The sequence below is a fragment of the Lactuca serriola genome, chromosome 8 (assembly GCF_051521515.1).
Source record: "Lactuca serriola cultivar US96UC23 chromosome 8, Lser_US96UC23_V15, whole genome shotgun sequence".
Lineage (NCBI taxonomy): Eukaryota > Viridiplantae > Streptophyta > Magnoliopsida > Asterales > Asteraceae > Lactuca > Lactuca serriola.
In genome coordinates this window covers 279,702,900-279,991,257 of record NC_136415.1, presented here as the reverse complement: position 1 = coordinate 279,991,257, position 288,358 = coordinate 279,702,900, and the positions used below count along the sequence as shown (strand labels likewise).

At 38.5% G+C, this 288,358-nt stretch overlaps 1 protein-coding gene across 1 annotated transcript; it reads right to left on the bottom strand.

The window, feature by feature from the left end:
• Positions 1-235,512: 235,512 nt before the first annotated feature.
• LOC145068123 (Restriction endonuclease, type II-like superfamily protein) lies at positions 235,513-239,367 on the bottom strand. Its single transcript, XM_079015104.1, is given in 2 exon segments — positions 235,513-236,382; positions 239,233-239,367. Coding segments are annotated over 2 exon segments (1,005 nt in total).
• Between the last annotated feature and the right edge of the window lie 48,991 nt (positions 239,368-288,358).

Genomic DNA, 288,358 nt, shown 5'->3' with positions numbered 1-288,358 from the left:
TCTATCTTTGACCTGAAGATACAAGTTATTTTGAAAACGAATATCAGCATAAAGCTGGTGAGTTCATAAGAGTTTAGCGTGAGTTTTAGTATACAAAGCATTAGTACGAAAAATGTGTCATTTATTCTTAAGTAGTAGAAACTTAGAAAAATCCCATATTTTCCAGAAAATACATTTAAGGTGACAATCTGTGAAAAGTATGCATTCTTCATTTCTTTGAAACAGTTTATTGTAAACGTATATTGGGAAATATCCAAATAATAATTGTGATAGAATAGGTTAAGCCTGTAATCAGCGATAGAGGTGCAAGCTTCTTTTAGTGGTAGATACTTACTTACTTCGGGATGCAGTTTAGCATTTAGTGTAGTAATTTAGTGTAGTTATAGTGTATCCCTTGTATATACTAATAGTGAGGATAATAGGGGATCCCATGACCATCCCGGTCATGCACAGTATAGTGAAGTAGTGGCATCCCTGGGCCTGTACGGCGCGGACTGAAATTAACAGTCGGGATGTAATAGCGTCTGCCCCGTATAGATCTATACATGTAGTGTCGTCTTCCTATCGGAAAACTCCGGGCATAGTGGGTAACGAATAGAGTATCTCGTAGTGGGTTCGAGTATTATTGTTTGTTTAGTGTTTTCTCTTTTGTTACAGTGTAGTAATCTTTTAGTATTGATCATAGTGTATTCTCTTACTAGGGTATTATCTGGTAATAGTGAGTATTATATTGTAAAGAGTAGTGACTTAGCGAGTAGTAGTAGTAACAACATTAACTATACCTATTATAGTTAACTTAGTGTGGATGGTTCTCGACATGTAATGACTTTAGTATTAAGTGAAAGCAGTAACATTCGTATCCCATACTGATATACATGTTATATAACTAAGAAATCAACGACAGTCGGACAGATAACTACTACCCTAAGCCCACAATCAAACAAGAACAGGAAATAAGGCGAGATATCGGTCCTAAGTCCTCCAAGTCTTACTTATATAAATATATCAGAGTGGTTACATTTTATAAGTAAATTGATTTAATAAAATTATTTTTCCAAAAGAACACTTAAAATCTGGCTTACTGTTTTAAAAATAGTTTGAAAATGTAAAACCCGTTTATAAGGCATAGGGACAAATCACATGTGATTTGAACTAAGGGTAGTGAATCACATGTGATTAATCCTTGTAACGCGGAAATCGTTCTGTAAAACTTTACATAAACATTTATAAGCAACTTGTATCTCCCCCCTAAAACATTTAAAACATTTGAAAGGTTCATTAAAGGGGTATGAACTCACCTGAAATCGCGAAAATCGGGTGAATCGGGTAAATCGGGTACAAGTGTCGACTGAGCGTTTGGTACCAAATAACCACTTGAGCACCTTTTAGGACCCTAATGTCATATGAAATATGTATTTTACAAGAAGTTAATCATCTTATGCTTTTCATTAAAGTATTTGGGCATTCTAGCATCGTTTTCGGGGTTTTATGGCCTAGAAAGGGTTCCCGGGAGTGGTACAAGGCCAAGGATAATTTACGGGAGGGTCCATGAGCTCACTCCCTTGGAGTTTATGGCCCAAAGGCCACTCCTTGGGAGTTTACGGCCGTAAGCCCCCTAGGCTTGGCCGTAAACTCATGTGGCACTCCAAAATGTATGTTTAAGGCCTTATTTCACTTCCTTAATTTAATGGTATGTATTTTGGACTAAGAGGGAGGGATTAAACCCTTAATTTGTGACATTTTTGGGGAGTTTACGGCCAATACTTGTTCTTGGGCCGTAAACTCCATTAAGCCCTTCAAGATGTATGTTTTAATGGTACAACATGGTCTCATACACCTTAGATAAATCCTAGAAGGCCTATAATGAGTTTTGGGACAATTTGGCATGAACTTTTGGGGAGTTTACGGCCCAAGAACATCCTTGGCCGTAAACTCTTCATTTTGCCTCCAAATGTGAAGTTTAATGGTACAACACACCTCCAAAGGCCTTAGCTAAATTCCTTACATGCATTTGAGTAGTTTAGGGACTTGTTTGACACAAAAACATGGGTGTTTACGGCCCAAGCTTAGCCTTGGCCGTAAACTCCTCTTTTTGTGTTCAAATGAAGTTGTTTGATGCATTTAAGCCTTCCTTGGTGTCAAGTCCAATTTACCAAACATCCTAGAAGAGTTTTTGGGGCTTTAAACATGGATTTGTGGGGTGTTTGAGGTGTTTACGGCCTAAGCACAAGCTTGGGCCGTAAACTCCTTTTTAAGCATAAAATCCTTTTGTTTGAGTGTCCAAACTCTTCTAGATATATGCCTTAATTAGTATACTAGCTTAAAAGAAGGAAAAACTTGGTCTTTGGCATGATTTTGGGGGTTTACGGCCTAAGGAGCTTCTTAGGCCGTAAACTCCTTTTTGGTCCTTGATTTCTATGATTTTGGCCCCTAAATTCAATGAAGTATGTCTAGATTAAGATAGAGGACGAGTACTTACGTTTGGAAGTCGGAAATTAGCGGAATCGGGGTCGATTTCGAGTCTAGAGAGAGAAAGTAGAGAGAGAGTGGATGTGTGGTAAGAGAGTGTTCAAATGTTGTGCACACTCATTTCATATGTCTCGGGTATCGCACCCGATACACGGCTACCCGATGTTTAAAGTTAACTGGGTTAAAACTTTTTACCCGGGTGAAGTGGTTGAAAAAGTAATACAACTCTATTAGGTTAAACGGGGTTAACATATACGAGTTATATTTCATATAATAATATCAAGACATGCATATAATTAGATATTCAGATATTGACGATTCCAAATATTACATCAAATAACGTATAGTGACGCATTCCGTTAGTGAAAATGGGATTTGTAACGGGAATAGATTTGGGGTTGTCACAAATACAAGTATGGTTTGAGTGTATTAAGTATATTGTTGTTTATAGGTGTGAGTGTGTAGTTACTTTCTTCTAACACATAAATATTATGTATTTTCTATAAAATACGTGCTATGTGTATAATATAAAGTTGTTTATATGTGTGAGTGTATACTACCTTTCATAAACACGATAATAATACAAGTATGGTTTGAGTGTATTAAGTATATTGTTGTTTATAGGTGTGAGTGTGTGGTTACTTTCTTCTAACACATAAGTATGAAGTATTTGTTATGAAATACGTGCTATGTGTTTATATATTGTTGTTTTTTTGAGGTATTGGTGGAATGGATGAACTATATAGATTTTTAATGAGTTAAACTATATATGTATTTTATATCTACAAATATGCTGGGTAGGACATGGGTAGATGAGATCCGTGAGTAGGGATCAGATCAATAGGTTAGTTTAGATCCGTGAGTAGGGATCATATCAAGAGGTCAATTTAGATACGTGAGTAGGGATTAGATTAAGAGGATAGTTTTAGATCCGTGAGTATGGATCAGGTAAAGAGATAAACTTGCTATTAGTCCGGGAGTATGGATTAAGACTAAGTTAATTGTCCCTAGTCCGGGAGTATGGATTGGGCACAGTTATAGATCTGGGAGTATGGATCAGATATGGATTAAGATTAAGTTAATTGTCCCTAGTCCGGGAGTATGGATTGGGCACAATTATAGATCTGGGAATATGGATCAGATCAGGATTAAGGTATAGTTAATTGTCCCTATTCCGGGAGTATGGATTGGGTACAATTATTGATCCGGGAGTATGGATCAGATCAGGAGGTTAGTTTTAGATCCGTGAGTATGGATCAGGTGAAAAGGTTAGTTTTAGATCCGTGAGTATGGATCGGGTGAAGAGGATAGTTTTAGATCCGTGAGTAGGGATCAGGTAAAGAGGTAAATTTTAGATACGAGAGTTTAGACCGTGTCGTTGTGAGGATCGATGGGGTGGGATAAGAGTTGCCTTTATATGGTGAAATTGTACAAGTTTGAATGTTCTATATTTATAAATATATGATATAACATTGTGGGATGAAAACCCTATATGCTCACCAGGCTCCCAAGCCTGACCCACTCAGTTTTCTTTGTATCACAGGTATTAATACGAAGACATATTTCACAGAGAGATTTAAAGGAGATATAAATCAATTGTGTAATTAAATGTAAGTTCTGTTTATGCTTATATGTCTGTATCGGAACATGACATCCCGAGGTTTTATTATTAAACGAAAATACATTCCCTTTGAGAAATGTTTTGATAAGTTATTATCATGTCTTGTTTTGGGAACAAATTCCGCAACCGTTATCTTTAAAAGATTACTCTGATTTTATAAAACAAAGCATAAACAAATCGGTCTTTTTTGGCCGTGAAAATGGGGATGTCACAAATTATCAATGATGTTTTTCTCAATAAGCTAGTGAGGTCACTATATGGATTTATTTTACAAAAAGAATCCTTTGTTAGCTCAAATGGAATTATAAATCGAGAGTGTGATTTTCTACCTTCAGACAATAATAATGAAGCAATCCCACTTGAAGCAACATTCAAAACAATATGAACATGTGACAACCCCAAATCTAATTCCGTTACAAATCCCATTTTCACTAACGGAACGTGTCACTATACGTTATTTTATGTAATATTTGGAATCGTCAATATCCGAATATCTAAATATATGCATGGCTTAATATTATCATAAGAAATATAACTCGTATGTGTTAACCCCGTTTAACCTAATAGAGTTGTTTTACCTTTTCAACCACTTCACCCGGGTAAAAAGTTTTAACCCAGTTAACTTTAAACATCGGGTAGCCGTGTATCGGGTGCGATACCCGAGACATATGCAATGGGTGTGCACAACATTTGAACACTCATTTACCACACATCCACTCTCTCTCTACTTTCTCTCTCTAGACTCAAAATCGACCCCGATTCCGCTAATTTCCGACTTCCAAACGTAAGCACTCATCCCCTATCTTATTCTAGTCATGCTTCATTGAATTTGGGGGCCAAAATCATAGGAATCAAGAACCAAAGAGGAGTTTATGGCCTAAGAAGCTCCTTAGGGCGTAAACCCCCAAAACCATACCAAAGACCAAGTTTTTCCTTCTTGTAAGTTAGTATACTAATTAAGGCTTATAACTAGAAGAGTTTGGACATAAAAACACAAGAAAATGATGCTTAAAAAGGAGTTTACGGCCCAAGCTTGTGCTTAGGCCGTAAACACCTCAAACACCCCACAAATCCATGATTTAAGTCCCAAAAGATCAATTAGGGTGTTTGGTAATTTAGACATGACAACAAGGAAGACTTAAGTGCATTAAACATCATCATTTGAACACAAAAAGAGGAGTTTACGGCCAAGGCTAAGCTTGGGCCGTAAACACCCAAACTTTTGTGTCAAACAAGTCCCTAAACTACCCTAATGCATGAAAGGAATTTATCTAAGGCCTTTGGAAGTGTGTTGTACCATTAAACATCTCATTTTGATACCAAATGAAGAGTTTACGGCCAAGGATGTTCTTGGGCCGTAAACTCCCCAAAAATTTATGCCAAATTGTTCCAAACTCACTATAGGGCCTTCTAGGATTTATCTAAGACATATGAGACCATGTTGTACAAGTAAAACCTACATCTTGAAGGATCTATAGGAGTTTACGGCCCAAGATCAAGTCTTGGCCGTAAACTCCCCAAAAATGTCACAAATTATGATGTTTAATCCTTCCCTCTTGGTTCAAAACACACACCACTAAATTAAGGAAGTGAGATAAGGCCCTAAACACACATTTTGGAGTGTCACAAGAGTTTACGGCCAAGCCTAGGGGGCTTACGGCCGTAAACTCCCAATGGGTGGCTTTTAGGCCATAAAATCTAAGAGAGTGAACTCATGGACCCTCCCGTAAATCATCCATGGCCTTGTACCACTCCCGGGAACCCTTTCTAGGCCTTAAAACCCCGAAAACGATGCTAGAATGTCCAAATACTATAATGAAAAGCATAAGATGATTAACTTCTTGCAAAATACATATTTCATATGACACTAGGATCCTAAAAGGTGTGCAAGTGGTTATTTGGTACCAAACGCTCAATCAACACTTTTACCCGATTTACCCGATTCACCCGATTTCCGCGATTTCAGGTGAGTTCATACCCCTTTAATGAACCTTTCAAATGTTTTAAATGTTTTAGGGGGGAGATACAAGTTGCTTATAAATGTTTATGTAAAGTTTTACAGAACGATTTCCGCGTTACAAGGATTAATCACATGTGATTCACTACCCTTAGTTCAAATCACATGTGATTTGTCCCTATACCTTAAAAACGGGTTTTACCCTTTTCAAACTATTTTTAAACAGTGAATTAGAGTTTAAATGTTCTTTTGGAAAAATACTTTTATTTAATCAATTTACTTAGAAAATGTAATCAATCTGATATATTTATATAAGTAAGACTTGGAGGACTTAGGACCGATATCTCGCCTTATTTCCTGTTCTTGTTTGATTGTGGGTTTAGGGTAGTGGTTATCCGTCCGACTGTCGTTGATTTCTTAGTTATATAATCTGTATATCAGTATGGGATACAAATGTTACTGCTTTCACTTAACGATAAAGTCACTAACGTGCTAAGAACCATCCCCACTAAGATAACCATAATAGGTATGGTTACGGTTGCTACAGCTACTACTCGCTAAGGTCATTACTAACTACACTATAATACTCACTATTACTGGACGATACACTAGTAAGAGAATACACTATGATCAATACTAAAAGATTACTACACTATAACAATAGAGAAAACAATAAACAAACAATAATACACTAACCCACTACGAGGTACTCCATTCGCTATCCACTACGCCCGGAGTTTTCCAGCAGGAAGACGACTCTACATGTATAGATCTATACGGGGCAGACGCTATTACATCCCGACTGTTAATCTCAGTCCGCGCCGTACAGGCCCAGGGATGCCACTACTTCACTATATTGTGCATGATTGGGAAGGTCATGGGGTTCTCTATTATCCTCACTACTAGTAAACAAGGAATACACTATAACTACTCTAAAATACTACACTAAATGTTATACTATATCCCGAAGTAAGTAAGTATCTACCACTAAAGGAAGTTTGCACCACTATCATTGAATTCAGGCTTAACCTATTCTATCACATTTGTCATTTGGAGATTTGCCAATATACTTTACTATAAACGGTTTTCAAAGAAATGAAAAAAAAATGGATACTTTTCACAGATTGTCACTTAGAATGCATTTCTGGAAAAATATGGGATTTTTCTAATTTTCTACTACTTATGAAAATAAATGATACATTCTTTTTGCACTAATACTTTGTATACAAAAACTCACACTAAACTCTTATGAACTCACCAGCTTTATGCTGACAATCGTTTTCAAAATAACTTGTATCTTCAGGTCAAAGATAGACAGGTACAGACGCGACATTTTTGGAGAAGGTGGAGCACACGAGACCCATCTCTTATTTTTGACTTACTTTTGAGTGATTGTTAAACATTACAAAACACGCTTGTAATTAAATTCAATATGTAATGATATGGTTGTATGTTTCTTGTTTCTACTATTATGCAATCGTGATGATACTGTTCACTACGTCATCCACCCCGAAACGTTTTCCGCCGTTATCGGTTTTGGGGTGTGACAGATTGGTATCAGAGCATTGTTTATAGTGAATCAAGTATATCAACCTATAAAAGATATACGAACTATAAACACTTCGGGACTAAAACACTCTGACCAAGAATATATACTGTTAAGTATCTAAAAGATCTAAGTATATATATACTCACATCACTATAAAACACAGGAATCCGTATTATCCTAGAACAAAACGAAAGTATTAAGATTGTTGGGCAGCACAATTGGGTTTAGAGACATATAGTCACATTCAAGATGATGTAGCCTGATCAACTACGTTTTCCTGAGGGTGACTAGCATGTGCCTAAGTTTGGTTGTGATGTTGCAACAAGTCTAAAACTTACCAACAATACCACAATAACGCTACCATAAGAATACTATAGGAGTATTCTGTATCTCTAGATTATACGTATGTGTTAACAAAAACGGTCGTTACTAGTAGGACAATAGTTGCTAAGTGGATACACCACGATTATATGTGATTTAGGCGCTATAGACTCAGAATGTGCAGCCTTTGCTTCATTCCCTGTTCTTGTTTGATTGGGGGTCTGGAGTTAGGGTGGTTTATTCGAAGGGCTATCTTGCTTCAGTTACATGTAATCGGTATGCACTATGCAAGTATTGGGTCAACTAGTAATGATTCATCCTATAAGTGTTTTAGAATAGTACGTCTATTAATCTTCTTTTCCCCCTTTTCTCGCGTAGATAGCATGGCTGGCTTCCATCTACCCGGTGATCCGTACTTTCCGGACCAGGGCAATGGAGGGTGGCTCGAAGAGGAGTCAGACGACGATCACCCTATTCCTTTGGATGATCATCATGCTGAAGGCTTTTCGGATAGCTCGAGCTCCGAGCCGGAAGTCAACAACCAACCTCCTGATGCCCTGAACCCTAACCCCCGACCGGCATTTCAGGGCCCCACTCCTATGTGGGCAATATCCTTGCGTCGATGGAGCGAGGAGCAGGGTCAGCCTTTACCTTACAATGGAGACCGAAGTTTCTACAACATATGTGAAGGAGGATCAGCAGATCGGGTTCTGCCCATCATGATCCGAAGAATTGCCAGGAATGTTGAGCAAAGTCAAGCTGCCATTGGTCGAGTTGTCGAAGTGGATGCCAACTCAAACTTCAACACTGTTCGCATCCGCCAACTTGAAGAAGCCGTGGACAGGACAAGGAGGACCAACGAGGCTCTGCAACATCAGCTGGCTGCATCCCGAGCTGAAGTTAGGGAACTCCGAGCACGCCAAAGGACTCATGATCGACACCTTCAAGAAGTTATGCGTCAACTAGAGGATCTGAGGGTTCGCCCGACAAGCAATCGTCGCCAGTAGAAGACATCTAGTTACCTCACTCTTTTGTTTAAAGGACTAGCCTTTTATCTCTATGTTCCGTAGGTCTCTTGTCTGTAAACATTCCTAGTTTAAAAGTACTCTAGTGAACCTCTAAACTGCCAACATTTCCTCTATGGTATGATGTAAGACCTACTGCTAGGTCAATTTTCATGAACTTCTGTTGCATCATTAATACCAGTATATTGGCAGATGATTTCTCTATTACTATAACTCTTACCCTGATCTTGGATTATGTTGATGAATCCACGAAACACCCTATTCGTATTCGCAATAGGCTCTTACTATTGTTATCATTTCTATGATCTTCCAGTGAAAGATGCCTCCACGAAAGCATCCCAACAGAGGAAGACCTGAAACTCAAACCCCTCCTCCACCACCTCCTCCTCCTCAGTTCGATCCGGTGTTGTTCCAAACGGCTGTGACTGCGGCTGTAACAGCCGCCATGGCCCAAATGAACTCGGGTGACGCGAGCGGTGGAAATTCTAGATTTAGTGAAGTCCACCAACGAGTGCAGGGATGCACTTATAAGGACTTCATGAATTGTAAACCTGCTTTCTTTGATGGTACCGGGGGAATTCTGGCATTGTCCCAATGGTTCGAAAGAACCGAAGCGGTGTTCGAGATGTGCTCTTGTCCCGAAGAGAGCAAAATCAAGTTCGCTACTGCTACCCTCACTAACAGAGCTTTGTCATGGTGGAATGGCCATGTCAACGCACTCTCCTTGGTCACAGCCAATGCCATGGGCTGGGACACTCTAAAAGATCTTATGAGAGGAGAGTACTGCCCTAGGGGCGAAGTTCAGAAGCTTGAGGAAGAACTCTGGAACCTCAAGATGAAGGGGACCGACATAACGGCTTATACGGCCAGGTTTTGCGACTTGGCGGCTATGTGTCCCAACATGATCCCCTCTGAAAGCAAGAAGATTGAACGTTACATCTGGGGTCTAGTGCCCCCGTATCGAGGAAATGTTCTGGCCTCACGCCCTACCACTTTTGACAGCGCCAAGGAATTGGCCCTGAGTCTGATCAACCACGAAATCTCCTCCATTCCAGCAACAACAACCACAACAACCACTGCACCATCCGGATCATCTGATAGAAAGAGGAAACAATGGGATAAGAAGAAAGGCAAGAAAATTCAAACCGCCCCCAAGGATCAGCAAATTGTGGCGGTTCATGCTGCCACCATCCCAGCCGCACCAGCTGCTCCAGTCCCACCGAAAGCTTACAGTGGGAACTTGCCTAAGTGTCCCAAGTGCCCTTTTCACCACAACGGTCCATGCCGTGAATTGCAGTGTTCCAACTGCGGACGGAAGGGCCATACTGTCCGATTTTGCAAGGCCCCTCCCAAACCTATCACACAGGTTCCTGGTACGGGAGTGACTCCGACGTGTTATGGCTGCGGTGAAGCGGGCCATTTTAAGAAGAACTGTCCGAAGGCTGCAAATGCTGGGGGAACTGGAAGGTTACTAGCTATCGGTCACAATGAAGCAGTAGCCGATCCCACGGTGGTCACGGGTACGTTTCTTCTCAACAACTCTTATGCCTGTGTCTTATTCGATAGTGGTGCAGAAAGGAGCTTCTTAAATCAAAACTTTAAACACTTACTCAAACAAACCCCTCAACCACTAAAAGAAACATTCGTCGTAGAAATGGCTAATGGGAAGACAGAAAGCTCTAATGAAATCTATATAGGTTGTACTCTCACGTTAGATGATCACCCCTTTTTAATCGATCTTATACCAGTCTCAATCAAAAATTTTGATGTCATTGTTGGTATGGATTGGCTAAGCTTTCACTACACCGACATCCTATGCTCCGAGAAAGCCATTCGCCTGAACTTTCCGAATCAAGAGACCCTATTGATATACGGAGATAAGCCAAGTACAAACCTTCGTATCATTTCTAGTATTCAGGCTCAGAAATACTTGCGCAAGGAATATCGCGTCTTTCTTGCTCACGTTGTCGACACTAACCAGAAATTGAAAGATCCAAAAGTCATTCCTGTAGTATGCGATTTTCCTGATGTCTTCCCGGAGGATCTTCCAGGCCTACCTCCCAAACGACAGGTTGAATTCAGAATCGACCTAATCCCAGGAGCTACCCCCGTAGCTAAGTCGCCCTACCGCCTAGCGCCCGCCGAAATGCAAGAACTATCCGGTCAACTCAACGAACTGCTCAGCAAGGGCTTTATAAGACCAAGCTTCTCACCTTGGGGAGCTCCGGTCTTATTCGTGAAGAAAAAGGATGGGTCATTTCGGATGTGCATCGATTATAGGGAACTCAATAAACTCACGATCAAAAATCGCTATCCTCTCCCTCGTATCGACGACCTATTCGACCAGCTCCAAGGAGCAAGTTACTTCTCCAAGATTGATCTTAGATCGGGGTATCATCAGTTACGGGTGTTAGAGGAAGATGTTCCGAAGACAGCTTTCCGAACCCGTTACGGGCATTTTGAGTTCGTAGTGATGCCCTTTGGACTGACTAACGCCCCCGCGGTATTCATGGACTTAATGAATAGGGTATGTCGTCCATATCTAGATCAGTTCGTCATCGTCTTTATTGACGACATACTTGTCTACTCTCGAAGCGAGGAAGAGCACAAAAATCATTTACGATTAGTCCTGGAAACCCTGCGATCCGAGAAGTTGTATGCAAAGTTCTCTAAGTGCGTGTTTTGGATCCGGAGAGTTGAATTCTTAGGGCACGTGGTCAGTGAAGACGGAATCCACGTGGATCCCTCCAAAATCAAAGCTATTGAGAACTGGTCAGCACCAAAGACGCCTACGGAAATTCGTCAATTTCTAGGCCTCGCTGGCTACTACCGTCGGTTCATCCAAAATTTCTCTCGGATTGCGAAACCTCTCACCATGCTAACACAGAAGGGTGTATCATTCGACTGGGAAGAGAAACAGGAGAAGGATTTTCTGACCTTGAAGCGAGCCCTATGCACCGCACCAGTATTATCCCTTCCCGAAGGGACAGAAGATTTCGTCGTATACTGTGATGCATCCAATCAGGGCTCGGTCGTGTCTTGATGCAACGAGGCAAGGTTATCGCCTATGCCTCGAGACAGCTAAAGAACCATGAAGTGAACTACACTACTCACGACCTCGAGTTAGGAGCGGTCGTCTTCGCATTAAAAATCTGGAGACACTACTTGTATGGGACGAAGAGCGTGGTGTACACTGATCATAAAAGCCTCCAACATATACTAAACCAAAAAGAACTCAACATGAGACAGCGTCGATGGGTCGAATTACTTAACGATTACGACTGTGAAATTAGATATCATCCGGGGAAAGCCAACGTAGTAGCGGACGCCCTGAGCAGAAAGGAATATTCCGGACGAAGAACCAAGTCGTTGACAATGACTATACATTCACATCTAACCACGCAGATCAAAGAGGCTCAGCTGGAAGCTTTAAAGCCTGGAAACGTGACGGGAGAATCCCTGCGCGGAATGGATAAAAATTTGGAGGTTAAGAGTGACGGAGCCTATTACTTTATGGACCGAATCTGGACTCCACACCATGGAGGTTTCAGAGATTTGGTTATGAAGGAAGCACACAACACTCGTTACTCCGTCCACCCGGGTTCAGATAAGATGTATCTGGATCTCAAAAAGCTATACTGGTGGCCGAACATGAAAGCGGAGATCGCTACCTTTGTAAGTAAGTGCCTTACTTGCGCGAAGGTCAAAGTAGAATGCCAAAAGCCATCAGGACTCCTCCAACAACCAGAAATACCAGAATGGAAGTGGGAGCGAATCACAATGGACTTCATCACCAAGCTGCCCAAGACAGTAGGCGGATTAGATACCATTTGGGTCATCGTTGACAGGTTGACCAAGTCCGCCCACTTCCTACCCATCAAAGAGACGGATAAGATGGAAAAGCTCACTAGGACTTATATAAAAGAAATAGTGCGATTGCATGGCGTCCCTATATCTATTATATCAGACAGAGATAGTAGATTCACCTCTAGATTTTGGCAATCATTACAAAAGGCACTAGGGACGAGCCTGGACATGAGTACAGCCTACCATCCGCAGACTGACGGGCAAAGTGAGAGGACGATCCAAACCTTAGAAGACATGCTGCGAGCTTGTGTGATCGACTTCGGGAAATCGTGGGATACACACTTACCTCTTGTGGAGTTTTCCTACAACAATAGTTATCATACGAGCATCAAGGCAGCTCCATTTGAGGCCCTCTACGGCCGGAAGTGCAGATCCCCTTTGTGCTGGGCCGAGGTGGGAGACACTCAGTTAACTAAAGGACGAGTTCCTGACAGCACCCTCACTGGTCCAGAGATCATTCGAGAGACGACCGAGAAGATTATACAGATACGGGAACGACTAAAAGCCGCTAGGGATCGACAGAAAAGCTACGCCGACAAACGAAGAAAACCCTTGGAATTCCAGGTGGGAGACCGAGTCCTTCTGAAGGTCTTGCCCTGGAAAGGCACGATACGCTTTGGGAAGCGTGGAAAGTTAAACCCAAGGTACATAGGGCCTTTTGAGATTCTTGCTAGAATCGGCCCTGTAGCTTACAAACTAAACTTACCCCGCGAGCTAAGTAACATACACTCTACCTTTCACGTCTCAAACTTGAAGAAATGTCTGTCTGACGAGACTCTAGTGATCCCCCTCGACGAGATCGAGATCAATGAGAGCCTCAACTTCGTGGAAGAACCTGCGGAGGTTTTGGATCGTGAAGTAAAACGGACGAAGCAAAGCCGCATTCCAATTGTGAAGGTTCGGTGGAACGCCAAGCAAGGACCGGAATTCACTTGGGAGCGCGAGGATCAAATAAAGCTCAAATATCCTCATCTCTTTGCTTAGTAATATTGTAAAATCGTATCTGTTATATTCTAAATTTCGGGACGAAATTCCCCTAACGGGGGGATGATGTGACAACCCCAAATCTAATTCCGTTACAAATCCCATTTTCACTAACGGAACGTGTCACTATACGTTATTTTATGTAATATTTGGAATCGTCAATATCTGAATATCTAAATTTATGCATGGCTTAATATTATCATAAGAAATATAACTCGTATGTGTTAACCCCGTTTAACCTAATAGAGTTGTTTTACCTTTTCAACCACTTCACCCGGGTAAAAAGTTTTAACCCAGTTAACTTTAAACATCGGGTAGCCGTGTATCGGGTGCGATACCCGAGACATATGCAATGGGTGTGCACAACATTTGAACACTCATTTACCACACATCCACTCTCTCTCTACTTTCTCTCTCTAGACTCGAAATCGACCCCGATTCTGCTAATTTCCGACTTCCAAACGTAAGCACTCATCCCCTATCTTATTCTAGTCATGCTTCATTGAATTTGGGGGCCAAAATCATAGGAATCAAGAACCAAAGAGGAGTTTACAGCCTAAGAAGCTCCTTAGGCCGTAAACCCCCAAAACCATGCCAAAGACCAAGTTTTTCCTTCTTGTAAGTTAGTATACTAATTAAGGCTTATAACTAGAAGAGTTTGGACATAAAAACACAATAAAATGATGCTTAAAAAGGAGTTTACGACCCAAGCTTGTGCTTAGGCCATAAACACCTCAAACACCCCACAAATCCATGATTTAAGTCCCAAAAGATCAATTAGGGTGTTTGGTAATTTAGACATGACAACAAGGAAGACTTAAGTGCATTAAACATCATCATTTGAACACAAAAAGAGGAGTTTACGGCCAAGGCTAAGCTTGGACCGTAAACACCCAAACTTTTGTGTCAAACAAGTCCCTAAACTACCCTAATGCATGAAAGGAAGTTATCTAAGGCCTTTGGAAGTGTGTTGTACCATTAAACATCTCATTTTGATACCAAATGAAGAGTTTAAGGCCAAGGATGTTCTTGGGCCGTAAACTCCCCAAAAATTTATGCCAAATTGTTCCAAACTCACTATAGGGCCTTCTAGGATTTATCTAAGACATATGAGACCATGTTGTACAAGTAAAACCTACATCTTGAAGGATCTATAGGAGTTTACGGCCCAAGATCAAGTCTTGGCCGTAAACTCCCCAAAAATGTCACAAATTATGATGTTTAATCCTTCCCTCTTGGTTCAAAACACACACCACTAAATTAAGGAAGTGAGATAAGGCCCTAAACACACATTTTGGAGTGTCACAAGAGTTTACGGCCAAGCCTAGGGGGCTTACGGCCGTAAACTCCCAATGGGTGGCTTTTAGGCCATAAAATCTAAGAGAGTGAACTCATGGACCCTCCCGTAAATCATCCATGGCCTTGTACCACTCCCGGGAACCCTTTCTAGGCCTTAAAACCCCGAAAACGATGCTAGAATGTCCAAATACTATAATGAAAAGCATAAGATGATTAAATTCTTGCAAAATACATATTTCATATGACACTAGGATCCTAAAAGGTGTGCAAGTGGTTATTTGGTACCAAACGCTCAATCGACACTTTTACCCGATTTACCCGATTCACCCGATTTCCGCGATTTCAGGTGAGTTCATACCCCTTTAATGAACCTTTCAAATGTTTTAAATGTTTTAGGGGGGAGATACAAGTTGCTTATAAATGTTTATGTAAAGTTTTACAGAACGATTTCCGCGTTACAAGGATTAATCACATGTGATTCACTACCCTTAGTTCAAATCACATGTGATTTGTCCCTATACCTTAAAAACGGGTTTTACCCTTTTCAAACTATTTTTAAACAGTGAATCAGAGTTTAAATGTTCTTTTGGAAAAATACTTTTATTTAATCAATTTACTTAGAAAATGTAATCACTCTGATATATTTATATAAGTAAGACTTGGAGGACTTAGGACCGATATCTCGCCTTATTTCCTGTTCTTGTTTGATTGTGGGTTTAGGGTAGTGGTTATCCGTCCTACTGTCGTTGATTTCTTAGTTATATAATCTGTATATCAGTATGGGATACAAATGTTACTGCTTTCACTTAACGATAAAGTCACTAACGTGCTAAGAACCATCCCCACTAAGATAACCATAATAGGTATGGTTACGGTTGCTACAGCTACTACTCGCTAACGTCATTACTAACTACACTATAATACTCACTATTACTGGACGATACACTAGTAAGAGAATACACTATGATCAATACTAAAAGATTACTACACTATAACAATAGAGAAAACAATAAACAAACAATAATACACTAACCCACTACGAGGTACTCCATTCGCTATCCACTACGCCCGGAGTTTTCCAGCAGGAAGACGACTCTACATGTATAGATCTATACGGGGCAGACGCTATTACATCCCGACTGTTAATCTCAGTCCGCGCCGTACAGGCCCAGGGATGCCACTACTTCACTATATTGTGCATGATTGGGAAGGTCATGGGGTTCTCTATTATCCTCACTACTAGTAAACAAGGAATACACTATAACTACTCTAAAATACTACACTAAATGTTATACTATATCCCGAAGTAAGTAAGTATCTACCACTAAAGGAAGTTTGCACCACTATCATTGAATTCAGGCTTAACCTATTCTATCACATTTGTCATTTGGAGATTTGCCAATATACTTTACTATAAACGGTTTTCAAAGAAATGAAAAAAAAATGGATACTTTTCACAGATTGTCACTTAGAATGCATTTCTGGAAAAATATGGGATTTTTCTAAGTTTCTACTACTTATGAAAATAAATGATACATTCTTTTTGCACTAATACTTTGTATACAAAAACTCACACTAAACTCTTATGAACTCACCAGCTTTATGCTGACAATCGTTTTCAAAATAACTTGTATCTTTAGGTCAAAGATAGACAGGTACAGACGCGACATTTTTGGAGAAGGTGGAGCACACGAGACCCATCTCTTATTTTTTACTTACTTTTGAGTGATTGTTAAACATTACAAAACATGCTTGTAATTAAATTCAATATGTAATGATATGGTTGTATGTTTCTTGTTTCTACTATTATTCAATCGTGATGATACTGTTCACTACGTCATCCACCCCGAAACGTTTTCCGCCGTTATCGGTTTTGGGGTGTGACAGAACATCACATCTAATAGTTGTAGATATTGTCTTCCATAAAAGAGTTTTACCAGTTCCACCATAACTATAAACAAAGACGACACCTCCTTTATTTTCTTTAACTGCACTCATGATATCAAGGAAAATGTGACGTTGCTCATTTGTCAATGAAAGAAATATACGATCAAACTCAATCTTCATAATGTGAATGTCATAATCTAGCTCCTCGGTGATAAGTCGATTGTTTGAAGAAGAAACATAATCAACATCCGGGATAGGTATGCTTTTATAATTTTTGAGACTGGAGTTGTTCCGAAGTAAAACTTGTTTAATCTCGAACAAAGTTAAGTTCTTAAGCTGATCTTCATTGAGTGATAAGTTTGGAGGACAAAGATCAAGTTAATTAGAAATATAATTAACAATATTTATTTATAATTAAAATATTATAAAATGTATGTTTAAAAAAATAATTGACTTTTTAAATAAATAAAAATAATAAAAAACTTTAATACCTGGAGACTTGAATCTCTGTCGCTGATTATAAAGAATTCAATCTGCCAAATATTCCCATTTGTTTTCCCAAACAACCTCCGGTTTAGACATACTTTTACACATAAAAAATGTAGCAAATATGAATCGTAGGAAAAAACCAAATCCATAATGACTTACTTCTTTGATTGCATCAATGTATTCCTTGTCATCATCGAAGAGCACAAGAGCATAACAACCATCTCTAAAAGAAGAATATTCTTCACCATTTACTGAGCGAATTTCTTCAAATGATTTCGGACCTTTCACCTTATTTAACAAAATCCTTAAGAAATAAGCATCCCCTAGATTAGGTGAAACCGAATGAATTCTACCAATGCAATTTCCTACTTCCCGTGGCTTCCAAATCCTATCACCACATTTTCAAACAAACTTTGTAGGAAATTCAACATATGTAAGTTTTCGTGCATCACTATTAACTGCATTACACTCCATCCAAGCTTTGAAGCAACATAAGGTTTGATGAGAACATCATCAATATCATCGTCTTCCCCATATACAGTTTGTTGTTGACTAGGAAGATGAAAAGGAAGTCTAACCACAGAAGGATACCTATAATGAACATCATATTTAAAAATTTGCCATGATGCTTCACATGCAGATAAATATCTACAGTCGTAATACTCATTTATTTCATCGACCGCATCATTAGTATCATAATCATTATTGCTTCATACAATGGCAACTGTAGCTCTATCACGTTGTGACAACTCGATATTTCAACTCTATGTAATGACCTAAAAAGTCAAGTATTGTAACTACTTTTGATATAATGAAATTAACTTCGAAAATAAAATGTCCAAAAATCTCAAATTAATTACCTACTATGTTAGATGACATTAAACCGTGATCGTACGTAAAAAGAACGCCCAAATCTGACTTCGTATAAAGAAGTTATGATTTTTCCAAGTTCGGCTTAGCGACAGACAGCTAAAAAACTTGAAACGGAGATCGAGCGACTTTTGGCCGGAATGACCTAAATGAGAATCGAAGGTCTCGACAATGGTTTTACAACGGTAAAAAGTCTGGCAAAAACAGACGTCAGATAATGAAGTTATGAATTTCTAACGAAATTTTCTTACCACGACCTTTTAAAAATAAATAATAAAAATAATTTCAAAATTTTCCAATGGAATCTAAACGGAAGTTGTAGAGCGTAGTCTCACCTACGCATGGATATAAAGAACGTCGAAAACGGAGTTCGTATGAAGAAGATATGAATTTTTGAAGTTTATTAAATAAATAAAATATAAATTTTATTATTTAATCTCAGTATTATCCGAAGGAGGAGTCACCAGGTCGATCCAAGTTACGCCCAGTGTACACTCGTACGCCCAGCGTACTCGAGGACTAGGCCTCGGATCGTCCACGTCGCCCCTATGCGAGGGTATCCCCCGTCCCATCCGAAGCTCTGAGGCAGTCGAGGAGGCGGTCACGCATGACGCATGCGTACGCCCAGCGTACCGAGGCGGTTCCTAGCCCCTATAAAAGGGATGTGAGGGTTCCGAAGAAATGGTTCAATTTCTCTCAACTTTCTTGCGTTTTTGCCTCGTTTTCCGTGCGCGTGTTATCCCGAAGCCCCGGTTTCCTTGCTCAAGTCCCGAAGGTCGTTTGTGCTCTTGAGATTCCCGAGAAAATCCGCTTTCTCGAGTCGAAATTCTACTCATTTTTCATCTCGCCTTCTTCGATCTTTCAAGTGAGTTCATACCCTTATAATCCACACTTTTAAATGTTTTATAAATGCTTTTATATTCTTTTAAGGGGGAAATACAAGTAAAACACACGATTATTATTGTGTGTTATATAAAGATTCATTAAACACTTTTTATCAATGGAATCATATGTGATTTATAACTATTGTAGGGAAACTTTCTTATGCAAAACATATCACGATAACATCTTGTCTTTTGAAATGAAAAATGTTGTTATATATATAAATCAAACACTTTGCTTATACTGTATGTATATGTGTCCATTTTTGGCACTACAAAAGTCATACTTTTCATAACAAAGGAGCATTTCACTAAGGTTTACAATATAAACGAGACACACTTTTAGAAAACTATAATAGGTATAGTTTTACGAGAACATCACGAACTTTTACATACTAGAAACACTATTTCAAGAAGTTACTTTCACATACAAGAAGAAACTAACATTTTCACACGTAAATCTATTTTATACTAAGTTTTGTGAGACATTAACTTCACGTATGTTCGAGCACACATTTCAAGTCCTATATTATATACCAGAATCCCTTGGAGGGGGAGCATGGTGTTTGTGTATAGATCTATACGGGATTGACAACCCCGCGCCCTGACTGTTAGCTACAGTACACCATTTGGGGTGACAAACGTCAGAACATTCCAACGCCTGAAGAACGTTGTGTATAGGCATTTCTAGTCAAGAACATGGTTATAAAACTCACATGGAGTATTAAAAATACATTGATTTACGGGGTTTTTCAGACGTATTGGCAATTTTATACGTACATAAATTAACTACTTTAGGCATGAAAAATCTTATTATGATACAATTTTGGAACTTCCAAACCACTAACCACATACGGAAAAACATAAAGTTTCTAGAAACAAACATTGGTCTGGATAGAAGGCTACATTTATGCTAGTAGAAAATATGGGATTTTCTAGGAACAAACAAATTAAAACAAAACATTTCATTTCATACAAACGTTTTCATTTAATACTTATGAAACTCACCAGCTTAAATGCTGATCTACTCTTTCAAAACTACTTGTATGTCCCATGGATTCAATAATTACAGGTAACAAACAGCTTTTGAAGAAGGGACGCTGCAGCGCCAGTTTAAATTCATATTTTGGCATCATATTGTAATTGGTTTTGAACATGTATCTTTAAACAATGTAAACTTTCAATTATATATATTATGGTTATATTGCTTTCTTTACTATGTATTCAATTGTTACGTTACCACATGAAGTCATCCGCCCCCGAACATTTCCTCCGTTCCGGTTTGGGGGTGTGACACACGTCCCTTGTTTAGGTATTTAAATAAATAATTTATATAAGAACCTTAATTGCACCATTCAACATTAATATGTGCTTGATATCTTTTCAATAGATATTTGTTGTAGGGGACGACATTTCTATTATCCAACTTCACACCTGATTTTTCAACAAAATGACCATTGTTTCTTCTCCTATATAATGGTAAACCATTCTGATCAACAAACGTATGATTACATAATTGATTTGGAAAGTTTTCGAGCACTTTTTGTCGACCATGCATGGACCATGAATCATGAACTCATTGATAAGTGAATACAATTATGGATCTTCATCTATGTTTGGTATCTCAACGGAAATTATCGGATCCATAAATTCAACAGTGGGTAGCTTGTAGTCAGAATGCATAAATAGACATATATGACTATGGGGGCAAACCTCTTTTTTGAAATTCAATTGTATAAACAACTGCATAATATTTTGCACAAAAATCAAATATAATTATACTATAATAAAAAATATATAATAAAAAGCATAAACTTTTATCAAATCATGAAGAAACATAATTTCAAATACATGCTTGAACTATACCGAAAATGTGATTCTACCTTAAGTCTTTAATAAATGAATCAAGCTTGATCTTGAACAACCTACATAGTATATCAGGTCTGTCTTCTGGTTGAAGTGAAATATCCTTAAGAAACCTTTTAACCTCAGGCCATTTGGGATTACACGTAAAGGTTATGAAGAAATCAGGATATCCAAACCATTTACATAACGACATGGCATCCAAATAGTTTTGCAACATATATTTGTCCCACCCCCGAATCGTCAAAAAGACAACGTCGAAAACATCCGGGGGCGGCGACGTCATGCATAGTATCACAACAATCGTATCATAGCAATCAAATTAAACACAACCATTACATTATAATATGAATATGTACATCTTTTTGAAAACATAGTTTGTATACATCAATATAAACAAAAGATAAAGACGAGACTCCAAAATGCTCCGTCTTCTCCAAAAGCTGGCGATGGTACCTGTCTATCGTTGCCCTGAGAATACTAGCGGTTTTGAAAACGTATCAGCATAAAGTTGGTGAGTTCATAAGCATGTTTTTGTATTGAAAACTAGTCACTGAGTTTGTATAAATGGTTTCTTTCCATTAAAGTAAAATGTCGTTTGTATCGAAAACCATTGTTATCAAGTTCTGAAATATGTATGCATGCTTTCCAAGAAAATCCAATATTTTCTAACATGTTTGTTGATTTTTGTACGAAAAGTATCGTTCCGTTTGAAAACCCTGGTTACCACCAGTATGTAACATCTGTTCGAAAACCCTAGCTATCACCAGTACGTATAGTAGTTTTATTATTTAAAATAAAACCAAAGGTTGTTTCCTTGGAATACCCTCCAGTAAATAGATAGGTAGTTTTATTACTTAAAATAAAACCATAGAAGAAAGAAATCCCATAAACAAAGGTTAGTTTATACATAATGTGAGTCGTATAACCATACTAATATGACCGGTGACCTCCTTGACGTTTCTTCAGGCATCGTACGATTACAAAATTTGTCACCCTAGGCGTGCCCGCCTAACTGTAGCTAACAGTTCAGGTGTGGGATTGTCGGTCCTAAATAGATCTGTTCACAAATTTCACGCTCTCCCTCCAGGAGACTCTGGTTATACTATCAGGGAGGATTTATTGGTACCCCGAGGGGCATAACGAAGATAAGTCTCACAATCCTGTATTAAATAGTTTATGTGTTGTTCGGTTGTTCTCGAGTTCGAAATCGTTTGCAACATATTGTACTTTGTTTATCACTTCATTGATTTGTTTATTACATCATTTTTGTTTCATTTCTTTCTATTACATCATAGTACTTTGTTTATCACTTTATTGATTTGTTTATTACACCATTTTGCTTTGATTTCTTGCTATTACATCATTCTACTTTGTTTATCACTTCATTGATTTGTTTATTACATCATTCTGCTTTCATTTCTTCATATTACATCATTTTACTTTGTTTATAATGTCATTGATTGTTTATTACATCATTCTGCTTTCAATTCTACCTATTACATCATTGTACATTGTTTATTACTTCATTGATTTGTTTATGACATCTTTCTACTTTCAGTTCTTCTTATTACATCATTGTACTTTGTTTATCACTTCATTGATTTGTTTATTACATCATTATGTTTTCATTTCCTCCTATTACATAATTGTACTTTGTTTGTCACTTCATTGATTAGTTTATTACATCATTTTGCTTTCATTTCTTCCCGTTACATCATTGTACTTTATTTATCACTTCAATGATTTGTTTATTACATCATTCTAATTTCATTTCTTCCCATTACATCGTTGTACTTTGCTTATCACTTCATCGATTTCTTTATTACATCATTTTGCTTTCATTTCTTCCTATTACATCATTGTACTTTGTTCATCACTGCATTGATTTGTTTATTACATAATTCCACTTTCATTTCTTCCTAATACATTATTGTACTTTGGTTATCTCTTCATTTGTTTGTTTATTACCTCATTCTGCTTTCATTTCTTCCAATTACATCTATGTACTTTGTTTACCACTTTAGTGATTTGTTTATTACATCATTCTGCTTTCATTTCTTCATATTACATCGTTGTACTTTGTTTACCACTTCATTGATTTGTTTATTACGTCATTTTGCTTTCAGTTCTACCTATTAAATCATTGTACTTTTTTTATTACTTCATTGATTTGTTTATTACATGTTTCTACTTTCAGTTCTTCTTATTAAATCATTGTAGTTTGTTTATCACTTCTTTAATTTGCTTATTACATGATTCTACTTTCATTTCCTCCTATTACGCCATTGTAGTTTGTTTATCACTTCATTGATTTGTTTATTACATCATTTTGCTTTCATTTCTTCCGATTACATCATTGTACTTTGTTTATCACTTCACTGATTTGTTTATTACATCATTATTCTTTCATTTCTTCATATTACATCATTTTACTTTGTTTATAATGTCATTGATTTGTTTATTACATCATTTCACTTTCATTTCTACCTATTACATCATTGTACTTTGTTTAGTACTTTATTGATTTGTTTATTACATCATTTTGCTTTCATTTCTACCTATTACATCATTGTACCTTGTTTATTACTTCATTGATTTGTTTATTACATCATTCTACTTTCAGTTCTTCTTATTACATCATTGTACTCTGTTTATCACTTCATTGATTTGTTTATTACATCATTTTGCTTTCATTTCTGTTTATTACATCATTGTACTTTGTTTATCACTTCATTGATTTGTTTATTACACCATTTTGCTTTCCTTTCTTCCAATTACATCATTGTACTTTGTTTATCACTTTAATGATTTTATTATTACATCATTCAAATTTCATTTCTTCCCATTAGATCTTTGTACTTCGTTTATCACTTCATTGATTTGTTTATTACAACATTCTTCTTTCATTTCTTCCTATTTCATCATTATATTTTGTTCATCACTGCATTTATTTTTTTAATTCATCATTCCGCTTTCATTTCTTCCAGATACATCATTGTACATTGTTTGTCTGTTCATTGATTTGTTTATTACATCATTCTGCTTTCATTTCTTCTTATTACATTATTGTACGTTGTTTATCACTTCATTAATTTGTTTATTACATCATTGTGCGTTCATTTCTTCCTATTAAATCGTTGTACTTTGTTTACCACTTCATTAATTTATTTATTACGTCATTTTGCTTTCATTTCTTTCTATTACATCATTGTACTTTGTTTATCACTTTATTGATTTGTTTATTACACCATTATGCTTTCATTTCTTGCTATTACATCATTGTACTTTGTTTATCACTTCATTGATTTGTTTATTACATCATTTTGCTATCATTTCTTCATATTACATCATTTTACATTGTTTATAACATCATTGATTTGTTTATTACATCATTCTGCTTTCATTTTCTTCCTATTACATCATTGTACTTTGTTTATCTCTTCATTGATTTGTTTATTACATCATTTTTCTTTCATTTCTTCCTATTACATCATTGCGCATTGTTTATTACTTCAATGATTTGTTATTACGTCATTCAAATTTCATTTCTTCCCATTACATCGTTGTACTTTGTTTATCACTTCATTGATTTGTTTATTACATCATTCTGCTTTCATTTCTTCCTATTACATCGTTGTACTTTTTTCATCACTGCATTGATTTGTTTATTTTCATCATTCCGCTTTCAATTCTTCCTAATACACTATTGTACTTTGTTGTTATCTCTTCATTGGTTTGTTTATTACATCATTTTGCTTTCATTTCTTCCCATTACATCGTTGTACTTTGTTTATCACTTCATTGATTTGTTTATTACATCATTCTGCTTTCATTTCTTCCTATTACATCATTGTACTTTGTTCATCACTGCATTGATTTGTTTATTACATCATTCAGCTTTCATTTCCTCCTAATACATTATTGTACTTTGTTTATCTCTTCATTGGTTTGTTTATTACATCATTCTGTTTTCATTTCTTCCTATTACATCAATGTAATTTGTTTACCACTTCAATGATTTGTTTATTACATCATTCAGCTTTCATTTCTTCCTATTACATCATAGTACTTTGTTTATCAATTCATTGATTTGTTTATTACATCATTTTTCTTTCATTTCCTCCTATTACATCATTGTGCTTTGTTTATCACTTTGATGATTTGTTTATTACATAATTCTAACTTCATTTCTTCCCGTTACGTCAATGTACTTTGTTTATCACTTCAATGATTTGTTTATTACATCATTCTAATTTCATTTCTTCCCATTTCATCTTTGTACTTTGTTTATCACTTCATTGATTTGTTTATTACAACATTCTGCTTTCATTTCTTCCTATTACGTCATTGTATTTTGTTCATCGCTGCATTGATTTGTTTATTTCATCATTCCGCTTTGATTTCTTCCAGTTACATCATTGTACTTTGTTTATCTCTTCATTGATTTGTTTATTACATCATTCTGCTTTCAATTCTTCTTATTACATTATTGAACGTTGTTTATCACTTCATTAATTTGTTTATTACGTCATTCTGCTTTCATTCTCTTCTTATTTAATCATTGTACTTTGTTTACCACATCATTAATTTGTTTATTACATCATTCTGCTTTCATTTCTTTTTATTACATCTTTGTACTTTGTTTATCACTTTATTTATTTGTTTATTACAAAATTATGCTTTCATTTCTTGCTATTACATCATTGTACTTTGTTTATCACTTCATTGATTTGTTTATTACATCATTCTGCTTTCATTTCTTCATATTACATCATTTTACTTTGTTTATAACGTCATTGATTTGTTTATTACATCATTCTGCTTTCATTTCTACCTATTACATCATTGTACTTTCTTTATTACTTCATTTATTTGTTTATTACATCATTCAGCTTTCAATTCTTCTTATTATATTATTGTAATTTATTTATCACTTCATTGAATTGTTTATTACATCATTCTGCCTCAATTTCTTCCTATTACATCATTGTACTTTGTTTATCTCTTCATTGATTTGTTTATTACATCATTTTTCTTTCATTTCTTCCTATTACATCATTGTGCATTGTTTATCACTTCAATGATTTGTTTATTATGTCATTCAAATTTTATTTCTTCCCATTGCATCGTTGTACTTTGTTTATCACTTCATTGATTTGTTTATTACATCATTCTACTTTCATTTCTTCCTATTACATCGTTGTACTTTGTTCATCACTGTATTGATTTGTTTATTACATCATTCCACATTCATTTCTTCCTAATATATTATTGTACTTTGTTTATCTCTTCATTGGTTTGTTTATTACATCATGCAGCTTTCATTTCTTCCCATTACATCGTTGTACTTTGTTTATCACTTCATTGATTTGTTTATTACATCATTCTGCTTTCATTTCTTCCTATTACATCATTGTACTTTGTTCATCACTGCATTGATTTGTTTATTACATCATTCAGCTTTCATTTCCTCCTAATACATTATTGTACTTTGTTTATCTCTTCATTGGTTTGTTTATTACATCATTCTGTTTTCATTTCTTCCTATTACATCAATGTAATTTGTTTACCACTTCAATGATTTGTTTATTACATCATTCAACTTTCATTTCTTCCTATTACATCATAGTACTTTGTTTATCAATTCATTGATTTGTTTATTACATCATTTTTCTTTCATTTCCTCCTATTACATCATTGTGCTTTGTTTATCACTTCGATGATTTGTTTATTACATAATTCTAACTTCATTTCTTCCCGTTACGTCAATGTACTTTGTTTATCACTTCAATGATTTGTTTATTACATCATTCTAATTTCATTTCTTCCCATTTCATCTTTGTACTTTGTTTATCACTTCATTGATTTGTTTATTACAACATTCTGCTTTCATTTCTTCCTATTACGTCATTGTATTTTGTTCATCGCTGCATTGATTTGTTTATTTCATCATTCCGCTTTGATTTCTTCCAGTTACATCATTGTACTATGTTTATCTCTTCGTTGATTTTTTTATTACATCATTCTGCTTTCAATTCTTCTTATTACATTATTGAACGTTGTTTATCACTTCATTAATTTGTTTATTACATGATTCTGCTTTCATTCTCTTCTTATTAAATCATTGTACTTTGTTTACCACTTCATTAATTTGTTTATTACATCATTCTACATTCAATTCTTTTCATTACATCTTTGTATTTTGTTTATCACTTTATTTATTTGTTTATTACACCATTATGCTTTCATTTCTTGCTATTACATCATTGTACTTTGTTTATCACTTCATTGATTTGTTTATTACATCATTCTGCTTTCATTTCTTCATATTACATCATTTTACTTTGTTTATAACGTCATTGATTTGTTTATTACATCATTCTGCTTTCATTTCTACCTATTATATCATTGTACTTTCTTTATTACTTCATTTATTTGCTTATTACATCATTCACCTGTCAATTCTTCTTATTATATTATTGTACTTTATTTATCACCTCATTGAATTGTTTATTACATCATTCTGCCTCAATTTCTTCCTATTACTTCATTGTACTTTGTTTATCTCTTCATTGATTTGTTTATTACATCATTTATCTTTCATTTCTTCCTATTAATCATTGTGCATTGTTTATCACTTCAATGATTTGTTTATTACGTCATTCAAATTTCATTTCTTCCCATTACATCGTTGTACTTTGTTTATCATTTCATTGATTTGTTTATTAGATCATTCTACTTTCATTTCTTCCTATTACATTGTTGTACTTTGTTCATGACTGCATTGATTTGTTTAATACATCATTCCGCATTCATTTCTTCCTAATACATTATTGTACTTTGTTTATCTCTTCATTGGTTTGTTTATTACATCATTCAGCTTTCATTTCTTCCCATTACATCGTTGTACTTTGTTTATCACTTCATTGATTTGTTTATTACATCATTCTGCTTTCATTTCTTCCTATTACATCATTGTACTTTGTTCATCACTGCATTGAGTTGTTTATTACATCATTCGGCTTTCATTTCTCCTAATACATTATTGTACTTTGTTTATCTCTTCATTGGTTTGTTTATTACATCATTTTGTTTTCATTTCTTCCTATTACATCAATGTAATTTGTTTACCACTTCAATGATTTGTTTATTACATCATTCTGCTTTCATTTCTTCCTATTACATCATTGTACTTTGTTTATCACTTCATTGATTTGTTTATTACATCATGTTTCTTTCATTTCCTCCTATTACATCATTGTGCTTTGTTTATCACTTCGATGATTTGTTTATTAAATAATTCTAACTTCATTTCTTCCCATTACGTCAATGTACTTTGTTTATCACTTCATTGATTTGTTTATTACATCATTCTAATTTCATTTCTTCCCATTACATCTTTGTACTTTTTTTTAACATTTCATTGATTTGTTTATTACAACATTCTGCTTTCATTTCTTCCTATTACGTCATTGTATTTTGTTCATCGCTGCATTGATTTGTTTATTTCATCATGCCGCTTTTATTTCTTCCAGTTACATCATTGTACTTTGTTTTTCTCTTCGTTGATTTGTTTATTACATCATTCTGCTTTCAATTCTTCTTATTACATTATTGAACGTTGTTTATCACTTCATTAATTTGTTTATTACATCATTCTGCTTTCATTCTCTTCCTATTACATCATTGTACTTTGTTTACCACTTCATTAATTTGTTTATTACATCATTCTGCTTTCATTTATTTTTATTACATCTTTGTAGTTTGTTTATCACTTTATTTATTTATTTATTACACCATTATGCTTTCATTTCTTGCTATTACATCATTGTACTTTGTTTATCACTTCATTGATTTGTTTATTACATCATTCTGCTTTCATTTCTTCATATTACATCATTTTACTTTGTTTATAACGTCATTGATTTGTTTATTACGTCATTCTGCTTTCATTTCTACCAATTACATCATTGTACTTTCTTTATTACTTCATTTATTTGTTTATTAGATCATCCAGCTTTCAATTCTTCTTATTATATTATTGTACTTTATTTATCACTTCATTGATTTGTTTATTACATCATTTTTCTTTCATTTCTTCCTATTACATCATTGTGCATTGTTTATCACTTCAATGATTTGTTTATTACGTCATTCAAATTTCATTTCTTCCCATTATATCGTTGTACTTATTTTATCACTTCGTTGATTTGTTTATTACATCATTCTGCTTTCATTTCTTCCTATTACATCGTTGTACTTTGTTCATCACTGCATTGATTTGTTTATTACATCATTCCGCATTCATTTCTTCCTAATACATTATTGTACTTTTTTTATCTCTTCATTGGTTTGTTTATTACATCATTCAGCTTTCATTTCTTCCCATTACATCGTTGTACTTTATTTATCACTTCATTGATTTTTTTATTACATCATTCTGCTTTCATTTCTTCCTATTACATCATTGTACTTTGTTCATCACTGCATTGATGTTACACCCCAAACCTGAATGGCGGAAACGTTCGGGGGCGGATGACTTCATGTGGTAACGTAACAAATGAATACATAGTAAAGAAAGCAATACAACCATCATAGATATAATTGAACGTTTACATTTGTCAAAAGTTACATGTTCAAAACCTATTACAATATGATGTCAAAATATGAGATTAAACTGGCGCCGCAGCGTCCCTTCTTCAAAAGCATATTGATACCTGTAATTACTGAATCCCTAGGACATACAAGTAATTTTGAAAGAATAGATCAGCATTTAAGCTGGTGAGTTTCATAAGTATTAAATGACAATTTTTGTATGAAATGAAATGTTTTGTCCTTGTTTGTTTGTTTCTAGAAAATCCTATATTTTCTACTAGTATAAAAGTAGCCTTCTCTCAAGACCAATGTTTATTTCTAAAAATGTATGTAAGTGTAAAATAACCAATATGTTTGAAAACCTCATAAATCAATGTATTTTTAGTACCCCATGTGAGTTTTATAACCATACTATTGACTCGGAATGCCTATACACAACGTTCTTCAGGCGTTGGAATGTTATGACGTTTGTCACCCCAAATGGTGGACTGTAGCTAACAGTCAAGGCGCGGGTTGTCAAGCCCGTATAGATCTATACACAAACACCATGCTCCCCCTCCAAGGGATTCTGGTATATAATACAGGACTTGAAACGTGTACTCAAACGTACGTGAAGTTAATGTCTCACAAATCGTGGTATAAAAACAGATTTACATGTTAAAATGTTTGTTTGTTCTTGTATATGAAAGTGACTTCTTGAAAATCGTGTTTCTAGTATGTAAAAGTGTGACAACCCGAAACTTTCATCCTATGTAATTGGTCAGCGTATTGTCTTTATATGTTAAATTCATCACCCTTTGTAAATCTTGTGGTTCCGAATGCGTGGTTTGGACACAATATAGTCTAGTTATGGGTCTTAGGAGGTGTTGGAAAGTGTTTTGCATCATGAAATTGGATTAAACACACCAAAAGAGGTGTGTGCGGCCACACTTTTGTGTGAACGGCCACACACCCATGTGTGCGGCCGCACACCCAACCGCACACGCTCCAGCCTCACACCCAAACATATATATAGATGGATACCTTATTCATTCATTCATTTGGATGCTCCTTACTCTCTCTCTACTTTTTCTCTCTAAAATCTTCAACTAAGAACACCTTGGAGGCCTCATATTTGTGATCTAGTTCATCTTCAAGCTTATTAGTGGTAAACACTTGAGTCCCAAGCTTTAAAACTCATCATGTTCATCATATTCATAGTCCCTTGAAGGTGTACGGCCGCACACCTTCATGAAGGGGGCAGCACACATTCAAATCTCCTTAGTGTGAAGAGCAAACACTTCATATGGACTCACAAGAGGAGTGTATGGCCGCACACTCCTGTGTACGGCCGCACACACACTCTGAACGACCGCACACACACTCTGAACGACCGCACACACTTGTGTGCAGCCTCACACACCCTTCTGGTCAAACACCTCAGCCGCACACTCAATTTCAAGGCCATGCACTCACTCAAATGCCCACTTTTGGCCCTAAACTTGCATGAATCGTTATGTATGGATCATGAGACACTTGTACTCAGTAATGCCGGGCCCTAAGGATGTTTTCCCATCATGTCTAAGCATGAAACACCCTAGTTCTAACCCAATTATGTGTCATCATGTGATTTATAGGGGCCGTTGGCATTCAGGGCATCCGTTGACACTCGAACCCTTCGATAAACGGTGAGTTCATACCCCTTTAATGAACCTTTCAAATGTTTTTAATGTTTTAGGGGGGGGGGGGAGATACAAGTCAAATATACATGTTCATGGAAATTAATCACATGTGATTCGCTATCCGTAACTCAAATCACATGTGATTTATCACTATGCCTTATAAAAGAACTTTGCATTTTCAAAAATACTTTGGATAAATAAACTATTTTCTAAATGTTCCCTTTTGACAAGATTTTCGTTAAATATATTTTCTTATAAAATGTAACCACACTAATATATTTATATAAGTAAGACTTGAAGGACTTAGGACCGATAGCTCGCCTTATTTCCTATTCTTGTTTGATTGTGGGCTTAGGGTAGTTGTTATCTGTCCGACTGTCGTTGATTTCTTAATTATATATCATGTATATTGGTGTTGGATACGGGCCTTTTCATTCCAATCGATGTCTACACTACTTAATTGCCAAGAATTACACACACTAAGTTAACTATAATGAGTATAGTTAAGGCCACTACTACTCGTTACTGCCACTATTTTACATACTATAATACACACTAACACGAGAAGACTCACTAGTAAGAGAAACTCACTATGAACTATACAAAAGAATACTACACTATAATACAAGAGAAAGCACTAATCAGGGGATAACACACTAACCCACTACAAGATACGCTATTCGCTACATACTATGCCCAGAGTTTTCTGACAGGAAGACGACGCTACATGTATAGATCTATATGGGGCAGACACTATTACATCCCGACTGTTAACTTCAGTCCGAGCCGTGCAGGCCCAGGGATGTCGCTACTGCTCTACACTATGCATGACCGGGAAGGTCATGGGGTACTCTATTACTCACACTATCAGTAGCATACAAGGAATTCATTACATTCACACTAAAATACTAACACTAAAGAATAAGTTAAAATTCCCGAAGTAAATAAGTATCTATTTCTTATGGGAGTTTTCCCCACTATCACTGATATCAGGCATAACTTTTCTTATTACACTACCTATTGGAGACTCACTATTATACCTTTACAACAAATGATTTTTAAAAGAAAAGAAGATAAGTACATGCAACTTAAGGGCTTTCACTTACAAGGTATTTTCTGGAAAATATAGGATTTTCTAGAGTTTTCTACTACTTACAAATACAAACCGCAGTTTTTTTCACACTATCAACACTAATACCTTTTATACTAAAATTTACACTAAACTCTTATGAACTCACCAACTTTATGCTGATACTCGTTTTCAAAATAACTTGTATCCTCAGGTCAAAGATAGACAGGTACAGGTGCAACATTTTGGAGAAGATGGAGCATACAAGATCCATCTCTTATTTTTGCATACTTTTGGTGTTTGTTGAACTTTACAGAACACACTTGTAATTATACTTACTATGTAAATGAAATGGTTGCATGTTTCTTGTTTTTACTATTATACAATTGTGATGATACTGTACATGACGTCCTCCACCCGAAACGTATTCCGCCGTTACCGATTTTGGGGTGTGACAGATTGGTATCAGAGCATTGTTTATAGTGAATCAAGTATATCAACCTATAAAAGATATACGAACTATAAACACTTTGGGACTAAAACACTCTGACCAAGAATATATACTGTTAAGTATCTAAAAGATTTAACTAAGTATATATATACACACATCTCTATAAAACACAGGAGCCAATATCACCCTAGAACAGAACAAAAGTATTAAGATTGTTGGATAGCACAATTTGGCTTAGAGACATATAGTCACATTTGGGGAGGTGTAGCCTGATCAACTACATTTTCCTGAGAGTAACTAGCATGTGCCTAAGCTTGGTTGTGATATTGCAACAAGTCTAAAACTTACCAACACTACCATAATACCGCTAGCATAAGAATACTATATGAGTATTCTGTATCTCTAAAACATACTTATGTGATAATTAAAAAGGGTCGTTACTGGTAGGACAATAGTTGCTAAGTGGATACACCACGGTTACATGTGATTAGGGCGCTATAGACTCATAATCTGTAGCCTTTGCTTCATTTCCTGTTCTTGTTTGATTGGGGATCTAGAGTTAGGGTTGCTTATTCGAAGGACTATCTTGCTTCGGTTGCATGTAATTGGTATGCACTACGCAAGTATTGGGTCGACTAGTAACGATTCATCTTATAAGTAATTTAGGTTAGTACGTCTATTAATCTTCTTTTCCCCTTTCTCGCATAGATAGCATGGCTGGCTTCCACCTACCCGGCAATCCGTACTATCCAAACCAGGGCAATGGAGGATGGCTTGATGAGGAGTCAGACGATGATCACCCGATACCTTTGGATGATCATCATGCTGAAGGCTTCTCGGATAGCTCGAGCTCCGAACCAGAAGTTAACAATCAACCTCCTGAAGCTCCGAACCCCAACCCCCGTCCGGCATTTCAGGGTCCCACTCCTATGTGGGCCATATCCTTGCACCGATGGAGCGAGGAGCAGGGTCAGCCCTTACCTTACAATGGAGACCGGAGCTTCTACAACATAAGCGAAGGAGGATGAGCAGATCGGGTTCTACCCATCATGATCCGAAGGATTGCCAGAAATGTCGAGCAGGGTCAAGCAGCCATTGGTCGAGTTGTAGAAGTGGATGCCAACTCAAATCTCAACACGGTTCGCATCCGCCAACTCGAAGAAGCCATGGACAGGACAAGGAGGACCAATGAGGCTCTACAGCATCAGCTAGCTGCATCCCGAGCCGAAGTTAGGGAAATCCAAGCTCGTCAAAGGATTCATGATCGACACCTTCAGGAAATTATGCGTCGACTAGCGGATCTGAGGATTCGCCCAACAAGTAACCGTCGCCAGTAGAAGATATCTAATTACCTCACTCTTTTGTCTAAAGGACTAGCCTTTTCCCTCAATGTTCTGTAGATCTCTTGTCTGTAAATAATCCTAGCTCTAGAAGGCACTCTAACTAGACCTCTAAACTGCCAACATTTTTCCTATGGTTTGATGTGAGACCTTCTGTTAGGTCAATTTTTCCTGAACTTGTATTACATCATCGATACAGTATATTGGCAGCTAACTATTCTATTGCTATGACTCTCATTCTGATTTTTGGATTATGTCGAATTAATCCATGAAACACCCTATTCCTATTTCGCAATAGACTCTTACTATTGCTATCATTCCTGTGATCTTCCAGTAAAAGATGCCTCCACGAAAGCGTCCAAGCAGAGGAAGACCAGCAACTCAAACCTCTCCTCCACCACCTCCTCCTCCGCAGTTCGACCCAGTGCTGTTCCAAACAGCTGTGACCACGGCTGTGACAGCGGCCATGGCTCAAATGAACTCCGGGGACGCAAGCGGTGGTAACTCTAGATTTGGTGAAGTCCATCAAGGAGTGCAGGGATGCACTTATAAGGACTTCATGAACAGTAAACCTACCTTCTTTGATGGTACCGGAGGAATTCTAGCGTTATCCCAATGGTTCGAAAGAACCGAAGCTGTCTTTGAAATGTGCTCTTGTCTAGAAGAGAGCAAAATCAAATTCGCAACTGCCACCCTCACTAATAGGGCTCTGACATGGTGGAACGGCCATGTCAGTGCACTCTCCTTGGTAACAGCCAATGCCATGGGCTGGGACACTCTAAAGGACCTCATGAGAAAGGAGTACTGCCCGAGGGGCGAAATTTAGAAACTTGAGGAGGAACTCTGGAACCTCAAAATGGTAGGGACCGACATAATAGCTTACACGGCCAGGTTCTGCGACTTGGCGGCTATGTGTCCCAACATGATCCCTTTTGAAAGCAAGAATATTGAACGATACATATGGGGTCTAATGCCTCCGTATCAAGGAAATGTTCTAGCCTCACGCCCTACCACTTTCGACAGTGCCAAGGAATTGGCCCAGAGTCTGATCAACCATGAAGTCTCTTCCACTCCAACAACAGCAACCACAACTACCACTGCACCACCCGATTCATCTGACAGAAAGAGGAAGCGATGGGATAAAAAGAAAGGAAAGAAAACTCAAATCTCCTCCAAGGACCAGCAAATCATAGCGGTCCATGCTGCCACTACTCCAGCCACTCCTGCACCGCCAAAAGCTTATAGTGGGAATCTGCCCAAGTGTCCCAAGTGCCTTTTCCACCACAACGGCCCCTGCCGTGAATTGCAATGTTCCAACTGCGGTTGGAAGGGCCATACGGTGCGATTCTGCAAGGCCCCTCCCAAATCTATCTCGCAAGTTTCCGGTTCGGGAGTGACCCTGACGTGTTATGGCTGCGGTGAAGCTGGTCATTTCAAGAAGAACTGTTCGAAGGCTGCGAATGCTAGGGGAATTGGAAGGCTACTCTCTATTGGTCACAACGAGGCGGTAGCAGATCCCATAGTAGTCACGGGTACGTTTCTTCTCGACAACTCTTATGCCTGTGTCTTATTCGATAGTGGTGCAGAAAGAAGCTTCATAGATCAAAACTTTAAACACTTACTCAAACAATCCCCTCAACCACTAAAAGAAACATTCGTCGTAGAGATGGCTAACAGGAAGACCGAAAGCTCTAACGAAATCTACATAGGTTGTACCCTCACGTTAGACGACCACTCATTTCCAATCGATCTCTTACCAGTCTCTATCAAGAATTTCGATGTCATTATCGGTATGGACTGGTTGAGTCTCCATCGTGCCAATATCTTATGCTCCGGCAAAGCCATTCGCCTTAATCTTCCGAACCACGAAACTCTATTGATCTATAGAGATAAACCCGGTACAAGCCTTCGTATGATCTCCAGTATTCAGGCTCAGAAATACTTGCGCAAAGAATACCGCGCCTTTCTTGCTCACGTTGTTGACACTAGCCAGAAATCGAAAGATCCAAAGGACATCCCCCTTGTATGCGAATTCCCTGATGTTTTCCTAGAGGATCTTCCAGGTCTACCTCCCAAACGTCAGGTTGAGTTCAGAATCGACCTAGTCCCAGGAGCTACTCCCATAGCTAAGTCACCCTATCATCTAGCGCCTGCCGAAATGCAAGAACTATCCGGTCAACTCAACGAGCTTCTCAACAAGGGTTTTATAAGACCGAGCTTCTCACCTTGGGGAGCTCCGGTCTTGTTCGTGAAGAAGAAAGATAGATCGTTCCGTATGTGCATCGATTATAGGGAACTCAACAAACTCACTGTCAAAAATCGCTACCCTCTCCCTCGTATCGACGACCTATTTGACCAACTACAAGGAGCGAGTTATTTCTCCAAGATTGATCTTCGGTCCGCGTATCACCAATTACGAGTGCTTGAGGAAGATGTTCCGAAGACAGCTTTTCGAACCCGTTACGGGCACTTCGAGTTCGTAGTGATTCCCTTTGGACTGGCTAACGCTCCCGCAGTATTCATGGACTTAATGAATAGGGTATGTAGACCGTATCTAGATCAATTCGTCATCGTCTTTATTGATGATATACTCGTTTACTCTCGGAGCGAGGTAGAACATAAGGATCACCTGCGACGAGTCTTGGAAACACTGCGATCAGAGAAGTTATATGCGAATTTCTCTAAGTGCGAGTTTTGGATCCGAAGAGTTGAATTCTTAGGACACGCGGTTAATAAAGAAGGAATCCACGTGGATCCCTCCAAAATTAAAGCTATTGAGAACTGGTCAGCACCGAAGACGCCTACGGAGATTTGTCAATTTCTAGGCCTTGCTGTCTACTACCGCAGATTCATCCAAAACTTCTCTCGGATTGCAAAACCTCTCACTAGGTTGACACAGAAGGGCATATCCTTCGACTAGGAAGAGAAACAGGAGAAGACATTTCAGACCCTGAAGCGAGCCCTATGCACCGCACCAGTATTATCCCTTCCTGAAGGATCCGAAGACTTCATGGTATACTGCGATGCATCGAATCAGGGACTCGGCTGTGTCTTGATGCAACGAGGTAAAGTCATCGCTTATGCCTCAAGACAGCTAAGGACACATGAGGTGAACTACACTACACACGACCTCGAACTAGGAGCGGTCGTCTTCGCACTAAAAATCTGGAGACACTACTTGTATGGGACGAAGAGTGTAGTGTATACTGACCATAAAAGCCTCCAACACATACTGAATCAGAAAGAGCTCAACATGAGACAACGCCGATGGGTCGAGCTACTCAACGATTACGACTGCGAAATTCGATATCACCCGGGGAAAGCTAACATGGTAGCAGACGCCCTGAGTAGGAAAGAGTATTCAGGACGAAGAACCAAGTCATTAACAATGACTATCCATTCGCATCTATCCGCACAGATCAAGGAGGCTCAGCTTGAAGCCTTAAAGCCTGAGAATGTGACGGGAGAATCCCTGCGCGGTATGGATAAAAGTTTGGAGATCAAAGGTGACGGAGCTTACTACCTTATGGACCAAATCTGGACTCCGTGCCACGGAGGTTTCAGAGAGGTAGTCATGAAGGAAGCTCACAACGCTCGATACTCCGTCCAACCAGGTTCAGATAAGATGTATCTGGATCTCAAGAAGCTATACTGGTGGCCTAACATGAAAGCAGAGATCGCTACCTTCGTGCGTAAGTGCCTTACGTGCGCGAAGGTCAAGGTCGAATATCAAAAGCCATCGAGACTCCTCCAACAACCCGAGATACCTGAATGGAAGTGGGAGCGGATTACAATGGACTATATAACCAAACTGCCCAAGACAACGGGAGGATTGGATACCATTTGGGACATCGTCGACAGATTGACCAAGTCTGCACACTTCCTACCCATCAAAGAAACGGACAAGATGGAGAAGCTCACGAGAACATATCTTAAGGAGATAGTACGGCTGCATGGCGTCCCTATATCTATTATCTTGGACAGAGATAGTAGATTTACCTCGAGATTTTGGCAATCACTACAAAAGGCTCTAGGGACGAGGCTGGACATGAGCACAGCTTACCATCCGCAGACCGACAGACAAAGTGAGAGAACGATCCAAACTTTAGAAGATATGCTGCGAGCTTGTGTGATCGACTTTGGTAAATCGTGGGACACACACTTACCTCTTGTGGAATTTTCTTACAATAATAGTTATCATATGAGCATCAAGGCAGCTCCATTCGAAGCCCTCTACGGCCGAAAGTGCAGATCACCTCTGTGCTGGGCTGAGGTGGGTGACACTCAGTTGGCTAAAGGACGAGTTCCTGACAGCGCTCTCACTGGTCTGGAGATCATTCGTGAAACGACTGAGAAGATTGTGCAGATTTGTGAACGGTTAAAAGCCGCTAGGGATCGACAGAAAAGCTACGCGGACAAACGAAGGAAACCCTTGGAGTTTCAGGTAGGAGACCGAGTCCTTTTGAAGGTCTCCCCCTGGAAGGGTACTATACGCTTCAGAAAGCATGGAAAGCTGAACCCAAGGTATATAGGACCATTCGAGATTCTTGCTAGAATCGGCCCTGTAGCTTACAAACTCAACTTACCCCATGAACTAAGTAACATACATCCTACCTTCCACGTCTCAAACTTGAAGAAATGCCTATCCGATGAGACTCTCGTGATTCCCCTCGACGAGATCGAGGTCAATGAGAGCCTCAACTTTGTGGAAGAGTCTGCGGAGATTATGGACCGAGAAGTGAAACGAACGAAACAAAGCCGCATCCCAATTGTGAAGGTTCGGTGGAACGCCAAGCGGGGACCGGAATTCACTTGGGAGCGCGAGGATCAAATGAAACTCAAATACCCCCATCTTTTTGCATAGTAGTTCTGTAATTACCCCCTGTAGGAATTCTAAATTTTGGGACGAAATTCCCTCTAACGGGGGGATAATGTGACAACCCGAAACTTTCATCCTATGTAATTGGTCAGCGTATTGTCTTTAAATCTTAAATTCATCACCCTTTGAAAATCTTGTGGTTCCGAATGCGTGTTTTGGACACAATATAGTCTAGTTATGGGTCTTAGGAGGTGTTGGAAAGTGTTTTGCATCATGAAATTGGATTAAACACACCAAAAGAGGTGTGTGCGGCCACACTTTTGTATGTACGGCCACACACCCATGTGTGCGGCTGCACACCCAACCGCACACCCTCCAGCCTCACACCCAAACATATATATAGATGGATACCTTCTTCATTCATTCATTTGGATGCTCCTTACACTCTCTCTACTTTTTCTCTCTAAAATCTTCAACCAAGAACACCTTGGAGGCCTCATATTTGTGATCTAGTTCATCTTCAAGCTTATTAGTGGTAAACACTTGAGTCCCAAGCTTTAAAACTCATCATGTTCATCATATTCATAATCCCTTGAAGGTGTACGGCCGCTGTCACACCCCCAAACCTGAACGGCGGAAACGTTCGGGGGCGGATGACTTCATGTGGTAACGTAACAAATGAATACATAGTAAAGAAAGCAATACAACCATCATATATATAATTGAAAGTTTACATTTGTCAAAAGTTACATGTTCAAAACCAATTACAATATGATGTCAAAATATGAGATTAAACCGGCGTCGCAACATCCCTTCATCAAAAGCATAATGATACCTAAAATTACTGAATCCCTGGGACATACAAGTAATTTTGAAAGAGTAGATCAGCATTTAAGCTGGTGAGTTTCATAAGTATTAAATGACAATGTTTGTATGAAATGAAATGTTTTGTCCTTGTTTGTTTGTTTCTAGAAAATCGTATATTTTCTACTAGTATAAAAGTAGCCTTCTCTCAAGACCAATGTTTATTTCTAAAAATGTATGTAAGTGTAAAATAACCAATATGTTTGAAAACCTCATAAATCAATGTATTTTTAGTACCCCATGTGAGTTTTATAACCATACTATTGACTCGGAATGCCTATACACAACGTTCTTCAGGCGTTGGAATGTTATGACGTTTGTCACCCTAAATGGTGGACTGTAGCTAACAGTCAAGGCGCGGGTTGTCAAGCCCGTATAGATCTATACACAAACACCATGCTCCCTCTCCAAGGGATTCTGGTATATAATACAGGACTTGAAATGTGTACTCGAACGTACGTGAAGTTAGTGTCTCACAAAACCGTGGTATAAAAACAGATTCACGTGTTAAAATGTCCGTTTGTTCTTGTATATAAAAGTGACTTCTTTAAAATCGTGTTTCTGGTATGTAAAAGTTAGCAATATCCTCATAAAACTATACCTATTATAGTTTTCTAAAAGTGTGACTCGTTTGTTTTAGAATATCTAGAAAGGGAATCACTTGTTATGAAAGCATAGATTTTTGTAGAGTCTAAGATAGACAAGTATACATATAATCTAAGAAAATGTTTAATTTATACATGCATTACAACAATTTATATTTCAAAAGATAGAATGTTATTGCAACATATTTTTATATATGAGAGTTCCCTATAAAGTTTATAAATCACGTATGATTTGACTATATAAAAGCATATAAAATAATTCTTTGTATAACACACGAGGATACTCGTGTATTTTACTTGTATCCCCCCCCTTGAAAGCATATAAAAGTATTTATAGAAGATTTAAAAGGTTAATTAAGGGGTATGAACTCACTTGAAAGTCTGAAGATAGCGAGATGGAAAATCGGGCAGAGTTTTTTCTCGGGATTCTCGGGAGTAAAATCGACCTTCGGGACTTGAGCAAAATGACCAGGGCTTCGGGTTAGAACGGGCACGGAAATCGAGGCAATATCGTGAGAGAAATGAGAGAAATAGGGTGATTTTTCTGGAACCCTCGCATCTCTATTTATAGTGGTCTGAAAAGCCTCGGTACGCGGGGCGTACGCTCGTACGCGGGACGTACTCGTGCGTCACCCGTGACCGAGTCCTCGACTGCCTCGCTTCGGATGGGACGGATCGGGTAGGCTCGCATAGGGGCGACGTGGACGGACCGAGACCAAGGCCTTCGGGTACGCGGGGCGTACGGGGTTACGCGGCGCGTAACTCGGATGAGGACGCTGACTCCTCCTTCGGATATTACCGGATTTTTGATTTAAAATTATATATAATTTATTTAATAAACTTCAAAAAATCATATCTTCTTCATACGAACTCTGTTTTCGATGGTCTTTATATCCACGCGTAGGTGAGACTACGCTCTACAACTTTCGTTTAGACTCTGTTGGAAAATTCCGAAATTATTTTTATTATTTATTTATAAAATGTCGTGATTAAGGAATTTCTTTAAAAATTCATAACTTCTTTATCTGACGTCATTTTTGCCAGACCTTTCACCGCTGAAATACCATTGTCGAGACCTTCAATTCTCGTTTAGGTCATTCCGGCCAAAAGTCGCACGATCTCCGATTCGAGTTTTTAGTTGTCTGCTGCTAAGCCGAACTTGGAAAAATCTTAACTTCAATATACTAAGCCGGATTTGGGCATTCTTTTTACGTACGATCCCGGTTTAATGATATTAAACATAGTAGGTAGTTAAATAGAAACTTTTTGGACATTTTATTATCAAAGTTAATTTCTTTAACTCAAAAGTGGTTACAATACTTGACTTATTAGGCCATTACAAAGAGTTGAAATATCGGGTTGTCACAGCCGCACACCTTCATGAAGGGGGCAGCACACATTCAAATCTCCTTAGTGTGAAGAGCAAACACTTCATATGGACTCACAAGAGGAGTGTACGGCCGCACACTCCTGTGTACGGCCGCACACACACTCTGAATGACCGCACACACACTCTGAACGACCGCACACACTTGTGTGCAGCCTCACACACCCTTCTGGCCGCACACCTCAGCCGCACACTCAATTTGAAGGCCATGCACTCACTCAAATGCCCACTTTTGGCCCTAAACTTGCATGAATCGTTATGTATGGATCATGAGACACTTGTACTCAGTAATGCCGGGCCCTAAGGATGTTTTCCCATCATGTCTAAGCATGAAACACCCTAGTTCTAACCCAATTATGTGTCATCACGTGATTTATAGGGGCCGTTGGCATTCAGGGCATCCGTTGACACTCGAACCCTTCGATAAACGGTGAGTTCATACCCCTTTAATGAACCTTTCAAATGTTTTTAATGTTTTAGGGGGGGGGGGGAGATACAAGTCAAATATACATGTTTATGCAAATTAATCACATGTGATTCGCTATCCGTAACTCAAATCACATGTGATTTATCACTATGCCTTATAAAAGAACTTTGCATTTTCAAAAATACTTTGGATAAATAAACAATTTTCTAAATGTTCCCTTTTGACAAGATTTTCGTTAAATATATTTTCTTATAAAATGTAACCACACTAATATATTTATATAAGTAAGACTTTAAGGACTTAGGACCGATAGCTCGCCTTATTTCCTGTTCTTGTTTGATTGTGGGCTTAGGGTAGTTGTTATCTGTCCGACTGTCGTTGATTTCTTAATTATATATCATGTATATTGGTGTTGGATACGGGCCTTTTCATTCCAATCGATGTCTACACTACTTAATTGCCAAGAATTACACACACTAAGTTAACTATAATGAGTATAGTTAAGGCCACTACTACTCGTTACTGCCACTATTTTACATACTATAATACACACTAACACGAAAAGTCTCACTAGTAAGAGAAACTCACTATCAACTATACAAAAGACTACTACACTATAATACAAGAGAAATCACTAATCTGGGGATAACACACTAACCCACTACAAGATACGCTATTCGCTACATACTATGCCCAGAGTTTTCTGACAGGAAGACGACGCTACATGTATAGATCTATATGGGGCAGACACTATTACATCCCGACTGTTAACTTCAGTCCGAGCCGTGGAGGCCCAGGGATGTCGCTACTGCTCTACACTATGCATGACCGGGAAGGTCATGGGGTACTCTATTACTCACACTATCAGTAGCATACAAGGAATTCACTACATTCACACTAAAATACTAACACTAAAGAATAAGTTAAAATTCCCGAAGTAAATAAGTATCTATTTCTTATGGGAGTTTTCCCCACTATCACTGATATCAGGCATAACTTTTCTTATTACACTACCTATTGGAGACTCACTATTATACCTTTACAACAAATGATTTTTAAAAGAAAAGAAGATAAGTACATGCAACTTAAGGGCTTTCACTTACAAGGTATTTTCTGGAAAATATAGGATTTTCTAGAGTTTTCTACTACTTACAAATACAAACCGCAGTTTTTTTTCACACTATCAACACTAATACCTTTTATACTAAAATTTACACTAAACTCTTATGAACTCACCAGCTTTATGTTGATACTCGTTTTCAAAATAACTTGTATCCTCAGGTCAAAGATAGACAGGTACAGGTGCAACATTTTGGAGAAGATGGAGCATACAAGATCCATCTCTTATTTTTGCATACTTTTGGTGTTTGTTGAACTTTACAGAACACACTTGTAATTATACTTACTATGTAAATGAAATGGTTGCATGTTTCTTGTTTTTACTATTATACAATTGTGATGATATTGTACATGACGTCCTCCACCCCGAAACGTATTCCGCTGTTACCGGTTTTGGGGTGGGACAAAAAGTTAGCAATATTCTCGTAAAACTATACCTATTATAGCTTTCTAAAAGTGTGTCTTGTTTGTTTAGAAATACCTAGAAAAGGAGTCACTTGTTATGAAAGTAAAGATTTTTATAGTGTCTAAGATAGACACGTATACATATAATCTAAGCAAAATGTTTAGTTTATACATGCATTACAACAATTTATATTTCAAAAGATAGAATGTTATTGTAATATATCGTATATATACGAGAGTTCCCTATAAAGTTTATAAATCACATATGATGCTATTTAATAAAAGTGTATAATAAAACTTTATATATAACACCCGATAATAATCGTGTGTTTTACTTGTATTCCCCACTAGAAAGCATATAAAAGCATTTAGAATATTTAAAAGGGTTAATTAAGGGGTATGAACTCACTTGAAAGTTTGAAGAAAGCGAGATGGAAACCGGGCATAATTTCATCTCGGGAAAACGGATTTTCTCGGGATTCTCAGGAGTACAAACGATCTTCGGGACTTGAGCAAAGTGACCGGGGCTTCGGGTTAGCACGGGCACGGAAAACGAGGCAAAAACGCAAAAGAAATGAGAGAAATGGAGCCCTTTCTTCGGAACCCTCGCATCCCTTTTATAGGGGCTGGTAACCGCCTCGGTACGCGAGGCGTACGAGGGTACGCAGGGCGTACGCGTACGTCACGTATGACCGAATCCTCGCCTGCCTCGGACTTCGGATGGGACAGGGGCTAGCTTCGCATAGGCCGAGACGTGGACGATCCGAGGCCTAGGTCTTGAGTACGCGGGGCGTACGAGCTTACGCGGGGCGTAACTCGGCCCTATCTGATGACTCCCTTCGGATAATACCAAAGATTTATAATTAAATTTATATTTTATTTAATTAATAAACTTCTAAAATTCATATCTTCTTCATACGAATTCCGTTTTCGATGGTCTTTATATCCACGCATAGGTGAGACTACGCTCTACAACTTTCGTTTAGATTCCGTCGGCAAATTTTGAGATTATTTTTATTATTTATTTTTAAAATGTCGTGTTTAAGGAATTTCTTTAGAAATTCGTAACTTCTTTATCTGACGTCGGTTTTTGCCAGACTTTTTACTGCTGAAATACCATTGTCGATACCTTCGATTCTCGTTTAGGTCATTCCGGCCAAAAGTCGCTCAATCTCCGATTCGAGTTTTTAACTGTCTGTTGCTAAGCCGAACTTTGGAAAAATCATAACTTCAATATACGAAGCCGGATTTGGGTATTCTTTTTACGTACGATCACAGTTTAATGATATCAAACATAGTGGGTAATCAAATAGAAACTTTTTGGACATTTTATTTTTGAAGTTAATTTCATTATCACAAAAGTGGTTACAATATTTGACTTTTTAGGTCATTACATAGAGTTGAAATATCGGGTTGTCACATCATCCCCTCGTTAGAGGGAATTTTGTCCTGAAAAAGATGAGGGTACTTTTGTTTCATCTGATCTTCGCGTTCCCATGTGAATTCAGGTCCCCGCTTGGCGTTCCAGCGAACCTTCACGATGGGTATGCGACTTTGTTTTGTTTGTTTGACCTCTCGGTCCATGATTTCTACCGGTTCTTCCACAAAGTTGAGGCACTCGTTGATCTCGATCTCGTCGAGTGGAATAACAAGAGTCTCATGGGACAGACACTTTTTCAAGTTCGAGACATGGAAGGTTGGATGTATGTTACTAAGTTCACGCGGTAGATTAAGCTTGTAAGCCACAGGGCCGATTCTAGCAAGAATCTCGAAAAGGCCCTATGTATCTTGGATTTAGTTTCCCACGCTTCCCATAGCATATTAAACCCTTCCACGGTGAGACCTTCAATAAAACGTGGTCTCTTACCTGGAATTCCAAACGTTTCCTCCTTTGGTCAGCGTAGCTTTTCTGTTGGTCTCTAGAGGCCTTCAATCGTTCACGAATCTGAACGATCTTCTCTGTCGTTTCTCGTATGATTTCCGGACCGGTGAGAGTGCTTTCAGGAACTCGTCCTTTAGCTAACTGGGTGTTGCCAACTTCAGTCCAGCATAGAGGGGACCTGCACTTTCGACCATAGAGGGCTTCAAACGGAGCAGCCTTTATGCTTGTATGATAACGATTGTTGTATGAAAATTCGACAAGGGGTAAATGGATATCCCATGCCTTTCCAAATTCAATCACACAGGCTCTCAGCATATCTTCTAAAGTTTGTATCGTTCTCTCACTTTGCCCGTCTGTTTGTGGGTGGTAGGCTGTACTCATGTCTAGCCTAGTCCCCAGGGAACTTTGTAGTGACTGCCAGAATCTTGAAGTGAATCTACTATCTTTATCGGAGATAATAGATATCGGAACACCGTGTAGTAGCACTACTTCCCTTATGTAAGTTCTTGTAAGCTTTTCCATTTTGTCAGTCTCCTTGATTGGTAGGAAATGTGCGGATTTGGTCAATCTGTCGACGAGGACCCATATGGTATCAAGTCCACCCGTCGTCTTGGGCAACTTGGTTATGAAGTCCATAGTAATCCGTTCCCATTTCCATTCTGGTATCTCCGGTTGTTGTAGTAATCCTGGCGGTTTTTGATACTCGACCTTAACCTTTGCGCAAGTAAGGCATTTACTTACAAAGGTAGCAATTTCTACTTTCATGTTAGGCCACCAGTACAGTTTCTTAAGATCCAGATACATTTTATCTGAACCTGGGTGAACTGAATATCTCGTGTTGTGTGCTTCGGTCATGACTACGTCTCTGAACCCACCATGTTTCGGCGTCCAGATTCGGTCTATGAGATAATATGCTTCGCCACCCTTGATTTCTAGATTCTTTTCCATTCCTCGCACGGATTCACCCGCCACATCTTCAGGTTGCAAAGCTTCCATTTGTGCCTCCTTAATTTGTGTGGATAAGTGGGAATGGATAGTCATAGTCAGAGATTTGACCCTCCGACCAGTGTATTCCTTTCGACTGAGGGCGTCAGCTACCACGTTGGCCTTGCCAGGATGATAACGAATTTCACATTCGTAGTCATTGAGTAACTCAACCCATCGTCGTTGTCGCATGTTGAGTTCCTTCTGATTAAAAATGTGTTGAAGGCTCTTGTGATCGGTGAAAATAGTACTCTTTGTTCCGTATAAGTAGTGTCTCCAGATCTTCAGAGCAAATACCACTGCTCCTAACTCAAGATCGTGGGTCGTATAGTTCACTTCGTGTGTCTTAAGCTGTCGGGAGGCATAAGCAATAACCTTCCCTTTCTGCATAAGAACACAACCAAGTCCTTGGTTTGATGCATCGCAATACACTACGAAATCTTCTATCCCTTCGGGGAGGGATAGTATCGGTGCGGTGCACAAGGCCTGTTTCAGTGTTTGGAACGCCTTCTCTTGTTTCACTTCCCAGTCAAAGGCCATGCCTTTCTGGGTTAATGTAGTAAGAGGTTTCGCAATGCTAGAGAAGTTCTTTATGAATCTGCAATAGTAGCCAGCGAGACCTAGAAATTGGCGATTTCGCTACTGGGGTAGCCCCTGGAACTAAGTCGATTCTGAACTCGACTTGGCGTTGTGGTGGTAATCCTGGTAGTTCTTCTGGAAAGATATCGGGAAAGTCGCGTACTTCTGGAATGTTCTTGATGTCCTTCAGTTCCTGACTTGTATCGACAATGTGCGCTAGGAATGCTCAACAATCCTTCCGTAAACACTTTCGAGCTTGGATGCACGAAATGATGCGATGTGACAACCCGATATTTCAAGACAATATGTTGGGACGCAAGTCAAATTAAGGTCAAAATTTAACTTTCCTAAAATCTTAGTTGGGTTAAATAATGTAGAAGGAATCGTATCAAGGTTTCCAAGCATATAAAGAACGCTAAAATCCGAGTTATAACGAAGAAGTTATGACCATCCTAGGTTTTCCAACAGAAAAACGCCAATACGAAGTTACGTAAAAACTCGAATCGGAGATCGAGCGACTTTTGGCCGAAATGACCTAAACGAGAATTGAAGGTCTCGACAATGGTATTTCAGCGGTAAAAAGCCTGGCAAAAACCGACGTCAGATAAAGATGTTATGAATTTTTAAAGAAATTCCTTAATCGCGTCATTTTAATAAATAAATAATAAAAATTATTTCATAATTTGCCATCGGAATCTAAACGAAAGTTGTAGATCATAGTCTCACCTTCGCATGGATATAAAGAACGTCGAAAACGGAGTTCGTATGAAGGAGATATGAATTTTTGAAGTTTATTTAATATAATTATAAATTTAAATAACAACTCCCGGTATTATCCGAAGGGGAGTCATCGGATAGGGCCGGAGTACGCCCTGCGTACCCTCGTACGCCCCGCGTACTCAGATCAAAGGCCTCGGATCGTCCACGTCGCCCTATGCGAAGCTACCGACCCGCCCGTCCGACCCGCTCCATCCGAAATACGTAAGCAGTGACGTTTCGTACGCGCTGCGTACCCTCGTACGCCCAGCGTACCAGGCGGTTCAGCACCCCTATAAAAGGGATGCGAGGGCTTCCAAGAAATTTGCTAAATTCTTCTCTTTTCTCTTGCGTCTTGCCTCGTTTTCCGTGCCCGTTCAAACCCGAAGCTCTGGCCTTTTTGCTCATGTCCCGAGGGTCGATTTTACTCCCGAGATTCCCGAGAATCCCGAGAAAAATCCGTTTCCCGAGACGAAACTCTGCCCGGTTTTCCATCTCGCTATCTTCAAACTTTCAGGTGAGTTCATACCCCTATAATCCACACTTTTAAATGTTTTATAAATATTTTTATATGCTTTTAAGGGGGGGAATACAAGTAAAACACACGATGATTATCGTATGTTATATAAAGTTTCATTTTACACTTTCTATCAATAGAATCGCATATGATTTATAATCATTATAAAGAAACTTTCGTATGCAAAATGTATCACGATAATATCATATCTTTTGGAATTGAAAAGTGTTGTTATTTATATATAAATCAAACACACTGCTTATACTGTATGTATATGTGTCCACCTATCATACTACAAACATACGATTATTTTGGCACGAAAAGCATCAATATTTTAGGATACTTCTTGTTAATAAATAAATCTTATGTGATTTATAACTAGTATACAAATGGATTTACTACAAGTTTAACAGTTTCACTAAACATATTACTTCAAATGACTTTCTTAAACGTTTTTACATGATTAAAGCTCGTTATCAAACTGTCTTACATACTGTAAGCTTCCTTTCAAAATCGGTTACAAAGGTGTTTTCAAACAATGGTTTTCCGTGTACTTAAACTGTCTTATCAAACAAAATACTTTCAATCATTTTATAAACTGACATCAAGTCACAAATTCTTTATTAGACTTTTCAACGGTCTTACAAAACTTCTTTATGCTTTTATATTATAAATTGCATGCCTCTATATGTATAGTTATATAAGAAATGTTTAAAAGACTTAGAAAGACTATCCACCCTATTTCCTTTTCGCGCCTTGAGATGTGGTCTGGTGGGATATTGGGTATTCGTCCAAAAGTCGTTTAAATATTAGTTATATATCATGTATACATATATGGTCATAAATGTTCCATCAGTTAATTTAGTTCCGATACTCTTGGGTAGCAAGAGTGTATAAACCTACTTGGACACTCATTAATTACATTCTAGTAAACTATTATAGGAATAGTTTAGAGTAAACAAAACATTATCTCTACTACAAGAAATTACACCAGAGTCAGTTCATTCATGAGTCCAGACTACATGTTATATGAAAGAATACTCTTACATGAATACTTATATATGCATACTTTTACATAGACACTATATGGCAGATTACTACTACATGTTATATGAAGGAATACTCTTACATGAATACTTATACATGAATACTTTTACATAGACATTATATGACAAATTACTATTACATGTTATATGTCTAGATACGGTTATATTGTTCGCCTTTCTATCTTTACCTTGTGATTCAATCACATCATCGACGAGATAGACTGGGACTTTATCTCCTAGTACCACATCATACTTTGAGGGACTAACCATTCCGACAACCACTGTTAGCTACAGAGGTAAATGAACAATCTATGGATGTTCTAGGTTGATACCATCGTGGGTATACATAAGGGACTAACTATTCCTAAACCCGGCTGTTAGCAACAGAGGTAAATGAACAGTCTACGGATGTTCTAGGTTGATACCATTTCAGGTATACTTAAGAGACTACTAATAAGAGTTAAACAAGGAAAAACCCTCACATTTTCAAGAGATGCGTACTTTCAAAACAGTCAGGTCTAGGTAAAAGACTACTTTTAAAACATTCGAGTCTTGGTAGAAGACTACTTTTATACTAGTAGGAAATATGGGATTTTCTAGAGCTTTTCATACTTATACTAAATGTTTCATCATTCATTTACCAGTCTTTCATATCAACTAATCAAAGCAATGACATTAAATACTTATGAACTCACCAGCTTAAATGCTGATCTACTCTTTCAAAATAACTTGTATTCTCAGGTTACAAATAGACAGGTGTCGATACAAGGTTCAGAGAAGACGGAGCAGTCAAGACTCGTCTTTTATTTTGATAAGTTATCATCATGTCTTGTACTATGAAAGAAAACACTTGTAACTAAAATTATACTATTAATGCAATGGATGATGTTGTTGCTTGTTTACTACTTTACATTTGTTGTGATGCATACATGACGTCCTCCGCCCCAGAACGTTTCCGCCGTTCGTGGTTTTGGGGTGTGACATGCGAAGGTTTGTACTTGATTTGTTGCCGTAAATCACTAATGTTTCGTTGTTAGGGAGATTAAGACGAACTGCTTTCTCAAAGAACATGATGTCGGCGGGAAGAAGATTTAACCAATCCATGCCGACTATGATGTCGAAACTTTTAATTTGGACCGGCATGAGATTGATTGGGAAAGAATGACCGTCTAAAGTTAACGTACAGTCCATGTATATGCAGTTAGTGTTTTCGGTTTTTCCATTGGCCATCTCTACAGTGAATGATTTTTCTAGCTTGCTAGGTTTAGGTTTAAGTAAGTGAATAAAGTTTTGACTCACTAAGCTTCTCTCCGCTCCACCATTGAATAATATGCATGCATATGAACTATCTAGAAGGAACGTACCAGCAACTACAGTCGGATCAGCTAGGGCTTCATCGTGGCCTATAGCCAAAACTCATCCCACACCGCCGGTGCCTGCTGCCTTTGGGCATTTCCTCTTGTAGTGGCCCGTCTCGCCACAATCGTAGCAAGTCTGGCCTACACCCGCATTAGGAACTTGAGTGATCGGCTTTGCGGGCTCCTTGCAGAAACGGACAGTGTGCCCCTTTCTGTTGCAGTTGGCGCACTGCATTTCCCGACAAGGTCCATGATGGTGGTAAGTGCATTTGGTGCACTATGGAAGGTTACCTACATAAGGACTTGTTGGGTAGGTATTTGTAGGAACTGTAGTAGGTACATTGGCCACAGTTACTGAAATCAGTTGTTTCTTCGCGGATTCTTGGGAAGATCCACACTTCCCTTTATTCCATACTCTCTTCCTGTTATTGTTGTTGTTTCCCTTTTGTGGTTCTGGTGTAGCAACCGTTGAGTTCTGATGACCTCCGTAGTCAACAAGAGATTGTGCCAATTCCTTGGCAATTTCAAAAGTGTCAGGTTTTGAAGCTAACACGCTTGACCTAATTTGGGGCGATAGTCCCCAAATGTATCTCTCTATTTTCTTGCTCTCAGGAGCAATCATATCTGGGCGAAGGATTTCCAGATCGCAGAATCTGTTGGTATAAGTTGCGATGTCGGTACCAACCATTCCAAGAGTCCAGAGTTCGTGCTCGAGTTTTTGAATCTCTCCTCGTGGGCAGTATTCTCTCATCAGCATGACTTTTAAGCTCTCCCAGCTTATGGAGTTTGCCACAATCAGAGTAAGTACCTTAACATGGCCGTTCCACCATGTTAGAGCTCTGTCAGTAAGTGTGAAGGTGGCAAACATAACTTTTCTATGTTCGGGACAGGAACAGATTTCAAAGACGGACCCTGTCCTTTCAATCCACTGCCTCAATATCATCACACCACCGGTCCCATTAAACATCCGGGGTTTGGCATTTGTAAAGTCTTTATAGGTGCACTCCCTGGGTTGTCCATGACTCTCGCCATGGTTGGAAGGAGGCGTGCCAATCCCTGAACCTATTGAAATAGGGGTATTGATTTGTGACATGGCAGCCGCCACAGCTGCTGTGACTGCTGCTTGGAACATGGCAGCATCAAATTGAGGAGGTGGAGGTGGTGGTGGTATAGGTGCTTCCCCACCGTTGTTTCGTCTCGGGTTTCTATGCGGAGGCATCCTTCAACTATAGGTTGAAAAGATAAAGATAAGAATTCCATGGTATAGAAAACGTAGGTGTCTCATGAACTAAATTGCTATAGTTTGACAACAGAAGATAGTATGAGTCTTAAATAGAAGAATGAAAGTTATTTGTAAGATTGAAAATATGAATCAAGTATTTGGTTTCTCGATGACTTTTCAAGGATTGAACGAAATACTCAACGTAGTAATAATAGTGCCACTTATATTAATATAATAGTTGATACAACGATCACGAAAATTTGACCCCTATAAGGGTCTCCGGTTACAAAGTTTAAGAAATTTAAAGACTTTTAGTCGAGGTCCTAACTTATAACAAAATTTGAGATTTTGACATGCACTACTTGCGACGTAGGTTGTGCTTGGAGCTTGACTCCGCATCCGATTTCTTTGACTCCATTAGACGCCTATCAAAAGAGGCTTGTTGTTCCCTCAATTCGGCGAGGGCTGCAATCATTTGCGCTTGGAATGCCTCGGTTTGGAGTTGAGCATTGTCTTGCATTCTGTCCAGCCTACGGATGTCGGAAGTGTGAACCTGTACTTCCACGTTGACATCCCGAATCCGGCTAGCTTGAACTCCGGATTGATAGGACTGATTGGCTAGTTTGCCCACCATTACTGGGAGTGCCCGATCAGCCGAACCTCCGTCGCGGACATCGTAGAAGTCCCGGCACATGCCGTAGGGAGGGCGTAGGTTTTGTTGTTGGCTCCAATGGTGGAGGTGACTTCCCCAGACGGGAGTCGGTCCTTGAAAGTTCCTTACGAAGACGGGAGGTTGTACGGGTGGCGGGTTGATCACTTCCGGCTCTGAGTCGGTACCGGAGTCATCATCCACTTCTATGGGTTCCTCATCCTCTTCCGGATCATCTTCGACCCATCCTCCGTTGCCTTGGTTGGGAAAGTAGGGGTCGCCGGGGTGGTGAAATCCAGCCATTTTACTATACGAGAAATAGGGTTATAAGAATTGAATAAAGTTGAACCATGCAAGATTAAACATGTAAGTTAAACTAGTTTATGTAGCAAATACTCCTATAGTATTTAAATTCTTGTGTTTGATCCTTGTGATGTTTTTGGTAAGTTTTTGACTTGTTGCTTACTACGAGCATTCCTCGATATACATTGGTCCGATCTCGGGTAAATATAGTTGATCACGCTATACTTGTCCCAAATCTGGTTACATATATCAAGTTTTAATCGTAGTGTCAACTTCTCTAAATACTTGTTGTATAGTTAGATATCATGAAAATAATTTGTTGTATGCATGTATTTGTACTTAAATGAACTATAATTTAAGTTAAGCATAACGCTGCTTAAGCTTAAAACAAAAGAAAATTGTTTTGTCAGAGAGTATTAGTCCCTTAAGCATTTATAGTTTGTATATCTTATGTGGTTCGATATACTTAGTTCACTATAAACATTGCTCTGATACCAATCTGTCACACCCCCAAACCTGAACGGCGGAAACGTTCGGGGGCGGATGACTTCATGTGGTAACGTAACAAATGAATACATAGTAAAGAAAGCAATACAACCATCATATATATAATTGAAAGTTTACATTTGTCAAAAGTTACATGTTCAAAACCAATTACAATATGATGTCAAAATATGAGATTAAACTGGCGTCACAGCGTCCCTTCTTCAAAAGCATATTGATACTTGTAATTACTGAATCCCTGGGACATACAAGTAATTTTGAAAGAGTAGATCAGCATTTAAGCTGGTGAGTTTCATAAGTATTAAATGACAATGTTTGTATGAAATGGAATGTTTTGTCCTTGTTTGTTTGTTTCTAGAAAATCCTATATTTTCTACTAGTATAAAAGTAGCCTTCTCTCAAGACCAATGTTTATTTCTAAAAATGTATGTAAGTGTAAAATAACCAATATGTTTGAAAACCTCATAAATCAATGTATTTTTAGTACCCCATGTGAGTTTTATAACCATACTATTGACTCGGAATGCCTATACACAACGTTCTTCAGGCGTTGGAATGTTATGACGTTTGTCACCCTAAATGGTGGACTGTAGCTAACAGTCAAGGCGCGGGTTGTCAAGCCCGTATAGATCTATACACAAACACCATGCTCCCTCTCCAAGGGATTCTGGTATATAATACAGGACTTGAAATGTGTACTCGAACGTACGTGAAGTTAGTGTCTCACAAAACCGTGGTATAAAAACAGATTCACGTGTTAAAATGTCCGTTTGTTCTTGTATATAAAAGTGACTTCTTTAAAATCGTGTTTCTGGTATGTAAAAGTTAGCAATATCCTCATAAAACTATACCTATTATAGTTTTCTAAAAGTGTGACTCGTTTGTTTTAGAATATCTAGAAAGGGAATCACTTGTTATGAAAGCATAGATTTTTGTAGAGTCTAAGATAGACAAGTATACATATAATCTAAGAAAATGTTTAATTTATACATGCATTACAACAATTTATATTTCAAAAGATAGAATGTTATTGCAACATATTTTTATATATGAGAGTTCCCTATAAAGTTTATAAATCACGTATGATTTGACTATATAAAAGCATATAAAATAATTCTTTGTATAACACACGAGGATACTCGTGTATTTTACTTGTATTCCCCCCCTTGAAAGCATATAAAAGTATTTATAGAACATTTAAAAGGTTAATTAAGGGGTATGAACTCACTTGAAAGTCTGAAGATAGCGAGATGGAAAATCGGCCAGAGTTTTTTCTCGGGATTCTCGGGAGTAAAATCGACCTTCGGGACTTGAGCAAAATGACCAGGGCTTCGGGTTAGAACGGGCACGGAAATCGAGGCAATATCGTGAGAGAAATGAGAGAAATGGGGTGATTTTTCCGGAACCCTCGCATCTCTATTTATAGTGGTCTGAGAAGCCTCGGTACGCGGGGCGTACGCTCGTACGCGGGACGTACTCGTGCGTCACCCGTGACCGAGTCCTCGACTGCCTCGCTTCGGATGGGACGGATCGGGTAGGCTCGCATAGGGGCGACGTGGACGGACCGAGACCAAGGCCTTCGGGTACGCGGGGCGTACGGGGTTACACGGCGCGTAACTCGGATGAGGACGCTGACTCCTCCTTCGGATATTACCGGATTTTTGATTTAAAATTATATATAATTTATTTAATAAACTTCAAAAAATCATATCTTCTTCATACGAACTCTGTTTTCGATGGTCTTTATATCCACGCGTAGGTGAGACTACGCTCTACAACTTTCGTTTAGACTCTGTTGGAAAATTCCGAAATTATTTTTATTATTTATTTATAAAATGTCGTGATTAAGGAATTTCTTTAAAAATTCATAACTTCTTTATCTGACGTCGTTTTTGCCAGACCTTTCACCGCTGAAATACCATTGTCGAGACCTTCAATTCTCGTTTAGGTCATTCCGGCCAAAAGTCGCACGATCTTCAATATACTAAGCCGGATTTGGGCATTCTTTTTACGTACGATCCCGGTTTAATGATATTAAACATAGTAGGTAGTTAAATAGAAACTTTTTGGACATTTTATTATCAAAGTTAATTTCTTTAACTCAAAAGTGGTTACAATACTTGACTTATTAGGCCATTACAAAGAGTTGAAATATCGGGTTGTCACAGCCGCACACCTTCATGAAGGGGGCAGCACACATTCAAATCTCCTTAGTGTGAAGAGCAAACACTTCATATGGACTCACAAGAGGAGTGTACGGCCGCACACTCCTGTGTACGGCCGCACACACACTCTGAATGACCGCACACACACTCTGAACGACCGCACACACTTGTGTGCAGCCTCACACACCCTTCTGGCCGCACACCTCAGCCGCACACTCAATTTGAAGGCCATGCACTCACTCAAATGCCCACTTTTGGCCCTAAACTTGCATGAATCGTTATGTATGGATCATGAGACACTTGTACTCAGTAATGCCGAGCCCTAAGGATGTTTTCCCATCATGTCTAAGCATGAAACACCCTAGTTCTAACCCAATTATGTGTCATCACGTGATTTATAGGGGCCGTTGGCATTCAGGGCATCCGTTGACACTCGAACCCTTCGATAAACGGTGAGTTCATACCCCTTTAATGAACCTTTCAAATGTTTTTAATGTTTTAGGGGGGGGGGGGGAGATACAAGTCAAATATACATGTTTATGGAAATTAATCACATGTGATTCGCTATCTGTAACTCAAATCACATGTGATTTATCACTATGCCTTATAAAAGAACTTTGCATTTTCAAAAATACTTTGGATAAATAAACAATTTTCTAAATGTTCCCTTTTGACAAGATTTTCGTTAAATATATTTTCTTATAAAATGTAACCACACTAATATATTTATATAAGTAAGACTTTAAGGACTTAGGACCGATAGCTCGCCTTATTTCCTGTTCTTGTTTGATTGTGGGCTTAGGGTAGTTGTTATCTGTCCGACTGTCGTTGATTTCTTAATTATATATCATGTATATTGGTGTTGGATACGGGCCTTTTCATTCCAATCGATGTCTACACTACTTAATTGCCAAGAATTACACACACTAAGTTAACTATAATGAGTATAGTTAAGGCCACTACTACTCGTTACTGCCACTATTTTACATACTATAATACACACTAACACGAGAAGACTCACTAGTAAGAGAAACTCACTATGAACTATACAAAAGACTACTACACTATAATACAAGAGAAAGCACTAATCAGGGGATAACACACTAACCCACTACAAGATACGCTATTCGCTACATATTATGCCCAGAGTTTTCTGACAGGAAGACGACGCTACATGTATAGATCTATATGGGGCAGACACTATTACATCCCGACTGTTAACTTCAGTCCGAGCCGTGCAGGACCAGGGATGTCGCTACTGCTCTACACTATGCATGACCGGGAAGGTCATGGGGTACTCTATTACTCACACTATCAGTAGCATACAAGGAATTCACTACATTCACACTAAAATACTAACACTAAAGAATAAGTTAAAATTCCCGAAGTAAATAAGTATCTATTTCTTATGGGAGTTTTCCCCACTATCACTGATATCAGGCATAACTTTTCTTATTACACTACCTATTGGAGACTCACTATTATACCTTTACAACAAATGATTTTTAAAAGAAAAGAAGATAAGTACATGCAACTTAAGGGCTTTCACTTACAAGGTATTTTCTGGAAAATATAGGATTTTCTAGAGTTTTCTACTACTTACAAATACAAACCGCAGTTTTTTTTCACACTATCAACACAAATACCTTTTATACTAAAATTTACACTAAACTCTTATGAACTCACCAACTTTATGCGGATACTCGTTTTCAAAATAACTTGTATCCTCAGGTCAAAGATAGACAGGTACAGGTGCAACATTTTGGAGAAGATGGAGCATACAAGATCCATCTCTTATTTTTGCATACTTTTGGTGTTTGTTGAACTTTACAGAACACACTTGTAATTATACTTACTATGTAAATGAAATGGTTGCATGTTTCTTGTTTTTACTATTATACAATTGTGATGATACTGTACATGACGTCCTCCACCCGAAACGTATTCCGCCGTTACCGATTTTGGGGTGTGACAGATTGGTATCAGAGCATTGTTTATAGTGAATCAAGTATATCAACCTATAAAAGATATACGAACTATAAACACTTTGGGACTAAAACACTCTGACCAAGAATATATACTGTTAAGTATCTAAAAGATTTAACTAAGTATATATATACACACATCTCTATAAAACACAGGAGCCAATATCACCCTAGAACAGAACAAAAGTATTAAGATTGTTGGATAGCACAATTTGGCTTAGAGACATATAGTCACATTTGGGGAGGTGTAGCCTGATCAACTACACTTTCCTGAGAGTAACTAGCATGTGCCTAAGCTTGGTTGTGATATTGCAACAAGTCTAAAACTTACCAACACTACCATAATACCGCTAGCATAAGAATACTATATGAGTATTCTGTATCTCTAAAACATACTTATGTGATAATTAAAAAGGGTCGTTACTGGTAGGACAATAGTTGCTAAGTGGATACACCACGGTTACATGTGATTAGGGCGCTATAGACTCATAATCTGTAGCCTTTGCTTCATTTCCTGTTCTTGTTTGATTGGGGATCTAGAGTTAGGGTTGCTTATTCGAAGGACTATCTTGCTTCGGTTGCATGTAATTGGTATGCACTACGCAAGTATTGGGTCGACTAGTAACGATTCATCTTATAAGTAATTTAGGTTAGTACGTCTATTAATCTTCTTTTCCCCTTTCTCGCATAGATAGCATGGCTGGCTTCCACCTACCCGGCAATCCGTACTATCCAAACCAGGGCAATGGAGGATGGCTTGATGAGGAGTCAGACGATGATCACCCGATCCCTTTGGATGATCATCATGCTGAAGGCTTCTCGGATAGCTCGAGCTCCGAACCAGAAGTTAACAATCAACCTCCTGAAGCTCCGAACCCCAACCCCCGTCCGGCATTTCAGGGTCCCACTCCTATGTGGGCCATATCCTTGCACCGATGGAGCGAGGAGCAGGGTCAGCCCTTACCTTACAATGGAGACCGGAGCTTCTACAACATAAGCGAAGGAGGATGAGCAGATCGGGTTCTACCCATCATGATCCGAAGGATTGCCAGAAATGTCGAGCAGGGTCAAGCAGCCATTGGTCGAGTTGTAGAAGTGGATGCCAACTCAAATCTCAACACGGTTCGCATCCGCCAACTCGAAGAAGCCATGGACAGGACAAGGAGGACCAATGAGGCTCTACAGCATCAGCTAGCTGCATCCCGAGCCGAAGTTAGGGAAATCCAAGCTCGTCAAAGGATTCATGATCGACACCTTCAGGAAATTATGCGTCGACTAGCGGATCTGAGGATTCGCCCAACAAGTAACCGTCGCCAGTAGAAGATATCTAATTACCTCACTCTTTTGTCTAAAGGACTAGCCTTTTCCCTCAATGTTCTGTAGATCTCTTGTCTGTAAATAATCCTAGCTCTAGAAGGCACTCTAACTAGACCTCTAAACTGCCAACATTTTTCCTATGGTTTGATGTGAGACCTTCTGTTAGGTCAATTTTTCCTGAACTTGTATTACATCATCGATACAGTATATTGGCAGCTAACTATTCTATTGCTATGACTCTCATTCTGATTTTTGGATTATGTCGAATTAATCCATGAAACACCCTATTCCTATTTCGCAATAGACTCTTACTATTGCTATCATTCCTGTGATCTTCCAGTAAAAGATGCCTCCACGAAAGCGTCCAAGCAGAGGAAGACCAGCAACTCAAACCTCTCCTCCACCACCTCCTCCTCCGCAGTTCGACCCAGTGCTGTTCCAAACAGCTGTGACCACGGCTGTGACAGCGGCCATGGCTCAAATGAACTCCGGGGACGCAAGCGGTGGTAACTCTAGATTTGGTGAAGTCCATCAAGGAGTGCAGGGATGCACTTATAAGGACTTCATGAACAGTAAACCTACCTTCTTTGATGGTATCGGAGGAATTCTAGCGTTATCCCAATGGTTCGAAAGAACCGAAGCTGTCTTTGAAATGTGCTCTTGTCTAGAAGAGAGCAAAATCAAATTCGCAACTGCCACCCTCACTAATAGGGCTCTGACATGGTGGAACGGCCATGTCAGTGCACTCTCCTTGGTAACAGCCAATGCCATGGGCTGGGACACTCTAAAGGACCTCATGAGAAAGGAGTACTGCCCGAGGGGCGAAATTTAGAAACTTGAGGAGGAACTCTGGAACCTCAAAATGGTAGGGACCGACATAATAGCTTACACGGCCAGGTTCTGCGACTTGGCGGCTATGTGTCCCAACATGATCCCTTTTGAAAGCAAGAATATTGAACGATACATATGGGGTCTAATGCCTCCGTATCAAGGAAATGTTCTAGCCTCACGCCCTACCACTTTCGACAGTGCCAAGGAATTGGCCCAGAGTCTGATCAACCATGAAGTATCTTCCACTCCAACAACAGCAACCACAACTACCACTGCACCACCCGATTCATCTGACAGAAAGAGGAAGCGATGGGATAAAAAGAAAGGCAAGAAAACTCAAATCTCCTCCAAGGACCAGCAAATCATAGCGGTCCATGCTGCCACTACTCCAGCCACTCCTGCACCGCCAAAAGCTTATAGTGGGAATCTGCCCAAGTGTCCCAAGTGCCTTTTCCACCACAACGGCCCCTGCCGTGAATTGCAGTGTTCCAACTGCGGTTGGAAGGGCCATACGGTGCGATTCTGCAAGGCCCCTCCCAAATCTATCTCGCAAGTTTCCGGTTCGGGAGTGACCCTGACGTGTTATGGCTGCGGTGAAGCTGGTCATTTCAAGAAGAACTGTTCGAAGGCTGCGAATGCTAGGGGAATTGGAAGGCTACTCTCTATTGGTCACAACGAGGCGGTAGCAGATCCCATAGTAGTCACGGGTACGTTTCTTCTCGACAACTCTTGTGCATGTGTCTTATTCGATAGTGGTGCAGAAAGAAGCTTCATAGATCAAAACTTTAAACACTTACTCAAACAATCCCCTCAACCACTAAAAGAAACATTCGTCGTAGAGATGGCTAACGGGAAGACCGAAAGCTCTAACGAAATCTACATAGGTTGTACCCTCACGTTAGACGACCACTCATTTCCAATCGATCTCTTACCAGTCTCTATCAAGAATTTCGATGTCATTGTCGGTATGGACTGGTTGAGTCTCCATCGTGCCAATATCTTATGCTCCGGCAAAGCCATTCGCCTTAATCTTCCGAACCACAAAACTCTATTGATCTATGGAGATAAACCCGGTACAAGCCTTCGTATGATCTCCAGTATTCAGGCTCAGAAATACTTGCGCAAAGAATACCGCGCCTTTCTTGCTCACGTTGTCGACACTAGCCAGAAATCGAAAGATCCAAAGGACATCCCCGTTGTATGCGAATTCCCTGATGTTTTCCTAGAGGATCTTCCAGGTCTACCTCCCAAACGTCAGGTTGAGTTCAGAATCGACCTAGTCCCAGGAGCTACTCCCATAGCTAAGTCACCCTATCATCTAGCGCCTGCCGAAATGCAAGAACTATCCGGTCAACTCAACGAGCTTCTCAACAAGGGTTTTATAAGACCGAGCTTCTCACCTTGGGGAGCTCCGGTCTTGTTCGTGAAGAAGAAAGATAGATCGTTCCGTATGTGCATCGATTATAGGGAACTCAACAAACTCACTGTCAAAAATCGCTACCCTCTCCCTCGTATCGACGACCTATTTGACCAACTACAAGGAGCGAGTTATTTCTCCAAGATTGATCTTCGGTCCGCGTATCACCAGTTACAAGTGCTTGAGGAAGATGTTCCGAAGACAGCTTTTCGAACCCGTTACGGGCACTTCGAGTTCGTAGTGATGCCCTTTGGACTGGCTAACGCTCCCGCAGTATTCATGGACTTAATGAATAGGGTATGTAGACCGTATCTAGATCAATTCGTCATCGTCTTTATTGATGATATACTCGTTTACTCTCGGAGCGAGGTAGAACATAAGGATCACCTGCGACGAGTCCTGGAAACACTGCGATCAGAGAAGTTATATGCGAATTTCTCTTAGTGCGAGTTTTGGATCCGAAGAGTTGAATTCTTAGGACACGCGGTTAATAAAGAAGAAATCCACGTGGATCCCTCCAAAATTAAAGCTATTGAGAACTGGTCAGCACCGAAGACGCCTACGGAGATTTGTCAATTTCTAGGCCTTGCTGTCTACTACCGCAGATTCATCCAAAACTTCTCTCGGATTGCAAAACCTCTCACTATGTTGACACAGAAGGGCATATCCTTCGACTAGGAAGAGAAACAGGAGAAGGCATTTCAGACCCTGAAGCGAGCCCTATGCACCGCACCAGTATTATCCCTTCCTGAAGGATCCGAAGACTTCGTGGTATACTGCGATGCATCGAATCAGGGACTCGGCTGTGTCTTGATGCAACGAGGTAAAGTCATCGCTTATGCCTCAAGACAGCTAAGGACACATGAGGTGAACTACACTACACACGACCTCGAACTAGGAGCGGTCGTCTTCGCACTAAAAATCTGGAGACACTACTTGTATGGGACGAAGAGTGTAGTGTATACTGACCATAAAAGCCTCCAACACATACTGAATCAGAAAGAGCTCAACATGAGACAACGTCGATGGGTCGAGCTACTCAACGATTACGACTGCGAAATTCGATATCACCCGGGGAAAGCTAACATGGTAGCAGACGCCCTGAGTAGGAAAGAGTATTCAGGACGAAGAACCAAGTCATTAACAATGACTATCCATTCGCATCTATCCGCACAGATCAAGGAGGCTCAGCTTGAAGCCTTAAAGCCTGAGAATGTGACGGGAGAATCCCTGCGCGGTATGGATAAAAGTTTGGAGATCAAAGGTGACGGAGCTTACTACCTTATGGACCAAATCTGGACTCCGTGCCACGGAGGTTTCAGAGAGGTAGTCATGAAGGAAGCTCACAACGCTCGATACTCCGTCCAACCAGGTTCAGATAAGATGTATCTGGATCTCAAGAAGCTATACTGGTGGCCTAACATGAAAGCAGAGATCGCTACCTTCGTGCGTAAGTTCCTTACGTGCGTGAAGGTCAAGGTCGAATATCCAAAGCCATTGAGACTCCTCCAACAACCCGATATACCTGAATGGAAGTTGGAGCGGATTACAATGGACTATATAACCAAACTGCCCAAGACAACGGGAGGATTGGATACCATTTGGGACATCGTCGACAGATTGACCAAGTCTGCACACTTCCTACCCATCAAAGAAACGGACAAGATGGAGAAGCTCACGAGAACATATCTTAAGGAGATAGTACGGCTGCATGGCGTCCCTATATCTATTATCTTGGACAAAGATAGTAGATTTACCTCGAGATTTTGGCAATCACTACAAAAGGCTCTAGGGACGAGGCTGGACATGAGCACAACTTACCATCCGCAGACCGACGGACAAAGTGAGAGAACGATCCAAACTTTAGAAGATATGCTGCGAGCTTGTGTGATCGACTTTGGTAAATCGTGGGACACACACTTACCTATTGTGGAATTTTCCTACAATAATAGTTATCATATGAGCATCAAGGCAGCTCCATTCGACGCCCTCTACGGCCGAAAGTGCAGATCACCTCTGTGCTGGGCTGAGGTGGGTGACACTCAGTTGGCTAAAGGACGAGTTCCTGACAGCGCTCTCACTGGTCTGGAGATCATTCGTGAAACGACCGAGAAGATTGTGCAGATTTGTGAACGGTTAAAAGCCGCTAGGGATCGACAGAAAAGCTACGCGGACAAACGAAGGAAACCCTTGGAGTTTCAGGTAGGAGACCGAGTCCTTTTGAAGGTCTCACCCTGGAAGGGTACCATACGCTTCAGAAAGCGTGGAAAGCTGAACCCAAGGTATATAGGACCATTCGAGATTCTTGCTAGAATCGGCCCTGTAGCTTACAAACTCAACTTACCCCATGAACTAAGTAACATACATCCTACCTTCCACGTCTCAAACTTGAAGAAATGCCTATCCGATGAGACTCTCGTGATTCCCCTCGACGAGATCGAGGTCAATGAGAGCCTCAACTTTGTGGAAGAGCCTGCGGAGATTATGGACCGAGAAGTGAAACGAACGAAACAAAGCCGCATCCCAATTGTGAAGGTTTGGTGGAACGCCAAGCGGGGACCGGAATTCACTTGGGAGCGCGAGGATCAAATGAAACTCAAATACCCCCATCTTTTTGCATAGTAGTTCTGTAATTACCCCCTGTAGGAATTCTAAATTTTGGGACGAAATTCCCTCTAACGGGGGGATAATGTGACAACCCGAAACTTTCATCCTATGTAATTGGTCAGCGTATTGTCTTTAAATCTTAAATTCATCACCCTTTGAAAATCTTGTGGTTCCGAATGCGTGTTTTGGACACAATATAGTCTAGTTATGGGTCTTAGGAGGTGTTGGAAAGTGTTTTGCATCATGAAATTGGATTAAACACACCAAAAGAGGTGTGTGCGGCCACACTTTTGTATGTACGGCCACACACCCATGTGTGCGGCTGCACACCCAACCGCACACCCTCCAGCCTCACACCCAAACATATATATAGATGGATACCTTCTTCATTCATTCATTTGGATGCTCCTTACACTCTCTCTACTTTTTCTCTCTAAAATCTTCAACCAAGAACACCTTGGAGGCCTCATATTTGTGATCTAGTTCATCTTCAAGCTTATTAGTGGTAAACACTTGAGTCCCAAGCTTTAAAACTCATCATGTTCATCATATTCATAGTCCCTTGAAGGTGTACGGCCGCTGTCACACCCCCAAACCTGAACGGCGGAAACGTTCGGGGGCGGATGACTTCATGTGGTAACGTAACAAATGAATACATAGTAAAGAAAGCAATACAACCATCATATATATAATTGAAAGTTTACATTTGTCAAAAGTTACATGTTCAAAACCAATTACAATATGATGTCAAAATATGAGATTAAACCGGCGTCGCAACATCCCTTCATCAAAAGCATAATGATACCTAAAATTACTGAATCCCTGGGACATACAAGTAATTTTGAAAGAGTAGATCAGCATTTAAGCTGGTGAGTTTCATAAGTATTAAATGACAATGTTTGTATGAAATGAAATGTTTTGTCCTTGTTTGTTTGTTTCTAGAAAATCGTATATTTTCTACTAGTATAAAAGTAGCCTTCTCTCAAGACCAATGTTTATTTCTAAAAATGTATGTAAGTGTAAAATAACCAATATGTTTGAAAACCTCATAAATCAATGTATTTTTAGTACCCCATGTGAGTTTTATAACCATACTATTGACTCGGAATGCCTATACACAACGTTCTTCAGGCGTTGGAATGTTATGACGTTTGTCACCCTAAATGGTGGACTGTAGCTAACAGTCAAGGCGCGGGTTGTCAAGCCCGTATAGATCTATACACAAACACCATGCTCCCTCTCCAAGGGATTCTGGTATATAATACAAGACTTGAAATGTGTACTCGAACGTACGTGAAGTTAGTGTCTCACAAAACCGTGGTATAAAAACAGATTCACGTGTTAAAATGTCCGTTTGTTCTTGTATATAAAAGTGACTTCTTTAAAATCGTGTTTCTGGTATGTAAAAGTTAGCAATATCCTCATAAAACTATACCTATTATAGTTTTCTAAAAGTGTGACTCGTTTGTTTTAGAATATCTAGAAAGGGAATCACTTGTTATGAAAGCATAGATTTTTGTAGAGTCTAAGATAGACAAGTATACATATAATCTAAGAAAATGTTTAATTTATACATGCATTACAACAATTTATATTTCAAAAGATAGAATGTTATTGCAACATATTTTTATATATGAGAGTTCCCTATAAAGTTTATAAATCACGTATGATTTGACTATATAAAAGCATATAAAATAATTCTTTGTATAACACACGAGGATACTCGTGTATTTTACTTGTATTCCCCCCCTTGAAAGCATATAAAAGTATTTATAGAACATTTAAAAGGTTAATTAAGGGGTATGAACTCACTTGAAAGTCTGAAGATAGCGAGATGGAAAATCGGCCAGAGTTTTTTCTCGGGATTCTCGGGAGTAAAATCGACCTTCGGGACTTGAGCAAAATGACCAGGGATTCGGGTTAGAACGGGCACGGAAATCGAGGCAATATCGTGAGAGAAATGAGAGAAATGGGGTGATTTTTCCGGAACCCTCGCATCTCTATTTATAGTGGTCTGAGAAGCCTCGGTACGCGGGGCGTACGCTCGTACGCGGGGCGTACGCTCGTACGCGGGACGTACTTGTGCGTCACCCGTGACCGAGTCCTCGACTGCCTCGCTTCGGATGGGACGGATCGGGTAGGCTCGCATAGGGGCGACGTGGACGGACCGAGACCAAGGCCTTCGGGTACGCGGGGCGTACGGGGTTACGCGGCGCGTAACTCGGATGAGGACGCTGACTCCTCCTTCGGATATTACCGGATTTTTGATTTAAAATTATATATAATTTATTTAATAAACTTCAAAAAATCATATCTTCTTCATACGAACTCTGTTTTCGATGGTATTTATATCCACGCGTAGGTGAGACTACGCTCTACAACTTTCGTTTAGACTCTGTTGGAAAATTCCGAAATTATTTTTATTATTTATTTATAAAATGTCGTGATTAAGGAATTTCTTTAAAAATTCATAACTTCTTTATCTGACGTCATTTTTGCCAGACCTTTCACCGCTGAAATACCATTGTCGAGACCTTCAATTCTCGTTTAGGTCATTCCGGCCAAAAGTCGCACGATCTCCGATTCGAGTTTTTAGCTGTCTGCTGCTAAGCCGAACTTGGAAAAATCTTAACTTCAATATACTAAGCCGGATTTGGGCATTCTTTTTACGTACGATCCCGGTTTAATGATATTAAACATAGTAGGTAGTTAAATAGAAACTTTTTGGACATTTTATTATCAAAGTTAATTTCTTTAACTCAAAAGTGGTTACAATACTTGACTTATTAGGCCATTACAAAGAGTTGAAATATCGGGTTGTCACAGCCGCACACCTTCATGAAGGGGGCAGCACACATTCAAATCTCCTTAGTGTGAAGAGCAAACACTTCATATGGACTCACAAGAGGAGTGTACGGCCGCACACTCCTGTGTACGGCCGCACACACACTCTGAATGACCGCACACACACTCTGAACGACCGCACACACTTGTGTGCAGCCTCACACACCCTTCTGGCCGCACACCTCAGCCGCACACTCAATTTGAAGGCCATGCACTCACTCAAATGCCCACTTTTGGCCCTAAACTTGCATGAATCGTTATGTATGGATCATGAGACACTTGTACTCAGTAATGCCGAGCCCTAAGGATGTTTTCCCATCATGTCTAAGCATGAAACACCCTAGTTCTAACCCAATTATGTGTCATCACGTGATTTATAGGGGCCGTTGGCATTCAGGGCATCCGTTGACACTCGAACCCTTCGATAAACGGTGAGTTCATACCCCTTTAATGAACCTTTCAAATGTTTTTAATGTTTTAGGGGGGGGGGAGATACAAGTCAAATATACATGTTTATGGAAATTAATCACATGTGATTCGCTATCTGTAACTCAAATCACATGTGATTTATCACTATGCCTTATAAAAGAACTTTGCATTTTCAAAAATACTTTGGATAAATAAACAATTTTCTAAATGTTCCCTTTTGACAAGATTTTCGTTAAATATATTTTCTTATAAAATGTAACCACACTAATATATTTATATAAGTAAGACTTTAAGGACTTAGGACCGATAGCTCGCCTTATTTCCTGTTCTTGTTTGATTGTGGGCTTAGGGTAGTTGTTATCTGTCCGACTGTCGTTGATTTCTTAATTATATATCATGTATATTGGTGTTGGATACGGGCCTTTTCATTCCAATCGATGTCTACACTACTTAATTGCCAAGAATTACACACACTAAGTTAACTATAATGAGTATAGTTAAGGCCACTACTACTCGTTACTGCCACTATTTTACATACTATAATACACACTAACACGAAAAGTCTCACTAGTAAGAGAAACTCACTATCAACTATACAAAAGACTACTACACTATAATACAAGAGAAATCACTAATCTGGGGATAACACACTAACCCACTACAAGATACGCTATTCGCTACATACTATGCCCATAGTTTTCTGACAGGAAGACGACGCTACATGTATAGATCTATATGGGGCAGACACTATTACATCCCGACTGTTAACTTCAGTCCGAGCCGTGCAGGCCCAGGGATGTCGCTATTGCTCTACACTATGCATGACCGGGAAGGTCATGGGCTACTCTATTACTCACACTATCAGTAGCATACAAGGAATTCACTACATTCACACTAAAATACTAACACTAAAGAATAAGTTAAAATTCCCGAAGTAAATAAGTATCTATTTCTTATGGGAGTTTTCCCCACTATCACTGATATCAGGCATAACTTTTCTTATTACACTACCTATTGGAGACTCACTATTATACCTTTACAACAAATGATTTTTAAAAGAAAAGAAGATAAGTACATGCAACTTAAGGGCTTTCACTTACAAGGTATTTTCTGGAAAATATAGGATTTTCTAGAGTTTTCTACTACTTACAAATACAAACCGCAGTTTTTTTTCACACTATCAACACTAATACCTTTTATACTAAAATTTACACTAAACTCTTATGAACTCACCAGCTTTATGTTGATACTCGTTTTCAAAATAACTTGTATCCTCAGGTCAAAGATAGACAGGTACAGGTGCAACATTTTGGAGAAGATGGAGCATACAAGATCCATCTCTTATTTTTGCATACTTTTGGTGTTTGTTGAACTTTACAGAACACACTTGTAATTATACTTACTATGTAAATGAAATGGTTGCATGTTTCTTGTTTTTACTATTATACAATTGTGATGATATTGTACATGACGTCCTCCACCCCGAAACGTATTCCGCTGTTACCGGTTTTGGGGTGGGACAAAAAGTTAGCAATATTCTCGTAAAACTATACCTATTATAGCTTTCTAAAAGTGTGTCTTGTTTGTTTAGAAATACCTAGAAAAGGAGTCACTTGTTATGAAAGTAAAGATTTTTATAGTGTCTAAGATAGACACGTATACATATAATCTAAGCAAAATGTTTAGTTTATACATGCATTACAACAATTTATATTTCAAAAGATAGAATGTTATTGTAATATATCGTATATATACGAGAGTTCCCTATAAAGTTTATAAATCACATATGATGCTATTTAATAAAAGTGTATAATAAAACTTTATATATAACACCCGATAATAATCGTGTGTTTTACTTGTATTCCCCACTAGAAAGCATATAAAAGCATTTAGAATATTTAAAAGGGTTAATTAAGGGGTATGAACTCACTTGAAAGTTTGAAGAAAGCGAGATGGAAACCGGGCATAATTTCATCTCGGGAAAACGGATTTTCTCGGGATTCTCAGGAGTACAAACGATCTTCGGGACTTGAGCAAAGTGACCGGGGCTTCGGGTTAGCACGGGCACGGAAAACGAGGCAAAAACGCAAAAGAAATGAGAGAAATGGAGCCCTTTCTTCGGAACCCTCGCATCCCTTTTATAGGGGCTGGTAACCGCCTCGGTACGCGAGGCGTACGAGGGTACGCAGGGCGTACGCGTACGTCACGTATGACCGAATCCTCGCCTGCCTCGGACTTCGGATGGGACAGGGGCTAGCTTCGCATAGGCCGAGACGTGGACGATCCGAGGCCTAGGCCTTGAGTACGCGGGGCGTAACTCGGCCCTATCTGATGACTCCCTTCGGATAATACCAAAGATTTATAATTAAATTTATATTTTATTTAATTAATAAACTTCTAAAATTCATATCTTCTTCATACGAATTCCGTTTTCGATGGTCTTTATATCCACGCATAGGTGAGACTACGCTCTACAACTTTCGTTTAGATTCCGTCGGCAAATTTTTAGATTATTTTTATTATTTATTTTTAAAATGTCGTGTTTAAGGAATTTCTTTAGAAATTCGTAACTTCTTTATCTGACGTCGGTTTTTGCCAGACTTTTTACTGCTGAAATACCATTGTCGATACCTTCGATTCTCGTTTAGGTCATTCCGGCCAAAAGTCGCTCAATCTCCGATTCGAGTTTTTAACTGTCTGTTGCTAAGCCGAACTTTGGAAAAATCATAACTTCAATATACGAAGCCGGATTTGGGTATTCTTTTTACGTACGATCACAGTTTAATGATATCAAACATAGTGGGTAATCAAATAGAAACTTTCTGGACATTTTATTTTCGAAGTTAATTTCATTATCACAAAAGTGGTTACAATATTTGACTTTTTAGGTCATTACATAGAGTTGAAATATCGGGTTGTCACATCATCCCCTCGTTAGAGGGAATTTTGTCCTGAAAAAGATGAGGGTACTTTTGTTTCATCTGATCTTCGCGTTCCCATGTGAATTCAGGTCCCCGCTTGGCGTTCCAGCGAACCTTCACGATGGTTATGCGACTTTGTTTTGTTTGTTTGACCTCTCGGTCCATGATTTCTACCGGTTCTTCCACAAAGTTAAGGCACTCGTTGATCTCGATCTCGTCGAGTGGAATAACAAGAGTCTCATCGGACAGACACTTTTTCAAGTTCGAGACATGGAAGGTTGGATGTATGTTACTAAGTTCACGCGGTAGATTAAGCTTGTAAGCCACAGGGCCGATTCTAGCAAGAATCTCGAAAAGGCCCTATGTATCTTGGATTTAGTTTCCCACGCTTCCCATAGCGTATTAAACCCTTCCACGGTGAGACCTTCAATAAAACGTGGTCTCTTACCTGGAATTCCAAAGGTTTCCTCCTTTGGTCAGCGTAGCTTTTCTGTTGGTCTCTAGAGGCCTTCAATCGTTCACGAATCTGAACGATCTTCTCTGTCGTTTCTCGTATGATTTCCGGACCGGTGAGAGTGCTTTCAGGAACTCGTCCTTTAGCTAACTGGGTGTCGCCAACTTCAGTCCAGCACAGAGGGGACCTGCACTTTCGACCATAGAGGGCTTCAAACGGAGCAGCCTTTATGCTTGTATGATAACTATTGTTGTATGAAAATTCGACAAGGGGTAAATGGATATCCCATGCCTTTACAAAGTCAATCACACAGGCTCTCAGCATATCTTCTAAAGTTTGTATCGTTCTCTCACTTTGCCCGTCTGTTTGTGGGTGGTAGGCTGTACTCATGTCTAGCCTAGTCCCCAGGGAACTTTGTAGTGACTGCCAGAATCTTGAAGTGAATCTACTATCTTTATCGGAGATAATAGATATCGGAACACCGTGTAGTAGCACTACTTCCCTTATGTAAGTTCTTGTAAGCTTTTCCATTTTGTCAGTCTCCTTGATTGGTAGGAAATGCGCGGATTTGGTCAATCTGTCGACGAGGACCCATATGGTATCAAGTCCACCCGTCGTCTTGGGCAACTTGGTTATGAAGTCCATAGTAATCCGTTCCCATTTCCATTCTGGTATCTCCGGTTGTTGTAGTAATCCTGGCGGTTTTTGATACTCGACCTTAACCTTTGCGCAAGTAAGGCATTTACTTACAAAGGTAGCAATTTCTACTTTCATGTTAGGCCACCAGTACAGTTTCTTAAGATCCAGACACATTTTATCTGAACCTGGGTGAACTGAATATCTCGTGTTGTGTGCTTCGGTCATGACTACGTCTCTGAACCCACCATGTTTCGGCGTCCAGATTCGGTCCATGAGATAATATGTTCCGCCACCCTTGATTTCTAGATTCTTTTCCATTCCTCGCACGGATTCACCCGCCACATCTTCAGGTTGCAAAGCTTCCATTTGTGCCTCCTTAATTTGTGTGGATAAGTGGGAATGGATAGTCATAGTCAGAGATTTGACCCTCCGACCAGTGTATTCCTTTCGACTGAGGGCGTCAGCTACCACGTTGGCCTTGCCAGGATGATAACGAATTTCACATTCGTAGTCATTGAGTAACTCAACCCATCGTCGTTGTCGCATGTTGAGTTCCTTCTGATTAAAAATGTGTTGAAGGCTCTTGTGATCGGTGAAAATAGTACTCTTTGTTCCGTATAAGTAGTGTCTCCAGATCTTCAGAGCAAATACCACTGCTCCTAACTCAAGATCGTGGGTCGTATAGTTCACTTCGTGTGTCTTAAGCTGTCGGGAGGCATAAGCAATAACCTTCCTTTTCTGCATAAGAACACAACCAAGTCCTTGGTTTGATGCATCGCAATACACTACGAAATCTTCTATCCCTTCGGGGAGGGATAGTATCGGTGCGGTGCACAAGGCCTGTTTCAGTGTTTGGAACGCCTTCTCTTGTTTCACTTCCCAGTCAAAGGCCATGCCTTTCTGGGTTAATGTAGTAAGAGGTTTCGCAATGCTAGAGAAGTTCTTTATGAATCTGCGATAGTAGCCAGCGAGACCTAGAAATTGGCGAATTTCTGTAGGTGTCTTTGGTGCCGACCAGTTCTCGATGGCCTTAATTTTGGAGGGGTCCATGTGTATCCCTTTCTCGCAAACAACGTGGCCCAAAAATTCGACTCTTCGAATCCAAAATTCGCATTTAGAGAACTTCGCATAGAGTTTCTCCGATCGCAGTGTTTCTAAGACTTTTCGTAGGTGCTGACTATGCTCTTCCTTACTTCGGGAGTAGATAAGTATATCATCGATAAAGACGATGACGAACTGATCCAAGTAAGGACGGCATACCCGAACGGCATTACTACAAATTCATAGTGTCCATAACGAGTTCGGAAAGCTGTCTTGGGAATATCCCCCTCTAGTACTCGCAATTGGTGATATCCGGATCGTAGATCTATCTTTGAGAAGTAGTTTGCTCCTTGAAGTTGATCAAATAGGTCGTCAATACGGGGTAGAGGATAACGGTTTTTGACAGTAAGTTTGTTCAGTTCTCTGTAGTCAATGCACATACGGAATGATCCGTCTTTCTTCTTTACGAACAAGACCGGTGCTCCCCAAGGTGAGAAACTTGGTCTTATGAATCCTTTTTGAAGGAGTTCGTTAAGTTGACTGGAAAGTTCTTGCATCTCTGCTGGTGCAAGACGATAAGGCGATTTCGCTACTGGGGTAGCCCCTAGAACTAAGTCGATTCTGAACTCGACTTGGCGTTGTGGTGGTAATCCTGGTAGTTCTTCTAGAAAGATATCGGGAAAGTCGCGTACTTCTGGAATGTTCTTGATGTCCTTCAGTTCCTGACTTGTATCGACGATGTGCGCTAGGAATGCTCGACAATCCTTCCGTAAACACTTTCGAGCTTGGATGCACGAAATGGTGCGAAGGTTTGTACTTGATTTGTTGCCGTAAATCACTAATGTTTCGTTGTTAGGGAGATTAAGACGAACTGCTTTCTCAAAGAACATGATGTCGGCGCGAAGAAGATTTAACCAATCCATGCCGACTATGATGTTGAAACTTTTAATTTGGACCGGCATGAGATTGATTGGGAAAGAATGACCGTCTAAAGTTAACGTACAGTCCATGTATATGCAGTTAGTGTTTTCGGTTTTTCCATTGGCCATCTCTACAGTGAATGATTTTTCTAGCTTGCTAGGTTTAGGTTTAAGTAAGTGAATAAAGTTTTGACTCACTAAGCTTCTCTCCGCTCCACTATCGAATAATATGCATGCATATGAACTATCTAGAAGGAACGTACCAGCAACTACAGTCGGATCAGCTAGGGCTTCATCGTGGCCTATAGCCAAAACTCGTCCCACACCGTCGGTGCCTGCTGCCTTTGGGCAGTTCCTCTTGTAGTGGCCCGTCTCGCCACAATCGTAGCAAGTCTGGCCTACACCCACATTAGGAACTTGAGTGATCGGCTTTGCGGGCTCCTTGCAGAAACGGACAGTGTGCCCCTTTCTGTTGCAGTTGGCGCACTGCATTTCCCGACAAGGTCCATGATGGTGGTAAGTGCATTTAGTGCCCTATGGAAGGTTACCTACATAAGGCCTTGTTGGGTAGGTATTTGTAGGAACTGTAGTAGGTACATTGGCCACAGTTACTGAAATCAGTTGTTTCTTCGCGGATTCTTGGGAAGACCCACACTTCCCTTTATTCCATACTCTCTTCCTGTTATTGTTGTTGTTTCCCTTTTGTGGTTCTGGTGTAGCAACCGTTGAGTTCTGATGACCTCCGTAGTCAACAAGAGATTGTGCCAATTCCTTGGCACTTTCAAAAGTGTCAGGTTTTGAAGCTAACACGCTTGACCTAATTTGGGGCGATAGTCCCCAAATGTATCTCTCTATTTTCTTGCTCTCAGGAGCAATCATATCTGGGCGAAGGATTGCCAGATCGCAGAATCTGTTGGTATTAGTTGCGATGTCGGTACCAACCATTCCAAGAGTCCAGAGTTCGTGCTCGAGTTTTTGAATCTCTCCTCGTGGACAGTATTCTCTCATCAGCATGACTTTTAAGCTCTCCCAGCTTATGGAGTTTGCCACAATCAGAGTAAGTACCTTAACATGGCCGTTCCACCATGTTAGAGCTCTGTCAGTAAGTGTGAAGGTGGCAAACTTAACTTTGCTATGTTCGGGACAGGAGCAGATTTCAAAGACGGACCCTGTCCTTTCAATCCACTGCCTCAATATCATCTCACCACCGGTCCCATTAAACATCCGGGGTTTGGCATTTGTAAAGTCTTTATAGGTGCACTCCCTGGGTTGTCCATGACTCTCGCCATGGTTGGAAGGAGGCGTGCCAATCCCTGAACCTGTTGAAATAGGGGTATTGATTTGTGACATGGCAGCCGCCACAGCTGCTGTGACTGCTGCTTGGAACATGGCAGCATCAAATTGAGGAGGTGGAGGTGGTGGTGGTATAGGTGCTTCCCCACCGTTGTTTCGTCTCGGGTTTCTATGCGGAGGCATCCTTCAACTATAGGTTGAAAAGATAAAGATAAGAATTCCATGGTATAGAAAACGTAGGTGTCTCATGAACTAAATTGCTATAGTTTGACAATAGAAGATAGTATGAGTCTTAAAATATAAGAATGAAAGTTATTTGTAAGATTGAAAATATGAATCAGGTATTTGGTTTCTCGATGACTTTTCAAGGATTGAACGAAATACTCAACGTAGTAATAATAGTGCCACTTATATTAATATAATAGTTGATACAACGATCACGAAAATTTGACCCCTATAAGGGTCTCCGGTTACAAAGTTTAAGAAATTTAAAGACTTTTAGTCGAGGTCCTAACTTATAACAAAATTTGAGATTTTGACAAGCACTACTTGCGACATAGGTTGTGCTTGGAGCTTGACTCCACATCCGATTTCTTTGACTCCATTAGACGCCTATCAAAAGCGGCTTGTTGTTCCCTCAATTCGGCGAGGGTTGCAATCATTTGCGCTTGGAATGCCTCGGTTTGGAGTTGAGCATTGTCTTGCATTCTGTCCAGCCTACGGATGTCGGAAGTGTGAACCTGTACTTCCACGTTGACATCCCGAATCCGGCTAGCTTGAACTCCGGATTGATAGGACTGATTGGCTATTTTGCCCACCATTACTGGGAGTGCCCGATCAGCCGAACCTCCGCCGCGGACATCGTAGAAGTCCCGGCACATGCCGTAGGGAGGGCGTAGGTTTTGTTGTTGGCTCCAATGGTGGAGGTGACTTCCCCAGACGGGAGTCGGTCCTTGAAAGTTCCTTACGAAGACGGGAGGTTGTACGGGTGGCGGGTTGATCACTTCCGGCTCTGAGTCGGTACCGGAGTCATCATCCACTTCTATGGGTTCCTCATCCTCTTCCGGATCATCTTCGACCCATCCTCCGTTGCCTTGGTTGGGAAAGTAGGGGTCGCCGGGGTGGTGAAATCCAGCCATTTTACTGTACGAGAAATAGGGTTATAAGAATTGAATAAAGTTGAACCATGCAAGATTAAACATGTAAGTTAAACTAGTTTGTGTAGCAAATACTCCTATAGTATTTAAATTCTTGTGTTTGATCCTTGTGATGTTTTTGGTAAGTTTTGACTTGTTGCTTACTACGAGCATTCCTCGATATACATTGGTCCGATCTCGGGTAAATATAGTTGATCACGCTATACTTGTCCCAAATCTGGTTACATATATCAAGTTTTAATCGTAGTGTCAACTTGTCTAAATACTTGTTGTATAGTTAGATATCATGAAAATAATTTGTTGTATGCATATATTTGTACTTAAATGAACTATAATTTAAGTTAAACATAACGCTGCTTAAGCTTAAAACAAAAGAAAATTGTTTTTTAAGAGAGTATTAGTCCCTTAAGCATTTATAGTTTGTATATCTTATGTGGTTCGATATACTTAGTTCACTATAAACATTGCTCTGATACCAATCTGTCACACCCCCAAACCTAAACGGCGGAAACGTTCGGGGGCGGATGACTTCATGTGGTAACGTAACAAATGAATACATAGTAAAGAAAGCAATACAACCATCATATATATAATTGAAAGTTTACATTTGTCAAAAGTTACATGTTCAAAACCAATTACAATATGATGTCAAAATATGAGATTAAACTGGCGTCGCAGCGTCCCTTCTTCAAAAGCATATTGATACCTGTAATTACTGAATCCCTGGGACATACAAGTAATTTTGAAAGAGTAGATCAGCATTTAAGCTGGTGAGTTTCATAAGTATTAAATGACAATGTTTGTATGAAATGAAATGTTTTGTCCTTGTTTGTTTGTTTCTAGAAAATCGTATATTTTCTACTAGTATAAAAGTAGCCTTCTCTCAAGACCAATGTTTATTTCTAAAAATGTATGTAAGTGTAAAATAACCAAAATGTTTGAAAACCTCGTAATCAATGTATTTTTAGTACCCCATGTGAGTTTTATAACCATACTATTGACTCGGAATGCCTATACACAACATTCTTCAGACGTTGGAATGTTATGATGTTTGTCACCCCAAATGGTGGACTGTAGCTAACAGTCAAGGCCCGGGTTGTCAAGCCCGTATAGATCTATACACAAACACCATGCTCCCCCTCCAAGGGATTCTGGTATATAATACAGGACTTGAAACGTGTACTCGAGTGTACGTGAAGTTAATGTCTCACAAATCGTGGTATAAAAATAGATTTACATGTTAAAATGTATGTTTGTTCTTGTATATGAAAGTGACTTCTTGAAAATCGTGTTTCTATTATGTAAAAGTTAGCAATATTCTCGTAAAACTATACCTATTATAGCTTTCTAAAAGTGTATCTCGTTTGTTTAGAAATACCTAGAAAAGCAATCACTTGTTATGAAAGTAAAGAGTTTTATAGTGTCTAAGATAGACATGTATACATATAATCCAAGAAAAATGTTTGGTTTATACATGCATTACAACAATTTATATTTCAAAAGATAGAATGCTATTGTAATATATTTGTATATATACGAGAGTTCCCTATAAAGTTTATAAATTACATATGATTCTATTTAATAAAAGTGTATCATAAAACTTTATATATAACACCCGATAATAATCGTGTGTTTTACTTGTATTCCCCCCCCCCCCCCCCTAGAAAGCATATAAAAGCATTTAGAATATTTAAAAGGGTTAATTAAGGGGTATGAACTCACTTGAAAGTTTGAAGAAAGCGAGATGGAAACCGGGCAGAATTTCGTCTCGGGAAAATGGATTTTCTCGGGATTCTCGGGAATATCGGGAGTACAAACGATCTTCGGGACTTGAGCAAAGTGACCGGGGCTTCGGGTTAGCATGGGCACGGAAAATGAGGCAAGAACGCAAAAGAAATGAGAGAAATGGAGCCCTTTCTTCGGAACCCTCGCATCCCTTTTATAGGGGCTGGGAACCGCCTTGGTACGCGGGGCGTACGAGGGTACGCAGGGCGTATGCGTACGTCACGCATGACCGAATCCTCGACTGCCTCGGACTTTGGATGGGACAGGGGCTAGCTTCGCATAGGCCGAGACGTGGATGATCCGAGACCTAGGCCTTGAGTACGCGGGGCGTAACTCGGCCCTATCTGATGACTCCCTTCGGATAATACCAAAGATTTATAATTAAATTTATATTATATTTAATTAATAAACTTCTAAAATTCATATCTTCTTCATACGAATTCCGTTTTCGATGGTCTTTATATCCACGCATAGGTGAGATTACGCTCTACAACTTTCGTTTAGATTTCGTCGACAAATTTCGAAATTATTTTTATTATTTATTTTTAAAATGTCTTGTTTAAGGAATTTCTTTAGAAATTCGTAACTTCTTTATCTGACGTCGGTTTTTGCCAGACTTTTTACCGCTGAAATAACATTGTCGAGACCTTCGATTCTCGTTTAGGTCATTCCGGCCAAAAGTCGCTCGATCTCCGATTCGAGTTTTTAACTGTCTGTTGCTAAGCCGAACTTTGGAAAAATCATAACTTCAATATACGAAGCCGGATTTGGGCATTCTTTTTACGTACGATCACGGTTTAATGATATCAAACATAGTAGGTAATTAAATAGAAACTTTTTGGACATTTTATTTTCGAAGTTAATTTCATTATCACAAAAGTAGTTATAATATTTGACTTTTTAGGTCATTACATAGAGTTGAAATATCGGGTTGTCACAATTGATTTGTTTATTACATCATTCAACTTTCATTTCCTCCTAATACATTATTGTACTTTGTTTATCTCTTCATTGGTTTGTTTATTACATCATTCTGCTTTCATTTCTTCCTATTACATCAATGTAATTTGTTTACCACTTAATTCATTTGCTTATTACATCATTTTGCTTTCATTTCTTCCTATTACTTCATTGTACTTTGTTCATCACTTCATTGATTTGTTTATTACATCATTTTTCTGTCATTTCTTTCTATTACATCATTGTACTTTGTTTACCCCTTTATTGATTTGTTTATTACACCATTCTACTTTCATTTCTTGCTATTACATCATTGTACTTTGTTTATCACTTCACTGATTTGTTTATTACATCATTCTGCTTTCATTTCTACATATTACATCATTTTACTTTGTTTATAACGTCATTGATTTGTTTATTATGTCATTCTGCTTTCATTTTTACCTATTACATCAATGTAATTTGTTTATTACATCATTCAGCTTTCAATTCTTCTTATTATATTATTGTACTTTGTTTATCACTTCATTAAATTGTTTATAACATCATTGTACTTTGTTTATCTCTTCATTGATTTGTTTGTTACATCATTTTTCTTTCATTTCTTCTTATTACATCAACTGGCATTGTTTATCACTTCAATCATTTGTTTATTACGTCATTCAAATTTCATTTCTTCCCATTACATCGTTGTGCTTTGTTTATCACTTAATTGATTTGTTTATTACATCATTCTGCTTTCATTTCTTCCTATTACATTGTTGTACTTTGTTCATCACTGCATTGATTTGTTTATTACATCATTCCGCTTTCATTTCTTCCTAATACATTATTGTACTTTGTTTATCTCTTCATTGGTTTGTTTATTACATCATTCTGCTTTCATTTCTTCCCATTACATTGTTGTACTTTTTTTTATCACTTCATTGATTTGTTTATTACATCATTCTGTTTTCATTTCTTCCTATTACATCATTGTACTTTGTTCATCACTGCATTGATTTGTTTATTACATCATTCGGCTTTCATTTCCTCCTAATACATTATTGTACTTTGTTTATCTCTTCATTGGTTTGTTTATTACATCATTCTTCTTTCATTTCTTCCTATTACATCAATGTAATTTGTTTACCACTTAAATGATTTGTTTATTGCATCATTCTTCTTTCATTTCTTCCTATTACATCATTGTACTTTGTTCATCACTGCATTGATTTGTTTATTACATCATTCGGCTTTCATGTCCTCCTAATACATTATTGTACTTTGTTTATCTCTTCATTGGTTTGTTTATTACAACATTCTGCTTTCATTTCTTCCTATTACATCAATGTAATTTGTTTACCACTTCAATGATTTGTTTATTACATCATTCTGCTTTCATTTCTTTCTATTACAGCATTATACTTTGTTTATCACTTCATTGATTTGTTTATTACATCATTCTGCCTTCATTTCTTCATATTACATCATCTTAATTTGTTTATAATGTCATTGATTTGTTTATTACGTCATTCTGCTTTCATTTGTACCTATTACATCATTGTACTTTCTTTATTACTTCATTGATTTGTTTCTTACATCATTTAGCTTTCAATTCTTCTTATTATATTATTGTACTTTGTTTATCACTTCATTGAATTGTTTATTACATCATTATGCTTTCATTTCTTTCGATTACATCATTGTACTTTGTTTATCTCTTCATTGATTTGTTTATTACATCATTTTTCTTTCATTTCTTCCTATTACATCATTATGCATTGTTTATCACTTCAATGATTTGTTTATTATGTCATTCAAATTTCATTTCTTCCCATTACATCGTTGTACTTTGTTTATCACTTCATTGATTTGTTTATGACATCATTCTGCTTTCATTTCTTCCTATTACATCGTTGTACTTTGTTCATCACTGCATTGATTTGTTTATTACATCATTCCGCTTTCATTTCTTCCTAATACATTATTGTACTTTGTTTATCTCCTCATTAGTTTGTTTATTACATCATTCTGCTTTCATTTCTTCCCATTACATCGTGGTACTATGTTAATCACTTCATTGATTTGTTTATTACATCATTTTACTTTCATTTCTTCCTATTACATCATTGTACTTTGTTCACCACCGCATTGATTTGTTTATTACATCATTCGACTTTAATTTGCTCCTAATACATTATTATACTTTGTTTATCTCTTCAGCGGTTTGTTTATTACATCATTCTGCTTTCATTTCTTCCTATTACATCAATGTAATTTGTTTACCACTGCAATGATTTTTTTATTAAATCATTCTGCTTTCATTTCTTCCTATTACATCATTGTACTTTGTTTATCACTTCATTGATTTGTTTATTACATCATTTTTCTTTCATTTCCTCCTATTACATCATTGTGCTTTGTTTATCACTTCGATGATTTGTTTATTACATAATTCTAACTTCATTTCTTCCAGTTACGTCAATGTACTTTGTTTATCACTTCAATGATTTGTTTATTACATCATTCTAATTTCATTTCTTCCCATTAGATCTTTTTACTTTGTTAATCACTTCATTGATTTGTTTATTACAATATTCTACTTTCATTTCATTCTATTACCTCATTGTATTTTGTTCATCACTGCATTGATTTGTTTATTTCATCATTCCGCTTTGATTTCTTCCAGTTACATCATTATTCTTTGTTTATCTCTTCGTTGATTTGTTTATTACATCATTCTGCTTCCATTTCTTCTTATTACATTACTGAACGTTGTTTATCACTTCATTACTTTGTTTATTACATCATTCTGCTTTCATTTCTTCCTATTACATCATTGTACTTTGTTTACCACTTCATTAATTTGTTTATTACATTATTCTGCTTTCATTTCTTTTTATTACATCTTTGTACTTTGTTTATCACTTTATTGATCTGTTTATTACACCATTATGGTTTCATTTCTTGCTATTACATCATTGTACTTTGTTTATTACTTCATTGATTTGTCTATTACACCATTTGGCTTTCATTTCTTCATATTAGATCATTTTACTTTGTTTATAATGCCATTGATTTTTTATTACATCATTCTGCTTTCATTTCTACCTATTAAATCATTGTACTTTGTTTATTACTTCATAGATTTGTTTATTGCATCGTTGTACTTTGTTTATCATTTCATTGATTTGTTTATTGCATCATTCTGCTTTCATTTCTTCCTATTACATCATTGTACTTTGTTCATCACTGCATTGATTTTCTTATTACATCATTCAACTTTCATTTTTCCTATTACATCATTGTACTTTGTTTACCACTTCATTAATTTGTTTATTACATCATTCTACTTTCATTTCTTTCTATTATATCATTGTACTTTGTGTACCACTTTATTGATTTATTTATTACACCATTCTGCTTTCATTTCTTGCTAATACCTCATTGTACTTGGTTTATCACTTCATTGATTTGTTTATTACATCATTCTGCTTTTATTTCTTCATATTACATCGTTGTACTTTGTTTATCACTTCATTGATTTGTTTATTACATCATTCGGCTTTCATTTCTACGTATTACATCATTGTACTTTCTTTATTACTTCATTGATTTGTTTATTACATCATTCTGCTTTCAATTGTTCTTATTATATTGTTGTACTTTTTTTATCACTTCATTGAATTGTTTATTACATCATTCTGCCTTCATTTCTTCTTATTACATCATTGTACTTCGTTTATCACTTCATTGATTTGTTTATTACATCTTTTTTCTTTCATTTCTTCCTATTACATCATTGTGATTTGTTTATCACTTCAATGATTTGTTTATTATGTCATTCAAATTTCATTTCTTCCCATTGCATCGTTGTACTTTGTTTATCACTTCATTGATTTGTTTATTACATCAGTCTTCTTTCATTTCTTCCTATTACATCGTTGTACTTTGTTCATCACTGCATTGATTTGTTTATTACATCATTGCGCTTTCATTTCTTCCTAATACATTATTGTACTTTGTTTATCTCTTCATTGGTTTGATTATTACATCATTCTGCTTTCATTTCTTCCCATTACATCGTTGTACTTTGTTTATCACTTCATTGATTTGTTTATTACATCATTCGACTTTCATTTCTACCTATTACATCATTGTACTTTGTTTATTACTTCATTGGTTTGTGTATTAAGTCTTTCTACTTTCAGTTCTTCTTATTACATCATTGTACTTTGTTTATCACTTCATTGATTTGTTTATTACATCATTATTCTTTCATTTCCTCCTATTACATCATTGTGCTTTGTTTACCACTTCATTAATTTGTTTATTACATCATTCTGCTTTCATTTCTTTTTATTACATCTTTGTACTTTGTTTATCACTTTATTGATCTGTTTATTACACCATTATGCTTTCATTTCTTGCTATTAAATCATTGTACTTTGTTTATTACTTCATTGATTTGTTTATTACACCATTTTGCTTTCCTTTCTTCATATTATATCATTTTACTTTGTTTATAAATTGATTTTTTATTACATCATTCTGCTTTCATTTCTTCCTATTAAATCATTGTACTTTGTTTATTACTTCATTGATTTGTTTATTACATCTTTCTACTTTCAGTTCTTCTTATTACATCATTGAACTTTGTTTATCACTTCATTGATTTGTTTATTACTTTATTCTGCTTTCATATCCTCCTATTGGATCATTGTACTTTGTTTGTCACTTCATTGATTAGTTTATTACCTCATTTTGCTTTCATTTCTTCCTATTACATCATTGTACTTTGTTTACCACTTCATTAATTTGTTTATTACATCATTCTGCTTTCATTTCTTTCTATTACATCATTGTACTTTGTTTACCACTTTATTGATTTATTAATTACACCATTTTGCTTTCATTTCTTGCTATTACCTCATTGTACTTGGTTTATCACTTCATTGATTTGTTTATTACATCATTCTGCTTTCATTTCTACATATTACATCATTTACTTTGTTTATAACGTCACTGATTTGTTTATTACATCATTCTGCTTTCATTTCTACCTATTACATCATTGTACTTTCTTCATTACTTCATTAATTTGTTTATTACATCATTTTGCTTTCAATTGTTCTTATTACATTATTGTACTTTGTTTATCACTTCATTGAATTGTTTATTACATCATTCTGCCTTCATTTCTTCTTATTACATCATTGTACTTTGTTTATCACTTCATTGATTTGTTTATTACATCTTTTTTCTTTCATTTCTTCCTATTACATCATTGTGATTTGTTTATCACTTCAATGATTTGTTTATTATGTCATTCAAATTTCATTTCTTCCCATTACATCGTTGTACTTTGTTTATCACTTCATTGATTTGTTTATTACATCAGTCTTCTTTCATTTCTTCCTATTACATTGTTGTACTTTGTTCATCACTGCATTGATTTGTTTATTACATCATTCCGCTTTCATTTCTTCGTAATACATTATTGTACTTTGTTTATCTCTTCATTGGTTTGTTTATTACATCATTATGCTTTCATTTCTTACCATTACATCGTTGTAGTTTGTTTATCACTTCATTGATTTGTTTATTACATCATTCTGCTTTCATTTCTTCCTATTACATCATTGTACTTTGTTCATCACTGCATTGATTTGTTTATTACATCATTCGGCTTTCATTTCTTCCTAAGACATTATTGTACTTTGTTTATCTCTTCATTGGTTTGTTTATTACATCATCCTGCTTTTATTTCATCCTATTACATCAATGTAATTTGCTTACCACTTCAATATTTGTTTATTACATCATTCTGCTTTCATTTCTTCATATTACATCATTGTACTTTGACTATCACTTCATTGATTTGTTTATTACATCATTTTTATTTCATTTCTTCCTGTTACATCGTTGTGCTTTATTTATCACTTCAATGATTTGTTTATTACATCATTCTAACTTCATTTCTTCCCGTTACGTCATTGTACTTTGTTTATCACTTCAATGATTTGTTTATTACATCATTGTAATTTCATTTGTTCCCATTACATCTTTGTACTTTGTTTATCACTTCATTGATTTGTTTATTACAACCTTCTGCTTTCATTTCTTCCTATTACGTCATTGTATTTTGTTTATTTCATCATTCCGCTTTGATTTCTTCCAGTTACATCATTGTACTTTGTTTATCTCTTCATTGATTTGTTTATTACATCATTCTGCTTTCATTTCTTCTTATTACATTATTGTACGAAGTTTATCACTTCATTAATTTGTTTATTACATCATTCTTCTTTCATTTCTTCCTATTACATCATTGTACTTTGTTTACCACTTCATTAATTTGTTTATTACATCATTCTGCTTTCGTTTCTTTTTATTACATCTTTGTACTTTGTTTATCACTTTATTGATTTGCTTATTACACCATTTTGCTTTCATTTCTTGCTATTACATCATTGTACTTTATTTATCACTTCATTGACTTGTTTATTACATCATTCTGCTTTTATTTCTTCATATTACATCACTGTACTTTGTTTATCACTTCATTGATTTGTTTATTACATCATTCGGCTGTCATTTCTACCTATTACATCATTGTACTTTGTTTATTACTTCATTGGTTTGTGTATTACGTCTTCCTACTTTCAGTTCTTCTTATTACATCATTGTACTTTGTTTATCACTTCATTGATTTGTTTACTACATCATTTTGCTTTCGTTTCTTCCAATTACATCATTGTACTTTTTTATCACTTCAATGATTTGTTTATTACATCAGTCAATTTTCTTTTCTTCCCATTACATCTTTGTACTTTGTTTATCACTTCATTGATTGGTTTATTACATCATTTTGCTTTCATTTCTTCCTATTACGTCATTGTACTTTGTTTATCACTGCATTGATTTGTTTATTTCATCATTCCGCTTTCATTTCTTCCGGTTACATCATTGTTCTTTGTTTATCTTTACATTGATTTGTTTATTACACCATTTTGCTTTCATTTCTTGCTATTACATCATTGTACTTTGTTTATCACTTCACTGATTTGTTTATTACATCATTCTGCTTTCATCTCTTCCTATTACATCATTGTACTTTTTTTACCACTTCAATGTATATGTTTATTACATCATTCTACTTTCATTTGTTTCTATTACATCATTGTACTTTGTTTATCACTTTCTTGATTTGTTTATCTCTTCATTGATTTGTTTATTACATAATTTTGCTTTCATTTCTTCCTATTACATCAATGTAATTTGTTTACCACTTCAATGATTTGTTTATTACATCATTCTGCTTTCATTTCTTCCTATTACATCATTGTACTTTGTTTATCACTTCATTGATTTATTTATTACATGATTCTACTTTCTATTCTACCTATTACATCACTGTACTTTGTTAATTACTTTTATTACATGTTTCTACTTTCAGTTCTTCTTATTACATCATTGTACTTTGTTTGTCACTTCATTAATTTGTTTATTACATCATTCTGCTTTCATTTCCTCCTATTAAATCATTGTACTTTGTTTATCACTTCATTGATTTGTTTATTACACCATTTTGCTTTCATTTCTTCCTAGTACGTCAATGTACTTTGTTCATCACTGCATTGATTTGTGTATTACATCATTCTGCTTTCATTGCTACCTATTACATCATTGTACTTTGTTTATCTCTTCATTAATTTGTTTATTACATCATTCTGCTTTCATTTCTTCCTATTACATCATTGTACTTTGTTTACCACCTCATTGATTTTTTTATTACATCATTCTGCTTTCATTTCTTTCTATTACATCATTGTACTTTGTTTATCACTTTATTGATTTGTTTGTTACATCATTCTGCTCTCATTTCTTGCTATTACATCATTGTACTTTGTTTATGACTTCATTTATTTGTTTATTACATCATTCTGCTTTCATTTCTTCATATTACGTCATTTTACTTTGTTTATAATGTCATTGATTTGTTTATTACATCATTCTACTTTCATTTCAACCTAATACATCATTGTACTCTGTGTATTACTTCATTGAGTTGTTTATTACATCATCCTGCTTTAATTTCTTCTTATTACATTATTGTACTTTGTTTATCACTTCATTGATTGGTTTATTACATCATTCTGCTTTCATTTCTTCCTATTACGTCATTGTACTTTGTTTATCACTGCATTGATTTGTTTATTTCATCATTCCGCTTTCATTTCTTCCGGTTACATCATTGTTCTTTGTTTATCTTTTCATTGATTTGTTTATTACACCATTTTGCTTTCATTTCTTCCTATTACATCATTGTACTTTGTTTATCACTTCACTGATTTGTTTATTACATCATTCTGCTTTCATTTCTTCCTATTACATCATTGTACTTTTTTTACCACTTCAATGTATATGTTTATTACATCATTCTACTTTCATTTCTTTCTATTACATCATTGTACTTTGTTTATCACTTTCTTGATTTGTTTATCTCTTCATTGATTTGTTTATTACATAATTTTGCTTTCATTTCTTCCTATTACATCAATGTAATTTGTTTACCACTTCAATGATTTGTTTATTACATCATTCTGCTTTCATTTCTTCCTATTACATCATTGTACTTTGTTTATCACTTCATTGATTTATTTATTACATGATTCTACTTTCTATTCTACCTATTACATCATTGTACTTTGTTAATTACTTCATTGATTTGTTTATTACATGTTTCTACTTTCAGTTCTTCTTATTACATCATTGTACTTTGTTTATCACTTCATTAATTTGTTTATTACATCATTCTGCTTTCATTTCCTCCTATTAAATCATTGTACTTTGTTTATCACTTCATTGATTTGTTTATTACACCATTTTGCTTTCATTTCTTCCTAGTACATCAATGTACTTTGTTCATCACTGCATTGATTTGTTTATTACATCATTCTGCTTTCATTGCTACCTATTACATCATTGTACTTTGTTTATCTCTTCATTAATTTGTTTATTACATCATTCTGCTTTCATTTCTTCCTATTACATCATTGTACTTTGTTTACCACCTCATTGATTTTTTTATTACATCATTCTGCTTTCATTTCTTTCTATTACATCATTGTACTTTGTTTATCACTTTATTGATTTGTTTGTTACATCATTCTGCTCTCATTTCTTGCTATTACATCATTGTACTTTGTTTATGACTTCATTTATTTGTTTATTACATCATTCTGCTTTCATTTCTTCATATTACGTCATTTTACTTTGTTTATAATGTCATTGATTTGTTTATTACATCATTCTACTTTCATTTCAACCTAATACATCATTGTACTCTGTGTATTACTTCATTGAGTTGTTTATTACATCATCCTGCTTTAATTTCTTCTTATTACGTTATTGTACTTTGTTTATCACTTCATTGATTTGTTTATTACAACATTCTGCTTTCATTTGTTCTTATTACATCATTGTACTTTGTTTATCACTTCATGGATTTCTTTATTACATCGTATTTCTTTCATTTCTTCCTATTACATCATTGTTCTTTGTTTATCACTTCAATGTTTTGTTTATTACATTATTCTAACTTCGTTTCTTCCCATTACGTCATTGTACTTTGTTTATCACTTCATTGATTTGTTTATTACATCATTCTGGTTTCATTTCTACCAATTACATCATTGTACGTTGTTTATGTGACGTCCCCATTTTCACGGCCAGAAAAGACCGATTTTTTTTTGATGATTTGTTTAAAAATCAGAGTAACAATTTAAATAAAAGTGTGCGGAATTTGTCCTAAAACAAAATATGATAAAGATTTATCAAAAGCATTTCCGTAGAAATTTATTTCCTTAAAAAGACTCTGGATGTCATGTTCGATACAGATCATAAGCATAAACAATACATCATCGGCCTTCCTACATTATTCTGTATTTACATGCCTAAAATCCCTTAATCTCTCATCCCAAGACATCACATCTATGCTCATGCGCCACTACCTGTAATACAAGAAACTGAGTGGGTCAGGCTTGGGAGCCTGGTGAGCACATAGGGTTTTCAACCCACAATAAATTAGTTTATTAATTTTATCAAACCAAACAAACCCGATTACCCGTTCCCGTTATCCTCACTTTACATCCCAAAAACATCTAACACAAGGGACATAGTCTAAGGACTATCATCGGGATGGACACTACTGCTAAGGGGATTCCTTAGCAATAAATGTCCTCAAAGCAACCATGTGGGGGATGGAGTACACCTGGTGAGCACACAATTCAAATAAACACCTACAGGTTGCGAGCCTGCTAGTGTTCCGCTGGACTGTCTAGAATAGTCCGTGGTCGTCATCTATACTCCGCTAGATGACTGGATCATCAATAATATCTATAACAAGGCCTCTCATTATTCCAGTTTATGAAACAACAACTAATACATCTACCCATGTTTTACCCCAACATTTTCGTAGATATAAAATACATATACAGTTTAAATCATTGAAAACATGTATAAAAATGTTCATCCAACATAGATAGCAAGTATTCAGATAATATGCACACATAGCACGTAATTTATATAAAATACTTCATATCTATGTGTAAGATGCAAGTAACTATGCACTCACCTGAAAGGTGGTGATTCAGAACTCGTACAGCGCTTCGATACTCTTAAAACAATTTCCCTTTGATAAAACCTAGTACCAATACCACTAGGGTTTACTCTAACTTCTCGCACCATTTCTATTCATTTCCTCCTCCCCCGAACTTCTTTGAACTGAACTTGCTCTTCTGTTTGTTGGGTTTAGTAGACCCTTCAAATTTCCTCTTCTCGCCAACCTCAACTTTGCTGGCAGCTCTTCCCTTAATCATATCTTCCACAGACTTGGCAGCCCAGATTGTCACACCCCAAAACCAAGAACGGCGGAAACGTTCTGGGGCGGAGGATGTCATGTAAAGTAATCACAACACAGTAAATGTAAATAAGCAAACAACATCATCCATTGCATTAAATATATAATTTTAATACAAGCGTGTTCTGTACAGTTTTAGACACCAAAAATATAACGTAAATCAAAATAATAATATGATGAGTCTTGAATGCGCTCCATCATCTCAAAAGCTGGCATCGGTACCTGTCTACTAATGACCTGAGAATACAAGTTATTTTGAAAGAGTTTATCAGCATTAAGCTGGTGAGTTCATAAGTATTTTAATGTCGGTGTCTGTTATCAAAAACGTTTGAACATGTCTCAAGTATAAGTTCGTGTATGTAAGTGTTTGTAAAAGTTTGAATCTCTCAGAAAAACCTATATTTTCTAATAAAGTAGCCTTCTACCAAGGCTTTAACTATTTTGTATGTTCGTTTGTTGTAAAAGTGTGTAATTTCCCAAGTGCAGATATCTTTTAACAAAATATAGTTTGTACATTAAAGTTCAAGTGAGGTTATCACTAAAAATATGTAATGGGTAAATCATTGTAGTACTGTAGCTTAGTTTTCTAGTAACTACTGCTGTACTAACTACCTTAAACCGGATTTATAATAAGGTATAATGTGATAATTGCACCATACTATCGACTGATAACAACGACAATAAGAACGGTCGTGATAACGGAATGACGTTTGGCACCCGCAGACCTGCAGGTCCGGCTGTAGCTAGCAGCAAGGTGTAGGATAGTCAATCCAGTATAGATCTATACGCAAACTCAACGCTCTCCCTCCAAGAGAATTCTGGCCGCAACTTGGGCCATGACATTTAAGGCATGCTCCAATACAGTGGATCACAATTGTCAATGTATTAATGTAAGGGTAATGTTTCTCGTTCTAGTATAGTTGTATATGTTCTCATGAATGAACTGACTCATTGATCTAGCAGTTGTAATAGTATGATCCTGTGTTACCCCGATGGTAACTTACTAATGGTGTGTCTAGTACGTATGAATATGGAAGTACTTTTATGTCTATATATGTATATTTGATATATAATTAATATTGAAACGCCCTTCGGATGGTCACCCGAAATTCCACCAGACCACATCCAAATCGAGGAAAAGGAAATAGGGTAGGTGGCTTTCCTAAGCCCTTTAAACATTATTTATACATCTATACATATATGGGCATGCAATTTATAAGTAGTAAAACAAAGTTTAAATTAAAATCATTTGATAAGTAAAAGAGTTTGTAAAACATTTTGAAGTAAAACAGTTTGATAAACAGTTTGAACAGTGATAAAATCATTGGTTTCCTAGTTATTAATCACATGTGATTAATGCAATCACATGCGATTGAAGCAATAACTATAAGTATTTAACTTGTATCCCCCCACCATAAAGTATTTAAACATTTAAAATCATATCAAAGGTTGGTTTAAGGGGGTATGAACTCACTTGAAAGTTTGAAGATAGCGAGATGGAAAAACGGGCAGAGTTTCGTCTCGGTAAACGGATTTTTCTCGGGATTCTCGGGAATCTCGGGAGTAAAATCGACCCTCGGGACTTGAGCAAAAAGACCAGAGCTTTGGGTTTGAACGGGCACGGAAATCGAGGCAAGATCGTGAGAGAAAAAGAGAGAATGAGCAATATTTTCGGAAAGCCTCGCATTCTATTTATAGGGGGGTCTGAGAAGCCTCATACGCGGGGCATACGCTTGTACGCAGCGCGTACGCGTACGTCATGCATGAGCGAGTCCTCGACTGCCTCGGCTTCGGATGGGACGGATCGGATGGGACGGGTCGGACGGGGCGGGTCGGATGGGGCGAGTCGGAAGCTTCGTATAGGGGGACGTGGACGATCCGAGGCCCTTGATCTAAGTACGCGGGGCGTACGAAGGTACGCAGGGCGTACTCTGGTCCTATCCGATGACTCCCCTTCGGATAATACCGGGAGTTTATAATTAAATTTATTTTTATTTTAAATAAACTTCTAAAATTCATATCTCCTTCATACGAACTCTGTTTTGACGTTCTTTATATCCACGCGAAGGTGAGACTAAGATCTACAACTTTCGTTTAAATTCCGTTGGCAAATTCCGAAATTATTTTTATTATTTATTTATTAAAATGACGTGGTTAAGGAATTTCTTCAAAAATTCATAACTTCCTCATCCGAAGTCAGATTTGGACGTTCTTTTTATGTACGCTCACGGTTTGAGGTTATCTATAACTTTCATGTAGATACTTAAGGCTAAAACCTATTGTATTGAAACTTCGCGTTTTTTCGTTTAATCGTTGTTGCTGGTTTTGCTGAGAATCTTTGGTTGGTCATAACTTCTTCGTTATAACTCGGATTTTAGGGTTCTTTATATGTACGAAAACCTTGATACGATTCCTACTACTTTATTTAACCCAAATAAGATTTTAGGAAAGTTATATTTTGACCTAGATTTGATTGGTTTTACATTACATTGTCTCGAAATATGGGGTTGTCACATCATCCCCCCGTTAGAAGGAATTTCGTCCCGAAATTAGAATTTAAGCAAGTGAGAAATTACAAATAACTAAGCAAAAAGGTGAGGGTATTTCAGTTTCATTTGATCCTCACGCTCCCAAGTGAATTCCGGTCCTCGCTTGGCATTCCAACGAACCTTCACGATAGGGATACTGCTTTGCTTTGTCTGCTTGACCTCACGGTCCATGATCTCTACAGGTTCTTCCACGAAGTTGAGGCTCTCGTTGATTTCGATCTCGTCGAGTGGGATTACAAGAGTCTCGTCGGATAGACACTTTTTCAAGTTATATACGTGGAATGTAGAATGTACGTTACGAAGTGCGTCTGGTAGTTCGAGTTTGTAAGCTACGGGGCCGACTCTTGCAAGAATCTCGAAAGGCCCTATGTACCTCGAATTAAGCTTCCCACGCTTGCCGAAGCGTATCAAGCCCTTCCAGGGTGAGACTTTGAGAAGGACTTGGTCTCCCACCTGAAATTCCAAAGGTTTCCTTCGTTTATCAGCGTAGCTCTTTTGTCGGTCTCTAGAGGCTTTCAATCGTTCACGGATCTGAACGATTTTGTCTGTCGTTTCCCGAATGATCTCCGGACCGGTGAGTGTACTGTCGGAAGCTTGCCCCATGGCTAATTGGGTATCATCCATCTCAGCCCAGCACAGAGGGGATCTGCACTTTCGGCCGTAGAGAGCTTCGAATGGAGCAGCCTTGATGCTCGTGTGATAACTGTTATTATAGGAAAACTCGACAAGGGGTAAATAAGTATCCCATGCCTTCCCAAAGTCAATCACGCAGGCTCGCAACATATCTTCCAGTGTTTGGATGGTCCTCTCACTTTGGCCGTCGGTCTGAGGATGGTAGGCTGTGCTCATGTCTAGCCTTGTTCCTAGGGAATGTTGTAGTGATTGCCAAAACCTTGAGGTGAACCTACTATCTCTATCGGAGATAATGGACATAGGTACACCATGTAGCCGTACGATTTCCCTAATGTATGTTCGCGTAAGTTTCTCCATCTTGTCGGTTTCTTTGATAGGCAGGAAGTGTGCAGACTTGGTCTATCTATCAACGATGACCCGTATGGTGTCAAGTCCACCCGTTGTCTTGGGCAACTTGGTTATGAAATCCATAGTGATCCGCTCCCACTTCCATTCCGGGATCTCTGGTTGTTGCAATAAACCAGAGGGCTTCTGGTACTCGACCTTAACCTTTGCGCAAGTAAGGCATTTACTTACGAAGGTAGCAATCTCTGCTTTCATATTAGGCCACCAGTATAGCTTTTTAAGATCCAGATACATCTTATCTGAACCTGGGTGGACGGAATACCGAGTGTTGTGCGCCTCGGTCATGACCAAGTCTCGGAAACCACCATGTTTCGGTGTCCAGATTCGGTTCATGAAATATAAGGCTCCGTCACCCTTGGCTTCTAAATTCTTGTCCATTCCTCTAAGGGATTCATTCGTCACATTTTCAGATTTCATGGCTTCAAGTTGAGCCTCCTGAATTTGCTTAGACAAGTGTGAATGGATGGTTATTGACAATGACTTGACTTTGCGACCAAAATATTCCTTCCGACTTAGGGCGTCTGCTACTACATTGGCTTTACCCGGATGATAACGAATATCGCATTCGTAATCACTGAGTAGCTCGACCTACCGTCGTTGTCTCATGTTGAGCTCCTTTTGATCGAAAATGTGTTGTAAACTCTTGTGGTCGGTAAAGATAGTGCTCTTCGTTCCATACAAGTAATGTCTCCAGATCTTCAGAGAAAACACTACTACTCCTAGTTCAAGATCGTGGGTCGTGTAGTTAACCTCGTGTGTCTTCAACTGTCTCGAGGCGTAGGCGATGACCCTACCTCGCTGCATCAGGACACATCCGAGCCCTTGATTCGATGCATCGCAATAGACTACGAAGTCTTCTATTCCTTCGGGAAGGGATAGTATTGGTGCAGTGCACAAGGCTCGTTTGAGTGTTTGGAACGCTCTTTCTTGTTTCTCTTCCCAGTCAAAGGCCACGCCTTTTTGGGTTAGGGTTGTAAGAGGTTTCGCTATTCGAGAGAAGTTCTGAATGAATCTGCGGTAGTAGCCAGCGAGACCTAGAAATTGACGAAATTTTGTAGGCGTCTTAGGTGCTGACCAGTTCTCAATGGCTTTAATTTTGGATGGGTCCACGTGGATTCCCTCTTCGCTTACCACATGTCCTCAGAATTCGACTCTCCGGATCCAAAATTCACATTTCGAGAACTTCGCATAAAGCTTCTCTTTTCGTAATGTCTCTAGAACTTGTCGCAGGTGATCGCCATGCTCTTTCTTACTTTGGGAGTAGATTAGGATGTCGTCAATGAAAACGATGACGAACTGATCCAAGTAAGGTCGGCATACTCTATTCATCAGATCCATGAAGACTGCGGGCGCATTGGTCAATCCGAATGGCATCACCACGAACTCGTAATGTCCGTAACGAGTTCGGAAGGCTGTCTTCGGCACATCCTCCTCTAGCACTCGTAACTGGTGATATCCGGATCTCAGATCAATCTTAGAAAAATAGTTTGCCCCTTGCAGTTGGTCGAATATATCATCTATGCGAGGCAGAGGGTAACGATTCTTGACCGTCAGTTTGTTGAGTTCTATGTAGTCAATACACATACGGAATGATCCGTCTTTCTTCTTAACGAACAAGACCGGTGCTCCCCAAGGTGAGAAACTTGGTCTTATAAAGCCCTTGCTGAGCAGTTCGTTAAGTTGACGAGAGAGTTCCAGCATCTCAGTTGGTGCTAAGCGGTAGGGCGACTTGGCTACTGGGGTAGCTCCTAGGACTAAGTCGATTCTGAACTCGACCTGTCGTTGCGGAGGTAACCCGGGTAGTTCTTCTGGGAAAATGTCAGGGAAGTCGCTCACTACAGGGATGTTCTTTAGTTCTTTCGTTTCGAGGCTCGTTTCGACGACGTGAGCAAGGAATGCATGGTATTCCTTACGCAGATATTTATGTGCTTGAATACTTGATATGATGCGAAGACTTGCACCGGGTTTGTCGTCGTAGACTATAAGAGTTTCGTTAGACGAAAGGTTTAGACGGACTGCTTTCTCGTAGCACATGATGTCGGTACGATGAAGGCTTAATCAATCCATGCCAATGATAACGTCGAAACTTTTTATTGAGACTGGCATGAGGTCGATTGGGAATGAACGGTTATCTAGAGTTAGGGTACAACCTAAGTATATGCTACTCGTACTTTCAGTTTTTCCATTAGCCATTTCTACTGTGAATAGTTCTTTGAGTGCGTGCGGTGGTTGAAGCATGCGAGCAAACTTATGGTTTACGAAGCTTCGCTCCGCTCCACTATCGAACAGAATGCATGCATAGGAGTTATCGAGGAGGAACGTACCAGTCACCACTGTCGGGTCAGCAACTGCTTCCCCGTGGCTTATAGCTAGTACCCTCCCTGCTCCTCCAGCATTCCTCGCTTTGGGGCAGTCCCTCTTAAAGTGGCCTGCTTTGCCACATCCATAGCAGGTTGGGCTCGCACCAGAGCCAGGGACTTGGTTGATAGGTTGTGCCGGGAACTTACAGAAACGGATGGTGTGTCCTTTCCTGTTGCAGTTAGAGCACTGCATTTCACAGCAGGGGCCGTTGTGGTGGTAGTTGCATTTGTTGCACTTGGGCGAACTTCCAGCATACCGACTCACCGGAGCATTAGTAGCAGCAGCAGGGGTTATTGCGGCATGTATTGCCACAATTTGCTGCTTTTTGGCAGCCTGTTGCTTCTTCTTTTCATCCCAGAATTTCCGCTTAGTATCAGCGGGTTTGGAGGGTTCCGGGATGGCTAGGGTGGTTGTGATTGCAGGGGTTTTGACTCCATGGTCAATGATTCGTTGTGCCAATCGTTTGGCACTGTCGAAGGTAGCGGGGTTTGATGCTAGAACATTCCCCTGATACGGAGGCACTAGCCCCCATATGTACCTCTCGACCTTCTTCCCCTCGGTGGGAACCATATTGGGGCAGAGGGCCACCAGCTCGTTGAATCGGGCAGTATAAGCGACCACGTTGGTGCCCTTCATCGTCAGGTTCCAAAGTTCCTGCTCCAGTTTCTGGATCTCGCCCCTCGGGAAGTATTCCTCAGTCATGAGGTCTTTCATTGTTTCCCAGCCTATGTCGTTGGCTACGACGAGAGTTAGTGCCTTGACATGGCCGTTCCACCATGTCAGGGCCTTTCCTTCAAAGGTGCATGCGGCGTACTTGACTTTACTCACTCAGGGCATGAACAGATTTCGAAGACTGATTCAGTCTTATCGAGCCATTGGGAGAGGGCAATGACTCCGCCGGTGCCGTAAAAAGGCTTCGGTTTGCAATTTGTGAAATCCTTGTATGAGCACTCTCTCGAGCGCACAGGGGTTTCAACCGGGGTTGATTCCACAGGGGTTCCACCTCTGCTGGCATCAGAAGAGTGATATTGAGCCATGGCAGTTGCCACTGCTGCAGCTACGGCAGCATTCATGGCTACAGTATCGATGACCGGAGGCGGAGGAGGTGGTGGTGCAGGATTATTCCTGGGAGATATGCGAGGAGGCATCTTTCAGCTATAAGTTTATAAAGATAAGAAAAATGGTAAGAATCAATTTGTAAGCAACGTGAGAGTGACACATGGACTAACTAACCATAGCCCAACAGTTGAATGAGTGTTTGAAATCACAATAAGAAATATTAGTAGGAAAGCACAAGTGTATAGATTTTTCCCACAGATTAGATAGATCTCAATAATACTGGTATTACTGATGTAATAAGCTTAGGGAAAATCGACCTAACAGTAGGTCTTACATCATACCATATAGAAAAGTTTGACAGTTCTTAGATTCCTAATTAGAGTACTGAAAGTTAGGAATATTTTACAGACAAGTGCTACTTAGAGCACAGATGTTAAAGGCTATTCATTAATCAAAAGACAGAGATTACTAGACATCATCTAACGGCGATGGGAATTCTCCGGGCGAGCCCTGAGGTCAGACACTTGACGGAACACCTCTTGAAGGTGTCGATCATGAGCCTTCTGACGAGCTCGAAGTTCCAGGATTTCAGCTCATGAGGCAGCCAACTGCTGCTGCAGGGTTTCATTTGTTCTCCGGGTCCGTTCCATGTCTTCTTCAAGATGGCGGATGCGGACTGTGTTGACACCTGAGTTGACATCAATCTCCATGACTCGGTCGATGGCCGCTCGACCTTGCTTGACATTACGAGCTATTCTGCGGATAAAGACAGGTAGAGCTCGGTCAGCAGAGCAACCATCGCTGACGTTGTAAAAGCTTCGGTCCCCAAGGTATGGCAAGGGTTGACCCTGCTCATCACTCCAACGATTCAAGTTGTTTGCCTACAAGGGAGTAGGACCTGGAAAAGCTGGTCGAGGGTTGTTTGTTCGGGGTTTGACCTACGAGCGGTAGGTTGTTGATTTCAGGCTCGGAGTCGGATCCATCAGGAAAGCCTTCTGCGAGGTGATCATCCAAAGGGATTGGATGCTCAACTTCGGGCTCTTCATCGATCCACCCGGCATTGCCTTCATTTGGAAAGTACAGGTCGCCGTGATGGAATCTAGCCATTAGATCTACACGAGAAGAGAGGTATAAGAATGTAGTATACGTGTAACTAGTAGTACAAAATACACCTATAGTATTTTAAGTTTAAGTTCTACTGATCTTCTTGTGGTATTGTTGGTAAGTTTTTAGACTTGTTAACATATCACAACCATTCTAGGGCATATGCTAATCACTCCTAGGACCAGCATAGTTGATCAGGCTATGCCATTCCCAGGACTGACCATACATCCCCGAGCTCACTTGTGATATTTAACAATCGTAATACTTTTGTTCTTGTCATTGTGACACTGATTTTAGTATGAATGCAAACTAATATACTTAATTACATATTTTATTATTTAAAGTATAGACTCTGGGTCAGAGTGCTTTAATCCCTTTTTGGGTTTATAGTTTAGTATATCTTTTATGGGTTGATATACTTGATTCACTATAAACAATGCTCTGATACCAATCTGTCACACCCCAAAACCAAGAACGGCGGAAACGTTCTGGGGCGGAGGACGTCATGTAAAGTAATCACAACACAGTAAATGTAAATAAGGAAACAACATCATCCATTGCATTAAATATATAATTTTAATACAAGCGTGTTCTGTACAGTTTTAGACACCAAAAATATAACGTAAATCAAAATAATAATATGATGAGTCTTGAATGGGCTCCATCATCTCAAAAGCTGGCATCGGTACCTGTCTACTGATGACCTGAGAATACAAGTTATTTTGAAAGAGTTTATCAGCATTAAGCTGGTGAGTTCATAAGTATTTTAATGTCGGTGTCTGTTATCAAAAACGTTTGAACATGTCTCAAGTATAAGTTCGTGTATGTAAGTGTTTGTAAAAGTTTGAATCTCTCAGAAAAACCTATATTTTCTAATAAAGTAGCCTTCTACCAAGGCTTTAACTGTTTTGTATGTTCGTTTGTTGTAAAAGTGTGTAATTTCCCAAGTGCAAATATCTTTTAACAAAATATAGTTTGTACATTAAAGTTCAAGTGAGGTTATCACTAAAAATATGTAATGGGTAAATCATTGTAGTACTGTAGCTTAGTTTTATAGTAACTACTGCTGTACTAACTACCTTAAACTGGATTTATATTAAGGTATAATGTGATAATTGCACCATACTATCGACTGATAACAAGGACAGTAAGAACGGTCGTGATAACGGAATGATGTTTGGCACCCGCAGACCTGCAGGTCCGGCTGTAGCTAGCAGCAAGGTGTAGGATAGTCAATCCAGTATAGATCTATACGCAAACTCAACGCTCTCCCTCCAAGAGAATTCTGGCTGCAACTCGGGCCATGACATTTAAGGCATGCTCCAATACAGTGGATCACAATTGTCAATGTATTAATGTAAGGTTAATGTTTCTCGTTCTAGTATAGTTGTATATGTTCTCATAGTATAGTTGTATATGTTCTCATGAATGAACTGACTCATTGATCTAGCAGTTGTAATAGTATGATCCTGTGTTACCCCGATGGTAACTTACTAATGGTGTGTCTAGTACGTATGAATATGGAAGTACTTTTATGTCTATATATGTATATTTGATATATAATTAATATTGAAACGCCCTTCGGATGGTCACCCGAAATTCCACCAGACTACATCCAAATCGAGGAAAAGGAAATAGGGTAGGTGGCTTTCCTAAGCCCTTTAAACATTATTTATACATCTATACATATATGGGCATGCAATTTATAAGTAGTAAAACAAAGTTTAAATTAAAAGCATTTGATAAGTAAAAGAGTTTGTAAAACATTTTGAAGTAAAACAGTTTGATAAACAGTTTGAACAGTGATAAAATCATTGGTTTCCTAGTTATTAATCACATGTGATTAATGCAATCACATGCGATTGAAGCAATAACTATAAGTATTTAACTTGTATCCCTCCCCATAAAGTATTTAAACATTTAAAATCATATCAAAGGTTGGTTTAAGGGGGTATGAACTCACTTGAAAGTTTGAAGATAGCGAGATGGAAAAACGGGCAGAGTTTCGTCTCGGTAAACGAATTTTTCTCGGGATTCTCGGGAATCTCGGGAGTAAAATCGACCCTCGGGACTTGAGCAAAAAGACCAGAGCTTCGGGTTTGAACGGGCACAGAAATCGAGGCAAGATCGTGAGAGAAAAAGAGAGAATGAGCAAAATTTTCGGAAAGCCTCGCATTCTATTTATAGGGTGTCTGAGAAGCCTCGTACGCGGGGCGTACGCTTGTACGCAGCGCGTACGCGTACGTCATGCATGAGCGAGTCCTCGACTGCCTTGGCTTCGGATGGGACGGATCGGATGGGACGGGTCGGACGGGGCGGGTCGGATGGGGCGGGTCGGAAGCTTCGTATAGGGGGACGTGGACGATCCGAGGCCCTTGATCTAAGTACGCGGGGCGTACGAAGGTACGCAGGGCGTACTCTGGTCCTATCCGATGACTCCCCTTCGGATAATACCGGGAGTTTATAATTAAATTTATTTTTATTTTAAATAAACTTCTAAAATTCATATCTCCTTCATACGAACTCTGTTTTGACGTTCTTTATATCCACGCGAAGGTGAGACTAAGATCTACAACTTTCGTTTAGATTCCGTTGGCAAATTCCGAAATTATTTTTATTATTTATTTATTAAAATGACGTGGTTAAGGAATTTCTTCAAAAATTCATAACTTCCTCATCCGAAGTCAGATTTGGACGTTCTTTTTATGTACGCTCATGGTTTGAGGTTATCTATAACTTTCATTTAGATACTTAAGGCTAAAAACTATTGTATTGAAACTTCGCGTTTTTTCGTTTAATCGTTGTTGCCGGTTTTGCCGAGAATCTTTGGTTGGTCATAACTTCTTCGTTATAACTCGGATTTTAGGGTTCTTTATATGTACGAAAACCTTGATACGATTCCTACTACTTTATTTAACCCAAATAAGATTTTAGGAAAGTTATATTTTGACCTAGATTTGATTGGTTTTACATTACATTGTCTCGAAATATCGGGTTGTCACACAGATAGCTGCCTCCAGAGTAGGTGCCTGACGCACTGGCACCGCATACTCCCATGGAAGTCCCTTTGCATACTTATCGATTTTCTTCAGCTCATCCGGGACAAGACACAAGGCTAACTCCATCTTTTCTGTGAAGTTGTCCGTGTATTCATCGATTGACATGCTTCCCTTCTTCAGGGTTAAAACTGGTTCTCTAGCTCGAGTAGGTTTTGAGCTGAGCAATACTTTCGTTTGAATTGCACCAGAAATTTTGCCCATGTCAGTTGCAGGGGCTCGTTGGGGCTTAAAGTCTTCCCCAAGTTATTCCACCAACATACAGCGCCTCCTCAAAACTGACGCACTGCAAACGTGGTTTGTAGTTTTCCTCTGTAACCGCATATCATGAAGGATAACTCCATCTCTGAGATCCAATCCATGACCCTGATCAGATCTTCCTTTCCCGTGAAAGTCAATGGCTTGCAAGTTAGAAAATCCTTGTACTTGCATCCATTCATCTCGACTCTGTCATCTTGGTTGTTTTGTTGAACTATTGGTGGGTTGACTTGACCAACAGTCCCACTGTAGTTTCCCTCCTTAGTCTTCCCTTCGTTCAATTCGGGCTGTTCGATCTGAATAGTCGCTTCCTCTCGATTTTTCTTGAGCAAACGTCTGGTTTCCTCCATTTGACGATCCAATATCGCCTGGATCATCGCTTGCTCTCCGACCATCGTTATTGGCTCAGCAGCGGCTCCCACAACCGGTATTTGCTCAATCACTGTGGGTTGGTTTCTGTTCCCATTTTCATTCATGTTTCCGCTACGGGGCCTTGCCATCTTGATCTATACACCGAATAAGGTGAATTTAGATCTTTATTTAGGACTGATGTTCAAATCATCCTTATCTCTATGAAACGTTTACATGTTAGTTCTAATATCGTAGTCGTATGTTTAGAATCCTAAACACATAAGGTTTCCAGATCCGGTCGGCAACAGACCATTGATCCGAACAATTAACAGCATATCAGGCACAAAGCATTTAGCACATAAAAGCATTTTAGGCATAATTCCTAAAATAAGCTAGTGCTCACACCTCATAATCATCGCTTAGCATTCTAAGTTTAAGTCTATAAATCCTACAAATTCCTAGTTCGCTTAAACTAATGCTCTGATACCAACTGTGACATCCCCATTTTCTCGGCCAGAAAAGACCGATTTTGTTTATGCTTTGTTGAAAAATCAGAGTAACAATTTAAATAAAATTGTGCGGAATTTGTCCCAAAACAAAATATGATAAAGATTTATCAAAAGCATTTCCATAGAAATGTATTTCATTAAAAAGACTCGGGATGTCATCTTCGACATAGGTCATAAGCATAAAAAATACATCATAGCCCTTACTACATTATTATGTATTTACAGGCCTAAAATCCTTTAATCTCTCATCCCAAGACATCACATCTATGCTCATGCGCCACTACCTGTAATACAAGAAACTGAGTGGGTCAGGATTGCGAGCCTGGTGAGCACATAGGGTTTTCAACCCACAATAAATAAGTTTATTAACTTTATCAAACCAAAAAAACCCGATTACTCGTTCCCGTTATCCTCACTTTACATCCCTAAAACATCTAACACAAGGGACCTAGTCTATGTAGCACCCCGGATTCCCAGGTATTATTTATTCTTGAATTTTTGGTAATTTGTGAGGAGACTCGGCGAGTTGGAGCCCAAACTCGCCGAGTAGGATCGTGGTTTTGGACGCGGGTTCGCGTCTGGACTTGGCGAGTCCATGCTATTTAATGAAACCCTAATTCCCCGGGTTTGGAGCCTATTTAAGGGCACTTATAGCCTCCTATTGCGGCTACTAGTCCCTTGAGAGAAACCTAAGAGAGCTAAATCGCTTTGAGAGAGAAGAAGTCACATTTGGATCTTTGTATCCTTTGTTTAGCAAGGAGAAGGTGACAATAGCAAGGAGGAGGTGAGATTCAAGCAGATCCAGAGCCCAGAGACTTCATTTTGAGGTAATAGTTTGAACCTCCCTCAGTTTTAGTGTTGATCTTTAGAGTTAGGGTTTTCTAACCCCCTTTGGAGAGTGATTATGTGGAGCAAATGGTCCCTCTTCGAGTTTGTGCCGTAGATCTGGACTCAAAGGGGTCCAGAGACCTTACCCCTTGGAGCTTTATGGGTTAGTATGGGGATATTGGACTTAGGTTGTCATTTTTGGGACCAAATCTCCTTTTGATGCCTTGTTGTGGTTGTACAAGCATCAAGTTTCAAACTTTACATGACATTCATGCTTGGGGAGGCCAGATCTATGGTTTGGGGAAACAGATCTGACCTCAAGAGGTCAATAGAGTTTGTGCATGGCATGAACTCGCCGAGTTGTTCTTGAGACTCGGCGAGTAGGGTTAGGGTTTCACGTAAATTGTCCAGCGAGTAGACTCGCCGGGTTGGGGGATGACTCAGTGAGTCAGGGAGAGTCAAGGGGGGGGGCTGAGTCAAGCCGGAACTCGCCGAGTTGTTCTTGAGACTCGGCGAGTTGAGTCGTGGTGGCCCCGCGATTCACGCCAGGTGGAACTCGTCGAGTTAGGGAAATACTCGGCATGTCATGAGAGGATCCAAGGGAGTCAGTAGACACGTATAGACTCGCCGAGTCGCTCTAGTGCACTCGCCGAGTCCGGTCAAAGTTGACCGTTGACCATGTTGACCTTTAGGGTTGAGTTCAATGTATTTATGGGTGTGTTACTTTGTGTGATTAGGCAGAGGCTAGATCACATTTATTCCGAGACAGATATTTACCGAGATACCCGAGGTGAGTCTTCTCACTATACTTTACCTTGAGTAGGTAATTAGAGTTATGTGATGTAGTGTTTGTATGATATATATGTGTATGTATTGCACTGCATTCTTCTATGTGATTTATGTTGTGTATGTGTATCAGAGTTAGAACCTGAGGGTTCACAGAGTTTGGGTGCACGGACCCACAGAGTTATAGCCTCGAGTGGCTAATATGTGTTATATGTGGTATTTTGGGGAACTCACTAAGCTTTGTGCTTGCAGTGTTTTGTGTTATGTGTTTTAGGTACTAGTGAGGATCGCGGGAAGGCGCCGGCCTGATCAGTACACATGCGGAATTTTTATGTTATGTGATCTTGGGATTTTTATTATGTTATGGATTTGAAATTCAAACAATGATATTTTTATGGATACTAAATGAATTATGCTTTTATAAAATGCAAAAAATTGTTTTGAAATTTACGGTGTTACAAGTTGGTATCAGAGCCTTGGTTTGAGGGATTCGAGTACACCTTCGGGCGTATTTGAACTCAAACTGAGGATTTGAAAAATGATTTTGAAAAGAGTAAAAGATTTTTTTGGAAACGCAGAGTAGAGTCGTGTGTACGATCAGTCCGCGCCCGAACAGTGATTTCCCAAGATACCCTTATATTATATGCTATGATATTGATATGATGTATTCTCATGCTCGAGTGGGCTAGGTACTCCTATTAGGACTAGCGTGGCCTAATTTGTGATGCCTTAGCCTAGGGAGAGGTGAGCTGCTATGAGATGCTTGAGAGTAAGTAGGTAGCAGCGAGGAGCTTATGAGAGATTTGTTAGAGAGTGGATTATGCATAATAGAGTACTTGGAACTTGGGATCCGAAGAGGAGGATTTGGGGTGTATACTCAAACGGTGCGGACAGTAGTATTGGGCCCATACTACTGAAAGCACTGGGGTGGTGTACAGTTCAAGTAAGAATCTTCGGAATGCCAAGGATCAAGGAGGGATGAGTGTCGAGTGTGAGTATGCTCGAACGGGTTCTAATCTATCGTATGTTGTATTTCAGAGGTAGACCATGGTGAGGACACGTCTTATACCAGAGAGCAGTGGGGCTAGTGATGAGGAGATCCGTCGGATCATCCACGAGGAGGTGGCTGTGGCCATCAGGGTAGAGATACCAGAGATGTTCAGGTCTATTAAGACCACACTGATTGAGACTTTCGACGAGCGTTATGCTACTCTTTCTGAGGCTGTTGTTGCAGTGGCCACCGCAGCTGTAGCTGCGGCAAGACCGCAAGGTGGTGATGCGTTGCTGTTCCGAGAATTCAGCAACACAAAACCGCCGGAGTTTGACGGGACCCAGGACCCGGTGGCGGCTATGAGATGGATTTCAGACATAGAGGGGTGTTTCTTTACTTGCTCATCTCCTGAGCATTTGAGAGTCCGGTTCGCACTGAACCAGCTTCGCTTGGGAGCGAAGGACTGGTGGAAGTTGGTGACGGCGCACTTTACGCCTGCTGAGCTTGCGGCAGTGGCCTGGGAGAGGTTCACTGCCATGTTCCCAGATGAGTACGTTCCCCAGGTGGAGAGGGAGCGTTTGGCCCAAGAGTTTCTGACCCTCAAGCAGGGTACTGAGTCTGTGGTGGTGATTACCAGGATGTTCCATGAGAGGGCGATGTTCTGCCCTGAGCATGTGTCTACTGAGCAGGCACGTATAAGTCGATATTTGAGTATCTTGAGGAGAGACATTCGGGAGTTCGTGGCGAACTCCTCGTATCGGACATTTGCCGAGCTTCAGGCAAATGCCCGGAAGAGGAAGATCGAGCTAGAGACTCGGGCTATGGAGGAGGCGAAGTCTCAGGGGTGGGATCGGCGACCGACACTGTCTCAGCTGGCAGCCAAGCGGGCCAAGCCCGCTGATCCCAAATCAGGGAGCCAGAAGGGCCGCACTTGTAGAAAGTGCGGCAAGGATCATGATGGAGTTTGCAGAGCTGGATCTTGCTACAAGTGTCGCAAGGAGGGGCATATGGCCAAGGACTGCCCCAAGGGGTTTGCAGCGTGTTTTCACTACAACCAGACCGGACACCGGAAGGCAGAGTGTCCGCAGTTGCGAGGATCAGCCCAGGGAGCACCTCAGGGATTTGTCCTTGCCGCCATCAGAGCTACCGAGAGTCGGCTAGTGAAGGCCGAGATGCCGAGGGCACGAGGGAGAGGCTTTCATTTGACCGCAGAGGAGGTCCGCGCAGCGCCCGATGTTGTGGCTAGTATGTATTCTTTCGTGTATTCATTTTGATGTTGAGATATTATGCTTATATTATGTTATGCGTAGGTACTTTTCTTGGGAATTATGTACCTACCGTGGTGTTATTTGACTCGGGTGCGAGTCGGTCTTTTGTATCTTTGGCTTTTAGTCAGCATATCAGTGCTTGTCATGAGGCATTGAGTCGGCCTCTGAGAGTTTCCATAGTTGACGAGAGGGTGATATATGCCACGGAGGTGATCTGTGGGTGCATATTCGAAATTTTCGGTGTTGAGTTCCCGATTGATTTGGTTCCTATTGCGATGGGTGATGTCTGTGTCATTGTGGGCATGGACTGGTTGAGCAGATTCGTTGCGGTTATCGACTGCAAACGGCAACTGGTGTCACACCCCCAAACCTAAACGGCGGAAACGTTCGGGGGCGGATGACTTCATGTGGTAACGTAACAAATGAATACATAGTAAAGAAAGCAATACAGCCATCATATATATAATTGAAAGTTTACATTTGTCAAAGTTACATGTTCAAAACCAATTACAATATGATGTCAAAATATGAGATTAAATTGGCGCCGCAGCATCCCTTCATCAAAAGCATAATGATACCTGAAACTACTGATTTCCTGGGACATACAAGTAATTTTGAAAGCGTAGATCAGCATTTAAGCTGGTGAGTTTCATAAGTATTTAAATGACAATGTTTGTATGAAATGAAATGTTTTATCTTTGTTTGTTTGTGTTTAGAAAATCCTATATTTTCTACTAGTATAAAAGTAGCCTTCACTCAAGACCAATGTTTCTTTCTAAAATGTATGTAAGTGTAAAACAACCAATGTGTTTGAAAACCTTGTAAATCAATGCATTTTTAATACCCCATGTGAGTTTTATAACCATACTATTGACTCGGAATGCCTATACACAACGTTCTTCAGGCGTTGGAATGTTATGACGTTTGTCACCCCAAACGGTGGACTGCAGCTAACAGTCAGGGCGCGGGTTGTCAAGCCCGTATAGATCTATACACAAACACCATGCTCCCCCTCCAAGGGATTCTGGTATATAATACAGGACTTGAAATGTGTACTCGAACGTACGTGAAGTTAGTGTCTCACAAAAACCATGGTATAAAAACAGATCTACTTGTTAAAATGTTATGTTTGTTCTTGTATATGAAAGTGACTTCTTGAAATTCATGTTTCTAGTACATAAGAGTTAGAAATTTGTTCGTAAAACTATACCTATTATAGTTTTATAAAAGTGTGTCTCGTTTGTTTAGAAATACCTATAAAAGGAATCATTTGTTATGGAAGCATAGATTTTTGGTGTAGAGTCTAAGATAGACAAGTATACATATAATCTAAGAAAAGTTTAGTTTATACATGCATTAAAACAATTTATATTTAAAAAGATAGAATGCTATTTTAACATATGTTATATATATGAAAGTTCCCTATAAAGTTTGTAAATCGCATGTGATTTGGATATATATAAAAGCATATAAAATAGTTCTTTATGTAACACACGATAATACTCGTGTGTTTTACTTGTAATCCCCCCCTTGAAAGCATATAAAAGAATTTATAGAACATTTAAAGGTAAATTAAGGGGTATGAACTCACTTGAAAGTTTGAAGATAGCGAGATGGAAAACCGGGCAGAGATTCGTCTCGGGAAACGGATTTTTCTCGGGATTCTCGGAAATCTCGGGAGTAAAATCGACCCTCGGGACTTGAGCAAAAAGACCAGAGCTTCGGGTTTGAACGGGCACGGAAAACGAGGCAAGATCGTGAGAGAAAGGAGAGAAATAAGCAAGTTTTTTGGAAGCCTTCGCATGCTATTTATAGGGGGGTCTGAGAAGCCTCGTACGCGGGGCGTACGCTCGTACGTAGTGCGTACGCATACGTCATGCATGACCGAAGCCTCGACTGCCTCGGCTTCGGATGGGACGGCGGGTCGGATGGGACGGCGGGTCGGACAGGTCGGTAGCCTCGCATAGGGCGACGTGGACGATCCGAGGCCAAGGCCGTCGGGTACACAGGGCGTACAGGGGTACGCGGCGCGTACCTCGGATGAGGACGCTGACTCCTCTTCGGATAATACTTGATTTTTGAATTAAATAAATATAAAATTTATTTAATAAACTTCAAAAATTCATATCTTCTTCATACGAACTCCGTTTTCGATGGTCTTTATATCCACGCGTAGGTGAGACTATGCTCTACAACTTTCGTTTAGATTCCGTTTGCAAATTCCGAAATTATTTTTATTATTTATTTATTAAAATGACGTGATTAAGGAATTTCTTTAAAAATTCATAACTTCTTTATCTGACGTCGGTTTTTGCCAGACTTTTTACCGCTGAAATACCATTGTCGAGACCTTCGATTCTCGTTTAGGTCATTCCGGCCAAAAGTCGCTCGATCTCCGATTCGAGTTTTTAGTTGTCTGTTGCTAAGCCGAACTTGGAAAAATCATAACTTCAATATACGAAGTCGGATTTGGGCGTTCTTTCTACGTACGATCATGGTTTAAAGACATTTAAACATAGAAGGAATTTAAATAGAACTCTTTGGACATTTTATTATCAAAGTTAATTTTATTAACTCAAAAGTGGTTACAATACTTGACTTTTTAGGTCATTACAAGAAATTGAAATATCGGGTTGTCACATCATCCCCCCGTTAGAGCGAATTTCGTCCCAAAATTTAAAGTAGTAAAGATACTAGTGAACATGAAAGAGATGAGGGTACTTTTGTTTCATCTGATCTTCGCGTTCCCATGTGAATTCAGGTCCCCGCTTGGCGTTCCAGCGAACCTTCACGATGGGTATGCGACTTTGTTTTGTTTGTTTGACCTCTCGGTCCATGATTTCTACTGGTTCTTCCACAAAGTTGAGGTTCTCGTTGATCTCGATCTCGTCGAGTGGAATAACAAGAGTCTCATCGGACAGAACCTTTTTCAAGTTTGAGACGTGGAAGGTTGGATGTATGTTACTAAGTTCACGCGGTAGGTCAAGCTTGTAAGCCACAGGGCCGATTCTGGCAAGAATCTCGAAAGGCCCTATGTATCTTGGATTTAGTTTCCCACGCTTTCCAAAGCGTATTAAACCCTTCCACGGTGAGACCTTTAATAAGACGTGGTCCCCTACCTGGAATTCCAAAGGTTTCCTCCTTTGGTCAGCGTAGCTTTTCTGTCGGTCTCTAGAGGCTTTCAATCGTTCACAAATCTGAACGATCTTCTCTGTCGTTTCTCATATGATTCCCGGACCGGTGAGAGTGCTCTCAGGAACTCTTCCTCTAGCTAACTGGGTATTGCCAACTTCAGTACAGCACAGAGGGGATCTGCACTTTCGACCATAGAGGGCTTCAAACGGAGCAGCCTTTATGCTTGTATGATAACTATTGTTGTATGAAAATTCGACAAGGGGTAAATGGATATCCCATGCCTTTCCAAAGTCAATCACACAGGCTCTCAGCATATCTTCTAAAGTTTGTATCGTTCTCTCACTTTGCCCGTCTGTTTGTGGGTGGTAGGCGGTACTCATGTCTAGCCCAGTCCCCAGGGAACTTTGTAGTGACTGCCAGAATCTTGAAGTGAATCTACTATCTCTATCGTAGACAATGGATATCGGAACACCATGCAGTCGCACTACTTCCCTCAAGTAAGTTCTTGTAAGCTTTTCCATTTTTTCAGTCTCCTTGATGGGTAGGAAATGTGCGGATTTGGTCAATCTGTCGACGATGACCCATATGGTATCGAGTCCACTCGTCGTCTTGGGTAACTTGGTTATGAAGTCCATAGTAATCCGCTCCCATTTCCATTTTGGTATCTCTGGTTGTTGTAGTAATCCTGACGGTTTCTGATACTCGACCTTAACCTTAGCGCAAGTAAGGCATTTACTTACGAAGGTAGCAATTTCTGCTTTCATGTTAGGCCACCAGTATAGTCTCTTAAGATCCAGATACATTTTATCTGAACCCGGGTGAACGGAATATCTTGAGTTGTGAGCTTCGGTCATGACTACGTTTCTGAAACCACCATGTTTCGGGGTCCAGATTCGGTCCATGAGATAGTAGGCTCCGCCACCCTTGACTTCTAGATTCTTTTCCATTCCTCGCAGGGATTCACCCGCCACATTTTCAGGTTGCAAAGCTTCCATTTGTGCCTCCTTAATTTGTGTGGATAAGTGGGAATGGATAGTCATAGTCAGAGATTTGACCCTTCGACTAGTGTATTCCTTTCGACTGAGTGCGTCAGCTACTACGTTGGCCTTGCCAGGATGATAACGAATTTCGCATTCATATTCATTTAGTAACTCAACCCATCGTCGTTGTCGCATGTTGAGTTCCTTCTGATCGAAAATGTGTTGAAGGCTCTTGTGATCGGTGAAAATAGTACTCTTTGTTCCGTATAAGTAGTGCCTCCAGATCTTCAGAGCAAATACCACTGCTCCTAACTCAAGATCGTGTGTCGTATAGTTCACTTCGTGTGTCTTAAGCTGTCGGGAGGCATAAGCAATAACCTTCCCTCTCTGCATAAGAACACAACCAAGTCCTTGCTTTGACGCATCGCAATACACTACGAAGTCTTCTATCCCTTCGGGGAGGGATAGTATCGGTGCGGTGCACAAGGCCTGTTTTAGTGTCTGGAATGCCTTCTCTTGCTTCGCTTCCCAGTCAAAGGCCATGCCTTTTTGGGTCAATGTAGTAAGAGGTTTCGCAATGCTAGAGAAGTTCTTTATGAATCTGCGATAGTAGCCAGCGAGACCTAGAAATTGATGAATTTTTGTAGGTGTCTTTGGTGCCGACCAGTTTTCAATGGCCTTAATTTTGGAGGGGTCCACGTGTATCGCTTTCTTGCTAACAACGTGGCCTTAAAATTCGACTCTTCGAATCCAAAATTCGCATTTAGAGAACTTCGCATAGAGTTTCTCCGTTCGCACTGTTTCTAGGACTTTTCGTAGGTGCTGACTATGCTCTTCCTCACTTCGGGAGTAGATAAGTATATCATCGATAAAGACGATGACGAACTGATCCAAGTAAGGACGGCATACCCTATTCATTAGGTCCATAAATACTGCTGATGCATTGGTTAATCCGAACGGCATCACTACAAATTCGTAGTGTCCATAACGAGTTCGGAAAGCTGTCTTTGGAATATCCCCCTCTAGAACTCGTAATTGGTGGTATCCGGATCGTAGGTCTATTTTGGAGAAGTAGTTTGCTCCTTGAAGTTGATTGAATAGGTCGTCAATACGGGGTAGAGGATAACGGTTCTTGACAGTAAGTTTGTTCAGCTCTCTGTAGTCGATGCACATACGAAACGATCCGTCTTTCTTCTTTACAAACAAGACCGGTGCTCCCCAAGGTGAGAAACTTGGTCTTATGAATCCTTTTTGAAGGAGTTCATTAAGTTGACTGGAAAGTTCTTGCATCTCTGCTGGTGCGAGACGATAAGGCGACTTCGCTACTGGGGTAGCCCCTGGAACTAAGTCGATTCTGAACTCGACTTGGCGTTGCGGTGGTAATCCTGGTAGTTCTTCTGGAAAGATATCGGGAAAGTCGCGTACTACCGAGATGTTCTTGATGTCCTTCAGTTCTTGACTTGTATCAACGGTGTGCGCTAGGAATGCTCGACAATCCTTCCGCAAGCACTTTCGAGCTTGGATGCACGAAATGATGTGAAGGTTTGTACTTGATTTGTCGCCATAGATAACTAATGTTTCGTTGTTAGGGAGGTTAAGACGAACTGATTTTTCAAAGCACATGATGTCGGCGCGAAGAAGACTCAACCAATCCATGCCGACTATGACGTCGAAACTTTTAATTTGGACCGGCATGAGATTGATTGGAAAAGAATGGCCGTCTAAAGTTAACGTATAGCCCATGTATATGCAGTTAGTGTTTTCGGTTTTTCCATTGGCCATCTCTACAGTGAATGATTTTTCTAACTGGCTAGGTTTAGGTTTAAGTAAATGAATAAAGTTTTGGCTCACAAAGCTTCTCTCCGCTCCACTATCGAATAATATGCATGCATATGAATTATCGAGAAGGAACGTACCAGCAACTATAGTTGGGTCAGCTACAGCTTCGTCGTGGCCTATTGCCAAAACTCATCCCACACCGCCGGTGCCTGCTGCCTTAGGACAGTTCCTCTTGTAGTGGCCCACCTCGCCACAACCGTAGCAAGTCTGCCCTACACCCGCACTGGGAACTTGAGTGATCGGCTTCGCGGGGTCTTTGCAGAAACGGGCTGTGTGTCCCTTTCTGTTGCAGTTGGCGCACTGCATTTCTCGACAAGGTCCATGGTGTTGGTAAGTGCATTTGGTGCACTTTGGGAGGTTACCTACATAAGGCTTTGTTGGGTAGGTATTTGTAGGAGCTGTAGTAGGTACAGTGGCAGCATTCACTGAAACCAGTGGTTTCTTTGCGGATTCTTGGGAAGACCCACCCTTCCCTTTATTCCACACTCTCTTCCTGCTATTGTTGTTGTTGTTGTTGTTGTTGTAGTTGTTGTTGTTGTTGTTTCCTTTCTGTGGTTCTGGTGCAGAAGTGGTTGAGTTCTGATGACCTCCATAGTCAATCAGAGATTGTGCCAGTTCCTTAGCACTTTCAAAGGTGTTAGGTTTGGAAGCTAACACGCTTGATTGTATTTGGGGCGTCAGTCCCCAGATGTACCTTTCTATTTTCTTGCTCTCGGGAGCAATCATATCTGGACAAAGGATTGCCAGCTCGCAGAATCTGTTGGTATAAGTAGCGATGTCGGTACCAACCATTCCGAGAGTCCATAGTTCGTGTTCGAGCTTTTGAATCTCTCCCCGTGGGCAGTATTCTCTCATCATCATGGCTTTCAGGCTCTCCCAGCTTATGGAGTTTGCCACGATTAGGGTAAGTACTTTAACGTGGCCATTCCACCAAGTTAAAGCTTTATCAATAAGGGTGAAAGTTGCAAATTTGACTTTGTTGTGCTCGGGACAGGAGCAGATTTCAAAGACTGCCTCCGTCCTTTCAATCCACTGCCTTAGGGCCATCACACCACCAGTTCCATAAAACATCCGGGGCTTGGCATTAGTGAAGTCCTTATAGGTGCATTCTCGAGGTGGTCCGTGACTCTCGCCATGGTTGGATGGGTGTGTGCCAGATCCCGAGCCATTAGTACTCGAGTTATTGATCTGTGACATGGCAGCTGCCACCGCTGCGGTGATTGCTGCTTGGAACATAACAACATCAAATTGAGGTGGTGGAGGTGGTGGTGGTACAGGTGTTTCCCCGCCGTTGTTTCTCCTTGGGTTCCTACGCGGAGGCATCCTTCAACTATAGGTTGAAAAGACAAGGATAAGAATTTCATAGAATAGAAAATGTATGTGTCTCATGAACTAAATCGCTATAGTTCAACAACAGATGATAGTATGAGTCTTAAAATAGAAGAATGAAAGTTATTTGTAAGACTGGAAGTATGAAACAAGTATTTGGTTTCTCAAAGACCTTTCAAGGTTTGAAAGAAATACTTAACATAGAAATAATAGTGTCACTTATATTAATATAAAAGTTGTTACAACGATCATGAAAATTTGACCCCTATAAGGGTCTCCGATTACAAAGTTCGAGAAATTTAAAGACTTTTAGCCGATGTCCTAAGCTATAACAAAATTTGAGTCTTTGACAAGCACTACTTGCGACGCAGGTTGCGCTTGGAGCTTGACTCCGCATCTGATTGCTTTGACTCCATTAGACGCCTATCAAAAGCGGCTTGTTGTTCCCTCAGTTCAGCGAGGGCTGCAATCATTTGCGCTTGAAATGCATCGGTTTGGAGTTGAGAATTGTCTTGTATCTTGTCCAGCCTACGGATGTCAGAAGTGTGAACCTGCACTTCCACGCTGAAATCCCGGAGTCGGCTAGCTTGAACTCCGGACTGATAGGACTGATTGGCTAACTTACCCACCATTACCGGGAGTGCTCGATCAGCCGAACCCCCACCATGGACATCATAAAAGTCCCGGCACATGCCGTAGGGAGGGCGTAGGTTTTGTTGTTGGCTCCAATGGTGGAGGTGACTTCCCCAGACGGGAGTCGGTCCTTGAAAGTTCCTTACGAAGACGGGAGGTTGAGTGGGTGGTGGATCGATAACTTCCGGCTCTGAGTCGGCACCGGAGTCATCACCCACTTCTATGGGTTCCTCGTCCTCTTCGGGATCATCTTCGATCCATCCTCTGTTGCCTTGGTTGGGAAAGTAGGGGTCGCCAGGGTGGTGAAATCCAGCCATTTGACTGTACGAGAAATAGGGTTATAAGAATGGAATAAAGTTGAAACATGCAAAACATGTAAGTTAAACTAGTTTAGATAGCAAATACTCCTATAGTATTTAAATTCTTGTGTTTGATTCTAGTAATGGTTTGGTAAGTTTTGACTTGTTGCTTACTACGATCATTCCTCGATATACGTTGGTCCAATCTCGGGCAAATATAGTTGATCACGCTATATCTGTCCAAAATCTGATTACATATATCGAGTCTCAATCGTAGTGTCAACTTGTCTAAATACTTGTATAGTTGGATAACACGAAAATAATTTGTGGTATACATGTAATTGTACTTTAATGAACTATCAACTTAAGTTGAACGCAATGCTGCTTAAGCGTAAAAAGAAAAATTGTTTTGTCAGAGAGTATTAGTCCCTTAAGCATTTATAGTTTGTATATCTTATGTGGTTCGATATACTTAGTTCACTATAAACATTGCTCTGATACCAATCTGTCACACCCCCAAACCTGAACGGCGGAAACGTTCGGGGGCGGATGACTTCATGTGGTAACGTAACAAATGAATGCATAGTAAAGAAAGCAATACAACCATCATATATATAATTGAAAGTTTACATTTGTCAAAGTTACATGTTCAAAACCAATTACAATATGATGTCAAAATATGAGATTAAACTGGCGCCGCAGCATCCCTTCATCAAAAGCATAATGATACCTGAAATTACTGATTTCCTGGGACATACAAGTAATTTTGAAAGCGTAGATCAGCATTTAAGCTGGTGAGTTTCATAAGTATTTAAATGACAATGTTTGTATGAAATGAAATGTTTTGTCTTTGTTTGTTTGTGTTTAGAAAATCCTATATTTTCTACTAGTATAAAAGTAGCCTTCACTCAAGACCAATGTTTCTTTCTAAAATGTATGTAAGTGTAAAGCAACCAATGCGTTTGAAAACCTTGTAAATCAATGCATTTTTAATACCCCATGTGAGTTTTATAACCATACTATTGACTCGGAATGCCTATACACAACGTTCTTCAGGCGTTGGAATGTTATGACGTTTGTCACCCCAAACGGTGGGCTGCAGCTAACAGTCAGGGCGCGGGTTGTCAAGCCCGTATAGATCTATACACAAACACCATGCTCCCCCTCCAAGGGATTCTGGTATATAATACAGGACTTGAAATGTGTACTCGAACGTACGTGAAGTTAGTGTCTCACAAAAACCGTGGTATAAAAACAGATCTACTTGTTAAAATGTTACGTTTGTTCTTGTATATGAAAGTGACTTCTTGAAATTTATGTTTCTAGTACATAAGAGTTAGAAATTTGTTCGTAAAACTATACTTATTATAGTTTTCTAAAAGTGTGTCTCGTTTGTTTAGAAATACCTAGAAAAGGAATCATTTGTTATGGAAGCATAGATTTTTGGTGTAGAGTCTAAGATAGACAAGTATACATATAATCTAAGAAAAGTTTAGTTTATACATGCATTACAACAATTTATATTTCAAAAGATAGAATGCTATTTTAACATATGTTATATATATGAAAGTTCCCTATAAAGTTTGTAAATCGCATGTGATTTGGATATATATAAAAGCATATAAAATAGTTCTTTATGTAACACACGATAATACTCGTGTGTTTTACTTGTAATCCCCCCCTTGAAAGCATATAAAAGAATTTATAGAACATTTAAAGGTAAATAAAGGGGTATGAACTCACTTGAAAGTTTGAAGATAGCGAGATGGAAAACCGGGCATAGTTTCGTCTCGGGAAACGGATTTTTCTCTGGATTCTCGGGAATCTCGGGAGTAAAATCGACCCTCGGGACTTGAGTAAAAAGACCAGAGCTTCGGGTTTGAACGGGCACGAAAAACGAGGCATGATCGTGAGAGAAAGGAGAGAAATGAGCAAGTTTTTCGGAAGCCTTCGCATGCTATTTATAGGGGGGTCTGAGAAGCCTCGTACGCGAGGCGTACGCTCGTACGCAGCGCGTACGCATACGTCATGCATGACCGAAGCCTCGACTACCTCGGCTTCGGATGGGACAGCGGGTCAGATGGGACGGCGGCTCGGACGGGTCGGTCAGACGGGCGGGTCGGACGGGTCGGTAGCCTCGCATAGGGCGACGTGGACGATCTGAGGCCAAGGCCCTCGGGTACACAGGACGTACAGGGGTACGCGGCGCGTACCTCGGATGAGGACGCTGACTCCTCTTCGGATAATACTTGATTTTTTATTTAAATAAATATATAATTTATTTAATAAACTTGAAAAATTCATATCTTCTTCATACGAACTCCGTTTTCGATGGTCTTTATATCCATGCGTAGGTGAGACTACGCTCTACAACTTTCGTTTAGATTCCGTTGGCAAATTCCGAAATTATTTTTATTATTTGTTTATTAAAATGATGTGATTAAGGAATTTCTTTAAAAATTCATAACTTCTTTATCTGACGTCGGTTTTTGCCAGACTTTTTACCGCTGAAATACCATTGTCGAGACCTTCGATTCTCGTTTAGGTCATTCCGGCCAAAAGTCGCTCGATCTCCGATTCGAGTTTTTAGTTGTCTGTTGCTAAGCTGAACTTGGAAAAATCATAACTTCAATATACGAAGTCGGATTTGGGCGTTCTTTTTACGTACGATCATGGTTTAAAGACATTTAAACATAGAAGGAATTTAAATAGAACTCTTTGGACATTTTATTATCAAAGTTAATTTTATTAACTCAAAAGTGGTTACAATACTTGACTTTTTAGGTCATTACTAGGAATTGAAATATCGGGTTGTCACAACTGGTGACCGTACGAGACCCTAGTGGGGGATTTCTTACGGTATACGGTGAGGGTACACGTTCTGGGTCAGCGTTTTGTTCGGCCGCTAGGGTGAGGCGGTGTCTACAGCAGGGCTGTAAGGGTTTTGTGGCGTATGTGATGGATACGCGGGTTGATTCAGAGAGGACGATATCAGTTGAGGAGGTTCCGATAGTGCGTGAGTTTCCGGATGTATTTCCAGAGGAATTCTCGGGTGTGCCTCCCATGAGGCAAGTGGAGTTCAGCATCGATTTGGTTCCGAGGGCCGCGCCTATTGCCAAGGTGCCTTATCGCCTTGCACTTCCAGAGATCCAAGAGTTATCCTCGCAACTTCAGGAGCTGCTAGGAAAGGGATTTATTCGACCGAGCAGCTCGCCGTGGGGAGCGCCTATCCTTTTTGTCAAGAAAAAGGATGGTTCACACCGGATGTGTATTCTCTTTGTGTGTGATTTGGTTAGTGAGTGCAAGCAAGCATTGTATCAAATTTTATCCATTCCTTTTATCCAAGGTAGGATAAAAACGATATCTTTGGGCCCCTTGATGGTTTAGTGATGACAAACGTAAATGCTCAGCCGGGCTAGGGCTAATTTGATTTGTTCAATTAGTCAGTCGTCATAAATCGGAATCGAGATATAGTACAAAGAGAATGATTTGAAATCATATCTCATATGATATCTAGAATGGAGGAATATATGATCCCTTATCTTAGGACACACGTATTTGATATGATCAGAGTTGACATCGGCTTTGGAAAGCTACGATTGCAGATCGGGATCCGAAGTCATACGCAGAATAGTTGTTAGACTTATCCAAGTGGGAGACTGTTGGATTAGTGTCTAAGTCCATAACTATTTTGGTATGTACTTGACCCGATAGTGCATGGTCCTTTTGGGTTGCCTTCACCAAAGCAACTTGATAGGATGAATTATGGAGAGAAAGGATTAAATATGATTTATTAATATATTATAAGAATAATATATTAAAAGAGAAATCATATTGTTTAATTAATATTAGTCAATAATTAATTGGTAATTAGTTTTGTGACTAAAAGAGATTAATTAAACTTAAGAGACTGGAATTGTAATTATAAGATAATTGCAATTATGGCCATGGATTGCCTTTTATTATAAGGTGGACGAATTCTTTGGGGGAAGCCCATATGAAATCGTCCAAGGCTTTAATAAAAGGGCTCCATGGGTTGCTTAGGGCTTAAGCAACCAAATTAGGGTTTCCTTGTTAGATAATCCTAATAGCCTCACTATATAAAGACCCCTTATGCCTCAAAAACGTGGACAAGCAACCTTCTAGGGTTTTCACACGTTTTGGACAGCCTCCATCCTCTCTCCTCTTCATCCTCTTGCTTATGGTGTTTGTGAACCATTTGAGGAGTGACACTTGTGACTCTAAGCCTTCCAAAGTCAATTCAAAGGAGGAATTGGGATTGTTATTGCTACATAACAATCATGGTAATATCTTAAACCTAATTATATGTTAATATTGATTTCCATATGCTAGAATTAGCGTTTATAGTCTTGGATTCAAAGCATGTACAATAGAGAAACCTAGATCCAAGCATTAGGGTTTGTATGAGCACATAGGATGTCTTATGACCAAAACCCATCAGTGGTATCAGAGCCTAGACTGGTTTCTATTGTATTGATGCTTGATATGTGTAAAAAATTCGATTTTTTGGTTTCTGGAGGCTAAACTCGCCGAGTCCATGGCTGAACTCGCCGAGTCCATGCAGACTCGACGAGTCCAAGGCTGACTCGACGAGTCAACTCGTCAGATGGAGGGTATTTCGCGATTTCTTGTTGTTTTTGCTTATGGATAGTTACCTTATCATGCTAGATCAATATTAATCCGATTATATGATATATTTGACTATAATTTTGATCTAATTGAAGATATTTATCAATTAATAAGATAATTGTTTCCTTATGTGATAATTGATTAATTATTTTAAGTAAATTGATAAATTCTTTTGCAAGAAATCATTAAATAAATCAAATATGGATAATTATGTGATTAATTGTTAATTTAGATTATTTGTTATTTGATCCTTGTTGTTATGAAAAGTTTCATATTTTGCCCTTTAGGTTTTATAGTTTAAATTTGAACCCAAAAGTTTTGTTGTTTTGAAATTTAAATAGTTGAAACCCTAATGTTTTGAAAAAAGGTTTCAAAACTTGCCCTCAAGTTTTGGAATTTAAATTTTGATTAAATGGTTTTATTTTGATGTATATTTAAATTCTAAACCCTAATGTGTTGAAATGTTTCAAAACTTGCCCTCAAGTTTTGGAATTTAAAAGTTGATTAAAAGTTTAATTAGGAATGTTAAATTCTAAAACTCTAGTATAGTTTTGAAAAAGTTTAAATCACACCCTTATGGTTTTATTAATTAATTAAGATGTATAATTAAAAGAAGTTTAATAAATCCATAAAAGTTTAGGTTTACAATTTAATTGAATTAAAAGTATAATTGTTAAATTAGACCACCTAATATTTTAAAAGTGTAAAATACACCATATACTATATATATAACATTAAAAGTCTAACATTATATATATGTATGAGTAAAAGTCAGTCTTACCGTTAGTAGGCCTCATTCACGAAGCTGGTCTATAAGGGGTGTTTAAGGAAATTGCCTATAAAATGGCGAGTGAATGGGTATCCACTCTTACCCACCGCACTCTTGACTAGTGGAGGGTCGTTAGCCGAACGGGGAGGATAGGACGAAACCATCCATTATAACTATAATGAATTATTAAAGTAACTAAATGTTTTCATAAAATTCCCAATCTTAGTTACTTAGGCAAAAGTGAATTGATGCAATTCCATGAAATTACACTTTGTACCCTTGCGAAGACGTTAGTGGAGCGTGTGTGGTTTACCGGCACACTAAATGGGTCTAAACAAAGGTAGAAAAGGGTGACTCAATGTTTGTCATAGTTCGGTGGAGCGTGTGTGGTTTACCGGCACATCAAATAGGTGACTGTAACATGTGAGTGCACCATGTAGTTTGCATGGTTATTCACACCCGCTTTGTGATCCTCGGCATCCCAGTCACAAACAAGAGGGGCATATCGAGATTTAAACATGCCATTGAAATTTCAATGAATCTCAAAGGATCTAGGAGTTTTCATAGATTTAAAACTTAAATTCCTTTTCGTTTTTCGTGGTGGAAATTAATGAATCGTCATTCACTTACCTTCAAATATTCTGCAATTAGGGTTACGGCATCCCTCTCCCGAGTTGTAGAATATTGTGTTGGGTCCTAGCCTTAGTATCTCATTTGGGTGATTTACTAAGGACTCAATCAATCAACTGACTTGAATTCGTTTTCTCCCGTTTTGTAGATGTCAAAGTTTGACAACTATGGTCTTCCCAAATCCCGTGGAACAAGCATTCCACATGAAGATGATATTCCACGATTCGATCGAGGAACAAGAGATCATGCTTCACTTCCTCCTTCTCCTCCTCAAATTATTCTCCCTAACCCACAAGTTCAAAGGCTTGAAAAGTTCAAGATCACTCGAGCCCTTTTGGCAAGTAAACATAAAGAAGGAAAGTCGGTGTGTGTACACGTCCTAGGGATGAACTCACACATTGATAGGTTAAGAATGTTGGGATCCGTTGTCTGTGAGGAAATGGCTGTTGATTGGGTTCTTCAGTCACTTCCTAACTCATATAGTGAGTTCGTAAGAGAGTACTATATGATGAACTACGACGTGACCCTTATAGATCTCACCTATATGCTTATTGCTGCTGAATCAACAATGATTTGGCGTAATAGAAAAGCAAAGATGATTGGTGAATCGGCCTTCGAGACCTCTATGGATATAGACAATGGCAAGGAAAGACATGCTATGATCGAAAAGTTTGATCACAAGAGAAAGACAATGTCTGAAGTAGTTCCATGTGATGTTCCAAAAGAGTCAATTTGCTTTTATTGCCAAGAGAAAGGGCATTGGAGACGAAGCTGCCCTATTTACCTAAGAGATCTAAGAGATGGGAGAGTCGAAACGTATGGCTCTGCTTTAGGTAAAATCCATTGACTAACTCTTTTAAGCTTCTATTCTAGATTCTTAATACATAATGTGATAAGATTACAATTGATGTTTTGTAGGATCGAAGAAAAGAAAGGAAGCTTAAGGGATGAAGTGAGCAAAATCTAACCGTGAAAGAATGGATTTCGATCGCATTTCTAGAAAATTAGATTCTTGAGCTACTACTTAGAGTTAGAATTAGATTGCTAAGAAAGATGTATTAGCATAAGTTTTTCAATGAATTGCATTGTACGGACAAAATTTTTCCGCAATAAAATAAATTTTAATTTTATATTATTTATTTATCCTTACAATGGCGTATATGAAAAATTGATGTTTGAATGTTTCTATTAGCAATAATGGAGTTGATTCTTAATAATGTTGTTTATGGAAATATCGAGAATTTACCAAATAGGGAGAGTTTCTCATCGCCAAAGTTCAATTGGACAGAAATTTGGAATCACGCAACTTGGTTGCATGATGAATGAGAAATCTCATATTTGATAATTAGACTAATTCATTGACAAAGTGTCAAGTGAAGGACTAGGAGATCGAGTACACAAAGTTGTGTGTTGATCAAGTTCACCATAACAGTAACAAAGATATTAGTCATGATTTACTAAAGGTTTAGTAAATATGATTATACTTACAAGATTAAGGTGTAATTCTGAATTGATTAATGGGTTTAGATCAATAGCAGAACAAATAAGAAGAATCAAGTAGACAGAAAGATAAAAGTTTCTCCATTCTAAGAAGAAGGGAGAGTAGCTTTTATGCTTTATGATAGGTCTTAATGACTAAGAACCATATCTCAATTGATTCTCTAAGTGAGTCTTGGTACAATTGTATGTCCAAGAAGAGGAATCAAAGATTGAAGAAATGGTCAAATCAAGAAGTCAATCATACTTCGTTCCAAAACAAGTCTTAGAGTTAAGATTGTGACAATGAGTGAAAAGTATTAAGAAGGTTTAAAACATTCATTAAATATGATAAGTTGTGATGTCTTGGATAAGACAAAGACCAACTAGGACCAATTTATGAAGAGTTTTGATAAAAGCTACACTGACTCTTGAATATTTGTTTGTCAAGAAATGGTTATTGACAAAGAGAATCTTATATGTCAAGGAGTCAGTGGGAGTCTTAATGGTCTTGAAAGGTTTCAAGAACAAATCAAATAAACCTTATCGATCATCACTAGCACACGAGTTGAGGTTTACAACCTATCGTAATGACATTATTTTGTTTCTGTGCCAATCCAATCGAGTTAATTATGCATGAGAGTTCTATGAGTTCTCATTTTGAACACATAAAAGGCAAAGCACCTTAATCAATGAAAGGTACATTGATAGGAAAGGGTGAGCTTCTTAACTACTTGGAAGACATGGTGGGCAGTTTTGCTACCATAAGGCAAGAAATTAAGATTAAGAAAGTCCGGTCCATATGAGTTTGAATTTGTCGTAAACCTTGGTTTTAACAAATTCACATGGATAGGAACAAATACACCGCTTTAAATCTAAGTGTCATAAGATTTTCTCCTTCATGAAAATGATTGTGAGGAAATGCTTTCACTAAGAAAGATTTTAAGAAGATAGTGATTGTAAAATTGCATTCTCGAATTCAATTATGGTTACGGTATCCCTTTCCATAATTTGAATTGAGAGGTTTGGCAATTAGTCTTAATTGTTTAGACACACATATGAACTATCGAAGGCAAAGGTGTATAAGTTCAAGAAGCCTTGATAAAAGATTATCAAAGCACTATGTATTAGAAACATGGACTTAAGAACTTCAATAGGTATTGTCTTTCTGTAAGTTAAGATGGTTAAGAATACATGTCGACGCTAGTGGGAGCATAAGTGTTATGATAGTGGGAGCATAAAAGTTATGATTGTCTGATTATTAAGGAAAGTATTGCAAGGTTAGCAATATTAATTATAGAAAACAAGAGTCATACTTTGCAAAGTCGCAATAGTTGAAGAATTGTTTTGCTATAATTAAGGGAGAGAATATTATGCTTCATTTCAAATCTAAAGGCTTAGGTTGTGGAATATTAATAAAATTTAGTCAAAGGTATATAGTGTGTTCTTAAAATTTCGATTATGATTACGGCATCCCTCTTCACAATTCGAATTTTGAGAACATAGCAAATAAAACATTATGCGTCGTGTCCCATACGCTTCGGGTATAGGATCGATTGCAAATGCTTTAATGTTTGACCATTCTAAAATTTTCCAAATGTCGAGCGCATTTAGAGGGAAAAGGGACTAGAATTGGTTTTGACTAAAACAATTAAACAACTATCAAAGGACAACCCAAACTTCGACGAGGATTGGTCGCTTGTGAGTAGTTGGTAGTATAGTATTGCAAAATATGGAAATGTTTCCATATTGGATGGACCGTATCGACATCATTACGAATAGATAAGATTCTATTAAGAATGAGTTGTCATATGGAACATATGGAAGCGTGTCCATATTGGGAATTGAATATTGAGAAATCTATGACTAGATTAGAAACTTCTATGCAAAAGGATGTTCAAAGAATGTACTTTGAGTGAGAGACATCACGTCTATGGAATTGTCTTGTAACAATCTCCGATAGAGGACTTTGTAATATCATGGGCAATAGTATTTGTGACTTTGGTGCAGTGACATTACGAAAGGATAGTTGCATAGAATGTTAGAATCTAGCATATTCTATAAGTAGCACGAATTTGATATTCTTTGACTTATGAAAAACGGATTTGGAGTTGTGAAATGAGAAGGATTGGAAATGTATTCAATGAGATCTATTTCACAAAGTAAGAACCATAGGTAAACATTGTGTGCATGCTAGGAGCATGGGACAAGTGTTGGAATTCAAGTAAGAAGTTGATTACCCGAAACGACAAATAATGAGTAATCAATATGGTGATAAATAAAAGGCGTTTTATATATACTCAAAGGTTTGAGGCCATATGGGATTAGTATTATTCTTGTGTTTCACATTTGCATGTTTTGACTTCCAGAATAATTGAGTTTATTAAGAATAATTGAATTATGTTGGATTAATGTCTAAGTCCATAACTATATTTGGTATGTACTTGACCCGATCCGGCATGGTCCATTTGGGTTGCACTTCACCGACACAATTTATATGGATAATCTTTTGAGAATAGTATGTTTATGATTAATATTAATATATTATAAGTTCTAATATATTAATATGGAATCATATTATTTAATTAGTATTGATCAAGAATTAATTTATAATTAATTAAGTGATCAAAAGGAACTAATTAAATATGGACTCTTATATATATGGAATGGGCCAAGTTCATTTAGGTTGGGCTAAGCTTTCATGGATATTCCATGGAGTGTTTAACCCATGGATCCTAGGAAATGAAAGGTCATGGGTATTAGGGTTAAACCCTAATCCTCCATACTATATAAAGATGTCCTTGGTTGGTGAAATTGGCACTAGTGTGTGGTACACTAAGAAGGGCTAGCCAACTTCACTAGAGAGAACCAAGTATCCATATTCTCTAAAGTCTTCCAAGGTGTTTTGGTGATTTGTGAATCCATTTGACGCTTCCACACTATTGGGGCTAGGCACTTAAGCTTCATGAAGACTTTCTACATCAAAGAGGTATGTATTCTATCTTGTTACACTCATTGTTTTTGTATGCTAGATTAGGATTATACCTTGGATGTTCTTATTTGTATGTATAATAGAGAAAACATAGATCCAAGGTATTTAGGGTTGCATGTACACTTAGGAGTGTTAGAATGCTCAAAACCCAACAGTGGTGTCAGAGCCACGGGTTGTTTTCTGTTATATTGATGCAAATATTTTATTTTCAAAGTTGAAAAAAAAAAGAAAAAAAACATGAAGTTTGACAAATTTTAAGATAATTACTTGTTCTTGTGAAAAACTAATTATTTGTAAAATTTGAATAATTGGATTTATGAGTTGAATTAGGTCAAATTTAATAAAAGATAAAATGATATGATTATTTTATTAGTTTTAAAAGTTTGATCTAAAGAGTTTTATTTTTTGAAACCTCCATAAGTTATGGATATGAAAAGGTTTTAAAAAAAATTGATTCAAAGTTTTTATGGAGTTACAAAATTTGGTGCGAATGTTTTAAAGGATTCCATAACTTAAGAAGAAGTTATGGATCACCAAAAGTTTTTTGTGTTACCTTGTTTTATGAGTGAATTTAGATTAATGAATAAAATTATGTGATAGTTGGTTTTAATCCAAATTAATCTAAAAGAAGTTCATAAAATGTGTTTATGTAACTTATAAGTCACATTTATGAATCTTAAAACTCATAAAAGTTGTCATAGGTTACAAAATGAAGAGTCTTTTTCCTCATTAAATTGTTTTATGACTCCATAACTTGTCCTCAAGTTATGGATGACCAAGAGTCTCTTCATTAAATAATAAATTAAAAAAAAGTGTAACCTTAATTAATTCCATAAGTTATAAAATAAAGAAAAGTTAATTCTTTTATTAGTTTAAAGTCTTCTATAACTTGTCCTCAACTTATGGAACTTGAAGAGTTTTTGGATTAAAACTACTTTAAACACACAAGCTATGGAATTAATTAGTTTTGAATAGTTTCAAAACTTGCCCTCAAGTTTTGGAATTTGAAAAGTTTTCACTTATGAATACTTTAATTCCAAGTTAGCCCTTAGAATTTTAAAGAATTAAAATTCAACCCTTATACTTTATAATATTATAAGTTAATAATATATATATGTATATATATATATATATATATATATATATATATATATATATATATAAGAGTAAAGTCAGTATTACCGCTAGTAGGCCTTATTCACGAAGCCGGTCTATAAGGTGGGTATAAGGTTGTTGCCTATAAAATGGCAACTTAATGGGTGTCCACTCTGACCCACCGCTTGCTTGACTGGTGGAGGGTCGTTAGCCGAACCGGTTTGACAGGACTATAATTATCCCTTCATTAAAAGTATTAATGATAAATACTAAGTGACTAAACTCTTATAAATACCCAATCTTAGTTACTTAGGAAAATGTGAATAAGGTGCTAATCCATGAAATTACACTTTGCACTTTGTTTAAGTCGGTTAGTGGAGCGTGTGTGGTTAACCGACACACTAACTCGTATTTAACAAGGTAGGCAAAGGGTAACTTAATGTTTATCATAGTATCGGTGGAGCGTGTGTGGTTAACCGGCACATCGATTGAGGGGTAAACACTTAAGGGTACCAAGTAATTTGCATGGTTACTTCACACCTTGTTTTGTGATCCTCGGCATCCCAGTCACAAAACCTGAAGGGCACACTCGAGATTGAAACATGCCATTGAACAGTTCAATGAATCTCAATAGATCTAGGAGTTTCAAAACCAATTAAAACCTAATAATACATTTCGTTTATCTTGGTGGAAATTGGTGAATCGTCATTCACCTACCTTCAAATATTTTATAGCTTGGATTACGGCATCCCTCTTCTAAGTTATAAAATAGTTTGTTGGGTCCTAGCCTTAATATTTCATATTGGGTGTTATATTAAGGACTTAAGATCAACTATCTTGAATATCTCCCAAAAGATCTCTGGTTTAGACATTTATGATCTTCCTAAATCTCTTGAAACAAGCTTTCCTAAATGAAGATGATGTCCCATGGAACACACAAGTGTGCTATCTAAGGGAAGGTGTATGATTTTACTAAAGTTTTATCAAAACAATCTAGTATCAGAAATCTGAACTTTGGTAAGAAAGTCAGCTGATTTCTGAGTACATGTCAAAGCTAGTGGGAGCATAAGTGTTATGCTAATAATCATCATGTTAGTGGGAGCATGATAATTATGATAAGTATTGCAAGTTAGCAATGTAAATTATAGAAAACAAAAGGTTTCAATTGGGAAAAGTTGTTTTGCTATAATTAAGGGAGAGGAAATTATACTTCATCTCAAATCTATAAGCTTAGATCGTGAGGTTTTAATCATTTAGTCAAGGATATATATATGAATTTCATGTTGGAATGGCTCAACATAAGGAAATTCTGTATACGTGTCCATTATTTGCGTTCTAAAATTCGATTATGATTACGACATCCCTTTTCATAATCTGAATTATGAGAACTTGTCAAATTGAAATGGAAATGTTATAGCAAAAGACTGGTTTAGTCTTTATGTGAGATATCATGTATCGATTCCCATATACTTCGGATATAGGAGCGATTACATGTGCTATATTCATCCTTTCTAAAATTTTCCAAATGCCTGGGGCATTAAGAAGGGAAAAGGTTTATAACTGGATATGACTAAAAGGATTAAACAATTGTCGAGGACAATCTAAGGTTTACCAAAGATTGGGTGCTCTAGGACAGTTGGAAGTATAGTGATAATTTTTAAAGGACCATATTGAAAAAATGTGTAAGGAGGCAACTCCTGTTCAGAAGTGATAGTCAAAATGGAATATGGAAATGTTTCAAAGTTAGAAATTATTCAATCTGTGTAAGATTAGGAAACTTAATAAAAGAAGGATGTTTCCAAGGAGCTGATCTCCTTTGGAATACTCTGTAATGATTGTTGTCAAGTCTTTCTGACTTTGTGCATAATCATTACAAGAGGATCAATGCATATAAGTTTAGAATCTAACATATTTCAGTAAATGGCATGAATTTGGAATTCTTGCATTTGCAGTAAGGATTTGGGGGTGTGAAAAGAGAATCATTTGAGTTATGTTCAATTGATTTATATCACAAAGTAAAGATCATAGACAAACATAGTATGCATACTTGGTGTGTGGCATGACTAGTGTTTAGAAAACATAGTGTACATGCTTGGAGCATGGGACTACTATTGTTTTAAATTCAAGAATAAAGTTGATAGCTAAAACAGTATACATGAATAATATGTAATCATATGGTGATAAATAGAAGGTGTTTTATTTATGTTCATAGGTTTTGATACCATATTGGATTCAATTATTCTTGTGTTTCATTTTGCATGTTTTGACTTCCCGAATAAACTAGGTTATTCTTCCAGAATGACTAAGTTATTCAAACCATCCACAGTCGGTCATATGTTGGAAGTAGATATGAATTAAGACTGTCATGGGTTGGCTTGTAGAGGTCTAAGGTGTTGGACAAAGGGCTACAACACTCATGAGTGCTCATAAGTTCTGAGTATTGGATTCAACTTGTGCTCATTGGAATCATTTCATGGATTTTATCACGAGTGATCATGAGACGATAATATCTTATATTCTTCAAACCTAGAGATATGAGTTGTTACTATGAGTTGGTTGTACATTGATTGCACGAAAACGCATTTGGTACCTCGGTGCTATAAAACGTGCCTTTGTGTATGATTCAACAAGTAGTAGAACAAGCCATATGAGTCGAAGTTTATCCATTCCTTTTACCTTCGGGGTAAAAGCGATATCTGTGGGCCCCTCGATGATTTGATGATGACAAATGGAAGTGCTCGGCCGGGCCAGGACTGATTTGATTTGTTCAATCAGTCAGTCGTCATAAATCGGAAATCGGGAAACAACAAATGGACAGAGGGAATGATTTTAATCCATGTCTCAGTCCATATGTTATCTAGAATGGAGGAATATATGATCCCTTATCTAATGGACAAGTTCGTTGACAAGATCATAGCTCGACAGCGGCTTTAAGAGCTACGATTGCCAGTTAGGTTTGAAGTCATACGCAATAATAGTTTTAGACTTATCCAAGTGGGAGACTGTTGGATTAATGTCTAAGTCCATAACTATATTTGGTATGTACTTGACCCGACCCGGCATGGTCCATTTGGGTTGCACTTCACCGACACAATTTATATGGATAATCTTTTGAGAATAGTATGTTTATGATTAATATTAATATATTATAAGTTCTAATATATTAATATGGAATCATATTATTTAATTAGTATTGATCAAGAATTAATTTATAATTAATTAAGTGATCAAAAGGAACTAATTAAATATGGACTCTTATATATATGGAATGGGCCAAGTTCATTTAGGTTGGGCTAAGCTTTCATGGATATTCCATGGAGTGTTTAACCCATGGATCCTAGGAAATGAAAGGTCATGGGTATTAGGGTTTAACCCTAATCCTCCATACTATATAAAGATGTCCTTGGTTGGTGAAATTGGCACTAGTGTGTGGTACACTAAGAAGGGCTAGCCAACTTCACTAGAGAGAACCAAGTATCCATATTCTCTAAAGTCTTCCAAGGTGTTTTGGTGATTTGTGAATCCATTTGAGGCTTCCACACTATTGGGGCTAGGCACTTAAGCTTCATGAAGACTTTCTACATCAAAGAGGTATGTATTCTATCTTGTTACACTCATTGTTTTTGTATGCTAGATTAGGATTATACCTTGGATGTTCTTATTTGTATGTATAATAGAGAAAACATAGATCCAAGGTATTTAGGGTTGCATGTACACTTAGGAGTGTTAGAATGCTCAAAACCCAACAGTGGTGTCAGAGCCACGGGTTGTTTTCTGTTATATTGATGCAAATATTTTATTTTCAAAGTTGAAAAAAAAAAGAAAAAAAACATGAAGTTTGACAAATTTTAAGATAATTACTTGTTCTTGTGAAAAACTAATTATTTGTAAAATTTGAATAATTGGCTTTATGAGTTGAATTAGGTCAAATTTAATAAAAGATAAAATGATATGATTATTTTATTAGTTTTAAAAGTTTGATCTAAAGAGTTTTATTTTTTGAAACCTCCATAAGTTATGGATATGAAAAGGTTTTAAAAAAAATTGATTCAAAGTTTTTATGGAGTTACAAAATTTGGTGCGAATGTTTTAAAGGATTCCATAACTTAAGAATAAGTTATGGATCACCAAAAGTTTTTTGTGTTACCTTGTTTTATGAGTGAATTTAGATTAATGAATAAAATTATGTGATAGTTGGTTTTAATCCAAATTAATCTAAAAGAAGTTCATAAAATGTGTTTATGTAACTTATAAGTCACATTTATGAATCTTAAAACTCATAAAAGTTGTCATAGGTTACAAAATGAAGAGTCTTTTTCCTCATTAAATTGTTTTATGACTCCATAACTTGTCCTCAAGTTATGGATGACCAAGAGTCTCTTCATTAAATAATAAATTAAAAAAAAGTGTAACCCTAATTAATTCCATAAGTTATAAAATAAAGAAAAGTTAATTCTTTTATTAGTTTAAAGTCTTCCATAACTTGTCCTCAACTTATGGAACTTGAAGAGTTTTTGGATTAAAACTACTTTAAACACACAAGCTATGGAATTAATTAGTTTTGAATAGTTTCAAAACTTGCCCTCAAGTTTTGGAATTTGAAAAGTTTTCACTTATGAATACTTTAATTCCAAGTTATCCCTTAGAATTTTAAAGAATTAAAATTCAACCCTTATACTTTATAATATTATAAGTTAATAATATATATATATATATATATATATATATATATATATATATATATATATATATATATAAGAGTAAAGTCAGTCTTACCGCTAGTAGGCCTCATTCACGAAGCCGGTCTATAAGGTGGGTATAAGGTTGTTGCCTATAAAATGGCAACTTAATGGGTGTCCACTCTCACCCACCGCTTGCTTGACTGGTGGAGGGTCGTTAGCCGAACCGGTTTGACAGGACTATAATTATCCCTTCATTAAAAGTATTAATGATAAATACTAAGTGACTAAACTCTTATAAATACCCAATCTTAGTTACTTAGGAAAATGTGAATAAGGTGCTAATCCATGAAATTACACTTTGCACTTTGTTTAAGTCGGTTAGTGGAGCGTGTGTGGTTAACCGGCACACTAACTCGTATTTAACAAGGTAGGCAAAGGGTAACTTAATGTTTATCATAGTATCGGTGGAGCGTGTGTGGTTAACCGGCACATCGATTGAGGGGTAAACACTTAAGGGTACCAAGTAATTTGCATGGTTACTTCACACCTTGTTTTGTGATCCTCGACATCCCAGTCACAAAACCTGAAGGGCACACTCGAGATTGAAACATGCCATTGAACAGTTCAATGAATCTCAATAGATCTAGGAGTTTCAAAACCAATTAAAACTTAATAATACATTTCGTTTATCTTGGTGGAAATTGGTGAATCGTCATTCACCTACCTTCAAATATTTTATAGCTTGGATTACGGCATCCCTGTTCTAAGTTATAAAATAGTTTGTTGGGTCCTAGCCATAATATTTCATATTGGGTGTTATATTAAGGACTTAAGATCAACTATCTTGAATATCTCCCAAAAGATGTCCGGTTTAGACATTTATGATCTTCCTAAATCTCTTGAAACAAGCTTTCCTAAATGAAGATGATGTCCCATGGAACACACAAGTGTGCTATCTAAGGGAAGGTGTATGATTTTGATAAAGTTTTATCAAAACAATCTAGTATCAGAAATCTGAACTTTGGTAAGAAAGTCAGCTGATTTCTGAGTACATGTCAAAGCTAGTGGGAGCATAAGTGTTATGCTAATAATCATCATGTTAGTGGGAGCATGATAATTATGATAAGTATTGCAAGTTAGCAATGTTAATTATAGAAAACAAAAGGTTTCAATTGGGAAAAGTTGTTTTGCTATAATTAAGGGAGAGGAAATTATACTTCATCTCAAATCTATAAGCTTAGATCGTGAGGTTTTAATCATTTAGTCAAGGATATATATATATATGAATTTCATGTTGGAATGGCTCAACATAAGGAAATTTTGTATATGGGTCCATTATTTGCGTTCTAAAATTCGATTATGATTACGGCATCCCTTTTCATAATCTGAATTATGAGAACTTGTCAAATTGAAATGGAAATGTTATAGCAAAAGACTGGTTTAGTCTTTATGTGAGACATCATGAATCAATTCCCATATACTTCGGATATAGGATCGATTACATGTGCTATATTCATCCTTTCTAAAATTTTCCAAATGCCTGGGGCATTAAGAAGGGAAAAGGTTTATAACTGGATATGACTAAAAGGATTAAATAATTGTCGAGGACAATCTAAGGTTTACCAAAGATTGGGTGCTCAAGGACAGTTGGAAGTATAGTGATAATTTTTAAAGGACCATATTGACATAATTTGTAAGGAGGCAACTCCTGTTCAGAAGTGATAGTCAAAATGGAATATGGAAATGTTTCAAAGTTAGAAATTATTCAATCTCTGTAAGATTAGGAAACTTAATGAAAGAAGGATGTTTCCAAGGAGCTGATCTCCTTTGGAATACTCTGTAATGATTGTTGTCAAGTCTTTCTGACTTTGTGCATAATCATTATAAGAGGATCAATGCATATAAGTTTAGAATCTAACAGATTTCAGTAAATGGCATGAATTTGGAATTCTTGCATTTGCAGTAAGGATACGGGGGTGTGAAAAGAGAATCATTGGAGTTATGTTCAATTGATTTATATCACAAAGTAAAGATCATGGACAAACATAGTATGCATACTTGGTGTGTGGCATGACTAGTGTTTAGAAAACATAGTGTACATGCTTGGAGCATGGGACTACTATTGTTTTAAATTCAAGAATAAAGTTGATAGCTGAAACAGTATACATGAATAATGTGTAATCATATGGTGATAAATAAAAGGTGTTTTATTTATGTTCATAGGTTTTGATACCATATTGGATTCAATTATTCTTGTGTTTCATTTTGCATGTTTTGACTTCCCGAATAAACTAGGTTATTCTTCCAGAATGACTAAGTTATTCAAACCATCCACAGTCGGTCATATGTTGGAAGTAGATATGAATAAAGACTGTCATGGGTTGGCTTGTAGAGGTCTAAGGTGTTGGACAAAGGGCTACAACACTCATGAGTGCTCATAAGTTCTGAGTATTGGATTCAACCCGTGCTCATTGGAATCACTTCATGGATTTTATCACGAGTGATCATGAGACAATAATATCTTATATTCTTCAAACCTAGAGATATGAGTTGTTACTATGAGTTGGTTGTACATTGATTGCACGAAAACGCATTTGGTAACTCGGTGCTATAAAACGTGCCTTTGTGTATGATTCAACAAGTAGTAGAACAAGCCATATGAGTCAAAGTTTATCCATTCCTTTTACCTTCGGGGTAAAAGCGATATCTGTGGGCCCCTCGATGATTAGATGATGACAAATGGAAGTGCTCGGCCGGGCCAGGACTGATTTGATTTGTTCAATCAGTCAGTCGTCATAAATCGGAAATCGGGAAACAACAAATGGACAGAAAGAATGATTTTAATCCATGTCTCAGTCCATATGATATCTAGAATGGAGGAATATATGATCCCTTATCTAATGGACAAGTTCATTGACAAGATCATAGTTTGACAGCGGCTTTAAGAGCTACGATTGCCAGTTAGGTTTGAAGTCATACGCAATAATAGTTTTAGACTTATCCAAGTGGGAGATTGTTGGATTAATGTCTAAGTCCATAACTATATTTGGTACGTACTTGACCCGACCCAGCATGGTCCATTTGGGTTGCACTTCACCGACACAATTTATATGGATAATCTTTTGAGAATAGTATGTTTATGATTAATATTAATATATTATAAGTTCTAATATATTAATATGGAATCATATTATTTAATTAGTATTGATCAAGAATTAATTTATATTTAATTAAGTGATCAAAAGGAACTAATTAAATATGGACTCTTATATATATGGAATGGGCCAAGTTCATTTAGGTTGGGCTAAGCTTTCATGGATATTCCATGGAGTGTTTAACCCATGGATCCTAGGAAATGAAAGGTCATGGGTATTAGGGTTTAACCCTAATCCTCCATACTATATAAAGATGTCCTTGGTTGGTGAAATTGGCACTAGTGTGTGGTACACTAAGAAGGGCTAGCCAATTTCACTAGAGAGAACCAAGTATCCATATTCTCTAAAGTCTTCCAAGGTGTTTTGGTGATTTGTGATTCCATTTGAGGCTTCCACACTATTGGGGCTAGGCACTTAAGCTTCATGAAGACTTTCTACATCAAAGAGGTATGTATTCTATCTTGTTACACTCATTGTTTTTGTATGCTAGATTAGGATTATACCTTGGATGTTCTTATTTGTATGTATAATAGAGAAAACATAGATGCAAGGTATTTAGGGTTGCATGTACACTTAGGAGTGTTAGAATGCTCAAAACCCAACAAATTATTCAAACCGGTCACAGTCGTTCATATGTTGGAAGTAGATGTGAATGAAGACTGTCGTGAATTGGTGTGTGGATTGTCTAAAGAGCATTAGACATAAGAAAATGTTTGCTGCAATGTTCATGAGTGCTTATGAATATGATTTGAGCATTGGATTAAACCCACGCTCACTTGGATCACTCCATGAATTGTATCACGAGTGATTGGTGAGACTATAACATCTTATATTCTTGAAACCGAGATATGTGAGTTGTATCTTGCGAATCGGTTGCACATTGATAATATGTAAACGCACTAGTAACTTGGTGTTATAAAACATATTGTTGTGTGTGATTTGGTTAGTGAGTGCAAGCAAGCATTGTATCAAAGTTTATCCATTCCTTTTATCCAAGGTAGGATAAAAACGATATCTTTGGGCCCCTCGATGGTTTAGTGATGACAAACGTAAATGCTCGGCCTGGCTAAGGCTAATTTGATTTGTTCAATTAGTCAGTCGTCATAAATCGCAATCAAGATATAGTACAAAGAGAATGATTTGAAATCATATCTCATATGATATCTAGAATGGAGGAATATATGATCCCTTATCTAAGGACACGCGTATTTGATATGATCAGAATTGACAGCGGCTTTGGAAAGCTACGATTGCAGATCGGGATCCGAAGTCATACGCAGAATAGTTGTTAGACTTATCCAAGTGGGAGACTGTTGGATTAGTGTCTAAGTCCATAACTATTTTGGTATGTACTTGACCCGATAGTGCATGGTCCTTTTGGGTTGCCTTCACCAAAGCCACTTGATAGGATGAATTATGGAGAGAAAGGATAAAATATGATTTATTAATATATTATGAGAATAATATATTAAAGGAGAAATCATATTGTTTAATTAATATTAGTCAATAATTAATTGGTAATTAATTTTGTGACTAAAAGAGATTAATTAAACTTAAGGGACTGGAATTGTAATTATAAGATAATTGCAATTAGGGCCATGGATTGCCTTTTATTATAAGGTGGACGAATTCTATGGAGGAAGCCCATATGAAATTGTCCAAGGGTTTAAGAAAAGGGCTCCATGGGTTGCTTAGGGCTTAAGCAACCAAATTAGGGTTTCCTTGTTAGATAATCCTAATAGCCTCACTATATAAAGACCCCTTATGCCTCAAAAACGTGGACAAGCAACCTTCTAGGGTTTTCACACGTTTTGGGCAGCCTCCATCCTCTCTCCTCTTCATCCTCTTGCTTATGGTGTTTGTGAACCATTAGAGGAGTGACACTTGTGACTCTAAGTCTTCCAAAGTCAATTCAAAGGAGGAATTGGGATTGTTATTGCTACATAACAATCAAGGTAATATCTTAAACCTAATTATATGTTAATATTGATTTCCATATGCTAGAATTAGGGTTTATAGTCTTGGATTCAAAGCATGTACAATAGAGAAACCTAGATCCAAGCATTAGGGTTTGTATGAGCACATGGGATGTCTTATGACCAAAACCCATCACATGGATCTCATGAACCGAGTATGCAGACCGATGTTGGATCGGTCGGTGATTGTATTCATCGACGACATTTTGGTATATTCGAGATCTAGAGAGCAGCATGAGGAGCATTTTAGGGAGATCCTCGGAGTTCTGAGATCGGAGAGGCTTTACACCAAATTCTCCAAGTGTGATTTCTGGTTGCGAGAGGTCCAGTTCCTAGGACATCTCGTTAACCAGAGAGGGATATTGGTTGACCCGGCCAAAGTTGAGGCAGTGATGAGTTGGGAGGTGCTGAGGTTACCCTCCGAGATCAGGAGTTTCTTAGGGTTGGCAGGTTATTATCGGAGATTTATCAGGGATTTCTCTAAGATCGCAGTGCCACTCACCAGGGTGACCTAGAAGGGTGTTGCTTTTTCATGGGGCCTCGAGCAACAGGCCTCCTTTAAGACGCTTCGCCAAAGGTTATGTGAAGCCCCGGTGTTAGCCCTCCCGGAGGGGATGGAGGAGTTTGTGGTATATTGTGATGCGTCGATCTTGGGGTTGGGAGCAATGCTGATGCAGAGAGGGCATGTGATAGCATACGCATCGAGGCAGCTGAAGCCTCATGAGACGAGATATCCCACCCATGATCTAGAGTTGGGGGCGGTGGTGTTCGCCCTGAAAATTTGGCGTCACTATCTGTATGGGGTTCGGTGTATGATATATATAGACCATAAGAGCCTGAAGTATTTGATGGATCAGCCTAACCTAAATATGCGGCAGAGGAGGTGGTTGGATGTGGTCAAGGATTATGATTGTGACATCCTGTATCATCCGGGCAAGGCTAATGTGGTAGCCGACGCCCTGAGTCGCAGGGCGGAGAGTGCCCCATTGCGAGATGTATGTTTGCGATTGACCGTGATGGCTCCGGTGTTGGACACCATTCGTGGAGCACAGGCTGAGGCCGTGAGATCGGAGAACCAGAAGAGAGAGCGAGTTGTTGGATTGGTATCGGAGTTCGTTACCGATGATCGGGGGCTGATGACGTTTCAGGGGCGTATATGGGTACCGTTTGTTGGAGGGACGCGTAGCATTTTGATGGAAGAGGCTCATCGGTCGAAATTCTCGATCCATCCTGGGGCCACTAAGATGTATTTGGACCTGAGGAATGAGTATTGGTGGCCCTGTATGAAGAGGGATGTTGCATGGTTTGTTGAGAGGTGCTTAACCTGCCGTAGGGTTAAGGCCAAGCACCAGAGACCGCATGGTAAGTTACAGCCATTGGAGGTTCCCGAGTGGAAGTGGGAGCATATTACCATGGATTTTATCACCAAATTGCCAAGGACTGCTAGGGGAGTCGATGCAATTTGGGTGATTGTGGACAGGCTGACAAAGAGCGCCCACTTCCTTGCTATCAGTGAGAGCTCTTCCGTGGAGAAATTAGAAGAGATGTACGTGAGGGAAGTGGTATCTCGGCATGGAGTGCTGATCTAGATTGTCTCAGAACGGGATGTGCGTTTCACTTCCAGATTCTGGAAGAAGTTTCACGAGGAGTTGGGTACTAGGCTGGATTTTAGTACCGCATATCACCCCCAGACTGACGATCAGAGTGAGCGGACGATTCAGACGCTCGAGGACATGCTCCGGGCATGTGTGTTCGATTTCGGGGGGAGTTGGGACACGTATTTTCCCTTTGCAGAGTTTTCCTACAACAACAGCCATCATTCGAGCATTGGTATGCCGCCCTTTGAATTGTTGTATGGGAGGAGGTGTCGGACCGCCCTTGGCAGAGTTTTCCTAAAAGTCTCCCGATCTCTATTTCGAGTTTTTAGCTGTGTACTGTTATATCTGTAACTTAGATAAATCACAACTTCCTCATACGAAGTCAGATTTGGACGTTCTCATTTATGTACGTTTACGGTTTAATGATATCTAAAACTTTTATTTAGATACCTAAGGCTAAAAACTATTGTATTGAAACTTCGCATTTTACGTCTATCAGTATTGCCGGTTTTGCCGAGGATCTTCGGTTGGTCATAACTTCTTCGTTATAACACGGATTTTAGGGTTCTTTATATGTATGAAAACCTTGATACGATTCCTACTACTTTATTTAACCCAAATAAGATTTTAGGAAAGTTAAAATTTGACCTAATTTGACTTGCGTTCCATAATATTGCCTCGAAATATCAGGTTGTCACATCATCCCCCCGTTAGAGGGAATTTCGTCCCGAAATTAGAGTTTAAACAGAATTGATAAACATGCTACGGATAGAAGTTTTATTCGCTTCTCATGTTCATAAGTGAACTCGGTTCCTCGCTTGGCATTCCAGCGAACCCTTCACTATCAGTACACGACTTTGCTTCTTTCGTTTGACTTCACTGGCATGATAACTCTTCTTGGTCGAACGTATGTTGAATGTTTTTGTGGACTGTGCGAATAGTACATCTTGTACCCTACAAGTAGTGTCTCCAGATCTTCAAAGCAATTCCCGCTGCCCCTGACTCAAGATCATGTGTTGTATAGTTAACTTCCTGCGTCTTAAGCTATCTTGAGGTATAGGTAGTGACCTTTCCTCTTGTATAAGAAGAAAACCAATTCATACTGATTATTTATTCAGAACCTTGTGGTTGATTAGATGTCGTGAAGATCTAAAATAAAATATGGTTACTCATGAATTATGGAAAAAGGATAGGTACTTTTGTTCTATCTGTCTTTCTTGTCCCAATCGACAGAAAGGGCATGCTTTGGGCTTCTAAGTTTATTTGCATGGTAGCACGATCACTCGTAGTCTTGGGCAGTCTCCGTCCTGAAGTTCATAGTAGAACCCATACCAGGTTCATCAATCATAGTCTCGGGTATACGAGTCGCTTATAAATAAGCTTGAAACTATGGGTCTTTGGATTGAACTTGACGTACTGCACAAGTGGTACTTCGGAGCGGTTTGTTGAGTTTTTCTTCAGAAAGGATGAGAAACATGAGGTGCTCTATGCACGAGTACTTTGGTGTTCTGGAATGATGGCTTTGCTAGAAAGACGATTTCGGAGGAAGAGATGTACGTATGAAGTTGTTTTTGTGAGGATCAAATTGAACCAAGTCGTATGATAATGTCGGAATCATAAGGAAACTTAAAGACATTAGATTTGAACATAAGACGTTTACAGACAAAACACAACCGTGCAACCATCAACAGAGTTACAGTACTTTAGACTACTACGAGACTATTGCTACGAATAAGGTATACTTCAAAAGGCAAGTATACTCAGCACGAGCATCCTTATACCGAAGGGATCTCGCAAAAGATAAGACTCTAGTTGCACTAGTTTTGGATGGTTTATAAGTCTGTTACAATGACACACCCAAATTACATTAACGTGGGTTCGGAGTAGGTTCTCCTATAGCTGTGATCTTGAGAATCCTACCATCTGCACCAAAGTTCTTTGTTATAGGGCAATCCTTCTTGAGGTGTCCTATCTCCCCGCATTGGTGGCATGATTGGCTAATATTAGCCTTGGTGGCAGGAGTGAGGTGTTTAGCCAGTGTTATGTGGACACGAGTGCCTTCCTCAATACACCACCTTGGAAATTGCATCCTAAAGCGTTATGCAGGAGTTGCCATATTTTGGTTTCTGGTTTGGTACTACCATCGGAACTCTCAACTCCTCTGTTAGTTTTGTTTGTGTTGCCGGGGTTGGTGTGTGTAAGGATAGTTGTCACAGCAGCTGCTACTGTAGCTTGAAATGTAGCGGTGTTGATATGGAGGATAAGGGTTTCATTGCTCGGCTGATTGTTTCCGGATGACGACATGATTCTGACACATGAAAGATAAAGATTTTGTGAGCGATTTTGGTTGACTCTAGATGTACTTCGATTGATCAAGTAAAGAGTAAGACTATGTTCTCAAACGTTTGACCTACATCCCTATGATGCAGTCCTAGTACGGATTGGAAATATGTTTGCGGAAGTTCGACCTACATCCTTATGATGTAGTCCTAGTACTGAGTGGAAGTGTGTTTATGAAGGGTTGACCTACATCCCTATGATGCAGTCTTAGTAATGAGTGGAAGTAAGTTCGTAGAAAGGTCTCAAGACGTTTGTCGTTCAAGCCGAGGTATCGTTGGTTGGTGAATGACATGATCCAACCAATAAAAGTGACTTGGAAATGTCTCCGGAGCTAAATTACTATACTCCAATGACTTGACTAAAGCATGTTTTAGATAGACTCCAATGAAAGTATGATAAGAGTACTTGAATAAAGAATGACACAGGAGTGAGCTGACTGTCAATATCACCGATGTTTAAGATTTAATAAGTCTAGGAAATTTTTTACCTTATAGAAGGTCTTACCTCATATCCTGAGTAGCAAAGTTTTGGCCCCATAAAGGCTTAACTAAAAGTACTTACAGTACAAAGCAGTTCCATAGAAAATGCCTCATAGGACATAAATATGAACACAGTTCTTTAAAACAAGAAGAAAAGTAGAGTCCCTCCTACTGGTGACGATCATCCCTCTGGTGAACTCTCCGTTCAGCCAGTTAGCGTCCCATATCAAGCAGGTATCTTCCATACACCCTTTGGCGTACTTGGAGCTCTATGACTTTGGCTCGGGTTTCAGCTAGTGCTTGCAGCAGGGTCTCATCGTTTCTCTCAGATCTCACACTTGTGATCAAGGCGATTGGTGCGAATGGTATGCATTCGTGCACTGGTATTAATATCTTCAATACATTGGGGAGCCGTCCTGCCCTGAATTTTGTTTCGGGTAACTCTACAGATTAGGATTGATAGACTCTGTCTGCTGAGCTCCCTTTGTTTACGTTGTAGAAGCTTCGGTCTCCATCAAATGACATAGGTTGATCTTGCTCTTCGCTCCCTATTTCCAAACATTCTACCCAAGGAGGCGTCGGGCCATGAAAAGCCGGACGAGGGTTAGGAATTGGAACGGGAGCTGCCTGGGGTAGGTTCTCAACCTCGGGTTCGGATTTATCAACATCCGAAAGGTTTTCAGCATGGTGATCATTCAAAGGGATTGGATGATCACTCTCTAGTTCTTCTTCAAACCATCCAACATTGCCTTTTTTCGGAAGGTATGGGTTGTCGTGGGGATGGAGTCCAGTTATGTTATCTACGCGAGAATTAGGGTAAGGAAATAATTATTAGACGAACTATCTAGATAATTATTAGAGAATCTTCATTAGTTACATCGCTATTTGTAAAGTCCATACCAGCCATATGTAATCAACACAGGATAGGCTTTTGAATAAGTGACCTTAACTCCAAATTCACAAGGAATAAGGGTAAAGCAAAACTTCACCGATTCTACGTCTATAACATCCTAGTTACATATAGCCTTAGCATATCCACTTAGCAACTATTAACTTAGTACTGAAGATTCTTTTTAGTTCTCAAGTAAGTAATTATGGTAACACAAAACACCCCTATGGTATTTTAGACTTAGGTTCTGTTATAATGTTCTCATTGTGGTAATGTTGGTAACTTTATAGAATTGTTGCTAAATCACAACCAGTCTTGGGCATATGCTAATCACTCCCCGGACCAGCATAGTTGATCAGGCTATGCCACTCCCAATACTGACTATACATCCCCAAGCTTACTTGTGATATTCAACAATCGTAATACTTTTGTTCTTGTCATTGTGACACCGATTTTTGTATGAATGCAGGCACGTATACTTACTTAAATATTTTATTATTTAGAAGTATAAACTCTAAGTCAGAGTATTTTTAATCCCATTGTATTTATAGTTAGTATATCTTTTATGGGTTGATATACTCAATTCACTATAAACAATGCTCTGATACCAATCTGTCACACCCCAAAACCGAGAACGGCGGAAACGTTCTGGGGCGGAGGACGTCATGTATATATCACAACAATGTAAAGTCGTAAACAAGCAACAACATCGTCCATTGCATTAATAGTAATAGTTTAATACATGTGTGTTCTTTCATAGAAATAAGACATTACAACAAGTAATCAAAATAAAATACGAGTCTTGACTGCTCCGTCTTCGCAAAACCAGGTCATCGTACCTGTCTACTGGTGACCTGAGAATACAAGTTATTTTGAAAGAGTAGATCAACATTTAAGCTGGTGAGTTCATAAGTATTTAATGTCTTTATTCGTATAAGTTTGATGATAACATTTAAAATCGTTCCATGTAATTGTTTGTATATGTTTTGAAAACTCCTAGAAAATCCCATATTTTCTACTAGTATAAAAAGTAGTCTTCTACCAAGACCTGAATATTTTGAAAGTAGTCTTCTACCAAGACTTGTATGTTTTGTTGTAACAAAGATGGTTTTCCCCTTTATGACTAACTATACACATAGAGGCATGCAATTTATAATATAAAAGCATAACGGAAGTTTTGTAAAACCGTTGAAAAGTTTAATAAATAAGAATTTATGACTTGACGTCAGTTTATAAATCGATTCGAAAACCGTTTGACAAGACAGTTTAAGTGTGAGAAAACCTTTGTTTGAAGCACAACTATAACAGATTCAAAAAGGAAACCTACAGTTTATAAGACAGTTTCTAAAAGTGTTTCAACATGTAAAAACGTTTGTGAAAAATGTTTGAAGTACCTATGAAAATGTTCGTTTGTTCTTGTATAAGAATGTATCTCCTTGAAATAGTATTTCTAGTATGTAAAAGTTCGTGATGTTCTCGTAAAACTATATCTATTATAGTTTTCTAAAAGTGTGTCTCGTTTGTATAGTAATCCCTAGTGAAATGCTCACTTGTTATGAAAAGTATGATTTTTGTAGTGCCTAAGATGAACACATATACATACAGTATAAACAGCGTGTTTGACTTATACATATATAACAACATTTTTCATTTCAAAAGATATGATGTTATCATGATATATTTTGCATACGAAAGTTTCCCTATACTAGTTATAAATCACATATGATCCCGTTGATAAAAAGTGTATAATGAAACTTTATATAACACTCGATAACAATCGTGTGTTTTACTTATATTCCCCCCGCCCTTAAAAGCATATAAAAGCATTTAAAAAACATTTAAAAGTGCGGATTGTAGGGGTATGAACTCACCTGATTGATTGAAGAAAGCGTGACGAAAACTGTGACAACCCGATATTTCGAGTCAATGTAATGTAAAACCGATCAAATTTAGGTCAAAATGTAACCTTCCTAAAATCTTATTCGGATTAAATAAAGTAGTAGGAATCATATCAAGGTATGCGTACATAAAAAGAACGTCCAAATCTGACCTCGGATGAGGAAGTTATGAATTTTTGAAGAAATTCCTTAAACACGTCATTTTAATAAATAGATAATAAAAATAATTTCGGAATTTGCCAACGGAATCTAAACGAAAGTTGTAGATCATGGTCTCACCTTCGCGTGGATATAAAGAACGTCAAAAACGGAGTTCTTATGAGGGAGATATGAATTTTTGAAGTTTATTTATAATAAATATAAATTTAATTATAAATTCCCGGTAATATCCGAAGGGGAGTCATCGGATTGGACCGAAGTACGCCCTGCGTACCTTCGTACGCCCCGCATACTGAGATCGAGGGTCTCGGATCGTCCACGTCGCACTATCCGAAGAATCTAACCCGTCCGACCCGTCCGAAGCTCCGACCCGTCCGACCCGCTGTCCCGTCCGACCCGCCGTCCCATCCGACCCGCGTACCCAGCAACCCGTCCCATCCGAACCGAGGCAGTCGAGGCTTCGGTCATGCATGACATACGCGTACGCGCTGCGTACGAGCGTACGCCCCGCGTTCGGAGGCGGTTCAGCCTTCCTATAAATAGGATGCGAGGCTTTCCGAAAATGTTGCTCATTTCTCTCCTCTCTCTCACAACCTTGTCTCGTTTTCCGTGCCCATTATAACCCGAAGCTCTGGTCTTTTTGCTCAAGTCCCGAGGGTCGATTTTACTCCCGAGATTCCCGAGAATCCCGAGAAAAATCCGTTTTTACGAGACGAAACTCTGCCCGGTTTTCCATCTCGCTTTCTTCAATCAATCAAGTGAGTTTCATACCCCTTAATCAACCTTTTTAAATATTCTAAATGCTTTTATATGCTTTCAGGGGGGGGGATACAAGTTAAATACTTATAGTTATTGTTTCAATCACATGTGATTGCATTAAGCACATGTGATTAATAACTAGGGAAACCATGATTTTATCACTATTCAAACTACCTATCAAACTGTTTTACTTCTAAATGTTTTCCAAACCCATTTACTTTTCGAATTTACACTGCAACTGTGATTTAAACAAATGTTCCTTATACTTAATCTGTTTTAATCAAATCTACGCCTTCAAATTGTTTTACAGATTGGCATCAAGTCAATCTTTCTTTAAAAATAATACTTATGTTTCAAATGTCTTATAAATACTTATTTATGTTTTTATATTATAAATTGCATGCCCATATATGTGTAGACGTATAAATAATGTTTAAAGGGCTTAGGAAGGCCATCCACCCTATTTCCTTTTCCTCGATTTGGATGTGGTCTGGTGGGATTTTGGGTGACCATCCGAAGGTCGTTTCCATGTTAATTACATATCAAATATACATATATAGACATAAAAGTACCTCCATAATCATACGTACTAGACGCACCGTTAACAAGTTACCATCGGGGTAACACAGAACTATACTATTACAACTGCTAGATCAATGAGTCAGTTCATTCATGAGTCTATACTAGGAAGAGAATATATACAACTATACTATGAGAACATATACAACTATACTAGAACAAGAAACATTTCGTCACCTATGCAAGAATACGATAACAAATGTGATCCACTGTATCGGAGCATGCCTTAAATGTCATGGCCCGAGTTGTAGCCAGAATTCTCTTGGAGGGAGAGCGTTGAGTTTGCGTATAGATCTATACTGGATTGACTATCCTACACCTTGCTGCTAGCTACAGCCGGACCTGCAGGTCTGCGGGTGCCAAACGTCATTCCGTTATTACGACCGTTCTTTATGTCGTTGTTATCAGTCGATAGTATGGTGCAATTATCACATTATACCTTAATATAAATCCGGTTTAAGGTAGTAGTAATTAGTACAACAGTAGTTCTTATTATACAAAGCTACAGTACTACAATAATTTACCCATTACATATTTTGGTGATAATCTCACTTAAGCATTAATGTACAAACTATATTTTATCAAATGATAGTTATACTTGGGTAATTACACACTTTTACAACAGACGAGTTTACAAAACAGTTAAGCCTTGGTAGAAGGCTACTTTTATAGAAAATATAGGATTTTCTGAGAGATTCAAACTTTTACAAACTTATACATTGAGACAGGTTCAAACGTTTTTGACAACGAACATTGACACTAAAATACTTATGAACTCACCAGCTTAATGCTGATAAACTCTTTCAAAATAACTTGTATTCTCAGGTCATCAGTAGACAGGTACCGATGCCAGCTTTTGAGATGATGGAGCGTACTCAAGACTCATCATTTTATTATTTTGATTTACGTTATATTTTTGGTGTCTAAAACTGTACAGAACACGCATGTATTAAAATTATATATTTAATGCAATGGATGATGTTGTTTGCCTATTTACATTTACTGTGTTATGATTACCTTACATGACGTCCTCCGCCCCAGAACGTTTCTGTCGTTCTTTGTTTTGGGGTGTGACAAAAACCGAGCAGAGCTTCTACTCGAGAAAGCGGATCTCTCAAGATTCTCGGGAATCTCGGGAGCGTAAAACTTCCTTCCAAACTTGGATATGAAAACCGGGACTTTGGGATGGCTCCGAAGGTTGAAACGCAGAGCTTCGGCGCGAGAAAGGAAGGAAATTAGCAAATATGGCCGGCACCCTCGCAACCTTTATATAGGGGCTGAATGACCTCGGTACGCGGGGCGTACGAGATGTCATGGATGACCGCATCCTCGGTCGAAGCATCGGAGCGACGTGGACGAACCGGAGCCTAGCATCCGAGTACGCTGGGCATACGAGGGTACGCTGGGCGTAACCTAGATTAGTCTGATGACTCCTTCTTCGGATAATACCGGATTTTAATTAAATTTATATTTTAATTAATTAGTAAACTTCAAAAATTCATATCTCCCTCATACGAACTCCGTTTTCGATGTTCTTTATATCCACGCGTAGGTGAGACTACGATCTACAACTTTCGTTTAGACTCCATTGGAAAATCTTGACTTTATTTTTAATATAATATTTTAATAGGTCGAGACAGGAAAATTCCGTTAAAGTTCCATAACTTCTTCATCCGACGTCCGTTTTCGTCAGACTTTTTATCGTTGTGCTAGTATTGTTGAGCCCTTCGATTCTCATTTAGATTGTGTCGGCTAAAAGTCTCTCGATCTCTATTTCGAGTTTTTAGCTGTCTACTGTTATATCTGTAACTTAGATAAATCACAACTTCCTCATACGAAGTCAGATTTGGACGTTCTCATTTATGTACATTTACGGTTTAATGATATCTAAAATTTTTATTTAGATACCTAAGGCTAAAAACTATTGTATTGAAACTTCGCATTTTACGTCTATCAGTATTGCCGGTTTTGCCGAGGATCTTCGGTTGGTCATAACTTCTTCGTTATAACACGAATTTAAGGGTTCTTTATATGTACGAAAACCTTGATACGATTCCTACTACTTTATTTAACCCAAATAAAATTTTAGGAAAGTTAAATTTTGACCTAATTTGACTTGCGTTCCATCATATTGCCTCGAAATATCGGGTTGTCACAGTATTGCACTGCATTCTTCTAAGTGATTTATGTTGTGCATGTGTATCAGAGTTAGAACCTAAGGGTTCACAGAGTTTGGGAGCACAGACCCATAGAGTTATAGCCTCGAGTGGCTAATATGTGTTATATGTGGTATTTTGGGGAACTCACTAAGCTTTGTGCTTATAGTGTTTTGTGTTATGTGTTTCAGGTACTAGTGAGGATCGCGGGAAGGCACTGGCCTGATCAGTACACACGCGGAATTTTTGTGTTATGTGATCTTGGGATTTTTATGATGTTATGGATTTGAAATTCAAACAATGATATTTTTATGGATACTAAATGAATTATGCTTTTATAAAATGCGAAAAATTGTTTTGAAATTTACGGTGTTACAGTCTAAGGACTATCATCAGGATGGACACTACTGCTAAGCGAATTCCTCAGCAATAAATGTCCTGAAGGCAACCATGTGGGGGATGGAGTACACCTGGTGAGCACACAGTTCAAATAAACACCTACAGGTTGCGAGCCTGCTAGTGTTCCACTGGACTGTCTAGAATAGTCTGTGGTCGTCATCTATACTCCACTAGATGACTGGATCATCAATAACATCTATAATGAGGCGTCTCATTATTTAATTTTATCACACAACAACTAATACATCTACCCATGTTTTATCCCAACATTTTCGTAGACATAAAATACATATACATTTTAAATCATTGAAAACATGTATAAAAATGTTCATCCAGCATAGATAGCAAGTATTCAGATAATATGCACACATAGCACGTAATTTATATAAAATACTTCATATCTATGTGTAAGCTGAAAGTAACTATGCACTCACCTGAAAGGTGGTGATTCAGCACTCGGACAACGCTTCGATACTCTCAAAACAATTTCCCTTTGATAAAACCTAGTACCAATACCACTAGGGTTTAGTCTAACGATAACCGCCAAAAATTAATAGTGTGACTATTATTACTATTATATAAGTGTTAAATGACACTCAATATAACTCATAACTATAGCCCAAATAATTATTTTAAGGACCTAATAACATTACTATAATTATTTGAAAGCTATATTAAATGTTGCGTATGCGTACCTCACTTACAGCGGATTTTAACCGGAATTTTATTTGGAGCAGCGTTTCGAAACCGAAAGACACTTTTTCTCAGGAGTCCGGGAGCCTCGGGGCTTCCTTAGGGTGATAGGGGTTCACCTAGACTTTAGGGAGCATTTGGCACCTTAGAAAGAGAAAGAAACTAGAGAGAGTGAATTTTGGAGTGAAGAATGAGGCTGCCCTCGACCTCCTTTTATAGCCGCGAGGGCTCGCACTAAGCTAGGCGTACTTTCAAGTACGCTGGGCGTACACCGAAGACACATGTCCGTAGTCTCTTGGTGCGACGTGGCTGCTTGTGGACCAAGGAAGGCTAGAACACGGAGCGTGCGAGGTTTGTACGCGAGGCGCACATGGTACGTGGGGCGTCTGATGCGAGCGCTGGGCGTCCGAGATGCGACATGTCCAGATCCGAAGAACGCACCATCGTCAGCAAGCAATGGCCCTGATCGAGCCACGTCATGAACTGAGCAACAGGCGTTGCAAATTCAAATGAAATCTTTAAAAATTCGTAACTATCGCATACGAGATCCGTTTTCGATGTTCTTTATATCCACACGAAGGTGGGAACATACTCTACAACTTTAATTTAGACTCCGTCGGCTAATTTTGACTTTATTTTAAAAGTTATATTATTAACAGGCCGAGACAGGATTGGTCCATTAAATTCTCATAACTTCTTTATCTGATGTCCATTTTTTCCCATCTTTTTATCGTTAGGAAACTCTTAACGAGATCTTCGATTCTCATTCGGGTCGTGTCGGCTAAAAACCGCTCGATCTAACATTCAAATTTCGGACTGTACATTGTTAATCCGAAACTTCGAGAAATCATAACTTCCTCATACGACGTCAGATTTGGGCGTTCTTTTTATCAACGCTCTTAGTTTAACATATTCTACAACTTTCATTTAGATCACTAAGGCTAAATCTCGCTCTATCATAAATTCACTATTTACGCTTCCCGGTATCGTGTTGGTTCTGTCGCGAAACTTCAACGGGTCATAACTTCTTCGTTATAACTCGGATTTCGGCGTTCTTTATATCCTCGGAATCCTTGTTTCGACCACTACAACTTTATGTAAAGATATCGGGCTTATCTCACACTTTAATTTTCACACTTATTTTTATCTTTTATTTATTAAATATTTATAAATACATAATAAGCATAAAAATTCACATAATTCACATAATACTCAAATATTTCATCTTTATTACTTCAAAAAGAGTTACAATAGTTGACCTACACTATTACATTGTAAAAAATGCTTAGCCCTGAAACCCGAGCGTTACAGTTTATTACTTCATTGATTTGTTTATTACATCTTTCTGATGGGTTTTATCCAAAAGACATTCTATGTGCTCATGCAAACCCTAAAGCTTGGATCTAGGTTTCTCTATTGTGCATGCTTTTAATCCAAGACTTAAAACCCTAGATCTAATCAATATAACATATGAATAAGGGTTTAGATCATACCTTGATTGTTATATAGTAATAACAATCTCAATTCCTTCTTGTATTGACTTTAGAAAGCTTGGAGTCACAAATGTCACTCCTCTAATGGCTCACAAACACCAACAACAAGAGGATGAAGAGGAGAAGAGAAGGAGACACCCAAAAGCCGTCCAAAACCCTAAGAAATTACTTGCCCACGTTTTTGGTGCTCTAGGGATCTTTAAATAGTGAAGCTATTAGGGTTATCAAACAAGGAAACCCTAATTGGGATGCTTAAGCCCTAAGCAACCCATGTACTCCTTCTTTAAAGGCCCTTTGATGATTTCTAATGGGTTTCCCCATAGAATTCGTCCAACCTTATATTATAAGGTAATCCATAGCCCAATTTCAATTATCTTATAATTACAATTCTAGTCCCATAAGTTTAATTAATATCTTTTAGCCACAAACTTAATTCTTATTAATTCTTGAATAATATTAATTAAATAATATGATTTCTCCATTAATATATTATTCTCATAATATATTAATAAATCATATTTAATCATTTCTCTCCATAATTCATCCTATCAAGTTGCTTGGTGAAGGCAACCCAAAAGGACCATGCACCATCGGGTCAAGTACATACCAAAATAGTTATGGACTTAGACACTAATCCAACAGTCTCCCACTTGGATAAGTCTAATAACTATTCTGTGTATGACTTCAAATCCTGATCTGCAATCGTAGCTTTCTAAAGCCGCTGTCAACTCTGATCTTATCAAATACGCGTGTCCTTAGATAAGGGATCATATATTCCTCCATTCTAGATATTATTGTATAAACTGAGACATGGATCTAAATCATTCTCTATGTCTATGTGTTGTTTCCCAAATTCAGATTTATGACGACTGACAACAGACTACAATTGAACACATCAATTTAGTCTCGGCTTGGCCAAGCGCTTAGGTGCCATCACTAAATCATCGAGGGGCCCACAGATATCGCTTTTATCCTACTTTGGATAAAAGGAACGCATAAACTTTGACTCCATGCTCGCTTGCACTTACTCATGAAATCACACACAACAATATGTTTTATAACACCAAGTTACTGGTGCGTTTACATATTATCAATGTGCAACCGACACACAAGATACAACTCATACATCTCGGTTTCAAGAATATAAGATGTTATCGTCTCACCAATCACTCGTGATAAAATCCATGAAGTGATCCAAGTGAGCGTGGGTTCGATCCAATGCTCAAATCATATTCATAAGCACTCATGAACATTGTAGATAACAATTGCTTATGTCTAATACACTCTTAGACAATCCACACACTAATTCACGACAATCTTCATTCATACCTACTTCCAACATATGAACGATTGTGGTCCGTTCGAATAATTTTAACTGTTCTGAACCAATTAAATTATTCAGGAAGTCAAAACATGCAAGGTGAAACACAATAATAATACTAATCACATATGGTCTCAAACCTTTGAGTATAAATAAAACACCTTTTATTTATCACCATATCGATTACTCCTTATTTGTCATTTTGGGTAATCAATTTCTTACTTGAATTATTGCAAGACTTGTCCCATGCTCTTAGCGTGCACACAATGTTTACCTATGGTTCTTAATTTGTGAAATAGATCACATTTCCAATTATTCTCATTTCACAACTCCCAATCCTTATCACAAGTGTAAGAATATCAAATTCTTGCCACTTATAGAATATGTTAGATACTAACATTGTATGTAATGATCCTTTCGTAATATCACTGCACTAAAATCACAAGGACTATTGCCAATGAAATTACAAAACTCTCTATCGGAGATTGTTACAAGACAATTCCATAGATGTGATGTCTCTCACTCAAAGTACATTTCTTTGAACATCCTTTTGCACAAAAGTTTCTAATCTTAGACATAGATTCTCAATATCTAATTCCCAATATGGAAACCTTTCCATACTTACCATATCACAACTCATTCTTAATAGAATCTTATCTATTCATAATAATGTCGATATGCTCCATCCAATATCATACTTCCAACTACTCACAAGCGACCAATCCTCGGCGAACTTTGGATTGTCCATTGATAGTTGTTTAATTATCTTAGTCAAAACCGATTCTTGTCCTTTTTCCCTCTAAATGCGCTCGACATTTGGAAAAATTTAGAATGGTCAAATATTATAGCATTCTCAATCTATCCTATACCTAAAGCGTATGGGACACAATGCATAATGTCTTACATGAAGATTTAATACTTTATCAATCTTCAGACATAATATTTTATGTGCTACATTCTTATAATTCGAAATATGAAGAGGAATGTCGTAATCATAATCGAAATTAAAGAACACACCATGTATCATTGACTAAATTTATTAATATTCCACAATCTAAGCCTTTATATTTGAAATGAAGTACAATATTGTCTCCCTTAATTATAGCAAAAAAAATATTCAACCTTTACGACTTTGCAAAGTATAACTCTTGTTTTCTATAATTAATATTGCTAACTTGTAATACTTGCCTTAAAAATCATACAATCATAACATTTATGCTCCCACTATCATGATGATTATTATAAACATAACACTTATGCTCCCACTAGCTTTGACATGTATTTAGAAAACAGCTTAACTTACAGAAAACAATACCTATTGAATTTCTTAAGTTCATATTTCTAATACTTAATGCTTTGATGATCTTTTATCTAAGCTTCTTAATTTCATACACCTTTATCCAAGATAGCTCATATGTGTGTCTTAAATAATTCAGACTAATTGCCAAATCTCACAATTCGAATTATGGAAAGGGATACCGTAACCATAATCAAATTTGAGAATACAATTTCACAATCACTATCTTCTTAAAATCTCTATTAGTGAAAGCATTTCCTCATAGTCATTTTCATGAAGGAGGGAATCCTATGATACTTAGATTTTAATGGTGTATGTGTTCCTATCCATGTGAATTTGTCAAAAACAAGGTTTATGACAAATTCAAACTCATATGGACCGAACTTTCTTAATCTTGATTTCTTGCCTTATGGTAACACGGCTGCCCACCATGTCTTCCAAGTAATTAAGCAGCTCACCCTTTCCTATCAATGTACTTATCATTGATCAAGGTCCTTGCCTTTTATGCATTTAATGAGAACTCATAAGACTCATATGCATAATTAACTAGATTGGAACAGCACAGAAACAAGATAATGTCAACACGATAGGTTGTAGACCTCTACTCGTGTGCTAGTGATGATCGATAAGGTTTATTCTTGATTAGTTCTTGAATCCTTTCAAGACCATTAAGACTCCCACTGACTCCTTGACATATAAGATTCTTTTGTCAATGAACATTTCTTGAAAAACGAATATTCAAGAGTTAGTGTAGTTTTTTTATCAAGACAAAACATTTTATAAAATTGGTCCTAGTTGGTCTTTGTCTTATCCAAGACATCACAACTTACCAATTTCAAATGTGCAAGAATAAGAAAACCTTTTCCAAATTCTACATTTGATGAATCTTATAAACCTTCTTAAGGCTTGTCACTTAATCTCACAATCTTAACTCTAAGACTTGTATTGGAACGAAGTATGATTGACTTCTTGATTTAACCATTTCTTCAATTCTCGATTCCTCTTCTTAGACATACAATTTCACTAAGACTCACTTAGAGGATCAATTGAGATATGGTTCTTAATCATTAAGACATATCATAAAACATAATAAAAGGTACTCTCCCTTCTTCATAGAATGGAGAAACTTTTATCTTTCTGCCTACTTGATTCTTCTTATTCGTTCTTCTATTGATTTAAACCTTTTCAATCAACTAAGAATTACACTTAATCTCATAAGTGTAATCATTACTCAACCTTAGTAAATCATGACGAATGTCTTTGTTACTCTTGTGGTGGACTTGATCAACACATAACCTTATGTACTTGATCTCCTAGTCCTTCACTTGACACTTTGTCAACGAATTAGTCTAATTTCCAAATATGAAACTTCTCATTCATCATGCAACACTTGTTGTATGATTCCAAGTCTCTATCCAATTGAAACTTGGGAGATGAGAAACTATCCTTATTTGGTAAATTCTTGACCTTTCCACAAATAACATAATTAAGAATCACATCCATTCATTGTAGAAACATGCAACATCAATTTTTCATAACGATTTCATTGCAAGGAAATAAATAAATAAATAAATGAGTCAAACGAAAATTTATTTTATTCATAAAAGCAGCGGAAAACATTTTTCCTTACAATGCAAAATCAACTGAAAAACTACGTAATTAAATATTCCTAACAACTCTATCATAACTTTCTAAGCTCAAAATCTAATCTTCGAACCCATGTGATCGAGATCCATCTCTTCGTGATTAGACTCATTTTGCTTTTCCATCAAGCTTCCTTTCTTTTCACTGATCCTGCAAAACATTCAAATGCAATTTTATCACATCATGTATTAACAATCAACGAATAGGAACTAAATGGAGTTAGATAGTGGATTTTACCTGAAGCACAGCAATACTCTTTGACTCTCCCATCTTCTGGACTCTTCAGGCTCTTAGGGCAGACTTGTATCCAACGCCCTTTCACTTGGCAGCAATCGCAGGTGGGTTCTCCTAGAACGTCCTCGGAAGCATGGTTGGTTGACTTTCCCAACAAATATGCTCCATTGATTTGCCAAATCATTTTTTATTCAGCAGCAATGAGCATGTAAGTTAGGTCAATGAGGTTTTCGTCATGATCCATCATATAATACTTTCTTTTGAACTCATTATATGATTCGGGAAGTGACTGTAGAACCCAGTTCACAGCCAACTTATCCGGGAATGACGCACCCAACATTATCAACCTATCGATGTGTGATTTCATTCCTAGAATGTGAGCACACACGGGTTTACCATCTTCATGTTTCATTTCCACTAGGGCTTTAGTGACATTGAACCTTTCAGTTCTTCGATCTTGTGGGTTAGGGAGAATAACGGGAGGAGGAGGAGAAAATGAAGAATGATTTCTTGTTCCTCGATCGAATCGTGGAATATCATCTTCATGTGGGATGCTTGTCCCACGGGATTTGGAAAGACCATAATTGTCGTAGTTTGACATCTACAAAACGGGAGAAAACAAATTCAAGTTAGTTGATTGATTGAATCCTTAGGAAATCACCCAAATGATATACTAAGGCTAGGACCCAACACAATATTCTACAACTCGGGAGAGGGATGCCGTAACCCTAATTACAGAACATTTGATGGTAAGTGAATGACGATTCACTAATTTTCCACCATTAAAAAGCGAAAAAGAAACTTAAGTTTTAAATCTATGAAAACTCCTAGATCCTTTGAGATTCATTGAACATTTCAATGACATGTTTAAATCTCAATATGCCCCTCTAGTTTGTGACTGGGATGACGAGGATTACAAAACGGGTGTGAATAACCATGCAAACTTACATAGTGCCCTCACATGTTATGGTCACCTATTCGATGTGCCGGTAAACCACACACGCTCCACCGAACTATGACAAACATTGAGTCACCCTTTGATACCTTTGCTTAGAACCATTTAGTGTGCCGGTTAACCACACACGCTCCAATAACGTCTTCGCAAGGGCACAAAGTGTAATTTCATGGAATTGCATCAATTCACTTTTGCCTAAAGTAACTAAGATTGGGAATTTTATGAAAACATTTAGTTACTTTTATACTTCATTATACTTATAATGGAAAGTTTCTGTCCTATCCTACCTGTTCGGCTAACGACCCTCCACTAGTCAAGACTGCGGTGGGTAAGAGTGGATACCCATTCAATCGCCATTTTATAGGCAATTTCCTTAAATACCCCTTATAGACCAGCTTCGTGAATGAGGCCTACTAACGGTAAGACTGACTTTTACTCATACATATATATATAATGTTAGACTTTTAATGTTATATATAGTATAGGGTGTATTTTACACTTTTAAAATACTAGGTGTTCTAATTATACTTTTAATTTAATTAAATTGTACACCAAAACTATATGGATTTATTAAATCTCTTTTAATTATACACCTTCATTAATTAATAAAACCATAAGGGTGTGATTTGAACTTTTCAAAACTATACTAGGGTTTTAGAATTTAACATTTCTAAATTAAACCTTTAATGATCAACTTTTAAATTCCAAAACTTGAGGGCAAGTTTTGAAACATTTCAAAACATTAGGGTTTAGAATTTAAATATTTCAAAATCAAACTTTTTAATCAAAATTTAAATTCCAAAACTCGAGGGCAAGTTTTGAAACTATTCAAAACATTAGGGTTTTAACTATTTAAATTTCAAAACAAAACTATTAAGTTCAAATTTAAACTATAAAACCTAAAGGGGAAAAATTGAAACTTTTCACAAGATAATTCAAATCTAAATTACAAATAATCAAATTTTATCTAATAAAACAAGAGATTATCTAAATTTTGACAATTATCTTCTATTTAGGTAAGGATAATCACCAAACATTGATAAAATTTGGATTTTATAACAAAAATATGTTTATGGTAAGTATCCAAAGCTAAAACAGGAAGAAAATCGCGAAAATTAGTTGTCAGACGTTTCGACTCGTCGAGTCTGGACTTGGACTCGTCGAGTACACCTGACTCGGCGAGTGCACCAAGTGACTCGGCGAGTCAAACACTCAGAACCCAAAAATTTTCGATTTTTAGTGCTGATATCGATCAAATATGCATCAATACAATAGCATAAGTAATCATATTACCACTGATGGGTTTTAGCCAAAAGACATCCTATGTGCTCATGCAAACCCTAAAGCGTGGATCTAGGTTTCTGTATTGTACATGCTTTTAATCCAAGACTTAAAACCCTAGATCTAATCAATATAACATATGAATAAGGGTTTAGATCATACCTTGATTGTTATATAGTAATAACAATCTCAATTCCTTCTTGTATTGACTTTAGAAAGCTTAGAGTCACAAATGTCACTCCTGTAATGGCTCACAAACACCAAGAGCAAGAGGATGAAGAGGAGAAGAGAAGGAGACACCCAAAAGCCGTCCAAAACCCTAAGGAATTACTTGCTCACATTTTTGGTGCTCTAGGGATCTTTAAATAGTGAAGCTATTAGGGTTATCAAAATAGGAAACCCTAATTGGGATGCTTAATCCCTAAGCAACCCATGGACTCCTTCCTTAAAGGCCCTTTGACGATTTCTAATGGGTTTCCCCATAGAATTCGTCCAACCTTATATTATAAGGTAATCCATAGCCCAATTGCAATTATCTTATAATTACAATTCTAGTCCCATAAGTTTAATTAATATCTTTTAGCCACAAACTTAATTCTTATTAATTCTTGACTAATATTAATTAAATCTTATTATTTCTCCTTTAATATATTATTCTCATAATATATTAATAAATAATATTTAATCATTTCTCTCCATAATTCATCATATCAAGTTGCTTTGGTGAAGGCAACTTGTGACATCCCCAAAATCTCGGCCAGAAAAGACCGATTTTCATTTATGCTTTTCAAAATAATTTCAGAGTAAATTCTTTTGATTTGAAAGAGTTGTAGAATTTGTTCCCAAAAACAAAACATGATAAAACAATGTTTACCAAAGCATTTCATAAAAGAAATGTATTTTCATTATATAATCAAAACTCGGCGTGTCATGTTCCGATACAGACCAATAAGCATAAACGATAACATTACAAGTCATTCAACAAATATATACATATACATACTTGTAAAAAAACAACTTGATGGTTCATCCATCTTATGCCCTCGCGCCACTTCCTGGAATACAAATAAAACTGAGTGGGTCAGGCTTGGGAGCCTAGTGATCATATAGGGTTTTCAACCCACAATAAATAATTATATTTAATTTCCACCAACCAACAATAACCCAATTACCCATTCCCGTTATTCTCACTTTATGTCCCTAAGACAACTAACATAAGGGACCTAGTCTAAGAATATTTCATCGGGGCGACAACACATACTTCGGGGGTTCCTCAGCAATATAAGTCAAATAAGGCAACCATGAGGCAGATGGAGTACAGCGAATGAACACCCAAGTTCATTAACACCTACAGGTGGCGAACCTGCTAATGTTCCACAAGACTATCTAGAAAAGTCCGTGGTCGTCATCTAAACTCCGCTAGATGACTAAATCAAACAACAACGAGGCCTCTCATCTGTTTATTACACACCAACTATATACCCATGTTCTACCAACATATTAGTAGATAAAAATATACATTTTATACATAGTTTAAAAACCTATACAGCATGCTTTAATCAATACATATTCCACATAACAGATGAGGCACACACACACACATAACACGTATTTCATAGAGAATAAATCATATCTATGAGATAGAAGAAAGTGAATACACATTCACACACATAACTACAAAAATATACACATAATACACTCAAACCATACTTGTATTATTATCGTGTTTGTGAAGGTAGTATACACTCACTTGATCAGAAGATGATCGGACAACTCTACGACTTGCAGAAGTAGTAATCATCAGCACATCTGGAAGATCTTCACAAAAATCGAACTTCTCGCGGGCAGAGCTTCAACTCGGGAATCGCACTTCTCGGGATCTTCGGGATCTCGGGACTTGCTTCGGGGATCGAGAATAATATCGGGGCTTCGGGGTACTTCTGGCATGCAAAACGAGGTGAATCGGGAGAGAGAAGAGAGAAAAATAGCAAAGGAGTCGGCTGCCTTCGGATCCTATTTATAGAGGCTGGAACCTCGGAGTACGTGGGGCGTACAAGGGTACGCGGGGCATACGCCTCGGATCGTCATGGCTTACGTATCCGAAATACTCGAGTGCGAATGTCGACATACCTCAGTGTATGCGGGGCGTACGCTACTACGCGGGGCGTACTTTGGATGAGTCCGATGACTCATCTTCTTCATACGAACTCCGTTTTCGACGTTCTTTATATCCGCGCGAAGGTGAGACTATGCTCTACAACTTTCGTTTAGACTCCGTCGGCAAATTTGAAATTTATTTTTATTATTTATTTTTAATAGGCCGGGACAAAAAACTTCGTTATAAATTCATAACTTCTTCGTTTGACGTCCGTTCTCGCCTAACTTTTCATCGCTTCGATACCAACAACAAGACCTTTGATCCTTGTTTAGATTGCTTCGGCTAAAAACCCCTCGATCTCAAATCGAGTATAACAGGCTGCATACCGCTAAGCCGAAACTTCGATAAATCATAACTTCCTCATACGAAGTCAGATTTGGGCGTTCTATATATATATTCGGAAACCTCGTTTCAACTACTACAACATTATTCAAAGATATCAAGTTTATTTTACAATTAAATTTTGACGCTTATTTTTATTCTTAATTAATCAAACCACATAATTAAGCAATTAAGCACAAAACACACAATACTTAAATAATACAATCTTATTATTTCAAAATGGGTTACAAAGGTTAACCTAGACGATTACATTGCTAAAAATGGCAAGCCCGGAAACACAGGCGTTACAATTCTCTCCTCCTTAGAATGATTCCGTCCCCAGAATCACACATCAACAAAAAAATGCGGATTGCGAGTCAACATGTCACTCTCCGTCTCCCAAGTGAGATTTGGCCCATTCGTGTGTTTCCATCGGACAAGCACTAACCCAACCATTTTACGTTGCAACTTCTTAGTCTTTCGGTCAACAATTTCCTCTGGTTCTTCAATCAACCTTTTGTTTTCATCAATTCTCAATTCAGAAATTGGAATTATATCGGGAACTTCTCCCGTGTACTTCCTCAAATAACACACATGAAAAGTGTTGTGAATTCCATTCAGTTCTTCGGGTAATTCGAGCTTGTAAGCTTGGTTCCCAACCCTCTGATGAACTTTAAATGGTCCAATAAACCTTGGACTCAACTTTCCCCTTTTTCCAAATCTTATAAGTCCCTTCCACGGCGAGACTCTAAGCAAAACCGAATCTCCAACCTCAAAAGTCATCGGTCTTCGCTTTTTGTCAGCATAGCTCTTTTGACGATCTTGAGCTGCTAACATTCTTTCCCTAATTATTTTCAACTTTTCAACAGTTTGATGAACCATCTCCGGTCCCATAAATTGCTTTTCCCCATCCTCAAGCCAACAAGACGGCGTACGACACTTCTGTCCATACAAAGCTTGATAAGGTGCCATCTTAATGCTCGAGTGGAAACTATTATTGTAGGAAAATTCTACCAATGGTAAATGTTCATCCCAATTACCTAGGAATTCCATGGTACATGCTCTTAGCATATCTTCAAGTGTTTGTATCGTTCTTTCACTCTGACCATCAGTCTGCAGATGGTAAGTTGTACTTAAACATAACTTGGTACCCATTTCCTCTTGTAGACTTTTCCAAAACCTCGAGGTGAAACGGCTATCACGATCCGATACAATCGTTAACGGAACACCGTGAAGCCTCACAATTTCCTTCACGTAAGAATTCGCAAGCTTTTCCATAGACCATTTCTCCTTGGCTGCTATGAAATCCGCACTCTTAGTGAATCGATCAACGACCACCCAAATCATGTCGTGACCATTCTTTGTTCTGGGCAGTTTAGTGACAAAATCCATAGCAATGTCTTCTCACTTACCCATAGGCACAGGCAATGGTTCTAAACTCCCGTACGGTTTCTGATGTTGTGTCTTGACTCTCGCACAAGTCACACACTCGGCCACATACTTTGCAACATCAAGCTTCATCGTCGGCCACCAGTCGTATGGTTTCAGGTCCTTATACATTTTAGTGCTACCAGGATGAATTGAGTACATGGTTTTGTGAGCTTCTTCCATCAGAAGATCCCTAATTCCTCCTGACTTAGGTACCCAAATACGATCTTGGAATACCTTCAGTCCATGACCGTTTGTACCAAACACCAACGTTTTACCCAAGCGTTCCTCCTTTCGGTCATTTTTCTCAGAAGCTTCTGTCACACCCCAGAACCAAGAACGGCGGAAACGTTCTGGGGCGGAGCACGTCATCTATAGTATCACAACAATGAAAAGTAGTAAACAAGCAACAACATCATCCATTGCATTAATAATATAATTATTATACAAGTGTTCTGTCAAATTTTGATAAACACTAAAGAATAAATCAAAATGAAAGATGAGTCTTGAACAAGCTCCATCTTCCTTTCTCCTTGCATCGGTACCTGTCTATGATGACCTGAGGATACAAGTAATTTTGAAAGCGAGTATCAACTTTGAAGCTGGTAAGATCATAAGTATTTTAGTGTCTTAATTTGTATTTAAGAAATTGTTTGTAAATGAACTGTAAGTATGAAAATGTTTGTAAATGAACTGTAAGTATGAAAATGTTTGTAAATGAACTGTAAGTATGAAAATGTTTTTAAAACTACTGTAAATGTTTGAAAAACCTAGAAATCCCTATGATTCCTACTTTATATAACGGTGTCTTCTACCAAGACTTAACTGTTCTCAATGTAGTCTTCTACCAAGGCTTAACTGTTCTAAATCTTCGTTTCTTGTAAAAGTGTGTAATTTTCCCAAGTGTAACTATCATTATCAAAATATAGTTTTTACATTAAAGGTTTAAGTGAAAAGATCACTAAATATATGTAAAGGGGAAATAAATGTAGTACTGTAGTGTTGTATTATAGGAACTACTGCTGTACTAACTACCTTAAACCGGATTTATATTAACGCATCATGTGATTAATTGCACCATACTATCGACTGGTAAGAACAACATACGAATGGTCGTAACAACGGAATGACATTTGGCACCCGCAGACCTGCAGGTCCAGCTGTAGCTAGCAGCAAGGTGTAGGATAGTCAATCCAGTATAGATCTATACGCAAAATCACGCTCTCCCTCCAAGAGAATTCTGGCTACAACTCGGGCCATGACATTTAAGGCATGCTCCGATACACATCACAATAATTAACATATTCATATATATGTAATGTAATTAACTGTTCTAGCTGTAATGTACGTGCTCTCTACCTAGCAAGTATAGTAATGTACTCGTTCTAGTATCGTTGTATATGTTCTCTTTCTAGTATAGTTGTATATGTTCTTCTCTAGTATAGTTGTATATGTTCTTCTCTAATGTACTTGTATATGTTCTTCTCTAGTATAGTAGTATATGTTCTTCTCTAGTATAGTTGTATATGTTCTCTAGTATAGTTGTATATGTTCTCATAGTAGTAAGTATTGACTCATGAATGAACTGACTCATAGTATGATATTGTGTTCTAGTAATAGTTCTAGTATCTTCCTAAACTACACACATGGTAGTTTACTAGTAATCTAACTGGGACGTATGGACATGGATGTATACCCTTGCTACCCAAGGGCATGGGATGAATTGGAAGGACCTTTATGACTATATATGTATATATGTTATATAGCTAATATTTAAATGACCATCGGACGAGTACCCGATATCCCACCAGACCACATCTCAAGCGCGAAAAGGAAATAGGGTGGATAGCCTTCCTAAGTCTTTTAAACATTTCTTATATAACTATACATATAGAGGCATGCAATTTATAATATAAAAACATAAATAAGTTTTGTAAAATCTCTAAACATAGTTATTATCTTAAGAAAAGATCGACTTGATGTCAATCTATAAAACGGTTTGATGGCATGGGTTTGATAAAAACGGTTTAGTATAAAGAAACATTTGTTTGAAACACAATTGTAAATAAGTTTGAAAAGTAATATACGGAGTAAAATATACAGAGAAATAAGGGGTTTTAAACACATAAAGTGTTTATGAAAGACATTTGAAGGAAATTGTTTGGTAAAACGGATAATGAGTAGCTAATCATTTGAATGCTGCTTATTAATCACATGTGAGTGATATAATAACTAGCATTATTCTACTTGTATCCCCCCATAAAACATTTAAAAACATTTTAAAACATTGATTAATGGGTATGAACTCACTTGTAGTGAGTGGTTCTGATGAAAATGTTGGATCAGTTGCTAAGGATCAAGTGGTGACTTGAGTACATACGCGAATCCTATTTAGCATATATTGACACATATATGAATATAATTAGTGTTATGAACAACTAATTAATGAATTGGGACAACCTTAGGGACTAGTGAACACTTATAATGAAGTGTTACAACCATATATGATTGTATGAAGGGGTATAAGGCTATATAAGGGAGTGTATGACCAAAATACACACTATATGTGTGTGTGCGGCCAGGTGTGCGGCCTAGTGTGCTGCCTGCACATGTGTGCGGCCCTGTATGCAGCCATGTGTGCTGCCAGATGGTGTGTGCTGCCATGTGTGCGGCCAGATGGTGTTCTTAGTGTTCTTGGTACCTTTTTATGAAGCTCTTCAAGGAGAATGGATGATACTTGAGAGGATTTTCGAGTTCTGTGCTAGAAGAAGTGAAAGAAGTGTTCAAAAATGACTAAGTGTGGTATATATAGGTGGAGTGTGCGGTTGGGAAGGGTGTGAGGCCGCAAACACATGTGTGTGGCCGCACACTCCATGTGTTCGGGTGTTTGGCCTCTTTTTGATTCCTACACTTTGAGTTAACCCATTTCCACACTCCAACCTTGATTATAACACGTTTAGAACACTCCAATAGACCCTAAATGGTACTACAAGATAGCAAAACGAATCTATTATTGAGAAGAAATGAAGGATGAAATCTAGAAATTTTCGGGTTGTCACATCATCCCCCCGTAAAGGGAATTTCGTCCCGAAATTGGAATTTAAATAAGGAAGTAGGTAAGAATGATCGAGTCATGAGGAGGAAACTTTCTACTCGATTGGTTCTAGTGCTCCTAAGTGAAATCGGGTTCTCGGTTGGTATCCCAACGAACCTACACTAATGGGCGGTGGCGATGCTTCGTCCGTTTGACCTCTCGGTCGAGGGTCACTACGGTTCAAATATGAAGGCGTGGATCTCAACGAGTGGACTTACAAGATTCCTAACGGAAAGGCACGGTTTCACGATCGAGACGCTAAGAGTATAATGTACGTTACTGAGTTCGCAGAGTAGGTCTAGTTTGGTCGCTCACTTGGAATCTCCAAGGTTTCTTTTTCTTGTTTAACTTCCCAATCAAGGGCCACCCCTTGATGGGTCAGAGTCGAAAGGGTTTCTGTGATTCACGAGGAGTTCTGGGTGAACTATGACAGTAGGTCTGTTAGATCTAGAATTTGGTGAATGTCTGTCGGTGTCTCTGGTGTCAACAAACTCTCAACGATTTTGGATAATTGCCAGAGTACTCAAGAATTTCCACATCACTAATAGTGTGTCTTTAGGAAATTTTGACTCTTCAATTCCAAAACTCGCGTTCATAGAACTTTGCGAAAAGTATCTCCGAAGGTAATGTTTCCATGGGTTTTCTAATTACTACGAGGGTAGATAAGTAAGTTGTTACATGGAGAATGACGAACTGATCCAAGTAAGAAAGACGGACTCTACTCGTTTAGCTCATGAAAGCTATGGGCGTATTGGTCCTATCCGAAGGGTATCACTATGGACTCGAAGTGTCCGCATCGAATTCGGAAGACAGTCTTCCGGACATCCTTCCCTAACACTCGAACTGGTGATATTCGGATCTCCGATCCATTTCTGAGAGTAATTCTTTCCTTGCGTTTGCTCAACCATTTCATCTATGCGAGGCAGAGATAACGATTTCTAATGAAAAATCTTGATGGAGTCCTCGATATCCGAGGCACATACGATGCAATCCGTCAATCTCTGGGAGAATAAGACTGGGGGTTCTCCAGGGTGAGAAGCCTAGTCTTCTTATTCTATCGCTATGCAGTTCGTTAAGTTGTCTGTACTGTTCTAGTATTTATGTAGGTGTTTAGACTATAGGGCGATCTGTTTACAATAGTCGTACTGGGTTCTAAGTTTGTTCACATGACGATGCGATTACTCGTAGGCTTAGGCAATTCTCCATCCTGAAGTTCATATTAGAATTCATACATGTTTTCACAATCACAATCTCGTGTATACGAGTCGTGTATAATTAAGATTGAAAAGGTAGTCGAATAACTGGTTCTTCTTTAAGCTCACATCCCATCGGGGAAAAAGAAGTTAAAGTGGAATCATCAATTCTAAACCTGTAGAACCTTGATTATATATCATTCTCATGTATACATTCCTCAGTGATAGATCAATCGTATGAATCCTTGGATTGAACTTGACGTATTGCACGAGTGGTACTTCGGGGATTTCTTCGGAAAGAAAATAACTAAGAGGTACTCCTGGCATGAGTACTTCGGTGTTCTGATATGACGGCTTTGCTAGAAAAGTGATCTAGAAGAAAGAGATGTACGTATGAATCTGTTTTTGTGAGGATCAAATCGAATCGATTCGTATGATAATGTCGGAATCATACTAAAACTTAAAGACATTAGATTTGAACATAATATGTTTACAGACAAAACACAATTGTGCAGCCATGAACAGAGTTACAGTACTTTAGACTTACGACAAGACTGTTGCTGCGAATAAGATATACCACAAAAGACAAGTATACACAGCATGAGAATCCCTATACAGACAGGATCTCGCTAAGGTAAGACTCTAGTTGCACTAGTTCTGGATAGTTTATAAGTCTGTTACAATGAAACGCCTTAATTACATTAACGAGGTTCCGGAGTAGGTTCCCCTGTAGCTGTGATCCTAAAAATCTTCCCATCTGCACCCGAGTTCTTCACTATCGGGCAATCCTTCTTGAGGTGTCCAATTTCACTGCATTGGTGACATACATGGACAGCACCTACATTGGTGGTGGAGGTGAAGTGTCAATTAGGGGTTATGGGGACACGGGTTCTTTCCTTGAATTCCTTTTTCGGGCAATTTCTTTTATAGTGCCCAAACTCACCACAATTATAGCAAACTAGGCTTGCCCCAGTGGTGGGGGTAGTTCTACAGAAACGAGCAATGTGCCCCATCTTGTTGCAATTAACGCATTGCAAGGCTCGGCACATTCCCTCGTGGTGGTAGTTGCACCGCTCGCACTTCGAGAGTGTTCCTTTGTATGGTCTGCTCGGTACGGGGATGGCAGAGGTCTCCACTTGCTATTGTTGCATGGCAAGTTTTCGGGGTTTCTTGCGTTCTTTCTGGGCTTGGTGCTTCCGTTTCTTGTTCTTTGATTTTCGGCTTTGCGGGCTTGTGGTCGTTACCGTTTGATGACTTCCTGGATGGATACCACGATTGGGAACCTCATTCCCATCAACAACATTGATTGTGCTGATAGTGCTACGGTGCGCCAGGACCGCAGTTACGGCAGCTATCACGGCAGCTGTAACTGCTATTTGGAAGGTAGCGGCGTCCATAGTAAAGGCGGAGGTCTCGCCGTTCGACTGATTGTTTCCGGGTGACGACATGATTCTGTAACATGAAAGATAGGGATTTTGTGAGCGATTCTGGTTGACCCTTGATGTACTTAGATTATTCATGTAAAGAGTACGACTATGTTCTCGAAAGTTTGACCTACATCCCTATGATGCAGTCCTAGCACAGATTGGAAGTATGTTCACGGAGGTTTGACCTACATCCCTATGATGCAGTCCTAGTAATGAGTAAAAGTAAGTTCGTAGAATGGTCTCAAGACGTTTGTCGTTCAAGCCGAGGTATCGTAGGTTGGTGAATAACAAGATCCAACCACTGAAAGAGACTTGGAATTGTTTCTGGAGCTAAATTACTATAGTCCAATGACTTGACTAAAGCATGATTTAGATAGACTCCAATGAAAGTATGATAAGAGTGCTTGAATAAAGAATGACACAGGAGTTAGCCGACTGTTAATATCTTTGATATTCATGACGTAAAAGTTCGGGAAAATGACCTTGTAAAGGTCTTACCTCATATCCGGAGAAGATAGTTCTTGACAGCATAACGACCTAACCAAAAGTACTTATAGTACAAGATAATTTCATAGAAAAATGCCACATCGGGCATAGACAGAAAACGATTCCTTTTAACAAGGAAAATAAAGTAAATCGTCTACTACCGGCGACAATCATCCTTCTGGTGAACTCTTAGTTCAGCCAGTTGACGTTCCACATCAAGTAGGTGTCTTTCGTACATCCTCTGGCGTACTCGAAGCTCTATGACTTCGGCTCGTGATCCAGTCAGTGCTTGCAGCAGGGTTTCATGGTTTCTCTCAGATCTCTCGCGAGCATCTTCTACACAAATGTAGGGCTGTCCTGCCTTGAATCTCACTTCGGGCCACTCTGCGGACCAAGATTGGCAAGACTCTATCTGCTGAGCCCCCATTGCTCAGGCCGTAAAAGCTTCGGTTGCCATTAAATGGCATGGGCTGATCTTTTCCTTGGCTCCATGTTTCTAAACATTCCACCCACTCAGGCGTCGGGCCATGAAAAGCCGGACGAGGGTTAGGAATTGAAAAGGGAGCTGCTTAGGGTAGGTTCTCAACCTCTGGTTCGGAATTAGCATCGTCTGAAGGGTTTTCATCATGGTGATCATTCAAAGGGATAGAATGATCATTCTCTGGTTCTTCTCCAAACCAACCAGCAATGACTTCGTTCGGAAGATACTGGTTGCCGCGGGGATGGAGTCCAGTTATATGAAATCAAAACAGGATAGGCCTTCGAATAAGTGATCTTAACTCCAAATTCACACAGAATCGGGGTGAAGTAAAATTTCACAGATTCTAAGTCTATAACATCCTAATTACATATATCCTTAGTGTATCCACTTAGCAACTATCAACTTAGTAATGAAGATCCCGTTTTAGTTCTCAAGTGTAACGTACTTATAGTAATACCAAATACTCCTATAGTATTTTAAGTTTAATGTTATGTTCTATTGTTCTCATTGTGGTAGGGTTGGTAAGATTTTTGCTTTGTTGCAACCACACAATTAAACTTAGGCACATGCTAGTCAACCCTCGGATAATATAGGTGATCAGGCTATATCTTCCCAGTTTTGACCATATGTCTCTAAGCCCACTTGTGTTGCCCAACAACCGTAATTCTTTGGTACTGTCCTAGTGACACTGATTTTAGTATGAATGCAGGCACGTATACTTACTTAAATATTTTATTATTTAAAGTATAAACTCTTGGTCAGAGTATTTTTAATCCCTTATGTATTTATAGTTAGTATATCTTTTATGGGTTGATATACTTAATTCACTATAAACAATGCTCTGATACCAATCTGTCACACCCCAAAACCAAGAACGGCAGAAACGTTCTGGGGCGGAGCACGTCATGTATAGTATCACAACAATGAAAAGTAGTAAACAAGCAACAACATCATCCATTGCATTAACAATATAATTATTATACAAGTGTACTGTCAAATTTTGATAAACACTAAATCATAAATCAACATGAAAGATGAGTCTTGAACAAACTCCATCTTCCTTTCTCCTTGCATCGGTACCTGTCTATGATGACCTGAGGATACAAGTAATTTTGAAAGCGAGTATTAGCTTTGAAGCTGGTGAGATCATAAGTATTTTAGTGTCTTAATTTGTATTTAAGAAATTGTTTGTAAATGAACTGTAAGTATGAAAATGTTTGTAAATGAACTGTAAGTATGAAAATGTTTGTAAATGAACTGTAAGTATGAAAATGTTTGTAAAACTACTGTAAATGTTTGAAAAACCTAGAAATCCCTAAGATTCCTACTTTATATAACGGTGTCTTCTACCAAGACTTAACTGTTCTCAATGTAGTCTTCTACCAAGACTTAACTGTTCTAAATGTTCGTTTCTTGTAAAAGTGTGTAATTTTCCCAAGTGTAACTATCATTATCAAAATATAGTTTTTACATTAAAGGTTTAAGTGAAAAGATCACTAAATATATGTAAAGGGAAAATAAATGTAGTACTGTAGTGTTGTATTATAGGAACTACTGCTATACTAACTACCTTAAACCGGATTTATATTAAGGCATCATGTGATTAATTGCACCATACTATCGACTGGTAACAACGACATACGAATGGTCGTAACAACGGAATGATGTTTGGCACCCGCAGACCTGCAGGTCCAGCTGTAGCTAGCAGCAAGGTGTAGGATAGTCAATCCAGTATAGATCTATACGCAAACTCACGCTCTCCCTCCAAGAGAATTCTGGCTACAACTTGGGCCATGACATTTAAGGCATGCTCCGATACATATCACAATAATTAACGTATTCATATATATGTAATGTAATGAACTGTTCTAGTTGTAATGTACGTGCTCTCTACCTAGCAAGTATAGTAATGTACTCGTTCTAGTATCGTTGTATATGTTCTCTTTCTAGTATAGTTGTATATGTTCTTCTCTAGTATAGTTGTATACGTTCTTCTCTAGTGTAGTTGTATATGTTCTTCTCTAGTATAGTAGTATATGTTCTTCTCTAGTATAGTTGTATATGTTCTTCTCTAGTATAGTTGTATATGTTCTTCTCTAGTATAGTTGTATATGTTCTCATACTAGTAAGTATTGACTCATGAATGAACTGACTCATAGTATGATATTGTGTTCTAGTAATAGTTCTAGTATCTTCCTAAACTACCCACATGGTAGTTTACTAGTAATCTAACTGGTACGTATGGACATGGATGTATACCCTTGCTACCCAAGGGCATGGGATGAACTGGAAGGACCTTTATGACTATATATGTATATATGTTATATAGCTAATATTTAAACGACCTTCGGACGAGTACCCGATATCCCACCAGACCACATCTCAAGCGCGAAAAGGAAATAGGGTGGATAGCCTTCCTAAGTCTTTTAAACATTTCTTATATAACTATACATATAGAGGCATGCAATTTATAATATAAAAAAATAAATAAATTTTGTAAAATCTTTGAACATAGTTATTATCTTAAGAAAAGATCGACTTGATGTCAATCTATAAAACGGTTTGAAGGCATGGGTTTGATAAAACGGTTTAGTATAAACAAACATTTGTTTGAAACACAATTGTAAATAAGTTTGAAAAGTAATATACGGAGTAAAATATACAGAGAAATAAAGAGTTTTAAACACGTAAAGTTTTTATGAAAGACATTTGAAGGAAATTGTTTAGTAAAACGGCTAATGAGTAGCCAATCATTTGAATGCTGCTTATTAATCACATGTGATTGATATAATAACTAGCATTATTCTACTTGTATCCCCCCCCCCATAAAACATTTAAAAACAGTTTAGAACATTGATTAAGGGGTATGAACTCACCTGTAGTGAGTGGTTCTGCTAAAAATGTTGGATCAGTTGCTAAGTATCAAGTGGTGACTTGAGTACACACGCGAATCCTATTTAGCATATATTGACACATATATGAATATAATTAGTGTTATGAACAACTAATTAATGAATTGGGACCACCTTAGGGACTAGTGAACACTTATAATGAAGTGTTACAACCATATATGATTGTATGAAGGGGTATAAGGCTATATAAGGGAGTGTATGGCCAAAATACACACTATATGTGTGTTTGCAGCCAGGTGTGCGGCCTAGTGTGCTGTCAGCACATGTGTGGGGCCATGTGTGCTGCCAGATGGTGTGTGTTGCCATGTGTGCAGCCAGATGGTGTTCTTGGTGTTCTTGGTACCTTTTTATGAAGCTCTTCAAGGAGAATGGATGATACTTGAGAGGATTTTCGAGTTCTGTGCTTGAAGAAGTGAAAGAAGTGTTCAAAAATGACTAAGTGTGGTATATATATAGGTGGAGTGTGCGGTTGGGAAGGGTGTGAGGCCGCAAACACATGTGTGTGGCCGCACACTCCATGTGTTCGGGTGTTTGGCCTCTTTTTGATTCCTACACTTTGAGTTAACCCATTTCCACACTCCAACCTTGATTATAACACATTTAGAACGCTCCAATAGACCCTAAATGGTACTACAAGATAGCAAAACGAGTCTATTATTGATAAGAAATGAAGGATGAAATCTAGAAATTTTCGGGTTGTCGCAGCTTCCTATTGAACTTTCTTTATACTTTCCACAATGGTCGAGACAACTTCAATTCTCAACGCTCTTGGCCTTTTCCTTTCAAGATTGACTTTCCGACTGAGAGCATCAGCAACAACATTAGCTTTACCGGGGTGGTAAAGTATCTCGCAGTCGTAGTCTTTAAGTAATTCTAGCCAGCGTCGTTGCCTCATATTCAATTCCTTCCGAGTAAAGAGATATTGGAGACTCTTATGATCAGTGAAAAGTTTGCACTTCGTGCCATAGAGGTAATGCCTCCATATTTTCAGAGCGAAAACTACCGCTGCCAACTCCAAATCATGAGTCGGGTAATTTTTTTCATGCTCCTTCAGCTGTCGAGACGCATATGCTATCACCTTTTCTCCCTTGGTCAAAACACAACCCAATCCAACACCAGACGCATCGCTATAAACAACGAAGTCTTCAACTCCATCGGGTAGAAAAAGTATCGGGGCCTCGCATAGCTTCTTCTTTAGCTTCTTGAATGCTTCTTTATGCTTATCGCTCCAAGCATAAGTAGCTCCTTTGTGGGTCAAAGCTGTTAATGGAGTAGCAATCGAAGAAAAGCCTTGGATAAACCTTCGGTAATATCCGGCTAATCCTAAAAAGCTTCGAATCACCGTGGGACTTTTTGGTTGTTCCCACTTCATTACAGCTTCAATCTTTGTTGGATCAACCATTATCCCTTCTTGGTTGACCACGTGACCCAAGAATTGGACTACACGAATCCAAAAATCACATTTGGAGAACTTCGAATACAACTTCTCCTTCTTCAAAACTTCCAACACTTCTCGCAAGTGTCTGCCATGCTCCTCCTGGCTTTTCGAGTAAATCAGAATGTCGTCTATGAACACTATCACGGATTTATCAAGGAAAGGATTACAAACCCTATTCATTAAATCCATGAATGCTACTGGAGCATTGGTTAGTCCAAACAACATAACCATGAACTCGTAGTGTCCATATCTAGTTCTCAATGCAGTCTTCTCGATATCTTGATCTCTTACTTTTAGCTGATGATATCCTGACCTTAGATTGATCTTCGAGAAATAGCTCGAACCTTGCAATTGATCAAACAGGTCATCAGTCCTTGGCAACGGATATCTATTCTTTATTGTTGCCTTGTTCAGCTCTTTGTAATCGATGCACATTCTCATACTTCCATCTTTCTTCTTCACGAATAACACCGGAGCTCCCCAGGGCGATGAACTAGGTCTAATGAAACCTTTGTCCAATAACTCCTGAAGTTGCATCATCAGCTCCTTCGTCTCCGTCGATGCTAATCGATAAGGTTCTTTTGCTATTGGCGTGGTTCCTGGTAACAAGTCAATACAGAATTCCACTTTTCGATCAGGCGGTAATCCAGGAAGATCTTCGGGAAATACTTCCGGATACTCACACACCACTGGAACACTCTGCATCACCTTCTTTTCTTTCTTAGCATCGATCACGAATGCTAAATATGATGTACGTCCCTTGGTCAAACACTTTCTGGCTTTCATTAGGGAAATGATTCCAGAATTCACTCGCTGTTTGTCCACATACACCATAAACGAATCATTCCCAGGCGGTAAGCCAATCCATTCCCAACACGATGTCGAAACCATTTAGTTCGATATGTAATAATTCCTCGTGAAACTTTTTCCCATTAAGGTCGATTAAGATGTTTTTCATACGATGGCTAACAGGTACAAACTTGCCACTAGCTACTTCGACTGATAAAGCATTATCTAGTCTATCAATAGGCAAAGGTAGTTTTCTACCAAACTCATGCGAAATAAAGGAGTAGTTGGCTCAGGAATCACACCACTTCGCTTCACTTCCCTTTCCTCCAAACTTTTTCGAATCAGATTTCGAAAATTTTCCTTTCTTACTTGAACCAGATGTTCCCTCAAACTTTCTTTTCTCACCAACCTCAACCTTGTCGGTGGTTCTCCCCTTAATCATGTTCTCAACAGACTTGGCAGCCTAGATAGCTGCCTCTAGAGTATGTGTCTGACATACTGGCACCTCGTACTCCCATGGGAGTACCTTCCCATACGGGTCCACCTTTGTCAGCTCGTCTGGGACGATACGCAAGGCAAACTCCATCTTATCAGTGAAGTTATTGGTGTATTCATCAACTGACATGCTGACTTTCGTCAATGCCAAAAACTTATTCTCCAATTCCAATAGATTTTGAGCCGAGCAGAACTTGCGCTTGAACTGCGCCAAGAACTCTACCCATGTCAATTGTAGTGGCTCATTAGGGCTTAACGTCTTCCCTAGAGTGTTCCACCAACGAACGGCTCCACCTCAAAATTGACGCACTGCATAGATAGTCTGCAACTTGCCTCTACAGCCACAAGTCATGAAGGCCAATTCCATTTCTGAGATCCAATCCATAACCCCAATCGGATCCTCCTTTCCATTGAAGGTCGATGGTTTGCAAGTTAGAAAGTCCTTGTACTTGCATCCCATTCCATCATTCCTTCCATCATGGTTATCTTGCCTAACTATCGGTGGGTTGGCTTGACCAACAGACCCACTGAAGTTTCCACCTTCCGAGTGCCCTTCATTTAATTCAGGCTCTTCCAAACGAATTGACAGTTCTTCATGATTCTGTTGAAGCAACCGTCTAGTTTCATCCATCTGACGATCCAACATCGTCTGAATCATCATTTGCACACCAGCCATGGTTATTGGCTCAGGTGCTGCTGCCACGACAGGTATTTGTTCAATCACTGGTGGTTGATTCCTGTTTTCATCAGCATTTCCAACTCCACTTCTTTTTCTCACCATTTTGATCTACACACCGAATAAGGTGAAATTAGATCCTCAATCACGATAGATATTCAAATCATCCTTATCACTCTGAAATGTTTACATGCTAGTTCTAATATCGTAGACGCACGCTTAGAATCCTACACACATAAAGTTTCTAGATCCGGTCGGCAACAGCCCATAGATCCGAACAAATAATATCATATATGGCAACATATAACATTTAGCACATAAAGCATTTTAGGCAACTTTCCTAAAATACACTAGTGCTCGTGTCTAAAACATAACAGACACACATCTCAAAATTTCACTTAGCATTCTAAGTTTAAGTCTAGAAATCCTACAAATTCCTAGTTCGCTTAAACTAATGCTCTGATACCAACTGTGACATCCCCAAAATCTCGGCCAGAAAAGACCGATTTTAATTTATGCTTTTAAAATAATTTCAGAGTAAATCATTTTGATTTGAAAGAGTTGCGGAATTTGTTCCCAAAAACAAAACATGATAAAACAATGTTTACCAAAGCATTTCATAAAAGAAATGTATTTTCATTATATAATCAAAACTCGGGGTGTCATGTTCCGATACAGACCAATAAGCATAAACGATAACATTACAAGTCATTCAACAAATATATACATATACAGACTTGTAAACAAAACAACTTGGTGGTTCATCCATCTTATGCCCTCGCACCACTTCCTGGAATACAAATAAAACTGAGTGGGTCAGGCTTGGGAGCCTGGTGAGCATATAGGGTGTTCAACTCACAATAAATAATTATATTTAATTTCCACCAACCAACAATAACCCACAATTACCCATTCCCGTTATTCTCACTTTATGTCCCTAAGACAACTAACATAAGGGACCTAGTCTAAGAATATTTCATCGGGGCGACAACACATGCTTCGGGGGTTCCTCAGCAATATAAGTCAAATAAGGCAACCATGAGGGGGATGAAGTACAGTGAATGAACACCCAAGTTCATTAACACCTACAGGTGGCGAACCTGCTAATGTTCCACAAGACTATCTAGAAAAGGCCGTGGTCGTCATCAAAACTCCGCTAGATGACTAAATCAAACAACAACGAGGCCTCTCATCTGTTTATTACACACCAACTATCTACCCATGTTCTACCCAACATATTAGTAGATAAAAATATACATTTTATACATAGTTTAAAAACCTGTATAGCATGCTTTAATCAATACATATTCCACATAACAGATGAGGCACACACACACATAACACGTATTTCATAGAGAATAAATCATATCTATGAGATAGAAGAAAGTGAATACACATTCACACACATAACCACAAAATTATACACATAATAAACTCAAACCATACTTGTATTATTATCGTGTTTGTGAAAGGTAGTATACACTCACTTGATCAGAAGATGATCGGACAGCACTACGACTTGCAGAAGTAGTAATCCTCAGCAGATCTGGAAGATCTTCACAAAAATCAAACTTCTCGCGGGCAGAGCTTCGGCTCGGGAATCGCACTTCTCGGGATCTTCGGGATCTCGGGACTTGCTTCGGGGCTTGAGAATAATACCGGGGATTCGGGGTACTTCTGGCACGCAAAACGAGGTAAAACGGGAGAGAGAAGAGAGAAAAATAGCAAAGGAGTCGGCTGCCTTCGGATCCTATTTATAGAGGTTGGAACCTCGGAGTACGCGGGGCGTACGCCTCAGATCGTCATGGCTTACGTATCCGAAATACTCGAGTGCGAATGTCGACATACCTCGGTGTACGCGGGGCGTACTTCGGATGAGTCCGATGACTCGTCTTCGGATAATGCCGGGATTGAATAATTAAATTTAATTATTAATGATTTAATAAACTTCGAAAATTCATATCTTCTACATACGAACTCCGTTTTCGACGTTCTTTATATCCACGCGAAGGTGAGACTACGCTCTACAACTTTCGTTTAGACTCCGTCGGCAAATTTTAAATTTATTTTTATTATTTATTTCTAATACGCCGGGACAGAAAACTTCGTTATAAATTCATAACTTATTCGTTTGACGTCCGTTCTCGCCTAACTTTTCATCGCTTCGATACCAACAACAAGACCTTCAATCCTCGTTTAGATTGTTTCGGCTAAAAACCCCTCGATCTCAAATCGAGTATAACAGGCTGCATACCGCTAAGCCGAAACTTCGATAAATCATAACTTCCTCATACGAAGTCTGATTTGGGCGTTCTATATATATTCGGAAACCTCGTTTCAACTACTACAACATTATTCAAAGATATCAAGTTTATTTTACACTTAAATTTTTACACTTATTTTTATTCTTAATTAATCAAACCACATAATTAAGCAATTAAGCACAAAACACACAATACTTAAATAATACAATCTTATTATTTCAAAACGGGTTACAAAGGTTAACCTAGACGATTACATTGCTAAAAGTGACAAGCCTGGAAACACAGGCGTTACACAACCCAAAAGGACCATGCACCATCGGGTCAAGTACATACCAAAATAGTTATGGACTTAGACACTAATCCAACACTTTCTACTTTCAGTTCTTGTTATTACATCATTGTACTTTGTTTATCACTTCATTGATTTGTTTATTACATCATTCTGCTTTCATTTCCTCCTATTACATCATTGTACTTTGTTTATCACTTCATTGATTTGTTTATTACATCATTTAGCTTTCATTTCTTCCTATTACATCGTTGTACTTTGTTTATCACTTCAGTGATTGTTTATTACATCATTCTAATTTCATTTTTTCCGATTACATCGTTGTACTTTGTTTATCACTTCATTGATTTGTTTATTACATCATTCTGCTTTCATTTCTTCCTATTACTTCATTGTGCTTTGTTCATCACTTTATTGATTTGTTTATTACATCATTCCGCTTCCATTTCTTCCTATTACATCAATGTAATTTCTTTAACACTTCAATGATTTGTTTATTACATCATTCTTCTTTCATTTCTTCCTGTTACATCATATTACTTTGTTTATCACTTCATTGATTTGTTTATTACATCATTCTTCTTTTAGTTCTACCTATCACATCATTGTACTTTGTTTATTACTTCATTGATTTGTTTATTACATCTTTCTACTTTCAGTTCTTCTTATTACATCATTGTACTTTGTTTATCACTTCATTAACTTGTTTATTACATCATTTTGCTTTCATTTCGTCCTATTACATCATTGTACTTTGTTTATCACTTCATTGATTTGTTTATTACACCATTTTTCTTTCATTTCTTCCTATTACATAATTGTACTTTGTTTATCACTTCATTGATTTGTTTATTACTTCATTATGCTTTCATTTCTTCATATTACATCGTTTTACTTTGTTTATAATGTCATTGATTTGTTTATTACATCATTTCGCTTTCATTTCTACCTATTACATCATTTTACTTTGTTTAGTACTTCATTGATTTGTTTATTACATCATTCTGCTTTCATTTCTTCCTATTACATCATTGTACTTTGTTTACCACTTCATTCATATATTTATTACATCATTCTGCTTTCATTTCTTTCTATTACATCATTGTACTTTTTTTATCACTTTCTTGATTTGTTTATTACATCATTTTGCTTTCATTTCTTCCTATTACATCATTGTACTTTGTTTATCATTTCATTGATTTATTTATTACATCATTCTGCTTTCATTACTTCATATTACATCATTTTACTTTGTTTATAATGACGTTGATTTGTTTATTACATCATTCTGCTTTCATTTCTACCTATTACGTCATTGTACTTTATTTGTTACTTCATGGATTTGTTTATTACATCATTCTTCTTTCATTTCTTCTTATTACATCATTGTACTTTGTTTATCACTTCATTGATTTGTTTATTACATCATTCTGCTTTCATTTCTTCCTATTACATCATTGTACTTTGTTTATCACTTCATTGATTTGTTTATTGCATCATTTTTCTTTCATTTCTTCCTATTACATCATTGTTCTTTGTTTATCACTTTAATGATTTGTTTGTTACATCATTATAATTTCATTTCTTCCCATTACGTCATTCTACTTTGTTTATCACTTCATTGATTTGTTTATTACATCATTCTGCTTTCATTTCTACCTGTTACATTATTGTACTTTGTTTATTACTTCATTTATTTGTTTATTACATCATTCTACTATCAGTTCTTATTACATCATTGTACTTTGTTTATCACTTCATAGATTTGTTTATTACATCATTCTACTTTCATTTTCTACTATTACATCATTGTACTTTGTTTGTCAGTTCATTGATTTGTTTATTACATCATTTTGTTTTCATTTCTTCCTATTACACCATTGACTTTGTTTATCACTTCAATGGTTTGTTTATTACATCATTCTAATTTCATTTCCTCCGATTATATCATTGTACTTTGTTTATCACTTCATTGATATTTTTATTACATCACATGGCTTACATTTCTTCCTATTACATCATTATACTTTGTTCATCACTGCCTTGATTTGTTTATTACATCATTCCACTTTCATTCCTTCCTATTATGTCACTGTAGTTTGTTTATTTCTTCATTGATTTGTTTATTACATCATTCTGCTTTCATTTCTTCTTATTACAGTAATGTACGTCGTTTATTATTTCATTGATTTGTTTATTACATCATTTTGCTTTCATTTCTTGCTATTACATCATTGCACTTTGTTTATCACTTCATTGATTTGTTTATTACATCATTATGCTTTCATTTCCTTCTATTACATCATTGTACTTTGTTTATGTCACCCCCCCCCCCCCCGAACCAGACAGCGGAAACGTCGAAGGGCTCGCGTGACTTAAATTGAATATCATCATAATGAATATAAATGAATCATAACATAAACATCACCAGGCATCAATATATTACAACTGGAATTGTTCAAATCAAGTACACTGTTGTAACATTACATATCCATACATAAATTGTTTGATAGATATCACAAGCAAAACACCTTAACACACTTGGTACTTATTCCCCGGCTTACCTGTTACCTGAGAATACAAATTATTTTGGAAAAAGGTCAACATATGAAATGTTTGTGAGTTCATAAGTATGTTGTGTTAAAATGATTTGTGTAGTTTGGAAAACCTAGAAAATCCGATATTTTTATAAAAGACCGTTGTTTAAAAAAAAGTGTGAAGATCCGTACCATATGCATGATGATTTCAAAACATGTATAATTGAAGAACTTTAGTATTAATCGTACAAGTCAAAATGTTGAACTTCCTCGGAAAAACCCGATGTTTTCCAAATACATAAAATACAGTGATTTCTCAAATTGTTATACCGCCACAATGAATGATTTTGATTACTTTTCCTTGATTACTCGGGTGGTGTTGGATTAATTATGGTTTGTGAGTTGTTATAATCATGCATTAGTAATGACTAGTTTATAACTACAGTTTACGAACGATCCTTAGAGGCGTCGCCCGTTATAACTAACATAATCCAACCACCTTGATTACTCTCGATTATCGCCCTGAATCTGTTTACGTTGATTACTCATAAGCCTAGCAAACGAGGAAAAGTGGAGTACAAATCATGCTACTTCCGTGAGTTTACTTTAGGTCGTCGGGGATGCGAAAGACTCGTTGGCCCATCTCGCATTTGATTACTTTGACCTTACTGGAAATACTATTGGATCGCTAGGGCCCAAAAGCACTTGAGAGCCATTGATGGTCCCTTTCTATGGAATTAGGCCATAGAAGGCCCAATAAAATATAAACATTATCCTTGGGCCCAAAGATCATGTTAATGGACTTGCAAGGTCCAACAAGCATGATTTGAAAATTTCAAGCCCAAGTGTTGAATTTTTACTTGTATTAGGTATCACTGATCTATTAGAGGGTTTCGATTTAACAATTGTTGTTTTGTATCGACTCGAGACCGATCGATTTGTTAATAATGATATTTGGAGTTATACGTGTATTTGTCCTTCGATTTTTGTCAACCATAGATTAGTATTTTTGACTCAATATTCTATAAATAACATAATTGGTTTAAAAATAGTGGTTTGACCTTTTTCAGCCCCTTTCTTTTATAAAATAACAAATTTAGTCCTTAATATAAAAGAAAAGTCATTTTAGGTCCTTAAAACATTTTCTTGACAATTTTGCATCATAGATTTGTTGAAATTATATTTTTAACTCAAAACCTATTTTATTAACAGTTTCAGCCCTTCCAGAATGATATTTTCCGGTTAAAGCCCAACTTTTTGCAATTTTTACACTTTTAGCCCAAAATCCAAAAACTTTACATTTTTTATCCTTTTTGGAAATAAAAAGCATTTTCAACCCTTAAAACAGTTTTGTTACACTTTTTGTACCCTGTTAGGAGGAAATTATCATTTCAGCCCTTCCAAATGTCATTTTTCGCAATTTTGGGCTTATTAGGCCAAAAAGCCCAAAATTAGCCCATTTAGCTAAAGATTTACATTTCAAGTCCTTTGAAAATTTTAATGTTCATAAAAAAAATATTTTAACTGTTTTGACTCTTTAACCCTTAAGAAACCGTGATTTAGCACCCCTTAACCCAAATTTTTTACTTTTGACAATTTAAGCCCAAAAATGGGTTTTGTGGTGAATTATACTTATCTCGAACTTAAGGAGTTTTATAGGAGTATGATCACCAAAAACTTGTTTAGAATGAGTGATCTTACATGAGAGAGGAGTTTTACAACTTAGACATGTGAAAACTTACCAAAGGATGATGATTATCTTGTGAAATCCTCTTGAACACAAACAAAATTTCGAGATTTTGGATGAAGGAAAAGGGATGAGTCTTGAGTGATTTAGAGAGAGTTTTTTGTGAAGTGTGTGTGTTTGGGAGACTCTTGACCGAAGGAAAAAAGAGAGAGAGGGAAAAAGAGGTGAGGTTGCATGGAAATATGAGAGAGGGCTTGGATGTTTGAAGTGTAATACCCAGTTATCCACAAAATAAAAATGAGGTGGCAAGCAACAGTCAGCTCTCCTCCATTTGAGTAGTTGGGCCGAGAAGAGGAAAGGGAAGAAAAGAAAATTTGGCCTTGAATCCTTTAGCCCATATTATGATTCAAATAGATAATTTTTGGCCCAAAATAAATCAAGGGATGATTTTTATGATCCATTAGGGCTAATTAGATTTCTTCTGGCCCAATAAGGCCCATTTAAGATAAACTAGTTCATTTTAGGCTTCTAAGGCCCAAAATATTAAGTTTCATGTATAGGGGTCCAACTAGAGCCCATTTAAGAGTCCAAAAACCCAAAAAAAATCAAATTGGAAACTTATTGGTCCATTAGGCCCAATAAGGAAATCCTAGTCCAAAATGGACTTAAACCAGGATTTTTACGGTTTCCAACCTTTTGTTGACTATTTGATGCGCTCTTATAAAGTGTTTGATGGAAGTTTTGTTGTTATTGAATAAGCATCATACATGCTTTCACATTGTTGGTTCACATTTGTTATCATTGTTCAATGTTTACAAAGCACCGAATTCCTAGTTGTGACATCATCCCCCCGTTAGAGGGAATTTCGACACGAAATTCTTTTGAAAGCTAGGCTTGAGAATGCGAGAATAGGTGAGGGTACTTTTGCTTCATCTGGTCTTCACGTTCCCGTGTGAATTCTGGCCCACGCTTTGCGTTCCACCGTACCTTCATAATCAGAATGCGACTTTGCTTAGTACGCTTCACCTCCATGTCCATGATTTTGACTGGTTCTTCGATGAACAGGAGATTCTCGTTGATTTCTATTTCATCAAGGGGAATGAAAAGGGTTTCATCGGATAAGCACTTCTTTAGATTGGAAATATGGAACACGGGGTGTACACTGCTGAGCTCAGCGGGTAGCTACAGTCTATACGCCACTAGACCAATTCGAGCAAGAATCTCGAAAGGTCCAGTGTATCGCAGATTCAATTTTCCCCGTCTCCCAAAACGAATAACCCCTTTCCAGGGAGAGACTTTTAACAACACCCGATCTCCGACTCGAAACTCAAAGGGCTTTCGCCGTTTATCAGCGTAGCTCTTCTGTCGGTCACGTGATGCTTGTAGTCGAGCTCTGATTTGAAGTATCTTTTTCGTTGTTTCACGTATGATCTCCGGTCCCGTTAACGTCTTGTCTGATGTCAGTTCTTCCGCTAGCTGGGTGTCACCTACCTCAGCCCAACACAACGGTGATCTACATTTACGTCCATACAACGCCTCGAAAGGAGAAACTTTGATGCTCGTGTGGTAACTGTTGTTGTATGAGAATTCAACTAAGGGTAAGTGGGTATCCCATGACTTCCCAAAGTCTATCACACATGCGAGAAGCATGTCTTCAAGTGTCTGAATGGTTCGTTCGCTTTAACCATCCGTTTGGGGATGATAAGCAGTGCTCATGTCGAGATGTGTTCCTAGAGCTTTTTGAAGTGATTGCCAAAAACGTGAAGTGAATCTACTATCTCTATCTGAGATGGTAGACACTTGCACTCTATGGAGTCTCACAATTTCCTTGATGTTTATCCTCGTCAACCTCTCCATCTTGTAGGATTCTTTTATTGGCAGGAAATGAGCGGATTTCATCAATCTGTCGACTATTACCCATATGGTGTCCAATCTATCTGATGACTTGGGTAGTTTGGTCACAAAGTCCATAGTAATCCTCTCCCATTTCCACTTGGGAATTATTTGTTGCTGTAATAGTCCCGAGGGCTTCTAATATTCCACCTTTACTTTAGCGCAACTAAGGCATTTGCTAACATAGGTGACAATATTTGCCTTCATGTTAGGCCACCAATAGTGTTGCTTAATATCCAAGAACATTTTGTCTGAACCCAGATGGATCCGTAGTCGGGAAGAAAATTACCCGTTTGATTGAATACGCTACTAAAGAATATCTACCTCTTATTATAGTGTGTGCTTCCGAAAGGGCACGCATGCAAGAAGGAAGTTTGAGCATGATGCAAATGGATAAAATATCTTCTACTTTATATGATTATCAATCAAATAAAAAGTTATTCTATGTACCAGTTCTTACATCTCCTACTACCGGTGGGGTGACAGCTAGTTTTGGTATGTTGCGGGATATCATTATTGCCGAACCCAATGCCTACATTGCCTTTGCGGGTAAAAGAGTAATTGAACAAACAATGAATAAAACAGTACCCGAGGGTTTACAAGCGGCCGAGTATTTATTCCAGAAAGGCTTATTCGATCTAGTTCGTTATCAAGCAACTTAGAGGGTGATCGTTGGCTACAAACTTGCAAGAGACAACTTCTAAAAATAGGATGTCCTAACCATCCAACTGCTATTCCATCCCTGTTATCCATTGAGCCCGCCCTAAATAATCCACCTTTTGCTGGATTATTTCTTATGTAATCATAAAAGGCTAATTTTTAGGAATTTTAGACCAAGCTTCTGATAAACTTTGATTTTCGGCTAACTTCTTTCCTTAAGCTTCCTTTCTTTTCTTTGATCCTACAAAACATCAAAATGTAATATTATCACATCATGTATCAAGAATCTAGAATAGGAACTTAAAAGAGTAAGTTAATGGATTTTACTTAAAGTAGAGCCATCCGTTTTGACTCTCCCATCTCTTAGATCTCTTAGGTAAATAGGGCAGCTTCATCTCCAATGCCCTTCCCTTGGCAATAGAAGCAAATGAACTCTTTTGAAATGGCACAAGGAACTATCTCAGAATTTACCTTTCCTGCATCTCCAATACTTCGACTTTCTTGTGCTAGAACTTTAGTTCGTAAGTATAAAAGCACTATACATGCTTTTTTGAAAAGATTCGGCTCGGAATTATTAGAAGAATTCTTTACGGAAGAAGAACAAGTTTTTTCCCCGACCTTTCCAAGGGTTTCTTCCATTTCGCGAAGGTTATCTAGAAGGCGGATTTGGTATTTGGATATTATTTGTATCAGTGATTTGGCCAATCATGAATGATTAGTTATGAAACCTTGTAAATATAAATTTCATCACTAAATAATCTATGTTAATCGAACCAAACAAAAGACCTTGTTATTTCTAAAGAAACTATGTAAGGCAAATACTACTAAATAAAAAAAGGAGCTATAGCTTCCCTCTTGTTTTATCAAGAGGGTGTTATTGCTCCTTTTTTAGTTTCAATGACACATTCAAGGAAAAATATAAATTTTTCGGGATTTTTATCCAAAGGTCATTTTCGGCTAACTTCTGATAAACTTTGATGGAGTATCAGCTCACTTCTTCCCTTAAGCTTCCTTTCTTTTCTTTGATCCTACAAAACATCAAAATGTAATCTTATCACATCATGTATCAAGAATCTAGAATAGGAACTTAAAAGAGTAAGTTAATGGATTTTACCTAAAGTAGAGCCATACGTTTTGACTCTCCCATCTCTTAGATCTCTTAGGTAGATAGGGCAGCTTCGTCTCCAATGCCCCTTCTGTTGGCAATAGAAGCAAATGAACTCTTTTGAAATGGCACAAGGAACTATCTCAGAATTTACCTTTCCTAGATCTCCAATGTCACCATTTTCAATATCCATTGAAGTTTGGGAGTTTGATTTACCAGACAAATTTGCTCGACCAGCTCGCCAAATTATTGTTGATTCAGCAGCTATAAGCAAACATGTCAAATCAATGAGGGTCACGTCATGATCCATCATATAGTACTTTCTAACGAACTAACTATATGATTCAGGAAGCGACTAAAGAACCCAGTCAACAGCTAACTTACCTGAAATCTCGACACCCAACATCCTTAAACTATCAATGTGTGACTTTATCTCTAAGACGTGTACACACACAATTTTTCCATGTTTACTTGCCAAAAGGGCTTGAGTGAGCTTGAACTTTTCAAGCCTTCAAACTTGTGGGTTAGGGAGAATAATTGGAGGAGGTGGAGGAAGTGAAGCATGATCTCTTGTTCCTCGAACGAATCGTGGAATATCATCTTCATGTGGAAAGCTTGTTCCACGGGATTTGGGAAACCATAGTTGTCATACTTTGACAACTACAAAACAGGAGAAAATTCAAGTTAAGTTGATTAGAATCCTCAATGTGACACCCAAATGAAACATCGAGGCTAGGATCCAACACAATACTCTACAACCTAGAAGAGGGAAGCCGTAATCTAGTTGCAAAATATTTGAAGGTAGGTAAATGACGATTTACCAATTTCCACCCTGAAAAACGAAAAAAAAAATTTAAGTTTTAAATATATTGAATATTCCTAGATCTTTTGAGATTCATTGAACTTTTCAATGGCATGTTTAAATCTCGATATGCCCCTCGATTGTGATTGGGATGTCGATGATCACAAAACAGGGTGTGAATAACCATGCAAACTTACATGGTGCCCCCAATGTTACAGTCACCTATTCGATGTGCCGGTTAACCACACACGCTCCACTGAACTATGACAAACAATGAGTCACCCTTTGCTACCTTTGCTTAGAACCATTTAGTGTGTTGGTTAACCACACACGCTCCACTAACATCTTCGCAAGGGCACAAAGTGTAATTTCATAGAATTGCATCAATTCACTTTTTCCTAAAGTAACTAAGATTGGGAGTTTTGTAAAAGCATTTAGTTACTTTTGTACTTCATTATACTTATAATGGAAGGTTTCTGTCCTATCCTACCTATTCGGCTAACGACCCTCCACTAGTCAAGAGTGCGGTGGGTAAGAGTGGATACTCATTCAATCGCCATTATATAGGTAATTTCCTTAAACACCCCTTATAGACCAGCTTCGTGAATGATGCCTACTAACGGTAAGACTGACTGTTTACTCATACATATATAATACAAGACTTTTAATGTTATATATATTATAGGGTGTATTTTACACTTTTAAAATACTAGGTGGTCTAATTTAATAAATTATACTTTTAATTTAATTAAATGTAAACTAAAACTTTATGGGTTTATTAAATCTCTTTTAATTATACACTTCAATTAATTAATAAAATCATAAGGGTGTGATTTGAACTTTTCAAAACAATACTAGGGTTTTAGAATTTAAAATTCTAAATTAAACTTTTAATCAACTTTTAAATTTCAAAACTTGAGGGCAAGTTTTGAAACATTTCAAAACATTAGGGTTTAACTTATTTAAATTTCAAAAACAAAACTTTTAAGTTCAAATTTAAACTATAAAACCTAAAGGGATTAATTTGAAACTTTTCCAAACTTTATCAAGAATATTCTAGATCACAAAATTCAAATAAGACAATTAACTATTAATTGGTAGTTATCTAATTTGACCTAGTCAAAATTCTTGCAAGATAATTCATCAAATAACTCAAATAATTAAACATTATCTTATAAGGCAACAAATATTTGATTAATTGCTAATTATCTTCTATTTTGATAAGGATATTCACCCAAAATCAATAAAACTCGGATTTTATTCATCAAAAACGTTTTTGGTAATAATCCTAAGCCAAAATAGCACAAAATCCCGATTTTCCCTCTTTTTGACCAGCTGACTCGTCGAGTCAGGCATGGACTCGGCGAGTTCACCATGGACTCGGCGAGTTCATCTATGGACTCGGCGAGTTCAGCCCCCAGAAACCCTAAGTTTCGATCTTTAAGAAAGGATAATCCATAATAGCATCAAATACATCAAACAAATAGCCATGGCTCTGATACCAGTGATGGGTTATGAGCAAAACATCATTCCTATGTTGTACATGCAAACCCTAATAGCTTTTGGATCTAGTTTGTCTAATGAACATGCAATTGAATATCCAAAGCTACAAACCCTAGATCTAGCATACAATTAATCATATTAACATAAGAATTGGCTTTAGATCTTACCTTGATTGTTATCTAGCAATAACAACCTCAAATCCTCCTTGTAATGGCTTTAGAAAGCTTAGAGTCACAAGTGTCACTCCTCTAATGGCTCACAAACACCAAGATCAAGAGGATGAAGAATGATAAGAGAGTAGGCACCCAAAAACATGTAGAAACCCTAAGGAATTAGTTGGCCACGTTTTTGGTGCCCTAGGGGTCCTTAAATAGTGAGGCTATTAGGGTTATCTAACAAGGAAACCCTAATTTGATTGCTTAGGCCCTAAGCAACCCATGGACTCCCTCCTTAGAGGCCTAGGACGATTTCTAATGGGTTTTCCCATAGAATTCGCCCACCCCTCTAATATGGAGTCCATTAGACCAATATTCAACTATCACACAATTGACAGATCTAGTCCCTTTTATTTAATTAATGTCTTTTAGCCACAAAATTAATTCTTATTAATTCTTGACTAATACTAATTAAACAATATGATTTCTCTTTTAATATATTATTTTCATAATATATTAATAAATCATAATTAATCATCTCTCTCCATAATTCATCCTATCAAGTTGCTTTGGTGAAGGCAACCCAAAAGGACCATGCACCATCGGGTCAAGTACATACCAAAATAGTTATGGACTTAGATACTAATCCAACAAAATGTACATCTACGGATGTCTACGGTTAAGACTATTCGGCATTTACTATGTCGTGTTTATCCTAGTACAAAAGGATAATACTTAAATGTTTATATTTTCCCTATTACTTTTATTTTGTGATACGTTCACATAAACGATGAGGTAGACTATATATTGTTAATAATAGTCATACAGGGGAAAAACCATCTATACTTTCAAAACATTCAGGTCATCGTAGAAGACCACTTTTATACTAGTAGGAAATATGGGATTTCCTAGGGTTTTCACACTTATATCAAATGTTTCATTCAAAGATTTACATGGCATTCATAACAGCTTTCCAAAAACAGTGTAATGACACTTAAATACTTATGAATTCACCAGCTTTATGTTGATCTACACTTTCAAAATAACTTGTATTCTCAGGTCACCAGTAGACAGGTACGATGACCAGGTTTTGAGAAGACTGAGCACAGACAAGACCCGTCTTTTATTTTGATTACATATTTTGGTGTCTTATTACAATGAAAGAACACACATGTATTAAAACTTTACTTTTAATGTAATGGATGATGTTGTTGCTTGTTTAATACTTTGCACTGTTATGATACTTCACATGACGTCCTCCACCCCTGAACGTTTTCGCTGTTCTTGATTTTGGGGTGTGACATTAATTGTCTCTATTCTGGGAGTATGGATTGGGCACAATTATTGATCCGGGAGTATGGATCAAATCAAGAGGTTAATTTAGATATGGGTGTATGGATCGGATATACTAGATCCGGGAGTATGGGTTTGGTAAAGAGGTTAGTTTTAGATCCGTGAGTATGGATTTATTAGAGAGATTAGTTTTTGATCCGTGAGTATGGATTTGGTAGATAGGTTAGTTTTAGATCCATGACTATGGATTTGGTATAGAGGTTAGATTTAGATCAGTGAGTATGGATTGGGTAAAGAGGTAAATTGTGTTACGATAGTATGGATTGTTTCGTTGTAAGGATAGACGGGGTGGGATAAGAGTTGTTTGTATATAGTGAAATTGTATATGTTTGTGAGTTCTAATACATACATATATATATATATATATATATATATATATATATATATATATATATATATATATACATATATATATATATATATATAACATTGTGGGTTGCAAACCGTATATGCTCACCAGGCTCCCAAGCCTGACCCACTCAGTTTTCTTTGTATTACAGGTAATGGCACAAGAGTTAGTTGGTGGTCCTGACGAGAGATTTTGGATTATAGATCAGTAATTATAAATGACTGTTGTAAGGTCAATTTTATACTGTTTATGCTTTTGGTCTGTATCGGAACCTTACATCCCGAGATTTTGTCACACCCCCGAACCGAGCGGCGGATTTTCAAAACATGTATAGTTGTTGAACTATGTATACATAATGCAAGTGAAAATGTTGAACTTCCCAGAAAACCCGATGTTTTCCCAATACGTAAGATACATGACTTGTTTATTGTTATACCGACACGTCAAATGTTTTGATTACCCGGGTGGCGTTGGATTAATTAGGGTTTGTGAGCTGTTATAATCACTCATTAAGAAAATGACTAGTTTATAACTACAAATTACGAACGATCCTTAAAGGCATCGGCCGTTACTACTCACTTAATCCACCTACCCTGATTACTATTGTTTATCGTCCTGAATATGTTTACTTTGATTTCTCATAAGCCCAACAACCGAGGAGAAAGGAGGGTATGAAGCCCCCTTTATTTCCATGAGTTATTCAAGGCTATCGGGAATGCGAAAGACACTTGGCCCAACTCGCATTTGACTTCTCGACCTCACTAGCAGTACTAATGGGCCACTAGGGCCCTATAGCACGTTAGAGCTTTTGAAAGTCCTTTTACATGGAATTGGGTCATAGAAGGCCCATTAACACGTAAGCGTATTCCCTTCGGGCCCAAAGATCATGTTATTGGGCTAGCTAGGCCCAGCAAGCATAATTTGAAACTTCTGAGCCCAAAGTTTGTAAGTTAACTCATCATAATTATCGCGTGTTTATCGAAATGCTTCGGTTTTATGATTTTGTTTTGTTATTGATTCGAGACCGAATCAATTCGTTTCGTAACGATAATTGTTGTTGTGAATGTATTTGTTTTTCAGTTTCGTCGGTAGTCAAGGATCTTGTATTTTGTATTAATGACTTAATTTGTTTGAAAATGGAGTTTGATCACTTTCATTTCCCTCCTTTTATAATGAGTAACACTTTTGGCCCTTTTTAAATAAAAGAGTTTCATTTTTAGTCCTTAAAATACTTTTCTTGACACTTTTGTATAATTTATTTGATGAAAACACGATTTTTAACCCAAAGTTTACTTAGATGACAGATTCAATTCCTCTAGAATAGTGATTCTCGGTGAAGGACTCATTCTTCAAAACTTTTACAGTTTTTGCCCAAAATCTAAAAACTTTGCATTTTTGGTCCTTTTTGATAATGAAAAGCATTTTTGACCCCTATAAACATTTTGTTATGCTAAATACCCCCTGTTTTACATAAAGTTACATTTCCAGCCCCTTAACTTGTAAAATTTCGCATTTGGAGGCTTATTGGGCCGAGAAGCCCATAATTAGCCCATTAGGTTAAAAATTTACATTTTAAGTCCTTAGAAGTTTCTAAAAATCAGAAAAATATTTATGGAAACTGTTTTAGCCCCTTTTAACCTTCAAGAAACCGTGACTTGTTGATTTTTACCGCAAGTTTGTATTTTTGACAATTTAAGCCCAAAAATGGGTTTTATGTTCAAGTATGTTCATTCTAACCTTATAAACTATTTTTCTTGACTTGATTAGTGTAAAATAGCTTAAGTTATATTTATTTCCTTTCTCATGTCTTAGATCTCGGTTTTACACACTTTTTGATAACATATTCATCACAACACATGATATCACACACATACATGCATCAAATAACACATAACATACATTTACACATAGATCTACACATTTTCTTGTATTCTCCCCCATAAAACTCATAAAAACCGAAAAGAAGGGGTATGAAAGTCTCCTCGAGTTGTGGTTCGGATTTTGAAGAAGATTTGTAGAAGTTTGGTGCTATTTTCGGCCCTATCAAGTTCCTTGGATGGATCTCGAACTTAGTGGGTTCTAAGATGCAAGATCATGAACTTGAATGGGTTAAGAGATGATTTTTGATAAAAGGAAGTGAGTTAGATCATAGATTTAAGCACCAACTTACCATGAATGATGATTTACTAGATGAAAATCCTTAGACTTCAAGCCAAATTTTCGAGATTTTGGATGAAGAAGAGTGGATGATTCTTTAGTGATTTAGAGAGAGTTTTGTGAGGTTTGTGTGTTTATTCTCTTGCTCTCGGCCAAAGGAAAAAGAGAGAGGGGAGAGAGTGCATGGAAACATGAGTAAGGGCTTGGATGTATGATGAATAATGGCCTAGTTACCCACAAAATAACAATGAGGTGGCTAGCAAAAGTCAACCCTTCTTCTTTGGTTTGGCTTGAGTCGAGAATGGAGAGGGAAAAGAGAATGTTTGGGCCTTAAATGCTTAAGCCCAATTTCATGGTTATGTTGAGTGATTTTTGGTCTAAATAAATATAAATGTGATTTTTATGACCTATTAGGGCTAAATTAGGTTAGTTATGGCCCAAGAAGGTTCATTTACATATTTTGTTTCATTCTAGGCCCAATATGGCCCAAAATATTAAAATAAATGAAAGTGGGTCCAATTAGAGCCCATTCAAGTGTTCTAAGCCCAAGATAGTCCAATTGAAAGCTTATCGGTCCATTAGGCCCAATAAGGAAATCCTAGTCCAAAATGGACTTAAACAAGGATTTTCTAGGGTTTCCAATTATTTGTTGACTATTTGTAGTGCTTGTATGAAGGGTTTGATTGAAATTATGTTGTTATTGAATAAGCATCTTACATGTTTTCACATTGTTGGTTCATATTTGTTATCATTGTTCAATGTTTACAAGGCATCAAAATTCCTAGTTGTGACATCATCCCCCCGTTAAAGGGAATTTCGTCTCGAAATTCTTTTGAAAGCCAGATTTGAGAATGTTAAGAATAGATGAGGGTACTTTTGCTTCATTTGATCTTCACGTTCCCACATGAATTCTGGTCCACGCTTTGCGTTCGACCGTACCTTCACAATCGGGATGCGACTTTGCTTGGTACGCTTCACCTCCCTGTCCATGATTTCGACTGGTTCTTCGATGAACAGGAGATTCTCGTTGATCTCGATTTCATCAAGAGGAATGACGAGTGTTTCATCGGATAAACACTTCTTTAGGTTGGAAAGATGGAACAAGGGGTGTACGCTGCTGAGCTCAGTGGGTAGCTGCAGTATGTACGCTACTGGAACAATTCGGGCAAGGATCTCGAAAGGTCCAATGTATCGTGGATTCAATTTTCCCCGTTTTCCAAAATGAATGACCACTTTCCAGGAAGAAACTTTTAACAGCACTCAATCCCCGACCTGAAACTCTAAGGGCTTTTTCCGTTTACTAGCGTAGCTCTTTTGTCGGTCGCGTGATGCTTGTAGTCGAGCTCTGATTTGAACTATCTTCTCTGTGGTTTCCCGTATGATCTATGGTCTTGTTAACATCTTGTCTGATGCTAGTCCCCTTGCTAGCTGGGTGTCGCCCACCTCAGCCCAACACAACGGTGATCTGCACTTACGTCCATATAGTGCCTCGAAAGGAGCAACTTTGATGCTTGTGTGGTAACTGTTGTTGTATGAGAATTCAACTAAGGGTAAGTGGGTATCCCAGGACATCCCAAAGTCTATCACACATGTGCGAAGCATGTCTTCGAGCGTCTGAATGATTCGTTCGCTTTGACCATCCGTTTGTGGGTCATAAGCAGTGCTCATGTCTAGATGGGTTCCCAGTGCTTTCTGAAGGGATTGCCAAAAACGTGAAGTGAATCTGCTATCTCTATCTGAGATGATAGACACCGGCACTCCGTGAAGTCTCACGATTTCTCGAATGTATATTCTTGTCAATCTCTCCATCTTGTAGGATTCGTTTATTGGTAGGAAATGAGCGGATTTCGTCAGTCTGTCAACTATTACCCATATAGAGTCCAATCCATCTGACGTCTTGGGCAGCTTGGTCACAAAGTCCATAGTAATCCTTTCCTATTTCCACTCGGGAATTACTGGTTGCTTTAATAACCCCGAGGGCTTCTGGCATTCCACCTTTACTTTAGCGCAAGTAAGGCATTTGCTAACATAGGTGGCAATCTCTACCTTCATGTTAGGCCACCAATAATGTTGTTTAATATCCCAGTACATTTTGTCCAAACCCGGATGGATGGATTATCTCGTCTTGTGAGCTTCATTCATGACTACTTCCCTAAATCCTTCAAGTTTAGGGACCCAAATACGGTTCATGAAATAATATACTCCGCCTTCTTTCACCTCTAGATTCTTCTCCATTCTGCGTAACGCTTCACTTGTTTTGTTTTCCGTCTTCATGGCATCTGACTGGGCTGCCCTGATTTGAGTGGTTAGGTGAGATTGGATGGTTATTGAGAGAGTTTTCACACGACGATTAGAGTACTCTTTCCGGCTCAAGGCATCAGCTACCATATTAGCCTTGCCTGGGTGGTACTTGATTTCACACTCATAGTCGTTTAATAGTTCAACCCATCTTCGTTGCCTCATATTCAGCTCTTTTTTATTCAAGATGTGCTGGAGACTCTTGTGGTACGTGAAGATGGTGCACTTCGTACCATAAAGGTAATGCCTCCAAATCTTCAGGGCGAAGACCACTGCTCCCAATTCCAGATCGTGGGTTGTATAATTCACTTCATGTGTCTTTAGTTGCCGGGACGCGTAAGCTATCACCTTTCCACGCTGCATGAGAACGCAACCTAAAACCTAATTTGATACGTCACAGTAGACTATAAAATCTTTCGTTCCCTCTGGTAGTGATAGTACCGGGGCACTGCAGAGTGCTTGCTTCAGAGTTCGGAATGCAACTTCTTGTTTGTCCGTCCATTTGAATGGTACACCCTTTTGTGTAAGCGAGGTAAGTGGCTTGGCGATCTTAGAGAAGTTCTGAATGAACCTCCTGCAGTAACCTGCTAGCCCTAAGAATTGGCGAATTTTTGTGGGTGTTGTCGGGACTGTCCATCCTTTGATGGCTTTGACCTTAGAAGGATCCACATGTATTCCTTCCTGACTAACAACATGACCCAAAAAGTTCACGCTACGGAGCCAGAACTCACACTTGAAGAGTTCTGCGTATAGCTTCTCAATTCGCAGGGTTTCTAGGATTTGTCAGAGATGTTGGCCATGCTCTTCTTCGCTTCGGGAATAGACTAGAATGTCGTCAATGAAAACAATAACAAAATTGTCGAGGAATGGTCGGCAGATTCAATTCATTAGGTCCATGAATGCGGCAGGGGCATTCGTTAGACCAAAGGGCATTACGACAAATTCATAATGTCTGTAACGAGTTCGGAAAGCGGTTTTGGGAATATCCTCTTCCGCGGACCTTGAGTTAATGGTACCCGGATCGTAGATCTATCTTAGAGAAGTAACTAGCTCCTTGGAGCTGGTCAAATAAATCGTCGATTCGTGGGAGTGGATAGCGATTTTTGACAGTGAGCTTATTCAGCTCTCTGTAATCAATGCACATCCGAAAAGATCTGTCTTTCTTTTTGACAAGGAGAACTGGAGCTCCCCATGGCGAGAAGCTGGGTCGGATGAATCCCTTGTCTAGGAGTTCACTGAGTTGGATGGACAATTCCTGCATCTCAGCAGGAGCTAATCGGTAAGGCGATTTAGCGATGGGAGTATCTCGTGGAACAAGATCAATTCGGAATTCAACTTTTCTTTTTGGGGGTACTCCAGGAAGATCTTCAGGAAATATGTCTGGGAATTCACGTGCTACAGGAATGTCTTAAACGTTAACCTCTTCCTTGGTTTTATCTACTATGTGCGCCAGGAAGGTCAAATCATTCTTTCGCAGATGCTTCTGTGCCTGGACGCACGAGATGAGACGAAGGTTCGTGCTAGGTTTGTCTCCATAAATAACTAGGGTTTCATTATTTGGAAGGTGAAGGCGAACGGCCTTCTCGTGACACATAATTTCAGCATGGTGGGGGCTTAACCAGTCCATGCCAATAATCACATCGAAACTCCTAATGGAAATAGGCATTAAGTTTATTTGAAAGACGTGTTGATTTAGAGCCAAGGTACATCCAATATAGATTTCCCCAGTGGATTCTGTTTTCCCATTGGCCATTTCCACCGTAAAGGTTTCATTGAGCTTCTGGGGTTGTTGTTTTAACAAATGTTTAAACTTATTGCTCACAAAACATCGTTCTGCTCCAGTATCAAATAGGATGCATGCATAAGTGTGGTTTAGGAGGAACGTACCAGTAACGACAGCGGGATCCTGAACCGCTTCTCCCTGACCCATGGTCAGCACCCTTCCTGTTCCTCCATTTCCAGGATTGTTGTTGTTGGGGCAGTTTCGACAGCAATGTCCAGTCCTTCCACATCCATAGCAGGTGTGGCTAGGTTCTGCATTGTTGCCACCATTTTTGGGGTTGTGGTTATTGCGGTTATTGTTGTTGTTGTTTCCCTGTTGTTGGTTCTGAGGAGGGTAGGTCCTACAATACCTTGTCGTGTGCCCCTTCCGATTGCAACTGGTGCACTGCATCTCTCTGCATTCTCCATTGTGATGGAGACCGCACTTGTTGCACTTAGGAAGATTACCGGAATAAGGTCTAGGAGCACTTGGAGCAGCTGAGGCTGGAGCATGTGGTGTGGATGGAACTTGAGTGGTCGCAGCATTAACTACTACTGTTTGTTGCTTCTTGGATGATTCGGAGCCTTGACGTCCCTTCCTCTTGTTGTTCTTCCCCTTTTTGCTATCATTTTCCTTCTTACTTTCAGCCTCCACTGGCTTCTCACCCTTCTTGTTGTTGTGGTCATACAGCTTCTTGGCCAATCTCTTGGCACTGTCAAAAGTTTCGGGATTTGCGGCTATCACGTTCCCTTGGATCGGGGAGGTCAGTCCCCAGATGAATCGTTCGATCTTCTTACCTTCTGAGGTGATCATGCCAGGGCACAACAGAGACAGTTTGCTAAACCTTGATATGTATGCATCTATATCATCATTTCGTACAGTGAGATTCCATAGCTCTTGTTCCATTTTCTGAATTTCACCTCGAGGGCAATACTCGGCCATCAACATTTATTTCATCTCTGTCCATGGCATGGAATTGGCTACGGGGAGTGCCATGGCTTCCACGTGTCCGTTCCACCAAGTGAGCGCTTGGTCCATGAAAGTGCATGCGGCAAACTTCACCTTCATCTCCTCAGGGCAATCGCATATCTTGAATACCGATTCCACCTTCTCTATCCATCGTTTCAGGGTGATCATTCCTCCAGTGCCGTTAAAGGTTCGTGGTTTGGCGTTGGTGAAGTCTTTGTAGGAACATGTTTTGGTAGGTCCTTGATTCATCCCATTGTTCGAACTTCCGGCCCCTTGTCCGTTGACTCCTCCATTGTTCCCTTGGTGAATTTGTGCCATCACTGCGGTGACTGCAGCAGATACAACTGCTTGGAATGCAGCTGAGTCGACTTCGGGTGGGGTTGGCCCAGGGTTTCTGCGAGTGGGTCATTGAGGCATCTTTCTGTCATGGAACGGAAAGATGTTGAGTATCTGTGGTTTTTGTGAGGTTGTGATCCTATAAACTAGGTGTGTGGCACAAATTTAAGTAATTCCACAATTTAGCATAGATCCTAATGACATAGTACTAAAGACTGATACAGCTAACCCTAGTCGCGGTGAGATGTGCCCGGGGGTGGTGTTGAGGAAGTGGATGCTCCTTGAAGACGAGCCACCTGTCGTTCTGCATCCTGGAGTCGGGACTCCCACCTCACCTGCCTCATGTGGATCTCCCGAAAGACGTCTCGTTTCTCCTGCTCTGCACGCTCGACCCTAGTCCACATCTGACACACCTGATCGGCGGTACTCTGAGCTAGGTCGCCTGTGTTCCGTAATCGTCTCACCATGACCGGAAGGGCACGATCGGCCGGTCCTCCGTCCCTCAGGTCAAAGAACTTGCGTGACATGTCGAACGGGGGTCGTTGTCCTTGTTGTCTGCTCCACCTCCAAAGATCAATACCCCACGGGGGTGTAGGACCAGTGGGCCCACCCGGTAAGCAGGCACTCTAATCGGATAAGGGGGGTTGATGACATCGGACTCTGCGTCCGAATCACCCTCTTCGTTATCGTTGGGTTCCTCCTCGAGATTTCCTTCGACTTCCTCCTCTTCTTGGTCCACCACTGGCTCGGCAGGTCCGCCTTCGGCTTCCGCCTCAGGTTCCCCTTCGGATTCCTCCTCGGGGTCTTCCTCGGATTCTTCCAACCATCCATTATTCCCCTGGTTAGGGAAGTAAGGATCTCCGGGATGATGGAAACCAGCCATGCTGTCTGCGAGAGTGTGTAAATAGGCTAACATTATTCCTAAGACGCTACAACTATTGTATAGATTGAGCTGATGTTCTCTTCTTGGTGATAAAGGTGTATGTTTTTAGGTTCCCTAGTCATCATGATTTCCTCGGGACATGTGATAGTTGTACCTTGGAGGAAATGTAGTTGATCAGGCTACATCCACTCCTTGATACGACTAAGAACAGTCCTGGCTTAACCGAGATGCTAGCATTATCTTGTTTGGTTCGGTATTATGTTCTTTTTCCTAATACAAGCAAGGATGTTTTTATCATTATGTTTTACTTGTTTTGTTCAGAGTTGTGTTAGTCCCTCTTTTGGTTTATAGTTGCATATCAATGGGTGGTTAGATATGCTAGTTCACTATAAACAGAGCTCTGATACCAACGTATCACACCCCCGAACCGAGCGGCGGAAACGTCCGAGGGTTCTTGTGACTTAAACTGAATACCATCACAATGATTATACATGAATCATAACATCATTCATCACCATGCATTGAAATAATACAACTGATATTGTTTACATCCATTACATTGTTTTAGTCATTACAATTTCATAACATAAATTGTTTGATAGATAATCTAAGCAAAACACCATGACATAACTTGGTACTTATTCTTCGGCTTACCTGTTACCTGAGAATAAAAGTTATTTTGAAAAACGTCAACATATGAAATGTTGGTGAGTTCATAAGTAGTGTTGTAATAAAATGATTTGGTGTAGTTTGTAAAACCCAGAAAATCCGATATTTTCTGAAAAGAGTATATGTTTATAAAAAGTGTGAAGATCCGTAAATATGCTTGTTGATTTTCAAAACATCTATAGTTGTTGAACTTTGTACACATGATGCAAGTGAAAATGTTGAACTTCCCAGGAAAACCCGATGTTTTCCCAATACGTAAGATACATGACTTGTTTATTGTTATACCGACACGTCAAATGTTTTGATTACCCGGGTGGCATTGGATTAATTAGGGTTTGTGAGCTGTTATAATCACGCATTAAGAAAATGACTAGTTTATAACTACAAATTACGAACGATCCTTAAAGGCGTCGGCCGTTACTACTCACTTAATCCACCCACCCTGATTACTATTGTTTATCGTCTTGAATCTGTTTACTTTGATTTCTCATAAGCCCAACAACCGAGGAGAAAGGAGGGTACGAAGCCCCCTTTATTTCCATGAGTTATTCAAGGCTATCAGGAATGCGAAAGACACTTGGCCCAACTCGCATTTGACTTCTCGACCTCACTAGCAGTACTAATGGGCCACTAGGGCCCTATAGCACGTTAGAGCTTTTGAAAGTCCTTTTACATGGAATTGGGTCATTGAAGGCCCATTAACACGTAAGCGTATTCCCTTCGGGCCCAAAGATCATGTTATTGGGCTAGCAAGGCCCAGCAAGCATAATTTGAAACTTCTGAGCCCAAAGTTTGTAAGTTAACTCATCATAATTATCGTGTGTTTATCGAAATGCTTCGATTTTATGATTTTGTTTTGTTATTGATTCGAGACCGAATCAATTCGTTTCGTAACGATAATTGTTGTTGTGAATGTATTTGTTTTTCAGTTTCATCGGTAGTCGAGAATCTTGTATTTTGTATTAATGACTTAATTTCTTTGAAAATGGAGTTTGATCACTTTCAATTCCCTCCTTTTATAATGAGTAACACTTTTGGCCCTTTTTAAATAAAAGAGTTTCATTTTTAGTCCTTAAAATACTTTTCTTGACACTTTTGTATAATTTATTTGATGAAAACACGATTTTTAACCCAAAGTTTACTTAGATGACAGATTCAACCCCTCTAGAATAATGATTCTCGGTGAAGGACTCATTTTTCACAACTTTTACAGTTTTTGCCCAAAATCTAAAAACTTTGCATTTTTGGTCCTTTTTGATAATGAAAAGCATTTTTGACCCCTATAAACATTTTGTTATGCTAAATACCCCCTGTTTTACATAAAGTTACATTTCCAGCCCCTTAACTTGTAAAATTTCGCATTTGGAGGCTTATTGGGCCGAGAAGCCCATAATTAGCCCATTAGGTTAAAAATTTACATTTTAAGTCCTTAGAAGTTTCTAAAAATCAGAAAAATATTTATGGAAACTGTTTTAGCCCCTTTTAACCTTCAAGAAACCGTGACTTGTTGATTTTTACCGCAAGTTTGTATTTTTGACAATTTAAGCCCAAAAATGGGTTTTATGTTCAAGTATGTTCATTCTAACCTTATAAACTATTTTTCTTGACTTGATTAGTGTAAAATAGCTTAAGTTATATTTATTTCCTTTCTCATGTCTTAGATCTCGGTTTTACACACTTTTTGATAACATATTCATCATAACACATGATATCACACACATACATGCATCAAATAACACATAACATACATTTACACATAGATCTACACATTTTCTTGTATTCTCCCCCATAAAACTCATAAAAACCGAAAAGAAGGGGTATGAAAGTCTCCTCGAGTTGTGGTTCGGATTTTGAAGAAGATTTGGAGAAGTTTGGTGCTATTTTCGGCCCTATCAAGTTCCTTGGATGGATCTCGAACTTAGTGGGTTCTAAGATGCAAGATCATGAACTTGAATGGGTTAAGAGATGATTTTTGATGAAAGGAAGTGAGTTAGATCATAGATTTAAGCACCAACTTACCATGAATGATGATTTACTAGATGAAAATCCTTAGACTTCAAGCCAAATTTTCGAGATTTTGGATGAAGAAGAGTGGATGATTCTTGAGTGATTTAGAGAGAGTTTTGTGAGGTGTGTGTGTTTATTCTCTTGCTCTCGGCCAAAGGAAAAAGAGAGAGGGGAGAGAGTGCATGGAAACATGAGTAAGGGCTTGGATGTATGATGAATAATGGCCTAGTTACCCACAAAATAACAATGAGGTGGCTAGCAAAAGTCAACCCTTCTTCTTGGGTTTGGCTTGGGCCGAGAATGGAGAGGGAAAAAAGAACTTTTGGGCCTTAAATGCTTAAGCCCAATTTCATGGTTATGTTAAGTGATTTTTGGTCCAAATAAATATAAATGTGATTTTTATGACCTATTAGGGCTAAATTAGGTTAGTTATGGCCCAAGAAGGTTCATTTACATATTTTGTTTCATTTTAGGCCCAATATGGCCCAAAATATTAAAATAAATGAAAGTGGGTCCAATTAGAGCCCATTCAAGAGTTCTAAGCCCAAGATAGTCCAATTGGAAGCTTATTGGTCCATTGGGCTCAATAAGGAAATCCTAGTCCAAAATAGACTTAAACAAGGATTTTCTAGGGTTTCCAATTATTTTTTGACTATTTGTAGTGCTTGTATGAAGGGTTTGATTGAAATTTTGTTGTTATTGAATAAGCATCTTACATGTTTTCACATTGTTGGTTCACATTTGTTATCATTGTTCAATGTTTACAAGGCATTAAAATTCCTAGTTGTGACAACTATCTACACCAGTTTACATTTGTAACAACTCACTACCGTATATCGGGCCTCATATAGTACTCTACATCACAAATTACAAATCTCTAATGAATGCATGACTATATATAATCAGAGGTGAGATAGACAGTCAAACAAGTGATCCCACTCGCCAACAACCAAACAAGAGGGAGGGAAAGACTAGATTAAGACTTCTCAGGCTATCCTACATGACTACATACAACCCCTAGGGCACTCAACTAGATGATCGCCGACCTCCTGGTACCGTAACCAGCATACCACTACACCTGTATTCTAACATACAAGGATATATATTATAACACATAGTATAATGAGGAAACTCACCTGAATCGAAGACCCAAATAAGCACAGCAACACCCTCACTCCCTACACTGATCACTCATGCGAACCAACTAGCACCAAACAAGGATTAATCCTTAATCAATAACCGAAGTCCTTCAAGTTTAACCCAAAATCAAACTGGTCAAAAGTCAACGATTAACAGTCAAAAAATTCAACGCTCACCACGACGTGGAGACCTCTTATCCACATCATGGGCATGTCATGACAAAATAGTCGACATGCAGGACACCACCACGTCGTGGAAAAACCTTGGCCACATCGTGGTTCCTGGCAGAGTGTCGTATTCTTCATCAAGAGCTTAATCCTTATAGATCTAAACCCATAATTTTAGATCTGGTCCTTTTCAATGACTTAATGGAGAAAGTTACCAACTTCATCCTTTAGGACTCCACCATAAGGCAAGATCTACAACCCTAAGTCCATTAAGTCCTTAATGAGGCTAAAACTTGTACATGAACACAAGGTACTCCAAACATGACTCTTTTTCTTATTCTTCAGAAGCTTAGAGATCATAAGAGAACCATAACAAGCTCTGGAGCTCCTCAAACTCCAAGAGTATCCATGTAAGGGGCCAAAACTACCCAAACTTGAATCTATAAGAATAAATGCCAATGTATGAACTTTATCCCTCAAATAATATAGAAATCTGAAGAAGATGATGGATCCAAGTTGGTTCCTTGCTCCCTTGCACCCAAATGATCTTCCTTCTTCCTCAAGCTTCACCAAAATCCAAGAACAAAGTCTTCAATCAAGCAAATAAAACTCATAATCATCCATGGAGGCTAGGGCTTCAGGTTGAAGGGTTAGAGGCTGAAGATGAGGCCCTAATCCTTGAGTTCAAGTGCTTAAATATGTAAGAGACCATAAAAATCATGGGCTTGGGATGCAACATCTTTTATGTCATGGCATCCCTCTTGCCATGTCATGGCGACCATTAGTTGCGCGTTCTTGAAGTTGACATGCCACATCGTGGTACTCCATTCACCACGTCGTGGTACAAGGTTTTTCCCAAAAACCTTACCTTTGACCCCTCAAGTTCTCAACTGGTCTATTCTGGAAAACAGATTTTACAGTTCGAAATCCTAGATAAACGGTGGTCCAGATGTGAAGAAGAGACACATCTGCTTAAAAAACCCTAGTTGAAAATCAACAGTGGCCAAAAAAGACAAATTAAGACGATGTCTTGAGAGAAGAAAGAAGTGAAAGAAGGTGGCCAGACGATGGTCTAGATGTTTGAGAGAAGAGAGAATGAAATAGGTATGTGTTTCTCTGACACCACCATTTCTTCATCGGACCCCCTCCCCCCACCCCCAAAAAATTGAAAAAAAAAACACTAGAGAATGTAACTAGACCAGATTTCGAACAATGATGATGGATAGTTGTTCGTCGGTAGCTTCAGACGTTAACATTCACCAAAAGGTGGTGGTCAAAGTGGGATGAGTGTAAACGACGATGGTTTCTGTTGAACATGGTGAGAGTAGGGTGGAGATGGTGATAGATGCAAAGAGGGTTCGGAAGGAGTAGCCGACATCAATGGTTTAAGGAATTGTGATTTAGGGTTTCTTCCAAGAGTTTAGAGAAGAGGGAGGAATATAAAGATCTAGTAAAAGGAAGGGTGAGGAGGTAGGTAGGTGGGGTTATGTATGAAGTGACGTCATATTTTTTTTCTTTCTAAAATTTATAATAATAACAACTTTAAATTAATTGGAAAAGAAATACACAAAAAATAATATGGTTATATCATATTTGACATGGACTAAAACCGTACAAAATCGCATATCAGGAATGAAACGTGTTATTTTTAAACATACGATGGATAATTCGAGTTGATTTTGAAAATAGAGACTACATGAATCATGTAATTTTCTGTAACGTAATTTATCATTTTTCAAGTGCACATCAAGTGTTTTTATTTTATTTTATTTTTTTTATTTGAAATGTATATTAACAAAAATAATTAATGAAATATATATTATGAAACAAACCTCAAAAGAACCCAATTTATTTTTATCTGATTCTAGAAAAAGCAGAATATTATTATAAATTCCATATTGTATTTTTCTAAATATCTAATTCAAGACTTTTTCGATCTCAAAAAACTCAACCTATTTTTTATCAAACCATTAAAATATCGTTCTCCCAAAGATCTCCTTGGGTAATAAAAAGTGTACACCAAACAGGAGTGAATATAAGATAAATAAACACAAAATTTATGTGAGAAAAATTGTAAGTAATTGCAAAGTTTTCTAACAATTTTGAAATAATCATATTTTTTCAGGGAACAACTCTTTCAATTACATCACAAAACTGAAGATTGGTTATTTTATGCACAGGGAACGACTTATTCCATTTTATTACTGTTTTTACGTCATACCAAGCTACAGAGTTTGTAACTGCAAATGCCATGAGAATGAAACTGAAACATTTTGTTTCTATCGGGGAGTTATGATAACGTACAATTCTCATTAATTGAGGTACAAAATTTGGATGTGTGTCCGGTTTTCGTAAGCTGAACTGGAAAGCCAACCAACACAGACGAAGACAGGTGGGATGCCGTAGCTTTAAAAGCCTTCGATGCTCATCCTAATTGACTTATGGCTTTTTCTTATTTAATACCATCTATTTTAATAGTTGATAGAAGGTTGGTTCCGTAAGAATTCAAAAAAATAATGAAGACTAAGAAGATAATTCTCAATCATTCATTTTGTTAGATGAAGAAAACATCAAACGCAATCATTAAATCATTAAATTTGACTTAACTATATACGACAATGGTATGTAGAACGAAATACGGACTCATGGATACAGTTACTTAAGTTATATTGTTTATTTTTTTTTTTTTTCATGTATTGAATTATCAAAATAACGTATTTATATTTGTATATTTTTTGATATCGACACAAGAAAAAATAAATAAATAAAACTTAGTTTTTATTGAAAATTGTTTAATACAATTATCATATATTTGAAGCTTGATAATAACAATTGTCCAACATAACTTTTCAAAGTACACTCTTTAAAAATAAAAGAGCTAAAAAACGAAGTAAATAGAAAAAGAGTTACGAATTGAAAGTCTAGTTTAGATGTGAATAATATAGTTAAATACATATTGATGGAAGGCAAACGGGCAACAAGCTGCATCGTTAGTCCTTTCCGGATGATAAAAATTAATTCTTTGAAAACAACATCAGCGGATCTAGGAGATATGACATTAGAATGCATGATCTCTTGGATTCTGTTGAGGAGCTTCACCGTCTCTAGTGCGAGAAAACCAAATGTATCAAATGCAAAAGGGACAAACACATGCTGATTATTTATACATGCATTCTCGTGTTTTGCCACTTTGTACGCAACGGCTTTCAAAACGGCATGTCTGTGAAACTCACGCTCCTCAAACCGGCGAGAGGAGAAACCCGATAAGATCCATACATGCATGTTTCCCTCCTATCCATCTAAACACCAAAATGTCAGTCAGTCTAAATGTGGATCTTTCATCCTGTGGGTCCGTCAAAAAGTTCACTAAACCAAACAAATGAAAAAACGTTATTAAAAATAATATTATAACCATAATTCATCTAAACCACAACTATAACGTATACATTAACATATAAATGTTAACAAAATACATGTTTGTTAATTTTTCCATGAAACAATGTCTCTACCTTCTCTCCTCTCATTCTCTGCCACCACGATTGAATGCTTTATCTATGGGCTATGATGAACATCATCCTATTCCATTCGTTTGTCGGAAGCAAAAAAAAAAACATAAATGTCATAAACACACAAACTATTAACAACTCAAAAAAAATCATAAGTGAACAAATAAAATAATCTCTCTAATATAGAGAAATAAGGTTACTTATGATGTTTCATGCATTTTCAAAAATTAAAAACCCGTGTGAGTCATTTAGTTATAACAAGAATTAAGGGTATGCGCGGTGCGGCTTAGAGTTAAAACCGCAAATCGCACCGTATGTACGGTTTGAGATTTTTGGAAACCGCAAACCGCATCGTGAATGCTTTAAACCGCGTTATGCGGTGCAGACGGTTTAGGTGGGGTTTGATACCATTGCAATTAGAGATATACATGTAATTATTTATTAAATATTTAATAGCCTTTATTAAATATTTTCAATATATATGTAGTATGGATTACATTGCAGAATAGTTTTTGTCCTAGAGTTTATCAAATACATTACAGCACTTAACAAATTATGCAATGCAATTAAAAATATATAAATATATGTAATTTGGTGCGAATTGTTGACTTTTAATATATATATATATATATATATATATATATATATATATATATATATATATATATATATATATATAAACAATGCGGTGCGGTTTGAACCGTATTTGTAACTATAAACCATAAACCGTACTGCATAGTGCGGTTTACAAAAATTACAAACCACAAAACGCACCGTGAACATCAAAAACTGCATTATGCAGTGCGGTGTAATGTGTTGTGTGCGGTTTGGTGCACACCCCTAGCAAAAACATTAGAAAATATGTTTAAACTTAGTATTCAAAAGAAAAATCAGCTTTTTTTTTCAGATTATTTTAAACAATGTAATATCCTCCAATGTTAGGTATTTTTGTGTGTCTATGGGCTATGATGAACATCATCCTATTCCTTTCCTTGTTTGTGATTATCCAAGGACAAAAGGGTTGATTACACCCTTTGGTGTTAGATATTTTAATATACTGAAATGTCAAGCTATATACCTTCCAGTGACGGGTATTTCAATATATTGAAATCTTAATTCGTGATTTTGAATCCAAGCTTTATACCATCCGGTGTCGGGTATTTCAGTGTACTGAAATGTCAAGCTTTATACCCTCTGGTGTTAGGTATTTCAGTATATTGAAATGTCAAGCTTTCTACTCTCCAGTGTCAAGTATTTTATTATACTGAAGTCTCAATCTCCATTTTTGCTACCAACTTTTATACTCTACAGTATCAAGTATTTCAATATACTGAAATGACAAGCTTTATACCATTGGTAGTCGGTATTTCAGTATATTGAAATGTCAAGATTTCTACCTTCTAGTGTCAGGTATTTCAATATATAGAAATATCTTTGATTCTACAATCAACCTTTATACTATTTAGTGTCGAGTATTTTTGTATATTGAAATATCAAGTTGTATATCCTTTAGCGTCGAGTATTTCAAAATACTGAAATCTAAAGTTGTACATCCCTAGTGTCGGTTATTTTAGTATACTGAAGTGTCAACCATTATACCCTTTTCAGTGTACTGAAATGTCAAGTTTGATACTCTATGGTGCAAGGTATTCTAGTATAGTGAAATCTCAAGCTCTGATTTTGCAACCAACCTTTATACCCTCTAGTATTAGATATTTTATACTAAAATGGCAAGCTTACTACCCTTCGATTTCGGGTTTTCTAGTATACTAAAATGTCAAGCTTTATACCCTTCGGTGTTAGGTATTTTAGTATACTAAAATGTCAAGCTTGATACCCTTTGGTGTCAGGCATTTCAATATATTGAAATCTCAATCTCTTATTCTATAACCAACCTTTAACTTTGGTTGTCAGTTATTTCAGTATAATAAAATATAAAGCTTTATAACCACCGATGTCTGGTATTTCAGTATACTGAAATGTCAATCTTTATGCCTTCTGGTGTCTGGTATTTCAGTATATTAAAATATTAATCTCTTATCTATAACCAACCTTTAGACCCTCCGGTGTTGGGTATTTCAATATACTAAAATGTTAAGCTATTATACCCTCCAATGTGGGATATTTTTGTTTACTGAAATGTCAAACTTTATACCTTCCGGTGTCAGGTGAATACTGTAACTTTAAGCTTTATACCCTCCTGTGTTAGGTATTTCAGTGTACTGAAAATCTTAATGTTTGATTCTCCAACCAACCTCTATATCCTTTGGTGTCGGGTATTTCATATTACTAAAAAATTAAACTTTATACCATCCGGTGTCGAGTATTTTAGTATACTAAATCTCAATCTATGATTCTACAACTAAGCTTTATACCCTCTGATGTCGAGTGTTCCATTATAATCCAACTCTGAAAAATTATAGACCTTTAGGGGTGCTGCCTAAACCATGTGAGGATGTTGTGCCTCGACACCGCCCACTGACAGATCAACGAGATTATTGCTAAGGGCACATGTAATTTATATATTTCAAAAAATTCATTATTGGTTGGGGTTAAATAATACGTTATTTTTGTAGTTAAAAGTAAAAGTATATTTGTTTTGGGTTAAACATAAATTTAAATTGATATTCTTATTCTAATTTTCTTTTCTTAATAATCTACCCTAATAAATAAAGATAATTTTGCCAAATGTCAACTTCTTATTGAACTTAACATATGTCATTTTCTTAGAATTTTAAAATTATTTTCTTTCCACTTATCATTTTTGTATTTTATTTTTTATTTTTATTCAACTTCCACCTATTAAATGTCACCTCATAATAATTAATGTGAATTAATGTATACAGTAAACCTTCTATCACACCCCCGAACCAGACGGCGGAAACGTACAGGGCCTCGTGTGACTATAAATTGAAATATCATCACAATGAATATACAAGAAACATATCACAATCGTCAGCAATATTACATATTACAACTGACGTTGTTCGCATCAAGTACATTGTTTTACATTACATAATTCGAAAACATAAATTGTACGCTAATTGACATTTGCATAAAAGAAATCCCAAAATACTCTTGATGGTTCTTCAGCTTATCGATTACCTGATAATACAAGTTATTTTGAAAATGGTCAACATATATAATGTTGGTGAGTTCATAAGCATGTTTGATTGAAAAGCTTTGTATCGGGCGCGTAACCCAGAAAATCCGATATTTTCTGTAAAATTCTCTGTAAAAGATGTAATGATTAAGTATAAATGTATGTGTGATTTTCATTGTAAAATCATGTGTAAATGAAGAATCCAAATTCCTTGTATTAGATCTGTTATGAGAAAAATGTAATGATTAATAGTGTTTCCCCTAGAAAATCCGATATTTTCTGATTTATAAAAGTGTTATAGTTCTTGCATCATCGTATAAGTTGTTTTGTATCGACACGATCGAAGGGTTTAATCTCCGAAATGTTAAGATGGTATTGGATCTCTATGTGAGCCGTATAACCATGCATGATAATGACTACATTGCCTGTCTTGACATTTTTCCAAACGGGGGTATTTGATCAAGGTTTTGTCGCCCTAGACTGGCCTAGTCTAGCTGTAGCGAACAGCTAAGGCGTGGGGGGTCACCCCGTATAGATCTATACACAAACTCTCGCTCTCCCTCCAAGAGACTCTGATTATAACTACAGGCTACGACCATACACTCAGTGATGTCAACCGACATGTCCCACTAGATCCCAAATATTTCCATATGAATACGTATAACGTTAATTTACAAACACTAGTTGATATATGGATGTAAAATGATAAAGCCCAACAAAACATGCAAAAGATACACTTGTGGCCCATTAGACGTGTAAATTGTTTCAAGGCTTGTTAGGCATGTTGGAGGACACTTAAGGCCCATTAAGCATACAATGAATAGTTTAGGCCCAATTATCATGTAAATGGGCCACTAAGGCCCAATAAACATGTAAAGGATAATTTAGGCCCACTAAGCATGTAATTGGGTCACTAAGGCCCAATTAACATGAAATGAATATATTGGGCCCCTTAATCATGCAAATGGATCACGAAGGCCCAATAAGCATGTATAGGAAACAGTAGGCCCAATATTCGCACCCTTATTGTATTTCGTTTGTTTATTATAGTATGGTTCATTTAGTCGGAAAAATTTATTCATACCATTATAAAAATCTAGTGTATTGTTATAGTGTTATTTCTAGCGTGATATGTCAAAATTTTGTAATTGAACTTGTGTTTAATAAAGTTACCCTTTAGGTCCCTTAAGAACTAAATTAACATTTAGAGGCTTATTTTTACATAAAATGTCATTTTTGGCCCATTTTAATTAAAAATAACATTTTAGTCCATCAATTTATAAAAATTAGCATTTTCGCCCCAAATGTTTAGTAATTTATGGATTTTGCCCAAAAATACATATTTTGACATTTTTGACCCATTTTTGCATAAAATTACATTTTCAGCCCGTTATTTGCGTAAAATGACATTTCCGAACCATTTTTGCAAAATTAACATTTTTGGCCCAACTTTTGAGATAAGTGTCATTTTCAGCCCCTAATCTCGTTTATTCTCAATTTTTGCTCAAGTTTTGTTTAAATAACATTTCAATCCCCAAAGATTTAATTTTTGCAATTTTGGGCCTAATAAACTATGAGGCCCATATTAAGGCCCAAAAAAACTGTGGGGTCACTCTTGACCCTAAACTTTTGTTTATTTTCCAAAACTGATTCTTACACAATATTTTGTTTTGTTTTTCACAACTTAGCCAATTATGATACTTTTAACTTTGTAGTATGATGTCTAGGGTGTTTTTGTTTAAGAATCTCACTTGTTTTTGTTAGAGTTTTATAGATCCATCGAGTTTAGCACACAAACACAACAAAAAGTCAAGAAAATCACACATAGCATGCATAAATGTATAGATCTACACATAAATACTTGTATTCTCCCCCAAAAACATGTAAAAACCGAAAAAAAAGGGGGTATGAACTCACCTTTGCTTGTTCTCGGTTTTGAAGAAGAAATTGAGAGATCTTGGCCTTTAGCAAGCCTTCTTGATTGATTTTCGAACTTAGGAAGTTTCTAAGAGCATGATCATGGAGTAAGGCTATGTAAGAAGGAGTTCTTAATGTTAAAATGCAAGAAGATGTTTATGTTTGATAACAACTTACCAAAGGTTGAAAACACTTTATGAAGATCCTTGAAACACAAGCAAAATTTCAAGATCCTTGGTGGAAGAAGGATGATGATCTTGGAAGTGTTTGGTGAGAATTTGAAAGTGTGTGTGTGAGTGTGTGTTGCTAACTCTCGGCCGAGAGGGTAAGAAGAGAGGGGAGAGTAGATGTGATGTATGCTTACGAGTATGAGCTTTGTATTTGCTTAATGTGTAATTAGCTTGGAGAATCACCATGCAATTATGATGTGTCAATTTATGGTAATTCTCTTATTTTCCCCCTTTTTTTTTTACTTGTATATGAATATACACATCTAGTGGGCCGAGAAAGGGAAAGAATGGAGGGTCTTTGGCCTCTTTTTGATTTGCTTCGAGTTTATGAGGCCCATAGGAAGAGGCTTTCGGCCCATTAGGCCTTTAGGTGTGTTCACGGACAATGAAGTTTAATTAAAGTGGTTTAGGGTCCATTAGGACTATTGGAATTTGTTGTGGCCCAAATTGGCCCATTAGGGGTAAAATAATCCATTTTAGGCCCATCATGTCCCAAAATGTTGATTTTTATGAATGTGGGTCCATTTAGAGCCAATTTAGGGTTTCTAGGCCCAAAATAGTCAAATTGGATACTTATTGGTCCATTAGGCCCAATAAGAATGTCCTAGACCATAATAGACTTGAACCGGAATATTTAGAGTTTTAAACTCTTTTTTGAACATGAGATGTATTTAAATGGGCATTGATTGATATTTAGTTAGAGTACATGCTTTACAATAGCTGAATGATTACATGAGAATAGAATTTTTCTAGCTAAAATGCTAGTTGTGACATCATCCCCCTGTTAGAGGGAATTTTGTCTCGAAATTCTTTTGAAAACTAGGATTATGAAGGAGAGAATAAGTGAGGGTACTTTTGCTTCATTTGATCTTCGCGTTCCCATGTGAATCCGGTCCACGCCTGGCGTTCCATCGAGCCTTCACAATCGGAATGCGACTTTGTTTTGTACGCTTTACTTCCTTATCCAATACCTCGACTAGTTCTTCGCCGAATAGTAGATTCTCGTTGATCTTGATCTCTTCTAGAGGAATGACAAGGGTTTCATCTGATAGGCACTTTTTCAAATTCGAGACGTGAAACACGGGGTGTAGGTTGCTGAGCTCGGCAGGTAGCTGCAGCTTGTAATCCACTGGACCAATCCGGGCAAGAATCTCGAACGGTGCAATATATCGCGGGTTCAGTTTTCCTCATTTCCTAAAGCGGATCATTCCTTTCCAATGAGAGACCTTTAATAATACGCGATCCCCGACTTGAAATTCTAATGGCTTTCGTCGTTTGTCAGCATAGCTCTTCTGTCGGTCTCATGATGCTTGGAGTCGAGCTTTGATTTGGATTATCTTTTCGGTCGTTCCATGGATGATTTCCGGTCCTGTAAGAGCACTGGCTGGCGATTGCCCTTTTGCTAGTTGGGTGTCACCCACCTCGGCCCAACATAGAGGCGATCTGCATTTACGACCATAGAGAGCCTCGAAAGGAGCAACCTTGATTCTCATGTGATAACTGTTGTTATAGGAGAATTCGATCAGAGGCAAGTGGGCATCCCATGACTTGCCAAAGTCAATCAGGCAAGCTCGGAGCAAATATTCGAGTGTATGGATGGTACGCTCGCTCTGACCATCCATTTGTGGGTGGTAGGTAGTGCTCATATCTAGCTATGTTCCCATTGCCTTTTGAATAGATTGCCAAAATCTCAAAGTGAATCTACTATCCCGATCCATGATAATAGATACTGGCACTTCATGGAGTCTCACGATCTCCTTGATGTAGATTCGGGTCAGCTTTTCCATCTTGTAGGATTCTTTTATTGGTAGGAAATGAGCGGATTTTGTTAGCCTATCGACGATTACCAAGATAGCATTCAATCCGTCTGCTGTCTTTGGCAATTTGGGCACGAAGTCCATAGTAATCCTTTCCCATTTCCACTCGGGTATCACTGATTGTTGCAATAATCCCGAGGGCTTTTGGTATCCCACTTTCACTTTGGTGCAAGTAAGACACTTGCCCACGAAAGTGGCTATCTCAGCCTTCATATTAGGCCACTAATAATGTTGCTTGATATCCAGATACATCTTATCAGACCCCGGTTGAATAGAATATCACGTCTTGTGGGCTTTGTGCATGACTACTTCTCTGAACCCCCAATCTTAGGAACCCAGATCCTGTTCATGAAGTAGTGAGTTCCGTCCTCTTTAACTTCAAATCCCTTATCCATTCCCCACAATGATTCACTAGCGACATTCTCCGGTTTCAATGCATCCAATTGGGCTTCCTTGATCTTTGAGGCTAGATGAGACTGGATGGTGATTGATAGAGTCTTCACACGATGGATTGAATACTCCTTTCGGCTCAGGGCATCGGCTACCACGTTAGCCTTGCCTGGATGGTACTTGATCTCACACTTGTAATCGTTTAGCAGCTCAACCCATCTTCGCTGCCTCATGTTTAGTTCCTTTTGATTTTAAATGTGTTGGAGGCTTTTATGATGTGGAAAATGGTGCACTTGGTACCATAGAGGTAGTGCCTCCAAATCTTCAAGGCGAAGACCACCGCTCCCAGCTCGAGATCATGGGTGGTGTAATTCACTTCATGAGTTTTTAGTTGCCTAGACGCATATGCATTTACCTTCCCGCGTTGCATCAGAACACAACCTAAACCTTGATTCGAAGCATCACAGTAAATTACGAAGTCTTCGGTTCCCTCCAGTAAGGATAGCACTAGTGCACTACAGAGGGCTTGCTTCAAGGTTTGGAAGGCAATCTCTTGCTTCTCAGTCCAGTTGAAAGGTACGCCTTTTGTGTTAATAAGGTGAGAGGTTTGGCTATCTTGGAGAAGTTATGAATGAACCTTCGGTAATCGCCTGCAAGACCCAAGAATTGGCGAATTTCTATTGGTGTTGTCGGAATTGCCCAGCCTTCAATGGCCTTGACCTTGGAGGGATCTACATGGATTCCTTCCTTGCTGGCAACATGTCCCAAGAAATTCACACTGTGGAGGCAAAAATCACACTTGGAGAGTTTCGCATACAACTTTTCAGCCCGTAAGGTCTCTAAGATCTGTTAGAGGTGTTAGCTATGCTCTTCCTTTCTTCGAGAGTATACGAGAATATCATCGATGAAAACGATCAGGAAATTTTCAAGGAATGGGCGGCAGACTCGATTCATGAGGTCCATAAACGCAGCAAGGGCATTTGTTAGACCGAAGGGCATCACGATGAATTCGTAATGACCGTAACAGCATCAGAAAGCAGTCTTAGGAATGTCCTCACCTCGGACTTTGAGTTGATGATAAGCGGACCTCAGATCTATCTTTGAAAAGTAACTAGCCCCTTGAAGATGGTTAAATAGATCATTGATTCGGGGAAGTGGATACCAGTTTTTGATGGTGAGCTTATTCAGTTCCCTATAGTCAATGCACATCCTGAAGGATCTGTCTTTCTTTTTAATGAAAAGAACTGAAGCTCCCCATGGAGAGAAGCTTGGTCTTATGAATCCTTTATCCAAGAGTTCACTCAGTTGGCTTGATAATTCTTTCATTTCGGCAGGAGCCAACCTATAAGGTGATTTGGAGATCGAAGTGGCTCCAGGCACTATGTCGATTTGGAATTCAACTTGCCTTTCTGGGAGTATTCCCAGAAGATCTTCTGGAAACACCTCGGGGAAGTCACATGCCACTGGAATGTTTTGAATGTTCACTTCCTCTTTGGTTTTATCCACCACATGAGCAAGGAATGTGTAGTTCTTCTTATGTAGACTCTTTTGTGCCTTGATACACGAGATAAGGCGAAGGTTTGTGTCGGGTTTATCTCCTTAGATTATTAGGGTTTCATGATTAGGAAGATAAAGGCGAACGACCTTCTCATGACACATAATATCGGCATGATGGGGGCTTGACCAATCCATGCTAAATATCACATCAAAACTCCTAATATTTACAGGCATCAAATCAATTTGGAAAGGGTGGTTGTTTAGTGTTAATGTGCATCCTATATAGATGTCTTTGGTTGTTTTAGTTTTTCCATTAGCCATTTCCACCGTGAAGGCTTCGTTGAGCTTCTGGGGTTGTTGATTTAGCAAGTATTTGAATTTATTACTAATGAAAATTCGCTCCGCCCCACTATCAAATAAGATGCATGCGTACGAGTTGTTAAGTAGGAACGTACCGGTGACAATGGCTGGGTCCTGCACTGCTTCACCCTGACCCATTGTCAGCACTCTCCCTGCTGCTCCTGCCCCTTGATTGTTTGCGTTGGGGCAATTACGCCTAAAATGCCTGGTTCTCCCACATCCGTAACAGGTATGACTGGCCCCAAGATTGGTGTTGTTGTTATTGTGGTTGTTGTTGTTGTTGTTGTTGTTGTTGTTGTTTTTGTTGTTTTTGTTGTTGTTGATGTTGTTGTTATTATTGTTTGGCACCTGGTTTTGTTGAAGCTGAGCCCTACAATACTTTGTTGTATGGCCTTTCTGGTTGCACCTTGTGCAAATCATCTCTCTGCATTCCCCATGATGGTGGAAGTTTCATTTGTTACATTTGGGGAGATTTCATGAGTACTTCTTTGGGGCATTTGGAGTGGATGAGGCTGGAGCATGTGGTGTGGTGGTAGCTTGAGTTGCAGCATGGACAGTCATAGTTTGTTGTTTCTTTGATGAATCGGAGTTTTGTTTTCCCTTTCGCTTGTTGTTTTTCCCTTTCTTGATCTCACCTTCTTTCTTAACCTCCACTTCTACTATTTTGGCACCCTTTTTGTTGCCATGATCATACAATTTCTTAGCCAGTCTCTTGGCGCTATCAAACTGATGGATTTGAGCCACAAGAACATTCCTATGTGTACATGCAAACCCTAAATACGTGGATCTAGGTTTCTCTATTGTACATGCAATTAATTCAATATTTGAAACCCTAGATCTAGCATACATATTACAAAATCAATGTAACTGATGAGATCTAGATGATTACCTCTTGAATAACTCTTGATCTTTCTTCTTCCTTGAGCTTAGAGTCACAAGTGTAAGTCCTCTAATGGCTTAAAAACACAAACTAGCAATATGGTAGTATTTGAGAGAGGGAGGAGGCACACAAAATCGGCTCTATGATTCTTAGAGAAGAAGTGGCCGATTTCTGTAACCTAGGGGTTCTATTTATACTCTGAGCAGCGAGGGTTTTAGTCAAAACCCTAATGGATAGCTTAAGCATTAAGCAGCCCATGGAACCTTCTGGAATAAGGCCATGGACAAAAATATGATGGGCTCCCATCATAATTTCATTCGTCCCTTTATCTATTAGGTTTCCCAGCCCAAAAATACAATTATCACACATTTGACAGTTTAAGTTCCCTTTATTCAATTAATCTCTTTTAGTCACCAAACTAATTCCTAATTAATCTATGACTAATATTAATCAAATAATATGATTTCTCCTTTAATATATTATTCTTATAATATATTAATAAACCTTAATATCTTATGGTGAAGGCAAGCCAAATACACAACCGGGTCAAGTACTTACCAAATATAGTTACGAGCTTAGACACCAATCCAACAGTCTCCCACTTAGATAAGTCTAGTAACTACAAATGTAAGCACAATCCCGACACATAAGTCAAACCAAATCATCGAGGGGCCCTGATATCGCTTTTACCCTCTTAGGATAAAAGGAACAGATAAACTTTGACTTATATGCATTTATTATTCACTAACCAAATCATACACAACAATGCGTTTTATAACATCAAGTTACTGATGTGTTTTTGCATTATCAATGCATAACCAATTACCAAACAATAAACCATATATCTAGCTTTTAATACCATATGATATTATCGTCTTGCGATCACTCGAGATAAATTCCATGAAGTGATTCCAGCAAGTGTGGGTTTATTCCAATGCTCAAATTAAACTCATAAGCACTCATGAACGTTGTAGCAAAATTTTTCTATATCTAATACACTTTAGTCAATCTACACACCAATTCATGATAGTCTTCATTCATAACTACTTCCAACATATGAACGACTGTGGACGGTTCGAATAATTCTTATTATTCAGGAAGTTAAAACATGCAAAATGAAACAATAGGTAAACAATTAACATAAGACAGTAACAATACTAATAAATAATACTCTTTTATTTAATCATCAAATGTTAATTACAGTTTATCTATTACACGTTTCTAAACTATCTAATCTAAACTAATATCGTCCTTCAGCCCGATGCTCCTAGCGTGCTGCAAGTGCTTAACCTTGCTCAGTCCCTTCATAAGTGGATCTGATGGGTTATCCTCTGACGATACCCTCTTAACTACGAGGAGTCCTTCTTCCACTCGATGTCGAATAAAGTGATATTTTCTATTGATATGCCGAGATCTGTCATGGTCCCTTGGTTCCTTGGTCAAGGAAACCGCTCCTTCATTATCACATAAAATTTCATGGACTCCTTTATGGTTGGCACAAATCCAAGGTCTCCAATGAAGTTCTTCAACCATATTGCCTCCTTTGACGCTTCGCTCGCTGCAATGTACTATGATTCGCACGTTGAATCAACCATGGTCTCTTGCTTGGAACTTTTCCAAGTCACTGCTCCTCCATTAAGGGTAAAGACCCAACCCGACTGTGAACGGTAGTTGTCCCTGTTGGTCTGAAAATTGGCGTCACTGTAGCCTCGCACCTTTAAGTCATCACTCCCACCGAGGACTAGAAACCATTCATTGGTCCTCTGAAGGTACTTAAGAATGTTCTTGACTACAGTCCAATGCGCTTTGCCAGGATTCCCTTGATATCTGCTGACCATGCTCAAAGCGAAGGCCACATCAGGGCAAGTACAAGTCATAGCATACATAATCGAGCCAACTGCGGAAGCATATGGTACTCAGCTCATTTCTGCTATCTCGACTTTGGTACTCGGGCATTGAGTCTTACTCAACTTCACATGACTTTGGATCGGTAACTCCCCCTTCATAGAATTCTCCATATTAAAACGTTTTAGTACCTTGTCCTAGTAAGTATTCTGACTAAGTCCTATGAATCTCTTACTTCTGTCTTTCACTATCCTTATTCCCAAAATATAGGAAGCCTCTCCGAGATTCTTCATTGCGAAGCATTTCCCGAGCTAGGACTTAACCTCCTGCAATGTCGGGATGTCGTTTCCTATGAGTAGTATGTCATCGACATACAATACGAGGAAGCTAACTATACTCCCACTGGCTTTGACATACACACATGATTCATCCTCACTTCGTAGAAAACCAAACTCTTTGACTTTCTCATTGAAACAAAGATTCCATCTGCAATACGCTTGTTTCAGTCCATAAATGGACTTCTCAAGCTTGCACACTCTATTGGGATGCTTCGGATTGACAAAACCCTCTGGCTGAGCCATGTAAACATCCTCAGCCAACTTCCTATTAAGGAAAGCGGTTTTGACATCCATCTGCCATATTTCATAATCATGAAATGCATCAATGGCCAGCATCACCCTAATAGATTTTATCTTAGCAACCGGTGAGAAGGTTTCATCATAATCAACTCTGGGAGTTTGAGTGAAACCCTTTGCGACCAATCGCGCCTTGTATGTGTGCACATTCCCATCCATGTTGGTCTTCTTCTTGAAGATCCACTTGCACCCGACCGTCTTACGTCCGGGCACATGGTCAACCAAATTCCAAACATGGTTGTCGTACATGGACTGAGTCTCGTTGTCCATCGCCTCTTTCCATTTTGCAGACTCCGGGCCTGCCATGGCTTCCTTATAGTTGTTAGGTTCGTCCAAATTTATTAGTGTACTATCACTAATATACGTGTCCCCTTCTGTAGTAATATGAAAACCATATAACTGGGGTTGAATTCTAACTCTTTCAGAATGTCTAAGAGGTAAGGACTCGCCAATCGGTTCAACCGCAGTTTTCTCCTTGGGTTGATCACCAATGATAGAGGTTCCTTCATCGCTCGACTCTTGAATCTCTTAAAGATCGATTTGCCTCCAACTGTCCCATTGGCTTATGAGTTCTCGGTCTCGGAAAACTCCTCTCCTCGCAACGAAGACAACATTGTCACTCAGTCTATTGAAGAGATATCTCGTGAGTATCTCGTCTTATGAAAGCCTCGCAACCCCAAACCTTGATATGTGCCAACGAGGGAGCCTTCCTTATCCACATCTCGTGAGGTTTTTTGGCAACCTTCTTTGTAGGGACTAAGTTAAGGATATAGGCGGCAGTCTCTAAGGCATACCCCCAAAATGAGATAGGTAGTGAAGCACGACTCATCATGGAACGAATCATGTCTAACAAGGTTCGATTACGTCTCTCAGCCACACCGTTCAACTGCGGTGTCCTAGGTGGCGTCAATTGCAAAACGATTCTACATTCCTTAAGATAGTCGTGGAATTCAATACTTAGGTACTCTCCTCCTCGATCGGATCGAAGCATCTTGACTTTCCTGCCTAACTGATTCTCCACTTCTTGTTTAAACTCTTTGAACTTTTCAAAGGTTTTTCACTTGTGCTTGATTAAGTAGATATACCTATATCTACTATAATCATTAGTAAAAGTCATGTAGAAGTGGATTGCATCCCTTGTGGTTGATCTAAAGGGCCCACACACATCGATGTGTATGAGATCCAATAGACCCTCACCCCTTTCACAAGTGACAGTGAAGGGTGACTTGGTCATCTTTCCAAGTAAACAAGACTCGCACACGTCATCGTCCCTAAGGTTGAATGACTCCAACACTCCATCCTTTTGGAGTTGGGCTATGTGTTTCTTGTTGACATGTCCAAGACGACAATGCCACAAGCATGCTTTATCCAAACCATTGGATGAATCAACACACAACACATCATTTCCTAAGTTATCTACAACCATCACAGTTTCATATATTCCATTACAAGGCAATGCTTCAAAATAAAAATACACCATTAAGATAAGCATTAATAGAACCTTTTTCATTATCAAATGAATATCTAAAACCTTGTCTATATAAACCATGAAATGAAATGATGTTTCTTGCCATGTCTGGCGAATAGAAGCAATTGTCTAAATCTAATCCTAATCCACCACTGAGCATTAAATAGTAAATTCCGATCTTGGTGACAGGCGACGATCTTCTTTTCCCCAGGATAAAATTTATCTTCCCATGCTCCACATCCCTATCACTTCTTAGGCCTTGCAAATCAGAACAAATGTGAAAACCACATCTTGTATCAAGTACCTAAGAAATGGAATGTGATGAATCATTAGATTTAACTGTTGAAATACCTGCGTAGGACGGCTTGATCTTTCCATCCTTGATGGCCTGCAGATATTCTGGGCAGCCTCTCTTCCAATGCCCTATTTTGTCGCAGTAGTGGCACTCTGCCTACTTTGGGTTAGAGTTGTGTTTAGCATAACCAACTTTGGTTCCACTAGAAGAGGTACCATCTTGGGATTTACCCTTGTGGTGGCTCTTTGAGGGAGCCTTCCTCTTCTTACCCTTCCCTTGCCCAATAGCCAAACAGGGGAAGCGGTTGGAGCGGGAGTTGATGAAACTGACTTATCCTTGAGATTGCTCTCAGCAGTCCTAAGAAAGCGTTGAAGCTTGCTCAAGGTGACCTCTTCCTTATTCATATGGTAGGTCATGCGGAACTGGTTGTAGCAGGGAGGCAGGGAGTGAAGGATGATGTCAATCGCCAACTCTTCATCAAATTTAACATTCAACTTTAGAAGATGATCAACATATCTCTGCATCTTTTGTAGGTGAGTGGTAAGGGACTATCCACTACCCATTTGGGTAGTGATCATCGAGGTGATGATCTCATACCTCTCTTGCCTCACACTTTTGTAGTACCGGTCCAGCAAGTCTTGATGCATCTCATATAGATACATGTCCTCATAGGACTTTTGGAGTTTGGAAGTCATTTTCGCTAGCATGATGCAATGGACTTTCGTGGCATCACGCTCGTGGGTCTCAAAGGCGGCGATCTCTTCGGGAGTAGCAATGTTCATGTCGATCTCCTTCAGCTCCTTATCTAGGACATACTCTTTGTCTTCATAACGGGTGACCATTCTTATGTCACAGATCCAATCGTTGAAATTGTTTCCGTCGAATATCACCCTCCCACACAAGTTCATGAGTGAGAATGAGCCGGAGGAACTTGAGCCAGAAGCGTTGTTGTTGTTCATGTTCGACATCTGAAAAGGAAAATAACAAGGTTTTATTAGAAATGAATCCCTAATTAAACACCCAAATGAGAAATTAGGGCTAGGATCCAACAACATTATTTACATATTAAAAGAGGGATGTCGTAATCTAACATGCAAATAACTTGAAGGTAAGTGAATGACGATTCACTAATTATCCACCATGAAAAACGAAAACAAGATTAAGTTTTAAATGTATTGAAAACTCCTAGATCCTTTTGAGATTCATTGAACCTTTCAATGGCATGTTTAAATCTCGATATGCGCCTCAAGTTTGTGACTAGGATGTCAAGGATCACAAAGCAGGTGTGAATAACCATGCAAATATACATGGTGCCCTCATTGTTACAGTCACCTATTCGATGTGTCGGTTAACCACACACGCTCCACCGAACTATGACAAACAATGAGTCACCCTTTGCCACCTTTGCTTAGACCCAATTAGTGTGTCGGTTAACCACACACGCTCCACTAACGTCTTATAAAGGGTATAAAGTGTAATTTCATGAAATTGCATCAATTTACTTTTCCTAAAGTAACTAAGATTGGGAATTTTTTGTAAAAACATTTAGTTACTTTTATAATTTATTATACTTATTAATGAGAAAGGGTTGCCCTATCCTACCCGTTCAGCTAACGACCCTCCACCAATCAAGGAAGCGGCGGGTGAGAGTGGACACCCATTAAATGGCCATTTAATAGGCCATAACCTTATACCCCCCTTAGAGATTGGCTTCGTGAATGAGGCCTACTAACGGTAAGACTAGCATTTTAGGTTATACATATATACATATTAATCTTATGATATTATAAAGTATAAGGTCAAATTTTAAACTTGTAAAATTCTAGGGTTTGAAATTTAAATAGTTCAAATTAAACATTTTAATCACAAAATTTAAATTTCAAAATTTGAGGACATGTTTTGAACTTTTCAAAACACAAAGGATCAAATAGAAAATAATTTTAAATTAAACAATTAATTTAATGATTATCTAAATTTGACCTAATTAAGATTATTTACAAGATAATTTACCAAATTCATTTAAATAATCAAGTTTTATCATATAAGGAAATTATTATTCAAATAATTATAAATTATCTTTTGTTTTGGTAAGGATAATCACTTAGAAACAATAAAATTCGGATTTTATTATAAGAAAACGATTTTAGCAATTATCCTTCATCAAAACAGCAATAAATCCCGAAATATCCTCTGTCTAACGCTCCGACTTGTTGAGTCCCCTTATGGACTCATCGAGTTCATCCTACTCGTCAAGTCCACAATGGGACTCGCCAAGTCAGTCAAGCAGATTGCACAAAAAATGATTTTTCAAGCAAGATCAAAACATATAGCATCAAATACAATTGAAACCAGACATGACTCTGATACCACTGATGGATTTGAGCCACAAGAACATTTTTATGTGTACATGCAAACCCTAAATACTTGGATCTAGGTTTCTCTATTGTACACGCAATTAATCCAAGATTTGAAACCCTAGATCTAGCATACACATTACAAAATCAATGTAACTGATGAGATCTAGATGATTACCTCTTGAATAACTCTTGATCTTTCTTTTTCCTTGAGCTTAGAGTCACAAGTGTAAGTCCTCTAATGGCTTAAAAACACAAACTAGCAAGAGGGTAGTATTTGAGAGAGGGAGGAGGCACACAAAATCGACTCTAGGATTCTTAGAGAAGAAGTGGCCGATTTCTGTAACCTAGGGGTTCTATTTATACTCTGGGCAGCTAGGGTTTTAGTCAAAACCCTAAAGGATTGCTTAAGCATTAAGCAGCCTATGGAACCTTCTGGAATAAGGCCATGGACGAAAATATGATGGGCTCCCATCATTATTTCGTTCATCCCTTTATCCATTAGGTATCCCAGCCCAAAAATACAATTATCACACATTTGACAGTTTAAGTCCCCTTTATTCAATTAATCTCTTTTAGTCACCAAATTAATTCCTAATTAATCTATGATTAATATTAATCAAATAATATGATTTCTCCTTTAATATATTATTCTTATAATATATTAATAAACCTTAATATCTTCTCTCTCTCTCTCTCTCTCTCCATAAATTACCCTGTCAAGTTTCTATGATGAAGGCAACCCAAAAAGACCATGCATAACCGGGTCAAGTACTTACCAAATGTAGTTACAGGCTTAGACACTAATCCAACACAAATGTCTCAGGTTTTGCCGCAATGAAATTTCCTTTGATAGGTGCAGTCAATCCCCAGATAAACCTCTCAATCTTTTTCCCTTTTGAGGTGATCATTCCGGGACACAAGAGGGATAGTTCACTAAACCTGGATATGTATGCGTCGATATCGGAGTTTTGAACCATGAGGTTCCATAACTCTTGTTCCATCTTCTGAATTTCACCTCTGGAACAGTATTCTGCCAATATCATTTCTTTAATCTCTTCCCAAGGCATTGCGCTCACCACTGGGAGTGTCATGGCCTCTATGTGGCCATTCCACCCGGAGAGAGCTTGATCAATAAATGTGCAGGCTGCGAACTTGACCTTGCACCCATCTGGACACCCACAGATTTCAAAAACTGATTCTACTTTCTCAATCTATCATTTCAGGGCTATTACGCCTCCTGTTCCATTAAAGGTTCGAGGTTTGGCGTTGGTGAAATCCTTGTAGGTGCAAGTTCGTGTGGGTCCGTGGTTTGTTCCTTGATTCGTGCTCCCGACTCCTTGTCTGTTGCCTTCTCCATTGTTTCCGTTGCGAATCTGCGCAAGTGCTGCAGTGACCGCAGCGGACACTGCTTCCTGGAATGCAACTGAGTTTATTTCAGGTGTGGTTGGTGTAGTGTTGTTTCCATGGTTGGGTCTTTGAGGCATCTTTCTGTCACAGAATGAAAACATGTTGAGTGCATATTGTTTTGCGAGTTTAGAATTCCATAGAATCGGCGTATCGAGTGTGTATTTAAGTAATTCCATGCATTAACATAAAACAAGAAATTAAAACACATAGCAGATAAAAACATAAAGCATATTCATTAATACTAATTGTTTTGATACATGAAAATTTGCCAGAAGACATACGGTAGATGGAGAAATATAAAATCCGGCAGCATGACGACCCTATGAGTAGTGTGATCACTTAAACATAAGGTCGATAGTACATAAAGTAGCATACATACAAAGGAAACATGACAATACTAGTAAGTGAGGGGGAATCCTAATCGTGATGGGATACATCTAACAGTGATATCATATCCCAAAATGCCGCGCTACTAAAGTAGCCATCTCGGTCATTTCTCTAATGACCTCATCTCTTTCCCATTCCGCTTGCACAGCTCGCGTCTCCATTGTCAGCAACTGCTGTTGAAGAGCGGCAATTTCCTCTTCCGAAGATCGAGTTTCACTAGCGGAGTCCCTCGATGGTATAGGGAGGTCTTGCTGCACTCCTGCGGTAGGGGCTCGTCCAGAACCTCCACCACGTCCTTATCGTCCTCCTTGTCACCATTAGTCTCGTCAAATGCATAGTACATATCTGTATACTCCTCACCCTCATGGTCAGAGACTGCCTCTTGTCCTACCACGGGGTCTTCTTCAATCTCTCCGTGAGCCACTAGGCTCTGATACCTTCCATTTGTGAATTCTTATTTCTATTAATATATTAATGAATTCCATTTATGAATTATATTAATTAGTTTTATTAGTATAGATTAATTAAGACAAATTACATAAATGGTCCTTGTGGTTTATTCAATTTATAGTTTTTATTTCGAAAGTTTTTGTAACAGCCCGAAATTCCAGGTAGTGTTATATTTATGATTTTGGGTGTTTTAAGAGGGGACTCGGCGAGTTGGAGCTCAGACTCGCCGAGTAGGATCGCGGATCTGGTCGCGGGTTCGCGACTGGACTCGGCGAGTCCGGATATGGACTCGGCGAGTCCGCGCTGTTTAGCGAAACCCTAACTTTCTAGGTTTGGGACATATATAAGGGGCCTTATGGCCGTCATTGTTCACCCCAGCCCTTTGAGTGAAACCCTAATTCGATTGTGAGCATCTGGAGCAAGGTAGAAGACCATTATTGATCTTGGAAGTGTTATTTTGCAAGGAAGAGGAGGCTTGGTTAAGGGAACAACAGGAGAAGCTATATTCTGAGAGTTGGGGACACAGAGCAACATTATTCAGGTAATATTTTCGAGTTGTTCCCTTCTATGTTGATGTGTATATGGATTTAGGGTTTATTGAACCCTTTTGTGGCTAGATTGAGTGTTTCCTTAGTCCTCCATGCGATTGGAACCCTATATTGGGACCCTTGGAAGTCCAGAGTGTCCCATGCCTGAGCTTTTCGGGAATCAATGGAGGTTTTGGATTGGAATCCTTATGCCTTAGGTCAAAACATCAATTATGAGTCATGGGGTGTATTATGAGCACCGAAATAAGGACTTTACGTGATGAACCAGTCTAGGAAGGCCAGACCTATGAATTGCCGGAGCAGATCTAACCTTAGAAAGCAGTTTGAGCGGTTGCATGGCATGGAATCGCCGAGTCCGATGAACAGACTCGGCGAGTAGCTTGAAGATTGCCTTAGAATGGTCCTGTCCGGGTTATGGGTTGGATCGGTGAGTCAGGGCGAGTTAGAGAGGGTTAACAGGTGGTCTGAGTCGAACTGGGACTCGCCGAGTTGTTCTTCAGACTCGGCGAGTTGAGTCGGGGTGGCCCCGCGATTCTTCCAGGAGGAACTCGTCGAGTCAGGGGGGATACTCGACGTGTAGAAAGGGAATCTTAGAGAATTGGTGAGAACGTCTAGACTCGCCGAGTCGCCCTAGCGCTCGCCGAGTCCGGTCAAAGTTGACCGTTGACCGTTGACCAGAGTGGACCTGTGTTGACTTCTTAGGGATAGTAAACATTAGAGATATAAAGTGTTAACTAGGGACATATGATGTTATAGGAGGATTAGAGCTCGGAGAATCGGGCACGAGGGATTCCCAGGGTTGTGAGATATCGAGACACGCGAGGTGAGTCTTCTCACTATACTTTACCTTGAGTATGTAACCAGAGTTATGTGACAGAGTATTTGTATGCTATGTATGATATGTGTTGTACTGCATTATTTCTATGTGATTTATGTTGTGCCTGTTTGCAGAGTTGGAACCGAAGGGTTCCTAGAGTTAGAACCTGAGGGTTCACAGAGTTGGGTGCACGGACCCATAGAGTTATAGCCTCGAGTGGCTTATATGTGTTATATGTGTGGTATTTTGGGGAACTCACTAAGCTTCGTGCTTACAGTGTTTGTGTTATGTTGTTTCAGGTTTCTTTCAGTATCACGGGACGGCACCGGCTTGATTGTACACACCAGAGAAGGAGTCATGATTTGGAGGATCCTGGTTTTCTATATAAGTGAAAATAGAGTTCCGTTTTGTAATTCGATTATGAATGAGATTTTTAAACAAGTATATTTAAGAATAAAATGATTATCTTAAACGAAAATTTGTTTTGAAATTTACGGTGTTACAAGTTGGTATCAGAGCCTTGGTTTGAGGGATTCGGATGCGCCTTCGGGTAAATCTGGACTCAAACTGAGGAAGTAAGAAAAGTTTTCAAATAAATAGTTTTCTAAAAGTGAATAAGAGTTCAAAGAGAAAGCAAGAAAGAGCAGTGTGTACAATCAGCCAGAGCCCGAACGGTGATTTCCCAGAATAACCTTACTTTTGTGTTATGAGATATTTATGATGCACTTTATGAGATATTATTGCATGCTAGAGACAGGCTAGGTATTTCATATCTTAGGACTAGAGTGGCCTGATTTGTGATGCCTTGGCCTAGGATTTGTTGTTATATGTGTTATGCTTTTGAGTATGTGATGAGTGAGAGTATCCAGTTAGAACCCATGAGGGGTAGAGTTACAGAGTTCAGTGGTACTTCCGAGGATGAGCCGAGAAGGTGGAGTTATCACAGAGAGGGAGTCCTATGTATTCTTCGATGCTCGAATGCTGCTTGCTTTGTGCTTTGTGGAACTCTCGATGATGGGAGTCAGCTACCAAGTGAGTATGACGATATTCAGGAGGTAGATGGCTGGCATCATTAGGAGCTCTTCAGCAGCTGATAGCAAAGAAGTGGGAGGACAACGAAAGAGCCTAGGGAGTAAACCTAGCCAGATGAGTGCGCTGGTAGAGTAGAGGATTTCGCTGGGGAGCGAGCATGCGCGATGGGATTGGTGAAAGAGCAGGTCGAGCAGCTACTTAGGAGCTCTGGGATGGTCCATGTGGAAAGTATGGGTAGATGTGGCAGGTAGTATGGGCCCGTACTGCTGAAAGCAGAGGACCCATACTTGATACAGGGAGTATTCTGAAGGTCCTAAGGAGCGGATTGAGGAGTGATGTTATGGTTCGAGTACCATACATCGGAGCGGATTGAGGAGTGATGTTATGGTTCGAGTACCATACATCGGAGCGGATTGAGGAGTGATGTTATGGTTCAAGTACCATACATCGGAGCGGACTGAGAAGTGATGTTATGGTTCGAGTACCATACGTCGGAGCGGATTGAGGAGTGATGTTATGGTTCAAGTACCATACATCGGAGCGGACTGAGAAGTGATGTTATGGTTCGAGTACCATACATCGGAGCGGACTGAGAAGTGATGTTATGGTTCAAGTACCATACATCGGAGCGGGTTGAGGAGTGATGCTATGGTTCGAGTACCATACATCGGAGCGGATTGAGGAGTGACGTTATGGTTCGAGTACCATACATCGGAGCGGATTGAGGAGTGATGTTATGGTTCGAGTACCATACATCAGAGCGGATTGAGGAGTGATGCTATGGTCCGGGTACCATACATCGGAGCGGATTGGGGAGTGATGTTATGGTTAGGGTACCATACACCGGAGCATATTGAGAAGAGAGGTCATGGAATGAGTACCATGGTTTGTAGTGAATGAGGCTAGTGGTTCTCCGGTTATCCGGTCATGATTAAGTTCGAAGAGGCGTCCCTTGAGAGGGAGATCGAGAGCCCCTCAGAGTATTTTAGTAAGGAGTCAGCGAGAAGGGAGAATTTCAATCTGGGTTGAGCGATCAGTCGATAAAGGAGATGTCACCTTCTATGATCTGGGAGGTACTGATTATGTTCGTGTGCAAAATATGAGAAGCATGATGTTTTAGTTTTGGGTTTGGGGGTAAACCCTGCAGGTCGTCATTGACGATGATTTCCCACCAGAGTATCAGGTAGCATGTGTGCCGCGAAGCAGTGATTTATCATGAGCAGATAGTCAGTTGGGACTGAGATAGTCGAGGACCACACTACACCTATTCGAGTATAGTAGGATGGATTGTAGTGGTATCAGTGGGGAGTTCAGTCGAGTCTAGCAGTGCAGAAAGTTTTTCTATCTATGTTGGGTGTTGAATATGGGAGTGGGTCCCTGTTCTTGGGATGATCCCGGTGTTGGAGCATTGGTTGATGAGTTGAGGCGAGGGGTACGATGATTTTGTGGTTCGGTCTATGAGCCAGGGATGTTATTGAGCAGTTGAGTTGTTTGGTACTAGATTGGTACGAGATTTGGAACGACTAGAGGCAGTCGTGACGAGAAGTTCTTGAGGAGTTCATCAGAGGTTCAGAGTATATGAGGTTGATTGATTTCCTTAAGGGGGGATTATCGGGCGTTGTGTAGCACTTTCCGGGGGCAGGTGCGATTTTGTTGGTAAAAATAGTTATGGGTTGGTTGTGTGTTATTTGGTGATGGTTCGAACCCTAAGTGGGGGAGAACCGGGTGTCGTATGTAAGAAAGCAGAGATTTGTCAAGAGCAGTTATAAGTGGAGTATAGAGATCTGCGGTAAGAAATCATGAGACCAGAGATGTCGGTGATCGAGGAAAGGGGTCAGAGTGAGTTAATGCGGGAAGTACTTGTTTGAGAAGGATGAATGTCTCCACGGCAGATGTTTATTGGTCAGGAATCTGGTATTGGTCAATGTTGGGGCAAGTAGATAGAGAATGATTGGGCAGCCAACTCCCGGGGTCGGTATGCGTATCCTTGTTTGGATTTTGAGCGGCGGGAAAAAGGGTTTCGGAGAATTATCAGCATATTTCGTAGCGTCAGCGTTTTCTCGTATTCCAATCGAGAAATTAGATGCACCGAAGTTGCAATGTGGGAAAAATGTAGATCTAATTATGGGGTTCAGAGGAAATGTATTATTGTGTCTATATGATGCTTGGGGCAGGAGATCAGTGGTTGTGGTAGGATCTTGTGATGTCCTGTTGGGGTATTCCAGGGTATCCAGGTACGATATCTTTATTTCGGAGTTACTCATGAATCTTGAATTGAGACGACTTGTGGTATATCACATATCTATGGATCTAGTGGGAGCCCTTCGAGTATGGACACCCAGGGAGATTATTTGAGAGAGTGGATCTTTGCAAGGGTGGGCATTGTTATGTCGATTGCCTCCAGAGTCTGTGATGAATATTCGAGTCGAGTATGGGTAGCCGCCTATGATAGTCTGCGGAGCACGAGCTAGTGGAGGCAGAGGGTGTTGTGATACTGCGGGGAGCCGTAGTACTCACTAGTCAGAGGGAGTTGTGATACTGCGGGGAGCCGTAGTACTCACTAGTCAGAGGGAGTTGTGATACTGCGGGGAGCCGTGGTACTCACTAGTCAGAGGGAGTTGTGATACTGCGGGGAGCCGTAGTACTCACTAGTCAGAGGGTGTTGTGATATTGCGGGGAGCCGTAGTACTCACTAGATGGCAAGAGCATGTGATGATGGAATGTTTTCCGAACAGTGTATTATGTGGAAGAGTTTTGGGCTTGAGTAGCCCTAGTATTGAGTTTTTGGATCATGAATGTTGAACCGGGGGCGTGACTGGGGTCTCCGTCTCTGTCGGGAAATGTGGTGAGATACGCAAGGAATATGCGCAGCAGAAACCAGAGATCAGAGTTGAGACGATCCTCGGTTGGATTGTATTTTTCTCGCATGAGGAAAAGAGGATTTCGTGACTTGCGTGTCACTGGGCCGGGATAGTGGTCACGGGGAGGAAGTTAGTGGGATATTTGGATCATGATATAGGTGACCTTTGGGGGCTCAGCTGTGGAGCCAAAAGCTGACCTGGTGCTCAGTCTCGAAGAGGGATATGAGAAATGAGCTAGAGCTTATCATGATGATGTCTGAGGACACTTTAGAGAGAGTGAACGATTCAGACGCTCGAAGACATGCTTCGGGCATGTGTATTAGATTTCGGAGGAAGCTGCGGCACGTATTTATCCTTGGTTGAGTTATCCTATATCAACAGCCATGATTAGTGCATTGGTATGCCACCATTTGAGTTGTTGCATGGGAGGAGGTGTCGGACCCTCATTTGCTCGGGAAAGTGTGGTTCACGGAAGTGAAAGTAGTGGTGAGAATGGATGATTTGGAGTACGGTGATTGAACAATGTATTTGTGACAGTGATGGAATGACATCATGTTGGGATGTCTGCTGAGGACGCGGTAGGGATTCCGCGGGTGTAGAGCCAGGAGTCTTAGGAGGGATGCAGGAAGGGAGTATGGGACTCCCAGCTTGATTCAGACGACAGAGCAGATTCAACAGGTCAGACAGAGGTTATTGACCGCCCAGAGCCGACAGAAAAGTTATGCAGACAGACGCCGGTCCGAGCTTGAGTTTCAGGTCGGCGACTTCGTATTCCTGAAGGTCTTTCCTTGGAAAGGAGTGATTCGATTCAGGAAGAGGGGCAAGATGGGGCCCCGGTATATTGGGCCTTTTCATGTGATTGCGAGGGTAGGTCGGGTGGCCTACCGTTTGGAGTTGCCAACGGAATTGAGACAGATCCACGACACTTTTCATGTGTCGCAATTGAGAAAGTGTATAGCCGATGAGTCGACAGTGGTCCCATTAGAAGACATTCAGGTGGATACGAGCCTGAATTATGCCGAGAGACCAGTGGCCATCAGAGATCGGAAGACCAAGGTTCTGAGGAATAAGGAGATACCTCTAGTGTTAGTTCAGTGGCAGCACCGGAAGGGATCGGAAATGACCTGGGAGCCGGAGCGTGAGATGCGGGAGCAGCATCCGGAGCTATTTTCAGAGTGAGACTTCGAGGGCGAAGTCTAGTCCTAGTGGGGGAGAGTTGTAACAGCCCGGAATTCCAGGTAGTGTTATATTTATGATTTTGGGTGTTTTAAGAGGGGACTCGGCGAGTTGGAGCTCAGACTCGCCGAGTAGGATCGCGGATCTGGTCGCGGGTTCGCGACTGGACTCGGCGAGTCCGGATATGGACTCGGCGAGTCCGCGCTGTTTAGCGAAACCCTAACTTTCCAGGTTTGGGACATATATAAGGGGCCTTATGGCCGTCATTGTTCACCCCAGCCCTTTGAGTGAAACCCTAATTCGATTGTGAGCATCTGGAGCAAGGTAGAAGACCATTATTGATCTTGGAAGTGTTATTTTGCAAGGAAGAGGAGGCTTGGTTAAGGGAACAACAGGAGAAGCTATATTCTGAGAGTTGGGGACACAGAGCAACGTTATTCAGGTAATATTTTCGAGTTGTTCCCTTCTATGTTGATGTGTATATGGATTTAGGGTTTATTGAACCCTTTTGTGGCTAGATTGAGTGTTTCCTTAGTCCCCCATGCGATTGGAACCCTATATTGGGACCCTTGGAAGTCCAGAGTGTCCCATGCCTGAGCTTTTCGGGAATCAATGGAGGTTTTGGATTGGAATCCTTATGCCTTAGGTCAAAACGTCAATTATGAGTCATGGGGTGTATTATGAGCACCGAAATAAGGACTTTACGTGATGAACCAGTCTAGGAAGGCCAGACCTATGAATTGCCGGAGCAGATCTAACCTTAGAAAGCAGTTTGAGCGATTGCATGGCATGGACTCGCCGAGTCCGATGAACAGACTCGGCGAGTAGCTTGAAGATTGCCTTAGAATGGTCCTGTCCGGGTTATGGGTTGGATCGGTGAGTCAGGGCGAGTTAGAGAGGGTTAACAGGTGGTTTAAGTCGAACTGGGACTCGCCGAGTTGTTCTTCAGACTCGGCGAGTTGAGTCGGGGTGGCCCCGCGATTCTTCCAGGAGGAACTCGTCGAGTCAGGGGGGATACTCGACGTGTAGAAAGGGAATCTTAGAGAATTGGTGAGAACGTCTAGACTCGCCGAGTCGCCCTAGCGCTCGCCGAGTCCGGTCAAAGTTGACCGTTGACCGTTGACCAGAGTGGAACTGTGTTGACTTCTTAGGGATAGTCAACATTAGAGATATAAAGTGTTAACTAGGGACATATGATGTTATAGGAGGATTAGAGCTCGGAGAATCGGGCACGAGGGATTCCCAGGGTTGTGAGATATCGAGACACGCGAGGTGAGTCTTCTCACTATACTTTACCTTGAGTATGTAACCAGAGTTATGTGACAGAGTATTTGTATGCTATGTATGATATGTGTTGTACTGCATTATTTCTATGTGATTTATGTTGTGCCTGTTTGCAGAGTTGGAACCGAAGGGTTCCTAGAGTTAGAACCTGAGGGTTCACAGAGTTGGGTGCACGGACCCATAGAGTTATAGCCTCGAGTGGCTTATATGTGTTATATGTGTGGTATTTTGGGGAACTCACTAAGTTTCGTGCTTACAGTGTTTGTGTTATGTTGTTTCAGGTTTCTTTCAGTATCACGGGACGGCACCGGCTTGATTGTACACACCAGAGAAGGAGTCATGATTTGGAGGATCCTGGTTTTCTATATAAGTGAAAATAGAGTTTCGTTTTGTAATTCGATTATGAATGAGATTTTTAAACAAGTATATTTAAGAATAAAATGATTATCTTAAACGAAAATTTGTTTTGAAATTTACGGTGTTACAGTTTTACTTCAAAAAATACTTAATTTTTACATATTCATATTCAACATGATTATTTAAATCATGATAATAACTTTTTATTAGTATAGATTGAATTACTTATTCATCATTTCATTTATATTTATTTCAAAATTTTACTTTAGAAAATACTTAATGTCTACACCTTATATTTAACTTTTTTAATCAACCCGTGTAGTACACGGGTATCACACCTAATTTAAGATATATAGTTTGATTAGAAATACATATGAATAATTGGGTTGATAAAAATATTAAATATTTTCCTACTTTTTATTTCTATCATATTTCTTACGAAAAAATAAATATTCTTCTATATTTTATTTCTATTCATCTTCCTACTATATCAAATGTTGACATCTACCCTAATAAATAAAAATAATTTTGCCAAATGTCATTCTCTCATTTAATTGACCACATGTTATTTTGTCATAATTTTGAGATATATTTATTTTACACTTGTCATTTATTTTATTTTTCACTAGTTGTGACACCCGTATGTTATACGGGTTGGATAAAACAAAAAAATTAAACATGAAGGTTTAAACAAAAAATTATTTGAATTTTAAATTTGATTTATTCATCTTCCTATAATATCAAATGTTGACATATGAGATAAAATATTATCAATTGATATTGACATATGAGATAAAATATTATCAATTGATATTGACATGTGGAATAAAATATTATCAATTTTATTAAAGTTTCTCTCTTCTTACACATTTAAGAACTTGAAACTTGTCGATTTTTAATCAAATTAATAATTTTTTATTACACTTATTAATTCATCTTCCCAAGTACATGCAAATTAGTAAGTCATGTTTGTAATTTCAATTTTTTAATTCTTATAACTTTGTTTATTATAGATTTTCAAAAAATCCGTAGTGTTAATACTGTATAAAATTTGAATGGAACAATTATAATAAATCGAATTTTTCGAAAAATTCTATGAAATTACATTAATTTTGTTGGAGATCATATAAGATCACCCAAGATCTCTTTCGAAAACAAAAAAGATCACCCAAGATAAATTATCTCGCATAAATGAATCAAATCAAATAATACAATTTACGGTTAATACAATCACATAGAAACCAATTAAACAAGAACTAGAACATTATTGATTATTTGTCAGATTTCTTTTCAGATCTCTTCATCCATGCAAGGGTGAGAATTGACTTCATCGCCCCTTTACCCTTCACAAACTTTTCTTTTAATTTCTTGTTCTTGTTGTTACGTGGAGGATCTTGCACTGAATCCCATTGATCAGCCCATGAGGTTCCCTTTGAGCTGAAAACTTCCATTTTTCGGTTTCTTCTTTTGTACCTCTTCTTTGTTATCTGACAAAATGGTATGATTTGATGCAATTATTTTAGGATAATAATTTGAATTTGTGGTTAAAAATCGTAAAAAAGAAACTACAGCCATTCAATTCTTGGTTATTATGGATTGATAGATTTTGACCTGTTATTTGGTCAAACTTATTAGGTCAACGTCGGGTCAAAGTTTAAGATCTAAATACATGGCAGGCCCCCAAATATTATGGCATATTTTTAGCGATAAAGTTCTTCGGGCATCCATGTGGATGATGCATAAGGGAAAACAAATAAATTAGAAAACTAAATGATAATAATAAATTAGAAAACTAAATGATAATAACTAAAAGACTATGTTTTTGGAAGGAATAAAATAAAACAAAAAATTTGGAATATGAAAATATTGTAAAGGTTTTGAATCTGATTTGACCATGTGTTTGGTTTGCAAGGATTGGAGTGGAGTTCAATTCCATACGTATGTAATTTTCAAATTGGTTTGTATAGGTTTGAAATTTAAATGTAAATTACGGTAAGGTCACTTTTTATTGATTATTTTCTGATTTTCTGATTGGTTTATATATAAATAAAAGTGCTAATTATATAAAAGTCATTATTATATTTTGTTGTTTTTATTTTAATTATTATATCTTTTACTAATAAAGCCGTCATATTTAGCAGGTTATCATAATGAATTAATATATTTTTTTTATGTTAAAATAATCCAAATTAGCAAAAGAAATTGATATGACCATAATAATAAGTTTTTTTATTTTTTTTATTTTTATTTTTATTTTATTTTTTTTTTTGTTTAATATGCGTAACTTTTTTTATGAGAAAAAGTATTAATATTAGTAAACTTGTTAAAGACGGTATAATTTTGCCTTTTTCTTTTTTCCTTTTTCTTTTTTTATTAGGAAATAAGTATAATACCCGTGTATTACATTTAATAATTTACATATATAAGTATAAGTATTATGTAGGCTTTTTAATTTTAAAACTTGAAAAAATCAGAAATTGATATGTGGATATTATTTATTTTAAAAATATCATAAAATGACAAGTATCAAAACTCATAACAGATTGACATATAACAAAATAGATCTTCATTTATTATAATAGATTGTTCATTTGTTCTCGTGATAACAATTCTGATTTAACAAATTTGATCTATAATACCATTTCCTAGGGCTTTTTTAGCTTGTGTGACATTTTCTTCTATAACTTAAAACTAGATTTGTTTTTTAGATGAATTGGTATTTGACAATAATCTTTTTTAATTTTTTTTAAGAGTGATACTCATCTCAAAATAAATACAATAAAATCCTTCATTTGTTTTTTCCTCTTTTCCATCAGCCTTGATGTATAAATTCAGACGAATTGCAAGCACCATATCATATGTATTTCATTAGGCATTGACTTTTTGACTGGAAAACCAAACCAGCGGTTTAAAGTCTCTCTTTGGTGGTACCGTTTCTCCTTGGATCCGTAAACCAGCTATGAACCCACCGGAAAAACACAGCCGACTCTGTCCACTCATAGTGATATGATTGTAAAAGATTAATAAGGTTAATCTTATGTTATAAATGCATTGGTGCTTGGAATACTTGTACCTAATGTCATAACTCATAAGAATAGGTAAGAGTATGTAGACATGATGTACAAGTTGTTCAAGCATGCAAGGGAACAAAGAACTGGATTATGCAATCTAAGAATGCACAATATTATTGAAACATTAAACACGTGTATAACCAACCGATAATGAATAGTAGTACAATGCTATCATAGAAATACGTGCGCAAGAAGCTGGAAAAACGGAAAATAGATTGCTAGTATGGAAAGATGGATTACCAATTGTAGGTATGGTGCTTTATATTGAGGATGTTTATAAAATGTTTGGCTTAGAAAGAATGATGTACAAATTAAAAGAATGTCCACATTATTAAAAGTAGATTTTGATTAAAAAAAGATAAAAGTTATGTGACTGATTAACCAAATATGATGGAAAAGAGTTAAAAATTCAAATTATGGTATAACCACTAAACGGAAGCAATAAGGCTTCTCGGTGTGGTGCGGTCTGAGATCGCGCTTGCCTGCCAACTCAGCATGGAACACCGCCTCTAGGGTGCGGTTTGTTGCGGTCTAAACCGCGGTGCGGCCCCTCAAGACCGCGTTTTCTGATTGGCTGGTCACTTTTTTGACCGTTGAAATTGAAGATTCGTTTTTTTTTTTCTTTTTTTTTTTTTTTTTTTTTTTTTTGCTTTTTCTTTCCTATATATACACATATCAACTTAACTTTTTTATTCACAACATAATCTTCTCTATCTCTCAAAAAAAATAATTTTTTTTTAAATCACTACTCTCCCAAAAATGTCATCTTCTTCATCTTCTGAAGAATTTCAAACTATTTTTGATACCGTTATTGTGTGTGTTCAAATGGCGGAACAGACATACAACGTTGTATGTAACAACGCAGCTGCAAGTTCTCAACAGAGAACACGAAGATACATTTACAGAAATCGTGAAGAAGCCAACCAACGTTTGGTACAAGACTATTTTGCAGAGAATGCCACTTACCAAGGGTATTATTTTCGTAGGCGCTTCAGAATGCTCAAAGGTTTATTCGAACGTATAGTTGAAGATGTAACGAGGGAGTGCAGTTTTTTCCAACAACGCTACGATGCTAGAGGTACACCCGGTTTCACTCCGTTACAAAAATGCACGGCCGCACTTCGTCAGTTAGCATATGGCATTCCGTCTGATGCGTTAGACGAAAGGTTTAGGATGTCTGCTAGGATAGCACGAGACAGTCTCCATTTTTTCTGCAAAACTGTCATTCAATTTTATGGTCCAAAATATTTACGTAAGCCTACACGTAATGACATCTTGCAATTGCAAGCTCATCATGCTAGTGTGCATGGATTTCCTAGAATGCTAGGAAGCTTAGATTGTCTCCATTGGGCATGGGAAAATTGCCCTACAGCATATCATGGGCAATTTACCCGAGGTGATCATGGTCACCCAACGGTAATACTTGAAGCAGTTGCATCACAAGATATGTGGATTTGGCATGCTTTTTTTGGTTCTCCTGGTTCGATTAACGACATCAACGTTCTTAACCGTTCACCAATATTTAACAACATATACGATGGATCCGCACCAGATTCTTCTTTTCAAGTGCATGGAACGCCATATAAGTATGGTTATTATCTGGTCGATGGAATCTATCATGAGTATGCTGTGTTTGTTAAATCGTTTTCAGCTCCGCATGGTTCTAGACGAAAGAAATTCAAGAGAGCTCAAGAAAGAGCTAGGAAGGATGTTGAGCGTGCTTTTGGAGCTCTGAAGAAACGGTGGTTCATATTGAAAAAACCAGCAGCTTATTTGGGCGAGGAAAAACTTCAAGAAATCATGTATACATGTATTATATTGCATAATATGATTATTGAAGACGAAGGAAGAGCGATATGTGCGTTTGACGAGGAAGAAATCATACCAGAGACACAGCCAATAGAAATTGGTGGCGAAGAGTATATAAACAGGAGAGCAGAGATACGTTGCACCAAAACATTTCACAATCTTCGCAATGACTTGGTGGAACACATTTACGGGGTTCAAAACCTTAACCTTAATTTGGATCCACCGGATGACCCCGAAGACGAGTTCTCGGAGAACGACTTTATGTAGTTTCCTTTAGTTATTTTATTTATGTTTTTTAAGTTTCTAGGGTTATTTAAATGTCATGTGTGTGGTTTTTTTTTGTTTTGTTTTTTTTTTTGGTAACGCAATGTACTGTTTTTTTTTTCAAGTAATGAAGAATTATGTTTTTTTTTATTAAAATAGAAGGTATATTAAATTAAATTCGTTAAAAAAAAAGAAGTTTTATTAAATTAAAATACTAAAAAAAAACAAAAAATAAAAGAAATGAAAAGTGTGGCACCACACCCTTGGTGTGGCAAGAAACCACACTTGAGTGGTAAAAAGTGACATGGCGCTAATGTGGCGGGGGAAGGAGTGCGGTTTCGGTGGCACCACTCCCTCCAGCCTAACAACATTGTTTTTTAGTAAGACTGTTGTACTTTAAAGAATCTAACCATTACACCATTGTACTTTCAAATTTTTTTTCTTATTACAACATTATTTGAAAAATCTATCAAATGCTTCGCAATTCATGACATTACTATTAATTGGTCATATTTTTTAAAGTACAAACAGAAAAAAAAAAAAAAAAAAAGTAGAACACTATAATAAACCAATCAATCAAAATACATTGGTTAACATTATCTGAAAAACTCAACATGTCCTGCAATTTCTCGACATAAAAGCTTCGATTCATTTGCCAAGTCTATGCTCCTATGGATCACAAATCCCGTTTCTTTATGTATCGACATTGGTTTAAATTTCTTAACTTCCTCCTTATTTCCCATAGCCAAAACTTCTCTAGCGGGGACCACATCATCCCACCAAAATTCCAGTAAAATCCCACGAATCAAAATTCAATATTCTTGACTCCTACAAACACGAAATATCGTACTCCCATTTGGTGTCCAACAATACAAATCGACCCAATCTCTATCCATAACTTCCATTTGACCTTGAATTTGAGGCATATAATAAAAGGGCATTTTCGTCCAAGTTAAAGCTAGTTACCGTTTCCCTTTGTTAAACGGACATTTGACTTCAAGAATCCCTAAATTAGGGGGAACCCCAAGAAGCCCATCTGGGGATGCCCCAATCCAATTGTAATTATCATCTGAATGCGTTGCAAATCCCAATGAAGTTACTTCACGACCTGTTATGCTTTTATATTTCTCAATTGCTGCTGGCTCATTGTATACACCCCATTCCATGGCGCGTGTGATTGTAGCCTTCGAGTCTATAGGGAAGACTTTTTCATGCCATAGCTCATACCTTCGGTTGCCTTTCCAAAAACCAAGGGCAGTGCTGAAGGTACTTGTGGTTAATTTGTCCCTTCGGAGGGCAAACCATTCTTCTGAACGTTGGGCTGGGGAGAGTTGACTAGTCAAAGTCAAAGTCAATGGGTTTAGAAGGTCAACTTGAAAGTTCTTTCGTTTTGATAGGTGAATTGATGGTGTTTTATGGTGGATATTGCGGAAACTAATGAAGCAAGAATTTGTCATTGCTAAAGCCTACAAATGGAAGATTGATGTTATAGGTAAATAAGAAAAAGAACTCATTATTGAATTTTGTGAAAAACTAACCTTTTTTTTTCACATCGCACGTCGAAACACCCCCTTTGCATTTATGTGTAAAGGTTTTTTGACTTCAATTGCAAAGCTATAATTCATTCATATATCAAGTAAAATGGTCGATGTATCAATTATCGTCATTTCATCTTGTTAATTTTACTAAAAAAAACAACTAAAAGTAGCAAAAGAACATTTAGACCACACACAGAGGCAGAAAATGAGAAGTTATCCAAGATAGATCTACAAATAGCTACATTACAATTAAAAAAGCTTAATTTATGCGAATGAATACCCAAAAAGATAACAAATTACAAAACTGAAATAATTTCCTGTTAATTGTCTACACTTATAGGAAGTACTGAAATGAGGATATATGACGAAAACCCATGAAAAAGGTGGTCTGGTAGCTTCACAAGAAAATAAAAGAAATTTATGTTCTTGAGTTTTATTAAGGGAAGTGATTCGTACATAACATTTCTTTTGCCATACACAACAATTCATGCATTATATAGTTGTACAATATAACATTTTAAAGCAACAATTGTTATGTACGGAGAAAAATTGTTGTGTACGGATCAACTCCTTTTCATTAAAGAAGGGAAGTGGAAAGAAGTGAAGGAAAATGAGATGATCACTTTTCCTCCTAACTTTCCTTCCGATTTGAAAAGATTTGGAAAGAAAGAACAAAATTATTCATTTTATTTCCCACTTTTCTCTAACTCGGGAACACAAAATAAAATTTGGCGTTCCTTTCTTTTCTCTTCTTTTTTCTCATGACTTTCCTTTTCTTCTCTTCCTTTCTTTTGTTAAACTCGGGAACGAGGCGGAAATGTATGGAAGTAAGTAGAAAAATAATAGAAATAGATATTCTGAGTTTTATTAAAGAAGAAAGCTTAAAAAAATAGGAATTGTGAGTTTTATAAAAGAAATGCGTATTATGAGTTTTAATAAAGAAGGAAGCTAAAGAAAAGGAAGGAGAAATCATTTTCTCTTCTAACTTCCTTAATAATTTAGAGTGATTTAAAAAGAAATAAACAAAATGTTTAATTTTTTTTTTCAATATTTTTTCAATTTGAGAATAGAAAATACAATTTTTTTTTCTTTCTCTTTTTTTCTTTTCTTATTTTCCTTTCCATTTTCGTTTCTTTGCTAAAACTCAGAAACTAGAGGTAAATCCATTTGCTTGTTAGTTTATACAAGTTTTCTATTAAATACTTAGAGTAAATTACCAAAAGGCTTCTTACCCAACGGTATCAGGTGTTATCCTTATTCCTTGAAATCGAGGGTTCAAGTCCCGTTAGGGACATAGGAGAATTTAAGAGTAGTTTATAGGAGTTGAGTTGATTTGTCGTTTAGAAATAAATAATTAGGGTACATTACATCATTCTTCCATTGTGCATGTGTCAAAACACACGTTTAGTCCCTATTTTCAAAAATTAATTTGGACCGTCTCTGAGTTTGTTTTTTCTTGCACGCTTAATCTCTATTGACATGAAATGACAAGTTTATCCTTAAAAATCTTTTTTTTCATTTTTTATTTTTTTACTTGTTTAAAAAATAAAAAAATAAAAAAATAAAAAATAAAACAATTATCCTCACCACCGTGTATACCCTCTGTATCCTTCTCTTATTCTGTCACTACCACCTCCTAATTATTCCAGCGACACCACCCATCACCTCTACGTCACAATCTAGTAGCTTATATTTCATTTCATTTGAAACCCTCTCATATTCATATCTAGAGCTCTAGTAAATATCTAGAGCTCTAGTAAATAAGGTGGTCTGGTAGCTTCACGAGAAACCACTATTCTCTCGTAAATTTATACATATAATGATTGGTAATGTAGTTAATAGATTGCTAATGTAGTTAATAGATTCAGACCACAAATCAAAATCGATGCTAAGATCCACACACAAAAAATTTCCGAAATCAAAGTCAATGATGAGATTAATGCTGAAATCCCCCAAACATGTAGAATCGGACCTGTAGAAACCACCGCCTTCATCTTTGTGAGTTTGGTTTCTAGAAACCACCGCCTACATACGTTTAATGTTCACATCAATACCCTTGTGTTCACATCAACATGGTCTCGTTTGCATCTGAACCCAATCCGATTGCGACTCAATGCGATCAATCGCAACATATCGCATTTGAACAATAACACATTTCATCAATGCGAATCACATTCATACCCAAAAAGCTTTAAACTTTCGATTCAACCTTTGTAATCCATTTTTCGCACATTCACAGTCAAAATATAAGTTTCGTCTTTCCCAAAAAGCTTCAAACTTTCGATTTCCAGTTCTTCTTCCCATTCCACCATTCATTAACGAAAATTGATCACTTGAAACGAAAATCGATAACCCATTCTTCAACCACTTGATATCGTGCACCCTTCACAATATTTCGATCATTGGCACTCGACCAATCTTCTCAACTTTCCAACGAAAATCAAAACTTTCGTTCTTAAAACCTTCTTGACAAAAATCAAAATGCGTTATCAGTCATCGAATACTCCAAATTGACACTCGTTACGAGCACGCAACAACCTCATTACAATGACAAATATCAACTTTTCGTATCGATATCAAGCATACTTCAACTACTCGATATTTGACCATTTGCTTATTTCAAAAGTAATTGTCTTCATCTTCAAACCATCGATGTTGACATTTCTGATTTTCAGTTTCGACATCAAAATCATCATGGAACCACAATCAAAAAATCAATTTCAACACCGAAATCTACCATTGGATTCCCCATCCTCACATCGAAAACATCATAAACACCAAATTTTCCACTTTCCAACTCTTAATCAGATCAAAACGCCGAATTTCATCATGTTCTTCATCATCTTCAACTATTCTTGAGTGTTCATTAAACTCAAACCAATCGCTTTTCAAATCATCTTCATCCATCACCATTTTTGATTATCATTTAAGCACATGAGTTCAATTACCAAATATTAATCGATTAATAAGAATATTGTTAAGATGAAAGACTGAATCGACTAAAGGAGATTCAATGAAGATGAATCATTCAATGAATGACAACAATGAACTCAGAGAATCGAAAATGATAACAACTCAATCAAGAACAACTTACTCATGGTGAGTTGCAATGAATCAAATATTTCAAAGATATCGATTAATTGAGTAAATAAATCGATGAATCATAGAGTTCGAATGATCAAAAATCACGATCGTATCAAAAGACGTCAACAAAATAAATTTTGGGCTAAAAATTATATATGAAAAGTATTGGACACATTGTTTGGGCCAAGAAGATATGATGATGAACAGTAAAATAATAAAAGATTTTGGGGTTAGCTTTTGAATAAAACAAATTGAATCATCAAAATAGAAGTGAAATAAATTTGATTCAATCGAATTCAAAATGATTCACAGTCGATAATTAAAACTCGATTCAAAGTCGATAATTAAAACTCGATTCAAAGAGACTTTGAATTACAAAGATAATTGGATCAAAAAATTTAGAATTAAAAGAAAATAGATCTAATAGAGATACTTACCAAAAAAATTTGAATCTTTAGGCCGATTACACATGAAATTCTTTCCATCTAGGATCGTTGATCTTGAAAAAGTTGTTAAACCTTCAAAATTAAGCTTTGATACCACATGTAGGATCCCAATGAAGATGAAAAATGTGGAGTTGAAGAATCAATGCATAATCGATAAGATCCGATCTAAAGTCTAAGCACAATTTGTATAGATATGGGAGAAAGTATAAAAAATGTAAAAGAATGTGTTTGGTTACTATACTACACACACACACACACTCTCTCTCTCTCTCACACACACACAAGACTAGAAATCTATACAATGAGATATCTCTCAAACCTATACATGAAAACTATACAAGTATATAGACAAGCTCCACCCAAAAACCTATATCACAAAGGGAAAGCCTAAGACATCATCCAATGAAGAGCTTTGGACCGTAACATGGAACAAGGAAGGTAGAATAGGTAGAAGGAAAGTAGGAAATGGAACGGGGAGGGGTGGGTTTTAAAAAAGACTTTTGTATCTTTTGTATTATATTTTACATTTTCTTTGAATAATTTTATATTTAAAAAACGGAAAAATAAATTATTTTAAAAAAACAATGAAATAAATAGGGTTAATGTAATAACAAGGTAATGAACTATCTAAAGTATTTTAAAAATACCATTAAACTAAAAAAACATCGTTAAAAAGTAACAAACTTTCACTTTTGTTTTTAAAATATTATTGTTACTTGCAATAGCCATTTCTCCCGGTCATAATGATATTTTAAAGACAAAAGTGATAGTTCGTTACATTTTCACATCTTTTTAATTCAATGCTATTTTTTGAAATATTTTTCATAGTTCGTTACCTTTTTATAACCTTTTAGCTCACAATTTGATAATTATATTTTTTTCCATTTTTTTTCATGAACACTTCTTTATTATCTAAAATATATTAAATTTTGTTAATTTTATAATATTAATAATCACACATCAATATATCTCTATTTTTAAGATAAATATTATGTTATAACATTGATCACATTTTAATAAAAATCATGATTATTAAATAGTAAATGTTGTAACATCAATTTTTTTTGTTTGAAAATATATCGATATTAATCTCTAACTATGGATATAAAACTTATTAATTATGATATGTTTAGTTATTCTTTAAACAATAAAATATTATATAAAACTAAAAATATTAATTAAGTCTTATATATATATATATATATATATATATATATATATATATATATATATATATATATATATATATATATATTATTTACAATATTGATTAAGGATATTGTGTTGATATTCTTTTACGTACAATACAGTAAACAAAAATTCAAAAAACTATGGCGACTTCAGTATTTCACCTAGATATATTTTGACTTCAAAGAACTAATGTGACTTCAGTATTTCACTTAGATCTATTTTGACCTCGGATCCAATAGTCATGTCACTTATTTTCATGGAATTCCATGAGAATTCATCTACATTTTAACTTGTTAAATCAAAAGAATACATATAAATAAATTCAGGGCCGGTTCTGAGTTATCTTAGGCCCGGTGCAAACACGAAAAAAAGGCCCCCTAAAAATAATTTTATATAAAAAAAATTATATATATATATATATATATATATATATATATATATATATATATATATATATATATTCAGCCCCTCAAACTTAATACTTAATTCCATTTAATACATCAACTTCCATAAGTTACAAGTTTAAGCTATAATTTCATATTTTTAGTTGTGGGTTCATCCCCTCCTTATTCAACTTTTTAATTAAATCAAGCTTTTTTCTTCTAAATAAATAGAAGTTACATATAAGCCCCTCAAACTTATTACTTAATTCCATTTAATAAATCAACTTCCATAAGTTACAAATTTAGTCTATAATTTCATATTTTTAGTAATTAAACAATTTTGTTTTTTCATCGTATAATTCATCAAAACCTTTATATATATATATATATATATATATATAAAGGTTTTGATGAATTGTACGATGAAAAAACAAAATTGTTTAATTACTAAAAATATGAAATTATAGACTAAATTTGTAACTTATGGAAGTTGATTTATTAAATGGAATTAAGTAATAAGTTTGAGGGGCTTATATGTAACTTCTATTTATTTAGAAGAAAAAAGCTTGATTTAATTAAAAAGTTGAATAAGGAGGGGATGAACCCACAACTAAAAATATGAAATTATAGCTTAAACTTGTAACTTATGGAAGTTGATGTATTAAATGGAATTAAGTATTAAGTTTGAGGGGCTGATATGTAACTTCTATTTATTTAGAAGAAAAAAGCTTGATTTAATTAAAAAGTTGGGGATCGAACCCACATCAAAGACAAATGAGCGCGCAGAGGGAAAGAGATTTTGCCGGCCAGCTAAGTGACACTTAGGTTTACTTTCTGCAGAAACAAATATATATACACACACATTATATGTATATAATTTATTTAAATTCGGGCCCTATTTTTTCCGGGGCCCTGTGCGGCTGCCCACCCTGCACACCCTTAGGTCCGGCCCGGCCCTGGATAAATTCGAGGTGCAATGAGATCAAACGAAGAAGGCTAATTAATATATATATTTTTAATTTGTACACCTTTTTATTGTACTCTATAACTCTAATTAATATCGATATATTTTTTCATGCAAAACAAAATTATGTTATAACATTCATAGTTTAATAATTATGGTTTTTATTAGATATATACTATTGTAACGTGACATTTTGTACGAAAAAATGATCTTGATGCATAATTTTTAAAATTATGAAATTAATAAATTTCTTGTGTTTTTGATAATAAACAAGTGCTAAAACAATTAAATGTTTAAAAAAATGCGATTATCAAATTGTGAACTAAAAAAGTTATATAAATTTACCAACATGACTTTGAGGAGAGGAAATAGTTAAATGGTATAGTAATAAGGTTATGCAAAAATAATTGGTATCCTATCTAAAAGTTTTTTCTTTACTTACAATGCGAAGTATGCTTGGGGTATTGCAAAGTTCACATTTATATTCTTGCTCAATGAATATAATTGATGACTATTGTTTTTATACATCCTTTTCAGCATCTATAACATAATGATTAATCTTAATTGTGTATAAAAAATTATTTCGATTGGTTTTGTTGCCTACATCATTAAGGACTTTTTTGAGTGTTAATACATGAAAGTGAACCTCTAACAATCCGAAGCCAAACCATAACCAAAGTCCACGTGCATTCCGAGATGTGAAGGGTTCCGAAGTCAAGCTTCTTCCGCGATGAAGACATATCCGACACATTCCTAGTTTTCAGTGTTATTGAGTTTGTACAAGCATTTAATGCTTCTTGTCATTTAGTACTTGTTTTATTATAAACTTCATGGGAAAAAATCAAGTAAATCCTGTTTGTCAGCTTTTTGACTTCTCAGATTTATATTCTCCATGCAAGTCTTGTATTTTGTCTTTTTATCATTCCTTGGCTATTTAAGGAGATAAGTTTTCCATGCATTGTAACCCTTTTGGAGATATATTCTCTTTCACATCATATACTAAGTATCTTGCAAGTCAAATCTCTTTCTCCATCATTCTCATTGTTCTTAAGTTATCTTTACTTTGTTCATACTCATTTTATCTTACTTGAATATTTTGTTGATCTTCTTATTTTGATACAAGAATGGTTTACTAGACTTGACTGGACTCAAATAATAGTAGCAAATATTGATCTTAAGTTAATTCAAGGATTGAGTTTTCAAATCTGGTCCGCACACTAAGTCTTGCAATTTCAAGTGGAATATCATAGCCTAAGTGGTTATACTTTGAATCCATAAGAAAATGTTATAATTGATCTAAGATTACCTTGGTATCTCAATCATTTGTGTGTTCATGATAAAAGTTCTTCTATATACCGCTTCTGCTCTAATACTTTAACTTCAATGGCTACTCCTAATCAAACTCAACAAATATATTCAATTCAAATAACAAATAGTGTGGGTTGCCCAACGCGTGCCCCATTTCTACTTGTTGAAGAGTATGATCACCGGAAAGTTAGAATGGAGAGATTTTTACTTGGTAAGGAAAAAGACAAAGAGATATGGAGATCTGTGAAAGAAGGTCCTCATATTCAGCAAGACAAATGGTCAGAGATGCTACTGCTATTCTCATGGGTCAAGAAGAACAACGTACAACACATCTTACTGCATCTAACATCGAAAAGCTTCAAGCAGACCATATTGCATTCTCAAAGATGGTGTTTGGTGTTCCTCCTTCTCTCTTTGAGCACATTGAGTTGTGCAAGTCTGCCAAAGAAATTTGGGACACTCTTCAAGACTTGTTCGAAGGGTCTGAGAACATGAAGGATAAGCCTTTGACTTCGGTCGTCAATGACTTTGATACCTTCACCACAACTCTCGATGAATTCGTATCCTCTGCTTCGAATCGGTACATAATCGTTGTGAACAACATGACTGCACATGGTATAACTCCTCTCGAGTACAATCTGAAGTTCATCAATAGCCTCGGAAAAGGATGGGGGGAACTTAAAGTCATTTCTTCAGAGTAGTGGATCATTGAAGAAACGTACTGAAGCTCTATCATTTATTTGACAAACTACAAGGCCATGAATCTAACGTTGCTCAAACATTAAGAGAACTGTTAGGAAGTCCTCTTTCCTTAGTTAGTTATGTTAACCTACTAATTCTGGGCCTATCTGTGTCAGATCCTTTTGGAACTATCCCACCTGTTTCATCTACTCAACCAACAATTCCTACTCCACCTATTCTGAAACATTCATTTGAAGAAAATTTTGATCTCGATCCAACTGTGTTCGAACTTCGTCTCTAACAAGAATTCACACTACTGTCTATGAAGAACAAACGTCCTTGGAATCCCAGTCAGAAACCTTATCAAAACTGATTTCAATCCCCTCATCAAAGCAATCCTCAACCCTTCCCTAACCCTTAAAAAATCCACCTACATACCGACCTAACATCCCAAATCACTCATCGGAATCCCAGGAAATTCCGAAATCAATCAAGCCTAAGATAGTTTGTCATAAATGTAGTCAAGACTATTTAGATAAAACTACTCAAAAATCGAAGGTAAAAGATTCTGCCTATTATGCTCAAAGAGCACAAGAACTTACAGAAAGTGAAAAAGCTTTTGTTACCACGATGTCAAGAAATGTTGATGGGTACTCGTCTTCTAGATATGAGGATGAAGTGAGATCTGGAAGGAACATGTGTCTTACAGAAAGACAGTCGATCGAGTGTGATGAAGGCTATTGGTCTTCAGGTTTAGAAGAAGACGATGACGATGCTGCGCCGAAATTTTGCTACATGGAAACAAACGTTCCACCCAGAAGAAGCATCATCTAGCAGGTAAAATCCATGATCACTGGCAATAATTTTGATTTATTTGTTTGTGAACCCTATCTAACTCAGATCCTATCAGATATGAAAGTTATTTCATAGAGCCTATGGGTTTACCACAGAAGTTAGTTAGAAGATGGATAATGAATTGGCTCGTCTTAGATTACGCTTTGAAGATCACAAGCTTAAGATAGAATCACTGGAGAGAGAGAGAGAGAGAGAGAGAGAGAGATTGTAATGTCTAAGGATGAATGTTTCATTTTAAAAAACAAATGTGAAATCACATTTTGTGGAAAGAATATCTTAGTTTATGATAACAAACTTCTTAATGCCAAGATTGATGCTTTGCGTAACTTTATTGATATTCTTGAAGCAAACGAAAGGATGACACATAATTTTTGTCACCCATGGTCCAAAGCACCAGGTCTCGGAAGCGAGTTTCCAAAACTAGTTGTTCGTCCCTTGAATGAACTTCGAAATCTGTCACACCACAAATCCGAGAACGACGGAAACGTTATGGGACGGAGGACGTCATGTAAAGTATCACAACAATGTAAAGTAGTAAACAAGCAACAACATCATCCATTGCATTAATAGTATAATTATAATTACTAGTGTGTTCTTTCATAGTATAAAACAACATCATGAATACTCAAAATAAAAGATGAGTCTTGACTGCTCCGTCTTCATAAAACTTGGTCATCGTACCTGTCTATTTGTGACCTGAGAATACAAGTTATTTTGAAAGCGAGTATTAGCAATAAAGCTGGTGAATTCATAAGTATTTTATGTGTCTTTGATTTTTAAAACTATAAAGAAAAGACTTGTAATTGTTTGAAGAAAAGTTTGCATCAATGAACATGTTTGTAAGTAATTGTAAACGTTTGAAAACCCTAGAAAATCCAATATTTCCTAGTAGTATAAAAATTAGTCCTCTACTAAGACTCGACTGTTTTGAAGGTTTGAACCTCTACATAAGTGAATGTTTTTCCCATGTACACCTATTATTATTCATATCTAATCTACCTCATCGATTATGTGAATGTGGCACAATGTAAAGGTAATAAGGAAAATAATATAATCATTTAGGTATTATCCTTTGGTACTAGGATAATCACGACATAGTAACTTGCTGTTAGTATTAACCGTAGACATCCGTCGATGTGCATTTTCCCTCTGTAGCTAACAGTTGGGTGTAGAATGGTTAGTCCCGTACTTATATAATAGTATCTACTCATATAATATGTAATAGTATCTCATCATATAGTATGTAATCGTATCTGTTTACTAGTATCTATGTAATTGTAACTCTGTAATAGTATGTCTTGTAATTGTATGTATTAGTATCTCTTCATATAGTATGTAATGTATTCGTATTTCTGTAATTGTATCTCTTCCTATAGTATGTAATGTATTAGTATAGACTCATGAATGAACTGACTCTTGTGTGATTCCTTGTACTTGGAATAGTAAGTAGTATCTCCTAACTATACCTATTATAGTTACTAGTAATGTACGTGTATAATCGAAGGTATACCATTGCTACCCAAAAATACTAAACTAACTGATGGAAACTTTTATGTCTATATATGTATACATGATATATATAGACATGCATTTGACAATATAAAAGTATAAGAGAAGTTTTGTAAAACCTTTGAAAAGTTTAATAACTAAGAAATGATGACTTGATGTCAGTTTATAAAAAGATTTGAAAGTAGTTTGTTTGATAAGACAGTTTTATAAAGAGTTTTAACATGTAAAAACGTTTGAGAAAGTCATTTGAAGTAATATGTTTGGTAAAACTGCTAAAAGTGCAGTAAATCCATTTGTATGCTAGATATTAATCACATTTGATTGATATAATAACTAGCATGATTCAAGTTGTATCCCCCCCATAAAAGCATTTATAAACATTTAAAAGGTTAATTAAGGGGTATGAACTCACCTGTAGTGAGTGGATCGGATGGAAGTGTCGGATAAGTGTTTGGTGTTCAGTGAAGACTTAACCACACACGATGATCCTAAAAGCATATAAAGACATATGTATATATACAATTAGTGATTATAACACTAATTAGACAAGTATAAACATCCTAATGTGAGGAAAACACTTTAGTCAAAGTGTTAGGAGGGCATTAGGTTGCAACAAAGGATTGCAAGGCATCGTATTGGAGTTTATAGTCAATGGACCATACTTAATGGTGTTTACGGACCAGGGGAGTTTACTCCTGGCCGTAAACTCTCTAATGGATCTCCATTTGAGGCTTAAAGGCAAAGTGTCTTAAGTTGTTAAGTGTTCTAAGGCTTAAACAAGAGGCTAGGTGAGTTTAAGGTCCAGAAATGACCTCATCTTGAGTTTACAGCCTGGGAACCACTTCACCATGAGTTTACGACCGTAAACTCATGGTAGGAAGTACCATTTCATTGCTTGAAGTCCCTAGTTCAATGGTGTATGGTTCTAGACTAAGTTCTGGGCATAAAGAAGGAGATTAGGTCAATTTTGCACCACTTAAGGGAGTTTACGGACCTGGGGGGATCCTTGGCCGTAAAGTCTCATTCAACCCTCAAAACTTGGTGTTTAAGGTCCTTAATACATCAAGGATGTGATCTAGGTTAGTGTCCAAGGCCAAAGGAGGGACTATGGTGCATTTTGCGCCACTTATACGGGTTTACGGCCCAAGAACATGCCTTGGCCGTAAACTCCTTTTATCATATGTTTCTTTGTGATTTCTAAGCCCTAAACATGTTAAACCTAGTGTACAACGAGTTAGAACAAGAGTACTTACGATCTAGGAGCTTTAATGGTCGTTTTTGGCCAAGAACACTAGTGTGTGTTCTTGGTGGTGTTGGTGAAACTTGAAGATCTACAAAATGGAATGATTTCACGGATGAAATCATGTAAGATCACTAGTTCATGTAAGATATCAACTAGTTAGGGCAAGAAACGTACGAGTTTTGAAGATCGGGGACGAAGATCGGGATGATACTTTGGAGTATTTCAGCCAAGGGAAAGAAAGGAATGAGCAAATGGGCAAGACTTCATCATATAGGAGGAGTTTACTGCCCACATGGAGTTTACGGCCATAAACTCCCTTGTGGTGGCCGTGAACTCCTTGTCAAGGGGTTTCAGACTTGCTCTTTGAGCTATAACTTCAATAGATAAACCCCAAAACTTATCCCTTAAGTGTATAAGGCTCGAAACGCTCAAACAGACTCCAAATTGTGCTAAATGATAGCAGAAATGAGTTTGACTTTCAATGAAGTGTTTGAATGTACATGATGGAAAATTTCAGGTTGTCACATCCTCCCCCCGTTAGAGGGAATTTCGTCCTGAAATAAGAATTTAGGTAAAGGAGTAGGCATGAATAATCGAGCCAAGAAGTGGGGATACTTCATAATCGATTGATTCTCGCGCTCCTAAGTGAATTTAGGTCCTCGGTTAGCATTCCAGCGAACCTTCACTAATGTGAAGCGACTTTGTTTCGTTCGCCTGACCTCTCGGTCTATGGTCACTATGGTTCGTTCACGAAGTTGAGGTTCTTGTTGATCTCGATCTCGTCGAGTGGGATTACAAGAGTCATGACGGAAAGTACTTTTTCAAGTTCGAGACGTGGAAGGTAAAATGTACGTTACTGAGTTCGCGGGGTAAGTTAAGTCATGGATGCTGCTTGCTCTTTCTTGCTACGTGAGTAGATAAGTAGGTCATCTATAAGAAGGATGACGAACTGATTTAAGGATGTCGTACTTTGTTCATTAAGTTCATGAATACTACGGGCGTATTGGTCTTATCCAAGGGGTATCACTACAGACTCGTAGTGTTTGTATTGAGTTTGGAAGATTGTCCTCGGGACATCCATCTCTAACACTCGTAACTGGATGATATTCGGATCTCAGGTCTAGTTCTGAAAGGTAAATAGTTCCTTGGGGTTGGTCAACCGACTCATCTATGCGAGGCAGAGGTAATGATTTCTAATGGAAATCTTGTCGAGGTCTCCGATAGTCGATGCAATTACGAAACAATCCATCTACCTTCTTGAAGAATAAGACCGGAGCTCTCCAGGGTGAGGAGCTTGGTCTTCTAATTCCATTGTTGAGTAGTCGTTAAGCTGTCCGGACGGTTCTTGCATCTCCGTAGGTGTTAAACTGAAGGGCGATCTGATTACAGGAGTATCCTTTGATTGGATTCTAAGTTTGTTTGCATGACGATGCGATTACTCATAGTCTTGGGCAGTCTCCGTCCTGAAGTTCATATCAGAAGTCATACATGGTTCATCAATCACAGTCTCGTGTATACGAGTCGTATAAAATTAAGATTGAAAAGGCAGTCGAATAACTGGTTCATCTTTAAGCTCACATCTAAACGAGGAAAATAAGTTAAAGTGGAATCATCAATTCTAAACCTGTAGAACCTTGAATATATACCACCCTTGTGTATACATTCTTCAGCGATAGATCAACCGTAAGGGTCTTTGGATTGAACTTGATGTACTGTACGAGTGGTACTACGGGGAGGTTTGCTGATGTTTCTTCAGTAGGTTACGAAACATGAGGTACTCCATGCATGAGTACTTCGAAGTTCTGGAATGATGGCTTCGCTAGAAAGGCGATTTCGGAGAAAGAGATTTACGCACGAAAGTGGTATTGTGCGGATCGAATTGACTCAAGTTGTATGATGATATCGGAATCACTTGGAAATAAAGGCATTAGATTTGATCATAAAGGCGTTACAGACAAAACACAACAGTGCAACTTTTAACAGAGTTAAAGTACTTTAGATTAACTACAAGACTACTGCTGCGAACAAGGTATACTACAAAAGGCAAGTATACACAGCACGAGGGTCCCTTTACTGACGGGATATCGGAAAAGATAAGACTCGAGTTGAACTAGTTTTAAACAGTTTATGAGTCTGTTACAACGAACGCCTTAATTACTTTAACATGGATCCGGAGCAGTCTCTCATGCGGCAGTGATCCTTAGTATCTTCCCGTCTGCGCCAGAGTTCTTTGTTATTGGACAATCCTTCTTGAGGTGCCCTATCTCACTGCATTGGTGACATTTCTAGCTAGTACTAGCATCGGTGGTGGAAGTGATGTGTCGGGTCGGAGTTATGTGGACGTGGGTACTTTCGTTTTTCTTCCTTTTTGGACAATTCCTTCTATAGTGTCCAGTCTCACCACAATTATAGCAACCCTGGCTAGCTTTGGTGGTGGAGGTGGTTCCACAGAAACAGGCAATGTGCCCCAGTCAATTGCAATTGATACAATGCAATACCCGGCAGGCACCATTATGATGATAGTTACACTCGTTAGACTTCGGAAGTGTTCCCTCATATCGCTTGCGTTCCTTTTGGGCTCGAGGCTTTCGTTTCTTAAACTCTGAGTTGTGGCCTTGGGTGTTTGCGACTGTTGCTATTTGTTGATTTGTTGGATCGTTACAACGATCGGAATTATTGCTAACAATCCTGCTAACATTTGCGTTGTTAGCGTGAAGGTGAGTCAGAACAGTTGTCACGGTAGCTGAGACTGCAGCTTGAAAAGTAGCTGCATCAATCTGAAGAGTTGGTGTTTGGTTGATGGGTTGATTACTTTTCTTCGGTGACATGATTCTATTACACGAAAAGAAAATGAGTTCGTGAGCGATTTTGGTTGAACCTAGATGTATTTCGATCATTCATGTAAAGAGTAGAAGTAGGTTCTTGAGGGTTCGACCAACATCCCTATGATGCAGTCCTAGTAAAGAGTAGAAGTAAGTTCATAGAATGGTCTCAAGATGTTTGTTGTTCAAACCGGGGTATTATTGGTTGGTGGATAACATGATCCAACCTTTGAAAGAGACTTGGAAATGATTCCGGAGTTAAATTACCCTAGTCCAATAACTTGACTAGAATGGGTTTCAGATAGACTCCAATGAAAGTATTTGAACAAAAACTGACACAGAAGTTAGCCGACTATCAATATCATCGATGTTTAAGATGTAATAAGTTCGGGAAAAATGACCTTATAGTAGGACTTACATCACATTCGGAGTAGAAAAGTCTTTGACAGCATACATGCCTAACTAAAAGTACTTATAGTAGAAGGTAGTCACATAGAAAAGTACTACACGAAACATAGACAGGAACACGGTTCTTTTAAACAAAGAAGGAAAGTAAAGCATCTCCTACTGGCGACGGTCACCCCTATGGTGAACCCTTGGTTCAGCTAGTTGACGTTCCATATCAAGCAGGTATCTTTCGTACACCTTCTGGCGTACTCGGAGCTCTATGACTTCGGCTCGAGTTTCAGCTAGTTCTTGCAGCAGGCTTTCATGGTTTCTCTCAGATATCTCACGAGTGTTTTCAAGATGATTGGTGTGGATGGTATGCATTCTTGCATTGGCATTAACCTCTTCGATATGATGGAGAGTTGTCCTACCCTGAATTTCGTTTCAGGCAACTCTACGGACTAGGATTGGTAGAACTCTGTCTGCTGAGCCCCCTTCGCTTAAGTTGTAGAAGCTTCGGTCTCCATTAAACAACATAGGTTGATCTTGCTCTTTGCTCCATGTTTCCAAGCATTCTACCCAAGGAGGCATCGGGCCATGAAAAGTCGGACGAGGGTTAGGATTTGGAATGGGAGCTACCGGGGGTAGGTCCTCAACCCCAGGTTTGGAGTTATCATCTTCCAAAAGGTCTTCAGCATGGTGATCATTCAAAAGGATTGGATGATCATTCTCGGGTTCTTCTCCGATCCATCCAACATTGCCTTCGTTCAGAAGGTACGGGTTGCCGTGGGGATGGAGTCCAACCATGTTATCTATGCGAGAATTGGGGTAAGGAAATAGTTATTAGACGAACTGACTAGATAATTATTAAATAATCTTCATTAGTTACATCACTATTTGTAAAGTGCATACCAGTTATATGTAATCGAAACAGGATAGGCCTTCGAATAAGTGACCTTAACTCTAAATTCACAAGGAACAGGGGTAAAGCAAAAATTCACAGATTCTAAGTCTATGACATCCTAGTTATATATAACCTTAGTGTATCCACTTAGTAACTATTGACCTCGTAATGAAGATCTTTTTAGTTCTCAAGTAAGTAATTATAGTAACACAAAATACTCCTATAGTATTTTAGACTTATGTTCTATTCTAATGTTCTCATTATGGTAGTGTTGGTAAGTTTTTAGAATTGTTGCCATATCACAACCATTCTTGAGCACGTGCTAATCACTCCTCGAACCAGCATAGTTGATCAGGCTATGCCACTCCAAAGACTGACCATACATCCCCGAGCTTACTTGTGATATTCAACATATAATTTTGTTCTTGTCACTGTGACACGGATTTTAGTATGAATGCAGGTATGTATACTTAGTTAAATATTTTATTATTTAAAAGTATATACTGTTGGTCAGAGTATTTTTAATCCCATTGTATTTATAGTTAGTATATTTTTTATGGGTTGAGATACTCAATTCTCTATAAACAATGCTCTGATACCAATCTGTCACACCCCAAAACCGAGAACGGCGGAAACGTTCTAGGGCGGAGGACGTCATGTAAAGTATCACAACAATGTAAAGTAGAAAAAAAGCAACAACATCATCCATTGCATTAATAGTATAATTATAATTACAAGTGTGTTCTTTCATAGTATAAAACAACATAATGAATACTCAAAATAAAAGACGAGTCTTGACTGCTCCGTCTTCATAAAACTTGGTCATCGTACCTGTCTATTTGTGACTTGAGAATACAAGTTATTTTGAAAGCGAGTATCATCAATAAAGCTGGTGAATTCATAAGTATTTTATGTGTCTTTGATTTGTAAACCTTTAAAGAAAAGACTGGTAATTGTTTGAAGAAAAGTTTGTATCAATGAACATGTTTGTAAGTAATTGTAAGTGTTTGAAAATCCTAGAAAACCCCATATTTCCTACTAGTATAAAAAGTAGTCTTCTACCAAGACTCGACTGTTTTGAAGGTTTGAACCTCTACATAAGTGAAGGTTTTTCCCTTGTACAACTATTATTATTCATATCTAATCTACCTCATCGATTATGTGAATGTGGCACAAAGTAAAGGTAATAAGGAAAATAATATAATCATTTAGGTATTATCCTTTGGTACTAGGATACTCACGGCAGAGTAACCTGCCGAATAATATTAACCATAAACATCCGACGATGTGCATTTTCCCTATGTAGCTAACAACTGGGTGTAGAATGGTTAGTCCCGTACTTATATAATAGTATCTACTCATATAATATGTAATAGTATCTCATCATATAGTATGTAATTGTATCTCTTTACTAGTATCTATGTAACATTCTCTATGTAATTGTAACTCTGTAATAGTATGTCTTGTAATTGTATGTATTAGTATCTCTTCATATAGTATGTAATGTATTCATATTTATGTAATTGTATCTCTTCCTATAGTATGTAATGTATTAGTATAGAGTCATGAATGAACTGACTCTTGTGTGATTCCTTGTACTTGGAATAGTAAGTAGTATCTCCTAGCTATACCTATTATAGTTACTAGTAATCTACATGTATAATCGAAGGTATAACTTTCCTACCCAAAGGTACTAAACTAACTGATGGAAACTTTTATGTCTATATATGTATACATGATTTATATAGACATGCATTTGACAATATAAAAGTATAAGAGAAGTTTCGTAAAACCTTTGAAAAGTTTAATAACTAAGAAATGATGACTTGATGTCAGTTTATAAAACGATTTGAAAGTAGTTTGTTTGATAAGACAGTTTTATAAAGAGTTTTAACATGTAAAAACGTTTGAGAAAGTCATTTGAAGTAATCTATTTGGTAAAACAGCTAAAAGTGTAGTAAACCATTTGTATGCTAGTTATTAATCACATGTTATTGATATAATAACTAGCATGATTCAAGTTGTATCCCCCCATAAAAGCATTTATAAACATTTAAAAACATTTAAAAGGTTAATTAAGGGGTATGAAGTCACCTGCAGTGAGTGGATCGGATGGAAGAGTCGAACAAGTGTTTGGTGTTCAGTGAAGACTTAACCACACACAATGATCCTAATAACATATAAAGACATATGTATATATACAATTAGTGAATATAACACTAATTAGACAAGTATAAACATCCTAATGTGAGGAAAACACTTTGGTCAAAGTGTTAGGAGGCCATTGGGTTGCAACAAAGGATTGCAAGGCATCGTATTTGAGTTTATGGTCAATGCACCATACTTAATGGAGTTTACGGCCCATGAGAGCTTACTCCTGGCAGTAAACTCTCTAATGGGTCTACATTTGAGGCTTAAAGGCAAGGTGTCTTAAGTGGTTAAGTGTTCCAAGGCTTAAACAAGAGGCTAGGTGAGTTTAAGGTCCAGAAATGACCTCATCTTGAGTTTACGGCCTGGGGACCACTTCCCCATGATTTTACGGCCGTAAAATCATGGTGGAAGTACCATTTCGTTTCTTGAAGTCCCTAGTTCAATGGTGTATGGTTCTAGACTAAGTTCTGGGCATACGGAAAGAGATTAGGTCAACTTTGCACCACTTAAGGGAGTTTACGGCCCTGGGGGGATCCTTGGCCATAAACTCTCATTCAACTCTCAAAACTTAGTGTTTAAGGTCCTTAATACATCAAAGATGTGATCTAGGTTAGTGTCCAAGGCCATAGGAGGGACTAGGGTGAATTTTGCCCCACTTATAGGGGTTTACGACCCAAGAACATGCCTTGGCCGTAAAATCCTTTGATCATATGTTTCTTTGTGATTTCTAAGCCTTAAACATGTTAAACCTAGTTTACAATGAGTTAGAACAAGAGTACTTACGATCTAGGAGCTTGAATGGTCGTTTTTGGCCAAGAACACTAGTGTGTGTTCTTGGTGAAACTTGAAGATCTACAAAATGGAATGATTTCACGGATGAAATCCTGTAAGATCACTAGTGCATGTAAGATATCAACTAGTTAGGGCAAGAAACTTACGAGTTTTGAAGATCAGGGATGAAGATCGGGATGATACTTGAGAGGATTTCAGCCAAGGGAAAGAAAGGAATGAACAAATGGCCAAGACTTCATCATATATGAGGAGTTTACGGCCCACATGGAGTTTACGGCTGTAAACTCCCTTGTGGTGGCCGTGAACTCCTTGTCAAGGGGTTTCAGACTTGCTCTTTGAGCTATAACTTCAGCAGATAAACCCCGACACTTATCCCTTAACTGTACAAGGCTCAGAACGCTCAAACAGACTCCAAATTGTGCTATATGATACCAGAAATGAGTTAGACTTTCAATGAAGTGTTTGACTGTACAGGATGGAAAATTTCAGGTTGTCACAAAATCTAACATTTACGGGAGACATTCTGAACCGCACTCATTCGGATACCCTTGTCTCACCATTGTCGCCCCTTCCTGAGACTTCAGACCGGTTCCAATCTCTGATTCCTAAGTTCAAACCTATCATTGTTAAATGACCTGATTCCATGACCCATCCGTCTTTGATATCCATGTACCTGAATTAGTCTTCAAATTCATTCCCTGACCCCAACTGTACTGGAGTTCAGGTTCTGATCTCCGGCCCTCAAAACAATTGTGTTGTGAAGGAAATCATTCTTGAGACAAATGGACATGACTCTTACAAATCCAACTTCTTTTGGGCGTCATTTGATAGTGATGTAGATGAAGAAATTGTGTGTGAAGATTCATCTGACTCTTTGTAGCACCTGGTCCTTGGTACATATTCCCTTCATTAGCTATTTATATATTTTTCGCTTTTTGGCCATGGACTCGGCGAGTTGAAGGACCAACTCGCCGCGTAGAAGCGGGATGGAACACGGGACTTAAGTGATGAACTGGACGAGTCGGGTACCGGACTCGGCGAGTAGGTACTGTTCGGACAAAAACCCTAATCCGAGGGTTTGCACCCTATTTAAGCAATGATATGACGGCCATATTTTCCCTTATGCTCCCAAAACACTTATCATTGAAACCCTAACCGTTTGTGTTTTGTTGAGGCCATTTTTGGTGTTCTTGTGTGGTTGTAAAGCTTGGAAGGAAGGAAGGAGCTTGGAACTTGAGTTGGGGCCAGTAGATCCAGGGATTTTACTTCATTTTCAGCAGCTTCAAGGTATAATGCCCCTGTCTTGACTCATCCATGTGTTTATTCATCTTTAATTTGGGATCTCTTTGGATTGCTAAGTCATGTTTCGGAATTGGAAGTGTTGAGTGAGTTTTGACTTCAGATCTGGACATTAAGAGGGGTCTCATGGCATAAAGGTGCCAACATTATTGCCATGAGAGCCCCATGCACATTGTAGGACACTTTATGTGGATTTTTGAGCTAAAAACCCCATGCATGTGCATCAAGTTTGGAACTTTACGTATAAAGTGGACATTAGGAGGCCAGATCTATGGTTTTGCATGGTGTGTTAGATCTTATTTAAATTGATTGTATGGAATTGGTCAAGACTGGACTCGGCGAGTCCGTTCTTAGACTTGACGAGTCCAGGGCATAAAGTCCCATATCTGATAAGAGTCTAAAGAACTTAGCTGGGTGTTAGAGGGACTGTAGAAGGTCAGAAAGAGTGACCCAACACATTGGACTTGGTTTTAGACCTGGAGTTCATGGGACACGATGAGTGCTAGAACAGACTCGACGAGTCCAAGACAATCTCCTTAAGATTGAAGATGAACTGGACAAGTTGTTCATTCAACTCGGAGAGTCGAGGTCAGACTTGTTCTTCGGATGAAGGTGAACTCGACGAGTTGTTCATACAACTCGGCGAGTCGGATGAGTTTCATGCAATGTTCATATAATAGAGGAACTCATCGAGGCGAAGCCAAACTCGACGAGTCGGGACGTGGATAAGGGCAAGTAAAGGATGAGGGACTCGGAGAGTTGACGGCCCAACTTGGTGAGTCGGGTCAACTTGAAGTTGACTTTGACTTGGACTTGTTTAGGGGTAAAATAGTCATTTTACCCTAAGAGTAGATATCAGTTCTGACTGAGTGTTTTGTGGGGATTGTAGCCGGAGGATTTCTGGAGCGGCAGCAGGAAGAGACTTCCTACTCGGTTTGACAGCAGCTACTTGATCGTGGTGAGTTACCTTCCAGTAGCGGTGGGTCTACGACCACAATGTCGGCCCACCAGTAGAAGTTGTATGTTAGATGATTGTCTTGGTGATATCATCTAGGTTTGTTGCTACATGATATGTTATATGTGATAGCAGTAGGGTTCGGTTGTTAGGACCGAAGGGTAGGTTAGGCACCCCAGATATGTCTGACAGTATGTGATTATACACATGTTGGCATGGTATGTTTTATGTGATAGTGGTAGTAGGAGGGGAAAAGTCCCCAAGTTCGATTGTGAGGACCGACGGGTAGGTCAGCACCCCATAATGGCTTGACACGGGTAGGTCAGCACCCCAGAATGGCTTGACACGGGTAGGACGGCACCCAATAATGGCCGCACGGGTAGGTCAGCACCCCAGAATGGTTGTACCAGGTAGATCGGGCACCCCAAAATTGCCCGACATTATGTATGTTACGTGATTGCATGGTATGTGGTACGATGGGGGAACTCACTCACTTCGTGCTTACAGTTTACAGTTTTGGTTTCAGGTACCTCTTCAGCGAAGGGGAAGGAGCTGGCATGGTAGTGGCACATCATACATGTCACACCCCCAAACCAAGGATAGCGGAAACGTCCGGGGGTGGAGGACTTCATGTAAAGTATCATAACAACAATTGCGATAGTGATTTAAGCAAACACAACCAACATATATATAATTGAAAAAGTTACATCATTGTATGAATTACATGTTTCAAGATCAATTACAATATGTTGACAAAATATGAAATGTTTGACGCCTTAATGTCCCATCCTCAAAATGCACTTGATTTCCTGTTTAGTGATTTCCTGAGAATACAAGTTGTTTTGAAAAGTGTCAACACAAAGGTTGGTGAGTTCATAAGAGATTTCGTAAGAGAAGTAAACCATTTTACTTGTAAAAGCGTTAGAATATGTATCCAGAAAATCCAATATTTTCTTTAATATGTATACGTAGTCCTAAATCCCAGGACCGAGAAATAACAAGTATCTACCATACTTAAAGATATAAAAGTGGTTTCAAATTATGTGTAGTCATAAATACCAAAACCGAAAGTGTACAGTAATATCTGTACTTATTGATATAAAAAGTGATTTTAAATCGACATAAAACCCCTTTTGTTTTATAAAAATCCCGTAAACTTTATGTATTGTTCGCTCCCTATATGAATCGCTATAACCATACTATGACTAGAGCTAACCTGCACAATGTCTTTTAGACGCCCTGATCCTATGACTCTTGTCAACCGCAGACCTGCCGGTCCGGCTGTAGCTAGCAGCGAGGTGTGGGATCTCAACCCCAATATAGATCTATACACAATTATCACGCTCTCCCTACAAGAGATTTTGGTTATAACTTACAGGAATTTGGATCCCATACTCGGACGTACGGGGAGAGAAAGTCTCACAATCTGAGTTAACAAGTTTAAGTGTAGTGTGCGTAAGCGTAGAATCCTTTGTATGAATGTACCCTTTTTGTATGAGTGTGTTATGTGAAGAATCATAAACTATACCTATTATAGTTTATCCAAAACGTTTGTAATGTATAAGAACTCTTTTATGAAAATGCATTAGTGTTATGAATCCATAAACTATGCTTATTGTAACTTAATATACGTGTTGTAAATGAATGAGTAATGTTATCATGAATGACTAAGTTTCAGTTTATGATGATAAACTAACAAGGAAACACATTCAATATTTTGAACTTATTGTTATACACTTTGCTCAACATAATACAAAGTGTTATGAAATTTATATGTTGTTAACTAAATTTAGCCTTTCGGTGCTGTTTTAGAAAAGTCATAGAAAAATCATACGAAGTCGAAAACTAAATCCGTAAATTCTGAGACTTCCCAAAATGTGTATAGTTTACTCATAAGTTTTCTCATCTTTTTTAGTGACCTCCAACTTGGGTGAAAAAGTCCATAATCACAGTCTGGTCCGGATTGGTGTTTGAAATGATAGGCAGTTTTGTAAAAATCGACATAAATTGTAGAAAAATCGTATGGAGATGTGCAAGTAGTCATTTTAAAGCTAAGAACTGGAACTACTTACACCTAAAGCAGTTTTGAAAACAAAAATGTTTAAGTTGTCCAAAATAGTCCGTGAATGGAGTTGAACTTTTCTGATGAAGGCTGTTAGAAAAGTTTAGTTATGTTCTTGGTGTTTTAACTTGTATCCCCCCCTAAAAACTTGATAAAACATGAAAATGTAGGGGTATGAACTCACCTTGAGTGATTTCAGTAGATGATTGTTGAAGAATGGAAGTGATCAACTCAAGAACACTTGAAGATGCCTTGAAGATTTTTGAGAATCTAACATCATAGTGATGGAGTTTGTGTAATCAATCAATGATTTGAGTAGAATGAAGTGCAATAATCACAAGGAGGATGAATTATACTTACCAAGAGAAGATTAAAGCTTGAAGATCAGCCTTGGAGTCTTGAAATAGAGAGAAAAAGTTTGAGAGAAAAGTTGTGTTTGATTTTTGGTGAAATGAGAGCAAGTGAAAGAAATGAGGAGAGAGGTTGAGTGACCAGCTCTAAAAATGTGGGGATGACCTGTGAGAGAGGTAAAAAGTAAAAGGAAGTGACAAGGTATGGTGGGGAGGAGTGTGGGTTAGTCATGGAGTGGGTATGGTGGTTGCTTGTGTCATAGAATAAAGGAAAGTCAACACTCCACCTCTTGTACTTCACCCACTCTTTTTGGATAAGGTTTTATCCTAAAAAAACACGTGATAAATCATTAATTATGGGTCCTTATATGTTAAAATAAAGTTTTGGGTGAAAATCCCGCGTTAAAATAATTAAAAACGAAGCTAAAATGAAGTCGTAGTCGAAAACCGGTAAGAAATGAAGTTCCAGCGAGGCTTCTCGGAAAGGGTCGGAGGTTCGGTCCTGCTGAGGCTGGGTCCGAAGTGAGGCGAGGCAACAAGGAAGCGAAGGTCAAGTTCGGTCTAGAAAGCGTCAGATGCGAAATGGACCGAAGTGAACAGTACCTTCGGGTTCGGTTCCAGGAGCCTTCTGGTTCGGGTGTGTGTGCGAGGTTCGGTCCCTAGAGGACCCTTCGGGTTCGGCTCAGAAGGGTTCGGTCCCTAAGAGGACTTTCGGCCCTAAGAGGGGTTTCGGGTCCTTAAGAGGGGTTTTGGGTCGTTAAGCCTATTTTACTCGTTTTTACCCCGTTTCAAGCCGTTTATGACCTGGTTAAGAGTCGGGATGGCCCGAATGACTTCAAAAAGTTACGGGAACTTTTGAGAGAGATTTGGGAGAGATTTCACATACTTCGAGAGATTTGACATTCTTGGAGAGATTTCTCATACAAAGAGATATTTGGGAGAGATTTCACATACTTAGAGAGATTTGGGAGAGATTTGACATTGTTGGAGAGATTTCTCATACAAAGAGATATTTAGGAGAGATTTCACATACTTAAAGAGATTTGGGAGAGATTTGACATTCTTGGAGAGATTTTGTCATACAAAGAGATATTTGGGAGAGATTTCACATACTTAGAGATTTGGGAGAGATAAAGTGAAAACGATTGAGAGAGGTTTCATGTGTGACAATTGTGAGTCTTTGGCTCTGCAACGCAAGGTCCGTGAACCCCATTAAGCCATGTTTTAGGATCTTACACACTCCCGATGAGTATGCAACATTGTTTTATTGTTTTTGTTCATTGTTTAGCACTATGGCTAAGGAAAATTAAACACACGAATTTTTCCAAGTGATGTTTTCTCATTAAAATAGTGAGTTATACAGTAATTACATAACACAAACCCTAATATACAAGGTTTAATTGAGTTGACCGGTTTGACTCGATGACTTTGCTCGACTTAGACTTGACCCGAATTTGACTATTGTCACATCATCCCTCCGTTAGAGGGAATTTCGTCCCGAAATTTACGTTTTGGCTGGGACTTCAGGAGTTTGGGAAAAGATGCGGGTATTTTTGTTTCATTTGATCTTCGCGTTCCCAGGTGAACTCAGGTCCCCGTTTAGCGTTCCATCGGACCTTCACGATGGGAATACGACTTTGTTTCGTTCTTTTGACCTCCTGATCCATAATCTCAACTGGTTCTTCCACGAAGTGGAGATTTTCGTTAACTTCGATCTCTTCAAGAGGTATTACAAGTGTCTCGTCAGACAGACACTTCTTTAAGTTGGATACATGAAATGTGGGGTGCACGTTATTAAGTTCTTGTGGTAATCGTTGTTTGTACGCCACAGGACCAATCCTGGCAAGGATTTCGAACGGTCCGATGTACCTCGGGTTTAGTTCCCACGTTTACCGAAACATATCATTCCTTTCCAAGGGGAAAATTTTAGTAATACCTGGTCTTCGACCTGGAATTCTAAGGGTTTGTGTTGCTTGTCTGCGTAACTCTTTTGTCGATCGCGAGACGCCTTAAGTATTTCCCGAATTTGAACAATCTTTTCTGTGGTCTCCCTTATGATTTCAGGACCAGTCAGGCCGCTATTAGGGACTTGTCCCCTAGCTAGCTGGGTATCCCCCACTTCAGCCCAACACAGGGGTGATCTGCACTTGCGACCGTAGAGAGCTTCGAATGGAGCGACTATAATGCTAGTGTGATAGCTGTTATTATAGGAGAATTCAATCAGCGGAAAATGGGTATCCCATGCCTTACCAAAGTCTATCACACAGGCCCTCAACATGTCTTCTAATGTTTGTGTAGTGCGCTCACTTTGCCCGTCGGTTTGTGGATGGTAGGCCGTACTCATGTCTAGCCTAGTTCCCAAGGATTTCTGTAGAGACTGCCAAAATCGCGAGGTGAATCTACTATCCCGGTCGGAGATAATGGATATTGGTACACCATGCAGTCGCACAATCTCCTTGATATATGTCCTGGTTAACTTCTCCATCTTGTCGGTTTCCTTTATTGGCAGGAAGTGCGCAGACTTGGTCAATCTATCTACGATTACCCATATCGTGTCAAACCCGCCTGAAGTCTTAGGCAGCTTGGTTATGAAGTCCATGGTTATCCGTTCCCACTTCCATTCAGGTATATCAGGCTGTTGTAGTAGTCTTGAGGGTTTCTGGTATTCCACCTTGACCTTGGCGCAAGTCAGACACTTGCCCACATAAGTAGCAATCTCGACTTTCATGTTCGGCCACCAGTATACCTTTTTGAGGTCTAGATACATCTTATCTGACCCTGGATGGATGGAGTATCGAGTCTTGTGTGCTTCATTCATGACCACGTCTCGGAACCCACCGAACTTCGGGGTCCAGATTCGGTTCATGAGATAACGAGTTCCATCATCCTTGACTTCTAAGTTTTTATCCATTCCCCTTAATGCCTCACCTGCCATATTCTTTGGTTTCAAGGCTTCTAGTTGGGCTTCCTTGATTTGCGTGGCCAGGTGGGAATGGATGGTCATGGTTAAGGACCTTACTCGGCGGTCCGATTATTCCTTCCTGCTTATGGCATCAGCCACTACATTGGCCTTGCCCGGGTGGTAGCGAATTTCACACTCGTAGTTGTTCAGCAGTTCAACCCATCTTTGTTGCCGCATGTAGAACTCTTTTTGACTAAGGATATGCTGAAGACTTTTGTGATCGGTGAAGATGGTACATTTTGTGCCGTAGAGGTAGTGCCTCCAGATCTTTAAGGCGAACACTACCGCTCCCATTTCAAGGTCATGGGTAGTGTAATTAACTTCGTGTGTCTTAAGTTGTCTTGACGCGTAGGCGATGACTTTCCCTCTCTGCATGAGCACGAATCTGAGGCCTTGATTTGAAGCATCGCAATATACCATGAAGTCATCAGTTCCTTCCGGAAGAGACAAGATTGGTGCGCTGCATAGAGCTTGCTTTAGTGTCTGGAAGGCGGCTTCTTGTTTATCTTCCTATTTGAACATCACGCCTTTCTAATTCAGGGTGGTGAGGGGCTTAGCAATCTTGGAGAAGTTATGTATGAATCTTCGGTAGTAGCCCGCGAGTCCCAAAAATTGTCGGATTTCCGTTAGCGTTGTAGGTGCTGACCAATTTTCAATCGCCCTGATCTTTTAGGGATCCACATGTATTCCTTTCTTGCTTACCATGTGGCCAAGGAATCCTACTTCTCGGAGCCAAAATTCACACTTTGAAAACTTGGCATAAAGCTTCTCGGATCTTAGCGTCTCCAATATTAGTCGCAGGTGTTGCCTGTGCTCTTCTTCGCTTCTTGAATAGACCAAGATATCATCGATGAACACGATCCCGAATTTATCTAAGAAGGGTCGACACACTTGGTTCATCAGATCCATGAACACCGCAGGCGCGTTTGTTAATTCGAATGGCATCACTAAAAATTCGTAGTGTCCATAGCGAGTTCTGAATGCCGTCTTGGGGATATCTTCTTCTTGAACTCGCAATTGATGGTAACCCGACCTCAAGTCGATTTTTGAAAAGTAGCTCGCTCCCTGAAGTTGGTCAAAAGGGTCTTCGATTCGGGGTAGGGGATATCGATTTTTGATGGTAAGTTTGTTTAACTCCCTATAATCGACACATGCGAAAGGATCCATCCTTATTTTTCACAAATAGAACTGGTGCTCCCTAGGGTGAAAAGCTCGGTCTGATGAATCCCTTGCTTAATAGCTCGCTGAATTGACTAGACAGCTCTTGCATTTCTGCCGGTGCGAGGCGATATGGTGCTTTGGCTACGGGGGTAGCACCGGGAACCAAGTCGATTCGGAATTCGACTTGTTGTGCGAGCGGTATACCTGCCAGATCTTCTGGGAATACATCGGGGAAGTTGCACACTTCTGAAATGTCTTTGATGTCCTTTACCCCTTGATTCTTATCTACGACGTGAGCTAGGAAGACATGGTATTCCTTTCGGAGATACTTTCGGGCTTTGACACAAGGGATGATTTGTAGGTCTGCACCAGGTTTGTTGCCATAAACGGTGAGGGTGTTGCCATTCGGCAGATTGAGGCAGACAACCCTTTCGTAACATAAAATGTCGGCACGATTAGGACCCAACCAATCCATACCAATGATGACCTCGAAACCTTTTATTGTGACCGACATTAGATCGATTTTGAACGAATGGTTGTCTAGAGTGAGGGTACACCCTATGTAAATATCATTAGCGCGCTCAACCTTTCTGTTTGCCATTTCTATGACGTATGAATCTTTTAATGACTGGGAATTTTGCTTAAGTAAATGTTTGAATTGGTGACTCGCAAAACTTCTTTCTGCCCCACTATCGAAAAGTATGCATGCATAAGAGTTATTGAAGAGGAATGTACCAGTAACCACCGAGGGGTCCTTGACTACTTCTCCATGCCCTAAGGTTAGGACTCTTCCTATACCCCCAACATTAGTGTTTCATGCTTTTGGGCAGTTTCTTTTGAAGTGCCCTGACTCTCCACAGCCGTAACAGGCTTGGCTTGCCCCGGTGTTGGCGACAGTGGTGGCTTGAGTGGTGTTTTGGGCCGACGCTTTACCGAATCGTGCAGTGCCCCTTCTTTTTGCATTTATTGCAGTGTAATTCCCGACAAACACCGTTGTGGTGGAAGCCACATTTGTCGCACCTAGGGAGCGTCCCGACATATTGCTTCCGTTGGGCCGGAGTGGATGGAGTAGTGGCAGCATGAATCACGACAATTGGCTGTTTCTTGGCGGATTCTGGTGCCGACTGTTTCTTTTTGTTACTCCAGAACTTTCTTTTATTGTTACCTCCTTTTGCTTGACCGGGGGTGGTGGTTACGGCACCATGACTAGCCCTATGGTCGATAAGTTGTTGTGCCAATTCCTTGGCACTCTCAAAGGTAGTAGGTTTCGAGGCCAGTACGCTATCATGAATCTGGGATGATAGCCCCCAAAGGTATCGTTCTACCTTTTTCTCCTCTGGAGTGACCATTGTGGGACAGAGGAGTGCTAAGTCATTGAATCGGGCAGTATAAGCTTCGAGATCTGTCCCCGACATCTTGAGGTTCCAGAGTTCCTCTTCCAGTTTCTACACTTTGCCTCTTGGGAAATATTCCTTAAGCATCAAAGCTTTTAAATCCTCCCAACTTATAGAGTTAGCCACTGCAGGAGTAAGCGACTTAACTCTGTCGTTCCACCAAGTTAGAGCTCTTCCGATGAAAGTGAATGTCGCATACTTGACTTTGCTCGCTTCGGGGCAAGCACAAATTTCAAAGACTAATTCGGTTCTCTCGAACCATTGCATCATTGCGATGACGCCCCCGCTTCCATTGAAAGAATTGGGTTTGCCATTTGTGAAGTCCTTGTATGTGCATTCCTTTGTGCGCCCCGAACTGTCACCCTGATTAGAAGGTGTAGCACCAGATCCGGATCCCCCATTACCGTTAGGGCTGATTTGTGACATAGCTGCTGCCACAGCTGCTGTTATTGTAGCCTGGAACATTGCTGGATCAAATTATGGTGGCAGCGGCGGAGGAGGTGGTGCTGTGCTACCGGAAGGTCTTGGTCTTTTCCTTGGTGGCATAGTTCTGTCATAATTTTAAAATGACAAGTCGGTAGGACTTCAATAGTAATAACGAGTCGAGTGCTACTGGTTTCATCTCAATTGTATTTTATCCCGAGTTTATTACTTTAGAGGGTAATTCATCGAAAAGTTTATGCAATTAAACTTATGAATTAAATAGTGTTGACCCAAGCAAAGTCATGTTTTTGTTCATGTCAACATTCTAGAAAGCAAAATACATGCCAAATTCATTGATAACTTGTTAGTACATATTGTTTTGAGAAAATTTTGACCTCACAAGGGTCTACATTACATCATAATAAAAGATAAAGTTTTGGCAGTACAAAAGCCCCTTTGACTAGTGTGATCACTTAGTCGCAGGGTCAACCTATTCGTAATAAAGAGTAGCACCAACGCATACTCGGAATCCTAGATTTATAACAAAACATGAGCAGTGTGAACACTACTCACGGCGGGTAGCATCTGGTCCATGGTGGCCCTGAGATGAGGTCGAGGCTCCCTGAAGCTCCGCAATCTGGCGTTCGGCCGCGATCACTCTCTCCTCAAGAGCTGTGTGCCTCTCCTGGTACTCCCTTACCTCCGCTCGAGCAGTGGTAAGGTCCTTGATGAGTTGGTCCACTGGATAGAAGTCCCTATCCAGATCCCGGGTGCATGCATCGGTGGCTGCCGTAATAGCGCTGAGATTTCGAACCTGGTCTGCCATCTCCCTACTCTGGTTCCCCAAGTTTGTGATGTGTTGGACCATAACGGGGAGGGCTCTGTCAGCCGGTACCCCGTGACTGAGGTCATAGTAACCTCGTTGATCGCCATATGGTGACCGTTGGCGTTGTTGCCGGCTCCACCTCTCGATCATGGTTGCCCAACGGGGCTCAGGCCCTTTGTGGCCAAAGCGGTTCGCAGGCACCCTGGCGATGTAAGGAGGGTTGAAGACTTCCTCCTCTGGCTCTTCTTCACCTTCGTCCTCATCCATGTCCACCTCATCGTCTTCCTCTTCTTCTTTTTCTTCATCTACATCCTCTTCTTCTTCTTCGGGTCCTTCTTCGGGATCCTCTTCGGGGTCCTCTTCAATCGGCTCTTCGGGCTCTTCCTCAATCTAGCCGGCATTTCCCTGATTGGGAAAGTATGGGTCTCCTAGTAAATGGAATCTTGCCATGTCGTGTGCGCGAGAATAGGGGTGTAAGAAGCAGATAGTGGTTAATAATAATAATATTGCGATATAGCAACATACAAATACACCTATAGTATTTTAAATGTTTTAGATTTGGTTCTTAGAGCATTCTTTGTAGGTTGAAGTTAGATTATTAGATTTGTTGCCCCCCTACGACTATCCCCCAATATGGGTAAGTCACTTCTTGGACAAATATGTTGATCAGCTATATCCTTCCCAGAACTGATTACTCATACCAAGGCATACTCATAGCGTTCAACTCCTCTTCTTTTTAGTTTATGTTCTTCTAGTTACGACACTACGCGAGTATGTAATGCATGTAGGTATACTTTTAAACAAGAAACCATTCATTTTCTAAAAGTATAACATGTTAGAATGTTTTAAAATCAGAGACTCTTAGTCCCAAATGTGTTTATAGTTTGTATATCCTATGTTGTTTGATATACTTAATTCACTATAAACCGTGCTCTGATACCAATCTGTCACACCCTCAAACCAAGGGTGGCGGAAACGTCCGGGGGTGGAGGACTTCATGTAAAGTATCATAACAACAATTGCGATAGTGATTTAAGCAAACACAACCAACATATATATAATTGAAAAAGTTACATCATTGTATGAATTACATGTTTCAAGATCAATTACAATATGTTGACAAAATATGAAATGTTTGACGCCTTAACGTCCCATCCTCAAAATGCACTTGATTTCCTGTTTAGTGATTTCCTGAGAATACAAATTGTTTTGAAAAGTGTCAACACAAAGGTTGGTGAGTTCATAAGAGATTTCGTTAGAGAAGTAAACCATTTTACTTGTAAAAGCGTTAGAATATGTATCCAGAAAATCCAATATTTTCTTTAATATGTATACGTAGTCCTAAATCCCAGGACCGAGAAATAACAAGTATTTGCCATACTTAAAGATATAAAAGTGGTTTCAAATTATGTGTAGTCATAAATACCAAAACCGAAAGTGTATAGTAATATCTGTACTTATTGATATAAAAAATGATTTTAAATCGACATAAAACCCCTTTTGTTTTATAAAAATCCCGTAAACTTTATGTATTGTTCGCTCCCTATATGAATCGCTATAACCATACTATGACTAGAGCTAACCTGCACAATGTCTTTTAGACGCCCTGATCCTATGACTCTTGTCAACCGCAGACCTGCCGGTCCGGCTGTAGCTAGCAGCGAGGTGTGGGATCTCAACCCCAATATAGATCTATACACAATTATCACGCTCTCCCTACAAGAGATTTTGGTTATAACTTACAGGAATTTGGATCCCATACTCGGACGTACGGGGAGAGAAAGTCTCACAATCTGAGTTAACAAGTTTACGTGTAGTGTGCGTAAGCGTAGAATCCTTTGTATGACTGTACCCTTTTTGTACGAGTGTGTTATGTGAAGAATCATAAACTATACCTATTATAGTTTATCCAAAACGTTTGTAATGTATAAGAACTCTTTTATGAAAATGCATTAGTGTTATGAATCCATAAACTATGCTTATTGTAACTTAATATACGTGTTGTAAATGAATGAGTAATGTTATCATGAATGACTAAGTTTCAGTTTATGATGATAAACTAACAAGGAAACACATTCAATATTTTGAACTTATTGTTATACACTTTTCTCAACATAATACAAAGTGTTATGAAATTTATATGTTGTTAACTAAATTTAGCCTTTCGGCGCTGTTTTAGAAAAGTCATAGAAAAATCATACGAAGTCGAAAACTAAATCCGTAAATTCTGAGACTTCCCAAAATGTGTATAGTTTACTCATAAGTTTTCTCATCTTTTTTAGTGACCTCCAACTTGGGTGAAAAAGTCCATAATCACAGACTGGTCCGGATTGGTGTTTGAAATGATAGGCAGTTTTGTAAAAATCGACATAAATTGTAGAAAAATCGTATGGAGATGTGCAAGTAGTCATTTTAAAGCTAAGAACTGGAACTACTTACACCTAAAACAGTTTTGAAAACAAAAATGTTTAAGTTGTCCAAAATAGTCCGTGAATGGAGTTGAACTTTTCTGATGAATTCTGTTAGAAAAGTTTAGTTATGTTCTTGGTGTTTTAACTTGTATCCCCCCCTTTAAAAACTTGATAAAACGTGAAAATGTAGGGGTATGAACTCACCCAGAGTGATTTCAGTAGATGATTGTTGAAGAATGGAAGTGATCAACTCAAGAACACTTGAAGATGCCTTGAAGATTTTTGAGAATCTAACATGATAGTGATGGAGTTTGTGTAAGCAATCAATGATTTGAGTAGAATGAAGCTTGAAGATCAGCCTTGGAGTCTTGAAATAGAGAGAAAAAGTTTGAGAGAAAAGTTGTGTTTGATTTTTGGTAAAATGAGAGCAAGTGAAAGAAATGAGGAGAGAGGTTGAGTGACCAGCTCTAAAAACGTGGGGATGGCTTGTGAGAGAGGTAAAAAGTACAAGGAAGTGACAAGGTATGGTGGGGAGGAGTGTGGGTTAGTCATGAAGTGGGTATGGTGGTTGCTTGTGTCATAGAATAAAGGAAAGTCAACACTCCACCTCTTGTACTTCACCCACTCTTTTTGGATAAGGTTTTATCCTAAAAAAAACGTGATAAATCATTAATTATGGTTTCTTATATGTTAAAATAAAGTTTTGGGTGAAAATCCCGCGTTAAAATAATTAAATACGAAGCTAAAATGAAGTCGTAGTCGAAAACCGGAAAGAAATGAACTTCTAGCGAGGCTTCTCGGAAAGGGTCGGAGGTTCGGTCCTCCTGAGGCTGGGTCCGAAGCAAGGCGAGGCAACAAGGAAGCGAAGGTCAAGTTCGGTCTGGAAAGCGTCAGAAGCGAAATGGACCGAAGTGAACAGTACATTCGGGTTCGGTTCCAGGAGTCTTTAGGTTCGGGTGTGTGTGCGAGATTCGGGCCCGGGAGGACCCTTCGGGTTCGGTTCAGCAGCCTTCGGGTTCGGCTCAGAAGGGTTCGGTCCCTATGAGGACTTTCGGCCCTAAGAGGGGTTTCGGGTCCTTAAGAGGGGTTTCGGGTCCTTAAGCCTATTTTTCTCGTTTTTACCCCGTTTCAAGCCGTTTTTGACCCGGTTAAGAGTCGGGATGGCCCGAATGACTTCAAAAAGTTACGGGAACTTTTGAGAGAGATTTGGAAAAGATTTCACATACATAGAGAGATTTGGGAGAGAATTGACATTCTTTGAGAGATTTCTCATACAAAGAGATATTTGGGAGAGATTTCACATACTTAGAGAGATTTGGGAGAGATTTGACATTGTTGGAGAGATTTCTCATACAAAGAGATATGTGGGAGAGATTTCACATAATTAGAGAGATTTGGGAGAGATTTGACATTCTTGGAGAGATTTCTCATACAAAGAGATATTTGGGAGAGATTTCACATACTTAGAGAGATTTGAGAGAGATTTGACATTCTTGGAGAGATTTCTCATACAAAGAGACATTTGGGAGAGATAGAGTGAAAACGATTGAGAGAGGTTTCACGTGTGACAATTGTGAGTGTTTGGCTCCGCAACGCAAGGTCCGTGAACCCCATTAAGCCACGTTTTAGGATCTTACACACTCCCGATGAGTATGCAACATTGTTTTATTGTTTTTGTTCATTGTTTAACACTAAGGCTAAGGAAAATTAAACACACGGATTTTTCCAAGTGATGTTTTCTCATTAAAATAGTGAATTATACAGTAATTACATAACACAAACCCTAATATACAAGGCTTAATTGAGTTGACCGGTTTGAGTCGATGACTTTGATCGACATAGACTTGACCCGAATTTGACTATTGTCACAATACACACACATGTTGGTTTTCCGCATTAGAGTTTCTTGGGATTTTACTCTGACATTTTTTATTTTGTGAGTGGTTTTCAGACATGAGTTGTGGATTTATGAAAAGTTCTTACTAGCTGGTGTTTTCTTATAAATGTTTCTATAAATCAATTAAATAAAAATGAAATTTTTGGACTTGAAAATTGGGTCGTTACGAGGTTGTATCAAAGCCCTGGTTTGAGGGATTCGGACACACCTTTGGGGGTGCCTGGACTCAAACCAAGGGATTAAAAGATTTTTACAAAGAAAATGACTTTCTAAAAGCTAGGATAAAAGAGTTTTGAGAAAGAACAAGTGTGTGATGTGGGTAACCGGCCGAGCTCAAGTAAGTATTCCCCATAGTACCCATACAAGTTACCTTTTATTTATCAGTTGCAGTAGAACAACATGCTAATAGGACTAAGGATCTAGGGATGATGCCTTATGTGCCTGCTTTATGTGCTTCAGCTTATGAGAATTGCATGCTAGTATTGAGTAGACAGTAATAGGATAGCCTGTTTAGGTTATGCCTGGTAGTATGAGCTCAGCATTATATGCTAGTTCAGCTTGTCATTATAAGAACATATTAGTTGGAGTAGTTTTCTTGCGTCTGAATGTCGCTTGCTTTGTGCTTTGTGGGACTCCGAGTGATGAGAGTTATCCATTAGGTGAATACATCACGTCACATGTGATCAGGGTTGAATAATCTTAGAGTGCTGGATTTGGCCCTATTGCGCAACTCTCGTTTAAGTCTAACCGTTGTAGGGACGAGTCTTTTACTCGAAGGATTATCTGAGCCTCATCACATGTGATGGTAGTCAGGTAATGGCTAATTGGCATTACAAGGAGGCCTTCAGCAGCTGAGGACCGGTTTGGGTGTAGTCAGAGACTTTCCCTAGGGTAAGCCTAGAATGGGAATGTCAGAGAATCAGCGGTGATAAAAGGGGACTTGGTGGAGTCAAGGCAGTCCTTGAGGAAGGTACGGATAGATATGGAAGGTAGTATGGGCCTGTACTAGTGAAAGCAGAGGATCCGTACCTAGATTGAGGAAGGTTGAGACAAGACCAGGGAACTTGTAGTGGATGTGATCCCTCTAGATGTATCAGTATCACTAACGTTTTGCAGAATGGTGGTACTACATCAGAGGCTAGTGGTGGGTAGCTCAGGAGAGGGATCGGGTTTGGGTTCAGGCTCCGAACCAGTGGATGAGAGACTACGCGATTTCATTACGTCTGAGATCACTAGAGGCATCCTTCATGCGAACCCGTCATCTTTGGGTTGATCAAGGAAGGGATTGTGGAGCTGATGGAGGATCGCCTTAGGGTGTTCTGAAGTGACATGGCTTCTGGCCTGTCAGGATCCCGCACGCTGTTCTTTAAGGACTTCAGGGGAAGTGGTGTGCAAGATTTCCATGGGGCGAAGGACCCCATTGCTGCCAGACGATGGATTGAGGACATTGAGTCCGCGCAGCTGACCAGCTTCTGCCCCGATGGGTCGAAGGTACGATTTGCAGCAGGGTGTTTGAGGGACCGGGCTAGGGATTAGTGGGAGTCGGTTGGTGACTCTCTGGGAGCCTCGGCTGTTGAGGCTATGACATGGTCAGATTTTGTGACTTGGTTCTGAGCGGAGTTTGCGCCAGCTGTAGAGCTTCAGCAGCTAGCTAGAGAGTTTTTGGACATGAGACAAACTACGAAGACTGTGGCGGAGATTACCGCCAAGTTCCAAGAGAGGGCATTGCTGGTGCCCCAGTATGCGGGGGATGAGGATATGAGGAGGACCCGCTATCATGACAAATTGCAAGCCGACATTCGGGAGCATGTTAGTTTTTCAGCTTGCCCTACCCTGGATTCCATGATTGCCAGGGCAAGGGAGAGGGATATCGATCTGGAGCTTGTCCGGGGAAGAAGCCCAAGGGATCAGACGGTAGGCCGAAAGGCGAGTTAGGACCGGGCTGCTGCAGGAAATGCGGCAGGCCACATGAAGGGGCGTGTAGATTGGGATCGTCGGGTTCTTACAAGTGTGGCAAGACGGGGTACTTCAGCAAAGATTGTACTGCCCCTGCACTGGTTATTCAGGCGTCTGAGTTGCTATGTTTCCACTACAACCAGAGGGGCCACAAGAAGGCCAACTGCCCCTAATTGACAGCGGCATCAACGCTAGTGAAGGCGCCAGCTCCATCAACCCTGCGGATCACCAATGGCCGGCAGGGCAAAGCGGAGGCTCTAGTGGTGAGGAGTCGGGCATTCCAGTTGACTACCGAGGAGGCACGCGCTGCACCCGATGTGGTGACGGGTATGATTTCTTATCTTTTTGATATTGTGATATGCTGTGATTTCGATATGTTATGTGTGTGCTCTGTTTAGGATCGTTCCATGTGAACGGTATCCCAGTTCAGGTATTATTTGATTCGGGGGCTACCCGATCATTTGTCTCTCTTGCGCTTGGCAAGAATTTTCCTAAGTTTTCGGGGATGGTGGATTGCCATTTAGAGGTAGAGATTGCTGATGACCGATTAGTGCGAGCATCAGCGATATTCCGAGACTGTGTGCTGAGATTATTCGAGGAGCTTTACCTGGTGGACTTGGTTCCTATTCTGTTGAGAGTGAACAAGGTGATTATAGGAATGCATTGGTTGAACCCCAATGGGGCAGTGATAGATTGCGCACAACAGCTGGTTCGGATCAGGACCCCAAGTGGGGGAGAGTTGGTAGTTCAGGGCGAGAAGCCACAACAAGGACCAGCGGTATGTTCAGCAGCGAGAGTTAGGCGTTACCTTCAGCAGGGTTGCGCAGGATATGTCGTTTATGTCATGGACACCCAGGAGGCGGGTAAGGAAACAGTGGGCGATGTGCCCGTGGTACGAGAATTTACGGATGTATTCCCCGAGGAGTTGCCTGGGATACCTCCGGAGAGGCAGGTGGAGTTCAGGATTGACCTAGTCCCTGGGGTAGCTCCGATAGCCAAGGCACCGTATCAGTTGGCTCCTCCGGAGATTCAGGAGTTGTCTACACAGCTACAGGAGCTATTAGATAAGGGATTCACTAGACTGAGTAGTTCTCCCTAGGGAACCCCAATTCTGTTTGTGAGGAAGAAGGACGGGTCGCATCGGATGTGTATAGATTATCAGGAGTTGAACAAGGTAACGGTGAAGAACCGTTACCCACTCCCGAGGATTGTTGACCTCTTTGACCAGCTGCTGGGAGCATCTTCGTTCTCCAAGATTGATCTGCGTTCAGGGTACCACCAGATGAGGGTCAGAGAGGAGGATGTACAGAAGACTGTGTTTCGGACGCGCTATGGCAACTACGAGTTTGTGGTGATGCCCTTCGGGCTCACCAATGCTCCTGCCGTGTTCATGGACCTCATTAACCGCATGTGTAGACCGATGTTAGACCGGTCTGTGATAGTGTTTATTGATGACATCTTGGTTTACTCGAAGACGCAGGAGGAGCATGAGGAGCATCTGCGAGAGGTTCTAGAGACTTTGAGGAGGGAGAACTTGTATGCTAAGTTCTCCAAGTGTGAGTTCTAGTTGCACGAGGTGCAGTTCCTTGGGCATCTCATCAACCAGAATGGGATTTCAATGGACCCGGCCAAAGTGGAGGCCGTGATGAGATGGAAGGTTCCGAAGTCTCCATCTGTGATTCAGAATTTCCTAGGATTGGCTGGCTACTATCGGAGATTCATCCAGGATTTCTCCAAGATAGTCGTACCCCTGACCAGGCTAACAAGGAAGGTCGTGGTCTTTCGTTGGCGGCCTGAGCACCAGGCCGCATTCGAGACACTGAGATAGAGATTGTGCGAGGCGCCAATCTTAGCCCTGCCAGAGGGCATGGAGGATTTTGTTGTGTACTGCGATGCGTCCATCTCAGGTTTGGGCGCAATATTGATGTAGAGAGGGCAAGTCATTGCCTACGCGTCGAGGTAGCTGAAGCCTCACGAGGCGGACTACCCGACGCATGATTTGGAGTTGGGGCCTGTTGTATTCGCCCTCAAGATCTGGTGACATTACCTCTATGGGGTTCGCTGTACCATCTACACGGACCATAAGAGTTTGAGGTACCTCATGGATCAGCCGAATCTAAACATGAGGCAGCGTCGGTGGATGGATGTGGTAAAGGATTACGATTGCGAGATCCTTTATCACCAGGGGAAGGCCAATGTGGTGGCCGACACGCTTAGCCGCAAGGTAGCGCCGATCAGGGATATCTGCCTGAGGATGACAGTGGTGACTCCGCTGTTGGAGCGGATTCGGGAGGCCCAGCAGGAGGCCATGAAGGAGGAACATCGGAAGAGCGAGCGGATCGTGGGGGCAGGTTTCCTCCTTCGACTATGACAACCGAGGATTACTGACACTACACCGTAGGGTGTGGCTGCCATACCACGGGGGTGTGCGCCAGGTTTTGATGGAGGAGGCACACAAATCTCGGTTCTCCATTCATCCCGGGGTGACAAAGATGTATAGGGATCTTCGTCTGGACTATTGGTGGCCCTGCATGAAGCGGGATGTGGCATGGTTCGTGGAGCGGTGCTTGACCTATAGGAAGGTCAAGGCTGAGCATCAGAGACCTCACAGCAAGATGTAGGTGTTAGATATTCCGCTATGGAAATGGGAAGACATCACGATGCATTTTATCACAGAGCTTCCCAGGACCGCGTGGGGAGTGGATTCGATCTGGGTAATCATTGACCGATTGACCAAGAGCGCCCATTTTATTCCGATTCAGGAGAGCATCTTGGCCGAGAAGTTGGCCGACATCTATATTTGGGAGGTGGCGGCGCGGCACGGTGTGCCAGTTTTCTGTGATTTCAGACAGGGATGTGCGGTTCACTTCCAGGTTTTGGAAGAAGTTTCATGACGAGCTGGGTACTCGTTTGCATTTTAGCACTGCCTTTCACCCGCAGACGGATGGTCAGAGCGAGCGGACCATCCATACCCTGGAGGATATGTTGCGAGCATGCGTATTAGACTTCGGAGGTAGTTGGGATACCTACCTTCCATTGGCAGAGTTCTCCTACAACAATAGTTATCATGCGAACATTGATCGTCCTCCCTTCGAGATGCTATATGGGAGGAAGTGCAAGACCCTGATATGTTGGGGCGAGGTTGGCCAGAGGGTAATGGGGAGCACTGAGGTAGTGCTCAAGAGAACAGAGAAGATTTAGCAGGTCCGGAGCAGGCTTCAGACTGCTCAGAGTCGGCAGAAAAGCCATGCCAATAAGCGCCGATTAGACCTGGAGCTCCAGGTCGAGGATATGGTTATCCTGAAGGTGTCGCCATGGAGAGGCATTATCCGATTCAGGAAGCGGGGCAAGATGGGCCTCAGGTACATTGGACCGTTCAGGGTTATAGCCCGGGTGGGCAAGGTGGCGTATAGGCTAGATTTGCCAACCGAACTCAGTCAGATACAGGAAACTTTTCATGTTTCTCAGCTGCAAAAGTGCCTAGTGGATGACTCGACAGTCGTTCCCATTGAGGACATTCAGGTTGATGGCAGCCTGAATTACATCGAGCGGCCTGTGGCAATCCTTGACCGGAAATCAAAGGATTTGAGGAACAAGAGGGTGGAGCTCGTGAAGGTGCAATGGCAGCACCGGAAGGGCTCGGAATGGACTTGGGAGCCGGTGGACGAGATGATGGAGCATTACCCCGAGCTGTTTCAGGAACGAGCAACAGACTTCGAGGATGAAGTCTAAAATAAGTGGGGGAGATTTGTAGCACCTGGTCCTTGGTACATATTTCCTTCATTAGCTATTTATATATTTTTCGCATTTTGGCCTTGGACTTGGCGAGTTGAATGACCAACTCGCTGAGTAGAAGCGAGACGGAACGTGAGACTTAAGTGATGAACTCGGCGAGTCGGGTACCAGACTCGGCGAGTAGGTACTGTTCGGACAAAAACCCTAATCCGAGGGTTTGCACCCTATATAAGCAATGATATGATGGCTATATTGTCCCTTATGCTCCCAAAACACTTCTCATTGAAACCCTAGCTGTTTGTGCTTTGTTGAGGCCATTTTTGTTGTTCTTGTGTGGTTGTAAAGTTTGGAAGGAAGGAAAGAGCTTGGGACTTGAGTTGGGGCCAGTAGATCCAGGGATTTTACTTCATTTTCAGCAGCTTCAAGGTATAATGCCCCTGTCTTGACTCATCTATGTGTTTATTCATCTTTAACTTGGGATCTCTTTGGATTTCTAAGTCATGTTTCTGAATTGGAAGTGTTGAGTGGGTTTTGACTTCAGATCTGGACCTTAAGAGGGGTCTCATGGCATAAAGGTGCCAACTTTAGGGCCATGAGAGCCCCATGCACATTTTAGGACACTTTATGTGGATTTTTGAGCTAAAAACCCCATGCATGTACATCAAGTTTGGAACTTTACGTATAAAGTGGACATTATGAGGCAAATTCTATGGTTTTGGTGTGTTAGATCTCTTTTAAAATGACTGTATGGAATTGGTCAAGACTTGACTCGGCGAGTCTAAGGCATAAAGTCCCATATCTGATAAGAGTCTAAAGAACTTAGTTGGGTGTTAGAGGGACTGTAGAATGTCAGAAAGAGTGACCCAATGCATTGGACTTGGTTTTAGACCTGAAGTTCATGGGACTCGACGAGTGCTAAAACAGACTCGGCGAGTCCAAGACAATCTCCTTAAGATTGAAGATGAACTGGACGACTTGTTCATACAACTCGGCGAGTCGAGTTCAGACTTGTTCTTCAGATGATGGTGAACTCGACGAGTTGTTCATACAACTCGGCGAGTCGGATGAGTTTCATGCAATGTTCATACAAGAGAGGAACTCGTTGAGGCGAAGCCAAACTCGACGAGTCGAGACGTGGATAAGGACGAGTAAAGGACGAGGTACTCGGCGAGATTACGGCCCAACTCGGCGAGTCGGGTCAACTTGAAGTAGACTTTGACTTGGACTTGTTTGGGGGTAAAATAGTCATTTTACCCTAAGAGTAGATATCAGTTCTGATTGAGTGTTTTTTTGGGATTGTAGCCGGAGGATTTCTAGAGCGACAACAGGAAGAGACTTCCCAATCAGTTTGATAGCAGCTACTTGATCGAGGTGAGTTACCTTCCAGTAGCGGTTGGTCTACAGCCACAATGCCGACCCACCAGTAGGAGTTGTATGTTAGATGATTGTCTTGGTGATATCATCTAGGTTTGCTTCTAGATGATATGTTATGTGTGATAGCAATAGCGTTCAGTTCTTAGGACTGAAGGGTAGGTCAGGCAACCCAGATATGTCTGACAGTATGTGATTATATTTTACATGCTGGCATGGTATGTTTTATGTGATAGCGGTAGTAGGAGGGGAATATTCCCCAAGTTCGGTTGTTAGAACCGACGGGTAGGTCAGCACCCCAGAATGGCTTAACACGGGTAGGACGACACCCCAGAATGGCCGCACGGGTAGGTCGGTACCCCAGAATGGTCGTACCGAGTAGGTCGGGCACCCCAGAATTGCCCGACAGTATGTATGTTGCGTGATTGCATGGTATGTGGTACGATGGGGTAACTCACTAAGCTTTGTACTTACAATTTACAGTTTTGGTTTCAGGAACCTCTTCAACGAAGGGGAAGGAGCTGGCACGGTAGCGACACATCATACACACATGTTGGTTTTCCGCATTTGAGTTTCTTGGGATTGTACTCTGAGATTGTTTTATTTTGTGTGTGGTTTTCAAACATGAGTTGTGGATTTATGAAAAGTTATTTTTAGCTGGTGTTTTCTTATAAATGTTTCTATAAATCAATTAATTAAAAATGAAATTTTTGGACTTGAAAATTGGGTCGTTACACTCTTGTATCATTAACTCTGATATGATTTGAAAATCAACTCTAGTGCCAATTAAGCCTAGGTTCAACAATCTCTCGATTGGACAAATTTCCAAGGCATCATATGAATCTAGGAAGAAACCTTGGCTGAATAAGATAGACAATATTCACCCGAAGACTGAAGCTAAGAATACCCTTAACAAAGAAATAAGGTCTAGGCAAGATTCCATATTCATTGAGAAATCTGAGAAGAAAGTGTCTCGAACAGTTAGTCCATCCACTAGGAACCACAACACCTTTATGCCTACTAGAATCCTTATGAGGCCATCTAATCCTCCTAGTTTGGTTTTTCAAAACAAATATCTCAATAATAGTCCAAAAAAGGTCACTATTGAGACTCCTTATGTGAAAACTGACTCTCCTCGAATAGTTTCTTCTATGTTTATTGCTAAATCCGATGGCATGATTTTCAAACCAAAACAATTTCAGAAACAAAATATGCCTTCGAAAGCAGCAAGCAAAGGACAAGTTGTTAGGAACACTGTTTTTCAGAAATTTTCAAAAAATTCAAAACAAACGTTTGAATGGAAAGTAAAAAAGTATGAAAACACATCTGTAACATCTGTCGACACAATGATTCCAACAACATCTTGAAAAACTGGTTGTCCGAGAAAAGCAGAATCCAAACAACCTTTGGTTGAATACGATTTTTGGATAAATGAAAAGACCTTGACATTTTGCTTTCCAAAAGAATCTCGGAACAAGCCCTCTGAGATGCCAATTGATCAAAAGAGCATATCGAAGTCCAAAACCCATGTCAAAGTCCCTAAGTCTAGCTCGGAACCTAATAACTCCAAAACTCATTGATTTTGCAGACACTCTGTGCTTCGGAACAAGATACAATATGATATATTGATAGTGCTTATTCCATGCACATGACTGCGCATAAAGACATTCTAGGTGATCTAAAGCTCACTCCTAATGCTGGTTACATGACATGTGGCAACAATTCAAATTCAAAAATTTGAGGTTATGACTTCTTGACCAATAACAATTTATTTGTTTCTAATGTGGCGTATGTGGCTGATATCAAGCATAACCTGATTAGTGTAGCTCAACTCACTGATGCAAACCAAAGAGTTAAATTTTGTAAAAAGCATGGCTACGTTATGACAGAAGACCGGAAATAATGTCTAATCAAATCTAATCACATGAAAATCGTGTATCCATTACATTAACATGATAATCAAAAAGCCTCAACTTTGTCTTCTTTCAATGGCCGTTCCTAACTTAAGTTTCCTATGACATCGGAGGCTCACTCATCTCAACTTCTGATACATGAATGATCTTGTATTTGGTGAAATGGTCCGAGATTTGTCACTCCTCAAATTCGAAAATGATTATCTATGTGCTGCGTGTGAATGTGGGAAGAAATCCAAGAAAGGTCATCCTGTTATCCTTGAAAAGTCAATTTCAGTACAATTAGAATTTCTTCATATCGATCTATATGGACCATCCACCATAGAAAGTCTGCATCATAAAAAATATATTCTTGTGATTTTTGATGACTACACAAGGTTCACTTGGGTCTTCTTCCTTAGGCTAAAATCTGAAACAGCCTCTGAACTCATTAAGTTAATTAAGGGAATTAAAGTTCTTGTCAAACTCCGTGTTAGGAGAATCCGAAGTGACAATGGCTTTGAATTCACCAATGCCACCATAAGGAATTCCTCTATGACAAAGGCATCGACCACAATTTCTCTGCTCCCTACACTCCTCAACAAAACGGTATGGTTGAAAGAAGAAGCAGAACTCTCATTGAAGTCGCTCGATCGATGCTGAACTTTGCAAACCTTCATCTCTATCTTTGGGTTGAAGCTGTGTCCACTTCTTGCTTCACTTAAAGCCGAAACATCATCAATCGCCATCTCAACATGACACCGTATAAAGCTATGAAAGGTCAAAAGCCGAGTATCTCGTTCTGACACATTTTTAGTTGCAGATGCTTTATCAAAAACAACTGTGATCAACTCACCAAGTTTCAACCAAAAGCCGAGGAAGCATATTTCTGGGATACTCAGTCAAATCCAAAAGCCTGCAGAGTTCTGAATCGTAGAACTTGTGTACTTGGAGAAAGTTTTGATGTCACTTTTGATGATAATTTTGTTCGGAACTCGAATTCAAGTCATGTTACAACTCACATCATGGAGTCTAATGCTCCACCTCCTGGGTCTCCGAATCCCCAAATCATCAATGAAGTCTACTTCGAAAGCCTGTTCAAACTATTAGAAATTGCTCTTGACTCGAAATCTCGATGAAGAGCGTCCCCATCAGTTGAAGCTCCGATTTCTCAAATGTCTCTAGTCCGACACCCAAATTTCCTCCATTTGATTCTGATCCATTTCAACCTTCTCAGGTTGAGGAGGATAATAGTCATCCAACCCTCGAATCAAATGTTAATGGATTTCAAGATACAACAGATCAATTCGCTGATTTTGATCCCATTCCAAACAACAACGAAGATTATGCTAACTTCTTTGACTTTCAAATAATGACGGTGTCGACATATCCGGTTCGGAAGTTCAGGGGGAGCATCATCCATAAATTCAAACTGTTCAGGGGGAGTAACACAATACCAATTGTTGATATCAGGTCATCCGCTGCACAAGAACTTTGGAGATTGCACATCTGGACAAAGGATCATCCTACAAATCAAGTCATTGGAAATATCAATGCTGGTGTTCAAACTTGCTCTGCTACCAACATTCAAAATGAGTGTTGCTTCTCGGAATTCATATTAATGGTTGAACTAAAATCCATCAAGGAAGCTTTAGAACATGCTGATTGCATTACAACCATGCAAGAAGAGTTAGCAGAATTTGACAGAAATCTAGTGTGGACTCTTGTCCCTCTTCCTCAGGATTATCCTATTGTTGGCACAAGATGGGTCTTTCGATACAAGCTCGAAGATGCCGAAGTTATAATCAGAAACAAAGCGAGATTGGTGGCCAAAGGATTTACTCAGATCGAGGGACTCGACTACGACGAAACTTTTGCTCCTATTGCTCGTCTTGAAGCCATCCAAATCTTTCTCGCTTATGCAGCTCAGAAAAGCTTTAAACTTTACCGAATGGACGTTAAAAGTGCCTTTCTCCACGGTGAACTTGATACCAAAGTGTATCTTTAATAGCCCCCTGGTTTTGTAAATCTTTCATCTCCAAACTGTTGTTACAAACTTCAAAATGTTGTTTATGGCCTCAAGCAAGCTCCACGCGCCTGGTACGAGACTATCAATGATTTTCTGAAGCGTTCCGAGTTTAAAGAATATTTCTTGATCCTACCTTATTTTGAAGATCGAATGGAAACCATCTCATGTTAGTCCAAATATATGTTGACGACATCATATTAGGATCCACAGATTCAATGATGGTTGCTAATTTCACAAAGTTAATGGTTAGTCAATTCCAAATGAGCATGGATCGTGAATTAAGTTTCTTCATCGGACTTCAAGTCAAGCAGACCAATAGAGGAATCTTTATTCATCAAGAGAAATACATTTCCGAACTTCTGAAAAAGTATTCAATGTACACATGTGTCTCTACCAAAGATTCTAATGGGTTTTGGACAGAAGATATTCTCGGATCCATCTGGTGTTGCTGTTGATCAGAAGAAGTATTGAGGAATGATTGGATCGCTACTCTACCTTACTGCAAGTTGTCCAGACATCATTTTCTCTACATGCTTATGTGCTAGATTCCAGGTTAATCCTAAGATGTCTCATCTTCTGGCTGTCAAGCAAATTTTCCGATATCACAAAGGAACAAAGAACCTTGAAATTTGGTATTAGGTAAATGAAAGTTTCCTTCTTTAGGCATATTCTGACTCAAACTATGGAGGTATTCAACTGGATAGAAAGAGCACTTCTGGAGGTTGTCAATTTTTGGTTGGAAGATTGGTTAGTTGGTTATCCAAGAAATAGAACTGTATTTCCCTCTTAACAGCCAAAGCAGAATACATCGCTGCTGCAAGCTGCACTTTACATGTTCTTTGGATGCAATCTCAGCTTCTGGACTATGGTTATCGATTTCAGCAGATTCCAATCTATTGTGACTCTCAAGTGCAATTGCAATTTCTCACAATCCAATTCAACACTCCATGACCAAACATACTGATATTCAGTACCATTTCATTAAAGATCATGTTTTAAAAGGAAACATTGAACTCATTTTTGTTCCATATGATGATGAAATTGCTGATGTTTTTACTAAGGCATTAGACGAAACCAAATTTCATGAGTTTTTGAACCAAATGGGAATGATGATGCCTGATCCACAATTTTTCCAAGAGGCTTGTGCTCTCTAATGGAAACATTAGAAAGTAAAATAATTCTAAAGTCAAATTCGGTTGTAACAACGAAGATTTTCAAAAAAAAATTTCATTTAAAATCATATAATCCTCATAACACATTTCATAAAAATCTCATTTATTAAATTTTCAACTTGCAACTCCACAATTTTTTGATTAAAATCCAGGATCCTCAAAACATAACTCTTTCACTGGTGTGTACAGTCAAGCCGATGATGGGTTTTGAGCATTCTAACACCCCTAAGTGTACATGCAACCCTAGAAAACCTTGGATCTATGTTTGTCTAAAATACATGAAAAATATGATTTTCAAGGTTCATAATCCTATCTAGCATACATGGGGAAGTTTTAAACTAAAAGATGGCTAGAGTTACTTACCTTGTAGTTGATTTGATTCCTTGAAAACCTTGAGAGCCTAGCACCCTAAGAGTGATGCCTCAAATGCTTCATACAACACCAAATGCTTTGGAATAACTTTGAGAGAATGTATAACACTCTAAAAATCGGCTTTCCCTCTCTTGTACTAAGTGTATATCCGATTTTGGTGGATAACATGTTACTTATATAGTGTGTCACATCTAGGGTTACACCATGTAAACCCTAATGTGTCATGACTCCTCATTTCCATGACCCATGGGTTTGTAACTCCCATGGAGCATCCAATGGGTTTAACCCAACTTGACAATCCATGGAGCCTTTAGCCCACTATACAAGTTATGGATAATTTACACAATCAACCCATATATTTAATTAGTTAACTATTGATCACTTAATTAATTCCTAATTAATTCTTGATCAATACTAATCAAATAATACTATTAATATATTAGAACTTATAATATATTAATAAACCACAAGTGTTATTTTCTCTCATTAAGTCTATCCAAATGCATGATGCCATGCAACCCAAATGGACCATGTCGTGTCGGGTCAAGTACATACAAAATATCGTTATGAACTTAGACACCTTATCCAACAGCCGATGCCTTCACACGATCCTGAGAAAAACCTGAAACACATAACACATAACACCGTAAGCACAAAGCTTAGTGAGTTTCCCTAAAATACCACACACAGCTCATTAGCCACTCGAGGCTATAACACAATAAGACCCTCCGGTCGATGTGTCTCAGTGGGACCCTCCGGTCCGATAACTCGGGTGGACCCTCCTGTCCTAACTCAGTAAGCACAGAATAATACACAATACAAATCACATAGACATAATGCAGGATATCACAATACTCAAGATAAGCATACAAGACCCTCCGGCATACAAAGATACTACTCATGGTAAGTATAGTGAGAAGACTCACCTCGCAAGCAAGCAAGCAAATAACCTCATACTCGAATCTCGAACTAACCTCTGCCTAACACAAAGGATGAATATCTCTAATTAATACTCTTTTCACGACTCTATTACCCGAAGGCTATTATTTCTCTCTCTAAATCTTGAAGTGGATAAAAGACCACTTTACCCCTCCATGATCTCCATTACTTATGTTTGACCTAACCCTAAAGTCAACAGAAGTCTAAATCGAGTCAACAGCCTATGTTTGACCCGACTCACCGAGTGCACCCATGTGACTCGTCGAGTCTACTTGTTTTCCTTAGAAGTCTCGTGAAGGTCCAGCTCAACTCATCGAGTTGACCCCCAACTCGCCGAATTATCGCATGATAAAGCTCATTGGGACAAACCCTCATCGACTCGTCGAGTCAGCTCATCGACTCGGCGACTCCATTCAAACTCATTCCTTATTCAGACGATTAAAAGCAGATCTACCACTCCAAACACTAGATCTAGCATCTCAAGACTTAGTTGTTGCATAAAGCTTCGATCTTTATATTCATGTATGGTAATTTTTGCTCCAATATACCAAAACATGCTCTCACAAGGTGGTAAGCACAATAACCCTCATGTGGATGAATAAAGTTGGGACCTTTGGACTCTAGGGACCTCACAAGGTCCAGATCTGAGGTTTAAACCCCATGATAACTCTATATGCTTGAAGTCCCAACATAAGGTGGAAGAAACCCTAATCTTCCAATATAATGAGATCTAAGCAAGAAAAATGAGAAAGGTGCAAGCTTTTACCTCCCACTGAAGCCCTAGCATGAAGATACTCTAGATCCAACCGATTCTCTTGCTTCCTTGTTGGATAATCTCCTCTTCTCCACAAAAGATGCACTACGTTACTCCAAGTTTAGCTTCTTAGACTCTGTTAGTTCATTACACACGTTTAGGGCTTTACACATGAAGGTTAGGCAGCTAGTGAGGCATAAATGGTGGCATAAGTTCCCTTATATAGCCCCTAACCCCAGGAAATTAGGGTTTCACAACACAGCAACAACTCAGCGAGTCGGCTCTCTGACTCGTTGAGTCCATTCATTAATCCCACTCGGTCAACTTTACTCTACTCGACGAGTTGGACTCACAACTCGTCGAGTCACCTAATAAATCTCAAAAATTAAACACACAATAATATACTTGGGAGTCCGGATGTCAACACTGAGCACTAGGTCAACTACTGACCCAACAGTTGAACCTCCAAAGGTTACCCGTTGCATACCCCAAAACTTCTCATAGACTTCCTTCTCACACTATCTCGACCAATGTGACACACAAGTCATGAAGTTCGCTTTACCCCAAGCGAATACTACAACCCCAACTGAAATCATCTCACCATCGACCTCTATCGTCTACTAGTCATTAGTTCCATACATCTCGCGGTCCTTCCCATACAGATGAACTGACCCACTTAGGTCTAAGACACCAGATGGCACACAATACCCCTCAAAATGGAACCCATCTACGAATCCAGAACCTCATCTTACCTACTCAATACACGAATGGATCCAAACTCAAACTTGAGAGTCTGATTCAACACTAGGATTGGAGCCACTCATTTCCAATATGATACTTAATCCCATACCCGCGATTCGCGAATTTATGCACACACCATCTCTCCAATTCCTTTCGATAACGATAATCCCTCCTCAACCCGGGATACAACAACCCTCGTCCGACACGGAGACCCCAGTCTCGCCCCTGGTCCGACAACCAGGTTCTAGAAGACTCAAATGGTAAGGCTACCGAAGCATAAGAACTCCTTTGCGTCATACTCTGACTAGTGAATACTGGTCACACCCCCAAACCGTAACGGCCGAAATGTCCGGGGGCGGAGGACGTCATGTTTAGTATCACAACAGATGTATCATAGTAATCATAGCAACAAACAACCATTGTATTAATATTAAAGTGTTTACAAAGTAGTGATTGACAAAAGATTGAATCCAAAAGTAAGTAAGAAAACAAGACATGAAGCTACCATACTTCATCTTCTGAATGCCAGAGCGCGTACCTGTCTAGTAGTCTCCTGAGAATACAGGTTATTTTGAAAGAGTAGATCAACATTTAAGCTGGTGAGTTCATAAGATTTTTAGTGATGTAAAGTAAGTTAAAAGTTCTTTTAGAAAAGTTCGCATGTTCCTCCAGAAGATCCTATATCTTCTTATATGATGAAAGTTAAGTAAAAATGGCTCTACAATCCTTTATATGAGTATTAAATGGATACAAGTTATATAAAACCTAGAGTAAACAAACAATCGGTTTTATGAATCTGTCCTAAGCCCACAACCAAACAAGGAACAAGAAATGAGGTGATAGTCACACATCCCATTGTTTGTTAGGTCTTCGTTTTATATAACTCTGGTGTATTCACTTGGTACTCTCAGAGTTAACTGTAATAGTTGCTATATATTTGGTGAAAACATTCTTTAAACAAAACCCGTATTTCCTTTAGTAAAAATAGTAACGACAATAGTTCCTTCTATAATCACTTAGTTTATACTAGTTATATATAATCTAATATTGAACATATAGTTAATTGTGTGAATCTGCCCTAAGCCCATAACCAAACACGGAACAGGAAGGAAGGCAGAAATCATACATCCAACTACCTATCAAATATTAACTATATATAACCCTGATGTAAAAACTAAGGTATTATGGAATTAACCACGTAAGTTCCTTTAAGTTAAACTGGTTTAAAAAAATGGATTAAACCCTTTTACTGATAAGTTTCTAGTTTAGTCTACTATATGTTCAATCTGAAAAGTATGTTTATGTACTAGAAAATGATGTATTAAATTTGTATACTATGACCTGAACTATACCTGATACTCCTTATGATTTCTTGGTGTATACAGAATATATATAACTAAGATCGGATAGATAGTAGACTGGGTGCATCTACTCTAAGCCCACAACCAAACAAGGAGCAGGAAATGAAGCGGAAAATACACATCCTACTATCTGCTGGACTCGATTTATATATATCCCTGATGTATAAACAAAGGAATCATAAAGTTAGCATTATAGGTCCCTTTCTACTGAATCTACTAAGACTTGACTGTTCTGTTTGTCGTTTGTAATGATGAAAGTATTCAGTAATGTTTGTAAAAAGTGACTACTGAAGCACTAACTACCTTAAAACCAGTTTGTTGATTTAGGTTAGAATGTGATGTGATTACAATTATACTGATATGACATGTGTTTTACCACGATGACCTAATGGCACCGAAACTGATGTGATATTTGTCACCAGTAGACTTGCAAGTCCCACTGTAGCTAGTAGCAAGGTATAGGGTGTTAATCCCGTAAATATCTATACAGAAACTCATGCTCTCCCTCCAGGAGACTCTTGCTACAAAACGCAACCTAGGAAGTACATTGCTAAGTCATGAAGTAGTGGCTCATATTAATGTTATAGTATTCTTGTATTAGTATTTTATGTTCTCTCTGTTCTAGTGTATTGTATGTTCTCTTTGTATAGTGTATAGTATGTTCCTCCCTGTTTCTCATAATAGTATTTTCCTCCCTGTTTCTCATTATAGTATGTTTGAACTCCTAAACTATACCTATTATAGTTTACTAATATGTTTATTTGAACTGTTACTGACTTGATGAAAAAACTCATTTATCTACTGAGTTATGATTGAACTTTAAAAATGGAGTTTTATAAACTATAAAGTAACATAACTTTAAAAGTGTTTTTGAAATCTTCTGATCACTTATAGATACATAAGCAATCTATTGAAATTATGTTTATAACAAAACATTTGCACAATTATCATTGTGTTCAACTTGTATTCCCCCCTTAAAAGCATTTAAAACAGTTTAAAAGATTGATTATAGGGGTATGAACTCACCTTATGTGGGTTATTCAATTGCAAATTCGTGTAAGGATGAGAAATTCCACGAATGAAGTCTCGAGACACTAACGAGTACTAATGACATATAATTGC